At 32.4% G+C, this 231,453-nt stretch overlaps 6 protein-coding genes and 1 long non-coding RNA gene across 9 annotated transcripts; 3 read left to right on the top strand and 4 right to left on the bottom strand.

The window, feature by feature from the left end:
- Nucleotides 1-11,877: 11,877 nt before the first annotated feature.
- Nucleotides 11,878-132,084, top strand: LOC139503747 (uncharacterized). 3 transcript variants are annotated; one of them, XM_071293591.1, is made up of 53 exons: nt 11,879-12,022; nt 17,529-17,603; nt 19,845-20,014; nt 22,583-22,746; nt 24,669-24,720; nt 25,686-25,789; nt 26,075-26,156; nt 31,100-31,156; nt 32,200-32,283; nt 36,453-36,505; nt 36,807-36,867; nt 41,566-41,629; nt 42,274-42,362; nt 42,634-42,741; nt 52,073-52,171; nt 52,908-52,982; nt 54,129-54,195; nt 55,414-55,514; nt 60,677-60,742; nt 61,682-61,912; nt 63,298-63,380; nt 65,375-65,468; nt 66,015-66,083; nt 66,885-67,000; nt 69,529-69,595; nt 70,526-70,575; nt 71,080-71,288; nt 73,323-73,397; nt 74,872-74,955; nt 76,670-76,753; nt 77,755-77,849; nt 78,531-78,602; nt 85,541-85,849; nt 87,071-87,257; nt 88,620-88,780; nt 89,464-89,666; nt 91,847-92,018; nt 95,275-95,400; nt 96,266-96,391; nt 99,013-99,142; nt 99,939-100,343; nt 102,849-102,912; nt 110,652-110,720; nt 116,313-116,392; nt 120,707-120,801; nt 121,920-122,061; nt 122,632-122,742; nt 123,030-123,229; nt 124,849-124,928; nt 126,139-126,348; nt 127,558-127,753; nt 129,405-129,443; nt 131,028-132,084. In XM_071293591.1, the coding sequence occupies exons 3-53, from the start codon at nt 19,853-19,855 to the stop codon at nt 131,193-131,195; spliced, it is 6,090 nt and encodes a 2,029-aa protein (XP_071149692.1). In that variant the 5' UTR covers nt 11,879-12,022; nt 17,529-17,603; nt 19,845-19,852; the 3' UTR covers nt 131,196-132,084. The 3 variants fall into 3 exon arrangements, with proteins under 3 accessions (XP_071149694.1, XP_071149692.1, XP_071149693.1); XM_071293592.1 differs by lacking the exon at nt 129,405-129,443; XM_071293593.1 differs by lacking the exons at nt 116,313-116,392; nt 120,707-120,801; nt 121,920-122,061; ... (5 more) ...; nt 129,405-129,443; nt 131,028-132,084 and adding an exon at nt 112,104-112,233 and having other exon boundaries at nt 11,878-12,022.
- On the bottom strand, nt 57,884-60,305 carry LOC139502633 (uncharacterized). Its single transcript, XR_011658902.1, has 3 exons — nt 59,761-60,305; nt 58,952-59,020; nt 57,884-58,189 (listed from the first exon to the last, which is right to left on the bottom strand). It is a non-coding gene; the product is annotated as an uncharacterized lncRNA (long non-coding RNA).
- LOC139503287 (uncharacterized) lies at nt 92,843-94,570 on the bottom strand. Its single transcript, XM_071293047.1, has one exon. The coding sequence runs from the start codon at nt 94,529-94,531 to the stop codon at nt 92,843-92,845; it is 1,689 nt and encodes a 562-aa protein (XP_071149148.1). The 5' UTR covers nt 94,532-94,570.
- A 5,597-nt stretch (nt 132,085-137,681) lies between the features above and the next one.
- On the top strand, nt 137,682-179,736 carry LOC139503749 (uncharacterized). Its single transcript, XM_071293601.1, has 16 exons — nt 137,682-137,783; nt 140,204-140,375; nt 144,700-144,825; nt 145,349-145,474; nt 146,610-146,739; nt 152,425-152,488; nt 156,907-156,975; nt 160,455-160,534; nt 163,900-163,994; nt 164,716-164,857; nt 165,548-165,658; nt 165,944-166,143; nt 171,157-171,236; nt 174,232-174,441; nt 174,956-175,151; nt 178,639-179,736. Exons 1-16 carry the CDS (start codon nt 137,719-137,721, stop codon nt 178,804-178,806), a joined length of 2,034 nt encoding a protein of 677 aa, XP_071149702.1. The 5' UTR covers nt 137,682-137,718; the 3' UTR covers nt 178,807-179,736.
- Nucleotides 141,255-143,010, bottom strand: LOC139503285 (uncharacterized). The gene has a single exon (XM_071293046.1). It carries the CDS (start codon nt 142,941-142,943, stop codon nt 141,255-141,257), a length of 1,689 nt encoding a protein of 562 aa, XP_071149147.1. The 5' UTR covers nt 142,944-143,010.
- Nucleotides 179,737-200,804: 21,068 nt separating the features above from the next.
- On the top strand, nt 200,805-216,253 carry LOC139504346 (C-type lectin mannose-binding isoform-like). The gene is made up of 5 exons (XM_071294418.1): nt 200,805-201,072; nt 206,677-206,765; nt 207,326-207,413; nt 208,449-208,655; nt 216,147-216,253. The coding sequence occupies exons 1-5, from the start codon at nt 200,811-200,813 to the stop codon at nt 216,251-216,253; spliced, it is 753 nt and encodes a 250-aa protein (XP_071150519.1). The 5' UTR covers nt 200,805-200,810.
- Nucleotides 216,254-221,625: 5,372 nt separating this feature from the next.
- On the bottom strand, nt 221,626-223,392 carry LOC139504345 (uncharacterized). The gene is made up of 2 exons (XM_071294417.1): nt 221,979-223,392; nt 221,626-221,903 (listed from the first exon to the last, which is right to left on the bottom strand). The coding sequence occupies exons 1-2, from the start codon at nt 223,390-223,392 to the stop codon at nt 221,626-221,628; spliced, it is 1,692 nt and encodes a 563-aa protein (XP_071150518.1).
- Nucleotides 223,393-231,453: the final 8,061 nt, after the last annotated feature.

Below are 231,453 nucleotides of genomic sequence, written 5' to 3'. Positions count from 1 at the left end.
ATTGTCCAAAATCTGCTCTTCGGGTCTGGGCAGAAACAAACTTCTCTATTACTTTGTCAACATTCACACTGAAATCCCGATGAATATGCAGTAATGCTATGTAACTTTCGTTGTTCATTGTTGATCGTACATTTGTTTTCAATTACATACGTAGTATCGTGACTGATAGATCTCAGGGCCATCATGGCATGGTAGCACTCGCGAGATGTTATAAACCAGCGTACGTGTTCGGCATCGAGCGACCTTCCGAATTCGTCAAAATTACATGCGAGGTCAGTTTCGTATGTTTCAGACAATATTGATATTTGTTCGTTTGTGATATTTCCTACAACACGATGAAGCAGATACAGCACAAAGAAGCGATTTTCTGATAACTTGACGCGACCCACTCTCCAGTTGCCTTATCATATGGTCTATGAACGCAAAAAATAATGAGACTTTCCAATACTGTTTTGGCGTGGTTGCAGGGTGATTGGCTCCGGTAGTCTGTCAACCACATCGCCTCGGCATATTTTCAACGATATCGAAGGGATCTGATGCCGATTGGTACATCTCATTCCAAACTGATGAACTGTACACTGTAAAATGTGCTCCAAAACTACATATCTTAGACTGAGTATTACAAATTCAAAAGTAAAAATCTTGCAAAAGATACAAGTAACCTTCCAGTTTTGTCATAATCTCCAAAAACAAACCCAATTATTTTGAAACCAAATGTCGTTATTTAATGATATTTCATCAATTAAAAAAAGTGACAACATAGTTGTTTCCTTTAACATTCAATTTATAATTTTTTATTTTGCCATTTCTTTTTTGTATGCCGAATCAATGTGCACGCAACTTCGGAGCTACGATCTTTTTCTGAATGAGGCCCCTCATGGGGGGGTCCTAGTAATCACATAATCACCATTTTTTTGCCAATATAATCACATAATCATTAAATATTTGCTTATCTTTAGTAATCAAATAATCATAAACTAAAAATACAGTCCTAGGTAATCAAATAATCATGAAATATTTGGCTTAATAATCAAATAATCATTAAAATAACGGCCAAGTAATCACATAATCAAAAACCCCATGAGGGCCCTCCTGAATGAACAGCTTCACCAACACTTGTAACCGGGATAGACGGAAAAGACACCAACAGTCTCCGATTCCGATTGACCAACTCATCTCTCTCTCTTCTGCTTTTCTTTTTTTTTGTGAAAACGACGTGGATGCACGTGCTGTCGTGCCTCCGGGTAGCTACGCCCCTTTAATTGATGCTCTACCAGTTACTAGTATCAATTTTAATTTCTTAATTTCATAATTTTTACCTAACCTCACCTAAGTACATCCTTAATCTAATGTCTACTAAGCAGAATATCTATTTTTACATGTTTTAAGTCCGGAACTGATACACCGTCTTCGGGTCAAAAATGTTATCGCCCTCAGATTATTCAGATTACTAATAAGGAGATGAGAACGAAGGGGTGCCTCTGTTTGAGCCGTTTCAAACTGCGCTTTATGCGCGGGCATTCTCTGCAATTCTTATTCCAAATTATCTTTTCTTTTAGGTTTATTTTTCAGATTACTAATAAGGAGATGAGAACGAAGGGGTGCCTCTGTTTGAGCTGTTTCAAACTGCGCTTTATGCGCGGGCATCCTCTGCAATTCTTACTCCAAATTTTCGTTTCTTTTAGGTTTTTTAGCATAATATCTTTTTTAAAATACTTGTATTTATCTCATTCTTATTGTTTTTGTACTTGCATGGATGACTGCATATTACATTTATCTTAAAGTTCTTCATATGCAAATGAGTTAACCTGTGATTTTTTTTCTTCAGAAAATATTGACGAGCAGAAGTTAAGTTTTGTGCCACCAGTCAGACCAAAATCAGATGAAGTTTACTTGTATAGTTCACGGGGAAATCCACAGAAAACTGGTAGGTCAACATATAAACATAACAAATATTAATGGTTTGACCAATGCCTTTATTTAGCTCACCTGCCCCCATGGGCCAAGTCAGCTTTTCTCATCACGAGTCGTCCGTCGTCGTATGTCGTACATACACTTTTACAAAAAAGTTTTCCTCAGAAACTACTGGGGTAAATTTTACCAAACTTGGCCATAATCATCATTGGGGTACTATATCTAGTTTAAAATATGTGTTCGCTTACCCAGCCAACCAATGAAGATGACTGTCATGGTTTAGAATGGAACATAATGCTTAAATATCGATCTTGGCTTATATCTTTGAATTCAAAGCATATAGAGTAAATCTGTCAATGGGGGTTAAAATGTTCCTCATGTCAAGATCTAACAGCCCTGAAATTTTCAGACGAATTGGAATACCCTTTGTTGGTTTGCTGCCCTGAGATTTTTTGACAAGTTTTGCAGTTTCTTGTTGTTATCCTCAACATAATTATAGATAGAGTTAAACTTTGATTAGCAATAATGTTCAGCAAAGTAAGATCTATTAATAAATCAACATGACCAAAATGGTAAATTACAAAAATATTCTCCTCTGAAACTTATAAAACAAATTTAATCAAACTTGGTCACAATAAATATTAGGGTATTTAGTTTTACAAAATTGTGTCCGATGATCCCGACTGCCATCCATCATGGCCGACATGGCTAAACATAAAACATATAGGAATAAAATGCAGTTTTGGGCTTTTATCTCTGAAACTGAAGTATTCAGAGCAATTTGAAATATTGTAAAAAATGTTCGTCAGGTTAAGATCTACTATCCGGTGGTTGTCGCTTTGACACACTCACCATTTCCTTTCTCAATTTTATACTATCTGTCCAGATTTTTTTCAGACGAAACAGACAACCGTTGTTGGGTTGCTGACCATGAATTAGTAAATATAAGGTTATCAACTTGAATGTAATTATAGAATGAGATAAACTTTAAACAGCAATAATGTGTAGCAACGTTAGATCAACATGACAAAAGTTGTCAATTGACCCCATTCGTAGTTATTACCCTTCAAAGTAAAATTTAACATTTTTTGTGACAATTTTGGCAATCTTTTACCAAATCCACAATCAGCATTACGGTATCTTGTTTAAATAAATTTGTCCGATGACCCTGCATGTCTGCAAACCAAAATTGCAGACATGGCTAAAAATGACATAAAAGGGGGATGCAGTTTTTTTACTATTATCTCTGAAAATAAAGAAAAAGTATAACGTTTGCATTATTTCATGCATCAATTATAAATGAAAATATCAGGTGAGCGACGAAGGCTCCTTTAAGCCTCAAATTCTTTCGGTCTGTAAACTGCATTTGTCAATGAAGAATATCATTGAAAACTTGTAAACCAGAATTCTTGATCTATAATTGATTTTACGATTTCATTAAATTGCATACAAGCATATACTTGGTCTCATGATTAAGCCTTATTTATGGAGTGTTGTTGCTGAATTCACAGTTCTGTGAAATTTATTGATTGAGAAGTACAGTGATTGTTATATAAACGTTATATATATGCAAAATTATTATGTTGTACTGTATACCACTGTTCCAGGTTAGGGGGAGGGTTGGGATCCCGCTAACATGTTTAACCCCGCCACATTATTTATGTATGTGCCTGTCCCAAGTCAGGAGCCTGTAAGTCAGTGGTTGTCTTTTGTTTATGTGTTACATATTTGTTTTTCGTTCATTTTTTACATAAATAAGGCCGTTAGTTTTCTCGTTTGAATTGTTTTACATTGTCTTATCGTGGCCTTTTATAGCTGACTATGCGGTATGGGATTTGTTCATAGTTGAAGGCCGTACGGTGACCTATAGTTGTTAATGTTTGTGTCATTTTGGTCTTTTGTGAATAGTTGTTTCATTGGCAATCATACCACATCTTCTTTTTTATATAAAAGAAATTAATTATCAAAGTAGTCGTGTTAAAAAAATTGTCGTATTTAGCTTTCCAATAACTGAGAGGATTTTTTTCGAAGGCTATTTTACTTCATTGCTTTTCTTATTTATTGTTAACTCTCTGTAATGTCGAGAATGTCAAAACGGGGTGTTGGTAAACGCTTTTCGATTGGTTATTTGATTATTGATAGTCCAGTGACAAATGTTTCATGCATATTTAGGACGCGTAATTGTTTGATTGGTTCACTATTCGCCTTTATTTAACTCCTCATATGGTCATATAAATTGTAAATTAACAACACATGTCTCTCAATGTTGCGGCTCAATTTTGCCCTCAACAAATCATATGCTGTGTTATATATTAAAACAAGAAATGTTATGAATATAGTCAATAATTTCGTCTTACTAACATGCAATAAGCATTATCCTCCCTGTGGGCCCATTTAAACGAAATAAACATGATCTTCCTCTATATCAAGTTTGGTATCAATATATATATGAAATGACCGTGATAACTCTTCAGTTTGAAGTGTGATTGATTTTGATACTTTCTGAATAATTAATGTTCCCTGAGGTAAATTTGTGCCGATCTAGAGACATTTTAAGCAATACTGTAAAAGATAGCTCATAAAGACAAATACTGCATATATTTTTTTCTAATATCTATTTTATGCTAGGCCTTAAAACTTCTAGCTGTACAGGCATGTCCGTACTTCGATTAAATTTGTATTTGTGACGTCATAGAAATTGTGTCGATTTGTTATGGCGAGCCCTATGCATTTGTTGTGAAAACACAACATTTCAATAGAATAGCTTAAAGTGCAAATGTAAATATACATTAATGCATTAACCATACAATTAAATTAGTCTTTTTATATTATTTTAGATGACTGGAGGTGTGATTCCCACCGTTGGTACAGCAATGGGACAAAACCATTCCCACGAAAAGAAGGCAAATACACAAAGTTTTACCATGCTTTGATGACAGAAAAAGGAAGCACCAACAAATTCGTCAGACATGCCTACAGAAGTATTGCAGACAACCCGGACATAATTGTTGTCCATTACCTTGGAGACCATTCCTTATCAGTACCCTTTTCACATGGACTTCGAAGGAATAATACTCGTCCCCATTTTAGAACAGCCCCGTCTATCATCAATCAGTTGACAGATAACCAAAGAGAGCCATCTTCAGTTTACAGAAACATGACCACCAATGGGAACATACATCCTTCTCTTCATGGTGTAATGAACCCAAGAGACTTGAAGCAAGTACAGAACAAGAAATATGCTGCATCTGATAGATTACGCCTATCCAGAGACTCACTCTACAATCTCCATGAGCTAGCCTACCATTTAGATGGATTCTTCTGGGATACAAGGACCTACCCAGATTTAGTTTGTGTAATTGGTTTAAAAGAAATGTTCCAGGAATTTTCCAATCTCTTACAAATTCAGTCTCCCACGTTAGTGCAGCTGTTATCGTACGATACGACATTTAACATAGGTGATTTCTATGTATCTCCATTGATATTCAGACATTTGCTGTTTACTGGTTCACCTTGTATGGTTATGGCATTTGTCATCCATGAACGAAAGTTCCTAAATTGCCACGATGCTTTGTTTGATATTTTGTTAAAGCAGATACCAATACTGAAAAGGAAACAAGTCACCATTGTAACAGACAGGGAGCCAAACATCGGCACTGCATTGCGCAACAAAATTCCAATGGTCACTCATGTTTTTTGTTGGAACCATCTTAAAAGAGACCTAAGGCATTGGCTTTTAAAGCATGATGGGAAACAGTCAGACGTAACATTCTATGTAAATGATATGGAAGACCTCTTGAGATGCGAGAGTGAACAAGCTTTTGATGTCATGCTTGATGAAAAGAAGACAAAGTGGAGCCAAGCAATGGTCGAACATTTTGATAGTACGTTGAAAAATGAAATTAAGCATCATGCATGTAGGTGGATATTAGAGTCTTGTAGCATCTACAATCCATTTTCAGGTGTAACAAATAACAGCTCTGAAGGATTTAATACCGTCCTAAAACGCCTGTCAGAGTGGAAAGAAGTTCAAATTGATGCCGCAGCCTTGTCCTTCTATCACCTGCAAAAGTATTATTTAACAGAAATTGTAAGAGGCAGGTGTGATGTAGGAAACTACGTTCTACGACCAGAGTTTAGGGGTGCCGCTATTGACAGAGCTGATGCACCTGTCGTTGAAGATTCTTGCAGCCCAGATGAAATCGTCCAGTTGGTGAAAGGTGAACTCTTGGCTGAGATAGAAAGAGTAACTGCTGACGAAGAGTCTGCAGAACCAAAGGAACCACTGTGTCAGAGGTCAATGGCCATAGAGGCTGTTCGTAACGGGAAAGTCGTCCATGTACCGAGCCTGAAAACATTCGTTGTTGAAGGTAGTAGAGGGGACAAGTATGCCGTGTCGTTGTTTCCAAAGGAAAAATGTGTTTGCCCGTCGACAGGAACCTGTTTCCACATCATGGCTGCCAAAATTAGTATTGGCATGGAATCAACAGGTCTAGTCAACAGAAAGATAAACCTGACACAATTGAGAAGAAACTCAAAGAAAAAAGCAGACAAGAAGAGTGGTAGAAAGCTACCAAGAATTAATGACGTTGAACAGGACGTCACAGCAGCACCTGATTCAACCTTAGTGAATTCAACATTTGTGAATCAGTCTCAAACTTCAATACTAGAAACTAATGCTACGTTGCCACCTGTTCCCGAAGAATCAGTTTCGCCAAAGTTTGGATCAAAACAGATTGAAAGAAAAAGAAGAAAGAGGGTCACACTTACTCTGCCCTCTTTTCACTCAACACCTAAACGGAAAACAACAGAAGCGGCAGAGAAAATAGAAGAGGTAATGCCAGAAAGCGCAGAAGAACGCTTCCACCAAAGCCCTGCTTCATCTCCACTCTGGTGTCCACCCACCGATTTCTTTCTCCAAACTGATGATTTTAATGATCTTATTTATGGACAAAGCCTAAAGTCTGATGTTATGAACAATGCACAGAAACTGATCAGCGACAAGTATGTGGGAATGAATGGTCTTGAGGCAACAGTCCTGGCTCCATACTTCGAAGAAAAAGCCAACACATGGCATTATTACGAAGGAAAAAAGTTCAAACGTGCATATCCACCATCAGCTCAAATACACCACACAGGAAAAGGTCATTGGGTCTTGTCATACAAGTCAGTTGACAGTCAATCGGTATACCTTATTGACAGCATGCGAAGTTCACGCGAGGCCTTGTCGCCATCCTTGCAAATACAACTTGCAGCAGTGTACGGTCACACTGATAATCTACTCAATATCAACATGCCATTTATTCAACAGCAAAGAAACAGTGTTGACTGTGGTGTAATGTGTATTGCATTCTTGGTGGAGTTTTGTGAAAAAGGACACCAAGGTGTCCTTTCTGCTAACTTCGATCTAAGCAAAATTCGCTCTCACCTGTTGCGCTGTTTTGGGAAAGGCGATATTACATCGTTTCCGCAAATTGCACATAAACTTCGGTCTAATGTAAGATGCAAAGATATACAACTGAGACTGCACTGCATTTGTAACATGCCAGAGGTATTCAGTGACATGATAAAGTGCGACCGATGTGAATTATGGTTCCACAAGAAGTGTTTTAGTCTCGATCATACGATGGACAGCAGTTGGTTCTGTGTTGGTTGCAGCAATTAGACTTTGTAAAGACACTGATCCGTGATCAATATTAGAATGTGTTACATTTTATTTGCAATTTACTGCAATTTCATTCACAGTTGACACGCTTAAAAAATGTGTCATTGTTATTATTGATTGAGATTCAATATTTTAATAGATTTTCTTCGGCATGTAGATGTACAATTATATACTTAGCTTTAATGATCGAAACAAAAGGTTCAAACTTTAATTTTAATAGAAGAAAACATTTCAAACACTTAGTGCCGCAAATCTCTTTAATGGGCTAATTTTTTGTTTATTTATTCATAATTTGTTGTACAGCATTGTTTTGTAAATAAATTAAATTATTTAAATGTTACATAGATGTTCTCTAATTGTGTGTGAGTGAGTGAGTGAGTGAGGGAGTGAGTGAGGGAGTGAGGGAGTGAGGGAGTGAGTGAGTGAGTGTGTTTGTGTGTTGGTGTGTGTGAATATGTTATAATATATTTATTCAGACAGTTCATTTTGATAGGAATTTATTTTTAAAGAAAATCTTTCTCGAAAATAACGTTATATGAGTCGTTACTATGTGAATATTGTTAGGATATGGAACAATATATGTGTGTTATGTTTTGTTATTTTATTTACTTATTAAGTTATTTGTTGATATTGTGTCTTAATGATATTATGATATTGTTTTGAAAATAAATGATGTCACACATGTAGAATAGTATCGTTGTCGATTATGCAAGTCTCGTCATTATCACGCATAGAATAAATGCCAACGGAAAAGCACATAAGCAAACAACAGACAATCACACATTTATATATGCATGCACATGTATATATATATATATAGTAATACAATATTTATTCCATGAGGATGATCGTGTTATCTGTTGTCATGATCTGTTCTTTTTTCTGAGTTTATTCAAGTATTTATTATATATTCAGTTCAGTTTTTTACCGAGGTCTGTAAATGTTCTGTTATGGATCAAATATGAGTTCTACTGTTCGTTTTACTACACGCTTCTTTATTTCTTGATTTCCTAAAATCAGGTTTATAGTTCAAATATTAAGAGTCCCAGTTGTACTCTTTTGTGTTACTTAAACGAAATCAGTTAATCAATTGATCACATCACCGGGAATCATATCACATCTCAAGTTACTTTCATACATAAGTTGTTTACAAAAATACTCTATCGTGTGAAAAAAACGTAAAAATCACACCAAAGGAAAGCTTGTCACGATACTAATACAGATTATAAGAATTTCAAAGATCTATTCGATTGAATTGCATGGTGAACCATCAGAAATAGTATGCGAAATTATGATAAGAAACATACGTGAGGACAATGTATCAGTAGTTATCAAAGGTGCCAAATATGACTAAAGTCGTATATTAATGCCTGGGATAACATAATCCTTAGTAATTCAATAAGTGATATACTGTTGCCCAATTTCAATTCTCAGTATTATTTTGCAAACATTACATTTAAAAAAAAATGTTCATAAAAAATATAATTGATATTCACTTAAACACAAGACAAAATAAATTATTTCCTCAGACACAAACATGTAAAAGCATCACCGAACATTTGCCGAAGTGTCGACTAATGAGACCGTCGGCTACTCCTGAAATGGGGAAAGTTCACGTCCTTTTGAAAATAGAGAGGTCTTGTATATATTAGAAATATTTTTCACGAAGTTAAAGGGAGACGGAAAAACCAGACGATCAACCTTCCAAAAGTAACGATTATATGTAGCAGGAATTGTCACATGTACACGATACCACATCCTTATAAACATACGATACATGAAAACCAACCAAACACATATTAATACAACTCAACCGAAGTTAAGGAATGTTATGAAAGGTAGTGCATGCTGAATAAGTGTATGGGCACACGATGATAAGTCATTGCACATGAAAAATTGAGAATATCATACAGTATATGTATTGCATCAAGTCTTAGTGTACTATAAATGAAGACCTGTCTTAATACCAAATCAGGGATCCGGCAATTGCTTTCCTTTCGTTGGGTGCATTTTTATTTGATTTCGTTAATTTTGTTATTTTACTTAAGGTTATCTGCTATTGGTCGTTGTTCAATTTCAATTGTCTTCTGTTTAATAGGAATAATTATAATTTTAAATCTGAGTATCATAACTTACATTACAAACCATTAGATGCAGCGTAGCAAAAGTTATGATTATATATTTAAAAAGATCCTGATTTTGAAAAATACAATGTGAAGCAAATTTATACTTGACACTATAAAGAATAATTTCTTAAAATTACACGCTGTGGCAAGACTCCGTGTGTGGATCTCGTTGGAATGAATATGATAATACTTTCCCTTTGCTGTATATACATATTTGGAAGCTAATAGAATAAGGACAAATTATTCAATGTCGCAGAATGAGAGATAGAAACAACAGAATTCTATAAAAGTATAAAACGGAAAAAAGTTGTCATGCGTAAAAAAAAGGGGGTATCAAGGACATAATTTCCTTCCTTTTGTCTTTTTTTTTTAATTTTAGACATAAGTAATTACTCAGGGTAACACCTTTACGAAAGAAGTATTTATCCAATATTAATGTGTGCGTTAACTTTGGGTTTTTGTTGTAGAACCGCAAGATTTCTTTTTCCATGCACTTGCTGTTTTTATAAAATGCCATATAAAATAAGTAATTATGGTATGATTTTGTCTGGGAAATTAAGACTATCCACCCTAATTCAACCTAAAGTGATGTATAAGCGATCATGTGCAACCGTGCGATTTTTATCAATGAGAAAACCCATACTCTGAAGTCGGCTTCAACCCCGGACCCATGACCAAACTTACAACATTATTTATAACAATACATTTAAGAACAGCAGTGAACCAACGACCACTACTGAATTGCAGGCTTTAAACTTAGGACCATGAACAAAAAGAATGCGATGGGGTTAATGATGTTAGCGGGCATCAAACCCCCAAATCTTGGACAGAGATGGTAAAGCACAACAAATTAACAAACTATAAAACTTAGTTGCAATTGGCTAAACTCATTATCTGACAACATTCAAACGTCTTTTTGAAATATTTAGGTCGGCCCTGAAAAGGGCCGTTGAGTATGAAAATCTATACTTTAAGAATTTCTCTCTGGTAAACTATATATCTCTCTGTGAGTTGTCTTAGTCCGTGCATTCTTGTATCTCGTGTGCCTCCTTACAACCTTTGAACTTACACGATAAGTCATATGATTCAGACCCAATTCTCTTCAATTCCATCAACGGACGTGAACGTTTCCAATGGTTTCTTGTGCGGTCTATCTTTCTGTCGAGTACTCATGATCAATTTGCATCATCTTCCTTTGTATACGGTGCAAAAAGTTGAATGAATAAAAAGGATAAAATTTCGTTTCATCAAATAATTTGTGAAGTTCATATCTCTATCGATGTCTATAGTTTGCGAATACACCTAGTCCGGGGTTACTTCAGGTCACCATCCGGACTCGTCTATTACATGTAATTTTTTCGTTAAATGTCGGATAAATAACTTATATTTTTTTTATGTATGACATGCTTGATCAAAGGTCCCGTCAATATACTTTACGACAATAAACAGTTTACATACAGTTAATCTCGTAATGCAATACACGCAGGTATAGTAAACTTCAAACTAGTCCGGGGTCATGTCAGGTCACAGTCCGGACTCACCTGTTCAAGATTGTGTATTACATGGTTGATCGCTGCTTAAATGTCGTTTATTGATTTTTCCGATGACTATCGAATAATTTAACAAACAGAGAAATGAATAAAGGAAAAGCAAAAAGTGAGAAAAAAAAATCTTTCAATTAAACAAATAATTTAGTATATTTATATACAGTCCGTATAAATTCGAAAAATTTCGATATATGTTTATGAAGAGGTAGAAATTTTCCGTCATATATCATTTATAGAAGTAATACATTGAGTCATAAGAGCTGCACGGTATACCGAGCTGCACTCTTCCTATTAAAAGAATTTAATTTGTATCATTGATAATAAAAAGATTTTATTAATTTCCATTAAACAATAACGACAAACGAATTATTATATATCTCTTCCTTAATTTACTTTACTCTTTTTTGTTCAATTTTGCGATCAGAATGTGGATTTTTTTTTTTAATTATACCTTTACTTATTATATGACAGTAATCTAAAAAAACAAAAAAGTTGTAAAAAACCCACAGTCCGGGTCCGGTATCCAGTCCGGGTCCGGCGTCCGGTCCGGGTCCGGGTCCGGGTTTCATACTTGAGTCCGGGTCCGGAGTCCGGTCCGGTCCGGGTTTCAGTGCGTACCCTCGCAACGTCACAATCTCCCGCCATCTTTTCAATAAAAGACAACTTCCATTTGCATCAGCAGCACAGAGACTGAAAATGTAGCAGCTAATCATGGATGTTGTGAGCAGCAGAAATAAATGAAACAAAAGAAAATTATGACGGGACATGGGGTACTAAAGTATTTAATCAACAAACACCGAGTTGTCTATATACATGATATAATTATCTTGAAATTGTAGGATAAAGTCGGCCACGTCTCTCAGCAAAATTAGTTTGCACCTAACATTACAAACAACACAATTTACAGTCGTGACACTGCGGTCCTACTAAAAAGCGCCCGGGAGCGCCCGAGAGCGCCCGGGAATAGAAAAAGCGCCCGGGGAAAAGAAAAAGCGCCCGGAGAAGGAAAATTAGCGCCCGGAGAAGAAAATTATAATATAATAATATTTTATAACAATATTTTTTTTCCTGAAAAAATAATCATTGCTTGTTTTTTCCTTAATATAAATGGGGATATGTACGATGCTACATCTAAAGTGACTGTGTTGTTGCACTTTTACATTTTGATTTCAGAATGGTATATAAGTAAGTAAATAAATATAAATAATTACATTAGATGTATGTTTCATTATAATACGTTATTCTGATTAGCTAACTGCACATCACGTGTTGTTCCTTAAGCAGTTGAATCACACAATAAAACTTATCATTCATGATGACACGAGGTCTCATAATAAAGTGCACAGGTAAAGTAAATAAAAACTTGATGTAAATCGTGTTTTCGTGATCCTAGCTAAAAAATGTAATTATAAGTATTGAATGCTTCTTTTTGTAACTTCATAGGGTTGTAAAAGCGTTGACCGTGCGCACATTTTTAGAATGAAGCGCTTCCGCGCTTCATACAAAATGTACTTCGGTCAACGCTTTTACACCCCAATAAAGATACAAAAAGAAGCATTCAATTCTTAAATAAAAGTATTTACAAGAATCATGAACGATATTGTCCTCGATTAAAACGTATATTTTGTTTTTTAAAAATAATCAGTGCCCGAGGTGTTATATTTTCGCAACTGCATGCATGGTGAACACTTTTTTATGCAGATACTGATACAGATTTATTATATCTTTTTATATATACTTCATGAGTATAAAACTTAAACTGTTTCAATGGATTTGCTTATCAGGGTTTTAATGCTAAGTTTTAAATTTAAACCAAACTCCTGCTCTTTGTACCCTTGTTTTAACTACGGTACATGTATAGTACTGCTTTATTTGCTGATTTATTATGTGTAACTCTTTTAATTTTGTTTAAATTAGTATTTTTCAGTGAAATTTAAGTTGTTTTTTTACATTTTTCATTTTGATATCGTTTTTGAAAAACATGTCTTTTGATGTCTTACATTTTATAAATCTTCCGCATAAACTGTGATCCCGAGTATTGTCTGTCTCTCGAAACAGTATTCATATATTATTGTTAAAATTGAAACATTCATACTTGTTTTTGTGCTTTATTACAAATATCTATTATCTGAATTTGCAAAATAATTGTCTAAAATTTAAAAAAAAAAACAATGTTCATAACTTATTTCATCGACACAAAATTGTCTCGTGCCAATAAAATATTTTTTATATTTTCCCCGGGCGCTATATTTTCTTCCCCGGGCGCTTTTTCTTTTCCCCGGGCGCTTTTTCTTTTCTCCGGGCGCTTTTTCTTCACCCGGGCGCTCCCGGGCGCATTTTAGTAGGACCCTGACACTGACATTATTTAGTAAATATAATGTATAGAAAGGACATTTTAATTATCTTTACTTATGAAAAACATCGGGACTCTCTCTGTGACACAAAATGATGTATAAAGTTAAAAAAATCTATATCATTGATCTTATTGATCTATCCACCCCTTACTAGTTGATGTGTGGTTAAAACCCCATAAGTATTAAAGGCTGAACCTTAATCCGTTAATATTGTTGAATGAGGGTAGGAATGCCTTTTTTGTCCAGCATTAAACTTCCCATTTCTGCTTCTATAAGTTTCAAATGAGCCCAAATTTTTTAGGCACTGGCTACGGTTACATGGAAATGTAACAATAATAAAAATATTATTGTTACATTGGAGACTAAATGCCGGAATGCATGGTTGGGTAAGGACCTGTTTAATTACGAATGTAACAATAATTATTGAGGCTACGGTTACATTGCGTTATTGTTACATGAAAAAAAAAGCAATGTACGATGAGACTAGTAATATGTACTAAAAAAAAAAGTTGAGGACATTTATTACATACATTTATAACATACAATTTATTTACTGTAATTTTTTATTTACAATAACAATTTCTACAAATCCAGTAAGTTGTTTTAAAGTCCGACGCATTTTTGATGAACGAAATTACGTCCTTCACGGATACGTGTACATACAGAATTTAAGTTAGTATTTAAGTTACAGTTAGCAAACTTTGCTTTTGATTATCAATTTGCGTCAAGTTATAAAGCTGTATGAAATGTATGTCTTGATATTGTTTCAGTTTCTTTTAAAACGCATCCCAAGTTTTATTTTTTTCACCATAAACAAAATTGGTATAATGACAGTAATAAGAGTAGGTGTGCAGTTAAATACTTTAAAAAAGTGAAACCATTGAACAATATTTTACGCCTTTGACAGTCACACTCCATAGGCGGATCCAGGGGGGGGGGCCCGGGTACCCCCTTTCGTGGGAAAAAGTTGGTTGATTATATAGGGAATCATTGAAGCATGACTGGAGCGGGCCCCCTCTTAGGTCAGTCAGCGCCCATTTGTTGAATAATAATATTTTATTATTTATCAGTATTAAATTACAAGTATTGTTTAGTACATATGAAAGAATGAAGCAATACAACTACAGAAGATTTAAGTTTAATCAAACTAGCGTACATTGCTGTTTTTCATGTAACAATAACGTAATGTAACCGTAGCCTCAGTAATTATTGTTACATTTGTAATTAATCGGTTCCTCACCCAACTTTGCATTCCGGCAATTAGTCTCCAATGTAACAATAATATTTTTATTATTGTTAAATTTCCATGTAACCGTAGCCAGTGCCAATTTTTTATTGTCCTTCATCAAATCTAGTTCTATAGCTACATATGGTCACATAAGCAGTAAAATATTTATCTTTTACAGGGGTAGAAATAAAAAAAGACCATTGACTTGCCCAAAGGGCAAGTCAATATCTAGATTAACTTGCCCTTGTTTCTGTTAACTTGCCCGAGTAATGCGGACGGCAAAGCCATCCGCGCCGACGAGCGTAGCTTGTCGCGCTTATGGCGAGGGGTCTGGGGGCCACTTAAGGCCCGCAGAAGCTCTGGGATGAATGGTGCCAAATCCTGCATTCTAGACCTCTCCTGGCAGATGATTTCAAGTTTCCATACACCCTTTTTTAAACAAAAACTTTTACTTTTACAAAAAAAAGTGACAAAAAATTTCAGCCATTTAAATGATAAATTCATCCAGCCATTTTGTTAAAAATTTGCGTTTTCTATTTCCCTCTTCATATTTTTTTTGTTGCTCAACCCTGTTGACTTTGGATTCTTTAAGTTTTAAGGGGGGACAAAATTTACTAAAAAATGTTCCATTTTCTTTCTACTTTCATTTTTAAAATCAACTCAAAAGTCGTTTGCAAAACGCGTTCTGATTGGATCGTTGTATCGACTTCCTTTCACGATTAGTAGCGGAAATCCTCGAGCAGGTGCGATTGAACATTTTAAAACGCCGGCGCTCATTGGCTTACGCATAGGAATTGACCAATAGAATTATTCGGGATAAACTACGATGTTTACGATTTTCCTGGCATGCGCATATGAAATAAATAAAGATGACGAAAATAGTAATACAATAATACACACTGTACATCGTAGAAAATTACGTCTGACATAGTTATACAAATACAAATATTTTATTGGCACAAATTCATTAACAATTAATGGTTGAGACCTATTGCATATATTATTATATTAATTGACATGATAGAATGAAACACAAACACAAAATTTCAACTTGCCCGGCGGACAACTATGTGATGGGATTCACTTGCCCGCTGCAGATTTTACTTGCCTCGGGCAAGCGGGATAGCGCTTATTTCGAACCCTGTTTTATTTAACCAAATTGAATACATTACAGTCAATAGTCATATTGGCATGTATATATGGGGTACCCCTAGTCCAAATAATTATGACATCTTGAAAGGCTATTATATTATTTTTCTTTGACGCCTTACGCTGGAAGGCGTCAAAGCAAATATTTAAAATAGCCTTCCAAGACATCATAATTATTTGGACTAGGGTACCCCATTCATATGTGAGCCAAAATTTATTTCTGTGAAAAACGTTCCAGTGGAACTTATATCACAAATAATTTCTCCCTTGAATTGAATTGAAAGTACTTTTTGAGTTTTGCTAGAAAAATTTACAAAAGAGGGACGAACGATACCAGACGGACAGTCAATCTCAAATATTGAAAAAAATTACTGACAACACCATGGCTAAAAAAAAACCAAACCAAACAGTCAAATAATAGTACACAAGACAAAACATTGATAATTAAAGACTAAGCAATACGAACTCCACCTAAAACTTGGGGTGATCTCAGGTGCTCCGGAAGGGTAAGCAGATCCTGCTCCACATGTAGCACTCGTTATGTTGCTCTAGTTATTACTAATCCAATAAATAGTCTAATGTGAGAGGTCACATTCATGAAAAGGGAAAGGTGAAATGTCAATTTTATAAGAAACCTGAGTTACATGTACCTGTATAGGTAATTTTAATGAAACATACAATCTGAAAACTTCAACCCCGATTAATTTCAACAGGTAACATGGTTAGATAAATCATCAACATATTTTTTTGACCCCAATAAATGGTCAACATCTCAAGATTGAATATCCCAATAAATTGCGGCCATTAGATGTTGACCATACAAGAGGGTGGACATAATTAATTGTAGAACTCCTTTACATGTAGTACTAGTAGTTACGACATAAGGAACATATCCTTATAAAACATCTCTATCGTAAATGATCAGTCTTCTCTGCTGCTAGTCTTATACATGTACTCTAATTTTCCTTTAAACATAATTCAGAAATTTGAATGAAATATTAGATTAGGTAAAGGGTATTACTGTACTACATATAATTTGTAATGAGATCAAATGTTAATCCTGTAATCCTGTTAATCCTTGATATTTAATCTTAAAGGCTATGAATAAAAAAAAATGTTTAAATTGTGACAACAGCCTACCATTCTGAAATATGGATAAGGATATTTAATGGCCAATATGTATCCAAAAAATAAAACTATTATTTTTGTACAAATCAATAATTCAAAAAACTATTATTTTATACAGCAACAAAGAATCACAGATATACAGGCTCTTGACTTGGGGACATGCACATACAGAAGTGGTGGGATTTAAACAAGTTTGTCATGGCCAAACCTTCCCTCTAATCTGGTATAGTGGTGTACCAATATAACATAAGAACAACCTTTAAAAATAAGTTCATGTAACATGTATAATTTTTTAACTTGGCCTTTTTCAATGCATATCCAAATTCATTGCTTGTTCTGTCTGTAATGTTTAAAAGTTTTAACCTTAAATAGGTCACAATACATATTAACATTTACATATATTATTTCTGTCGACAGATTGGATGTTGGTCTATTTTCGGAGCTACAGATGTTTTTTCCTAAACATGGAGTATTTATTCTGTGAAGGCTGAAGTTAGTATTATAAATGATATTTTTATTATTGCGAAAAATTCGAGAGGGTCATAATCGCAATAATTTTTACTCCCATTTTGTTATTTTTTATATGAATTAAACAGGATTTTTCACAATTTCACAAATTAAAATCACATTTTAGTCCAAAATGATATTATCGCAATAATAAATGCATGCAATAATTTCTGTATGTACAGTATTTTAAAAGTGTAGATTTAGTCTGTATAATGATTTAAGAAGGTCCTTAAATATGTTTAAGAAATGGATGTTCTATTGCTTTGAATTTGAAATATAAACTTTCCGTAGTGCAACAACTTTTAACTTTCAAACAGTGTGTAGATTTAGTCTGTATAATGATTAAGAAGGTCTTTAGATATGTTTAAGAAATGTCTGTTCTATTGGTTTGAATTTGAAATATAAACTTTCCGTAGTGCAACAACTTTTAACTTTCAAACAGTGTGTAGATTTAGTCTGTATAATGATTTAAGAAGGTCTTTAGATATGTTTAAGAAATGTCTGTTCTATTGGTTTGAATTTGAAATATAAACTTTCCGTAGTGCAACAACTTTTAACTTTCAAACAGTGTGTACATGTAGATTTAGTCTGTATAATGATTTAAGAAGGTCTTTTAAATATATGTTTAAGAAATATCTGTTCTATTGCTTTGAATTTGAAATATAAACTTTCCGTAGTACAACAACTTTTAACTTTCAAACAGTGTGTAGATTTAGTCTATTTAAAGATTTAAGAAGGTCTTTAAATATGTTTAAGAAATGTCTGTTCTATTGGTTCGAATTTGAAATATAAACTTTCCATAGTACAGCAACTTTAAAATTTTCAGACAATGTGGATTTAAGTTTAATTTATAAATGTTTGTTTCTGCATGCTGTCAAGTCCATGTGAGTTACTGTGGAAAAATATCTACTATTTCACTCACGTTCAAACAGGCTTGTTACTTGGATGGAGAGTTGTCTCATTGGCACTTATACCACATCTTTCTATATCTATTGTGAAAGTCAACATATACTGTAAACCAAATTATTTTCGCGGATACTTTATTTTGCGTTAAGCCCTTTCTAGTCAATTTCGCGGCGATTTAATTTCGCGATTTTCAAATTTACTTGATGTAGTTAAATAATGAAAGATCCAAGTTATACATATTTGCCACGATTTATATTCGTGTTATTGTTCTACTCGTTTTAAGTCGCGCAAAATAAATCGCTCGCGAAAATTAGTTGGTTTACAGTAGTTAGGTTCTTTTTTCACTTGAAACTTTTTTTTGTTATGAACAATGCCATAATATACATATATTCCTGTTGGAACCAAACATCACTTTAAAAAGATGATACCTACAAAAGTACAATGTATCAGCTAGCATCAGTAAAGGAATTGCTTTATCCCGTAAATCGACTGTCATCATGGACTTCCCGGACCAATTTGGATATTATTTAGGTAAAAAGTCGTGATCTTTTAAATGCGTCCCCATCACCGAAATCAGCGATCTTTAACTAATTTCCATCATGGAATCGCATGTTTTGGTGAATCCGTGATAGCTGGACTGTATGTGTACATTACGTCAAAGTCAAGTGGCCCCCAAATGGGATGAGGGAACAGAAAAATGATCACTTCCGTTTTCTTGCAATTACCAATAAAACCCTTGCCAAAGTGGGGTGTCTGTTTGAATGCTTGTAATGTACTTGTAAGTATTCAGCCGCAGATGGTCAGATAATAAATCTTACACCTCACATCAAAAATGTTAAGGTCTTTTAATGTTAAGAACCCTTGCTTCAAATTGAAAGGGGTCTGTAGCTGACCTTTTATAGGGCAAAATCTTCATACAAGTCTTTTCAATGTACTGTTAATTATTGCAATGTTTATATTAATGCGAAAAATGCGACAGAGTTGTAAATGCAATAATTTAACCTTGCATTTTGAAATATTTTATATGAATTTAACAGTATTTTTCTCAAAATCGTAAAAATTTAAATCACATTTAAGTCTTAAAATTGCAATAAATGCAATAATAAATGCACGCAATAATTTCTGAATTAACAGTACCCTCATTTTGCAGTAAAAATTTCCCTGACCTTCATTTACCAAACCGCCTCTTACAGGATCTACCTTATGTATTTATTGTTAATTTGTTCTTGTCTTGAATGTACATGAAATGTTTGCCACTGCATGTTGAACAAGCAATAATTAATTGATCATAAAAGTAAAATGCTGTTTTTTTTTTTGTAGATTGCACCATGAAGATTGTCGATAGCTCCATTAAGGAAGAAAAGATGGAGCTTGAAGTGGGTAAATGGGATAAATTGAAAAATTGGGATAAGGTGCAGGGAGACATTGGTGAAATGCTGAAAAATGTGGAGAAATTTGATGACAGTATGACCCTATACTACGGCCCACAGGTTTGTATTGGAATAAGTATACAGCATTTTATAATTACAGCTGATTGCATTGAGTTTGTAGATAAAGGTAATATCTTTGGTTAGCTTGCTTGCTAGCTGAGCCGTGAGGTCATTATAAGGTAAGGTATACTACCCTGGCCTCCTTTTGAAGAAGCCTAGTCCTACAGACAAATAGATTGGTTATCTGTCAGACTATTCTATTTTAAAGGAGGGTATATTTCCTAATCTTATAATGACTTCATGGTTCAGCTTGCAAGCAAGCTAACCAAAGATATTACCTTTACCTACTCACTCAATGCAATCGGCTGTAAGGATGTACTTAGGAGAGGTTTTGGAATTTGTGTCAGGTTCAGACTCCTTGGTGTTTTTCCCCATAAAACAAGGTAAGATATTTTACCCCATTACACCTATTTATCTTTACATATACAATGTATGACTTAATAGGTCATAAAAGGTCATTTACAAAAATTTAAACAGATTCTTATATTTCTTTCATTTGATTTGCAACCCAAATAATACCAATGTAAATATAAGGTCAGCGTCAGCTTTTTCGCACCATATTTTAAAAATCAAATATATTGAAAAGGAGCTCCTATCCTTTGTCATGTATGTATGTTTAGCTTATTTTGATCCTTAACTAATGATCTTCCAACTTATAGTATTTAAAATTCTTGATTTATTTATTTTCACCTACGGTATATAAAAAAAGATGTGGATGATTGTCATGAGACAACTCTCCACAAGAGACCAAAATGACACAGAAATTAACATCTATGGGTCACTGTACATCCTTAATGCAATGATTTGAAATGATTCTGTTTAGGAAATTATTGAAAATGAAAATATGCATCCAGTGAATAATAGTGTAACATGTCATATAAGTATCTAATATTAGTTCAAGCTGCCTTTTTATGCCCCACCTACGATAGTAGAGGGGCATTATGTTTTCTGGTCTGCGTCCGTCCATTCATCCGTCCGTCCTTTCATTTGTTCGTCTGTCCAGTTTCAGGTTAAAGGTTTTGGTCGAGGTAGGTTTGATGAAGTTGAAGTCCAATCAACCTGAAACTTAGTATATATGTTCCTTATGATATGATCTTTATAATTTTAATGTCAAATTAGAGTTCTGACCCCAATTTCACGGTCCACTGAACATAGAAAATGATAGTGCGAGTGGGGCATCCGTGTACTGGGGACACATTCTTGTTTATTTATCTCATATCATATATACCCTTATGTCTTGCTCATTGGGTCTGTTTGAATATGTACAGTTAACTCTCGTTGTCTCGAACTCGGTTGACTCGAAATTTCGGATGAGTCGAAGTTTTCACGTGGTCCCGAACTTTATTCCATACAAAAGTATGTAATTCGACTCCTGATGAGTCGAAATTGGATGAGTCGAAATTTCGGTTGAGTCGAACTAAATTTACGGTCCCAAGGTTAACAAAAGCATTCAAAAATCATTTTTTATCTCGAACTAATACACCTATGTCAAAACATGACCTCCGGGATTTAAATGGATTGAAGAGTTAATCTGACAATACACGTGTAATTAAATTTCCGGTCACTGACCACTGTATTGATTTATGACATGCTATTTCCATGAGTGTTTTCCTAAGATTATCTTTTGTAGAATTTTTATAAATAATTAGTGATAAATTGTTAATGTTCATGAAAAAGTATTTTAATTGTTTACAAAACAATTAATTTGTGATTTACACTAATGAGCTTGGGTGTGTATAAAGTGAGGAGTATGGCTTCCGTTGATGATCACCTAAAAACTACTCAAACGGCGTCTTTAATCTTATTATATGTTCTTTTGAAAACAAAGAGTGAGATAAAACAAAATGAATAGAAATCAAAATTTTCTTAAATCTCTTGTATCCGAGAATAAACAATTTTGTCAGCTATTAGCGACCTGAATTACGAAACTGTCGATTGGAAATTACTCTCTTGGAAAAGCCATAGGATTTTTTTTTTAATTGAAACATTTGAATAAGTAAAAATAACAGTCATTATAATAATAAAAGACTGTGACATACAAATACATCGATCTGATACTAGAATATCGATCCCCTTATCATATTCACCCGGATTTATTTTAGCTTTACCAAGCTAAGCAAGAGTTGTGTCCCTTAGATTGTCGAACTTCCGGTGTTCGTTTGAGTCGAACTACGTGTATCTCGAAAAATTTCTCTGGTCCGGCTGACTTCGACATAACGAGAGTCGACTGTATATCATAAGAATGATGGTATTTAGTACTTAGTTTAAGGAAAAAATAATGAAAAATTGGAATAGATGTTCAAGTTATAGAAACTTTTAGTTTGAGTTATCCCATAAGCATAATAAGATTTTAGTGTAAATATGTTTACAAATAAAAATCAACTATCTGTAGGTCTTTCAATGTTAAATCTTGAAATAAGATTGATCAGAAATTATGCAAGAATGACACAACTTATTTTTCACTAGCCAGATTTGTTGTGGTAAAAGCTACAATTTGTGTCTTACATGTCTTATTTCTCTTATCTATTTATTTGATATTTTTGATAAAACCATTTATTTAACCTTCAGCTTTATCACACCTTACGGCATCCAGCTCACATCAAATGTATGACCCATTTTACCTCCAACATAGGAGAGAATTTTGTGTCTCACTACAGACTTGGAACTCAGGATCAGCTTGGTGTTTGGACCCTGAAATCAGTGGAGCCTGGAGCCAAATGTGAGAACCAAAGGTAAGTTTGTTTGTTAATACGGCTGATTACGTTGAGTGTGTAAGTATCTTTGTTAATCTTGCTTGCTAGCTGAACCGTGAAGTCATTATTACATTAGGTAAACTACCCTCCTTTTAGAATAGACTAGTCCAACAGATAACCAATCTATCTCTGTCTGCAGGACTAGACTACTTCAAAAGGAGGGTGGTATACCTTACCTAATAACAACTTCACGGTTCAGCTAGCAAGCAAGCTAACCACAGATATTACCTTTACCTACACTCTCGATGCAATTGGCTGTAACAGTTTGTAAAATGATGGATTGATATGAGTTATAAGAATTATGGGCTCACTGAATCAACAACTAAGCAAAACATTTAATTTACCGATACCATCCTAAGGGAGCTTCCATTTGATTTTTATGGGGGGGGGGGGGGGGGGGGGGGGGGGGCTAGGATGAAAAATTTTGTACTGCATTTTTTTTCAGCTGTCATCTCTGTCCTGCCTTTTTATTTTTCACTCTGTTTGGTCCTGCCTTTTTTTTTTTTTTTACTTTATCCTGCCTTTTTTTTTACCTAAATTGTTGCCTGACTTTTATTTTTTGCAAGTGTCTCATCCTGCCTTTTATTTTTACTCAAAACTCCGGTCCTGCCTATTTTTTCAAATTTCATCCTAGCCCCCCATAAAAATCAAATGGTAGCTCCCTAAGTGTTCACTTGATTCTGAAATTACCAATGTACAATGATTTAGTGACATATAAATAGAAAATATCATTTAAGCCAATTTAGGCTTGCATGGACCCAGTAAGCCCATACTAATATAGTTAAGGTGAAAATGTTAAGCAAAATATTTTCATATGAAATATTGAAATGTTGTCCCTATCTATGAAATTATGTCCAAAGAAGGACATATTTCCACATTTGCATTATTAAACAAACTTGCATAAAGCCATAATTAATTTATGCAGCCATTTTTGGTTACACACATACTTTTCATGAAAAGTATTAAAAATAGACTGTATTTCATTGAAAATATATTGTCATGGCAGAATTTAATAGTGAAATATTGTCCAAAATAAGTTGACAAAATTTCATGGACAAAGACACTATATATATATATATATATATATATGTCTCAATTTATAAAAGTAAACCATTATAGGTAAAAGTACGGCCTGCAACACAGAGCCTAGGCTCACACCGAACAGCAAGCTATACAGGGCCCCAAAAATTACTAGTGTAAAACTATTCAAACGGGAAAACCAATGGTCTAATCTATATATAAAAAAAAGAAACGAGAAACACTTATAAACCACATGCCCTGTTACTTTTATATATAACTGTTGTATATATATATATTTTTTATTGTGAAACTACCCCTTTACAACGGGGGCAAGCGCCAGCGGTGTACTGACACCTGCGTCATCAAACATGCACATCATAGTATTTACAAACTACATTATATGATTGTAAAAATGTAGTAAAAATGATATAAGATACTTGCAAAAGGCTTTATAAGTCTTATAAATACATTAACGCTAAAATATCATAATAAATTGGTTATTTCGTAAAAGTACATTACAGTGACAATTAAAATACTTTTTCATGAACATTAACAATTTATCACTAATTATTTAAGATTTTAAAGTATTTATGCATATAAATAAAGATTAAAAACAATCAAACTTAAAACTAAAAACGTTCACACACAGTTCAAGATATTATACATTGGAAATCTTATCAATTTGAAAAGAACGTTCATTCATTACGTCTACAAGGTATTTTTTAACGATCTTATCTAAACTATTACCTAAGTCTGGAGAATACAAGTAGCCCAGATCACCTATCATGAACTGTATTTGTGATAAGGGTGGCAACTCTGAAAAACAGTTTTTTCTTTTGATAAGGCTGCTCTAAGTAATGTTGTATTGATATATTTTTTAGGTTTAACATCACTGGTGAAGTAAAGGCTTTCCTATTTATACCTAAACACAGGGTAAGGCTGAAGTATATAAAATAATTATAGTTGATAAGGCCTAATTAGGAGGCATAACTGGTACTTTTACCCTTCAATGGCACTGATGAGTCCTGTCTCTATTTAGGAATTTTTAGGTAAAGATTGCATTAAATGCAATCAAAACCTTATAAATGGGACTGACGTGATATCTAAATCTTCCAAGATTTATCATTACCTTTTTGCTACACCAAAATATAGTGCATTGATCATAACATTATATACATCCTATCCAAGAACATTTCCAGAAATTTAATGATGTAATACAGTGAAACCTGGCTAAACCGAATCCTGCGTAAACCGAAAACCTGTATAAACAAAACATTTTCTAAAGCACCGTCATATCAAATTGTATGCGTTGTGAACCTGATAAAACCGAACATCGGTCAAAACCGAACACAATCTTAAGTCCTGAAGAGGTTCGGTTTAAACAGGTTTCACTGTATATGCTCAGATATTCAAGGCACAAAATGATGTACACTTGTCAAAAAAATTACATAACTTTTGGAAGGTGCAGGAATCTATAGCTAATACCTGTTCTAAAAGTATAAATCATTTCATTGTTTAACCTCATCTTTAAAAATTGAAGTTATCTTCCTTTGTCTAGAATAGCTGTTAAATCAGTAACAACCAATGCAATATTTAATTTTACTTCCCACTGATAAATTGAAGCATTCTTAACCGTTCAGTGCTTTCAAGCACTTTGATTAAATAAACATACATGTATGAATATCTAACAGTTTTTATAAACATCTGAAGAACAATTTTTGGTAGATTTATAATTATTTTATACCTAAGTGTGTGATTTTTATTTGAAAGGATCAATATGTGCACTTTGTTTAGAATTTTAATTCAATGTTCATCTGTTACCAAGAAATCCGAGAAAATTGATATTGCATGAATAATTATAAATCCACAGTTACTAATATATAAATTGTATATTGTAGACTTACATGTGCTTTTGTTCTGATCTTGTAATGAGAATGTACACTGATGTCCACTCAAACTGTACAGAATCATGGTCTCAACAATGTCTGACCACCGTCCGATGGTAAGTCAACTTCATATAGTGGTCACCTATACATTTGCATTTTCACAGTATGTAGATATAGGAAGATGTGGTATGAGTGCCAATGAGACAACTCGCCATCCGAAGTCACAATTTTATAAACGTAAACTATTATAGGTCAAGGTACAGTCTTCAACACAGAGTCCTTGGCTCACAGTTTGGCCTACATATATACTACAGTTTTTATTTTACCAGAAATGCAAGTGATTCAACTCATATGAAAAGAATTAAAAGTTTGATTTTATAATTGTGTGGTTTATTTCACAGTATGGCCTACAACAGAGAGACAGATGATGTATATGTCGGAGGTGTTGGAGTTCTACAGAAATGGAAGATTAGTGGAGCAGAGGTATGATATAGACATTTTGTAGTACACAAACATGAACAAATAAGTTATTGGAAATTTTGCATTGAATGATGGTCATTTTGTTTGATGCACTTTTGCTTTTTTTTATATGGATGTCAAAATTTTGACGGCATCTATTAGGGTATACAAATGTCTGGCGTCCAACCGTCCATTGTAAGCATGTCGCACCACAACTTGAGAACAACTTATACAAATTTCTTGAAACTTAAAATAGTTGTTTCTTATGATGTTCAAACGATCTGTATAATTTTTGATGAAAATAAGATTAAAACCTTTTGAATTACAGGACTTTGTAACTAAAATAGAGGGGTGTTTTTATTATGCCCCACCTACGATAGTAGAGGGGCATTATGTTTTCAGGTCTGTGCATCCGTTCGTCCGTCTGTCTGTCTGTTCGTTCGTTCGTTCGTCCGTCTGACCCGCTTCAGGTTAAAGTTTTTGGTCAAGGTAGTTTTTGATGGAGTTGAAGTCCAATCAACTTGAAACTTAGTATACATGTGCCCTATGATATGATCTTTCTAATTTAAATGCAAAATTATAGTTTTGACCCCAATTTTACGGTTCACTGAACATAGAAAATGATAGTGCAAATTTCAGGTTAAAGTTTTTGGTCAAGGTAGTTTTTGATGAAGTTGAAGTCCAATCAACTTGAAACTTAGTATACATGTGCCCTATGATATGATCTTTCTAATTTAAATGCCAAATTATAGTTTTCACCCCAATTATACGGTTCACTGAACATAGAAAATGATAGTGCAAATTTCAGGTTAAAGTTTTTGGTCACGGTAGTTTTTGATAAAGTAGAAGTCCAATCAACTTGAAACTTAGTATACATGTTCCCTTTGATAACATCATTCTAATTTTAATGCCAAATTAGAGAATTTATTCCAATTTCACGGTCCACTGAACATAGAAAATGATAGTGCGAGTGGGGCATCTGTGTACTGTGGACACATTCTTGTTTTCACATGTGTCGTGTTGTATCTCAAAAACGATATATGATTATGGCTTAAAACTTTACACACTATTTAGTTATAATAATCTAAAGATCTGTATACTTTTTGGTGATGATTCAAAATTTTATTTTAGAGTTGTTGAGTTTTTGTAAAAAGGGGGTGGGGTTCACATGTCGTGCCATATTTAAAAAACTATTTTTGATTATTGCATAAAACTCTACACACAAGACAACAGGCTATCATGCAGCTGTTTATTTGGTCATCAAATCCGCAGCTGACATGGGTTTACTTATAGTCCGGCCGATTGGTGCAAATATAGAGCAGAATTGCTCACTTCATGAGGAAAGCATGAAACTTTGCATAGTAATTCTTGGTTATATACCCTTTGATTTTAGCTATGGACCCACTCTGAAAAATCCAATATGGCCGCCATTTTCAAGATGGCGGAAAAACGGTATAAATATCAAGATTGTCCTAAAGGTATTCTATATAATTTCGGAAATTAAAGTAATGATTCTTTAAAAATGGACTTCATGGTGTTGAATTTGTTAACAATTAATTTAAAAATATAAAAAAAAATGGTTATTTCTATAACACATACATTTGCAAATATGGCTACATATACAAAAACAAATAGTGAAATTCAAAATGTTAATCAATATGTAACGTGTTATTGTAATTGTACTTTAAACGCTTTCAGTTTTAATGGTTGGAATGAAATAGGTTGAAATGAGTCGATTGAACGTTAATATATGTCAGTTACATGTGGTGGAATAGTGGGTAACTCATCCGAGGGCACTTGTCTCGTGTCTCTACAATGCCGCGTCTTACGTCACTTCTCGCGTTTTCATCTGCCGTACCCACTACATCGTCAAATTATTCTATGTAATCAATAGGTGTACCTTTCTTAAGGCGGATGAGACGATTGTCATCATTCAAAATGGTAAAGTGACAACTATTTCTTTTTCCAATTACGTGCGAAACCAATTCGCAACTATTCAGCGAGCATGGTCCTAAAATGCACTCCTGGCAATAGTCATTTTTGAGTTTGGAGGAACTGTGATGGTTACTTGCTGAGTTGAAATCTCGTTTCCACTGTTAACAAATGCCGCATTTATCACTTTATTGTTGATGGTAATTGTGGGAGTACTCAGGTTTATCATGCCCTCAGTGTGTCCAAAATATCTGGCCTAAGTATAACATCGTCTGTTAATGGCTCGTTGCACACACCCCAGTGTATGTTTACTCTATTAATTTTGAGAGTCGTTCTTAATAATCTTCCCAATAACAAGCTGCTTACCCAAACCACTTAGCGTTACGTTCTCCAAATCTCCATTTTCTGCCGGAAATAATTTCTCATTAACTAATATTACAATTGCAGCAGTGTCCACAATCATGCTTACATTCTGGTCATGTTAAGTACCTCGTACTGCTAAGCTCTTTCAAATTATTTGTCTGATGACAATATCGGACGAAGCCGTGGGCCTCTGTTCGATTTTATGATGAGGTGATGTTTCATGGTTAATAGACTTTGGAATCGTGCGTTTGCCTACTGGCCCGACCCTTTGCTGTTTAAAGACTCAATTGATGGGGTGGCACTTTGATTTGCTCCAAATCCTTGTGAAGGTGACCGTTGTCTGAAATAACCGGGATTTCTTGAATTTGTCCGTGGAGATGCTAACCGTTGTCTTTAGGGACTATATGATCTATAGCTTAGTGAGGGTGTTGCTGATCGATAGGTATTAAGCTTGGATGTATTTCTATCTGGCGATCTACCGCGATTATATTGCTCAGGAGATCTTCCACTTGTTTATTGATCAGGTGACCTTCCATTGAACTGGTGATCTTCCATGATTATTTGATCAGAAGAACCAAGGTTATATAGATCGGTCAATCCACGGTTATGCTGATTAGTTGAAAGCATAACATCAGCTAGTCTTGTGACAATTTGTGTGAGGTTATGCACCTCATTATCCAAATGACTGTTCATATTCCCTTTATCGGTCGGCGATACTACGCCATCAGCAAAGTAGACTTGTCGATGGTCATAATTGGCACTTTTTGATCCATATATCCAATATTTGCTATTGAGGTTTTCAATTCTTTTAAAGCCTTGTTGAGTGTTTCTGGGTTCCTCTCTATAAATACATGCCTTGAAGAATCTTTGTCATTACATCCTCGGACGAATGCTTCAGTTCCAATCTGGTTTAATTATCTTTCTTGCTGAAGCGCTGCTTCAAATGAATGTTTTAAGGCCTTGGAATCGTCATCTGTGTTTACCTTGCGAGCGTACTCAAAGCCAACATCGGCCTGGCAATCTGGGGCCTACACACATTTTTCCTGTTTTCCCATTGTCATCTACCGACAGTTCGTTCAAATTGATAAATGAACGCCTCCCAATTCAAGGATCCTCTTCAATTAAGTTTTTGCAATTTTTGGAGCTGTGGGCTTCGGCTCCGGTCCCTTGCACCAATATTTCTTGCCATCGGGTATATTCTCTCTTCAATGAGTAGTATGAAGAAGAACTGTTGCCACACACTTTTGGTTTCCTCTGCCCTTTCCTGGATCGGTCAGTGGAGTCAACTTGCTTTTATGGGAAGCCTGTTAGAGCTACAGGAGCTAAGGAGGGATGATACCGTCAGTAGGCACTTCATTCAGCATTGGATAAACTTGATAGAATCCACTTGCAGTCAATTGTTTATGTAATGGTGTGCTGCTCTGAACAAAATATTATTGACTCATAGTAGATTGTAAGTGTGCGTAAGAAGACACATATGCCTTTTGCTGGTGTCCTTGATTAGCACTCGAGGTTTATAGTATGTTCTTGAAAGGAGATTGTTGTTGAATAATTCAACCCGTCTCATGCATGCAGGGCCAAGGGCCCTGACATAGGACTTTTGACTTAAGGTGAAGACACCTTCAACTGAGTTGGCGCGGTTGATGGTTCATGCGAACTACAAGAGGAGAAAGACCCAAGACATGGATTTTATTGTGTACTTTTGGTAAACTTGCGTTGTACTGGCTAAGGTCAAATTTTGACTTAGATGATGTGTCCATTGCAGGAATTTAACTTCTTTATTTCGATTGTCCACTAATTCATTTACATGATGCCAGTTGTTGGAAGGTACCCTCTTTTTGTCCCCAATTCCTGCCATTTCACTGATATGTATTTAAATGATTCTCAATTCAAAGCATAATATCTCAAATTGCAAAATATTGCGACTCCGAAATAAGATAGACACTGAATAGTATCTTAATGGCAGATAAATCCAAAATCACAGCTTTTATGTGTGACCCAAGACAACAAATAGTGCAGCTTTACTGAATGAAAGCTACTACTACAGCTTTTTATGAAAGCTACTACTTTGTGTATAAAATGACAAACAAGGCAAAATAAAAAAGGACAGAACTGGGACAGATACTAAGTGGCACTATACATTATAAAATGCTTATATTCAGGTCAATTCTCAAAAATTAATATTTGCTTATTTTTCAAGGCGGCCATTTTGAAAATAGCCGCCATTTTATATTTCAAAGATAGATCACAACAAAATCTTGCTAAGTACACCAAGTCATTCAAATATGTTCATTTTTGTGATTCCAGCATCAAATCCACTGTGATTTGTGCAATACTGGAAAATATTTTAGAACGTGCGGCAGCCATCTTGAAATAAGCCGCCATATTGAATTTTGAGGGTGGGTCCATAGCTAATATTGCTCAGTACACAAAAATGTACCATCATGCAAAAATTGGTGCTTTCCTCATTATTTGAGCAATTTTTTCACCGATCGGCCGGACTATTAGGGTCTCTTTTTGAATGAGCTGCATAAAAAATATTTTTATGAAGAATGTATTAATTATTGCTCATCAAATAGTATCTATTGTTTGCACTATGGTATATTTTAGTTTAAACATATTGTAATATATTTTTATGAAAGCATAACATTCCTTTCTCTGTCTATTTTTAGCATTCAGCCAAAGCTGAACCTGGAGACATCTTTAACACAGATTTACAAAATGATGAGGTGAGTAAAATGATCAATAAGTTTACCTCTGGATGTGGCATTTAGGGGCATGTGTATACAGAGGATTCATTATTATTCATTGGATACCAATTTTCATGGGTTTCATGGGTGCAGGTGAACCATAAATAAAATAATGTACAAATGTTCAGCGAATGACAAAATTTCTATAAGTTTTGTGTGCAGAGATTGCATTGGCAAAACAACAAAATCAATCCACGAAAATTGATACCCATGAAAAATGAATGAATCCATAGTATGCTACATTCTGCAAGATTTGTCCTAATACTCCTACTTTCTTACTTAAGTCTTCACATTTGTTTTAGGAAAATCATACAAGTGAGAGGTTTAACCAAGGTTCAATCCACCATTTCCTACATTCGAAAGTGTCTGTACCAAGTCAGGAATATGACAGTTGTTGTCCATTCCTTTGATGTATTTTATCATTTGATTTTGCCATTTGATTAAGGACTTTCTGTTTTGAATTTTCCTCAGAGTTCTTGACAATGCAACATGTTTAAACATTAAGCTGATTTTACAGAGTTATCTCCCTGTAGTGTTAGGTACCACCTTAAGAAGAAAACGGATATGACAGATACTTACTGTTTGATATTTGGTCATTTCTTTTTGCATTAGGCCACCCTTAAAAAATTGTTTGTTTGGCATTGCCGACCCACACTATCAGCAGGTGGGTAGGTAGGTAGGGATCTTTTTTTTTTTTTTACATTTAAAAGCTTTATACATGTAAATCATGAAGTCTCTAGATCAATGGTGTCTAAAGCATTGCAGCATGGTTGTGTGTACATGCTGGTGGTTTCTTTGAAAGGGGTCAACCGTCAATGTCATATTCTAAATCATATGGATAATTTCATGTAAGACAGTCAGTTTTATTGGCAGAGTTAACCAAAGTACCCAGAAAAAAACGCAGAACTGAGGCAGGAAACTGACAAATTAACCATATAAAATGTATGACGTGAAAATTGAACTTTTATTGTGGGACTTGCCATATCTTTTATCTTTTTAAATTTTATGTTTTTATTTTATAGTGGGTAATTGACATCAAAGTGGATACAAGGAATAAACAGTTAATGGCCGTCACTTATGAAGGAATATATGTTGTAAACTATGAGGTATATTTATATAGAAATTACTGCTTCCTAAAGGTAATTAAGCATTTATTGCAAATTGAGACTGTTAGAAAAAATCTTTAAAAAGGTATTTAAGGTGGTACCTAACACCTGAACTAAAATTAATTTGGCTCGTTTAATTTTCTTTAAATTTTGACAAAGTATTTAGTTTGACCCTTTGACAAAAATATAAAAATTTCATAAACTTTGAACCAACCGTTTAATCAGAAAAATTACACTGGTTATATAGCAGTTTGGCAAAAACTTATTTTGATCATTGAGAAGCTTAATATTCCTTTAACAATACAACGTCATTAAAACGTTCTGCTGATTTTACAGAGTTATCTCCCTGTAGTGTTAGGTACCACCTTAATTAATTGTAGATCTTTTATTGTCTGACAGAATAATATTAAAATTGTAGTTATAATTTTGATTCAGCATAGTCTAGTGATATTTTATTTAATTTTCCCTATACTTTTGGTGGTCAAACACTTTACAGCATTCCTGACGCGATTGGGAGTAGTACCTCTGGCCAAGGGAAGCCAGTCGAAATGGTACGGAAATGCTAGTAAAATGTTGTCTATATTTGGAAATAAAGATGTTAATTGAACACAAAGTTAACACACAACACAACTGACATTTCATTCCATTTTATTTCATACTTCCCTATATACTTACTTTCAGGGTTTCTTTCAATTCATAATGTTACTCACCTGTATGAAATTATAAGGCGTATTACGCCTGGAAATAAGGCGTAAACCAGGCGTAAGTGGTATTTACGTGTCTAGATCCAGGCGTAAGGAAGCAGGAAACGTAAATTTGTAGTCCTTACAGGCGTAGAAAAAAGCAATAAACCTGGCGTAAATTGAAATAAGCAAGGCGTAAGTTTTCTTACGGGCGTAAATTGAAATAACGGGCGTAAAACTGTTGGTATGGCGTAAATAGAAATACCCATAATCCTTTGTTTAAAGGATCATGGGATTTTTTTTTCAAAATTTGGCTCTTTGGTTTTAGTTTGCAAGAGTTGGACACATGGCAGCTTCATATATTCAGGGATAATTAGCTTGTTTTGTGCTTTTTGGAAGAATCTTTAATTGGAAATACTGAATCAAATAAATTAATGAAAATTGTGAAATAAAAGGAAAGTAGTAATACATGGTAAATAATAATAATGTGAGTATAACTAAGTTATTAAGTATTATGTTCTATCAGAAATTTTGAAATCCCAAAACCTTTATCCTTGGAAAATAACATTAAAATCTTTTACTTGAAGTTAAATTGCAGTATTATCATTTATATTTTAGTTCAAAAGACAATAATTTTCAAAAACAACTTAGTTAAAATGCTACTTTTATTGAGATAAAATAATTGTCAATATTCTTATTTAAACTTAAACTTATTTGAGCCAGTGTCTGCTTAAAATGTATTTATTTCTATATTAGCTTCTTCAATGGTTAATATTTCAAGTTTTTTGTCAAACAATAAGAAATAAAAGCAACAGTACAGAAGTTTGTATCAAATACACAAAAGTACACAGCTAGGTTAATACACGGAACTAAAATAAGTGTAGTATTATGTAAGGATATTACGCCTGGTTTATTTATTGACCAGGCATACTCATTTGCATATTACGCCTATTTTTTTTGTAAACCAGGCGTACTCATTTAAATATTACGCCTAATTTTACGCCTGGTTTACGCCTAGTTTACCAGGGGCGTAGCTACCCGGAGGCACGACAGCACGTGCATCCACGTCGTTTTCACAAAAAAAAAAAAAAAAAAAGCAGAAGAGAGAGAGATGAGTTGGTCAATCGGAATCGGAGACTGTTGGTGTCTTTTCCGTCTATCCCGGTTACAAGTGTTGATGAAGCTGTTCATTCAGAAAAAGATCGTAGCTCCGAAGTTGCGTGCACATTGATTCGGCATACAAAAAAGAAATGGCAAAATAAAAATTTATAAATTGAATGTTAAAGGAAACAACTATGTTGTCACTTTTTTTAATTGATGAAATATCATTAAATAACGACATTTGGTTTCAAAATAATTGGGTTTGTTTTTGGAGATTATGACAAAACCGGAAGGTTACTTGTATCTTTTGCAAGATTTTTACTTTTGAATTTGTAATACTCAGTCTAAGATATGTAGTTTTGGAGCACATTTTACAGTGTACAGTTCATCAGTTTGGAATGAGATGTACCAATCGGCATTAGAATTATCAGATCCCTTCGATATCATTGAGGCGATGTGGTTGACAGACTACCGGAGCCAATCACCCTGCAACCACGCCAAAACAGTATTGGAAAGTCTCATTATTTTTTGCGTTCATAGACCATATGATAAGGCAACTGGAGCCGGAGTGGGGTCGCGTCAAGTTATCAGAAAATCGCTTCTTTGTGCTGTATCTGCTTCATCGTGTTGTAGGAAATATCACAAACGAACAAATATCAATGGCAGTGTCTGCGCGTACCCGCATGCGGGTACGAATAGCAAAATTGCCGTTCATAGGCTACGTGTACCCACATCCGGTTTTATAATAAATTGCTATCGGATCTGGAATTAAACGTAAAATATATACAGAAATTATCGCAATTAGTGAATAAAATTGATCAACTACTTGGAAGTTTTGTAAACATTTATATATATATGTATATTAAAGTGAACAGTTTTTCTCGGTTAATAAATATTCTTAAAATGGGAAAAGAGTGATATATGTGGGGAAGACATTTCAAAGTTATCATGAATTGGAACAAGCTTCGTTAATAAATAACAAAATGTTTGACGAAAATTTAAACCTTCAGCACATCAAAAAACATTTTGCCTCTGAGGCGTGGTAGCAACTTGAAATTCGGATATTATATATTATAGGACTATAGTTTACAGGGACTGTATATTTCATTTTCAATCAGTGTGCATTTAATTTGCAAGGTTTATTATATATTATTAACTTATAAATACAATTTGAAAATATTATTTGTCATACCCTTCACTCTTTCTACTCGAAATCCCCATATTATCGATAATTTCTGTATATATATTTCACGTTTAATTCCCGATTTGATTGCATTTTATTATAAACCGGATGTGGGTACCCGTAGCCTACAAATGTCAATTTGACTATTCGTACCCACATGCGGGTACGCGCAGACACTGCCAATATCAATATTGTCTGAAACATACGAAACTGACCTAGCATGTAATTTTGACGAATTCAATTGGGAGGTCGCTCGATGCCGAACACGTACGCTGGTTTATAACATCTCGCGAGTGCTACCATGCCATGATGGCCCTGAGATCTATCAGTCACGATACTACGTATGTAATTGAAAACAAATGTACGATCAACAATGAACAACGAAAGTTACATAGCATTACTGCATATTCATCAGGATTTCAGTGTGAATGTTGACAAAGTAATAGAGAAGTTTGTTTCTGCCCAGACCCGAAGAGCAGATTTTGGACAATTTTGAGTAAATTCTGTATCACAATTATGTGTTGTTTATGTATTACTATATTCAGAAGATTTATTAATAGTTTTACATTCATAAATTTTTATCTACATATAGCTCCTCTTTTAACCGTCCTATGACCGAAAACCGAAAAAAAAAATTTGCTGCATAATAGGGTCCCAAAATTTTTTCGCATCGCTCCGCTCGGCGGTAGTTGCTTCCACATCGTTTCTTTCTAGCAACGCCCCTGTTTACGCCTCATTTACGCCTGGTTGACGCCTGGACATGCATTTTGTAAACACTGCAATGCCGCCAGGATAAAGTATGATTTTTACACCTGGTTTCTGTGTCGTATACGGGCGTCACAGTTCGTACAGGCGTGACCATAGCAACATTGTGACGTTTTAATTTTCTCAACCCAATTTTGTACATTATTTTATGTATTGTTTTGTATCCTGATGACTGAAACATGTTGATCTCAATAAATTACTGGAGCATTTATTAAAGTGTTGTTGTTATAGGACCTATACATTTTGATTTATATGTTGAAAATGGTTAACTCATTTAGAGATTTGATTTTTTTTTATCGTTAACTCATTTAGAGATTTGATTTTTTTTTATCGTAAGTCGGTCATTTCTTAAAGTTCATATTTTCCCCTTTTTATGCAGATTTATGTAAATCTCTTAATCTTATGTAGATCAAATATGATTTTCATTTTCACTTCAGACAATGAGGCAGACCCATCACTTGGAGAACAGACATGGGAATTCTTTAAGATGGTATGTACAACTTTTCTCTACAAAGTAAATGTATTCAAATTTTCCAAATTCAGAAAAATTGACCTCTAAGTACCCTTTATATACTTTTGAACCTGTAGACTATTGATAAAAAAATCTGCACCTCTAAATTATGAAAGGAACGTCTAGGAACACCTGAGCAAAAAAAAATGGTCACAGTCAGAGAACTAATAAAGAATAAAAATAGATAAGAGAAAAGACAATAAACAAAAAAAAGTGTGTAACACTGATCATGTCATACCTATTTTCAATCGTGAAATAATTTTTGTTTCATTACATTTAGCTGTTGTTTCTATAAAGACAGAGAATATTTCATCACTGGAGGAGGCGATGGAGCCATCAAGGTAAGAGTTATCTACCCTTTGTACCACTTTCCGTTTACTTTAAAAGAAAGATGGACAGATGGGGCAATATGCACAATTGTTTCTCCATAGGCTTTAATGGTAATGTTGTCTTCTGTAGCTCAGCCCATAACGTAAACTTGTATATGTATGATGGCTTGTTTCGAAGCTGAGACATTTTCCCATATGTGGTTAAATTTTCAGGATACGAAGTGTAATTCATTTTTCCGTAAATTAGCGTACCCCGAAAATCCTTTCGTGATGGGGCACTTCATGGTAAAAAGTCCCTTTTTTCACACAATAATTTCTTTGAAAATTTAATATTTTGAATACATATAATAACTCCATAGTTTTTACACATTTATTCTAAGGACCTATACTTTCCAGATCAACACAAATAGTTAAGCTCAGTCACTTGTTAAAAATTAAAACATGTCTAATATCACTACACAGAGATTTTTTGTACACACAACTTTTGTGTTCCTCAATTGGAGGTGCATTAGGGATAGTGTGTCAGATAATTATTTTCAGTCATAATCATAAGACCTGTGAAGGTTGTCAGTGTTGTAAGACACATGAATACATTGTCTTTTTACCAAAAAAAGAAAATTTATTTATGATTTACCGATGTGACAGCTTTATACTGATTTACTTAACATTTCCTCTGAAACGCCGTAACCAGACTCATAAAATTCTGTATTAATCAAATGAATACCTCAAAACAGGCATTAGAAGGAGCTAAAATGGCATTAAAGCACACATATGGACCATAATTTGCTATTGGGCTCCGTTTCCTATAACTATAGAAAAGTGATAAAATTTGAATTACTGTAAGAAAAGTTGTAACTACATCTAAAGATGCCATTATTTTTATTAACATACAAGTGTATGCTACTCTTCCCTAGAAAAAAAATTGAAATATACGAATTTCAAAGATTCTACAACCGTATTTTTGTGTCGTTTCTCGCGTTACTTTTTGCTTCCGAAGAGCATAACGCTGACTGATTTATAGATAATCGTCACCGGCAAATTCGTAACTTTTGCTTTCAAATAACAAAGAACATCGACCAATAAGAATAGTGAGAAGAAAATGCCGAGAACTATAAGTATTTATGTAGCAGATGTAAGAACAGTGGCGTGATTTTTGTGTCCGATTTCGTAACGCAAATTTTAGATGATGTAATCTGCTTTGTTGTAATCGAATTCTTAAAAACAATATGCAAATATGAACTCTCGCGAGATGTTCAAACAGGTAAATCAGAGATGATTTACATTCTTGTTTTGATCTTCGTAATAATTAAGTAAGAAAATGACGTTATCGTTATGCGTTACATTTCACACGAAACAGAAGTCCAGTTATTTATTAAAATTGTTTTTGTCCTTTTAGTTCTAATCATTTCCGGTCATACGTGAAACATGTGACTAACATGTGATCACGCCCTTACAGCCGGACATACGATATACTAGTTCTAAACATTGTTTTTGTTTCCAACGGGATGTTAGCAAACATAATCTGTAGACTTGTTTCGACTTGTTTAAAAAAGGAAAATACAATTTTCAAAGAGATTGCGCCGGGGGTCTATTACTATTCCTATGTGCATAATGTTACGTACGATCTTGTGTGAAAATAAATGCCCAATGACTTGACAAAATCGATTTCAAATTTGACCAACGTTTAAACACACTACGTTTCCCAATAACGATGTAAAGGGTCCTTGGAAAATTCAATCGAAATTACGTCTCTTATCATGGTGCCAATGTTCGTTGGATTGATTTTGCTTCAGCAGTAAATATTACTAGATATTTTAGGTGAATAAAGATAATTAAATGAAAAATGCATGTTAATATACCGTTACACTAGGAATGTACAAAGTTGGTAACTTTGTCACAATTTTTAATTATTTTTTTTTATTCATGTTCTGCAAACACTTTTCAGAAACGAAATAAACTTGTCAAAGGAAAAGTAAACTTTTACCAGGCATGACTTGAAAGGAAGTACTTTATTGATTTTAGCCCACTAAAGTAGGTTAAAATGTGGAAACCATGTAGATGGTGTACAGGTCACAAATATCACATGGTGCCTATTTTAAAGATTTTAATTCCAAGTTAAAAGTTTTTTTCTTTACTGGATTTAAAGAATTTTACATTGCCAATGATTTGGAATAAATTTTATATAACTGGAATTTCAAAACCAAATATAAATATATATTTTTTTGGCCAAAAACATCAAGATACAACGATTATGGTATCCTGTATCAATGAAGAAAATATGGAAAATTCTGAATAAATTGTACTAATTGTTTTCAAAACAAGCACATATTTAGGAGTTTTATAATACTGTTACATTTAAGATGGATTTTAAGAAAAAGTATACTGTTCAGATTATTTTAAGCAGATTTTGCAATAAAATAAAACTAAAAAAATGCTTTCGGTTTCTTATGGTTTCCTGTCACGTTTAAAAAAAAACTTTAATATAACATTGAAAATAGATTTTAAATATTAACATGAAGCAAGTAACACTAGTAATGGTGTTTATTTATATGCCTTTTGAATTATATTGTGCAAAATAAAGAAAATAAAGATTGGTTTCCTGTTTGGTTTCCTGTCACGTAAACGGTGAATCAAAATGTATTAATTTTTTTCTCGAAAAACTCAATTGTTCCATTCATACTATTCTAACACCAACACAACCCACAAAATAAAAGTTAAAATTTTAGAACTTATAAAAAAGGATACAAAAAGAAACCAAAGGCCGAAAACCAAATTATGGTCCATATACTGACTCAAACCATAGTTTTAATGCCCCCATTTATGAGCATTATGTTTTCTGGTCTGTACGTCTGTTCGTCTGTCTATTTGTCTGTCTATTTGTCCGTCTACCGCTTCAGGTTAAAGTTTTTGGAAAATGATAGTGCGGATGGGGCAAACGTGTACTTAGAACACATTCTTGTTTTTTACATATTAAAACACTTTAAGGATGTACTTAGATGAGGTTAGGTGAAAATTAATAAATTAAGAAGTTAAAATTGATACTATAAGTTGATAGAGCATCAATTAAGGATAAAAATAAGCTAAAAATATTGATAGGTCATGGACTTCCTTTTCGAGATATTTTATATTTAAAAAATGGTGGGAAAAGGCTGACTCGGACTTTTACCTTATATTTGCATTGATATTATTAGGTCTCAAAACAAAAGAAAGAAAATTAAAAATCTTCTAAAATTTTGGTAAATGACCTTTCATGAGCTACTAAGTCTTATGAAAAAATAAACGGGTGTTATGGGGCAAAATATTTTACATTGTATTATATGGAAAAACACCAAGGAGTCCGAACATTTGACACAAATTTCAAAACCTCACCTAAGTACATCCTTAAACATGTATATGTATAGGAATGCAACAAGAACTAATTATGGGGACTTTAAGAAGTTGGGAGCTGTGAATTTTTCTACAGCAGAAGTTCAAATATATGAAACTGATTTTTATAATAATTTCTATTTTGTTTTTCCACTACATATAAAATTGAGAATGGAAATGGGGAATGTGTCAAAGAGACAACAACCTGACCATAGAACAAACAACAGCAGAAGGTCACCAACAGGTATTCAATGTAGCGAGAAATTCCCGCACCCGGAGGCGTCCTTCAGCTGGCCCCTAAACAAATATATACTAGTTCAGTGATAATGAATGCCATACTAAACCCCAAATTGTACACAAGAAACTAAAATTAAAAATAATACAAGACTAACAAAGGCTAGAGGCTCCTGACTTTGGATAGGCGCAAACATGTGGCGGGGTTAAACATGATTATGAGATCTCAACCCTCCTCTTATTCCTCTTGCCAATGTAGAAAAGTAAACGCATAACAATACACACATTAAAATTCAGTTCAAGAGAAGGCCGAGTCTGATGTCAGAAGATTTAACCAAAGAAAATAAACAAAATGACAATAATACATAAATAACAACAGACTACTAGCAGTTGAACTGACATGCCAGCTCCAGACTTCAATTAAACTGATTGAAAGATTATGTCTTCATCATATGTATATCAGGCACAATTCTTCCCCTTAGTGGTTTAGTATCATACAATCATAACATATATGGGTATACATTTACAATTAATTCTCCATAGGCCGTAATGGTAACGTTTTCCTCCGTTGCTCAGTCCATATCGTTTACTTGAACATGTATGATGGCTCATATCGAAGCTGATACATTTATACATGTCTGGTTAAATTTTCGGGGTGGCAAGTGAGATTACTTTTTTCGCAAATTGCTGGACCCCGGAAGATGGTGAAAAATGTCACTCTCCTCATGAAATAATCCCAAAATTCTGATCATAAAATTCAATAAAAAAATTGTCCTTTCTAATAATTTATTTCAGGTCAAATCTACATCTTTCTTTTCTCATCACATCAGCTCTATAAAACAGTTCTTATTGTTCATTTATGTCCATTTTTAAAATCACAGCATCCACAATTGTATGGCGGACTAATATTTTTTTTTAATTACGTCATCTGAGTTCCTCATCTCAAGGTCTATTAGGGATCCTGACCCATATGAGAAGAACATAACCTGTGTCATGCTAACAACTGTTTTTTTAAAGAAATGAATGTGTTTAGTTCCGATGCAAAGACCTTATAATGTTTATCATAGTTTTTTTTAAGAAGTGAATTATTTCAAGTTTTTCTCTTCACAGGTCTGGAATGCTGTTGTATTTACTCAGGTGCATGTGTTTTATGGGCACCATGATGTCATAACAGGTAAACTATATAAGCCATTTAAAAGGGTACTGAACAGTATGATGTCAAAAATTCTTGTGTTTCTGGTCTTTGTATTAAGGATGTTGGCTTGTAATGTTTTGGGATTTTGGTCAGATTTTCGGAATCCTCTGGTTTTATCCATTTGATTGCCTTTAAAAAATTGCACATTGACCCCCATTTTTCTTTTTATAAATCTTTTACATGTATAATGATAAGCTATCTGTAAAAGTCTTATGAAATTTTAATTATTTTTTAATAGTTTTTGAGAACTTAAACTTGTCAATGATAATGCTATGAAAAGTCAAAAAAGAACATTTTCATGCCAAAATTTTAATGACTGATATTTCGAAAACAAGCACATTGACCTGTATATTTTTTTTTGCTCTTTTGATTCCTTTATTAATCCCCTATCAATATAAACTTTTGTTTTGAAAAGTTAATTATTTTGAAACCGAGAGCTGAAACTGTTTCTGTTCTTTATGATCAGGGTTATACCATATTCAATAAATATTTAGAGCATACTTAAAGATTGAGAATGGGTGCATATATGTATCTTTGAAAATCTCAAAAGGAGTTCTGCTTTCCTGTGTACTCTATGATAAAAATTCTTGGTAATATTCTCGATTTTTGTTTTCTATTTTCAGCGCTGCAGACCCACAAGACCGACCCTTTGTTGTTCTCTTCCTCGTTAGATGGTAGTGTACAAATATGGAGAATGGATAATTTCTCAAAGGTAAAAATAGTAATACAGTGTATTAATCATATTATTGTCCAAGGAATCTTGTGATTGGTTAAATAATTAAATCACCTGAAAAGTTTTTTATTGCCTGGTTACACCACCTACTTAGATAATGGGCTTGTACAGTGACCATTAAGTCTTCAAATTTGTTTATCCATTCATACATCCACAATTCTTCCTTATCAAGTGACAGATCTTCCTTGCTCAAAAATTAGAATAATGAAATTAGACTTGACAGACTATAATTTGTTTATGTTTGTTGTAGTTCATGAGATTAGATCTAGGAGACAAGATATACAGCATGAAGCTAATTGGTGATGAAGAATTCTATTGTCAGACAGAAAACCAGATCAAAATCTACAGTCTTAATCAGGTGAGATTTCTACTGTCAGACAAGAAACCAGAACAAAATCTACAGTCTTAATCAGGTGAGATTTCTACTGTCAGACAAGAAACCAGATAAAAATCTATAGTCTTAATCAGGTGAGATTTCTACTGTCAGACAGAAAACCAGATCAAAATCTATAGTCTTAATCAGGTGAGATTTTACTGTCAGACAGAAAACCAGATCAAAATCTATAGTCTCAATCAGGTGAGATTTCTACAGTCAGACAGAAAACCAGATCAAAATCTATAGTCTTAATCAGGTGAGATTTTACTGTCAGACAGAAAACCAGATCAAAATCTATAGTCTCAATCAGGTGAGATTTCTACAGTCAGACAGAAAACCAGATCAAAATCTATAGTCTCAATCAGGTGAGATTTCTACAGTCAGACAGAAAACCAGATCAAAATCTATAGTCTTAATCAGGTGAGATTTCACTGTCAGACAGAAAACCAGATCAAAATCTATTGTCTTAATCAGGTGAGATTTCTACTGTCAGACAGAAAACCAGATCAAAATCTATAGTCTTAATCAGGTGAGATTTCTACTGTCAGACAGAAAACCAGATCAAAATCTATAGTCTCAATCAGGTGAGATTTCTACAGTCAGACAGAAAACCAGATCAAAATCTATAGTCTCAATCAGGTGAGATTTCTACAGTCAGACAGAAAACCAGATCAAAATCTATAGTCTTAATCAGGTGAGATTTTACTGTCAGACAGAAAACCAGATCAAAATCTATTGTCTCAATCAGGTGAGATTTCTACAGTCAGACAGAAAACCAGATCAAAATCTATAGTCTCAATCAGGTGAGATTTCTACAGTCAGACAGAAAACCAGATCAAAATCTATAGTCTTAATCAGGTGAGATTTTACTGTCAGACAGAAAACCAGATCAAAATCTATTGTCTTAATCAGGTGAGATTTCTACTGTCAGACAGAAAACCAGATCAAAATCTATAGTCTTAATCAGGTGAGATTTCTACTGTCAGACAGAAAACCAGAACAAAATCTACAGTCTTAATCAGGTGAGATTTCTACTGTCAGACAAGAAACCAGAACAAAATCTACAGTCTTAATCAGGTGAGATTTCTATTGTCAGACAAGAAACCAGAACAAAATCTACGGTCTTAATCAGGTGAGATTTCTACAGTCAGACAAGAAACCAGAACAAAATTTACAGTCTTAATCAGGTGAGATTTTTACTGTCAGACAAGAAACCAGAACAAAATTTACAGTCTTAATCAGGTGAGATTTTTAATGTCAGACAAGAAACCAGAACAATTTACAGTCTTAATCAGGTGAGATTTTTAATGTCAGACAAGAAACCAGAACAAAATCTACAGTCTTAATCAGGTGAAATTTCTACTGTCAGACAAGAAACCAGAACAAAATCTACAGTCTTAATCAGGTGAGATTTCCACAGTCAGACAAGAAACCAGAACAAAATCTACGGTCTTAATCAGGTGAGATTTCTACAATCAGACAAGAAACCAGAACAAAATCTACAGTCTTAATCAGGTGAGATTTTTACTGTCAGACAAGAAACCAGAACAAAATCTACAGTCTTAATCAGGTGAGATTTCTACAGTCAGACAAGAAACCAGAACAAAATTTACAGTCTTAATCAGGTGAGATTTTTACTGTCAGACAAGAAACCAGAACAAAATCTACGGTCTAAATTAGGTGAGATTTCTACTGTCAGACAAGAAACCAGAACAAAATCTACAGTCTTAATCAGGTGAGATTTCTACAGTCAGACAAGAAACCAGAACAAAATCTACAGTCTTAATCAGGTGAGATTTCTACAGTCAGACAAGAAACCAGAACAAAATCTACAGTCTTAATCAGGTGAGATTTCTACAGTCAGACAAGAAACCAGAACAAAATTTACTGTCTTAATCAGGTGAGATTTTTACTGTCAGACAAGAAACCAGAACAAAATCTACAGTCTTAATCAGGTGAGATTTCTACTGTCCGACAAGAAACCAGAACAAAATCTAGTCTTAACCAGGTGAGATTTTACTGTCAGACAAGAAACCAGAACAAAATCTACAGTCTTAATCAGGTGAGATTTCTACAGTCAGACAAGAAACCAGAACAAAATCTAGTCTTAATCAGGTGAGATTTTTACTGTCAGACAAGAAACCAGAACAAAATTTACAGTCTTAATCAGGTGAGATTTCTACAGTCAGACAAGAAACCAGAACAAAATTTACAGTCTTAATCAGGTGAGATTTTTACTGTCAGACAAGAAACCAGAACAAAATCTACGGTCTTAATCAGGTGAGATTTCTACAGTCAGACAAGAAACCAAAACAAAATCTACAGTCTTAATCAGGTGAGATTTCTACTGTCCGACAAGAAACCAGAACAAAATCTAGTCTTAACCAGGTGAGATTTTACTGTCAGACAAGAATCCAGAACAAAATCTACAGTCTTAATCAGGTGAGATTTCTACTGTCAGACAAGAAACCAGAACAAAATCTACAGTCTTAATCAGGTGAGAGATGTCAGAGAAATTGTTTCATTCAAATCACAAGACCAGACTCTATTGTCTAATTCAGGTCATGTTTGATCAATTGAGAACCAGTTTATAATATCAAACTGAAAATCAGTTTGTAAATAATAACTAAAAGGATATGTACAGAAATTGATTATTCTGAGAAAATTGGAAAGTAGCCTTGTGGTCTTAAACATTTAGTGCATGATTATTGTACTCAAGAGTCAGTAATAAACCAACAAAATACTGGATTTGGTGGTTTGAGCACAAATTTCGTACTCATAGTACTGAGTAAAGACTGAAATCCCAGGCCTTGCCTTCATATAACTTTTTAGTATAATCATGCTCATTCATGCTCCAATATTTATCAAAAAAGTTAAAAGCCAAATAATGTATGAAGTTAAGGAGGTAGACCTAGGTTAAGGGAAATAACTCTTAAAATCATCAGTACGTTCAGCGTATTCATTAAGAACCGATTGCCGATTGAAATGGTCGTTTATAATCAAATTCCCATCGGTTGTTTTTCTGATGTCAAAAAAATATAAATCGTACTTTTAGTTTTAGATCGTCGGTCACTATCTAGGACAATCAAGAGAAATATATAACGGCATTTCTGATTGGTTAATAAAATTGAATTTCCGTTAAATAGATCCTGGTTGTTGATTTCGCTGCAAAGTACTATAAGATTTTGTACTGAAACCAGGAAAAGGATGCATTCATAGTAATAACGAGATTTTGTAACCAGTCAATAGCATAGTCAGAGAAATGAAAATAATTTCAGATTTTTTTCAATCAACAACAAAGTGAAAAAAAAGGTTTGTTCTATGACATTTGCATTCAAATAATTGAGACACCCTCCTTGGTCATGTTCATGAAAGTGCATGATCGTGGTCCTACCATGAAATGAAAAAAAGAGCAATGTCTTGTCTCGTAAAAGCAGACATCACATTATTATTTTCATTAAGTGATATTCACTTTCTTGTTTTCAAGTGATAGAGCCTCTTAACAGCAGACTCTTTATTTTTACCATAAATCATAAATCATATGTTTACCTGTCCCATGGCCTTTCTTTTGAAATGAAAGAAAAAAATGTAGAGATAGCTCGTTTGCATGTCATTGTGTAGCTTCAAATAGAGTCATAAATACTAGGACTAGGAGCATGCCACCACCTGACACAATCATGCCCTGACTAACCTGATCCAAGTAATAATAATAAAAAGTGAGGATGAGGATGATGTCTCCCTATGATTATAAAGAAGTGTGAGTCTTGCATTATGCATTCAAGGATGTACTTTGACCAGGTTCTGGAATTTCTGTCAGATGTTTAATCTCTGGGTTTTCCCCTATGATACAGGGTAAAATATTTTGACCTATGACCATGATAATCCCATTTTTCCTTTCTTTAATAAAAGACTTCAATTATTAACTCACAAAAACTCATTTTAATACCAAAATGTAAGCAGATCTTAGATTTCTTTCTTTCCTTTTGTTTGCTTCTTAACTAATGCTCTTCTGAATTATGGTATCAATTTTATTTGATTATTGTAATTTCACCAAAGTGCATCCTTTTTGCCTTTAAACAACAGTCCATTGAATTCATCATTTGATTTATTGTGATAAGTATTTGAAATTATTAATACTGAAAAATGTTTTCTATGGGTTAGAACTATTTGAATAATTGCATGTCTACAGTTAAATTAAAAATATTTTCAACTAATAAAATCAAATTTAAATCTTTTCCTGAATGATCACCATGTCTTACAGAGTCATGCCTTCATTATTTTCCTCAAAAACCTGCAAACAACTTCAATAACTTGTTAGCTGAAAGTCTTGATGATATGTGATCAACTTTATAGAAAATATGACCATCTTGCTGCTCATTTACCTTATCATCATTAAAAAAATGGTGTTTGCGAAGAACAAAATTAGAGTTCAGGAGCCCCCCAGGGTGCAGGATTTTGCACCATTTTTAAAAAAAATTCTGGGGGCCGCTTAAGGGCAACGAGCAAGCTCGTCGCGCCGAACGGCTACGCCGTCCGCCGGTGTTGCCTGCTACTTTTATTATTTAACCTCCTACTTTAAATCTTATTGACAACCCTGACGTTTGTGTCAACCATTTTCAAAAACATATTCTAAGCTTCTAGGTTACATAGATTATTTTCAATCTGTTTCAGGTAAATGCTTAAAATACATTGATGAACTTGACGTTTACAAATGCTTGACTGATTTAAAGAGTTATCTCCCTGAACAAAGGTCTACCCCCTTAAAGAGTAGCGAGAGCCAAAAAATTCCTAAAGGTTTTGCCATTTACAGCTCTGCACTAATCTATTTTTCCATTTAAGAAATAATTCATGGGGCTTGAATATATCATGATTTTACCACGGGTTGTTCCTTTAAGCCAATGAATATATCATGATTTTACCACGGGTTGTCCCTTTAATCCAATGAATATATCATGATTTTACCACGGGTTGTCCCTTTAATCCAATGAATATATCATGATTTTACCACGGGTTGTCCCTTTAATCCAATGAATATATCATGATTTTACCACGGGTTGTCCCTTTAAGCCAATGAATATATCATGATTTTACCACGGGTTGTCCCTTTAAGCCAATGAATATATCATGATTTTACCACGGGTTGTCCCTTTAAGCCAATGAATATATTGTGATTTTACCACGGGTTGTCCCTTTAAGCCAATGAATATATCATGATTTTACCACAGGTTGTCCCTTTAATCCAATGAATATATCATGATTTTACCACGGGTTGTCCCTTTAATCCGATGAATATATCATGATTTTACCACGGGTTGTTCCTTTAATCTAATGAATATATCGTGATTTTACCACAGGTTGTCCCTTTAATCCAATGAATATATCATGATTTTACCACAGGTTGTCCCTTTAATCCAATGAATATATCATGATTTTACCACGGGTTGTCCCTTTAATCCAATGAATATATCATGATTTTACCACAGGTTGTCCCTTTAATCCAATGAATATATCATGATTTTACCACGGGTTGTTCCTTTAATCTAATGAATATATCGTGATTTTACCACAGGTTGTCCCTTTAATCCAATGAATATATCATGATTTTACTACAGGTTGTCCCTTTAATCCAATGAATATATCATGATTTTACCATGGGTTGTCCCTTTAATCCAATGAATATATCATGATTTTACCACGGGTTGTTCCTTTAAGCCGATGAATATATCGTGATTTTACCACGGGTTGTTCCTTTAAGCCGATGAATATATCGTGATTTTACCATGGGTTGTTCCTTTAAGCCGATGAATATATCGTGATTTTACCACGGGTTGTTCCTTTAAGCCGATGAATATATTGTGATTTTACCACGGGTTGTCCCTTTAAGCCGATGAATATATCATGATTTTACCATGGGTTGTCCCTTTAAGCCGATGAATATATTGTGATTTTACCATGGGTTGTTCCTTTAAGCCGATGAATATATTGTGATTTTACCACGGGTTGTTCCTTTAAGCCGATGAATATATGGACCATAATTTGGTATTCGGCCTTTGGTTTCTTTTTGTATCCTTTTTTATAAGTTCTAAAACTTTAACTTTTATTCTGTGGGTTGTGTTGATGTTAGAATAGTATTAATGGAACAATTGAGTTTTTCGAGAAAAAATTAATACATTTTGATTCATCGTTTACGTGACAGGAAACAAAACAGGAAACCAATCTTTATTTTCTTTATTTTGCACAATATATTTCAAAAGACATAAATGAACACCATTACTAGTGTTACTTGCTTCATGTTAATATTTAAAATCTATTTTCAATGTTAAATTTAAGTTTTTTTTTAAACGCGACAGGAAACCATAAGAAACCGAAAGCATTTTTTTAGTTTTATTTTATTGCAAAATCTGCTTAAAATGATCTGAACAGTATACTTTTTCTTAAAATCCATCTTAAATGTAACAGTATTATAAAACTCCTAAGTATGTGCTTGTTTTGAAAACAATTAGTACAATTTATTCAGGAATTTCCGTATTTTCTTCATTGATACAGGATACCATAATCGTTGTATCTTGATGTTTTAGCCAAAAAAATGTATTTATATTTGGTTTTGAAATTCCAGTTATATACAATTTATTCCAAATCATTGGTAATGTAAAATTCTTTAAATCCAGTAAAGAAAACAACTTTTAACTTGGAATTAGCATCTTTAAAATAGGCACCATGTGATATTTGAGACCTGTACACCATCTACATGGTTTCCACATTTTAACCTACTTTAGTGGGCTAAAATCAATAAAGTACTTCCTTTCAAGTCATGCATGGTAAAAGTTTACTTTTCCTTTGACAAGTTTATTGCGTTTCTGATAAGTGTTTGCAGAACATGAATAAAAAAAATTAATTAAAAATTGTGACAAAGATACCAACTTTGTACATTCCAAGTGTAACGGTACATTAACATGTATTTTTTATTAAATTATCTTTATTCACCTAAAATATCCAGTAATATTTACTGCTGAAGCTAAATCAATCCAACGAACATCGGCACCATGATAGGAGACGTAATTTCGATTGAATTTTCCAAGGACCCTTTACATCGTTATTGGGAAACGAAGTGTGTTAAAACGTCGGTCAAATCTGAAATCGATTTTGTCAAGTCATTGGGCATTTTTACACAAGATCGTATGTAACATTATGCACATAGGAAAAATAATAGACCCCCGGCACAATCTCTTTGAAAATTGTATTTTCCTTTTTTAAACAAGACGAAACAAGCCTACAGATTATGTTTGCTTACATACCGTTGGAAACAAATACAATGTTTAGACCTAGTATTTCGTATATCCGGCTGTAAGGGTGTGATCACATGTTAGTCACATGTTTCACATATGACCGGAAATGATTAGAACTTAACGACAAAAACAATTTTAATAAATAAATGGACTTCTGTTTCGTGTGAAATGTAACGCATAACGATAACGTCATTTTCTAACTTAATTATTACGAAGAACAAAACAAGAATGTAAATCATCTCTGATTTGCCTGTTTGAACATCTCGCGAGAGTTCGTATTTGCATATTGTTGCAAAGAATTCTTTTACAACAAAGCAGATTAAACCATCTAAAATGTGCGTTACGAAATGGGAAACCAAAATAACGACAGTGTTCTTACACCTGCTACAGAAATACTTATAGTTCTCGGCATTTTCTTCTCACTATTCTTATTGGTCGATGTTCTTTGTTATTTTAAATCAAAAATTACGAATTTGCCGGTGACGATTATCTATAAATTAGTCAGCGTTATGCACTTCGGACGCGAAAAGTAACACGAGAAACGACACACAAATACGGTCATATAATCTTTGAAATTTGTTAATTTCAATTTTTTTTCTAGGGAAGAGTAGCATACACTTGTATGTTGATAAAAATAATGGCATCTTTAGATGTAGTTACAACTTTTCTTACAGTAATTCACATTTTATCACTTTTCTATAGTTATAGGAAACGGAGCCCAATAGCAAATTATGGTCCATATTGTGATTTTACCACGGGTTGTTCCTTTAAGCCGATGAATATATCATGATTTTACCACGGGTTGTCCCTTTAAGCCGATGAATATATCATGATTTTATCACGGGTTGTCCCTTTAAGCCGATGAATATATTGTGATTTTACCATGGGATGCCCCTTTAATCCAATGAATATATCGTGATTTTACCACGGGATGCCCCTTTAATCTAATGAATATATTGTGATTTTACCACGGGTTGCCCCTTTAAGCCGATGAATATATTGTGATTTTACCATGGGATGCCCCTTTAATCTAATGAATATATTGTGATTTTACCACGGGTTGTTCCTTTAAGCCGATGAATATATTGTGATTTTACCACGGGTTGTTCCTTTAAGCCGATGAATATATCATGATTTTACCACGGGTTGTCCCTTTAAGCCGATGAATATATCATGATTTTACCACGGGTTGTCCCTTTAAGCCGATGAATATATTGTGATTTTACCATGGGATGCCCCTTTAATCCAATGAATATATCGTGATTTTACCACGGGATGCCCCTTTAATATAATGAATATATTGTGATTTTACCACAGGTTGCCCCTTTAAGCCAATGAATATATCGTGATTTTACCACGGGATGCCCCTTTAATCCAATGAATATATTGTGATTTTACCAAGGGTTGCCCCTTTAAGCCAATGAATATATTGTGATTTTACCATGGGATGCCCCTTTAATCTAATGAATATATTGTGATCTTACCACGGGTTGCCCCTTTAAGCCAATGAATATATTGTGATTTTACCACGGGATGCCCCTTTAATCTAATGAATATATCATGATTTTACCACGGGTTGTCCCTTTAAGCCAATGAATATATCATGATTTTACCAAGGGTTGTCCCTTTAAGCCAATGAATATATCATGATTTTACCAAGGGTTGTCCCTTTAAGCCGATGAATATATTGTGATTTTACTACAGGATGCCCCTTTAATCCAATGAATATATCATGATTTTACCAAGGGTTGTCTCTTTAAGCCGATGAATATATTGTGATTTTACCATGGGATGCCCCTTTAATCCAATGAATATATTGTGATTTTACCACGGGTTGCCCCTTTAAGCCGATGAATATATTGTGATTTTACTACAGGTTGCCTCTTTAGAAAGATGAATATATTGTGATTTTACCACAGGTTGGCCCTTTATGCCAAATATTTTACCCTGAGCGATAGCCACAGGTGTTTACTCAAAGCGTTTGAAGGACGTCATGTTAGACTAACATTTATTCTCTCTTTTTACAGTTTTATAACCTCTTTGCTCCAGTAGAATCATCTGTTTACAAGTTACAGCTAAGTTCAGGAGTCAAAGGTCATCCTAGCAGGATCATTGCTTCTACTGAGGTAAGAATGTGCAAAGTTATACAATTTAAGCATGTTCTTAGATGAAAAGTTTAGCGCTCATGGAGGAAGAGATGGCACCCAAATTAATTAATTGTTCGTAGTTTACCCAAGCATTTTTTGTTAGAATGTAAAAAAAGTAAAATGAAATTTTATTTTATGGGCGGTTTGTGTTTAAGAAAGTGCTTGCCATTTTTCCTGGTATTATATTTCTGAACAGCCCCAATTGTTTAAATATAATTGCACAATGAGAAGTTATTTTTATGCACATTTTTGTTTTGAAAAATCGTTGAGCTTTTTGAAAAAGCAAATTTATTCATGTATAACTTTGAATGAATAATCAAAGTTTAAAAACATTTATGTACCATTAAAAAATAAGAAACTTTGTGTGTCAGTAAGATGGTCATCCTATTGAAAATAAAACATCTGAAAATGAACTGTATTTAATTAATCTGTAGGTTCTTTACTACAGACAGACATTTCATTTGCAATAAACATAGTATATAGGCATAAGTAAAATAACTTCTGTTGGCTCATTATTATTCGTTGAATACCATTTTTTTGGATTTCGTGGTTACAAATGAACCACAAAATCAAATGTTCAACAAACAATGAATTTTCTGTTTGTATGTAGAATTCAACAAAACCATAAAAATAGATGCCCCAAAACATGCAAGTTTCCCGTTATCCACAATATTTGGTACCAATGAAAATGATTATACTTTTTAAAATTTTACAGGATGGCTCTGTAAGATTGTTTTCTCCTGTTACCGGGGCAACACTGACTATTATCTATCCAATGCCAACTTTCCAGGTATGTATGTAATGAATCACAAAAGTTTATTCTTATTTGGGCTATAAACAAAATTTGAAGCAAGGTGATATTTTGTTGAGCCACAAAGACTCAGTTCTACATGTAGAATTATTTTTGTACAGCACATAATTTATTTTCAACTCCCCTTTTAATGCCCTACGTAGGGCATTATGTTATTCGGTATGTGCGTCCGTTTGATAGTTCGTCCATCTGTCTTGCTTCAGGTTAAAGTCTTGGTTAAAGTTTTTGGTTGAGGTAGTTTTTGATGAAGTTGAAGTCCAATCAACTTGAAACTTAGTACACATGTTCCCTATGGGATGATCTTTCTAATTTTAATGCATCATTGGAGATTTCCCCCAAATTTCGCGGTCCACTGAACATAGAAAATGATAGTGCGAGTGGGGCATCCGTGTACTATGGACACATTCTTGTTTCAGTATGCATCTACCATTATGCATAATCAAATAAAAATGGGATTTTGAAAGTCTTGCTTCCGACCCACATACATTTTTGATGGAATAACGCAGACATTTTTGCATGTTGAATTGTTTTTATTTTTATGCCCCACCTACGATAGTAGAGGGGCATTATGTTTTCTGGTCTGTGCGTCTGTTCGTCCTTCTGTCCCGCTCCAGGTTAAAGTTTTTGGTCAAGGTAGTTTTTGATGAAGTTGAAGTCCAATCGACTTCAAACTTAGTACACATGTTCCCTATGATATGATCTTTCTAATTTTAATGCCAAATTAGAGTTTTTACCCCAATTTCACGGTCCACTGAACATGGAAAATGATAGTGCGAGTGGGGCATTCGTGTACTGAGGACACATTCTTGTTAATCATTCTCCTTAAGGAGGTTCGATACTCAGTTTCAAAATAACAAGCTTTTCTAAACACTAGTATATATTGATAGGGGATTATTCAAAGAACCAAAAGAGCAAAAAAATTCCAAAACATGACAAGCAAACATCCTTAACTTAGAATAACTTTGATCTAACAAATAGTAGAAGAGAGGAGGTATTTTATTGAGTTACACAGACCGTTCTACATGTAGAATTATTTTCACTTTTTTTTGGACCTACATTGTTGGTATGATTAAGATGATCAAATAGTTATCCTTTCTGTTTGATCACTAATCTGTTTAATTTCAGGTACTGTCATGCTTTGCTTACAGTCGAGAGAATAACAGACTTCACTCAGTATTACAGAATGGAGAAGGTATGAGAAGGTTCAGTTTTTACTATGTAAAATTTGATCATGAAAAAAGCTTCTTTTGAGCAGACTGTGAATTCATTATTATTTAATTGGATACCAATTTTTGTGGGTTTCGTGGATACAGGTGAAACACAAAGGAGTAGGTGCAGTAAGACCCCTTTTTGGCCCCAAAATATAGCAGTTTTACATAATTGTTAAAATGTAATCTTTTAGTCATTTATTGGATAGTAGAAAGGTTCTGCTACATAAATATGGGCTCTTTTTGACAATACAATGCATCATATGAAATAGACACTTAAGTATTTAAAAAGTGGTCAAAATCTTTCGTCAGATGAAACTGAAATTTGAGGCCAAAATCGTTCCTTACCGGACCTACTCCTTTCAATGAATAACCCATTTTCATTAGACTTTGTATACAAAGATTGTCAAAACCACAAAATCAAAAATCAAATATCCACAAATATGCAAGTTATCACCAATCTAGGAAAATTGATACCCACGAAAATAAATGAATTCACAGTATGTAATTACAGATCACACTGCAAACAACTGGTGGAACTTAACGAATTCATTATAAAAATTAGAAGATTTAGTATGATTTCCAATGAGACAACTCTCCACTGCAGACCAATTGACCTTGAGCCGGTACGGCGAAAGCGAGAAAAGCAATTGAGTTGAGATGACCAATGATAATCTGTTTATCGCTATATTACCTATGACGACGTTGTCAATTTCATGTCAATTTCATTAGCAATGCCACGTGACTCCTTAGTTTCTAGCGATAATTTTTCGATCTCAAGCGAGTAGCATGATATGAAAATTTTCACAAAAAAAGATCAAAGGAAAAATGCACAAAATAGCGATAAAAAATTATAAACTAAAATATATGGTATGCAGCAACAAACATCAACAGCTATATTGGTGTCTCCTGACTTGGGGACAGACTTTTATAGAATGTAGCGTTTAATTTTAAAGGGAGATAATTGACATATACAATATATAGGTACATTGTAGCAAAAAAAAATTCCATACACTGTTTCAATATTGCTTTTATCCTCCAATTTAAAATTTATCTCTAATCATATAAATGTATTTTTTTTCTTTCATTTAAATTGTTTATGAATTGAAATCATTTCAACAAAGACCCTATTTTATTCCCTGAATTAAAATGAATCCACAGTTAAATGTACATTGAAAAGAAAATTTTGTTGTTATTTTCAGTGTTGTTATTTAATTGTGATACCAACCCCTGTAGAGCAGTAGAAGTATGGATCCCACAAACATCTGATGAAGAAGTCTTACAGATTGTTCAGTTAACTCTTGTAAGTAGCTTATAATAATCTGATGCTAGAAATACTTTTGAGAAATATAAATCTTAAAAGTTTCATTAACAAAAAAAAATTCAAGAAAATGATACTGTGCAAAAAATAGCATGGCAGTAGTGAACTGATTATAAAGTTTTAATTGGGTAGAAATGAACAATATTCTTATTTCAAACTTAATTTTTTGATAATTATTATATCTCATTTTTAGCTCACCTGGCCCAAAGGGCCAAGTGAGCTTTTCTCATCACTTGGCGTCCGGCGTCCGGCGTCCGTCGTTAACTTTTACAAAAATCTTCTCCTATGAAACTACTGGGTTAATTTCAACTAAACTTGGTTACAATCATCATTGGGGTATCTAATTTAAAAATTGTGTTCGGTGACCCCGCCAACAAACCAAGATGGCCGCCATGGCTAAAAATAGAACATGGGGGTAAAATGCAGTTTTTGGCTTAAAACTCAAAAACCAAAGCATTTAGAGCAAATCTTACCGGGGTAAAATTGTTTATCAGGTCAAGATCTAACTGCCTTGAAATTTTCAGATGAATCGGACAACCCGTTGTTAGGTTGCTGCCCCTGAATTGGTAATTTTAAGAAAATTTTTGCTGTTTTTGGTTATTATCTTGAATATTATTATAGATACATATAAACTGTAAAAAGAAAAAATGTTAAACAAAGTAAGATTTACAAATAAGTCAACAGGTCCAAAATGGTCAGTTGACCCCTTTAGGAGTTATTGCCCTTTATAGCCAATTTTTAACCATTTTTCGTAAATCTTAGTTATCTTTTACAAAAATCTTCTCCTCTGAAACTACTGGGCCAAATTAACCAAATATGGCCAAAATCATAATTAGGGTATCTTGTTTAAAAATTGTGTCCGGTGACCCGCACAACCAACCAAGATGGCCGCCATGGCTAAAAATAGAACATAGGGGTAAAATGCAGTTTTTGGCTTATAACTCAAAAACCAAAGCAATTAGAGCAAATTTGACATGGATTAAAGTTGTTTATTAGGTCAAGATCTAACTGTCCTGAAATTTTCAGATGAATCGGACAACCCTTTGTTAGGTTGCTGCCCCTGAATTGGTAATTTTAAGGAAATTTTTGCTATTTTTGGTTATTTTCTTGAATATTATTATAGATAGAGATAAACTGTAAATAGAAAAAATGTTTAGGAAAGTAAGATTTACAAATAAGTCAACAGGTCCAAAATGGTCAGTTGACCCCTTTAGGAGTTATTGTCCTTTATAGTCAATTTTTAACCATTTTTTTTCGTAAATCTTAGTTATCTTTTACAAAAATCTTCTCCTCTGAAACTACTGGGCCAAATAAAATCAAACTTGGCCACAATCATCATTGGGGTATCTAGTTTAAAAATTGTGTCCAGTGACCCAGCCAACCAACCAAGATGGCCGCCATGGCTAAAAAATAGAACATAGGGGTAAAATGCAGTTTTGGGCTTATAACTTAAAAACCAAAGCATTTAGAGCAAATCTTACAGTGGAAGAAATTGTTTATCAAGTCCAGATCTATCTGCTCTAAAATTTTCAGATGAATTGGACAACTGGTTGTTAGGTTGCTGCCCCTGAATTGGTAATTTTAAGGAAATTTTGCTGTTTTTTGTTATTATCTTGAATACTATTATAGATAGAGATAATCTGTAAACAGCAATAATGTTCAGAAAAGTAAGATTTACAAATAAGTCAACGTGACTGAAATGGTCAATTGACCCCCTAAGGAGTTATTGTCCTTTATAGTCAATTTTTTAAAATTTTCATAAAATTTGTAAATTTTTACTAACATTTTCCACTGAAACTACTTGGCCAAGTTCATTATAGATAAAGATAATTGTAAGCAGCAAGAATGTTCAGTAAAGTAAGATGTACAAACACTTCACCATCACCAAAACACAATTTTTCATGAATCTATCTGCGTCCTTTGTTTAATATTCACATATACCAAGGTGAGCGACACAGGCTCTTTAGAGCCTCTAGTTTCTCCTTTTGACTTCAATGAACAATGTACATGTATATCAAAATAACTTCAGTTTGGCGAACCAAATGATATGAAACTTATACACAATGAACCAAATGATATGAAACTTATACACAATGAACCAAATGATATGGGGCAATATGCGCAATTGTTTCTCCATAGGCCGTAATGGTAACGTTTTCTTCTGTTGCTCAGCCCATATCGTAAACTTGTATATGTATGATGGCTTGTTTCGAAGCTGAGACATTTTTACATATGTGGTTAAATTTTCGGGGTACGAAGTGTGATTCATTTTTCCGTAATTTAGCAAACCCCGAGAATCCTTTTGCGATGTGGCTCCTCATGGTAAAAAATCCCATTTTTAACACAATAAGTTCTTTGAAATTTTAATACTTTGAACACATTTAATAGCTCCATGGTTTTTACACATTTATTCTGTGTTCCCCTACTTTCTAAATTAACACTAATGGTTCAGCTCAGTCATTTGTTTATCATAGAAATGTGTCAAATATCACTACACAGAGATTTTTTGTTTACACGTGACTTTTGTGTTCCTCATTTCAAGGCGCATTAGGGGTATTGTCCCATATTGAAATCCATAGTTCTGATTTTTCCAAATATTTTTAGGTGATCTTCATCGGTATGACATTCTGAATAAATCTGTGTATTTTTGTCCATTTCTGAAAAAAAATAAAGTCGTTTCAGCACTATATGGCAATGACACTTTTATCGCTATATTCATTTATTTTTAATACACGTGTATGTATAATTAATTTCTTCCAGTATACCTTTACTAGTCAAAACAAGGACAAAACTTCTGATGATAACCTTAAATTACAATATACAGACCCTGTTAAAGCATTCCATAACATTTTCCTGTGTCTTAAAGTGCATTTTGACAGAGAAATTATGCAAAAATGTAAATTTCATAAAAAAAAAACACCAAAATAACTATTCTTACTAATAGACATCTGGTACATAATACTATGAAAACCCTTTCAAAACTACTGGGAAAGTCATTCTTATTATGTAATTAGAGTGCAATGAAGTGCAAATTTTCAAAACTTGTCCATTCACATAATTCTATTTGAGAAAAAAAGGCTTTTTACATGTATTTTAGTTAAAATCCTTTCTCAGTGAGAAATCCACATGAGGTATTATAGGAAACATTGTGACATCACACGTATTATGGCGTCATTAAATAACGACAGATCAAAATAGTGCTAAATAGAGTTTGCAGTGTTACATGAGAATCAGTTGCCGCAAGATTTAACTCGAAATGTTGAGTCGAAAAGATCAGTAACCAAGCCTTTTCATTTAATAGCAAGACCATAGCAACAGTTTTCATATAAGCATATTTATAACATACCAACTGTAATTTCATTTGCACAAATACCATAAATAAATAATTTAGAGCTTACCTAATAAATCAAAATGCTTACCAGTTATTCAGGACTTTTTAAAACCTTTTGTTTGCCATCTCATGTTTGATAGTAATGATATGTCTGGAACTGAAATAAGACAAATTTTTTTACTCAGGCTGTGTTATCATTTAATTTAAGTACATAAGTATTATCGAGAGAGAAAAATCTAATTCTTGAAAGTTTTATCACAAAGAAAGAAAAATGCCTCTCCCTTGTGGCTTAGCCACCTTCATTTAAACTGTTTATATTAGAAGCAATGGGTAGTAGCTAACTAGCTTAATACATGTAGTTGAATAGCAATGTTGTTTTCAAGAGGATTGGCCCTCCCCCTTTTTCACTGAGAAATGACAATATCTTGTGTTTGCTCGTGTGCATTAACAATAGTAAAACATGATTTTCTTAATACATGTACAAGGTCTTTTTCTGTTTATTTGCATATGATATCTACTGACCACGGTCAAATCATTGTATAAAAGCATGTGATGATGTATCTCACTTTACTTGTGTGAAGTGTGTTATCTCCCTTGATTATCAGCTATTCCTGCAGACCAGAGTGATAATTACATAACAAAGACTATATTGTGTCATGTTTACTTACAATTAATTCATATTACATGTAAGTTTTCCTGCCTTTTTCAATTGAATAAACAATTCCTTTCGGATCTCTCGGGGTAAACAAAGTTATGATTGTGCCTAAAAAAAGTGTTCAGCCCCGTGCCAGTAACGATTTTAAAAGCGAAAAATTCATTGAATTTTTGCTGTTCTTTATCAATAATATTTATCTTAAATCATTTATGATAACTAGGTATAAATAAAAAACTACTAACCATCATTTTCACAATTTTCTGTGGTGTACAAGGTGAAATTATCTTAAGATATCTCTGGATCTTGTCTTAGAAGATGGGGCAATATGCGCAATTGTTTCTCCATAGGCCGTAATGGTAACGTTTTCTTCTGTTGCTCAGCCCATATCGTAAACTTGTATATGTATGATGGCTTGTTTCGAAGCTGAGACATTTTTACATATGTGGTTAAATTTTCGGGGTACGAAGTGTGATTCATTTTTCCGTAATTTAGCAAACCCCGAGAATCCTTTTGTGATGTGGCTCCTCATGGTAAAAAATCCCATTTTTAACACAATAAGTTCTTTGAAATTTTAATACTTTGAACACATTTAATAGCTCCATGGTTTTTACACATTTATTCTGTGTTCCCCTACTTTCTAAATTAACACTAATGGTTCAGCTCAGTCATTTGTTTATCATAGAAATGTGTCAAATATCACTACACAGAGATTTTTTGTTTACACGTGACTTTTGTGTTCCTCATTTCAAGGCGCATTAGGGGTATTGTCCCATATGAAACTTATACACAATGAACCAAATGATATGAAACTTATACACAATGAACCAAATGATATGAAACTTATATTGAACTTATACACAATGAACCAAATGATATGGAACTTATACACAATGAACCAAATGATATGAAACTTATACACAATGAACCAAATGATATGAAACTTATACACAATGAACCAAATGATATGAAACTTAGACACAATGAACCAAATAATATGAAACTTATGCACAATGCTTATTACCACACACAACAAGTTATGTTCAAATTAAGGGGGCATCAAGTTGTACTGGTCCTGAAATATGTCCTTTTATAACATTGTATTTATTTAGAAATGTTAATTGAAATTATCTAATTGATCATTATTAATGTTTATGACAGGCTTATGAGAAGGAAGAGGTCATGGTCACAGATACAGTTATTCTGGGAGGGATGCGTAATGGTCAGGTAATGTAGAAATGTTTTTAGAGCTAATTTCCTAATGCTTGTAGAGAAAAACTTTGGTTGGCTTGCTTATTTTGTTTGTAAAAACGTTTACCCAAGCTTTGTAATTAAGATTGACATCTTCAAATAATATGTATAGGCATATATAAACCTGTATACATTATATTTGAATTTGTTTGGATATTATCCCACTTACAATTGTACAATATACAAGCAAAGCAAGCATGCTAACTAAAGTCTTGCTCTACATGCATTAGGAAATTAGCTGTAATGTAAAAATGCTCATGATTTTCAAGGAAAATTACAAACTAAAATAATGAAAACTATTAACTGTAATTTAAAAAATTATTGTGATGTGTTTAGTTGATGCAAAGACGATGACATAATCAGTTTCAGGAAAATGAAAATTTGCCTGTATGATTTCAGTAGTTATTTTCCGCCATAAAATTTCTGCAAATGCATTTTAGACTTTACATTTTTGCCAGTGATCAAGGAATCGCATGCTGATTGCACACATTTATTTCCAAATTTTAGAGTATTTAATTAATTTTTTTTTGTCTTTCACTTTATCAATGGGTCTCTATGTTTTAAGAATCGTTAAAGGGAGAGAAAAATCTATTTTTTTGGTTAAAATTTTAACAAAATAGATTTTTTAGCTTGAATATGATTGATATTTGAATAGTACTGTGTATTCATTTATTTTCATGGGTACCAATTTTTGAGGTTTGAGAATAACTTGCATTTTCTTGGATATTTAATTTCGTTGTTTTGGCACAGACTGCACACATTCCTTTAGAAAATTTGTATTTCGTTGAACATTTGAATTTGTGGATTACCTTTATACCCACATAATCCATGAAAATTGGTATCCAAAGAATATTATTATATTAAGAAGATAATAAGATTCTTGTTTCTAACCTAAATGCTTTCTTCACTTTTCAGATTTGTTTATTGGAAGCTGAACAGTGTGTGATGATTAAAAATGTCCAAGCCCATGTAGGTACCATCACCTGTATGGAAGGTGCTACCGATATTGGTATGACCGGTTTCAAACTACTTGAGACCAATAGGAAATTGGCAACCGGTGGTGACGATCTTTTCATCAAAATCTGGGAGATTGGTGTCAAAGCTAATGAATTGTTTGATAGTATTTTTATACAGCTTTTGATAAAGGTATGAATGCATGCCAGACATCTGGATAAGGTAATGTAAATTCATGGTTTTGCTACTCTATGCATACAAAGACTATAGAAAATTTGTAATTTATTGAACAATTGAATTTGTGGTTCACCTGTATCCATGAAATGTATCAAATTTGGTATCCAAAGAATTAAAATGAAACCACAGTATTTGTATGCAGATTTTCTTAAAAATCACAATAATTGTCCTTGCATTTTTGTCCATTCTTGTTTTAATAATTTCTGAATTTATAGAATTCAGATAAAATACATTGTCACAAGTTCCAATCTGGTCGCACCCTAATAATTTCATCCCTCCCAGTGATTGACTCTCCCACTGGGTCTGAACATTTGGAAGGATAAAATTTGGTCATGAATCTATGATTTTCATCTTGCTAAAAGAGCCAATTATCAGCTTGTACCCTAATGTAATCAAAATTGGAATTTCCACAGCTAATTTCAAATGATGATTTTTATGCCCCACCTACAATAGTAGAGGGGCATTATGTTTTCTGGTCTGTGCTTCCGTTCGTTCTATCGTTTATTCATTCGTCTGTCCTGCTTCAGGTTAAAGTTTTTGGTCAAAGTAGTTTTTGATGAAGTTGAAATCCAATCTACTTGAAACTTAGTAGACATGTTCCCTATGATATGATCTTTCTAATGTTAATGCCAAATTAAAGTTTTTATCCTAATTTCACGGTCCACTGAACATGGAAAATGATAGTGTGAGTGGGGCATCCGTGTACTATGGACACATTCTTGTTATTGACTGGGTCAGCAGATAAAACTCCTGCATTATTCCTGTTAAAAATTTTACAAAAGTAAAAGATTTAATTGGTAAATGACTTTTTTTTCAATTAAGTATGATGTCATTTTTCAGTGAACTGGTACACTTTTTGTTAAAGGGCCAGTTGAAGCCGCCTCCAGGTGCGGAATTTTCTTAAAATACTAAAAACATAAATAACAGAATAGACAACTTTTGAGTTCGATGCATTTCTGTCAAAAACTTTTGTTTTAGTGAACATCATTGGTGCGTTTAGGGGGATCATGTCATCTCTTCCGTTCTAATGTTGAGCAAGTGGTTGGAAAACTATAAAGCTATATATTGCACCATTTATTCTGCTAATTGAATATTCATAATTGTCTTTCAGCACTCCATTCGTTAGGAAATTATTATTAAGTACCTACAGAACAAATATTGTTTCTAGTTTATCCTGCACAATGACAATCACTAAGACGCTTGATAAACGTTTATAGTGCAGGGATACAGGTTGTCCCCTCTATCTGGTAAATGACGTCATAAAGGCGCACATAATTGAAGAGTTTTCTCCGGTGACGGACAAACTCCAAAGTGGTCTATTGATTTTTTTATCTTTCTAGATACCATGTGTTGGGATGCCAGAACACATATGTATGTATGAGAACACAATAAGTGTGTCCACATCTGATGATTCAGACAAGGGGTAAGTATTATGTAGTGATGTGTAGATGCCAGAACACATATGTATGTATGAGAACACAATAAGTGTGTCCACATCTGATGATTCAGACAAGGGGTAAGTATTATGTAGTGATGTGTAGATGCCAGAACACATATGTATGCATGAGAACACAATAAGTGTGTCCACATCTGATGATTCAGACAAGGGGTAAGTATTATGTAGTGATGTGTAGATGCCAGAACACATATGTATGCATGAGAACACAATAAGTGTGTCCACATCTGATGATTCAGACAAGGGGTAAGTATTATGTAGTGATGTGTAGATGCCAGAACACATATGTATGCATGAGAACACAATAAGTGTGTCCACATCTGATGATTCAGACAAGGGGTAAGTATTATGTAGTGATGTGTAGATGCCAGAACACATATGTATGCATGAGAACACAATAAGTGTGTCCACATCTGATGATTCAGACAAGGGGTAAGTTTTATCCCTGAGGAACCAATAATGATGCACCTAAAGTTGTGTTTGTCTCTGCATTTAATCAACCATTTAAAAGAATTAGAAAACTGGAATGGAATAAACAATTAATTACTTGTTGATATATTTCATCATTAAACAGTTGATATTTGAAACAGTAATAGTAATAAAAATCATGTTTGCTTACATAACAGACGGACTGTCAACAAATGATGAGTACCAGTAATGATGCACTGTAAACAAACCAGTAAACACCACTTGGTTACAAGAGCGCAATTATTTGTTTACATTTTACCGGCAAGTTTATTATCCCAAGATGGTACTCAGAATAGAATCCTATACGGCTTCTGATTGGTTGATACAGGATTGGAATTACATTTAATCAAAAGCTTATCCAATTAGGTTTAAAAATTGCCGAAAATCATATTCACATTTTACGAAGTATAGAAAATATCTTCAATTTCTGCACGTCGGAGCCATTAAAAATATGCCTTTTTCATTAAGCGAAAAAAGTAGACGATTTTTTTCAACTGCATTTTAAGTCAATTTGAGCCGCATGACCCTATATTTTTTTTTTGGTTGTAATGCAACACTGGCATTTGTACTAACAGGAACTGCCACCCGATTTCCCCTAGTTTGTGTAGTCTTCAAGAAAAAAAATACGGAACTCCAGTGGTACCCTATGGAAAATGCATTACGAATAATTGCGCTCTTGTAACCACTTGTGCGTACCTGATAAACAGATTCTTTAAAGTTAGCACTGTTCAACAAATTCAATTTTATTAACAACTTTTGACATTTTCATTCACTTTAATGATCATGATGATAGTAACACAAAATTTTTAATTTATTTAATTATAACCTATGTTTTATTCAAATTTTATATAAAATTGTTAAAAATTTATGAATGTGATATATATATTCCATATATTTGAAAATAAAAAAATAATTGCATTCATAAAACAACATTGTGAGAGCCGTGGTGTAGTGTTTTGTGCATTGGACTACTAACACAAAGGTTCCTAGTTCGATTCCCGTCTGGGATGAAAATTTCAGAGACTGAATTTTCAGCTCTCCCTTGACACCATTTGCGAGTATGGTCTTGAGGAAACGATGATAGTCCGTCAGAAGGGGATGATAAATGGCTGACCCGTGTTAAGACAGAGCCATATCTCTTGCACGTTAAAGACACCCTTGTAGATTTCGAAAAAGAGCTGGCTAATGCCGCTACAAGGCAGTACTCGCACCCGCAAAGTGGAAAGGGATTAATGTAAGTTGCAAAACTTGTTTCCCAATCCACTATAAATAAATATGTTTAAATAAATATGTTTAAACTAAAACAACATTGACAATAATACATTTATCAATGTATACTTCATACATTGAATGAAAAAAAAATCGATCAACCAGAGAAAATTATATAAGCGACAATCATTTGTTCTACTATGATTCCCGCTGGTGTCCAAACTTTTTTATGCCCACATGTGATTTTTTTCTGTTATTTAACCTACATATAATTTGTTTAACAGAAAGTTACACATGTATAGATTGGATGGACAGGAAAGTAAAGAAATACAGATCACAACACTTCAACACACACAGGATGAAGATCACACAGAACATGTTAGTATATATTATCATGTTAAAGGCCACTCTGAACATCTTTATGAATTCTACAAAACACAACACACCAAAACAAAGGAAGGAAAATTTTTATGCCCCATTTATGGGCATTATGTTTTCTGGTCTGTGTGTTCGTTCATTTGTTGTACCGTCTGTCCGTCCCGCTTCAGGTTAAAGCTTTTGGTGAAAGTTTTTGGTCGAGGTAGTTTTTGATAAAGTTGAAGTCCAATCAACTTGAAACTTAGTACACCTGTTCCCTATGTTATGATCTTTTTAATTTTAATGCCAAATTAGATTTTTGACCCCAATTTTATGGTCCACTGAACGTAGAAAGTAATAGTGTGAGTGGGGCATCCATATACTAGGGACACATTCTTGTTTCACCCCAATTTCATTGTCTACTGAACATAGAAAGTAATAATGCGAGTGGGACATCCATGTATTATTGACACATTCTTGTTTCCCCTTTTTCAACACTCGTGTTTGTAGATAAAAGATTAAGGGTTTTGTAGATAAACACATTGAATGATTTCTTTTTATTTTTAGATAACTGCTATTGATAAATGTCCTCTACTAGGATTGTTTGCTACTGCTAGTGAAGATGGTTATATTAAGGTAAGTCAATGAGAGATGATGGAATAAGTAAAGATAGGGTATTTTGTCATTGATAATAAAATTGAGAAAGGAAATGGGGAATGTGTCAAAGCGACAACAACCCGACCATAGAGCAGACAACAGCCGAAGGCCACCAATGGGTCTTCAATGTAGCGAGAATTTCCGCACCTGTAGGTGTCCTTCAGCTGGCCCCTAAAAAATATGTATACTAGTACAGTGATATTGGACGTCATACAATTTTTTGTAGATACGTCAGATACTATTATAATGGAAACTCAGTTCAGTGATGGTGTTCAGAAAACTGTTACAATTGAAACTCATTGTGTTTAGAAATTTTGACCATTGTGATTAGAAAAAAACATGTCAATTGATGCCATGTAAAAAAGTGACGTTATCCAATCAAAATGAGCGTTACAAACGTTGTTGCATTAGAATATCTATTTTATTGTAAGATTCCTTCACAGTAAACAACTCATTTTTGTGGCAATTTAATTTATTCATGATATTCATGAATAGAATAATTATGCGAATATAAATCATCTCATATATGTAAAACTTTCCTTATTTAACTACATCAATCAAATAAATAATTAGCCTCAAATGGGCTGGTATGGGCTGAAAGCAAAATAAAATATCTGAGAAAATAAGTTGCGTTATAGTACTTAAAAATTACCATTTTATTTTTTTCCAAATTTCCCCAATCTTAATGTTTATTTTATACATTGGAAGACTCTTAAGGATTCTGATCAACAATTTACCTTCAGACATATCTAAGTATATAAATGATTTGTTATTGTACAGATTTGGAATCGTCACAACCAGTTGATCCGTGAGATGGGGTTTGGTGAACCTATGCATGGCCTGTGTTTTGCCAACATTAGAGGAGATATACTGATAGGATTTCAGAATCATATCTGGTGAGTTCTAATACAGTCAAGTCCGTTAATTTAGCTCATCAAATCAAGTATTTGCAGCTTCCATCCTCAATTTTAGCAAAACTTAACTTTGCAATACCTTGTACAATATGCATTATAAATTCAGAAATTTGTTTTGATGTTTTATAATTGCAAAAATAAAAATAAAATACATTTTAAATTTTGATAGATTTATTTGTGTTCAGCATTTCCAGAAATAACAATTACTAGATTTAATATTTTTCCAATATTCCTCAATCACAATAATAAAAGCACTAAACATTTTCATATTTTTCAGTATTCTTTTGATCCATGTCAGACAAAAGTATTCTATATTTTTCTTAATACGTACAGTTACTGTAGTTACTTCACGTACATCATAGCACATGGTATAATTGAAATGTATTAGTAAACAACTGATCAGAATATTAGATTACATGCATTTAAATGTTTCTTTGTGGCTTAAATCAGATAAAGTGATTGACAGACACCTATCAGTCAAAACGATCAATCAGTTTAAATATCTAATTGTAATCGATAGATTTATAAATGTTATTTTGATATGAAATGTCAGAACTACACTTGGTTCAAATATATTGTAGAAAAAAGGTACTGAAATATGTTTTTTTTGTTGATTTTAATTACTGCAGCAATCCCTAAACTGCTGTTGTTATATATTGTAACTGCTTTTGATGTTTTATCATAAGAACCCTTCATACCTGAGATATCCTTTTAGGGATATAGTACTGATGATAATTATGTATCATGTTTATGGTTCACTGTCGTTTGTAATTTTCTACGATAGTAGAGGGGCATTATGTTTTCTGGTCTATGGGTCTGTTCGTCCGTCGGTTCATTCGTCCGTCCGTCCGTCCATCCATTCGTTCGTCCGTCTGTTCGTTTGTCCCGCTTCAGATTAAAGTTTTTGGTCGAGGTTGTTTTTGATGAAGTCCAATCAACTTACAACTTAGTACACTTGTTTTCTATGATATGATCTTTCTAATTTTAATGCCAAATTAGAGTTTTTACCCCAATTTCACGGTCCACTGAACATAGAAAATGATAGTGTGAGTGGGGCATCTGTGTTCTTGGGACAAATTCTTGTTTTGAATTTGAAATAGTTGATGAGATTTGCATGGTAAATTTAAACTCACTGTATTACTAGTACGTCTTGTTTAGGAATGTGGGTTGGGTGGGGATACATTACAGTCTTAATTTTGATAGTGAACTAATAAATGTATATATTTGTTTTAATATTTTATTCAAATTACAAGAATAATTTTTATAGCATTTATTGCTTGTAAAAGCAAGGTGTAGTTTAAAAAAAGTTTGATATTTAGTTTAAGAATAAATAGACTGAGAAGACTGGTTTTCTTCTTGAAATCAGTTAATAATCTATTGTAAAATATAATATTTTTGGATTTCAACAATTTTTAGATATAAAATATAGAACTGTTTATTTTAAATATAATAATCTATTGTTTTCAAGGATTAATTCATTTGATTAAGAGGTAAGATGCATGTCTTTAATGTTTAAATGGTGGTTAGTAGTTTAGTATAGTGTTAGAAATTGTGAAATTACTGTAAATCCAGAAATTGCTGTGATATTTTAATTATTATTGCAAAAATAGCGACAGGGTTATAATAGCTCTGATTTAAACTCCCATTTTGAATTCTTTTATATGAAATTCAACAGGATTTTTCTTGATGTCCCAAACATTAAATCACATTGTAGTTTTAAATGAAAAAATTGCAATAATAAATGCAAGCAATAATTTCTGAATTTACAGTTGTTAAGAATAGTTTTAAAAGTTGCAAAATTATATAAGTGTTGCATATTTATAAATGTTTCTTCAAGCTTTTATATTTAATCAGAAATGTTGATGTATCTATTTAACATTACTTTACTTTTCAATGTTGAGGAGAAATATTGACTTGATTGCTATTTTATTTTACACCATATTTAGTTTTGTCAAAAAAACAAATTATTTTTTTCTTTAAATTTGTAAAAATATGGTTATGAACTTAATCTGTTCAAACAAAATTTACTAATATGAATCAGCAGTGTATCTGGATATGTACTAAATTTATGCTAATGTACAAGGTGAAGAACTAATGCTATATAAGGTTTAGGGTAAGAGCGAGAATGCCATACTGTTGACATATGAGGGCTATAACTCAAAATGAATGTGCCAGAAAGAACTTTCCCTACAAACTAATTTTGCATAAGACAGAGGGATTTGCTACAACTCTTAATTTTATTTTGGTTGAATGAAGTAAGTTTAAGAATATTTCAATCAGTTTGTTTCACTTTAAAGACATCTTATTGAAAATCTGATATAGAATTCATCAAGATTATTGAAAATGTTGTTTTGTTAGCTTTAAATTCAGATTTTCAACTGTATTCATATGAATAACACATAGTGTGTTTTGTGTCCATTAAATAATTGAATCTAGTGTAATTTAGACTAAGATTTTGCATGTTAGCTTTTATTATTAATTTGACATTTGATGCATATTATTTTTTACAGTACCATTCCATTGACAAGTTATTTCCCAAAGAATTACTTAGAAAGAATTACAAGACAAGAATTCAAGGTAAGATTCTTAATTCCGATGCATTTTTGCGCCTGTCCAAAGTCAGAAGCCTCTCTTCTTTGTTAGTCTTGTATGGTTTAAATTTTAGTTCAGTTATGTTTTGGAGTTTAGTGAGACATCCATTTTCAATGAACTAGTGCACTATTTTATTTATGGTCAAGCTGAGGACCACCTCTTGAAGCGAAATTTTCTCACTGCATTGAAGACCCATTTGTGGCCTTTGGCTGTTGTCTGTTCTTTGGTTAGGTTGTCTCTTTGACATATTCCTCATTTCCATTCTCAATTTTATTATCAACACCAAATTTTTTCATATTTGGATGAAATTCTCAAAATTCGACTTTTTAACCCAAAATGTCAAAAGGTTGAAAAATTCAATAAGGCTGAACAAATTCCTGACACTGATGACGTCCATTCCAAATGTTTTTGTACATAAAACAGCATTTTATGTAAAAAAAAAAGTATACAAGTCTGGCTTCAATTCTTCCATATTCTTAAAAAAAAAGTTCCCTTATTTCAAATTCCAAAATTTCATTTGATTTTATTTGATTTTGACACAGTTTTCAACAAACAGAAGCACCCTATTTACACTTTCATCCTGGTATTCAAACAAAGAAAGATAACTCTTGATTGCAAGGTTATGAGCTGGAAATATAAAAGTGGTATTCCAATCCTAGAAAACCGGGACTCATCGTCAGCTGTCTGAAATGTGAATCCAAGTACGGATTCGTCAGTGAAAGGGTTAAAGTGGAGGCTCTATTACGTTCACCTTGTCCATCCATCAGTTTGTTCAACAAATAGTTTCTCAAATATTAATTATATATGAGTATGAAAAGGACTTTATATTTGGTCAGCAACTCAACCATGATGTTAACTTGTCAGATCTGTCAGAAATTTGTTTGGAAAGTTTCATGCTTGAATTTTGTTTTGCAGGATGAAGTCAGAGAAACACCTTTAGCTTACAACCATAGAATCAAACCTTGGTAAGTACAATTTAGTTGGGCACATTCTTACTTGTTAAATATTGTTGCCTAAGACTTAACCCCCCTCCCCACTCCCCTTTCCCCAGTTTTATTTTAAACTGTAGGTCACTTTAACGTTTTTAAAAAATTATGTTATTATTTGACGTTGAACCCTCAGTAACACAATCCACTGAACTTAGAAAATGATACTGCGAGTTTCAGGTAAAAGTTTTTGATGAAGTTGAAATCCAATCATCTTGAAACGTAGTACACATATTCCCTATGGTATGATCTTTCTAATTTAAATACCAAATTAGATTTTTACCCCAATTATAGGGTCCACTGAACTTAGAAATTGATGGTGCGAGTGGGGCATGAGTGAACTATGGACACATTCTTGTTTTTTTTTTTTATTAAAACATCATTGCATATATTTATATATTTTACATTTGACCTAATGGTATGCTTAAATAAAATTTTATAAGGAATACTTTCAATATTTGTTCTGTACTTGTCTTTTTACAGGTTTGATCCAGAAGCCTTGCCAAAGTTTTCTCTATCACTTACAAAAAGGACAGAAGAGAAGAAACCTGTTGAAGAAGAGAATATTTTAGAAGATTTAGAATTAACCCCTAGGGTACCTCCGTGTAATCCTGATATTAAAATTGAGGAAGTAATTGTGAAGCAGGATTTTATAGAAATACCAGCTGTAACTAAAAGTTTTCAGGCATCGTGTAAGAAATTTTGTTTACATTTGGGCTGCCTCGGATAGAAATTGACTTTATGCAAATAAATATCAGTACATCTGTTAGCCATTTCAGATTGAAAAAATCGCTGCTGTTTGAATATTGAGTTGTAATAAAAACCCTACAAAATACACCAAAATTAATTTTTCATTTTGCATTTCAATTTTCAAAAACCAACCAAATTATTATACATGTAAATGTATACGTGCATTTGCATAAGGTTGATTTCTAACCAACGCAGCTCTTTTTATATTGTTTAAGTTTTTGCTTACCATCTTGAGAAAAAAACGATGTAAATATAAAAAAGAAGATGTGGTATGATTGTCAATGAGACAACTATCCACAAAAGACCAAAATGACACAGACATTAACAACTATAGGTCACCGTACGGCCTTCAACAATGAGCAAATCCAATACTGCATAGTCCGCTATAATAGGCCTCGCTAAGATAGAAGGGGGTAGGATAAAAAAATACAGTATGTAAACAACACTATAAATTTCATGTGTCCAAAGTCGAATAGTTGAAAGCCAATAGTGTACTATAAGAACAGAAACAGTTAGAGTGCTTTATGATAAAAAAGAGTCTAAAAATAGCAGCCAAATCTATATCCTATAATTTTATGCCCTTTAGCGACAATTTTTGACTAATTATCATTTTTTATACGCCCGTCAAAATTTTGACGGGACGTATTATGGTATACAAATGTCCGGTGTCTGTCCGGCGTAAACATGTCGCACCGTAACTTGAGAACGACTTATCCAAATTTCATGAAACTTAACATAGTTGTTTCTTATGATGGTCAAATGATCTGTATACTTTTTGGTGAAAATAAGATTAAAACTTTTTGAGTTACGGCACTTTTTAACTAAAACAGGGGTGTGTTTTTTTCACATGTCGCACCGTATCTCAAAAACGATTCTTGATTATGTCTTAAAACTTTAAACACTTCTTAGTTATATTAATATTAATATCTGTATACTTTTTGGTGATGTTTCAAAATTTTATTTTTGAGTTATTGAGTATTTTGTTAAAAAGGGGGAGGTTTTTTTTACATGTTGTGCCGTATCTCAAAAACAATTTATGATTATTGCTTAAAACTTTACACACTTCTTTGTTATATTAATCTAAAGATCTGTTTACTTTTTGGTGATGATTCAAAACTTTATTTTGGAGTTATTGAGTATTTTGTTAACTAGGGGAGGGTTTTTTTACATGTTGTGCCGTATCTCAAAAATAATTTATGATTATTGCTTAAAAATTTACACACTTCTTTGTTATATTAATCTAAAGATCTGTATACTTTTTGGTTTTTGATTCAAAATTTTATTTTAGTGATATTTAGTTTTGGGGGTTTCACATGTCCCGCCCTGTCTCAAAAACAATATATGGTTATTGCTTAAAACTTTCTCAGAAACTATCTATGATTATTGCATAAAACTTCCACACAAGACGCAGCTGTTTATTTAACTTTGATCTCAAATGATCCTTGTTTAAAAAAAATTCCAATTGGGAATATATTGATGAATAGAAATTGTAAATATGGTGAATGCATACCCCCCCCCCCCCAAAAAAAAAAAAAACCCAACCAAAACAAACAAAAAAAAACAACACAATTATCTTCAACAAATTATATATCGTTGTTGCCCAAAAAAAGGAAAAAATCTTGGAATCCTTAAATCAATATTGTTTATCTTGTTTATCTGGCAAATTATTTCCATCTGAATCTGAATATAGATCTGTATGAGCACAATTTTTACCAAAGTTTTATTTTTCTTGACCTAATAATCACAAACTATTGAATATACTGCAAGCTTCTAGTAAGTCTCTTATGATCAAATTATGTAATTATGTAAAAGCTGCATGGAATATTTGATCTAATATAGTTTTATAACTTTATATGTCATTGTATACTATTGTTCCCTGCTGTCTATTCATGTTTATATTATGTAATATCTGTTGTTTATTTTGCCATAGCATATCTATGCTTTTGCAATAAAGATTCATTCATTCTTTCATCTAGATGTAAAAGAAGTTCAAAAGGAAAGTAATAAAAAAGTAGAAAAGATAGCAAAACACACAGGAATGGTAGAAGACGGTAAGAACATTTTTGTTTTTATGCCCCACCTACGATAGTAGAGGGGCATTATGTTTTCTGGTCTGTGCCTCTGTTTGTCCGTGCGTCCGTCCGTTCGCTTCAGGTTAAAGTTTTTGGTCAAGGTAGTTTTTGAAGAAGTTGAAGTCCAATCAACTTGAAACTTAGTACACATGTTCCCCATGATATGATCTTTCTAATTTTAATGCCACATTAGAGATTTCCCCCAATTTTCGCGGTCAACTGAACATAGAAAATGATAGTGCGAGTGTGGCATCTGTGTACTATGGACACATTCTTGTTTTTTGTTTTTTGTAGATATCATACTATGAATTAATTTATTATTATTATACCCCTACTTTAAAAAAAAAGTGGGGTATACTGCTTTACATCTGTCTTTTCGTCTGTCAGTCAATTCATCAGTCTATCTGTCCGTTCCATGAATATTTTTGGTCGCATTTTTTATTAGGAACTTGCAAGGATTTCTGAAATTTGGTTTCAGCTAAACAGTGTGATGGGTTTTCAGATGCATCACTCAATAACTTCCTATTTACTGAAATATTTTGGGGTATCATCAGTTGCAGTAGCTTGCAGGTTCACTTGTTTTTCCTGGGTTCTATTAAGCCGTATTTGGCACAACTTTTTGGAATTTTGGATCCTCAATGCTCTTCAACTTTGTATTGTACTTGTTTGGCTTTATAAATATTTTGATATGAGCGTTACTGATGAGTCTTATGTAGAAGAAAGGTGCGTCTGGTGTATTACATTATAATCCTGGTACATTTGATAACTGTTTCCTGGATACTGAAAAAAATCTTGTATATTCATAGATGCAGTTGTTACCTAACACTACAGGGAGATAACTCTGTAAAATAACCTAAACATTTTAATTACGTTGTGTTGTTAAGGGAATATTAAGCTTCTCAATGATCAAAATAAGTGTTTCTCAAACTGCTATATAACCAGTGTAATTGTTCTGATAAAACAGTTGGTTCAAATTTTTGAAATTTTTATATTTTTGTCAAAGGATCAAAGTAAATACTTTGTTAAAATTTTTTGAAAATTAAACGAGCCAAATTATTTTTAGTTAAAGTGTTGGGTACCACCTTAAGAAGTCACTGTTGGGAGGTTATAAGATGTTCCTAAAAAGTCAGATTTTGAAATCTGTGACCATGATTGGGACAAATTGTTTGAGTTTCCAATTAGTAGAGTTATCATCCTTGTGAGCAGTGTAATCAAAATGGCAGATTTCTGGGCTGTATAAGTAAAGACAAAGTTGAAATATATTGATATATTTGAGAGATACTTAGTCTCTGATATGGTTGTAAATGGAAACTGTAAGGTTGGAACACAAGGTGTTGAGGAATTCACTTTCTATTGCAATATCTTGATTATATCTAAATTATGACCTTAATTCGTATTTTTGTATAAAGCTGAAAGAATTTCCGTTATGTATGTGCTGCTATTCTTTCTCCAGATACAGTATTTGATAGAGGTTATTCAGCTCCGACACCAGTACCTGCTAAAAGAATGAGGATAGAAAAAGCTAGGGAAGAGAGAAGTATGAAATAAAAATATATTTACTGTAAATTAATATTTTTATGCCCACCTACGATTGTAGAGGGGTATTCTGTTTTCTGATCTGTGGGTCCGTCCGTTCGTCCCACTTCAGGTTAAAGTTTTTGGTCAGGGTAGTTTTTGATGAAGTTGAAGTCCAATAAACTTGGAACTTAGTACACATGTTCCCTATGATATGATCTTTCTAATGTTAATGCCAAATTAGAGTTTTTACCCCAATTTCATGGTCCATTAAACATAGAAAATGATAGTGCGAGTGGGGCAACCGTGTACTATGGACACATTCTTGTTTTAATATATTTTAAGGTAAAGATTGCATGAAATGCAATCAAAACCTTATGGGACTGGCTTGATATCTAAATGTTCCAAGGCTGATCACTACCTTTTTTGATACACAAAAAAAAGTGCATTGATAATAACATTCTATACATATTATCCATGAACATTTCAAGAAATTTATGGATGTAATATATGCTCAGATATTCAAGGCACAAAATAATGTTTCACTTGTAAAGAAAATTACATAACTATAGCAAGGTGCAGGAATCTTAATATCTGTTTAAAAAATATAAATTATGTCATTGTTATTCTCATCTACAAAAATTGAAGTTATCTCCCTTTGTCTAGAATAGCTGTTAAATCAGTAACAACCAATGTAATATTTAATATTACTTCCCACTGATAAATTGAAGCAATCTTTACCGTACAGTGCTTTCAAGCACTTTGATTTTATTTAGGGAATGACTAATTTTTCTGTCCATGAAGAAATAACATTAAAAATGTGGTTCACACTGAATAACCTGCATAGTAGTTCAATTTGGAGTGTGCACCACATTTTTATACGACAGCTAAAAATTTTGTGGTTGTATAACTCGACATTGTCATCTGTGTTATCTGAAGACATTTCGTTTTTGGACGATAACTTTAGTATTTATGTAAATAGAAATCTATGAAATTTAAACACAAGGTTTATGACCATAAAAGGGAGGTTGGGGTTATGGTCCAACAGTTTAGGAATTAGGGGCCAAATAGGGCCCCAAATAAGCATTTTTCTAGTTTCCAGTAAATAACTTGTTGAAAGATGTATGGATCTATCTGAAATAAGACCAAATGTTTCCATACCACTAAGAGATGGTAAGAATTGGCTATGGGGGGTTATGGCTCAAACTGTTTAGGAATCAGGGGTAAAAAAGGGGGGGAACAAAAGTGTCATGGTTAATGGACAATTAAGTACAAATTTTTTTTTTAAAGCAGTGTAAGGGAGGTAATTCAAACCCAGCATTGACCATTACAACCCTTGTTCACTGCTTATAAATTATGTATAAAGAACTGTTGTATTGTCTTGAGGTGATAAGCTGTCAATTTTTAGAAGCTACTATTTTAAAAATACTGATGAAGGTAATTTAATTTTAGCCATGATTATGACGTCATTTTCTATTTTAAGACTTTTATGATGTATTCAAATGGGTTTTTATGGTTGCAAACTCCATTGGAAATTTGAATTGAGAAATTGCTGCATGCAAATAAAGCTGTTAAATTCCAAAATGTAAATTTTTAAGTTTGAGAAAACTCTCTTAATTTGCAATTTATAATAAAAACGTTCCTAAAATTTTAGTATAGATGTCTCTTTTAGAGAGTTTTATAGCCTCAAATAGTATTGAACTTATAAATCAATTTGATAACATTAAATTTTACAGGAAAGAGTGATACATTGTACTTTGAGAAGCTATCCCAATGGGAACGTGACTTGTTCAACCGAAAGCCAATAATAGCTCCTGATGGTAAGTTAACAGAGATGTATTGACTTTAGAATCAATGTTTTATGCCATTGTCAGTATTGCAATTAAAGTGGTTTTATTACATCCTGCTATTTATTTATAGAATAACTTATCGAAGAATTCAAATACTTTAAGTTTAGAAATTATTGCGTGCATTTATTATAGCGTTTTTGTCAATGTAGACTTAAATGCGATTTTGAGAAAAATCCTGTTTAATTCATATAAAATATTTCAAAATGCAAGTTTAAATTATTGTGTTTACAAATCTGTTGCATTTTTCGCAATAGTAAAAACCTAGCATTAATTTCTGAATTTACAGTAGACAAAAATATTCAACTAGTGGCGAAACAACACATTAAAGTCAAGAATATGCGTAGCACATGAGTCAATAATTGGTGTTGTTTCGGTCATGAGTTGAATATTTTTTAGATATTTGAATTCTTTGACTAGTTATTCTTTTTATTACATTGGCAAAAAGCTTTTTTTTTAATGAAATTAGAGTAGAAAAGGTACGAACTATATCTTTCTCTATGCATTCACAATTTGTTTTGATTCCACGTCATCAACATCTTGACAACGCCTGTTGTATGATGTCAGAGGAGTGTGCAATTATCAGTTTTTATTTCACTAGGAAATCTATGTAATTCATTGCAACCAATGTAATAAATTGTTTTAACCAGTCCATAAAAGTGTTTTATTGTACAAAGTTATGGACATGGAAAAGTATATGTTTTGTTCATGTACTGAGGTGTAATTTTGATGGTTTTCTTTTAGTGTTTTTGTAAGGTTAAATTTTAAAGGTTTTGTTTTTGGTGTTTTTGTATCGAAGTGAAATTTTACAGGTTTTGCTTTGATTGAGTATATAAGCAACCATCCAGATTCTTCATCAGGGTTAAGTCCTAACACCTTCATTTTATTGTTATACAACCTTCAAAGTTGATTTTCAGGAAACAGCTGGAATAGGCAGCCAGTAATATATGCCCACTATGTTTATATTTTTTTAGGTTACATCCCAAACTCTGCTGTAAGGAAAGAGCTAGGCTACGTAGCTCCATCTTCACCACTTAGAAAGAAGAAAGATACTTGGACTATACAATCTGTTAGTATATTATTCTATTTATACTGAATATGACATTTGCCAAACAATTTAAGCTGCTTTGATTTCATTTTTCCCTCAAGCAAGGGCAATTAAAATTATTTGAAAAATTTAAATCCTTGCCCACCCTGATTGTATTATTTATTTATTTTTTAAATTCTGAATATATATCGAATTTTGTTCATTATTAGTGTTTTCAATATCCGCCGACAATTTTGTGTCAATCAAAACTTCTGTTTCAAATTTTTGTTTTTCATATTTTATCGAGTAAACAAAAGGGTTAAAAAAGAAAAATAATTTATAAAATAAAATCCTCCCACCTGTCTCATTTAAAAAAAAATCTGGATAAAAACGTACCAATTAATTTTAGTTGATCAAAACAAAGTATGTCAACAAGCACTCTCGGTAATTAATTGATCAATCAAGTCAATGCAATAATGTAAATAGAAATATGATAAACATCCATGGGACTCTGTGAAGGCACTTCGAAATCTTAACTATGGGTGGGTTTCAAATACTGTTTTGTGTGTAAAGAAAATATTAGAGAATTTCCAAAGTTGTCTCTATGTATGCCTTCACTAGGCACCATTTATGTTTTAATGGAACAGCCCTTAGGAGAATTTTTTTATATAAAAGCTAGCATCTTATTTAATTTTGAATAAACTAATGAAATTCTATTGATAGATAAAGGTACCAGCCCCACCAGTTACAAAGACACAAGAAGAACAGGCAGAAGAGGACCACCATTGGGAAGAGGTAATTGTCTCCCTTTGTAACTGGACCCGTTATAATTCTCTCCCCTTGTTACTGGATCTCTGTTATAATTACCATAGGGAAGAGGTTATTATCTCCTCTTCTTTCTAGATCTCTGTTTTATTATCATTAGGACTAGTGGGAATAGGAAATAGTCTCCCCCTGTTATAATTATCCATGAAGTAGTGGAAATAGGAAATAGTCTCCCCTTGTTATAATTATCCATGGAGTAGTGGGAATAGGAAATACTCTCCCCCTGTTATAACTATCCATGGAGTAGTGGGAATAGAAAATACTCTCCCCCTGTTATAATTATCCATGGGAATAGGAAATAGTCTCCTCCTGTTATAATTATCCATGGGAGTAGTGGGATTAGGAAATAGTCTCTCCCAGTTATAATTATCCATGGGAATAGGAAATAGTCTCCCCCTATTATAATTATCCATGGGAATAGGAAATAGTCTCCTCCTGTTATAATTATCCATGGGAGTAGTGGGGTTAGGAAATAGTCTCCCCCTGTTATAATTATCTATGGGAATAGGAAATAGTCTCCCCCTGTTAAAGTTATCCATGGGAGTAGTGGGATTAGGAAATAGTCTCCCCCTGTTATAATTATCCATGGGAATACGAAATAGTCTCCCCCTGTTATAATTATCCATGGGAGTAGGGGGAATAGGAAATAGTCTCCCCCTGTTATAATTATCCATGGGAGTATAGTGGGAATAGGAAAAAGTTTCCCCCTGGTATAATTATCCGTGGAAATAGGAAATAGTCTCCCCTGTTATAATTATTCATGGGAGTAGTGGGAATAGGAAATAGTCTCCCCTGTTATAATTATCCATGGGAGTAACGTGGGAATAGGAAATTGTTTCTCCCTGTTATAGTTATCCATGGGAATAGGAAATAGTCTCCCCTGTTATAGTTATCCATGGGAGTAGTGGGATTAGGAAATAGTCTCCCCCTATTATAATTATCCATGGAAATAGGAAATAGTCTCCCCTGTTATAATTATCCATGGGAGTAGGGGGAATAGGAAATAGTCTCCCCCTGTTATTATTAACATTGGGAATAATGGAAAAAGAAAATAGTCTCCCCCTGATATAATTATCATTAGAAAGATGATATTGTCTCCCCTGTTATGATTATCATTTGAAAGAAGAAATTATCTCATCCTGCTACTAGTTTCCTGTTATGATTAATCTCCTCGTAATACTGGTTCCTTTTTTGGATGATCAATTGGAAGAGGAAAATTTGTCCCCTTGTTACTGAATCCCTGTTTATGATTATCAATGCAATTGGGAAAAGGTGGTTGTCTCCCACTTGTTACTGGATTCCTGCTTAAATGATTGACACAAATGTCAAGGAATTTTCAGGCACTTAGAAATTGATTTGCTCATCCTTTAAGAAGTTTTCAACTTCATAAAATATAGTTATCACATTAAATCTGAAATGGTCTCAAAAGATCATCTATTTGTTGTGAATTATAATTCTCCTATTTTTGATGAATTTTTATACGACCGCAAAATTTGAAAAAAATTTCGTCGTATATTGCTATCACGTTGGCGTCGTCGTCTGCGTCGTCGTCGTCCGAATACTTTTAGTTTTCGCACTCTAACTTTAGTAAAAGTGAATGGAAATCTATGAAATTTTAACACAAGGTTTATAACCACAAAAGGAAGGTTGGTATTAATTTTGGGAGTTTTGGTCCCAACATTTTAGGAATTGGGGGCCAAAAAGGGCCCAAATAAGCATTTTCTTGGTTTTCGCACTATAACTTTAGTTTAAGTTAATAGAAATCTATGAAATTTTGACACAAGGTTTATGACCACAAAAGAACGCTTGGGATTGATTTTGGGAGTTTTGGTTTCAACAGTTTAGGAATTAGGGGCCAAAAAAGGGCCCAAATAAGCATTATTCTTGGTTTTCGCACAATAACTTTAGTTTAAGTAAATAGAAATCAATGAAATTTAAACACAATGTTAATGACTGCAAAAGGAAGGTTGGTATTGATTTTGGGAGTTTAGGTCCCAACAGTTTAGGAATTAGGGGCCAAAAAGGGACCCAAATAAGCATTTTTCTTGGTTTTCGCACCATAACGTTAGTATAAGTAAATAGAAATCTATGAAATTTAAACACAAGGTTTATGACCATAAAAGGAAGGTTGGTATTGATTTTGGGAGTTTTGGTCCCAACAGAATAAGGGGCCCAAAGGGTCCAAAATTAAACTTTGTTTGATTTCATCAAAGTGAATAATTGGGGTTCTTTGATATGCCGAATCTAACTGTCATGACTGTGTATGTAGATTTTTAACTTTTGGTCCCGTTTTCAAATTGGTCTACATTAAGGTCCAAAGGGTCCAGTTTGATTTTGACAAAAAATGAATCAGTTAGGTTCTTTGATATGCTGAATCTAAAAATGTACTTAGATTCTTGATTATTGGCCCAGTTTTCAAGTTGGTCCAAATCGGGGTCCAAAATTAAACTTTGTTTGATTTCATCAAAAATTGAATAAATGGGGTTCTTTGATATACCAAATCTAACTGTGTATGTAGATTCTTCATTTTTGGTCCTGTTTTCAAATTGGTCTACACTAAAGTCCAAAGGGTCCAAAATTAAACTTAGTCTGATTTTAACAAAAATTGAAATCTTGGGGTTCTTTGATATGCTGAATCCAAAAATGTACTTAGATTTTTTATTGTGGGCCCAGTTTTCAAGTTGGTCCAAATCAGGATCTAAAATTATTATATTAAGTATTGTGCAATAGCAAGTCTTTTCAATTGCACAGTATTGCGCAATTGCAAGAAATATCTAATTGCACAATATTGTGAAATAGCAAATTTTTTTTTAATTAGAGTTATCTTTCTTTGTCCAGAATAGTAAGCAAGAAATATCTAATTGCAAAATATTGTGCAATAGCAAGATTTTTTTTTAATTGGAGTTATCTTTCTTTGTCCAGAATCAACTTAAATCTGTGTTATATACAATATACAATGTATATTCACTTTTTACTACCAACTGATAAATTAAAATAATCTTTACCATTCAGTGATAACAAGCAGTTTTTTTACATCTTAATATTTTATGATGTATTTAAATGAGTAGTTATTGTTGCAAACTCCATTAGAAATTTTAATTGAGATTAGTTTTGGAATAAGGGAAAGGGGGATGTGATTAAAAAAATTGGGTTCAATTTTTCTCATTTGAAATTTTATAAATAAAAAAGAAAATTTCTTCAAACATTTTTTTGAGAGGATTAATATTCAACAGCATAGTGAATTGCTCTAAGAGAAAACAAAAATTTTAAGTTCATTAGAACACATTCATTCTGTGTCAGAAACCTATGCTGTGTCAACTATTTAATCACAATCCAAATTTAGAGCTGAATCCAGCTTGAATGTTGTGTCCATACTTGCCCCAACCGTTCAGGGTTCAACCTCTGCAGTCGTATAAAGCTACGCCCTGCGGAGCATCTGGTTTTTGTTGACTTGCTGTCTTAAATGAATCGGTGAATTCTAATCAATGCACCCAGCTCTCCTGTTTGTTGACATCTGATAAACTTCATATTTGTTTCTAAGGTATAGAAAATGTTGAATTGAAATAAGAGTTCGTAATTAATTAGTTTATGTTAGCGTTTTGTAATTTAATTTATTGAGATATTATAGACAAAAATTGGAGTTAGTGCAATTTAAAAGAAAGGTCAATATGACAAACAGAAAATTTGTTTAATTAAACTTCAATGATATAGGTCAAGGCCAAGTATTTACAATTTTTGGATGAGTCAGAGACTGAAATAGAATCAGAACACGAAATATCTCGTCCACCTCGATATGGGGGACGCCCTAATCATGGCAGACAACGAGGGAAAAAACAGAACAGGGTTTATGATAGTGATGATGACCTTGACTTTGATGATAGTGAGGCTATAACTGAAGCCGATATTTTTGATGGTTACGAAATGGAAATCATTCAACCAGAACCCCCCAGACAAAGATCAGGGTCAAATAGAAAGGTATTTCATGCACAAAGCACGAAATATCATCCTTAAGGAAAAAATGATGGGTTTACTAATACATTGATGTTAAGCACACACTGTTTGATAAAACATCACAAGTCTAAGGAGGTGTTGGATGAACGGTATATGTAATTATTTTGGTTATTACCTCAACTTAGCTGCACAGAATTTAGTTTGAAATTTAATTTTAATTTCTATGAAATCTTTGCTTTTTCGCTTCGTTTTTAAGAAAGACTGTTTTTAATACATGTATCCAGTGTTTAGGTCTTTACATCTCAGCATTGGTAAAGTCACCTGTAGCAATACCTGTCAGCTTAGGGACGACATCAAAAGTTCAATTGTAGGATAAAAAACTTAATTCACATAGTTTTTTCACTGACCCCTCACCCCCCTCTTAACTTAATTTGGGAAAAATTGATTGACCCATATTGATATATGTAAAAATCAATGTCGGATAACCAATAACCAAATCTTGCAGCAGTTCAACCCCCCACCCCCAAACTATTTGAATTTAGTTTTTTTTATCTTACATTGATCTTTTGATGTCGTCCCTTATCAAAACATATTTCAATACCTTAAATTGTTTAAATGGCTGTCGGTAATATTCAAACACCTTGTTTTTAAAAGTTGAAAAAATGTTGCAATGTTTTTCATCAAACAATCCTGAATTTTAATAGTCAAGTCAGCAGATACCCCCTCAAAAAAAAAAATTGTGACCTGTTATAGCTTTATGCAATATTGGATTTGTTCATTGTTGAAGGACATATGGTAATCCATATTACTTCATTTGGTCTTTGGTGGAGATTCGTGTTGATTATGCAGTGTAGCACCATGATTTAGTGTGTTCAAGCACAGTAGCACTTTTAAATCCATTGGATCACAAAATGTGTGCACAAGCAAAAGTTTAAATAAAAACCTAAGCAGAGTGGGTGATGAGGTGGTAATTTTCTCATTATTGTTAACTGTGTTGAATACATTTGTATATGTTAAATATTCTGATACTGATAATAGAATGAATAGGTTTATTAGTTTTTCTTGATCATTTAAGGTGGTACCCAACAATTTCACTAAAATTAATTTGGCTTGTTTAATTTTCATAAAGTTTTGTCAAAGTATTTACTTTGAGCCTTAAATAACAATATAAAAATCTAAAAAATTTTGAACCAACTGTTTTGTCAGAAAAATTACACTGGTTATATAGCAGTTTGACAAACACCAATATTGATCACTGTGAAGCTTAATATTCCCTTTACAACACAACATAATTAAAACGTTTAGCTGACATTACAGAGTTATCTCCCAGCTGCAGGGCTTTCCATTGAAGCCGGTAGCCGGCGGAAATCCGCCGCTTACAGTGGCTTCAAGTGCCGGCTACTTCACTGCCAAAAATATAAATTCAAAAAGAAAAAAATATCTTTTTCAAATGTTTACAGGCAGCCGAGAGACGTATATTGTCGCAGAGTCGCGGTCATGATAAACAAGAATGAAAAGTCAATGTTTACCTTGGGCTAAATATAGTTCACATGAACTCAGGTCACTGATTGGTTGTCTATTTAAAGTCGGAATGCATCGTTTCTTTTCAAAGATAACAAGAGAGACGTTCCGGTGGTCATTGAACGATAACAATAGAGACATTCCGATGGTCATTAACTCGTTGGCTTTTTTTGGCTTTTAAAACGTGAAGACAATCAGATAGGATGACAATCTTATGTTATGGAATAATATTAGTCAAATTAAAGAAAGTGTAGTAGATCATATTGTTCAAAATCTGGAAAACAGTATCTTTTGAAGTTCATTTTTCAAAGCCCACGTGGTGTTCAGAGAATCAAGGTCAAAAACGAAAGTAGAATATTGTCGACTCGACCTCAAATAAATAACATTTCCAAATGATTTATGTATCCGACTTATTGAACATTTTCCCAAAAAAATTGAAAATCAGAGGATATATCAATTTTCTGTCAATGCTTGAGAAATAATTGTATGATTTAAATACGCGTAACACTAACAGTCTTTAGAGAGAAAAGGGGGGTCATTTGTTTACAAATGCACGTAGTTATGCAAAATAAATCGATCAAGATTTCTAACAAACCGGATGATTATTTAAATAAAACTCCTTTAAAAGCATTAGGTAATGAAAATAAAAAACTGACATAAAAAAAAATGAAATTTCTTTGAGTTTTTTTTTTCTTTCTTTAATTTCATACATAAAAAATGGTCATTTGAAAGATTAAATTAGGTGCCAGGAGATTGCGAGAATGCAGGATTTTGCTCTATTTATGCCAGAGCTTCTGGGGGCCATGAGCGGCCCCCAGACCCCCTGCCGTAAGGCACCAAGCTTACAGCTTGGTGGGCGTCCGGCTTCGCCGAACGCATGTTATAGCCGCCTATAATTTTAATTCAGCCATCTACTTCCATTTCAATGGAAAGCCCTGCAGCTGTAGTGTTAGGTACCACCTTAAGTAAAAATTTAGATATGTTTTGAGTGAAATTTAGGATTAAATACCTTTACAATTTAGCTATTTTAGATATCTTTAGTCAAGTATTTAAAAATATTTCGAAAATATGAGTAAAATTATATTGACACTATTGGTTAAAGTTTTTTTCTTTGTATATTAATTAAGGTTAAAGTTGATTTAATCTAAATATCTTTAGATACATTGATTGCACAGTTTAGGTTAAAAGGGCATTTACAATATTATTAGTAATAAAAGTGTAAAGTTATGTTAATTAAAAATACAGTTAAAGTTAAATATATACCAAAAAGATGGGTTAAGCTGAAATAATGCATGTTAAAATAAGTTAATATACCAGTTAAGTTAGATTTTTTTCAATAATATAGCTATAGGTCAAGGTAACTATATTAATAATACAGAATAGGTTAAAATATTTGAATAATACAATTTAAGTTTAAATGAATGTTAATGATACAGGTTAAAGCCAGGTATCTGAAATTCTTGGATGAAAACAGTGAGGATGACAAAGTCTCCTCTTCAGATGAGAGTGAATTAGAGGGAGATAACTCTCGACAAGGAGGTGCAGGCTCTAGACCTCGTAATGTTGGCAGAGGTCGTGGCAAGAAGAAGGTCAGACTTGTCGATAGTGACGACGATGACATTGAATTTGATGACAGCGAGCCAGTGGAAGATACTGATATCTTTCCACCAGGTTACGAGGCTGAGATTGGTCAAGATTATATCGGAGGTCCATACTCTTTGTTACGTGCTGGCTCTGATTTGAAGGTATTGGAGTGTGTGTTGTTGTTTTAACACAGGCTTGTGGTGCACTTGTATTCATTGTTTGTTTTGCACATTTGGCTTTAATTATAAGGTATTGGAGTGTGTGCTTTGTTGTGTGAATGTGTGTGTTGTAGTTCTAACACTAGCTTATGATTTGGTTTGTATAACATATTTTCTTTATGATATTTTTGTGTCTTAACATTTATTAGAGTGTGTTTTTGTGTGTTTGTTGTAGTTCTAACACTAGCTTATGGTTTAGCTCGTAGTCATTGTTTGTATAACATATTTTCTTATGATCATTTGTGTTTCTAACATTTATTGTCAAGATTGAGTTTGTTGTAGATTCTAACACCAGCTTATGGTCATTGTTTGTAAAGCAATTTTTTATCTTATTTCAGTGAGAATAAGTTTGTCTTTTCATTATTGCCAAAAGTTTGGCAAAAACTATTTACTTGTGAAAATTTTGTAAGTCAAATTTACTGGTAGAAGTCTGTACATCACATTCACTTGTCAACAGTTTGTATAAAATATTTACTAGTAAAAATTTTATTATCTGGAAAAAATAATGAGTCCAGTATACCATAGATAGAACGACCAATAATCTGGACAGATGGCACAACAAACTAAAGAAAGTAGTGGAGGCTCTCATATATATCCTCACATCTATAGTCTCATCAAGTAACAGAACCATGAGGAGACCATTCATGCATAAAATTGAGAATGGAAATGGGGAATGGGTACTAGCTGGTACTGTGCTTAAATGCTTCTTAAGCATGAAAATGATGCTTATATCAGTGTGTTTTTATGTTTTAGTTTTTTTAGGGAAATACAAATATATTTTAATTTTACCAAGCTCTTGCATATTTACTGTTTTACTGAAAGACTAATATACGTAGGAAATGTATATTTTTTTAAATACAGTAATGCTTCAGAGAAGTTGACTGATATACACTTTTATGTTGTCTTGTGTATATTCACTTAATGTTTCTACTTAGTATCTTCCTCCACTGTAAGGAGTACTCCCAAGTTCAGATCTATAATTTGTTCGCAATTTGTAGTTGACTGGGAAGTACTGAAGTCTTTTAGAAGAAAAACTGATATCCAAAAGTTAAAAATGCTTTAATGACAAACAGACAACTAGAGTTGTGGTTAAGGACTATGACTACCCATGAGTCAACCAAAAAAAATTACAATCGTGCATAATTTTCTGTTTGAATATTTTAGGATTTCCGACCATTAAGTTGGGGCGACAATGATGATGGAAGAAGATCGACCAATAGTACGACTCCGTGGAGGAAGATGTCAAACTTCATCAGGGCCAGTTCTACTTTATCTAATCGGTCAACATCCTCCTCCAAACGAGGACCTAAAGGGAGGAGACAGTCAACACCTACTACTCCTAAATATGAATGTAAGTCTTTAAATAAAAATGTTATAGCTTAGGCTAATCAGTCAACATCCTCCTCCAAACGAGGACCTAAAGGGGGCAGAGGATCAACAACCTACTACTCCTAAATATGGTTGTAAGTCTTTAAATACTAGTCGACATCCTCCTCCAAACGAGGACTAAAAGAGAGGAGACGGTCAACACCTACTACTCCTAGATATGATTGTAAGTATTTAAAAATACTAATTTCGCAGTGAGGCTAATGTCTCAGCTTTATCAGCCTGCGTCAATGCTTGTGTTTGTGTCACATCAAAATCGTGGGTAAAAGGTTATGCTTTTGTCATAGCTAATAATTCTGTCACATCTAATGCTCTTTGTATAGAAATTTTATTGTAATAATATGAGCAAAATGAGATGGTCAAACATTTAAAACATATTGTTATTCATTACAGGCAGCATCTTGTCTGAATACTGATATTTTAGGGGTTTGTCAAAATTCCACCATTTCAATGGTAAATGAGCCATTTTCAAAGAGTGATTGCTTGTAATGAGGGTTTGAACATACAAATGTGGGTACATATGTCAAACTGGTGTTTAAAAATAAAGGAATAGGTCCAGTAAGACCCCTTTTTGGCCCCAAAATATAGCAGTTTTACGAAATTGTTAAAATGTAAACTTTTAGTTATTTATTGGAAAGTAGAATTATTGCTCCTGCTACATAAATATGGGCAGTTTTTACCAATACAATGTATATATATCGCGTACTAGCATCATTAAGTCCTGCTAAATTACTGAAATCTTCACAATTTTAGCATTTTAGTTAAATTTTAGACGGTTTATGTCTTAAATGAAAGTGGCTGCATTTGTGTTCATTCTTAATATTGAAATGTAAGTTGTATTTGATGATAATACATAACATATAAAGGTTGAGGATGAACACGGATGCGGCCACTTTCATTTTTGACAAAAACCATCTGAAAAGTGACATTTTTTGGCATATTTGATAGATTTTTCATATTTAAGCTTGAATTGGAGCGTTTTTAATGACTACATCAGTTAAAAATTTTCACAAAACTAATTGAATCAACTGAAATAGACACTTAAGGGTTTAAAAAGTGTCCAAATTTTTTCGTCAGATGAATTTGAAATTTGAGGCCAAAATCAGCCCTTACCGGACCTACTCCTTTAACATATTACTTATTGCGAAAATTCTTACCCATACATTTATTTCATAGGAAATTTGTAACCCATGCATGTATATATTTCCGACTATCAAACCTAAAATATTTATATGAATGTTTATAGTCTATGTATGTAACCTTTATATAGGAAAAGACCCCCACCTCCCATGAATTTGACCAATAATCATGGTTATTCATCTTTCAGTAAAGTCTAAGAAGTTTGATTTGCACCGACTAGATTTAGATATGGGTACTCCGGACAGGATGAGGAGGTCATTAGGGACCAAGAGTCGGGAGAGGACTAAATCATCATTTAGACTCACCAATATGGTTGTAGACGAACAATCAACTAATGTCACTTTTAAGGTACAGTATACTTAGTAGACCAATTCAAGTAATTTGGTACATTATATGTGTGTCACTGTGTATTATAAACAGTGACTCTTTTAATGGTATTGTCACTGTGTATAAATAGTGAATCTTTAAATGACATTGTCACTGTGTATAACTGTGAATCTATTCATGACATTGTCACTGAATAAACTGAATCTTTTTTAAATATCGCAGTGTCATTCTGAATAAACAGTGATCTTTGTATGGCATTGTCACTGTATAATCAGTGAATCCTAAAATGGCATTGTCACTGAGTATATACAGTGAATCTGTTAATGGCATTGTCACTGCTTATAAACAGTGAATCTTTTTTTGGAATTTTCACGGTGTAGAAAGAGTTAAGCTTTTTATGGTATTATCACTGTGTATAAACTGAATCTTAAAATGGCAATATTGCTGTGTATTATCAGTGAATTGTTTTTTGTTTATAAACTGTGAATCTTTTTATGTCCATGTCACTGTGTGTAAACAGTGAATCTATTAATGGTACTGTCACTGTTTACAGACAGTGAATCTTTTTATGGCCTTTTTACTGTTTATAAACTAAATCTTGTGATGGCATTGTCACTGTGTATGTAAACATGCGTAAACAACATTATGCCATCACAATGAACGTTACAAACAGTGTTGAATTGGAATATGTATTACTATTACAGGATGACAGTAAGTCAGGTCACAGGAAAGGCATGTTACCAGCTGTAGATATGGATGTAGTCCGCCAACTGATGGATGACCTTTTCCCTGATTTACATGGCACTGCCTCGTTTGATTCCATCCTGCAGAATCTTATCAGAATGCTGGATACAGAAGATGAGGATCTCCATAAAAAGATCTGTGATTACATCATTTCTATACATAGGTATGTGTAAAATTGAATCTTGCATGATTTCTTGTGCGAGTTCAAATAATAGCCTGTTAAGTGTATAAATCCATAAACAAATTCACCCTTAGGTTTTATTTCTGATAGAACAAACTTGTGGAGATACTGTTAATTCAGAAATTAATGTGTGCATTTATTTTTGTGATTTTGTCATTTTAGACTAAAACACGATTTTAAATTTTGCGATATATATTGAGAAAAATCCTGTGTAATTCATATAACAAATTGCAAAATGCAAGTTTAAATTATTGCAATTATTACTCTGTCGCATTTTTTGCAATAATAAAAACCTTGCCATAATTTCTGAATTTACAGTAGTAGAACCATAATTATGTGTATTGAAAGATTGAAATATTAGTTTGAAAATTCAGTTTTTGAATATGCTATAAATGTGTTGGTTTATAGGGTATGGGTTTTTTGGTAATTTTTTAAGGCTGTTGTGCATAAACCTGTAATTGTTTACATCTTTTGTTTTTGTCTCATCTCCTATCATACCACATCTCCTGATTACTATGTTCAGTCATGTAGGCTTAGCCTATCATTTATAAAGGGAAAGGATAGGATTGAGGACGGGAGCAAGTGGTGATCTATAATTGACCTGGACTAGGTTATAATTTTCCAATTATATTTATTTGTGCTTAACTTGTTTCAAGTCCATCCTCTGAGTGTTTTATCTCTTGATGCAGTTTGCAATAGATTGATGTAAAATTATAATAACAACAAAAACTTCAATCATAGTTTGAGGCAAAATTTTATTGGGTTAAAATAAAGCTACATCTACCTGATGCAATAAATGTGCCAAAACAATTAAAGAGGTGAACCTGGCAATTTCGATTTAAGGACCAGATAATGTTGATATTGATTTGTCAATGTTGTACTTATTTTATACGCCAACAGGAAAAAAAGTTCTGGATAAATTTAATTTCAAATTTATAAATTGCTCCAATATTTTTGAAAAGTACAACCAGAGACATATATACACATGTGTATATATGTCTCTGGTACAACCCTAATGATTGGTAATTATATATAGTTGAGACAAACTCAGAACAGGGTATTTCAGATATAAGATAACATGAAAAAATATGTTTGGAAGTGACAAACATAATTAGAAAATTTATTCACTGATCCTTTGTTAAAAATTCTCATTAAAATATTTGAATCAAATTAAATATATTATTCCAATAAGTCAGAAATATTCTTAGCATAATGAAATAATGTAAGTAAACATTCTGAATATACAATATAAGTGTTGGTACACATTTTGAATATACAATATCACTGTGGGTACTCATTCTGAATATACAATATAAGTGTTGGTACACATTCTAAATATACAATATCAGTGTGGGTACTCATTCTGAATATACAATATAAGTGTTGGTACACATTCTAAATATACAATATCAGTGTGGGTACTAATTCTGAATATACAATATAATTGTGGGTACACATTCTGAATATACAATATAAGTATGGGTAGGTAAAGTTAAGGCTTTCAAAACCTTCTAAGCATGTACATGTTGCTTATATCATAGGCATTGATTTTGCATAATCAAAACAAGACCTGTTGGTGACCTTCTGCTGTTGTTTTTTTCTATGGCCGGGTTGTTGTCTCTTTGGCACATTCCCCATTTCCATTCTCAATTATATTAAACATGTTAAAATGTAATCATTTGCAAATCCTTTAAATTACACAAATCTAATACATCTGATTCAAGATTTTCTATGTAATTGAATGCAGGCTAGGATGAGAACAAATGCAATATGTGGAGAAGTTTTTTAAGTGGATTGTTAGAGAGGATATGTAGAAGTCTTTTTGATACCTTTTTGAATTTACTGTTTCACTAGTACTGTTTTACACTTTTCATACAAGATGGGTACGCAGGAGTGTGAAAATAAGGAAAAATCTTGACAGTGGAGAAAAATTTATAGCAGGATATTTATTTATTGCATTACAGGGATATAGGTATCCAGGACCATTACCTAGACAGAATTATCAGTAAATTGTCTGTACAGTAATAGGAGGAGATAACTTAAAGGAGAATATTTATTTATTTCATTACAGAAATATAGGTATCCAAGACCATTACCTAGACAAAATTATCAGTAGTAATAGAAGATAACTTAAAGGAGGATATTAATTTATTTCATTACAGGGATATAGGTATACAGGACCATTACCTAGACAGAATTATCAGTAAATTGTCTGTACAGCTAAGTGGAGATAACCATTCATTTAAAATGGATGCATTGAGTACCCTGAAGGTGATAGGTGTTGACAGACAGGATGTTCTAGCTATGATACTACCAAGACTCATAGACTCTCAGGTAAATGTAAAAAATGTTTTAACATGAAGTACAGTGAAACCTGTGCAAACTGAATGATTGGTGTTGAGGTGTCAGACCACCAATCACTCCCTCCAATTTAGAACGTATGTAAAAGTAGCCCTACTCTGACACAAAATAGTGCTTTTGATGTCCTTGTTTACTTAAACTAACCAACAAATTTGCAGAAATGAAACTTTTGGTGAAAGAGAAATATATTTAGACCATTTTGAGCCAAAATTTAATTGTATATGAGTTGGATTTTAAAATTGATGATTAATGCGCTCCATAGTATACTAATTTAAGATTTCCAGAAAACCAGGGGTTATTTTTGAGTACCTCCCTTTGAAGGTCATTTTTTGTTGTTAGAAGACTTTAAAGGTATGTTGAACTATTAGTTATGAAATTTAATTGATAATGGTTTTATTTTAGTGTGTGGTTATAAATTATATGAATTGGACTTATCGTATAAATTAAATTTTTTCTAACTATAAATCTGATTAAAAAAAATCTTAACTGATTTAAGAAAAAATCCTGTGGAGCAAAACTGCATGGTGTGCCATGCTTAAAAAATGTTCTTTTGTTAGGGGAAATTTAATCATTCAATTTTCAATGGCCTAGCCAATTTCTTGATGAAGCAGCTGTTATTTAAAAAATGAAATAAAAATAATGTTATTTTTCTACTATTTATGATTTTGAATGCTTATATTTTTTTGAGAGGAAATGTGTGTAACATAGGATTGTTTTATGTAATATTTTGATTGCAAGTTCAGAGAAAACTTACATTTTGCCACACATACCTCTCATACTAAAATACTTGATTGTCTTTAGCATGACATATCTACAATGAGAATTTTACAAAGCCCACTTTTTGTGCCTCTACCAGAACATCCTATTTGTAACTGGCCCTTTTGATCTATATTAAGACACATGGGTTTCTCAATACCATGACTTTCATTCAGACAAGTGACTAGAAACCCTTCCATAGATAGCATATGAACAGCATTGCTGTTTCTGTCTGACACTAATATTAAACCTTTTGAAGTCGTTACAATGTCATAAGGATTAAAATTATTTTTAGAGTTTATGCTTGGATGACCATTGTAAGTCCATTTTAAGTTCCCATATTTTCCAAGGACAACCACCCTACCTTCCAATGGGTAATTATTTGTATTGTCAATAACACATATGTCTTCATTTATATTTGTTGTGATTGCATCTGGTGATGTAAATAATCTCTGATTGTTTGTGTCATACTCATATGTTCTTATATGCCTACAGTTATAGTCATACACAAGTATTCCTCTTCTACTTTCCTCTTGTAGTGGAAAATATGCTCCAGCATCCTTAAATCCTATTAGAATGATTTTGTTAGTAGCATGAATTCCTTTGGCATTTAATGGTGAGATAGATGTAAATGTTTCTATCTTACTGTTTGGTGTAAAAGATGATAGGCATTTAATTTCTGATGATCCAACAATAGTTAATAATAATTTATTATCCTTTGCTTTTGTCATGTCAAGAACATCTACCTCAGTATCATTTGCTATACTTGTAGTGATACATTTTGAATCTTTAAGTTCAAAGGATTTAATTGTAGATTTGTTATAAAGACACAAGATATTAGTTTTATTTTCCAAAGTTTGAATCCTGTAGACGTCATCCTCTGTATCTAATGTAAATGATCCAGTGATTTTGCACTCAGGGCCAATTAATACAGAACCAAAGACTTCTTTTGTATTTTCAAGATTTCTTGTTTCTGAAAATAATATTTTTTGTTCAGATATTGTATTCACTGGTCTTGTAGGTAAATCATTGTTAAGTTTACCAGAAGCTGTAAAAATAGCTGTCGCATTGTGGGATTGGAATGTCTCTTCAATTTGAGCTTTGTTTCTTCTAAGGGCGTCACTTTTTACTGCAGTATCCTTCAATTGTCTTGACATTTCTTCTTCCCTTGGCTTCCAAAGCTTGTCTAACTCTGTGATGAGATTCTCTCTTTGTTTAGTGATATTTTCTTTTAGTTCACTTTCCTTTTTCAAGATCCTTTGTTTTATTTCATTATATTGGTCATTTTCCACAGTTTTAATCTTTTTCAGTTCTTTTTCAAGGTCAGCATAAAAAGGCAATTCCTGGTGAATCTTGTTTTCCAACTCCTGCAGTTCTTTTACCTTTTTATGATACACTTCAGCAATTTTTGCTAGAGTATGAGCTTGGTGGGATTCTAGTAGGCAAACTGCACAAAGCAACACCTTACAATCCTCACAATAAATAATGCATTGTTCAGTATTGTGAATCGAACATTGAATATCTTTTAGGTCCAAATGACGAATAGTTTCACTTGCTCCTAAGTTACTGAATTCTTTCAGATCAAGCACCTGGTGAACTTCAGTTTTCTTTATTTTTGTATGAATTTTAATTTTACATCCCTCACACAGAATTAAATCACAATTGACACATTTATATTTTGGTTCATTTGAAGTTTCACAGAATTGACAAACCATTAAGTTCTGAGCCATTTTTATATGGTATGAATTGTTTGCTATCAAATGAATATCTCAGACTTTGTACATTTTAATCTGTACCATTTGATGTAATACAAGGTGAAACAAGTCGGAAAAATATTCTTTTATCTAGTTTCATTTCTCTTTTCCAATATTTTAATTAATAATTCTCCTATTTTGATTCATATCTTACAAATTCTAGTTGTTTTTGTAGCAGACATAAAAGTACTTTAGAATAAGAATAAACTGACATTGAGCTGAATTAACCCATGAAAATAAATGAACTAGTCCTAAGATAAGATTTACTTCCTGGTTTAAAATGTATTTATAACTTTTTACCTGATCAACCAGTTTATGGTTCAGCTATTTATATATTTTTCTGTTTTTTAGTACTCCCTAGATCGGCAAAGGAGAATTTTTGCTGATCATATGTAAAACAAATCATTTTTATATTTTGACATTTACAGTTATTTCTGAATTTATATAAAGAAATCAAAAGTATAAACCAAAAATATTGACTGTTTCATAGTTCAGCTATTTATAAGTTTGATTCCAGTTTTTGGAGAAAAATATAATTTATTTTTGATTCTGAGAAAAAAAAATTGTTTGTTTCAACCTGAGCTGCCACTATATGTAATGCTAAAATTGAAAAAAAATTGTCCAGAAAAAAAAAAACCATAGCCCCCCCCCCCCCCCCCCCCCCCCCAGAAAATCAAATGGTTGCTGCCTAATGTTCATGTGTTATATTTGTTTTATAGGAAGACATCAGAGAACAGGCTAAGGAAGTGTTAGCAGCATTGTGTGGGGTGGTTAATAAAGATGAATTACTGGAACTGATGAACTCAATGGGAATGACGAAACAATTTGATACCAAGGAAGCAGAGGTAAAGTATTGATGCATCACCTTTAAAAATCATTTGTTTGGTGTTGCCTATGGATACCTTGATCAAAGGGTCAGGAATTCTTTAGGTCAACAACATTATATAAGTACATGTCTTAGACAAGAAAACATAGTAAAAGCAAGAAAAATCCTTTAAAAAGAATATTGAAATGATTTGCATCATACAATTTTAAGATATGCTGCTTTTAATTTTATGTTGATCGGAATAAAAGTTCAGGGTTGGAGCAGTAAAGGCCTAATTAGGCCCGTTTATGTCAAAAATAAAAGTGGGTGGAGTTTGATGAATAAACAAGAGTGAGAATATGAAGTAGAACAACTGTAGACATTTTCAACTTCAATTGGCTAAAACAGAAATTTGCTGTATTTTATCCAAATCACCTGGACCAAATTGAGGCCCTGAACTGCACGGTTCAACAAACTTAAAACATTGAAGTTTTTATTTGTTATAGCGTTGTCATTTAATGTTATAATATCTGTACAACAACACATGTGTTTTTGGTCATTCAAACATATTAAAATTGCCATGTTTTCAATGAAATTGTTGGAAAATTGAAATTGGCGCAATTAAATTGGATGTCAGAAAAAGAAAGTTGATGCTAAACAAAATGAGTTATGATAAATGAGCAAATCTTAGTACAAACGTGCATGTTACATGCACAAAATTATCGAAAATCTTTCTTTCCTAGATGTTCCTTGAATAAAATCTGCTGGTCCTCATCATTATATATATTGCAAAATACCAAAATTGAGTTGTTTCTTTGCAAAATTTTGTTTGGTCATGACCTTTTGACCACCACTTTTTGAGAACTTTTGTTACAATTATTTACACTTAAATTTTGTTCTCTCAGGAAGAAGCCTTGAAGGAGCTAGCCATGAGGTTAGATGTTCCCTACAGATCTGATAGTTTTGCTGACTGGATCAATAACTGGGTTGATGATACATCTTCATTGTATGATAGTGAACCAGAGGTCAAGGTTAGTTCCCAGTATAAATAGAGCTTACAAGAAAAATTTAGAAAATAGTTTGTTTTCTGCACCCTTTTCGACCCCAAATTACTAAACGATATGGGCCATGACCCTCCAAAAATCAAAATGCCCATAACTTCTCATTATATGACAGTGAACCAGAGCCCTTTTCGACCCCAAATTACTAAACGATATGGGCCATGACCAGGGTTTCTGCTGGCAATTTGCGAAAAAATAATAATTGTGGCGATAAAAATTCGTCATTTGTGAAAGAATTTGGCGAAAAAAATATATATAACGATTTATTTTCCTCCATCTTGTTTATTTACTTTTTTTCGAGTTTCTCTGACTTTACTCGATCAGACAATACTCGGAATTCAGTTGACCTCATTAAGGTTTGGACAAAAAATAATCAGCTGATTGCATTTTATAGTTATCGACAACAAAGGACTAATTAATAAAGGTGTTGATTGAATTGTTTGACAAAATGATATGGTTAAATGGCTTCCGCTAAATGTCACATTAAGAATGTATTTACCACTTTGAAGCAAACTTTTGACATCGCCTCTCCTTTCAAAGATAGTTTGGAAAAGAAAGCTGTTGTTGTGACGAAAAATGTTCAAAAGCTAGAAAAATCTCCGATTTAAAACTTTAATTATCCTTTGACTTTAATAAAGGTAATTGATTAGGGAGACTACGTTAAAGTCGTTTGAGTGACACACGTGTTTCAAGCATTACATTTCAACTTTTTCATTTAAACCGTCGTTATGAAGAAATCTATTCAAAAGGTTTGGAACAACCCCTCGAATGAGAGTAACCCTTCAATTAATGATTACACATACAATAAAGAATCAATGTTAAATGATAAAAAAATTTGTTTTGTTGTAAAAACCACTTCTTAGTACAAAAGGGCACATCAGTATTTTTCGTTTAAAGAAACTTTCCCAATGAACTATACTGGTATTATATGATCAAAACATGTCCTTGAATTTTGTTACATTTCAGGACATATGTCTTCTTTATTATTAAAAGTATAGTTGCCCCCTCAAGAAAAGTTGTTTAAAATACAATGAATATTTTTCCCTTTTAAGTTAAAAAAAAATCTGTTGTTTTAAAGTAAATGTTTAGTGTTTATTCATTAAAATGTAGACTATTAAATAAGTTTGAGAGAATAATCATCGACACAATGGGGCAAACTCATCTTATTTAAGGGAGGGGGGTAGAAAAATGTAAATTTTAAACGAAACATATATTTACGTTACTTGGCGAAATAAATAATAATTAAAGTGGCGAAAAATATATTGTTTTGGCGAAAGAGGTGGCGAAAAAAATAATTGACCCAGGGGAATCCCTGGCCATGACCATCCAAAAATCAAAATGCCCATAACTTCTCAATATATGACAGTGAACCAGAGGTCAAGGTAAGTTCCCAGTATAAGTGGAGCATCAATGAAGAGACATATATTGTCAAAATGTCCATCTGGTGCAATAAAATTTGTATCCTAAATGTTATTGGTATCAAAATGTATTGTTAGTGATCATTTTGTCTAATCGTCAGTTCAACTTTGTTCTTTAATTTGTAGTCTGCAATCCTTCACCAAAGATTGGAATCTTTCACAGATTTTAACCTTTTGATCTAATTAATTTTTACAATTTTGTAGAATTTGTTTTAGTCTAAATGCAGAGCTTATATAGTGTTTACATACATTTTCTCAGAACCTGTTTCAAGTATAGGCTCCTTTATTGGATGCCTTTATTCCTATCTTTATAGATTATCTTTGATTATTTCATCGAGATTGATAGTCTCGCTTGATCCGGGATGGTGAAAGCGAGAAAGGCAATTGAGTTGAAATGATCAACGATAATCTGTTTATAGCTATTTTACCTATGACGACGATGTCAATTTCATGTCAATTACGTTAGTAACGCCACTACCTGCTTAGTTTCTAGCAATAATTTTCCAAAATTTTTCCAAAAATTATCACAAAAACAGATCAAAGGAAAAATGCACAAACTAGCGATAATAATGATGATTGGTTGATATGTTTTTTGGCATTTATTACAGATCATTGTTATTTCCTGTAAGATTTATTCTTTTTCTTCATTGTGTTATTTGCTACTAACTCATTCATGTCTAGACCACATTTGATTTTGTATATGTCTGAAATGAATTGGTATCTTCAATGACTATAAGTAAATAATGCAAATATATCTGTTTTAAGGGTAAAGATTGCCTATGGTACTGACTTGATATCTAAATCTGCCAATGGTTATCACTACTTTTTGATATTTAAAAATATAGTGCATTGATCATAACATTTATATATTCTATCCATGAACATTTCCAGAAATTTATCAATGAAATATATGCTCAGATATTCAAGTTACAAAATGATATTATACTTGTCAGGAAAATTAAATTTCTTTTGCAAGGTGCAGGAATCTAATATTCTAATATCTGTTCCAGAAATATCAATGATGTCATTGTTAAAGTCATTGTTAAAATTTGGAGTTATCTTCCTTTGTCCAAGTTGAATGAACTACAACTAAATAATGCTTTAAATATTAAATTAAAAATTAAAGCAATCTTCACCCTTCAATGCTTACAAGCACTTTGACTATTTTGTTAGTTGGATGATATAGACAAAGCATGGGATGGCAGACAGCGTAAATGGAAACCAGAGTCTCTTTACCTTACTGAATCTGCCAGTAGAGCTTCCACCAGGATGAGAGAGTTGTCTTTCCTTAGTAAAGGATCACGTAAGTACTGGCTATTTAACAAAATATATATTTATATAAATGGAATTTGAAATTCGCACTTCGAAATTTCCTAAAAAAATATCTAAACCATAGACTTTGTGTGTTCATAGCTGCCATTTTCAAAACCAGTTTCTCAAATATCCCTGGTATTGCTTAAGGTCAAAAAGTAATTTTGAAAAATGTTATTTCATAACAACTTTAAATCTAGGCTTTAAAAATCAAATAAGAATCCTGACCGGGTGACGAAATTTTAGCTTTTTTTTAATTTAAAAAAAAAAGGTGAGTTAAGCATAAATGTTGAGATGTTATTCATAGAGGTAACAGCTATAGTTTATATTTTATAGTAAGATCTTCAAAGTTTTAACTATTTATGAAGATCAACAGCATGAAAAAGCATGTGGATTTTGTGATGACAAGCTTATGAATGTGCAAATTGTTATCTACACTGCCAATTTATGTATTTTAAATGTTTTGTAAGAAAAGTATAGGATTTTAATATTTTGAGTTTTTGAAGTGTATTTATAGTTCCTCAACTACAACCCATAAAATTTAAATATAAAATTTTTATAAGAAACAATAATTGTTGACCTCAATTGGTGATCCATGGGTGGTTCTTGGGATTGGAACTACCATTTTATTGGACAATCAATACATTTGAATGGAGAAATATAGTTGGAACACCCCTTGTAAAAATGGCTGGATCTACCCCTAAACAAGATATTTTTGTTGTTCCTTAATTAATTTTATCTGAGTGTAGATCGCATGGTTAGTTTATGCACAGTGTAACTTCTTCCAGCAATAAGAGGTTTGACTGATCTTTCTGGTACCCTTAGTGGATATGATGAGTACCAGTCAGATTACTTACACAGTGATGAGGAAGCTGACATTCACTCAACCATGACAAATTACAAACAAAGTGATCAGGAAGGTCAAAGTTTAATGGTTGATGACTATGACCCGGAATATACCAAAAATTTACTCTTAAATGATTTGATGAAGGAAAATAGTGATAAAATTCTTCAAGATGGAAAAAGTGAGTTCAGTGATATGGTAATTGAGGATAAAGTTGTTTTAAATCGTCCAAATTCAAATGAGGATATGACTGAAGATGTCAATATGGAAGATGCAACTACACAGACAGTTGACAAGGGAATGTCTGAAAATCAGAAAAAAACAAATGATCTGGATTCTAACCATGAGGGTATACAGAGTCAAAGCATGTGCGTGAGACTTACAAGTTTACAACTTGTTGCTTGGTGCATGCTTAATGCTTAGAATTAATCATTGCTTGCTTGCCTGTTGCTTGGTGTTTATTATTTGCATGTGTAATCTCGATATTTTGTGTATGCTTTATGTTCTATTATAACCATGAGGGTATACAGAGTCTGAGCATGTGCATTAGACTTACAAAGCTTACTACTGGTTGCTTGATGCATGCATATTATGAGTTAATGCTTATAATTTTAATCCTTTGTGCTTGCTTGCATGTTGCTTGGTGTTCAGTATTTGCATGGCAATGCATGCTTTGTTCTGTCAAGGTTTATCAGAAATAAGCATGGGTAATTTGCTGGTAGATTTTTTTCTACTGGACTGAATGACAGCTGGAATTCTGTCTTTGGTGTTTTAGCAACCTTTGAAATATTACTGGGGAAGATCTGGCATGGTTGGTCATGACTTAACTGAATGTTTGTGTAAAAATGACCTTTTTCACAAATTTGATGTTTTCCCTTGTAAATTGAGAAGATAACTATTGTATTTTAATCTTAATTTTGATTATAACATTTCCAGAAATGTATTAATGAAATATACGCTCAGATGTTGATAACTTTTGTAAGATACAGGAATCTAAAAAATTAATATCAATGATGTCATTGTTAAAGTCATCTATAAAATTTGAAGTTCTCCTTTGTCAAGAGTTGTAGTTGAACCAATTCTTTATACAATGCAATATTTGAATTTACTTTCATTGAAAAATTAAAGCAATCTTTACCCTTTGGTTCTTAGAAGCACTTTGATTTTAGTTATATGTTGTTCATTCATTGGAATTGCTTCTGTAGACACTGTGCTTTTATCTGATATTTTTAAGGGAGAACTAAACGTTCAATATTTGAAAGTATAAAAAGAGGGGGGTAGAAATCAAAGAAAATTAAATGTAAGCACAAGGACCTCATGTACTGTCTGCAGCTCAAAGAAATGAATACTTCTACAAACAAGAAAAAAACAAAATATTTTAGATACTTTTGATAAATTAAGTTGTTACATAGAAAATTACTTTTACACAGTACATAAAGAATGGTTAAATGAAACAGTTGTAATTTTCCTCTTATACCGTAACTATTATATATAAGAATGATATTTGAATAGAAATTGAATCTTTCTACTTAAAAACAGTATAAACAATTACTTGATTATAAACCATACACATTTTAATACATATATTTGAAAACTGCTTTTAATAATAATACTAAATGTATATATCAACCTAAGAATTCTCAATGCCATATCTCATGTCATAAGATTTATAAAAAATATGTTTTATACATAACGAAAAGAAATGTTATACCACTGTTTGTTTTTGCAGTTTCTGGCGATTAGAAACATTATAACTTGTAGTTAAAAATCTATCAAAGTAACATAGATATTCAAAATCTTTCTAATCAACCATTTTTCTCTATTAATTAAGTAATTTTGGTTAAAATATTTAGAGTTATCTTCCTTTGTCAAGAGATGTAGTTGAATCCAACCAATTTTGTATACAATGCGATATTTAAATTTTTTTAATTGATACATTAAAGCAATTTTTATCCTTTGGTGCTTCTAAGCACTTTGATTCTAGTTATGTGTTGTTCATTCATTGGGATTGATTATACAGTGCTTACCACTGATATATCTAAAGAAGGGGGAGTACTAATAGAAAACAAAGATATTGAATGAGAGCACAGGGACCCCATCTACTGTCTACAGTTCAGAGATATGATTACTTCTACAACAAAAATACGAAATATTTTAAATAGTTTTTAACATAACTAGTTGTCTTTGAAGAAGATGCATATTTATCACAACCAAAACAAAAAGAAACCAAACAAAAATTTGTTGATGACATTAAAGTACTGTTAAAAAGAAGATATCTTCAAGTTGAATAGCCTTGACTTAAAAGATAATAATGTTTTTGATTATAACAGATAAGATTATATTATATTTTTGAAACAAAACTAGAGGCCTTTTCTATATGATGACAGATAAAATTATATTATATTTTGAAACAAAACTAGAGGCCTTTTCTATATGATGACAATAAACACACACTTCAATGTATAGATATTTATCATATTGAGCAAGCTTTAAGGGAGATCCCCTACTTAGATTGATGTGTGGCTTAGTGATGTAGTGTGTTTATAATAACTGTCCCTTTGAGGTTGGTTTTATGTTTTATTACTACTTTTGACTATTTAAGTTTTATTTCAATTTACTTACTTTTTCTAATCAATTTTGCTACGTTTTATTTCAATTTACTTACTTTTTCAAATCAATTTTGCTTTGATAAAATAGTCAGAAACTTTGTGGTCAACAATTTAAAGAAAAGAAACGTACCATGTGTCATAGAAAAAAAATAATTCCCAAACCTTATTTAAAAAAAATATCTTGGTGTTACTGTGCTATAGTGATACATATAAAGAATATTAATGATTGAAATTTGACATTATAGGTACTCCTATTCAGGAATTAGATGAGAATGATGGAGAGCTGTTAGAGATAGAAGATCTGGAAAAGTAAGTACATGTAACTCAATCAGAGAATCGTTAATATAATTAATTTTCTTGTGCATATCCTTTCACTATTTATACAAATTATTTTGGTTTTATCTTAATCATTTTGGGGTTTACCTTAAACAAAACACAGATTTACCGTGTCTATAAAAGGGGTAGGAATCTTATGGATATAAACTGAATCTGAGTGCTGTTTTGGATTTTGTGTAGAAAATAATGGAACCTGCAATAACATAACAAAAATGGCAGCAGTATTAACACATTTTAAAACTTTATAAAGTGTTTTAGCTTTCTTTTTATACCCAAGTAACTTTTCTTGCTGTGCAAGACTATCAATTGGCTCTTTTTATTTTATTCCTGTATATGTGATGCAAAAGTTTTGAAAGCATGAACAAAAGGAAATGAAAGTTTACTAAGTTTCTTTGAATTTGAGATTACGAATACCCAGAAAAAAAGAAGAAATATGATGAGTCAGTTTACTAAATAGAAAATGACTATTTTATGTAAGTTATTTTTCACCCCCCCCCCCCACCCCCATGCAGCTCAAAGTGTTCAGTATTTTAATCCCCCTCTGTTATGAATTTGTCACATAGAAAATTCCTTTTACACAGTACATAAAGAATGGTTTAATGAAACAGTTGTAATTTTTCTCTCTTATTAATATTATTTATAAATATGAAATTTGAAAACATGTTTAATATTTCTACCGTACTAAAAACAGTATAAACAATTGTTTTAATACAATACACCCTATTCTATCACAAATATTTGAAAGTAAATACTACATTTAAATATAAACTTAAGCATGCTTAATGACATATCTCATTTCATAAATGTTAAGAAAATATGTTATATACATAAAGGAAAGAAATCTTATACCACTGTTTGTATTAACAGTTCTGGATGATTAGGAACATATAAACTAATAGGTAAAAAATAATCAAAGTAATAAAGATATTTGATATCTTTTTAATCGATCGATTTTTGCTTTTCTCTGTATTATGTACTTTCAGTAGAAATTTTTGACACAATTGGAAATATTGAATGTAGATAAAAAAGTTTATTTGAGAAACAACTATTTTTTTGGTAAAAGTTAAAATCATACAAATCCCGAGCTCAGAGGAAAATTCAAAACGGAAGGTCACTAATCAAACTTAGAGTGGGCAATGTAAAAGTTTAAATACACAGTTAAATGACTATATATGTGCTTCAAAACCAGAAGGGTTTAAATTCAGGAGCAGCTTAAATTAAACATTTTTTCTGCAGTGGGGCTGAAAAAAAATTCAATCTCCCACCCTGTTTTGTAATGAATTTGTTGAGCAGGACATACTACTATTGACCAAATAAAGTAACAGGATATAATGTGAGGGGGAGGGGAGGTCAAAATCATAATTTTAGAAGAATGCCCAACCCTTTAACTTAAAGGGAAAACCCATTTCAGACATAATAGCACTTCACAGAAAACTAAGGATTGTGTGACACAAATCTTTCCAAAAATATTTTTCAGAACTATCAGGCTCTGGAAGGGTATACACAGTTTTTTTTGTAGTAATGCCTCAAAAGGTGTTTTTTTGACTTAAAAGGGAAATGTGAAATAGCATTCATACTTTTCAAATATAACTAAAAAAAGATTTTTCTAATCCCCATTTTTTTAAACTGTGCAATGAACAGCATGCAATCAAGAAATCAAATAAAATCTCAATCTTTTTTTAATTAATTTTTAATTTGGCCCACTAATCCTGACCATGCACTTCATGCATGTCAAAGTCTTAATCTTTTTTTATCTGTGCAAAAGTACCAGAGTTTAAATAGGTTTCTTTATAAAAATATAAAAAAAACCTAAACAAATTTTGTAAAAAAGACTTATAACAAAACTTAAATCTATTTTATCTCTGCAAAAGTACCAGAGTTTAAATAGGTTTCTTTATAAAAATATAAAAATATAAAAAAGGACTTAAATATTTTATAAAAGAAGCTATAGAACACTTGAATACTTGTAAACATTGATCAGCCCTTTTATACATTGTAACTTGGACATTTTCAAGTGTTGAGTGTGTTGTGAACAAGTATTTAAATAAACACCTTAATTATCTCAAAATCTGTAATATTCTTGATAAAATCTGGGCTATTTAATTCAATACATAGTACTAGAACATATGTTAAAAACCTTAAACAAAGGTATAAGGATGTATTTGTTATTAAAAGAAATTTGTGGACATTTTTTTGGTTATTTTTCATACAATTTTTTTTGGTGAAAAGTCTTAATTCAAAAAGTGGATAAATGTGCAGAAAATTATATTTTTCAAGAAATAGAAGTGTGAATTCAATATTCAATAAAAAATAAAAAATGGAAATTCGAATTGAGAAAATATTGCGTTATTTGGAATCATCAAGTGAATGCATATACTACGCAAATCCACCCAGGTGAGAAATGATTCTTTTGTTTTAATTAATCAGTGAAGGTGAGCTTATATTTGTACAATTATTAATTATGTCAACACGAAGTCAACAATCTATATTGTAAGTTTAAAAATTCTAATTATTTTGTTTTGACTGTTCGATTTAATTAATTTACATGATATCTTTTTAAATCGTTGAGTAAATTATTCTATTTGAAATTTTTGTTTGATGATTGTATTTGGATTTTTTTCTGTTTAACTACAAATAATTTTTTTCTCTTTTTGTTGTTTTTGTTTCCTGACAATTTGGATTTGGACTGCAAATATTTTTTTCGTATTTGATATTTTTGTTTTCTGATGTATTTAAATTGTTCTTGTAGATTGAGGGACTAAATTAACATTATTTTATTATTTGTTATGATATGAATCTAATATTTCTTATTCATATTTCATTAATATGTTGTTTCCTAAAGTATATATACATGTAGCACTTTACACTTAATGTTGGTGTAAAAATCTTTTATTAATTAAATTCATGTTAAATAATGTACACAATTTGGCATTAACATATATATCAGTGGGGAATCCAGCTTTTTTTTAAAAGGGGGGGGTCCCCCAACCTAGGACAATGGGGGACTTCTAACCACATGTCCCCATTCAAATGCGTTAATCGTCAAAAAAAAAAGGTGGGGGTTCCAACCTTCTGAACACCCTCCACTTGATCCGCCACTGAATATACAAATGAACAATAAATAGGATCCAGAAACAAGCTGGAGAAAGTTTAATGCTAATTGTTAGACATTTTCAATCTAATATTTCTTATTCATATTTCATTAATTTGTTGTTTCCTAAAGTATATACATGTAGCACTTCACACTTATTGTAAGTGTAAAAATCTTTTATTAATTAAATTCAAGTTAAATAATGTACACAATTTGGCATTAACATATATATCAGTGGGGAATCCAGCTTTTTTTTATAAGGGGGAGGGGGGGGGGGTCCCAACCTAGGACAAAGGCGGAGTTCTAACCACATGTACCCATTTAAATGCGTTGATCGTCAAAAAAAGGGGGGGGGTTCCAACCCTCTGAACACCCTCCACTGGATCCGCCACTGAATATACAAATGAACACTAGATAGGAACAAGCTGGAGAAAGTTTAATGCTAATTGTTAGACATTCTCAATCAACCCATTTATATCTTTATGCCACTGTCAAACACACCAGGGCAATAAGCGTAACCCTAGTGTCTGTCCATCCCTGACCATGCTTTACAGTATGATTCATGGCTGATCATATTCATGTTTACTTTATATGTGACCTACCGAAGTAGAATATTTATACCCGTGTGGATCACCCGAGATCATCCCCAGTTTTTGATGGGGTTCCTGTTGCTTAGTCTTTAGTTTTTTTATGTTGTGTTTTGTGTACTATTGTTTGTCTGTTTGTCTTTTTCTTTTTTAACCATTGTGTTGTCAGTTTTTGTCTCGCCTTGAGGGAATCAAAAACCAAGACATAGGTATGCTGTTTCCGGCGGCGTCGACAACGGCGATGGCGTCAACAATGTATTAGTTTGTGATTAGTTTTAGTTAATGTTGAACCACAAGTGGTAGGTCAATCATATAATATTTGCATAACTTAATTGTGTAAGATGTTCAAGTATTGCTATTTTGATTTCAAAATTTGCATAATCAAAATTACAAAAAAGGCGAGACATATCTCAGTGATAACAGTTTATTCTTTTTATCATCTGCCATCTGGTATCTTTTGCTCCTCTTTTAACCATTTGATAAGAAGTAAAATCAAGGTTTTCTGTAATGTGAATTAATCTTCAAGTGAATACAGTTTGTTGGTATTTATATCCCCTTTCCTTTCATGAATGTGACCTACCAAATTAGACTATTTACCAGATTTGTTATCACATAAGTAAGACGACAGGTGCCACATGTGGAGCAGGATCTGCTTACCCTTCCGGAGCACCTGAGATCACCCGTAGTTTTTGGTTGGGTTCATGTTGTTTATTCTTCAGTTTTCTATGTTGTGTCATGTGTACTATTGTTTGTCTGTTTGTCTTTTTCATTTTTGGCCATGGAGTTGTCAGTTTATTTTAGATTTATGAGTTTGACTGTCCCTTTGGTATCTTTTGTCCATCTTTCATCTCCTGACAGACAGACGGACAATTTTCTTCAGTACATTCATGCTTTCAAATAACTGTTTTTTTTTCGTAATTAAGTCTCCCAAACAAAGTTTGGAGACTTATTGTTTTTGCTCAGTTCTTATTATTTTTATTATTATGTCACCCGATCGACAATGTCGGGTGACATATTGCTTTTCCTCTGTTTCTTTTTCTGTATTATTATTATTATTATACTTCCACCTAATTTTGTCCGCCCGCTTTCTCAGAGCCAAAAGTACCAATCCGAATGATGGTGCACCATAACAAGGAACCCTGACTCCCCAGAGTCTGTGCAACTTTGGAACTATAAAATGGCTGCCATCACCATGGAAACGGAAAAATGGTGAAAAAATATAATTTTGCAGTTCCTTGAATTATTTGAGAATGCTTAAGCTTAAAATCTTTAGATTTTAATACAATGTAGATGCCCACTATATACTGGTTTTGGATGATTTTGGCACATTTTGGAACTGCTATGTTGCCATGGAAACTACACCAAAAATTTCAAAAATATGGAAATGCTCCAATTTTTTTGAAACTTTAGCATAACGATGAGCAACTTTGGTAGATGTGGAATTTGGCGTTGGAATTTCCAAAATGTCTGCCGTTTCCATGGAAACAATGCAAAAAGGTCAAAATGCTCCAAAAACTTCCGGGTTTGGTGAATAACTTTGGTATGCTTGAACTTAAAATCATCAAATTTTTATGCAATATAGTTGTCCACTATATACAGGTTTTGAATGATTTTGATAATCATTGGAACTACTATGTTACCATGGATACAGGAGCAAAAATTTCAGAATGCTTCAAAATTGATGAAACTTGATATGATTGTTAACTGTCAAGTCTAGATATGACTTTTGAAGTTGGAATTTCCAAAATGGCCACGGTTGCCATGGAAACTGCAAAAATGTCAAAAATTCTCAAAATGGTTTTAACTTAATGAAATTTGATATTATTGGTAACTGACAAGTTAAGATGAGACTTTTGACTTTGAAATTTTCAAAATGGCTGCCGTTGCCATGGAAATGGTATAAATGTGAAATACTTTAAAATGCTCTGAATATACTGAAAATTTACAAAAAGATGAAAAAGATGAATAGCCCTGCATATTTGTGCATTTACTGTTAAACAAGTTTGTAATGGCTGCCGCTTAGTGGCAATAGGGGGAAGGGTGACATCCGCTATTGCTTGCAATGGCAATTCTAGTTCTTCTTCCACTTCCACTTCCTCTTCCGCCACTTTAAAAAATGAACTTGTCCGCAGCGTTTCTCCAAAACCGCTTGTCAGATTGACTTAGGATTTCATAATATGGTAGACTAATATGTCTAGGTGAGCCATCAATCTTTCGTTTGTGCATTGGGGTCTATTAAGGGGTATTTTGGGGGGTAGAAAGGAGGAAGGGGTTTACTATAGAACCCTATGGGATTTTATTTTCTAAAATTTTCAAATGAATATAACTTGAAAACTGTAAGTGATAGATACATGCAGTCTTCAGAAATGATTATAGGACAATAGAACAAATCACATGATATATAGGGGGAGTCCCTGGGGGGTCATCCCCACCCCCTTCAATTTGAGAATATGCTTTTATCTTGTAAACGGTCCAGATCCCCACCCCTAAACCATATATATTCTTGAATGGAACGATAAAACAAATCAAATGAAATTAAAGGGAGGTCCCTGGTGGTCATCCCCACCCCGTTCAATATGAGAATATGCTATTATCTTGTAAACGGTCCAGATCCCCACCCCTAAACCATATATATTCTTGTAGGGGACAATAAAACAAATGAAATGAAATTAAAGGGAAGTCCCTAGGGGGTCACCCCGACCCCTCTTGTTTGAAAACTTGTAAACGGTCCAGATCCCCACCCCTAAACCATATATATTCTTGAATGGAACGATAAAACAAATCAAATGAAATTAAAGGGAGGTCCCTGGGGGTCATCCCCACCCCGTTCAAAATGAGAATATGCTATTATCTTGTAAACGGTCCAGATCCCCACCCCTGAACCATATATATTCTTGATGGGGACAATAAAACAAATGAAATGAAATTAAAGGGAAGTCCCTAGGGGGTCACCCCGACCCCTCTTGTTTGAAAACTTGTAAACGGTCCAGATCCCCAACCCTAAACCATATATATTCTTGAATGGAACGATAAAACAAATCAAATGAAATTAAAGGGAGGTCGCTGGGGGTCATCCCCACCCCGTTCAATATGAGAATATGCTATTATCTTGTAAACGGTCCAGATCCCCACCCCTAAACCATATATATTCTTGTAGGGGACAATAAAACAAATGAAATGAAATTAAAGGGAAGTCCCTAGGGGGTCACCCCGACCCCTCATGTTTGAAAACTTGTAAACGGTCCAGATCCCCACCCCTAAACCATATATATTCTTGAATGGAACAATAAAACAAATCAAATGAAATTAAAGGGAGGTCCCTGGGGGTCATCCCCACCCCGTTCAATATGAGAATATGCTATTATCTTGTAAACGGTCCAGATCCCCACCCCTAAACCATATATATTCTTGTAGGGGACAATAAAACAAATGAAATGAAATTAAAGGGAAGTCCCTAGGGGGTCACCCCGACCCCTCTTGTTTGAAAACTTGTAAACGGTCCAGATCCCCACCCCTAAACCATATATATTATTGAATGGAACGATAAAACAAATCAAATGAAATTAAAGGGAGGTCCCCGAGGGGTCATCCCCACCCTGTTCAATATGAGAATGTGCTATTATCTTGTAAACAGTCCAGATCCCCACCCCTAAACCATATATATTCTTGTAGGGGACAATAAAACAAATGAAATGAAATAAAAGGGAAGTTCAGAGGGGGTCACCCCACCCCCTCTTGTTTGAAAACTTGTAAACGGTCAACATCCCCACCCCTAAATCATATATATTCTCGTAGGGGACAATAAAACAACTCAAATGAAATGTTGGTCAAGTCCTTGGGGGTCACCACCTACCCCTCCTGTTTCAAAACTTGTAAATGGTGGAGATCCCTACTTGTAAGGCATATATATTCTTGTATGGGACAAAAAATCAAATCAAATGAACATGGGACCATATGAATGGGGAGTTATGGGAGCTTTGTTTGGGAGACTTCGTAACAGCATCCTGTTACAATTACTTCTTGTTTTTTCATAGAATCAAAACACAAGGACAGTTATCAGACAGATCCAGTAGGTCCAGCAATAGAAGCAGACGTGGTGTCAAGTAAGTACAAAATTTTATGACTATTCCATTAAAATATAGGAGGGTAGAGTAGGAAAACGGTTATGCCTATATTAAAAAATAGGTATAGTTTAGGAAATTTTTAACGACTTTACATTTCAAATATGGAAGGAAAGTTTAATCTCTTGACATCAGATGTGGGTTATTCATAGAATAACTAAGGCCAGGACTTTTTAATTTGTTGGTTTACAGATCCGCTGACCCGATTTTGCCTATTTGCAGAATAAAAATAAAATTTACTTTTCATGCTTTTTTTTCTCGCCGACCCTTATGAAAACATTATTTCTAAAAAAAATAAATAGAATATCCTTTTGTTATGAAATGAAATGAATTAAACACTAACAGAATTGATAACACTTTCAGTTGTGAAAACTAAAACTTCCTATGTATGTATCTAAAAATAGGCAATCAATCATAACTGACCTTGAAATGTTGTTTGCGCAAATAATTTTGCAGAAACGAAACCTGTGTTTAAAACCCATAACACATTACGTTCATTTCTCGTATTTGTCATCATTCCCTTTTTAAGATAGATAAATGGAAACCATGGAAGACTTCAAGTTGAAGGACTTTATTAAAAACAAATCCTTGGAATTTTCTTCAGACTTGTGTCATTGGTAATAAAAAAAAAATCGTCCATTTGAATATAAAAAATGGGAGTGCATAACTGATTAACCTGATATCCTCATTTTCCCAGTTAACGAGTCTATTACGTTTTTGACATGGGACCAAAAACTTATTAATTGCCAGTCATGTGACATATGGTGGGAAAAAATCTGACCCTTCAATGTCAATATTAATTGAATGAAGCTTACTGGAATGGTAATACCATAGAAAACAGACAACTTTCATATTACCGACTCCTGGTTCTACAATTTTTCAACAGGTGACCTTTTCTGTGGTAGGACATCGGGGTACTCGGTCAATTACGAGCAGCCAAAAAAAAGTAATCACAAGCTTTGAATCAGTAGTAAAATTTGTGGGGAATGTTAACTACTTGATATTTTCTTTACTCCATAAAATCATTGGAAAACAGTAGACTTGACTTATTTTGGTTTTACTGCTTGAATACCACGATGTCTTACCACAGAGAAGGTAAAAAAAAAAATAATTCTGGAGCCAAAAGACGATTATATGAAAATGGACTATTAACAGATGGATAACTGGTATATCATTTACAATATAAATCAATGTCGTAAAACTTATAAATTAAAATGTAAGCTGAGATTGAAAAAAATTGTGATTATATTTATTAACTATTGTTTATCATGGTTATGACGGAAGGATTTTTTTCTGAATTCTCCAGATAATCTTTAGATATGTAAGGCATTGTAAAACAATACTTATTAACTTGTTATATATTAGAAATGGCCAGGCAGAAATATTAAATTTGCTTGGACAAGGTTTTCTGGCAAGAGATGAGCCTATTTTACATCACAAGGAGGGGACAACTTACAGCGCAGAGGAGGAGGACTGGTAGGCTGGCTTGAGTGTGAAAAATTAATATCAGACCTCAGTGTGAAAATGTGATTTCAGACCTCTTGTTTGTTATGTAAATCAGACCTTAGTGTGAAAATTTAATATCAGACCTCCTATGTGTGTAACTTAAATTAGACCTGAGTGTGAAAATTTAATATCAGACCTCAGTGTGAAAATTGATATCAGACCTCAGTGTGAAAATTTAATATCAGACTTCAGTGTGAAAATTTAATTTCAACCCACTAGTGTGTAACTTAAATCTGGCCTCAGTGTGAAAACTTAATATCAGATCTGAGTGTGAAAATTTGATATCACTGTTTGTGTTTATCTATATATTAGACTGCAGTGTGACAATTTGATATCCATCCTTTTGTGTGTAACTTAAGTCGGACCTCAGTGTGAAAATTTAATATCAGACCTCTTATGTGTGTAACTTGATATAAGGCTTCAGTGGAAAATTGGATATCTGACTTTTTGTGTGTTGCTTAAAATAAGACCAGCGTGAAATTTTAGGTCACCTTTTATGTGTGCCTTAATATTAGACTTCAGTGTGGTATTTTAATATTAAACTTCATTGTATAAATTAATGTCGGTCTAAAGTATGTTTTTTAGCTCACCTGGCCCGAAGGGCCAAGTGAGCTTTTCTCACCACTTGGCGTCCGTCGTCCGTCGTCGTCGTTAACAATTTACATTTTGAACTTCTTCTAGAGAACCACTGAATGGAATGGAACCAAACATGGCATGAACGTTCCTTATGAGGTGCTGACCAAGTGTTGTTACTTTGTAGCCGATCCATCATCCAAGATGGCCGCCAGCGGGGGACTTAGTTTATCATAGGACGCTATGGGAAATGCATACAAATGACTTCTTTTAGAGAACCATTGAATGGAATGAAACCAAACATAGCATGAATTATCCTTATGGGGTGCTGACCAAGTGTTGTTACTATGTAGCCGATCCATCATCCAAGATGGCCGCCAACGGGGGACTTAGTTTAACATAGGACCCTATGGGAAATGCATACAAATGACTTCTTCTAGAGAACCACTAAATGGAATGAAACCAAACATAGCATGAATGTTCCTTATGGAGTGCTGACCAAGTGTTGTTACTTTGTAGCCGATCCATTATCCAAGATGGCCACCAGCGGGAACTTAGTTTAACATAGGACACTATTGGAAATGCATACAAATGACTTCTTCTAGTGAACCACTGAATGGAATGAAACCAAACATGGCATGAATGTTCCTTATGTGGTGCTGACCAAGTGTTGTTACTTTGTAGCTGATCCATCATCCAAGATGGCCGCCAGCAGGGGACTTAGTTTAACATAGGACCCTATGGGAAATGCATACAAATGACTTCTTTTAGAGAACCAATGAATGGAATAAAACCAAACATAGCATGAATGTTCCTTATGGGGTGCTGACCAAGTGTTGTTACTTTGTAGCCGATCCATCATCCAAGATTGCCGCCAGCGGGGGACTTAGTTTAACATAGGACCCTATGGGAAATGCATACAAATGACTTCTTTTAGAGAACCATTGAATGGAATGAAATCAAACATGGCATAAATGTTCCTTATGAGGTGCTGACCAAGTGTTGTTACTTTGTTGCTGATCCATCATCCAAGATGGATGCCAGCCGGGGACTTAGTTTAACATAGGACCCTATGGAAAATGCATACATATGACTTCTTTTAGAGAACCACTGAATGGAATAAAACCAAACATAGCATGAATGTTCCTTATGGGATGCTGACCAAGTGTTGTTACTTTGTAGCTGATCCATCATCCAAGATGGCCGCCAGCGGGGGACTTAGTTTAACATAGGACCCTATGGGAAATGCATACAAATGACTTCTTCTAGAGAACCACTAAATGGAATGAAACCAAACATAGCATGAATGTTCCTTATGGAGTGCTGACCAAGTGTTGTTACTTTGTAGCTGATCCATTATCCAAGAAGGCCGCCAGCGGGGGACTTAGTTTAACATAGGACCCTATTGGAAATGCATACAAATCACTTCTTCTAGTGAACCACTGAATGGAATGAAACCAAACATGGCATGAATGTTCCTTATGTGGTGCTGACCAAGTGTTGTTACTTTGTAGCTGATCCATCATCCAAGATGGCCGCCAGCGTGGGACTTAGTTTAACATAGGACCCTATGGGAAATGCATACAAATGACTTCTTTTAGAGAACCACTGAATGGAATGAAATCAAACATGGCATGAATGTTCCTAATGTGGTGCTGACCAAGTGTTGTTACTTTGTAGCCAATCCATTATCCAAGATTGCCGCCAGCGGGGGACTTAGTTTAACATAGGACCCTATGGGAAATGCATACAAATGACTTCTTTTAGAGAACCACTGAATGGAATATAACCAAACATAGCATGAATGTTCCTTATGAGGTGCTGACCAAGTGTTGTTACTTTGTAGCCGATCCATCATCCAAGATGGCCGCCAGCAGGGGACTTAGTTTAACATAGGACCCTATGGGAAATGCATACAAATGACTTCTTTTAGAGAACCACTGAATGGAATAAAACCAAACATGGCATGAATGTTCCTTATGAGGTGCTGACCAAGTGTTGTTACTTTGTAGCCGATCCGTCATCCAAGATGGCCACCAGTGGGGGACTTTTGAATGAAATTAAACATGTTCCTTTCCTTATAAATGAGGTTGTGTTGTCACTTTTAGCCAAATTTTATATTTTTTTATATGATTTCAAAAACCCAAGTAGAATCAGGTGAGCGATACAGGCTCTTGAGAGCCTCTAGTTTTCAATTCAGATCTCAGTTTGTTATTCAAAATCTGACCATCAAAATATAGTCATGTGGACAGCTATATTTCTTCACTTGTCTAGCAAACGGTTAAATTTTTTTTCTATGAATTGTTGTTAAATTCATTTAACCATATACACACTATATAAATTTTTTGTTACTTTAGTTTCATTGACATTAAACCCTATATCTCCTTTTTATAAAGTCTGTGTATTTTTCAGGTTTGATCCTAGAGATCCTAGTTTATACAGATATTATAAAGTCTGTGTATTTTACAGGTTTGATCCTAGAGATCCTAGTTTATACAGATATTATAAAGTCTGTGTATTTTTCAGGTTTGATCCTAGAGATCCTAGTCTATACAGATATTATAAAGCCTGTGTATTTTACAGGTTTGATCCTAGAGATCCTAGTTTATACAGATATTATAAAGTCTGTGTATTTTACAGGTTTGATCCTAGAGATCCTAGTTTATACAGATATTATAAAGTCTGTGTATTTTACAGGTTTGATCCTAGAGATCCTAGTTTATACAGATATTATAAAGTCTGTGTATTTTACAGGTTTGATCCTAGAGATCCTAGTTTATACAGATATTATAAAGTCTGTGTATTTTTCAGGTTTGATCCTAGAGATCCTAGTTTATACAGATATTATAAAGTCTGTGTATTTTACAGGTTTGATCCTAGAGATCCTAGTTTTTACAGATATTATAAAGTCTGTGTATTTTACAGGTTTGATCCTAGAGATCCTAGTTTATACAGATATTATAAAGTCTGTGTATTTTACAGGTTTGATCCTAGAGGTCCTAGTTTATACAGATATTATAAAGTCTGTGTATTTTACAGGTTTGATCCTAGAGATCCTAGTTTATACAGATATTATAAAGTCTGTGTATTTTTCAGGTTTGATCCTAGAGATCCTAGTTTATACAGATATTATAAAGTCTGTGTATTTTACAGGTTTGATCCTAGAGATCCTAGTTTATACAGATATTATAAAGTCTGTGTATTTTACAGGTTTGATCCTAGAGATCCTAGTTTATACAGATATTATAAAGTCTGTGTATTTTTCAGGTTTGATCCTAGAGATCCTAGTTTATACAGATATTATAAAGTCTGTGTATTTTACAGGTTTGATCCTAGAGATCCTAGTTTATACAGATATTATAAAGTCTGTGTATTTTACAGGTTTGATCCTAGAGATCCTAGTTTATACAGATATTATAAAGTCTGTGTATTTTACAGGTTTGATCCTAGAGATCCTAGTTTATACAGATATTATAAAGTCTGTGTATTTTTCAGGTTTGATCCTAGAGATCCTAGTTTATACAGATATTATAAAAATAGACACATCAAAGAAAGAGAAAATGATGGAAAATTCAGTAAGTCAAATCTTGGATAGAAACCGCATAACTTTGGATCACTATCTAGTTCTGTTGACTGGATTCATCAATGGGAATAGATAAAATATCATATATACTTTCACTGTTTATGTATTACTAATCTCAAAAGTTAGTTTTTAGTGTTAAGTTAAGGTAAAATTTTTGACTTTAAAAAAAAAGGGGGGTGAACGTGGTCACTGTTAGAGGTGACTCTCTTGTAAAGTCTTAACATTTACAAGATAAATAAAACTTTTTCTGAACTACACCAAGGTTGTAAGCATTACAATGCAATGCTTAAGGTGGTACCTAACACTACAGGGAGATAACTCTGTAAAATCAGCCAAACGTTTTAATAACGTTGTGTTGTAAAGGGAATATTAAGCTTCTCAATGATCAAAATTGGTGTTTGTCAATCTGCTATATAACCAGTGTAATTTTTCTGATAAAATGGTTGGTTCAAAATGTTTGAAATTTATATATTTTGGTTAAAGGTTAAGTAGATACTTTGTCAAAATTTCATAAAAATTAAACGAGCCAAATTAATTTTAGTGAAAGTGTTGGGTACCACCTGAAGCATGAACAATTCCTTAGCCATCTTTAGCACAAATTTTTTTTTTTTTGTTAAAAAATCTGTAACTTTTTATTTGACTTTAAACTATTTTGTAAGAGTGCCACAGATAAGTTGTATGATGAAGAATTTAATATCTGGCCCAAAAATATGTCTTGTATTTCGGATGAGTTTTTATTCTATTATTGTATGAAGTATATGGTTTCCACAATTTTTTTTAATTTTTTTTCATTGTAAAATTTAGTTTCTTATGTCATTACATGACTATTTTTGGCCAATCATAACCTTTTAAAAAAACAAATACAGTAGATAGCAAAAAACAATCAGCTAGTCTTTATGATAAAATTTAGTGAGAGAAATCGTTACTTTTATTTGTCAAGTTATTTTAAAATGTGCAGCAAACTGTGAGAAAATAGATTTTAACAGATTATAAGTTTGTTTAGGATGAAAATTTAAAAGTATACAAACAAACGTAATGAAAGAATATGTAACTTTCACTTGCACAAAAAGAAAACCAATTTGAAACTTTTAATTTCATTATGAAAAATAAGGTGAAATCAGTATAACTTTTTAAAAGAACATTATATTTTGATAAACTAATTCAGAAAAGATTTTTTTGAAAAAAAGGAATCTTTTTTTGAAATCTTTTTGATGAATTCCTTGAATTACATGTTATTTTGTATGCTTGTAAAAGTATCCATTCTTCCTGTAATTTAGATAAGATTCTATTCAAATTTGAAAGTAGACAATATTGATATAGTTTTGAATTCATAATCTGGTTCTCAAATGTAGGTTCTAGTTGTTGTTCAATTTTTTTTTTTTTTGTTGGGATGCTGTCTCATTAATGATAATGATTTGTATGCCCCACCTACGATAGTAGTGGAGCATTATGTTTTCTGGTCTGTGCCTCCGTCTGTTCGTTTGTCCGTCCCGGTTTAGGTTAAAGTTTTTGGTCAAGGTAGTTTTGATGAAGTTGAAGTTCAATCAACTTGAAACTTAGTACACATGTTTCTTATGATATGATCTTTCTAATTTTAATGCCAAATTAAAGTTTTGACCCCAATTTCACGCTTTACTGAACATAGAAAATGATAGTGCGAAGTCAGGTTAAAGTTTTGATTAAAGTTTTTGGTCAAGGTAGTTTTTGATGAAGTTGAAGTCACATCCACTTGAAACTTAGTACCCATGTTCCCTATGATATGATATTTCTAATTTTAATTTCAAATTAAAGTTTTGACCTCAATTTCACGGTCCACTGATAGTGCGAGTGGGATATCGGTGTACTATGGACACATTCCTATTTTTAAATGTGAAATCTTGTTGGTCTGTTTAAATACTTTATGTAACAAATAACTCATGTCACTTTTGGTCGAATGTTGGTTTATTGACCCTTCTACTATTTATGTTAAACTGCATGGACATTTGTGATTGTCCATTTACCTTTTACAGACATGACTGCATGCCAGTGACATGAATAATTTGTAAAATTATATGGTTTATTTTTCTGGATTAAAATGAAATGCCTTTTATTCTTATAAATTGATAAACTACATTTTTCTTTGTATGTAAAAAGTATACAGAAAATCTCTTTGATTGAATATGAATTTTATTGAAATTTATAGATAAATTGATATATTTGTGTGAAGGAAATATAAATTGCAAAACGAATACAAGAAAATATTAAAAGTATACACAAATTTTCCTTATAAGTGAATATGAATTTTATTGAAATTTTAGATACATAGATTAATTTGTGTGAATAAAATAAAGATCTCAAATTAAATACAAGAAAATGTTAAAAGTATACACAAATTTTCCTTATAAGTGAATATGAATTTTATTGAAATTTTAGATACATAGATTAATTTGTGTGAATAAAATAAAGATTTCAAATTAAATACAAGAAAATATTAAAAGTATACACAATCTTTTCCTTATAAGTGAATATGAATTTTATTGGAATTTTAGATATACATTGATTGATTTGTGTGAATAAATTATTTCCTGTATTCTTTTAAATTGATAAACTACAACTTTTCTTTGTATATCATAAGTGATCAGAAAATCTCTAAAGTGAAAAAGAATTTTATTGAAATTATAGATGCATTGATTTATTTGTGTGAAGGAATTATAGATTGCAAATTAAATACAACAATATTTCCAATAGATATGGAAAGAAAGTTTTACTTTAAAGTAAAGGTTGATTTAATTTTACGACAGATCAGATAATTAATAACATAGACATGCAGTTCAATCAATATTCTGTTAGGATTAATGTTAAAAAGATCTAAATCTCTGTATTGATTACGAATAAAACTTTACATATTCTGTATTACTGGGTGATTAAGGTTCAGTGCAGGTCAGATCACTAGATTTGTTGTTATTGTTGTTTTTTGAACTAAGTAATGAAAAAATCTTGAAAATTGTTTGATTGGTTTTCATTGTAAAAACATTAATTCAAATATATTTATTTGTTTTGTTTTTTTAATGAAATAATTTGATATGTAATTGAAATATTACAGGTAATAAGGGTAGTCGATTGGGGATAAATAAGTTTCCTCATCAGTAATAAACAAGAATTTTAATGGTTTCTGTTTGGATTCAGATTCAAAATTTTCATCTTGATTTATTCTTCATACATTTTCTTTAAATCTAAATAAATTACACAAGAATCAGATTTTGGTTAAAAATTGCCATTTGAGCTCCAGTGATATATCATCAAGATTTTACAACTGGAAGTTAATTCTACATTTTGTCAAAAGGTGAAGTATACATTAGATAACTTAAGTAAAAAGTGTAGATATTTAGATATTTTATTTCAATTTAACAAGATAATCTGTTGTTGACGAATCCATTGTGGTTACATCAGTTCTGGAAAACTCCAAATTCAGTAATAGTAATGAATTAGTTAACTGTTACTGAAATAATTAACTGAACCATTAACAATTTCAGAGATAATTCAGTGTTTATTTGGTTTTTGGCATTTATGAATAAAAAACAGCATACTGGGAATAATTTCAGCCGGAACTTCAGATGAATTTTTAGAATTCTGCCTGATAAATTAAAATGTACTTATTACAAATGTATTTTAAAAAAGGGGAGTTTACTGTTTTACCTCTGTCTGTCCACCAGTCCATCCATCCCATGAATATTTTTGTCGCATTTTTCTCAGGAACTACTTGACAAGGATTTCTGAAATTTGGTTTAGGGTTTAAATAAGTCAGTTATACCGTGTGATGCATTTTCAGATTCATCATTCGACATCTTCTATTTACCAAACACTTAACTGTATCATTTTACATAAAATAGCCAAGTTGGAAAATTTTCATCTCATTTTTCTCAGGAACTACTTGACAAGGAATTCTGAAATTTGGTTTCAGGGTTTATATTATTCAGCTTCACCGTGTGATGCGTTTTCAGATTCATCACTCGAAAACTTCCTGTTTACCGAAATATTTCGGCGGGGGTAGCAGTCAGCTCACAGATGTACTTGTTTATAAATGCCAAAACCAAATAAACATTGATGTGTATAATGAAATCGTTAATGGTCCAGTTTATTAATTCAGTAACTGTTATCAAATTCATTAACGTAACCGAAATTCCAGAACTGCCATGCCTCCATCATAGGTTTTCATATATCATGAAAGCCAGTGTCAGTATGATCAAGTGTCATGATGATAAGCCAATCAAAAGGAGTGTAAACTACAATTGTAACATGAGAATAAAATTCTACCTTTCTTTTTCAGATTATAAGAACATGAGTAAATTATTCAGCAAAACCCAGCTTGGTGCTGGTGAAGATACAGATAGTCAAATTGGTTCAATGGATAGCCATAGTCAAGTAAGGTCACAGAACAGACTTTAAGGAAATAGTTTTCAGTCTTCAAATATTCTTTATTGCACTATATAACATTTCCAATTTCACTATATACAAATTTCCATGACATGGGCGCATACAGTTATTCATCTTACCATGCATACATTTACATTTTCAAAAATTGAGTCACACTTTAAGCCATTCGAAACTAATCACAACAAAATTTTGTAATAAAATTTTGGTTGGTTATATAGAGAATCACTGAGGCATTAATGAATTGGGCCCTTTTTAGGGCAGTCAGTGCCAAAACCCCTTTTGAAAAATTTAGGATCCGGCACTTGATAACCATATAAACTGATCACAACATCAAATGATACATTGAAGTTCTCATCTCCAATAAATTGCACCATCCCCCAGATGGATTATATATGACACTTATTTAAGTAACTGCATTGATATCTATCAAGTGTTGATACATTGAGTGCTAATTACTTAAGAGGATGTCCATGGAAAAACCAGGCAGTGGATGGCACATGACATATTTTGTTTTCAAAATTTTTTCATCTATTTCATATCAAAAATTCATTCTTCTCAAAGTTAAATTTAGTTTTTTTATAAACTGCAACAAATAACGAGAAAAAAAATACATAGAAAGCACTGAAAATTCATTGAAAAGGGGAGATAACTCTTCATTTTGTACAAAATTTTGTTGCATTGTTAGTGAACTTTATAATCATTTTCTGAGCCATCCATTGTTGATTCAAAAATATTTTTGACATATATATCCTTTATATGATATAAACATTGCATTGGAACCAAAAATTCAGTGGAAAAAAAATTGTGTTGTGCCACCTATATCATAGGATTTGCCTGATATTTATTTAGACAACCTCTTAAATATTATTAGTGTCCAGGACTTGATGGTTGGGTGGAAAATATATGACACATGTTTTGTTTCTGGTTATTCCAGGAAAAAAATTATTGGAGGATTGAACATGGAAATAAAAATTGTAGGTATTGGCATATAAGAAATATGTGAGAAACCATCCCCCTTTTTTCCCAGTGAATTGGATATTGCTAGTCTTAATTCGTATTTAATGAGAGAAAATGTAATTAATTGATCAATTTATTAATTTTTGTAGGTTGGTGATACTTTAAGTACCAATGACTCTGGTATTATTAGTATCCAGGACTCAGGAATTGGACGTGATATGTCTGATACTTACAGCTATAAGTCTTACAAAGCCAGTCCATTCCTGTCTAAAGAGAAGATTGACGCTAGAGGTATGTATCATATGCTTCTGATGGAATGTAAAAAAGTACCAAATGACTGTGGTGTATAGAATATAGTCAATTGATGAAATGAAAGATCAGAGTGATTCATACATTATTCAATTCCTTTGATATCAGTGAACTTTTCAAAATGATGCATACTTTAGGTTCTCAATAATATTTTCCACTTCAATGAACATGGAAAAGTGTGAAAGAAAAAACATGGCATGATATCCTAAGGACATATATTCTTTTTATGCCCCATTTATGTTTTTCAGCCGTGCATTCGTTTGTTTGGGTTTTTTCGCTTCAGATTAAAGTTTTTGGTCAAGGTAGTTCTTGATTAAGTTAAAGTCCAATCAACTTGAAACTTTATACACATATTCCCTATGATATGATCTTTCTTATTTTAATACTATATTAGAGTTTTACCCCAATTTCATGGTCCACTGAACAAAGAAATTAATATTGAGAGTTGGGCATCCATGTACTATTGACAAATTCTTGTTAATTCATCAAGTGATTGAAAATATCAACTCAGGAATTCTAGGATTTTAAATTATGCAAATTTATTCATTCCAGCTGCATCTTATAGACCAAGACAGGAGTCCCACAGGAAACATAACCTTTCACCTGTCAAATCTAGCAGTACCATTGGAGGAGGTTCGGCAAAGTCAACACCAAGAGAAAAGGGTGGGTTTGATGAGATTTTGTGTGAATTCAAGCATAACTTTTATATATCAAGTCATATATAAGTATTGTTTCAGATAAGGGAGAAGTTTTGGTACCATTAAAACATTCAATCCTGCAATTGTTTGCACCTGTTTAGAATCTGATGTTCATTAGTTGTTGTTTGTTTATGTGGTTCATAAGTGTTTCATGTTTCTCGTTTTTTATATAGATTAGACCATTGGTTTTCCCGTTTGAATGGTTTTACACTAATAATATTTTATAAATTTTTTTGTTGTGTGTTTCCACAGAACCCGATTGGATGAAGTTTTTCCAGACACCAACAGCATTAGAGAGAAAGAGAATGGAAATGGTAAAGAGAGAATACAATGAAGGCAAGATGAAACCAGGATCTGCTCTTGTTGTCAACTACATCAGTGAAGGTTTGCCCATGTTGCCTGGTGAGGCAGGGTTAAGACTTCTCAAGTCAGTCAAAGTGGGTAGGCATAAGGTAAGAACTAGCCCATGTTGCCTGGTGAGGCAGGGTTAAGACTTTTCAAGTCAGTCAAAGTGGGTAGGCATAAGGTAAGAACTAGCCCATGTTGCCTGGTGAGGCAGGATTAAGACTTCTCAAGTCAGTCAAAGTGGGTAGTCATAGGTAAGAACTACATGCAACATTGAAGGTTTGCCCATGTAACCTGGCAAGGCAGGGTTAAGACTTCCAAAGTCGGTAAAAGTGAGTAGACATAAGGTAAGAATTTTCAAAATTTTGAATCAACTATAACTAGAGTTTATTTATTCCTTTGCCCGTGTAACCTGGCGAGGCAGCGTTGAGACTTCTAAAGTCAAATTGGGTAGGCATAAGGTAAGAATTTTCAAAATTATGGAGAAACCAATTGCTCTGTGGGCAAAGTTAAACATTTTTGCCTTAAGCTTAATTTTTAACCGGATTTTTGTGACAAAATGTCGGTTATTGATTTAGGGATGTACGACGGCGTTTGGGAATCCCAGACAGGCGGCAGTCAAACGTTGTCTGTGCACTCATGTGCCGTTCAACCAAAGCTTTTAAAATTTAATATGTTGCTCCTGAATTTAATAATGCCGATTTTCACTTTTACCGTTCAGAAGTTCTTGAAAAATTGAAATAGTAATTCCAGTCCTGTTCGTGCTTTTACTCATGAACTGTTCGACCAAAGCTTTTGAAATTTTAATATGATGTTACTGATGACAAAATTGAGGTTAAGTTAAATAATGAAGATTTTCACTTTTACCGTTCAAGAGTTATGGTTCTTGAAAGATTGAAAAATGGTGTTTCCAGTCATGTCCATGATTAACTCAAGAACTGTTCAACCAAAGCTTTTAAAATTTTAAGATGATTTTACTGATGACAGAATTGAATTCAAGTTCAATAATGCTGTTTTTCACTTTTACTGTTCAGGAGTTATAGTTCTTGAAAGATAGAAAATGGTGTTTCCAGTCATATCTCTGTATTTACTCATGAACCATTCAACCAAAGCTGTTCAAATTTAAATATGTTGTTACTGATGACAAAATTGAGGTCAGGTTCAATAATGACTATTTTGACTTTTATCGTTTAGGAGTTATGGTCCTTGTAATATTGAAAAATGCCAGGACACAAATAAATGTTAATAAATCTGATTTGCTGTCTCTCTGAAAGCCTCTTGTAAATTTATTTGCTGCAGGTTTTATGTATAGGCAAATTTACAATTTCTTTTTAATTTACACATGTACTTGAGACCTGTCCATAGTTAAGATTTTTCTGAGATTCCTTAGGTGTCATTTATGATAAGATGAAACAGTCTTGAGTTCACACCATTCATAGAATAAATCTTTTTTTTTTTAGGAAAAGTGTTATTTAGCTAAATTTTAAAAATAAATAGTATGACATTTACTGAGTTTCAAAAAATGGACAGATAAAAGTCAGTTGTCCCCCCCAATTTGTAACGAAACACATGCTGGTGTGGGTTTGTGGAAATTAAATGTTAAATAAAAAGCAGGTATGTTATATAAATATAAGTGTGGAGAATTGAAAAAAAAATGTTGACTTTTATATCTATTCAGCTCCCTGTTTTGTCAATTTTGCTATAGATGTTGTATTCATTCTTTCAGGGTTCTTTACCACCAGCAGAAGAAAGACATCACATGATAGAATCTATACCAGGGAAACTAGGTGTTCATACTAAGGATGAGTATGTATCAATTAAAACAGATTTATTTCTGGAAATACATGTTGCATATACGTATTTTATTAACAAGATCTATAACACTGATTATTTCTTTTCTTTCCAATAGAATAGTTTAAAAATGGTTAGTTGGGTAAGATTTTGCTATAGATTTATTTAAAGATTGGTAAGGCCAGAATTTTTTAATTTGTTGGTTTACCGATCCACCGACCTGATTTTGCCGATTTCCAGAATAAAAATAAAATTGACTTTTCATGCTTTTTTATTCCCCCTGACCTTAACAAATGCATAAGCCCTGAAAAATAATTAAACAATCTTTTTTATGAAATGAAATGCTTTAATCACTAATAAAATCGATAACACTTTCTGTAGTGAAAAAATAAAACTTCCAGTTAACGTTTCTAAAAATAGACAAATCAATTATAAATGACCTTGAAATGTCGTTTGCACAAATAATTTTGCAAAACGAAACCTGTGTTTAAAACCAACTGCACAATAAGTTCGTTTCCCGTATATGTGATCAGTCTGTAAGATGCATCATCTGATAGAAATAGACTTGTCCAAATGTACACAGGTGGAAGACATCAAGTTAAAGTACTGAATATTAAATAATCATTTTGAATTTTCTTGTTTCATAGATAATAAAAATATATCGTCCATTTGGATAAAAAAAACGGGAATGCATGACAACAGATTAACCCCATAGTCTCGTTTTTCCAGTGGACGAGTCTATTATGTTTTTGACAGTGTGTTGAAACTTATTTTCGTTCGACGTTTTTACATTTGTTTTCTTTATCAGTTTTCGTGCTTGAAGATCATACAAGTTTTCTGGAGTTGATTAAGGGCTACACGAATCTGTTTTTCTTGTTTGTTAAATGACGATTTAGTTTTGTCTTTGTCCGTGATCAAGTCTTAAAAACCTTTAGAATTAAGAACCTACTTCCATTGGTCTATACAAAAACAATAACAGCTTTAAAAAGTGTTTTTATGATTTTATTTCAATTGTTCATCATCAATTTCAGTTTCTGTTGAAACCATTAAGATTTTTCATCAACACCTGTTGTTTTAATAACACCACTACTAACCATGTATTGAAAAAAAAAACAGCCCACTAACCTAATATGGAATATACATGGTCTCCACATGGTTGTTTTTAACCAATCATATCCCTAGAAATGCATAGAAGGTAAGATACTAATGTTTTTTTCTTTTCTAGGGACAAGGGACAATCCAAATATGGTATTTTACAAATGCAATGGACCACAGCAATCCCAGCACCTGTGTCACGTAACCATTATCCTGAGAGATATTCTGCCATGTCTGGCATGTCTGATGCAACCTCTGAACTAGGGGGCAGCACTGTACGGTCGGTCCAATCAAAATGTCATCTACCTGCTATAATAGAAAAGTATGGAAGATCTGAAAGGTATTTGTTTAATCATAGATGTTACTGTATGTATAAACTTGAAATGCATTGACAATATATATACATTTTAAAAAAAAATACAAAGAATTATCATCCCGAAAAGTGGCGACAGGGTAGGTTTCTTGGAAAAGAAGATAGCTTTATTTGTATATAGCTTTTGCAAACTCACTATGGTTATAATTTTTATTTGTGTCGATTGTTCAGCAACCTCAATAACAAATCTAAGCTTAACATCCTGAACTAACAGTATGCTATTATAAATTCTGAATTTAAAGTATGTGCTCATACAGTCAAACTAACTAATTTTGAAAGATTTGTCATATTATGACTGCCATATATAGGTCAGTTGGAGACTAGATGAGCATTATATATACAATGCTTTCTTTTAAGAGGACTATAAATTTTATTTGTACTTTTAAAATAGATAGAAATTTTAGCAATATAAGTAAAATGGAATTTTATATTGGCTGAGACAAAGATTCTCATTTTACAGATAGCGTATGACTTTTGCAGTTTATAAACATTTAACGCTTAATAATGTTCAATTCAGAGCCTACTCTGTATTCATCCTATAGTTTAAAAAAAAAAGACTTTCAGTGAGCATTGATGTTGGTCACTTGTGATTCCTTTTACCAATAAAATTAAGGTGAATCAGAGTATTCAAGAAAAGGCTTCCAACACAAAGTAAAGTAAAACAGATAATTGTCAGATACACCGAAATGTTTATAATTATAAATAAACTGTTTACAAAACTTTGAATTTTAAAAACTAAGGTTTTTCTACCTCAGGAATAGATAACCTTAGCTGTTTTGGGCGAAGATTTTAGGAATTTTTTGTCCTCAATGATCATCAACTTCGTACTTTGGCTTTTGATTCGAACGTCACTGATGAGTCTTTTGTAGACAAAACGCACCTCTGGCCCAAATATTAGATTTCAATCCTGGTATCTACCATGAGTTCATTTATTTATTATGCATGCAAGTTAAATTTTACTGAAAATCATAGTTTTTCATTGCAATAAAATTAGTGTATTTTACCCTCATTTTCAGGACAGATACTACAGAGATAACAGACAGTTTTTCATTGCTATCAAACTAATATATTTTCCATCATTTTCAGGACAGATACAACTGAGATGACCGACCTCCCTCATCTTCCAGGAGGAATCTATACAATTAATTTAATGAATATATTTTCCATCATTTTCAGGACAGATACAACTGAGATGACAGACTTTCCTCATCTCCCAGGAGGAGTCTATACCCCTGACTATAAATGGGACTATCCCATCCCACCACCCCCTGCCAAGGAATCTCGGATCAGTATACCTTACATCAAGAAAGAGCATGAGAGATACTGCAAATATTATACATTAGTCAAGAAAAAGATGCAAAATTACACATCAGTAAGTTTTAAACATTTAGGTGTGTAAGTGTGTAAAAAAAGTAAAACAACAAAAACACAGAACTCCAAGGAAAACCTAAAATGAAATGTCCCTAATGAAACAGCAGAACCAAAACCTAAAAACACCAAATGAATGGACAACAACTCATTTCCCCACAGGACACAGGCACCATCATTAGAAAATAGTTTTTACTATGCCATAGATGTAGATAACATTTAATTCTGTTTATGCTCAATTTATAAGCATTATGTTTTCTGGTCTGTGTGTCCCTTCCACCATTCGTTCGTTGGTCCATTTTTCCATTCATTTGTCCGTCTGTCCATCTGTTCCAACTTCAGGTTAAAGTTTTTGGTCAAGGTTTTTTTCCATTTGTTGGTCCATCTGTCAGTCTGTCTGTCCTGCTTCAGGTTAAAGTTTTTGGTCACAGTAGTTTTTGATGAATTAAAGTCCTATCAACTTGAAACTTAGTAAACATATTCCTTATGATATGATCTTTTTAATTTTAATGTCAAATTAGAGTGATGACACCAATGTCACAGTCCACTGAACCTATAGAAAATGAAAGTGTGATAGGGGACTATGGACACATTCTTGTTTTAAAAGTAATTTGATATTTTTCAACTTGTAAAAGTCAGTTTCATTTGATTCATACTGTAAATCATACTGTAAATTCAAAAAGTTCTGTAATATTATTAATGTGATTTGGTATAGTTTCACAAAAAAAACTGACCCTTTAAATTTCAATAGCATTATTAGTATGCAGCATTCCCTGAAATTGCAATAATAAAAATCTCACATTTGTGTCACACTAGCTGCCAAATTCATGTTCACCGATTTGACTCAAATTCTCATATTTTATTTAGAACAATGTAAAACATTTTTCCAAACTATCAAAAGTATAAAATAAAAAATTTACAGGACATGGTCTGAATAAGATGTAGCTTCGTTTCGTGTGAATTTTAGCAAAGACGCCATCTAATTAACTATTGAGTTGACCTTCTATGACCATATAAGCGATGTAAACATAAACATAAATATGAATAGATTAAGCAACTCGTGCAATTGTATTTTTATAGGTACGTTAAATTTTGTATTGTAGATTAAAAATTTATGTTTATCATCGTATTTACCTTTATAAGAATGGTTTTGTGTTAATCAAATTATTTACCTCGTTTCACTTTCAATGTTGACATTCTTTTCCTTTAAATACCCGTACACGGACAATGCATGCGTTATTCTATCTCTTTCTACGGGGTTAAATTGGAGTTCACATGAAAATGGATTTAATGAGGTCTAATTATTCACTTGCAAGTGAATAAGTCATTATCAATGTTCATTAGCTTAATTTGACAAAATTGAACCATTTTATCTGATAAAAGCAAATTATTATTTCACTATTTCACTTTCATTAATGATTGAACAAAAAAAAATCATACTTTTAATTTTTTATATATCTCGTAGCTAGTGCCCCTTTAACATTGAATTTGGTATCAAATTAAAAGAAAGGATATGAGATATCCACACCAGCACACTGGCCAAATGAAAAAAATTTCAAGACTTGATAATATATCTATTGATAGTATTCAAGAATTTTATAATATTAACATCTAGAAAATACTCAAAAGTCCGTGTAATTTTGAAAGATTTCTAGATATTTGAGGAATGTGGAAATTCTGCAAAATTCATAAATGTGAGTAGCATTGGAGAAAGATGTCTTACTTGAAATGAAATGAACAAGAGCAAAATGTATACCAATTATCTTGTTTATTTCAAACAAAGTACTTACAAAACTCGCAGCATGAAGCATGTAAACATTATTGAATGAGCACATTATTTAGTCTGTCTAAGAATCAGACAGTGTTAAAATAATAAAATACTAAAAATTTAGAATGGAAATTTAGACAAAAATATATGATCTTTTCCAATGTCAATGCCAAATAAGAATTTTGACCCCATTCAAATGTCCACTGAACATAAAAAATTATCTGTGTACTATGGACACATTCTTGTATTTTATTGGTTAGTAATTTTTTATTAAAGAAAAAAGGGAAAAGTTCCTATAGGAAACATAAAAGTGTAATATTATTCTTCAATATTGGTTAGCATGTATTTGTCCATTTAGGCTATATTGACTGTATAGCACATTATTTATGCATGATTTGTTTCAATATTTTATATCCAAGGTGTTGTTTAAAGGATAATAACTGAAAGGAAAAATAATTTGAGCTTCTTTTCTTTAGTTCAAAGTCTAAAGATCATGAGACATTTTATGTAAACTTTCAAATGCTCTGAGTTGAAGACCTTACTTTGATTTATAAAGGTTTGATCTAAAAATTGTGACTTGTATGGAGAGTTGTCTCATTGGCAAATATACCACATCTTCCTATATCTATTAAATGTTGTTCACATTCTCAATTCACACAGTATTTATTGGGAAATAAGAGTTTTAAATAATATTAAAGATTGATTTTTTTTTTCAAATATTTTCAAACATCTCTTTTTTTATGGTCATTGGAATGAAAGGAAGATCGAAAAATAAATTTTACTTACAATATGTCAAAATTAATTGTTGATTTTGACATCAGTTCATTTTTCATGTCTTTTTACAAAATTTCATCCTCTTAGGAATATTATGACAATTCATCAATTTATCATGTTTGTATGGGCTGTTTAGTTTTCAAATATATTGTTTACATTGTTTGACCAAAACAAAATGTGTGATACAAATATGTATAGGTGGTGAACATATCAGAATGAAAACCTGTTATGGTCAAAATAAATGTTTTTGTAAGTATAATGTGAAAAATAGACAACCTTGATCTACAGTTTTTTAGCTCGATAATGGTAGTATCTTCAAGACATTGTTATTTCGTTTTAGAGCTAATTTCCTAATGCATGTAGAGTAAGACTTTGGTTATCTTGCTTGCTTTGTTTGTATATCTGTACAATTGTATTTAGGATGAGGTCCTATCAAACTAAAATATAATGTATACAGGTTTAATAAATATACCTATTTATATTGATTGCAGATTTCAATCTTAATAACAACGCTTGAGCAAACATTTATACATACAAAGCCAGCAAGCCAACCAAAGTTTTTTTTCTACAAGCATTAGAAAATTAGCTTTAAATGATGTTTATAGCTTTAAATTTGAATGTACAGTTCAAGATCAGTATTCGGTCTTTGTGATCCTACTTTTCCAATTTTCGTAAACCTGGATAGTGTTATCTTTTTTAACCAGCTAATTTGTTTTCTGTTTTTTATTTTTTTTAGAAAACACTGGGAAACCATACGATGAAGTCATCTCTTCCAAGAGTAGAAATAAAGAAAGCCATTCCAGAAAAGCTGAAGTTACCAAAGGAACTGACTCATATATCACGTGTTTCTAGTGTTTTATTTCCACCAATCACATTAAATCAGCTCATGTCTGCACGATCGTAACACAATTTTCAAGAATTGTGAATGTTAAATTTTTGTACGAAGAAAAAATAAGATTGTCTTTACTACGAATGATAGTGAATAAGGTACTTTGTCTGCACAATTGTAACACAGAAATTAAAGAATGTATAATTTTTCTATGAGGACAAAACAATAGACAATGTCTGAAGGGATGTTCTACAAATGTAAAAAGGCAGAAAAAGGGCTATAAGCTTGTGAGAATTTGCTTACTTTAAATCTTGATTGGATATAATGGGATTTAGATGAAAAAAAATTAAAAAATCCGGAAAATAAAGTAGCAGACTTCATTTTATTTTTGTGCAGGACACAAACATTTTTGTATGACCTTGTAAATTTCTATAAGTTGTTATTATGAAAAGAACATTGTTTACTTTAGTATAGTATTTTCTTATATATTTTTTTTTAATTATTCCTGATGGTATTTTTTACATTAACATTAGCTTTACATTATCGTTCCAAATATGAATATGATTTAATAGAATTATTTTAAAAAAAAAAGTGCTTACTCACTTAATATTGTCTTTATTTTCACTTAGTTCATTACCAAATTTTTTGTTGAGACAATCAAGACAGCATTGCATATATTTGACTGAGTTTGAAGAGATTTAAAGCAATTGAATATCAGTGTTAAGGTCAAATTGACTCTCACAACATAAATTTATTGATCATATTCAATTAAAAATCCCCAATTTGAATTCAACTTCTGAACTTGAATATTTACAAATATAACAAATATTATAAAATAAGTGCTATAAACCACCTTTTTAATACCTATACAATATTGTGATAATGATGCAGTATTTTTGTTATCTTGTTATTAATGATATTTTGTTTATAATTTGTTAATCATAATAAACATATTTAACTTTGATGTTTTGTTTGCCTGTTAGTGATGGAAGTAATGGTCCGAGACCACAATTATTTCGTAGTGCATTTCTTTTAGAACATAAATGAAAATAAAAAAATCCCACCTGCGCTTTCTCAAAGAAACTTTTACAGTGTGTTGTACTACTATTTGGACAAATTATATCAAAATTATAGAAAACTTCATCGGCTCTAACTCAAAATATGGACAATTTTATGTTTAGGGCGTCTTGCCCCTACTTGCAATTTGAGGCATTAAACATGGAGAAATTGATTTGGAAGGGGTATAAAAATTAATGGCAAGTAACCCACTGTCAACACTAGGGACTATATTTGTGAACAACGAAAATCAAGGGAGGACAATTGTGGTCTCGGACCTAATGTAATATATAAAGTAAAATCACAAAAATACTGAACTCTAAGGAAAATTCAAAGCAGAAAGTCCCAAATGGGAAAATCAAAAACTCAAACACATCAAACAAATGAATAACAACTGTCATATTCCTGACTTGTAAAGGCTTTTTTTATGTAGAAAATGGTGGATTAAACCTGGTTTTATAGCTAGCTAAATCTCTTTCGGTTATGAGCTACCATTAATTGCTCTTCCAAGGATGTCCATCTATCTTAGCATGCCCTTTGCTTTGTGTTGAATAATTTGAGCATAACTTTACATGTGTCTGAAAATGAAATTTAATTGAAAGTCCTCATATGACAGGGAAAAAATAGATAAATAATACAACCTGTTAGACCAAAATTCAAAAGTGCAAGAGGTGAATTTAGCTATGCAAAATCAAAAATCATAGGGACGATGAAAACATATTGAAGATGGATATACAACACCATGGTTTAAATAAAATGACAAAATCGAAAAGCTCAAACACATCAAACAAACGGATAAAAACTGTCATATTCCTGACACGGTACATGCATTTTCTAATGTAGAAAATGGTTGATTAAACCTGGTTTTACAGCTAGCTAAACCTCTCACTTGTATGATTTACCATTGATTGCTCTTTCAAGGATGTCAATTTATCTTAGCATGCCCTTTTGCTTGTGTTTAACAGATTTTACACAACTTTATGTGTGTGAACACAAGTCTTTGAAGGGTGTTGTATTGAAAGGGTTGAAATGACTAGAAAAAAAATAGATCAATAGCAAAACCTTTCAGACTTAAATTCAAAAATGAAGGGGTGAAATATAGATGTGCAAAATATAAAAAAGAAAAATATCAGCATAGAAAGTGGGCAATCAAATTTTGTCTTCATGTTGAAGACACCATGGTAAAAAGTTCCAAAAAAGGACGATAACAATTCTACAAAATATACTGAACCACATTAACTTGCAAAGACGCTTGATCTAACTAATAAACCTGGTGAACCATTCTATATTACAGTTAAAACTTATACAATTAAATATTTTTTTTAAGTTTAAGTGTGTATTGGAGAATTTTTTTTCTAAATTCTATATTTATACACACAACACCATGAAATTAAACAAAATTAGAAGAAAGGTGACTGTGAGTGTTAAGTTGAACAGCAATAAAACCAATAAACTTGGGCTCCAAATATATTTAAGGAATATTGTTTCAGTTTAACAAAAGTATTTGTCTCTTTTAAGATCAAAACATTAAAAAAATCATAACAAATACCAGACTTAATATTTTGTACACCTGACAAATGCATGTTCACGAATCAAAGCACTGAAGATTGAAACATTGAAGCAAACACGACAACGAAATACACGACTATTTTAACTTTGATGGAAGGATTAAGCAGATGGTTATCCCTTTGGCAATCTTTAGAAAAAGTATAGAAGTTTTTTAAATTTTCTGTCAATAAGTAATTTCAATAGAATTGTTCAAAATGAACCTAACTTGTAAAAAAAATAGGCAGATTGGTAGCGAGTATATTTTGTCCATACATCTGTACACATCTTAATAGTACATGTATATATATAAAAAAAAAAAGAAAATTACAAAAAAATCCAAACTCCAAGGGAAATTAAAATTGGAAAGTATATAATTCCTCTTGCAAAGTTTTGAAGAGTAATTTAAATTGCTGAAGTTGACACACACGAAGTCTTAATAAAATGGCAAAAACAAATCTCAAACACATTAAAAAAATATAAAACAACTCGCATATTCCTCACTTGGTACTGGCTCTTCCTTATGTAGAAAAATAAAAATACTAAAACCACGCTCATATACTTATATAAATATTTACATGTTGATTTATGATATATTAGAATACAGTTGTATAGTTTAATAAATATACCACTGGCCGCTAATATAAGTTTCTATAATAAACAAAAACTTTTGCTATTAGTAAATTAAGTCAGACTAAAGCATAAATATTCAATCAATGGCTGTCTATCGATTATATGATTCCGTTGAACATTGATCTTTAATCGTATTCTAATGGCTTTGAGGTCGTTGCAGTGTTAATAAATTGCTGCTGTATTTCTACACTTTCATCATCAGTGATAATGATCTGTGAATCGTATTCTGAAAGATGATGGTTTGGTATGACTCGTTTTGTTCGTATCTCCTTGATAAGCCAATGTGTTTTCATCCTGCAAAACAAAGGCAACAGTAGTATACCGCTGTTCAATAGTAAAAAAATCGATAAAGCGAAAAACTCCTTGTCAAAAAGCAATTCAGAGGGAAGCAAATCAACTATTAGAGAAAAACAACGGTACAACAGAAAAACTCAACTAAAGAAAATACATATTTTTAAGTAACTAGACTTAAACATTTTTGATGGAACAAAAGTTTCCAAAAAGACCGGTCAGTACAACAAAGCTAATATTGACCTGACTAATGATTTTAGTTAAGTCACAGAAGGGAGCAAGCTGTTTAAGATTTGTGATTACATGAATAATATCGTGAGGAACTCGAAGCTGTCACTAGTGTAGCAGAAACTGATTTTAAGGAGCACTCCAGTTCGCCTTCTGTTTTAACCAATCTGAATAAAATACAAATGCGTTCATCTTTCGCCTACAAGGTATTGACAATATTGTTATTCAGTCTGGTATTTGATGGGTCATGTTGACCAATTAGGATTTCCAGCAATTGAAATGTTCTTAAGTTGTCCATGGTACCAATCGTAACCGGAAGTTACTGTCATTACATCTTTTTTAAAAACAATTGTAGCCATTTGCTAGCATTCTCATTTTATGGGTAACATTAAGATGATTAATTATTATTTGTTAAAAGGGCCGTTACTGTTTCTGTTTTTATACAATCTTTGCTTTCAAATGTTCAACTTAAAGCGTTCCCATTGAATGATAATCAATATAGGCACTTAGGGTGCAAAGACTTGTGTTTTAACTTTTTGGGCCCCGTTTTCTTGTCGGAAATCAGTTTAGGTATATTTTTGAATACACTGACCTTTATTTCGATATTTCCATGAGGCTCTAGAAGAAAGCCGACATGTTTATCTAACATACTCTTTGTATCATGACTTATATGTATCTTCATGGCTGAAATGTACATTTTATTTTTAAAAGAGGGACGGAAGATCTCATAGGGACAGTCAAACTCATAAATCGAAAATAAACTAACATACGTTTGCAAGTTTTACATAGACTTTGACAAACAATGCACTCGCTAAAAATGAGTCTATGTATGTCGTTCGTCGTTTGTAAGAAACAAACGCTACATTTGTTTCTAACTCCATCCTGATTAAACGATATATATATGTATATTAGTTTCTACGTTCTGACTTTGGAAAGGCGCAAACATGTTTGTTTTTATTTTTGTAGCGTTTAGAAAATAACAACAAACGCCACGCAACGTTTACAAGGAAGCTATTAAATCAAGAGTTCCAAATGGTGAAGTTGAAATCATCCCTTCGTAAATTTTACGGACGCCATCACGAGTTGGTTGACCGTTATGGAATAACCATTTCACAAATGATATCGGATATGTTCCTCACGTCGTAACTACAATCCCCTTCCCTTTCATGAATTTGACCTACCGAATTAGACTATTTACCGGATTTGTAATCACATAAGCAACACGACGGGTGCCGCATGTGGAGCAGGATCTGCTTACCCTTCCGGAGCACCTGAGATCACCCCTAGTTTTTGGTGGGGTTCGTGTTGTTTATTCTTTAGTTTTCTATGTTGTGTCATGTGTACTATTGTTTTTCTGTTTGTCTTTTTCATTTTTAGCCATGGCGTTGTCAGTTTGTTTTAGATTTATGAGTTTGACTGTCCCTTTGGTATCTTTCGTCCCTCTTTTACAAAATTTTGGTTAGAAAGAAATGCACTCTTAATTGGTTATGGACTTTTCCTTTTGATTTTTTCTAGAGTTCAGAATTTTTGTAATTTTACTCATTGATAGCTTGTTAATTTATGGCAATTCCTAATAAGTGAACGTTAGAATAACTACCCGAAGTCATGAATTTTGAAACCTTTGTAGGAGCATTTCTCATCTTTTGATAACGAAAATATTGCCATGAGAGTATCTCTACTAGGTAAAATGTTTTAACTCAACAACAAAAATCAGGACTGGCACAAAATAGCAAGTGAAATGGTGTTGAATTTCACGAGGATTATCAATGATTGACTTTTAATATTTGTATACCTTCTCCGTGTGATTCCATTCTAAAGGCAGTATTCATGGTATCTCCAAATAAACAGAATCACGGCATTTTGGTTCCAACAACCCCGGCACATACTGGTCCTGTAAAAGATGTTTTATTTTTGCAACGGAATTTTTATTTAAATAGTTTACTTAATTCCATAGAATGATGTAAGCATTGCATTAAAAGATACATAGAAGAATCAAAGCAGTACGGAGATTTCGACAAAGGATAACCATAATGTTGACCATCAGCAAAAGAAAAATATCAAGGTTATCAGGCTTATAATATGATAGATAAGATAAGATAATATTTATTTTATTAAAGTGTCTCCATCCATTACAATATCCATATATATATATATATACACACATAAAGTCATAAGAACCTAACATTTAAGTAAAAGGATGCCAGTCGAAAACGACTTATGAGACACTATCATTAAAACAAACACCTAATACATACATAAAGGGACAGCTTTGTTACATTTAAAAAGTATTTCGTAAATAAAAAAAAAAAAACATATATAATTTCTAGATGGCATATTTGTGTCGATAAAACATATGATAAAGGGAACTAGCTAAAAGAGGAACCATATTCTTATTACACATAAGATAACGAAGATTTTCAATATCCCATAAATACTCAAAATCGACATTTAAATGACAGGCTTTGGCATATAATTCATGTCTGATATCAGAGAAAAAGCAACAATTAAAAAGAAAGAATCTGAGTGAAGGAAGTTATGTTTCTGAATTGGTCTTTTGCATCAGTTTGTTCCATTTTATCTAATGCCTGAATTTCGCTCTGAAATTATTCTATCTTTTAAAAAATCTGCCGAAGAAACTCCTGTTTCCTAATGGATTTTGAGAATCTCCAGTTCCAATAACTATCAATATGTATATTATATATTACAGGATGACAGTAAGTCAGGTCACAGGAAATGTATGTTACCTACTGTAGATATGGATGTAATTCGCCAACTGATGGATGATTTATTCCCTGATCTACATGGCACAGCCTCGTTTGATTCCATCTTTCAGAATCTAATCAGAATGTTGGATACAGAAGACGAGGATCTCCATAAAAAGATCTGTGATGACATCATTTCTATACATAGGTTTGTGTACTATTGAATCTGGTTTTGCTCATTGTTGAAGGCTGTTGTGCAGTGACTTACCATAAGTGAAGTCTGTGATTACATATTTTCTATACATATAGTTTTGTGACCTTGAAACTTTCCCAGTAGTATACTCTTTTAATTTTGAGTTACTTCACACAAGTGTATAACATGTATAATTAACAAAATTCTCCTAGGTTTTATTTCTGATGGAATAAACTTGTGGTGATAGTAGAAGCAATGTATGGGTTTATAGGTTATGTTTTTTTTTGTCTCATTGGCAATTATAGCACATATTTTAATCATGTTTGGTAATATTCATAAACAGACAAGTTATTATTGACGAAATGAGAAGTGGGGGATCTATACTTGACCTGGACTAGGTTATAATTTGCCAAATATATGTATTTGTGCTTAACTTGTTTCAAGTCCATCCTCTTGAGGGTTTTTATCTATTGATGCAGTTTGATAAATTGATGTAAAATTATAATAACAACAAAAACTTCAATCATAGTTTGAGGCAAAATTTTATTGGGGTAAAATAAAGCTACAACCACCTGATGCAATAAATGTGCCAAAACAATTAAAGAGGTGAACCTGGCAATTTCGATTTAAGGCCCAGATAATGTTGATATTGATATGTCAATATTGTACTTATGTTATACACCAACAGGAAAAAAAGTTCTGGATAAATTTAATTTAAAATTTATAAATTGCTCCAATATTTTTGAAAAGTACAACCCTATTGATTTGTAATTATATATAGTTGAGATAAACTCAGAACAGGGTACTTCAGATATAAGATAGCATGAAAAAATGTTTTTGGGTGTGACAAACATAATTAGAAAATTTATTCACTGATCCTTTGTTAAAAATCCTCAATAAAATATTTGAATCAAATTAATCATATAATTATAATGAAATAATGTAAGTAAACATTCTGAATATACAATATAAGTGTGGTAACACATTCTAAATATACAATATCAGTGTGGGTAATCATTCTTAATATACAATATCAGTGTGGGTACACATTCTGAATATACAATATAAGTGTGGGTACACATTCTGAATATACAATATAAGTGTGGGTACACATTCTGAATATACAACATAAGTGTGGGTACACATTCTAAATATACAATATCAGTGTGAGTACTCATTCTGAATATACAATATAAGTGTGGTTACACATTCTGAATATACAATATAAGTGTGGGTACACATTCTGAATATACAATATAAGTGTGGGTACACATTCTAAATATACAATATCAGTGTGGTTAAACATTATGAATATACAATATAATTGTGGGTACACATTCTGAATATACAATATAAGTGTGGGTAAAGTTAAGACTTTCAAAACCTTCTAAGCATGTGCATGTTGCTTATATCATAAGCATGCATTTTGCATAATTCATACAATATGTAATCATTTGTAAATCCTTAAAATTACACAAATCTAATACATCTGATTCAAGATTTTCTATGTAATTGAATGCAGACTAGGATGAGTTCAAATGCAATATGTGCAGTGGAGAAGTTTTTTAAGTGGACTGTTAGAGAGGATATGTATAAGTCTTTTTGATACCCTTTTGAATTAACTGTTTCACTAGTTTTACACTTCATACAAGATGGGTAAGCAGGAGTGTTAAAATAAGAAAAGATCTTACAGTGGAGACAAATTTATAGCAGGATATTAATTTATTGCATATCAGAGATATAGGTATCCAGGACCATAACTAGACAAAATTGTCTGTACAGCTATAGGAGGAGATAACTTAAAGGAGAATATTTATTTATTTCATTACAGGGATATAGGTATCCAAGACCATTACCTAGACAAAATTATTAGTAGTAATAGGAGATAACTTAAAGGAGGATATTAATTTATTTTATTACAGGGATATAGGTATACAGGACCATAATTCATACAATATGTAATCATTTGTAAATCATTAAAATTACACAAATTTAATACATCTGATTCAAGATTATCTATGTAATTGAATGCAGGCTAGGATGAGTTCAAATGCAATATGTGCAGTGGGGAAGTTTTTTAAGTGGATTGTTAGAGAGGATATGTAGAAGTCTTTTTGATACCTTTTTGAATTTACTGTTTCACTAGTTTTACACTTTTCATACAAGATGGGTAAGCAGGAGTGTTAAAATAAGAAAAGATCTTATAGTGGAGACAAATTTATAGGATATTAATTTATTGCATATCAGAGATATAGGTATCCAGGACCATAACTAGACAAAATTGTCTGTACAGCTATAGGAGGAGATAACTTAAAAAGGAGAATATTTATTTATTTCATTACAGGGATATAGGTATCCAAGACCATTACCTAGACAAAATTATTAGTAGTAATAGGAGATGACTTAAAGGAGGATATTAATTTATTTTATTACAGGGATATAGGTATACAGGACCATTACCTAGACAGAATTATCAGTAAATTGTTTGTGCCGCTAAGTGGAGATAACCATTCATTTAAAATGGATGCATTGCAAACCCTGAAGGTGATAGGTGTTGACAGACAGGATGTTCTAGCTATGATACTACCAAGACTCATAGACTCTCAGGTAAATGTAGAATGGATGGAGAGTTGTCTCATTGGCACTCACACCACATCTTCCCATATCTATCAATGTATTAACATAAGGTACAGTGAAACCTGTGCTTTTAAAAGAGGTAAGGTGACTTTTGATATATTTATTCTGTTTAAACAGTTCATTGCCTAATCCCAACACTTTAATTCCAATTTTGCTTGATTAAGACAAGTTATACTGTACATTGAAACATACAAATAGAGGAAATTATTTGCAGGGCTTTATAATTGCTTTTAGTTTTAATATATAATTCATACTGCTTTCATTTTGGTGTGCAGCTATGTATCATATGAATTTGACTAAAAGCATAAATCCATTTTTCTAAGTATATAGTTGATTTAAAAAAAAATCTGTCTGTTTTAAGTAATTGCAGAAAGAAATCAGAGGAGCATGGAGTGCCTTGCTTGATTTTTCTCAAAAAATAAAATGAACTTTAGGTTTCCTGCCTGTTGACCTTAATTAGAAATGTTCTTTTATCAGGTGAAACCAAAATTCAATTTTCAAGGGCTTAAGACAAAATTCAGAATCATGATAATCTGGCAGCTGTCGCTTTCAAAATAAAACAAAATGAAATGGGATTTTTCTGCTATTTATTATCTTGCCTCAATTATCATTTTTTGGAAGGAGGAATACTGTGAAAAAGGATTGCAATTCATAAATGTTGATATGGCTTAAGTGTAGGGTCAAATATATAACTCCTTGTGATTGAAAAAAACTGAAATATAGAACTCCTGCATGTCCTGGTAATTGAAACAATTTGCAGATGAAAAGTTGAATGAAAATAACAGGCTGTAAATTTTAGAATTTTTGTGAGAAAACTGGCATAATGCCACACATACCAAAATGATTGTTTTAGCATGACATATCTACAGTGAGAATTTTACCCCGCCCACTTGTTGTGTCTTTACCAGAACATGCTATTTGTAACTGGCCAGATAGATTGATATTCAGACATAAAGGTCTCTCAATACCATGACTTTCATTCAGACTAGTGACTAGACAACCTTCCATAGATAGCATGTGAACAACGTTGCTGGCATAGTCTGACACTAAAATTAAACCTTTTGAAGTGGTTATAAGGCCACTAGAACTAAATTTAGTTTTGGAATTTATGCTTGGATGCCCATTGTAAGTCCACTTTAGGTTCCCATGCTTTCCAAGGACAACCACCCTACCTTCCCAGGATGCACTTTTTTCTCGATCTATTACACAGATGTCGTCATTTATGTTTGTTGTCATTGCACCTGGTAATGTAAATAGTCTTTGATTGTTTGTGTCAAACTCGTATGTTCTCATATGTCTACAGTTATAGTCATATACAAGTATTCCTCTTCTACTTTCATATTGTAGTGGAAAAGTTTGTCCAGCGTTCATAAATCCAATTAGAATATTTTTGTTAGTTGCATGAATTCCTATGGCATTTAGTGGTGAGATTGAAGTAAATTTTTCTATCTTACTGTCTGGTGTAAAAGTTGTAAGGCTTTTGATTTCGGATGATGAAACAATAGTAAAAAGTAATTTATTATCATGTGTTTTTGTCATGTCAATAATATTTACTTTGTTATCTTTTGCAATACTTGTAGCGATACAATTTGAATCTTTAAGTTCAACGGATTTGATGGTTGTGGTTTTGTTTACAGATAAAATATTAGTATTATTTTCAAAAGTTTGAATCTTGTAGATGCTATCTTCTGTATCTGATGTAAATGTTCCAGCAATTCTGCACTCTGGAATGGTTAATATTGACCCAAAAACTTCTTTATTATCTTCAACAATTCTTGTTTCTGAAAACAGTATTTTTTGTTCAGATATTGTATTCACTGGTCTTGTAGGTAAATCTTTGTCCAGTTTACCAGAAGCTGTAAAAATGTCTGTTGCATTGTGGGATTGGAAGGTCTCTTCAATTTGAGCTTTGTTTCTTGTAAGGGCGTCACATTTTTCTGCAGTATCTGTCAACTGTTTTGAAATTTTGTCTTCTCTAGGCTTCCACAGTTTGTCTAACTCTGTGATGAGATTCTCTCTTTGTTTAGTGATATTTTCTTTAAGTTCGCTTTCCTTTTTCAAGATCCTTTGTTTTATTTCATCGTACTGGTCATTTTCAACGGATTTCATCTTTTTCAGTTCTTTTTCAAGGTCAGTATAAAAAGGCAATTCCTGATGAATTTTACTATCCAACTCCTGCAGTTCTTTAACTTTCTTATGATACACTTCAGCTATTTTTGATAGAGTATGAGTTTGGTGGGATTCTAGAAGACAAACCGCACAAAGCAACACCTTACAATCCTCACAGTAAATAATGCATTGTTCAGCACTGTGAATTGAACATTGAATATCTTTCAGGTCTAAGTGACGAATAGTTTCACTTGCTCCCATGTTACTGAATTCTTTTAGATCAAGTACCTGGTGAACTTCAGTTTTCTTTATTTTTGTATGAATTTTAATTTTACATCCTTCACACAAAATTAAATCACAATTTACACATTTATATTTTGGTTCATTTGAAGTTTCACAGAATTGACAAACCATTAAGTTCTGAGCCATTTTATACGGTATACAAATTGTTTGCTATCAACTGAATACCTTTCAGACTTTGTATATTGTAACCATGATAATCTATACCATTTGATGTAATTCAAGGTGAAACAAGTTGGAAAAGTTTATTTTTTCCAGTTTTATTTCTCTTTTCCAATATTTTAATTAGTAATTCTGCCGTTTTTATTCATATTCCACAAATTCTAGTTGTTTTTGTAACAGACAAAAAGTAATTTAGAATAAAAATAAACTGACATTAAACTAAATTACCCATGGAAAATAAATGAACCAGTCCTAAGATTAAATTTACTTCCTGGTTTAAAATGTATTTATAACTTTGTACCTGATCAACCAGTTTGTCTATTTAAATAATGTCCTTTATTGTAGTGACATACTTGTCAACGATTTTAATTCAAATGCTCCTTGTATATTGTTTTAAATCTCATACTAGTCTATTGTCTGAATTAGTATATGTGTTTGCATGCTCAAATATAGTCCCTTTAAAAAAACCATTTGAATACCTGTTTTCTCAGAGCCTGTTTTAAGGTGTTCAGTTTAAATGATAAAGAATTTAAAAATTCAAGTCAATACCTCTCATGGGGGATTATCCCAGTCAATCAGGAGATAGTTGGCAAGTTTGTTACAGTAATCCCAAGGCCAAGCTAGGCACTAGATCATTTTGCTTATATCATTTGAAATAGCTTTTAACAAAAAAAAAAATCTTAGATAGATTTTCCTATCTATATTTATATGAACTAATATATAACTAAATTAAAAGATTTTCCCATCTACATTTATATTAACTGATATAACTAAATAAAAAGAATATGTTACTGTGATAAAACATATTGATTAAATTTTTTACCTATCATTTACTCTTGTAAAAGCACATGTTAGTTTCCATATGTGATGAATGTTTGGGACAACACCACATTGCATAAATGTTTTAGTCGATAGAAAACAGATTAAATAGCATATAATATATATATATCTCAATGTAATGTTTTTATGCCCCACCTACGATAGTAGAGGGGCATTATGTTTTCTGGTCTGTGGGTCCGTTTGTCTGTCTGTTCATACGTCCGTTCATCCTCCGTTTGTCTGTTCGTTCGTTCATTCCTGCTTCATGTTAAAGTTTTTGGTCAAGGTAGTTTTTGATGAAGTTGAAGTCACATCAACTTGAACATGTTGAAACTAATAGTACACATGTTCCCTATGATATGATCTTTCTGATTTTAATTCCAAATTAAAGTTTTAATCCCAATTTCACGGTCCACTGAACATGGAAAATGATCCATGTACTATGGACACATTCTTTTTTTTCTCTCTTTTTATTCATTAGAGGGAATGTTGTTATACAAAACTTCAGGATTCAGCAGTTAACTTTTTTTTTAATATAATTTATAGAATTAGATAAAATTTAAAACTAAAGATTGCTTATAATGCTTATATTAAAGTTAAAAATGAAAAAGCCATTTATCTGAAAATTTGTTAATGAAATATCTTATTGCTTATTATTTATATAAATGAAAAAAACAAGGAAAAAAGGATAACTAAAAATGATTTTGATAATCCTTTTTTTCCCACCATTTTCCACATTCTGTGTAAGTACCAACTCAATAATTTCAGTGTGTGCACTTTTGTTTAAATTTTAAGGAGGGTGAACAATATGCTTATGATGTGATCGTGGGGAGGTTGAAAACTATTTCTCAACAGATTCATTTAACTTATTGATCGATATTTCCATATACAATTTGTTTTATAGGAGGACATAAGAGAGCAGGCTAAGGAAGTGTTAGCAGCATTGTGTGGGGTGGTGAATAAAGATGAATTACTGGAACTGATGAACTCAATGGGAATGACGAAACAATTTGATACCAAGGAGGCAGATGTATAGTATTGGTGCCACACTATAAAAAGTATTTGTTTAATGTTACAGACAATGCCTGCCCATACCTCATTGGGTTGGGTAGGTAGGTAGGGATTTTTTTTTTGGTCAACAACTTTATATAAGCTACATGTTTTAGACCAGAAAACATAGTACATATAAAAGCCAGAAAAAACCTTAAAAAGAATATTGAAATGATTTGTGTCATAAAATTTTAAGGTGAGCTGCTTTTATTTTTTTTGTTGAAAGGAATATAAAAAAGAAAAAGAAAGTTGATGCTAAACAAAATGAGTTATGGTAAATGAGCAAATCTTAGTACAAACTTGCATGTTACATGCACAAAATTATCGAAAATTTTTATTTCCTTGTTTATTCCTTGAATAAAATCTGCTGGTCCTCACCATTAAATATATTGCAAAATAACAAAATTGTTTCTTTGCAAAATTTTGTTTGGTCATCACCTTTTGACCACCACTTTTTGAGAACTTTTGTTACAATTATTTACACTTAGATTTTGTTCTCTCAGGAAGAAGCCTTGAAGGAGCTAGCCATGAGGTTAGATGTTCCCTACAGATCTGATAGTTTTGCTGACTGGATCAATAACTGGTTTGATGATACATCTTCATTGTATGATAGTGAACCAGAGGTCAAGGTTAGTTCCCAGTATAAATAGAGCTTACAAGAAAAATTTAGAAAATAGTTTGTTTTCTGCACCCTTTTTGACCCCAAATTACTAAACGATATGGGCCGTGACCCTCCAAAAATCAAAATGCCCGTAACTTCTCAATATATAACAGTGAACTAAAGGTCAAGGTAAGTTCCCAGTATAAGTGGAGCATCAATGAAGAGACATATATTGTCAAAATGTCCATCTGGTGCAGTAAAATTTGTATCCTAAATGTTATTGGTAAAAAAATCTATTGTTAGTGATCATTTTGTCTAATTGTCAGTTAAACTTTGTTCTTTAATTTGTAGTCTGCAATCCCTTCTTCACCAAAGATTGAAATCTTTCACAGATTTTAAGTATTTTAACTTTTTGATCTGATTAATTTTTACAATTTTGTAGAATTTGTTTAAGTCTAAATGCAGAGCTTATGTGCTGTTTACATACATTTTCTCAGAGCCTGTTTCAAGTATAGGCTCCTTTAGTAGATGCCTTTATTCCTATCTTAATGATTATTGGTTGATATGTTTTTTGGCCGTTAAGAAGTTTGGCATTTATTACAGATCATTGTTATTTCCTGTAAGATTTATTCTTTTTCTTCATTGTGTTATATGCTACTAACTCATTCATGTCTAGACCAAATTTGATTTTGTATATGTCTGAAATGAATTGGTATCTTCAATGACTATAAGTTAATAATGCAAATATATCTGTTTTGGGGTAAAGATTGCCTATGGTACTGACATCTACCAATGGTTATCACTACTTTTGAGATTTAAAAAATATTGTGCAATGATCATACCATTTATATATTCTATCCATTAACACTTACAGAAATTTATCAATGAAATATATGCTCAGATATTCAAGTTACAAAATGATGTTATACTTTTCAGGAAAATTGAATTCCTTTTGCAAGGTACAGGAATCTAATATCTAATATCTGTTCCAGAAATATCAATTATGTCATTGTTAAAGTCATTGTTAAAATTTGGAGTTATCTTCCTTTGTCCAGGATTGTAGTTGAATCAACTACAACTAATGCTTTAAATGTTAAATTAAAAATTAAAGCAATCTTCACCCTTTATTGCTTACAAGCACTTTGATTTGACTATTTTGTTAGTTGGATGATATAGACAAAGCATGGGATGGCAGACAGCGTAAATGGAAACCAGAGTCTCTTTACCTTACTGAATCTGCTAGTCGTGCTTCCACTAGGATGAGAGAGTTGTCTTTCCTTAGTAAAGGATCACGTAAGTACTGGCTATTTAACAAAATATATTTTTATATTAATGGAATTTGAAATTGGCACTTCAAAATTTTCTAAACACATATCTAAACCATAGACTTTGTGTGTTCATAGCTGCCATTTTCAAAACCAGTTTCTCAAATATCCCTGGTATTGCTTTAGGTCAAAAAGTAATTTTGAAAAATGCTATTTCATAACAACTTTATATCAAGGCTTTAAAAAATCAAATAAGAATCCTGACAAGGTGACAAACACTTAAAAATGTCAGTGATAATTGAAATTTTTGCTTTTTTTTTATTTTAAAAAAGAAGGTGAGTTAGGCATAATGGAAACACAAAAATGTTGAGATGTTATTCATAGAGGTTACAGCTATATTCTATATTTTATAGTAAGATTTTCATAGTTTTAAGTATTTATGAAGATCAACAGCATGAAAAAGCATGTTGATTTTGTGATGACAAGCTTATGAATGTGCAAATTGTTATCTACACTGCTGATTTATGTTTTTTAAATGTTTTGTAAGAAAAGTATAGGATTTTAATATTTTGAGTTTTTGAAGTGTATTTATAGTTCTTCAACTACAACCCATAAAACTTAAATATAATTTTTTATAAGAAACAATAATTGTTGACCTCAATTGGAGATCCATGGAACAACAGTGGTGGATCCAGGGTGGTTCTGGGGATTGGAACTACCATTTTATTGGACAATCAATACATTTGAATGGAGAAATATAGTTGGAACCCCCCTTTCTCCTTTGTTGGGAACCCCCCTTGTAAAAATGGCTGGATCTACTCCTTAACAAAATGTTTTTGTTGTTCCTTAAATAATTTTATCTGAGTGTAGATCGCATGGTTAGTTTATGCACAGTGTAACTTCTTCCAGCAATAAGAGGTTTGACTGATCTTTCTGGTACCCTTAGTGGATATGTTGAGTACCAGTCAGATTACTTACACAGTGATGAGGAAGATGACATTCACTCAACCATGACAAATTACAAACAAAGGGACCAGGAAGGTCAAAGGTTAATGGTTGATGACTATGACCCGGAATATACCAAAAATTTACTCTTAAATGATTTGATGAAGGAAAATAGTGATAAAATTCTTGAGGGAAAATGTGAGATCAGTGATATGGTAATTGAGGATAAAGTTGTTTTAAATCGTCCCAACTCAAATGAGCATATGACTGAAGATGTCGTTATGGAAGATGCAACTACACAGACAGTTGACAAGGGAATGTTGGAAAATCAGAAAAAAACAAATGATCTGGATTCTGACCATGAGGGTATACAGAGTCAAAGCATGTGCGTGAGACTTACAAGTTTACTACTTGTTGCTTGGTGCATGCTTAATGCTTAGAATTAATCATTGCTTGCTTGCCTGTTGCTTGGTGTTTAGTATATTTGCATGTGTAATCTAGATGTTTTGTGTATGCTTTGTTAAGTTCTATTCTAACCAGGTTGCTCATTAGGGTATACAGAGTCTGAGCATGTGCATGAGACTTACAAAGCTTACTACTTGTTGCTTGATGCATGCATATTATGAGTTAATGATTAGAATATTATAATATTTTGTTCTTGCTTGCATGTTGCTTTGTGTTTGGTATTTGCATGGCAATGCATGCTTTGTTCTGTTATAATTCTGCAGTAAAACCAAGGTTTATCAGAAATAAGCATGGGTAATCTGCTGGTAGATTTTTCTCTACTGGACTGAATGACAGCTGGAATTCTGTCTTTGGTGTTATAGCAACCTTTAAAATATTACTGGGGAAGGTCTGGCATGGTTGGTCATGACTTAACTGAATGTTTGTGTAAAAATGACCTTTCCCTTGTAAATTGAGAAGATAACTATTGTATTTTAATCTTGGCTTTCATAAAACATAGATTTTACATAGCAACAACCTTTACAGTTATCTCCTTTTAAATACCACACTTAGGTTGTGAGTTCGAATCCGGGCTCCCGGAAGAGCACTCGACTCCAATCTTAATTGATTAGGATTGTCAGTTTTCTTATCGAGGTTGGTTGTTTACTCCAGGCACTCAGGCTTCTTCCACCAATAAAAACTGGCTGCCATGAAATAGCTCAAAAGTGGTGTTTCAAAGTGGCTTACAAGATCAACAATCAATCAAATACCACATATTGAAATAAATTCTATTTTAGAAAAAATGTTTTGATCATAACATTTCCAGAAATGTATTAATGAAATATATGCTCAGATGTTGATAACTTTTGCAAGATACAGGAATCTAAAATAAATATCAATGATGTCACTGTTAAAGTCATCTCCTTTGTCAAGAGTTGTAGTTGAACCAATTATTTATACAATGAAATATTTATACCCCTGCTTTAAAAAAGGGGGGGTATACTGTTTTACCTCTGTCTGTCAGTCCGTCCGTCCATCAGTCCGTCCGTCCATCAGTCCGTCCCATGAAACTTTCGTCACATTTTTCTCAGGAACTACACATCCACCCTTTCTGTAATTTGGTATCAACATTGAATCTAAAATAAATATCAATGATGTCACTGTTAAAGTCATCTATAAAATTTGGAGTTCTCCTTTGTCAAGAGTTGTAGTTGAACCAATTCTTTATACAATGAAATATTTATACCCCCGCTTTAAAAAAGGGGGGTATACTGTTTTACCTCTGTCTGTCAGTCCGTCCGTCCATCAGTCCGTCCGTCCATCAGTCCGTCCGTCAGTCAGTCCGTCCCATGAAACTTTCGTCACATTTTTCTCAGGAACTACACATCCACCCTTTCTGTAATTTGGTATCAACATTTATATATGTCAGCCATACCGTGTGATGCGTTTTCAGATTCATCACTTGACAACTTCCTGTTTACCGAACACTTGTCTGATTTTACACATGATAGCCAAGTTGAAAATTTTCGTCACATTTTTCTCAGGAACTACAATACAAGGATTTCTGAAATTTTGTTTCAGGATTTATATAAGTCAGCTATACCGTGTGATGCGTTTTCAGATTCATCACTCGACAACTTCCTGTTTACCGAACACTTGTATGATTTTACACATGATAGCCAAGTTGAAAATTTTCGTCACATTTTTCTCAGGAACTACAATACAAGGATTTCTGAAATTTGGTTTCAGGATTTATATAAGTCAGCTATACAGTGTGATGCGTTTTCAGATTCATCACTCGACTACTTCCTGTTTACCGAACACTTGTATGATTTTACACATGATAACCAAGTTAAAAATTTTCGTCACATTTTTCTCAGGAACTACAATACAAGGATTTCTGAAATTTGGTTTCAGGATTTTTATAAGTCAGCTATACCGTGTGATGCGTTTTCAGATTCATCACTCGACAACTTCCTGTTTACCGAACACTTAATACACTATTTTTACACTATTAGTATTATCCACTTGCGGCGGGGGTATCATCAGTGAGCAGTAGCTCGCAGTTTCACTTGTTGAATTTACTTTCATTGGAAAATTAAAGCAATCATTCATTGGAATTGCTTCTGTAGACACTGTGCTTTTATCTGATATTTTTAAGGGAGAACTTTGAAAGTATAAAAAGAGGGGGTAGAAATCAAAGAAAATTAAATGTAAGTACAAGAACCTCATGTACTGTCTGCAGCTCAAAGAAATGAATACTTCTACAAACAAAAAAAAACTAAATATTTTAGATACTTTTGAAAACTTAAGTTCATAGTTCCTCAGCCCTTTCCTCCTCTGTTGTGAATTTGTCACATGGAAAATTACTTTTACACAGTACATAAAGAATGGTTAAATGAAACAGTTATAAATAATTTTCTCCTCTTTCAGGCCTCGACAATAACGCTTGTCCGATTGTCCCGTACCAGAGGGAAAAAAGGTCGGACAAGTAAAAGCTGTATCAAGCTTGTCCGTCGGGACAAGTACACTTATTCTGTAGAAAATAAATTAAATCCAACTTTGATGAACAAAGTAATTATAAACAAAAAACAAGAAAACAAATATTATTTTGACATGTTTCTGAATTCTGTTTATTCAAATGAAAATCTTTTTCATCAACATGTTTATTTGCAATCGATAATTTTTAACTTGTTCTTTATCAAGTACTTTTTACCAGGTAAAAGGTACAGTAACTTTTCTCGGAAACTAGTCTCATAAGTGTTAAAAAATATTATTATACATTAAGAAAAGAAATGTTATACCACTGTTTGTTTTTACAGTTCCGGAGGATTAGAAACATATAAACTAAAATGTAAAAATCAATCAAAGTAACATAGGTATTTAAAATCTTTCTAATCGACCATTGTTTTTCTCTCTTAAAATTAATTAAGTAGTTTTGGTTAAATGTTTTAGAGTTATCTCCCTTTGTCAAGAGTTCTAGTTGAATCCAGGGGTAAATTCAGTAAAAAAATCTCCTATGGACTTTAATGATTATCTATGTATTGAATTAATTTTATACCTGATTTACTTTTAGAAATTAGAAACATTCCTATATCATTCATGAAAGTACAAATGTAGCCCTATCTTTTGCAACAATAAAAAACATAGGGTCATGCATTTTTTATGGGCATTCACATGGCCTTGTTTACAAACAATGTAGATTCGCACTGAATTCCTATACTGACCCCATTACTTTTCAACCCTGTAGTAAAAAAAAATAATACATCCAGCATTTTTTTTTTTTTTTTTCAACTCTAGTTTTGATCCATATACCCAAAAATATTTATTACAAACATTATTTACCAATCAGATGAGCACATGACTTCAGTTTTAGACAGAAAGCTCTCCCCCAAATGGGCGGTCCCGGATGACATATTTATTTACTGAATTTACCCCTCCAACCACTTCTTTATAGAAAGCAATATTTAAATTTCTTTCATTGATACATTAAAGCAATTTTGACCCTTAGGTGCTTACAAGCACTTTGATTTTAGTTGTGTTTTGTTCATTCATGGAGATTGATTATGTTGTGCTTGTCATATCATACTAATATATTTAAGGTAACACTAGAAATTCACTATTTGAAAGTATAAAAAGAGGGGGGGGGGGTAGAAAACCAGGGATTTGAATGGGAGCACAGGGACCTCATCTACTGTGTGCAGGACAAAGAGATGATTACTACAACAAAAATAATATTACAAAAACTTTTGAAAAATTTAATCTTTTGAAAAATTTAACATTTATACTAGTTATCTTTGACGAAGATGCATGATGTTTATCTCAACAAAAACAAGAAAAATCAAAACAAAAATTGGTTGATGACATTTAAGTACTGTTACAAGAAGATATCTTCAAGTTGAATAGCCTTGACTTAATAAATAATAATGTTTTTGGTTATAACAGATAAGATTATATTATATTTTGAAACAAAACTAGAGGCCTTTTCTATATATGATGACAGATAAAATTATATTATATTTTGAAACAAAACTAGAGGCCTTTTCTATATGGTGACAATAAACACACTATTCAATGTATAGATATTTATCATATTGAGCAAACTTTAAGGTAGATACCTACTTAGATTGATGTTTTGCTTGCTAAGTTTTATTTCAATTTACTTACTCTTTCAAATCAATTTTGCTTTGAGAAAATAGTCAAGAAACTTTCTTGACAACAATTTAAAGAAAAGCCAAAACCTTATTTAAAAAAAATATCTTGGTGTTAGTGTGCTATAGTGATACATATAAAGAATATTAATGATTGAAATTTAACATTTCAGGTACTCCTATACAGGAACTAGATGAGAATGATGGAGAGCCATTAGAGATAGAAGATCTGGAAAAGTAAGTACCTGTATATGTGATGCAAAAGTTTTGAAATCATGAACAAAAGGAAAAGAAATTTCACTAAGTTTCTTTGAATTTATGATTACGAATACCCAGAAAAAAAGAAGAAATATGATGAGTCAGTTTACTAAATAGAAAATGACTATTTTATGTAAGTTATTTTTCATCCCCCCCCCACCCCCATGCAGCTCAAAGTGTTCAGTATTTCCTCCCCCTCTGTTATGAATTTGTCACATAGAAAATCCCTTTTACACAGTACATAAAGAATGGTTTAATAAAACAGTTGTAATTTTTCTCTCTTATTAATATTATTTATAAATATGAAATTTGAACACATGTTTAATATTTCTACCGTACTCAAAAACAGTATAAACAATTGTTTTAATACAATACACCCTATTCTATCACAAATAGTTGAAAATAAATACTACATTTAAATATAAACTTAAGCATGCTTAATGACATATCTCATTTCATAAGTGTTAAGAAAATATGTTATATACATAAAGAAAAGAAATTTTATACCACTGTTTGTTTTAACAGTTCTGGATGATTAGAAAGATATAAACTAATAGGTAAAAATCAAAGTAATACAGATAGTTGATATCTTTTTAATCAACCGTTTCTCTATTTAGTATTATGTACTTTCAGTAGAATTTTTTGACACAATTGGAGATATTGAATGTAGGAAATAACTATTCTTTTGGTAAAAATTAAAATCATACAAAATAATACTGAGCTCAGAGGAAAATTCAAAACGGAAAGTCACTAATCAAACTTAGAGATGGCAATGTAAAAGTTTGAATACACATATTTAGAAAGAAAAGCAAATATGACTAGTTGCTTCAAAACCAGAAGGGTTTAAATTCAGGAGTAGCTTAAATTAAATATTCTTTTAGCAGTGGGATTCAATCTTCTACCCTGTTTTGTAATGAACTTGTTGAGCAGGACATACTATTATTGACCATATAAAGTAACAGGATATAATCGAGGGGGGAGGGGTGTCAAAATCATCATTTTAGAAGAATGCCCAACGCTATAACTTAAAGGGGAAACCCATTTCAGACATAATAGCACTTCACAGAAAAATTAAGATTGAGCAACATAAATCTTTCTAAAAGTATTTACATAACTAAGATGCTTTGGAAGGGTATGCACATTTTTTTGGTAGTAATTCATCAAAAGGTGTATTTTGGGCTTAGAAGGAAAATGTGAAATAGCTTCATACTTGTCAAATATAACTTAATATTTTTCAAATCCTGTGCAATAAACAGCATGCAATCAAGAAATCAAATAAAATCTCAATCTTTTTTGATTAATTTTTAATTTGGCACACTAATCCTGACCATGCACTTCATGCATGTCAAAGTCTTAATCTTTTTTATCTGTGCAAAAGTACCAGAGTTTAAATAGGTTTCTTTATGAAAATAAGAAAAAGGACTTGTATATAAGAATAAATTTTGTAAAAAAGACATCAGAAAACTTAAATCTTTTTTATCTCTGCAAAAGCACCAGAGTTTAAATAGGTTTCTTTATAAAAATTTAAAAAGGGACTTAAATATTTTATAAAAGAAGCTATAAGAACAGTTGAATACTTGTAAACGTTGATCAGCCCTTTTATGCATTGTAACTTGGACATTTTCAAGTGTTGAGTGTGTTGTGAACAAGTATTTTAATAAACACCTTAATTATCACTAAATCTGTAATATTCTTGATAAAATCTGGGCTATTTAATTCAATACATAGTACTAGAACATATGTTAAAAACCTTAAACAAAGGTATAAAGATGTGTTTGTCATTAAAAGAAATTTGTGGACATTTTTTTTTCTACGTTTTTTGTACATTTTGTAAGTGCAATGTCTTAATTGAAAAAGTGGATAAATGTGCAGAAAAAATATATATTTCAAGAAATAGAAGTGTGAATTAAAATTCAATAAAAAATATAAAATGGAAATTCGAATTGAGAAAATATTGCGTTATTTGGAATCATCAAGTGAATGCATATACTACGCAAATCCACCCAGGTGAGAAATGATTCTATTGTTTTAATTAATCAGTGAAGGTGAGCTTATATTTGTACAATTATTAATTATGTCAACACGAAGTCAACAATCTATATTGTAAGTTTAAAAATTCTAATTGTTTTGTTTTGATTGTTAGATTTAATTAAATTATATAATATCTTTTTTAATCGTTGAGTAAATTATTTCTATTTGATATTTTTGTTTTCTGATTGTATTTTGATTTTTTTTCTGTTAGACTACAAATATTTTTTTTCTCCTTTTGTTGTTTTTGTTTCCTGACTATTTGGATTTGGACTGCAAATAGTTTTTTCCTATTTGATATTTTTGTTTTCTGATGTACAGTGAAACCTGGCTAAACCGAATCCTGTGTAAACCGAAAACCTGTATAAACCAAACATTTTCTAAAGCACTGTCATATCAAATTGTATGCGTTGTGAATCTGATAAAACCGAACATCGGCCAAAACCGAACACAATCTTAAGTCCCGAAGAGGTTCGGTTTAAACAGGTTTCACTGTATTTGAATTGTTCTTGTAGACTGAGGGACAAAATTAACATTATTTTATTATTTGTTATGATATGAATCTAATATTTCTTATTCATATTTCATTAATATGTTGTTTCCTAAAGTATATACATGTAGCACTTTACACTTAATGTTACTGTATCGCCGCGATACAGCCTTTTTGTGCTAATGCGGTGTAAAGAAATCAACAATCAATCAATCTTAATGTTAGTGTAAAAATCTTTTATTAATTAGATTCAAGTTAATTAATGTACATCATTTTGCATAAACATATATATATCAGTGGGGAATCCAGTTTTTTTAAAAAGGGGGAGGGAGGGTGTCCCAACCTAGGACAAAGGGTAAGGTTTTAACCACATGTCCCCGATTGTCAAAATGAAGGGGATGTTCCAACCCTCTGAACACCCTCCACTTGATCCGCCACTGAATATACAAATGAACAATAAATAGGATCCAGAAACAAGCTGGAGAAAGTTTAATGCTAATTGTTAGACATTTTCAATCTAATATTTCTTATTCATATTTCATTAATTTGTTGTTTCCTAAAGTATATACATGTAGCACTTCACACTTATTGTAAGTGTAAAAATCTTTTATTAATTAAATTCAAGTTAAATAATGTACACAATTTGGCATTAACATATATATCAGTGGGGAATCCAGCTTTTTTAAAAAGGGGGAGGGGGGGTGTCCCAACCTAGGACAAAGGGGGAGTTCTAACCACATGTCCCCATTAAAATGGATCCGCCACTGAATATCAAATGAACAATAAATAGGATCCAGTAACAAGCTGGAGAAAGTTTAATGCTAATTGTTAGACATTCTCAATCAACCCATTTATATCTTTATGCCGCTGTCAAACACACCAGGGCAATAAGCGTAACCCTAGTGTCTGTCCATCCCTGACCATGCTATACAGTATTATCCACGGTTAGATTCATGGCTGATCATCTTCATGTTTACTTTATATGTGACCTACCGAAGTAGAATATTTATACCCGTGTGGAGCACGCGAGATCAGGGGTTCCTGTTGCTTTGTCTTTAGTTTTTCATGTTGTGTTTCGTGTACTATTATTTGTCTGTTTTTCTTTTTTAACCATTGTGTTGTCAGTTTTTGTCTCGCCTTGACGGAGTCAAAAAGCAAGACATAGGTATGCTGTTTCAGGCGGCAGCGACAACCACGATGGCATCAACAATGTATTAGTTTGTGATTAGGTCTAGTTTATGGTGAACCACAAGTTGTAGGTCAATCATATAATATTTGCATAACTTAATTGTGTAAGATGTTCAAGTATTGCTATTTTGATTTCAACATTTGCATAATCAAAATTACAAAAAACATGAAAAAGGCAAGACATATCTCAGTGATAACAGTTTATTCTTTTTATCATCTGCCATCTGGTATCTTTTGCTCCTCTTTTAACCATTTAATAAGAAGTAAAATCAAGGTTTTCTGTAATGTGAATTAATCTTCAAGTGAATACAGTTTGTTGGTATTTATATCCCCTTCCCTTTCATGAATGTGACCTACCAAATTAGACTATTTACCGGATTTGTTATCACATAAGCAAGACGACAGGTGCCACATGTGGAGCAGGATCTGCTTACCCTTCGGGAGCACCTGAGATCACCCCTAGTTTTTGGTGGGGTACATGTTGTTTATTCTTCAGTTTTCTATGTTGTGTCATGTGTACTATTGTTTGTCTGTTTGCCTTTTTCATTTGTAGCCATGGCATTGTCAGTTTATTTTAAAATTATGAGTTTGACTGTCCCTTTGGTATCTTTATCTCCTGACAGACTGACAGACAATTTTCTTCAGTACATTCATGCTTTCAAATAACTGTAATTTTTTGTTTATTTCATAGAATCAAAACACAAGGACAGTTATCAGACAGATCCAGTAGGTCCAGTAATAGAAGTAGACGTGGTGTCAAGTAAGTACAAAATGTTATGACTATTCCATTAAAATATAGGAGGGTAGGTTAGGAAAACGGTTATGCCTACTCTATTAAAATAGGTTTAGTTTAGGAAATTTTTAACGACTTTACATTTCAAATATGGAAGGAAAGTTTAATCTCTTGACATCAGATGTGGGTTATTTATAGAATAACTAAGGCCAGGACTTTTTAATTTGTTGGTTTACGGATCAGCCGACCCAATTTTGCCGATTTTCGGAATAAAAATAAAATTGACTTTTCATGCTTTTTTATTCCCACCGACCCGTACAAAAACATTATTTCTCAAAATAAATAGATTATCCTTTTGTTATGAAATAAAATGAATTAAACACTAACAGAATTGATAACACTTTCAATTGTGAAAACTAAAACTTCCAATTTACGTATCTAAATATAGACAATCATAACTGAATTTGAAATGTTGTTTGCGCATATAATTTTGGGGAAACGAAACCTGTGTTTAAAACCCTTTACACATTACGTTCATTTCTCGTATTTTTCATCATTCCTTAAGATATATAAATGGAAACCATGGAAGAACTTTATTAAAAACAATTCCTTGGAATTTTCTTCAGACTTGTGTCATTGATAATAAAAAAAAATCGTCAATTTGGATATGAAAATCTGAATGCATAACAGATTAACCTGATACCCTCATTTTCCCAGTGGACGAGTCTATAACTTTTTGACATCTGTGTTGAAACTTATTTTCGTACGACTTTTTAGCATTTTTTTCTTTTTCTGTTTTCGTGTTTGAAGATCATTAACCACCTGTCATTTATTAAGGGCTACGTTTCTGAAAGGCCGATTTAATTTCGTCTTTGTCCATGGACACAACCCCCCTTTTTCACAGAAAATTATTAGACAATGTCATGCGAAGTTTATGGCAGCTAAGCAATAATTGAACTAATAGACATACATGTATAAGGAATGATGATAAAATAGCAAACCAAACATATTGTTAGAAAGGTGAAATGTGGTTTTTTTTGTGCATATTTTTCAGGCTTGAGAGATTTTTAAAAAAAAAATTCCGACCGACCAAACCCGACGTTTTCATAGGGAAAATCTGTAAACCAACAAATTAAAAAACCCTGGCCTATTTAAAGATAAAGAAAAATATTCGAATAGTGACCAAAAACTTATTAATTGCCAGTCATGTGACATATGATGGGAAAAAATCTTGCCCTTCAATGTCAAAACAGAAATATTAATTGAATGAAGCTTACTGGAATGGTAATACCATAGAGAACAGACAACTTTCATTACCGACTTTTGACTCCTGGTTCAACAATTTTTCAACAGGTGACCTACTCTGTGGTAGGACATCCTGGTACTAGGTCATGTCTAGCAGCCAAAAAAAGTAATCACAAGCTTTGAATCAGTAGTAAAATTTGTGGGGAATGTTAATTACTTGATATTTTCTTTACTCCATAAAATCATTAGAAAACAGTAGACTTGACTTATTTTGGTTTTACTGCATGAATACCACGATGTCTTACCACAGAGAAGGTAAAAAAAATATTAATTCTGGAGCGAAAAGACAATTATATGAAAAGGAACTATTAACAGATGGATAACTGGTATATCATTTACAATATAAATCAATGTCGTAAAACTTATAAATTAAAATGTACGCTGAGATCGAAAAAAATTGTGATTATATTTATTAACTATTGTTTATCATGTTTATGATGGAAGGATTTTTTTCTGAATTCTCCCGATAATCTTTAGATATGTAAGGCATTGTAAAACAATACTTATTAACTTGTTATATATTAGAAATGGCCAGGCAGAAATATTAAATTTGCCTGAACAAGGGTTTCTGGCAAGAGATGAGCCTATTTTACATCACAAGGAGGGGACAACTTACAGTGCAGAGGAGGAGGACTGGTAGGCTGGTTTGAGTGTGAAAATTTAATATCAGACCTCAGTGTGAAAATGTGATTTCAGACCTCTGATTTGTAACGTAAATCAGACCTCAGTGTGAAAATCTAATATCAGACCTATGTGTGTAACTTAAATTAGACCTGAGTGTGAAAATTTAATATCAGACCTCAGTGTGAAAATTGATATCAGACCTCTTGTGTGTAACTTAAATCAGACCTTAGTGTGAAAATTTAATATCAGACTTCAGTGTGAAAATTTAATTTCAGACCTCAGTGTGAAAATGTGATTTCAAACCACTAGTGTGTAACTTAAATCAGGTCTCAGTGTGAAAACTTAATATCAGACTTCAGTGTGAAAATGGATATCAGACCTCTGTGAAAATTTGATATCAGATTTCAATGTGAAAATTTGATATCACCTTTTGTGTTTACCTAAATATTAGAATGCAGTGTGACAATTTGATATCCATCCTTTTGTGTGTAACTTAAGTCAGACCTCAGTGTGAAAATTTAATATCAGACCTCTTATGTGTGTAACTTAATATAAGGCTTCAGAGAGTGTGAAAATTGGATATCTGACTTATTGTGTGTAACTTAAATCAGACCTCTGGGAAAATTTAATATCAGACATTATTGTGTTTTTTAAAATGAGACTTCAGTGTGTTGCTTAAAATGAGACCAGCGTGAAAATTTTATGTCACCTTTTATGTGTGCCTTAATATTAGACTTCAGTGTGGTATTTTAATATTAAACGTCATTGTTTAATTTAATGTCAGTCTAAAGTATGTTTTTTTTTCAATTCAGATCTCAGTTTGTTACTCAAAATCTGACCCCAATGTCTTGCTTAAAACCAGATCTTGGTGTTCTAACTTTAAGTGTAGACTTCAGCATGATAACTTTAAGTGTTAGACTTCAGTGTAAAAGTTCAATGTAATATACCGGTGTTACAACTTACTATATCAAACAATGTAAAATTGAATTTTAAAGTAGTTTTATTATTTAATTGTAGCCTAGAGTGCATATAGTTTAGTATAATCTGACCTTATTAGATAATGGATAGAAACCTAAGTGTAAAAATTTGAATTAAGATATTTTAAATGTATAAATATATCTATCCTTACTTTTATAATAGTTAATTATTTTCAGTGTGAAAAATGTCTGAGTATATAACATATAAGTTTTGTTATGTCTGAGGTATTTTATGATAGATCCCAATTTGAATATTACCGTTAGCTCTTTTCACAGATCCCAATTCTAATTTTTTAAATTGGGTCTTTTAATGTGCTGTTATGGTGGTAGTAATATAACAGACCTCTGTGATGATTTAATATAAGTCAAATATATATAGGGGTTAAAAAAGTAACATCTTTTCACAATTATTGAACATTAAAATATATTCATGTGGACAGCTATATTTCTTCACTTGTCTAACAAACGGTTAAAAAAAAATTCTATGAATTGTTGTTAAATTCATTTAACCATATACACACTATATAATTTTTTTTTTACTTTAGTTTCTTTGACATTAAATCCTATATCTCCTTTTTATAAAGTCTTTGTATTTTTCAGGTTTGATCCTAGAGATCCTAGTTTATACAGATATTATAAAAACAGACATATCAAAGAAAGAGAAAACGATGGAAAATTCAGTAAGTCAAATCTTGGATAGAAACTGCATAACTTTGGATCACAATCTAGTTCTGTTGTCTGGATTCATCAATGGGAATAGATAAAATATCATATATACTTTCACTGTTCATATATTACTAATCTCAAAAGTTAGTTTTTAGTGTTAAGTTAAGGTAAAATTTTGGACTTTAAAAAAAGGGGGTGAACATGGTCACTGTTAGAGGTGACTCTCTTGTAAAGTCTTAACATTTACAAGATAAATAAAACTTTTTCTGAACTACACCAAGGTTGTAAGCATTACAATGCAATGCTAAGCATGAACAATTCCTTAGCCATCTTAAGCACAAATTTTTTTGGTTTTTTTTGTTGTTAAAAAGTCTGTAAATTTTTTATTTGACTTTAAACTATTTTGTAAGGGCGCCACAGATAAGTTGTATGATGAAGAATTGAATATCTGGCCCAAAAATATGTCTTTTATTTCGGATGAGTTTTTATTCTATTATTGTATGAAAGTATATGGTTTCCACAAATTTATTTAATTTTTTTTTTCATTGTAAAATTTAGTTACTAATGTCATTACATGACTATTTTTGGCCATTACCTTAAAAAAACAAATACATTTATTGAAAAAACTGTAGATAGCAAAAAACGATCAGCTAGTCTTTATCTATGATAAAATATAGTGAGAGAAATCGTTACTTTTATTTGTCAAGTCATTTTTAAAATGTGCAACAAACTGTGAGAAAATAGATTATAACAGATTAAAAGTTTGTTTAGGATGAAAATTTAAAAGTATACAAACAAACGTAATGAAAGAATATGTAAATTTCACTTGCACAAAAAGAAAACCAATTTGAAACTTTTAATTTCATTATGAAAAAGGTGTAATCAGTATAACTTATAGATCTTTGCATTTTGGTAAACAAATCCAGAAAAGAATTTTTTGAATAAAGAAATCTTTTTTGAAATATTTTTGATGAAATAATTGAATTACATGTTATTTTGTATGCTTGAAAAAAGAATCCATTCTTCCTGTAATTTAGATAAGAGTATATGAAAATAAACGATATTGATTTGGTTTTTAATTTATAATGCTATCGTTTTCTGAAACTTTCGAGCTCTAGATGTTTTTTTTATATCTTCTGATGTTTCATTATGGTGGTTTAAAAAAAAATGAATTAGGATTTCTATAAAATTGCAACTTGTTGGCCTGTTTGAATACTTTTATATAGTATTACAAATAGTTATATAGATATCATAGATGCCAAATACTAGGTTATGGACTGATCTATTATTTGTGTAAAATTGAATGGACTTCAGTTTTTCCTCTATATACCTTTTTGGTCATTGCTGCCTATGTCATTATAATAATTTTTAAATGGTTTTACTTTTCTAGATTAAAATGAAATTCTCTGTATTCTAATAAATTGATAAACTACAACGTTCCTTTGTATATTATAAGTATTGCAAATTAAATATTAAAAGTATACACAAATTTTCTTATAAGTGAATATGAATTTTATTGAAATTTTAGATACATAGATTAATTTGTGTGAATAAAATAAAGATTTCAACTTAAATACAAGAAAATATTAAAAGTATACACAAATTTTTCTTATTTAAGTGAATATGAATTTTATTGAAATTATAGATATACATTGATTTGTATGAATAAATTATTTCCTGTATTCTTTTAAATTGATAAACTACATCTTTTCTTTGTATATTATAAGTGATCAGAAAATCTCTAAAGTGAAAAAGAATTTTATTGAAATTATAGATGCATTGATTTATTTGTGTGAAGGAATTATAGATTGCAAATTAAATACAACAATATTTCCAATAGATATGGAAAGAAAGTTTTACTTTAAAGTAAAGGTTGATTTAATTTTACGACAGATCAGATAATTAATAACATAGACCATGCAGTTCAATCAATATTCCGTTAGGATTAATGTTAAAAAGATCTAAATCTCTTTATTGATTCTGTATAAAACTTTACATATTCTGTATTACTGGGTGATTAAGGTTCAGTGCAGGTCAGATCACTAGATTTTTATTGTTATTGTTGTTTTTTGAATTATGTAATGAAAAAATCTTGAAAATTGTTTGATTGGCTTTCATTGTAAAAACATTAATTCAAATATATTTATTTGTTTTGTTTTTTTAATGAAATAATTTGGTATGTAATTAAAATATTACAGGTAATAAGGGTAGTCGATTGGGGATAAATTAGTTTCCTCATCAGTTATAAACAAGAATTTTAATGGTTTCTGTTTGGATTCAGATTCAAAATTTCCATCTTGATTAATTCTTCATACATTTGCTTAAAACCTAAATAAATTACACAAGAATCAGATTTTGTTTAAAAAGTGCCATTTGAGCTCCAGTGATATATCATCAAGATTTTACCACTGGAAGTTAATTCTACAATTTGTCATGTGCCATGAGTTTTAGAAAGGTGAAGTATACATTAGATAACTTAAGTAAAAAAGTGTAGATATTTAGATATTTTATTTCAATTGAACAAGATAATCTGTTGTTGACGGAATCCATTGTGCTTAGATCAGTTCTGGAAAACTCCAAATTCAGTAACGTTAACAAATTTGGTAACCGTTACTGAAATAATTAACAAATTCTGGGTTAATTCAGTGTTTATTTGGTTTTGGCATTTATGAATAAAGAACAACATGCTGGGAATAATTTCAGCCGGAACTTCAGACAAATTTTTAGAATTCTGCCTGATAAATTAAAATCATCTACAGGTTGATATAAGAAGGATTGATTGAATAGTCTAAAATCCACATAATTTATGTACTTATTATACCCCCGCTTTTAAAAAAGGGGGTATACTGTTTTACCTTTGTCTGTCCATCAGTCCATCCGTCTCATGAATATTTTTGTCGCATTTTTCTCTGGAACTACTTCCTGTTTACAAAACACTTGTATCAATTTACCTTTAATAGCCAAGTTGGAAAATTTTCATCTCTTTTTTCTCAGGAACTACTTGACAAGGAATTCTGAAATTTGGTTTCAGGGTTTATATTATTCAGCTTCACCGTGTGATGCGTTTTCAGATTCATCACTCAACAACTTCATGTTTACCGAAATATTTTGTCGGGGGTATCATCACTCACAGATGTACTTGTTTATAAATGCCAAAACCAAATAAACATTGATGTGTATAATGAAATCGTTAATGGTCCAGTTTATTAATTCAGTAACTGTTATCAAATTCATTAACGTAATCGAAATTCCAGAACTGCCATGCCTCCATCATAGGTTTTCATATATCATGAAAGCCAGTGTCAGTATGATAAGCCAATCAAAAGGAGTGTAAACTACAATTGTAACATGATAATAAAATCATACCTTTCTTTTTCAGATTATAAGAACATGAGTAAATTATTCAGCAAAACCCAGCTTGGTGCTGGTGAAGATACAGATAGTCAAATTGGTTCAATGGATAGCCATAGTCAAGTAAGGTCACAAAACAGACTTTAAGGAAATAGTTTTCGGACTTCAAATATTCTTTATTGCACTATATAGCATTTCCAATTTCACTATACACAAATTTCCATGACATGGGCGCATACAGTTATTCATCTTACCATGCATACATTTACATTTTCAAAAATTGAGTCACACTTTACACCATTCAAAACTAATCACAATAAAATTTTATGTCCCCCCCCTTTTTGATAAAATTTGGTTGACCATATGGGGAATCGCTGAAGCATGACTCTTAGAGCAGTCAGTGCCAAAACCCCTTCTGGAATTTTTGGGATCTGCCACTGGATAACAATATACACTGATTACAACATCAAATGATACATTGAAGTTCTCATCTCCAATAAATTGCACCATCCCCCAGATAGGATATATATGACACTTATTTAAGTAGTGCATTGATATCTATCAAGTGTTGATACATTGAGTGCCAATTGCTCAAATATTATTAGTGTCTAGGTATTGGTGATTGAGTGGAAAATATATGACACATATTTTGTTCCTGGTTATTTCCAGGAAAAAAATTATTGGAAGATTGAACATGGAATTTAAAAAAATTGTAGGTAGTGGCATATAAGAAATATGTGAGAAACCATCCCCCTTTTTTCCCAGTGAATTGGATATTGCTAGTCTTAATTCGTATTTAATGAGAGAAAATGTAATTAATTGATCAATTTATTAATTTTTGTAGGTTGGTGATACTTTAAGTACAAATGACTCCGGTATTATTAGTATCCAGGACTCTGGAATTGGACGTGATATGTCTGACACCTACAGCTACAAGTCTTACAAAGCCAGTCCATTCCTGTCTAAAGAGAAGATTGAAGCTAGAGGTATGTATGATATGCTTCTGATGGAATGTAAAAAAGTAACAAATGACAGTGGTGTATAGAATAGTCAAGTGACGAAATGAAAGATCAGAGTGATTCATGCATTATTCAATTTCTTTGATATAAGTGAACTTTTAGATTTCGAAAAAGAGCAGGCTAATGCCGCTACAAGGCAGCACTCGCACCCACAAAGTGGAAAGGGATTAATATAAGTTGCAAAACTTGTTTCCCAATCCACTATAAATAAATATGTTTAAACTAAGTGAACTTTTCAAATGATGCATACTTTAGGTTCTCAATAATATTTTGCACTTCAATGAACATGGAAATGTGAAAGAAAAAACATGGCATGATATCCTAAGGACACATATTCTTTTTATGCCCCATTTATGTTTTTAGGTCTGTGCATTCATTCTTTTTTTCTAGCTTCAGGTTAAAGTGTTGGTTTAAGGTAGGTTTTGATGAAGTTGAAGAACAATCAATTTGAAACATATTTCCTATGGTCTGATCTTTCTTATTTTAATACTAAATTAGAGTTTTTACCCCAATTTCATGGTCCACTGAACATAGAAGTTAAAAGTGAGAGTGGGGCATCCATGTACTATTGACACATTTTTGTTGATTCATCTAGTGATTGAAAATATCACCTCAGGAATTCTAGGATTTTAAATTATGCAAATTTATTCATTCCAGCTGCATCTTATAGGCCAAGACAGGAGTCTCACAGGAAACATAACCTTTCACCTGTCAAATCTAGTAGTACCATTGGAGGAGGTTCGGCTAAGTCAACACCAAGAGAAAAAGGTGGGTTTGTTGAGATTGGATGTGAATTCAAGCATAACGCTATGTGATAATTTCAAACTTTTCAATTTGATTAAAATCAACTCTGCAGAAAATTCAAAACAAAAAGTCCTTTATCAAATGGAAAAATCAAAAACTCAAACACATCAAACAAAATAACAACTGTTATATTCCTGACTTGGTACAGACATTTTCTGATGTCAAAAATGGAGGATTAAACCTGGTTGTATAGCTATCTAAACCTCTCACTTGTATGACAGTTTAAAAAAAAATTCTTTGTTTTCTCAGAACCAGATTGGATGAAGTTTTTCCAGACACCAACAGCATTAGAGAGAAAGAGAATGGAAATGGTCAAGAGAGAATACAATGAAGGCAAGATGAAACCTGGATCTGCCCTGGTTGTAAACTACATCAGTGAAGGTTTGCCTATGTTGCCTGGCGAAGCAGGGTTAAGACTTCTGAAGTCAGTCAAAGTGGGTAGACATAAGGTAAGAATTTGAAATTATGAAACAACGATCAGTAACTGCTCATTTATTCCTTTTCCCATGTTGCCTGGCAAGACAGGGGTTAAGATTTCTCTAGCGGTCAAAGTGGGTAGGCACAAAGTAAGAATTCTTGAAATTATAAAACAATGATAAGTAGCAATTAATTTATTCCTTTGCCCATGTTGCCCGGCAAGGCAGGGTTAAGACTTTTGAAGTCAGTCAAAGTGGGTAGGCATAAGGTAAGAATCCTTGAAATTTTGAAAAAATAATAAGTAGCAGTTCTAGACTATTTCTTCAGAGTCCCAAAACTTTGCCAATTTGCCTTTCAGCTTGATGGAGATTTTTTAATATATATGCTTTATGCATGTTTAAAATTTCAGGCTATGATTTATTTGTATGCTATATGTTTTATATAGAGGCAAAAGAAGAATTTCATTTTAATTTACATTGTATATGACATGGTTTGCCCATAGTTGACATTTCAAAATGCTTTTCTAATGTTCTGCTCCCTTTTATAATTTATAGTAATAGTCCCAAGGTCAAACAAACTAAAAGTTGATTATCTTAAAATAAGTATATTTTTTTTAGGAAAAACATAATTTTGCAAAAAATGAAAGATATATGACTTTTTACAGTTTAAGGGAGTTCTCTTCTCAGTTTCAAAATAATAAGCTTTTCAAAACACTGGTTTATATTGATAGGGGATAGATAAAGGAATCATAAGAGTAAAAAATATATAGGTCAGTGTGCTTGTTTTCGAGATATTAGCCATCGAAATTTTGGTGGGAAAATATTCTCTCTTGACTTTCCATAGCTTAATCATTGACAAGTTTAAGTTCTCAAAAACTATTAAAAAATAATTGAAATTTTATATAAGACTTTTACAGATGGCTTATCATTATACATGTAAAGGATTTATAAAAAGAAAAATGGAGGTCAATGGGCAAATTTTTTCAAGGCATTCAAATAGATACAACCAGAGGATTCTGAAAACATGACAAAAATTCCAAAACATGACAAGCGAACTCTCAAAAAAGAAGGACAGCTTAAAGTAAGTTGTCTCCCCATTTTTAGCTCACCTGGCCCGAAGGGCCAAGTGAGCTTTTCCCATCACTTTGCGTCCGTCGTCGTCGTCCGTCGTCCGTCGTCGTTAACTTTTACAAAAGTCTTCTCCTCTGAAACTACTGGGCCAAATTAAACCAAACTTGGCCACAATCATTATTGGGGTATCTAGTTTAAAAAATGTGTGGCGTGACCCGGCCAACCAACCAAGATGGCCGCCATGGCTAAAAAATAGAACATAGGGGTAAAATGCAGTTTTTGGCTTATAACTCAAAAACCAAAGCATTTAGAGCAAATCTGACATGGGGGTAAAATTGTTTATCAGGTCAAGATCTATCTGCCCTGAAATTTTCAGATGAATTGGACGACCTGTTGTTGGGTTGCTGCCCCTGAATTGGTAATTTTAAGGAAATTTTGCAGTTTTTGGTTATTATCTTGAATATTATTATAGATAGAGATAAACTGTAAACAGCAATAATGTTCAGCAAAGTAAGATTTACAAATAAGTCAACAAGACCGAAAAGGTCAGTTGACCCCTTTAGGAGTTATTGCCCTTTATAGTCAATTTTGAACCATTTTTCGTAAATCTTAGTAATCTTTTACAAAAATCTTCTTCTCTGAAACTACTGGGCCAAATTAAACCATACTTGGCCACAATCACAATTGGGGTATCTAGTTTACAAAATGTGTGGCGTGACCCGGCCAACCAACCAAGATGGCCGCCATGGCTAAAAATAGAACATAGGGGTAAAATGCAGTTTTTGGCTTATAACTCAAAAACCAAAGCATTTAGAGCAAATCTGACATGTTGTAAAAGTGTTTATCAGGTCATAATCTATCTGTCCTGAAATTTTCAGATGAATCGGACAACCTGTTGTTGGGTTGCTGCCCCTGAATTGGTAATTTTAAGGAAATTTTGCTGTTTTTTGTTATTATCTTGAATATTATTATAGATAGAGATAAACTGTAAACAGCAATAATGTTCAGCAAAGTAAGATTTACAATTAAGTCAGCATGACCAAAATGGTCAGTTGACTCCTGAAGGAGTTATTGCCCTTTATAGTCAATTTTTAACCATTTTTTTCGTAAGTCTTAGTAATCTTTTACAAAAATCTTCTCCTCTGAAACTACTGGGCCAAATAAAACCAAACTTGGCCACAATCATCATTGGGGTAACTTGTATAAAAAATGTGTGGCGTGACCTGGCCAATCAACCAAAATGGCTGCCACAGCTAATAATAGAACATAGGGGTAAAATGCGGTTTTTGGCTTATAACTCAAAAACTGAAGCATTAAGAGAAAATCTGACAGGGTTTAATTGTTTATCAGGTCAAGATCTATCTGCCCTGATGTTTTCACATGGATCAGGCAACCCGTTGTTAGGTTACTGTCCTGAATTGGTAATTTTAAGGAAATTTTGCTGTTTTTTGTTATTATTTTGAATATTATTATAGATAGAGATAAACTTTATACAGCAATAATGTTCAGCAAAGTAAGATTTACAAATAAGTCAACATGACTGAAATGGTCAGTTGACCCCTTTAGGAGTTATTGCCCTTTATAGTCAATTTTGAACCATTTTTCGTAAATCTTAGTTATCTTTTACAAAAATCTTCTCCTCTGAAACTACTGGGCCAAATTAATCCAAACTTGGCCAGAATCATCTTTGGGATATCTAGTTTACAAAATGTGTGGCGTGACCCGGCCAACCAACCAAGATGGCCGCCATGGCTAAAAATAGAACATAGGGGTAAAATGCAGTTTTTGGCTTATAACTCAAAAACCAAAGCATTTAGAGCAAATCTGACTGTTGTAAAAGTGTTTATCAGGTCATAATCTATCTGTCCTGAAATTTTCAGATGAATCGGACAACCTGTTGTTGGGTTGCTGCCCCTGAATTGGTAATTTTAAGGAAATTTTGCTGTTTTTTGTTATTATCTTGAATATTATTATAGATAGAGATAAACTGTAAACAGCAATAATGTTCAGCAAAGTAAGATTTACAATTAAGTCAGCATGACCAAAATGGTCAGTTGACTCCTGAAGGAGTTATTGCCCTTTATAGTCAATTTTTAACCATTTTTTTCGTAAGTCTTAGTAATCTTTTACAAAAATCTTCTCCTCTGAAACTACTGGGCCAAATAAAACCAAACTTGGCCACAATCATCATTGGGGTAACTTGTATAAAAAATGTGTGGCGTGACCTGGCCAATCAACCAAAATGGCTGCCACAGCTAATAATAGAACATAGGGGTAAAATGCGGTTTTTGGCTTATAACTCAAAAACTGAAGCATTAAGAGAAAATCTGACAGGGTTTAATTGTTTATCAGGTCAAGATCTATCTGCCCTGATGTTTTCACATGGATCAGGCAACCCGTTGTTAGGTTACTGTCCTGAATTGGTAATTTTAAGGAAATTTTGCTGTTTTTTGTTATTATTTTGAATATTATTATAGATAGAGATAAACTTTATACAGCAATAATGTTCAGCAAAGTAAGATTTACAAATAAGTCAACATGACTGAAATGGTCAGTTGACCCCTTTAGGAGTTATTGCCCTTTATAGTCAATTTTGAACCATTTTTCGTAAATCTTAGTTATCTTTTACAAAAATCTTCTCCTCTGAAACTACTGGGCCAAATTAATCCAAACTTGGCCAGAATCATCTTTGGGATATCTAGTTTACAAAATGTGTGGCGTGACCCGGCCAACCAACCAAGATGGCCGCCATGGCTAAAAATAGAACATAGGGGTAAAATGCAGTTTTTGGCTTATAACTCAAAAACCAAAGCATTTAGAGCAAATCTGACTGTTGTAAAAGTGTTTATCAGGTCATAATCTATCTGTCCTGAAATTTTCAGATGAATCGGACAACCTGTTGTTGGGTTGCTGCCCCTGAATTGGTAATTTTAAGGAAATTTTGCTGTTTTTGGTTATTATCTTGAATATTATTATAGATAGAGATAAACTGTAAACAGCAATAATGTTCAGCAAAGTAAGATTTACAATTAAGTCAGCATGACCAAAATGGTCAGTTGACTCCTGAAGGAGTTATTGCCCTTTATAGTCAATTTTTAACCATTTTTTTCGTAAGTCTTAGAAATCTTTTACAAAAATCTTCTCCTCTGAAACTACTGGGCCAAATAAAACCAAACTTGGCCACAATCATCATTGGGGTAACTTGTATAAAAAATGTGTGGCGTGACCTGGCCAATCAACCAAAATGGCTGCCACAGCTAATAATAGAACATAGGGGTAAAATGCGGTTTTTGGCTTATAACTCAAAAACTGAAGCATAAAGAGAAAATCTGACAGGGTTTAATTGTTTATCAGGTCAAGATCTATCTGCCCTGATGTTTTCACATGGATCAGGCAACCCGTTGTTAGGTTACTGTCCTGAATTGGTAATTTTAAGGAAATTTTGCTGTTTTTTGTTATTATTTTGAATATTATTATAGATAGAGATAAACTTTATACAGCAATAACTTCCAGCAAAATAAGATCTACAAATAAGTTTACATGACCAAAATATTCAATTGACCTCTTAAGGAGTTATTGCCCTTTATAGTTAATTTCTAACATTTTTCATAAAAAATTTTAAATTTAAGAAAATATTTTCCACTGTTACTAATGGGCCAAGTTCATAATAAATTGAGATAATTGTAAGAAGCAAGAATGTTCAGTAAAGTAAGATCTACAAACACATCACCATCACCAAAACACAATTATGTCATGAATTTATCTGTGTCCATTGTTTAATATGAACAAGACCAAGGTGAGCGACACAGGCTCTTTAGAGCCTCTAGTTTACCAGGTGTAATTTTGTAAAAAAAAGAAATGATAGAGAAAAACATGAGAGGAAATGTCAATATTGGTATAGAGATTTGAAAGACAATTTTTGAGCTATTAATAATTTTGCTATTGAGGATATAGATGTTGTATTCATTCTTTCAGGGTTCTTTACCACCAGCAGAAGAAAGACATCACATGATAGAATCTATACCAGGAAAACTAGGTGTTCATACCAAGGATGAGTATGTATCAATTAGAATATTTTATTTGTTTTATGAGGTTTATGTTTCGTTCCAAAGTCTATAACCACAAGTTGATAACTAAAGTGGATCTCTACAAAAAAAAAAGGATATGGGGTATCAATCCATGACATGGAATTAGTTTATGCACAGCAAAAAACATGTTAAAGCAAAGGAACAGTGCTCTATGTTCTTCTTAATAAAGATTGCATTTTAATAACTCAATCAGAGAATCGTTAAAGTCATAAGAAACGAGTGACCGGTGAAAAATATTCTCTTCCAATTCTTGAACCAATGCATACAAACATCATAAACTTAGTCTTCTGTGCACGAATTTATCATTTTTTTCGTGTAAATTTCGTATAATCATAAATTTTTTTTCAATCGGTCAGTGTTGTTGTGAAAATATGGCAGGTTATTATAGTAAGTGTTTTGAAGCCGTAGTTAAACGATTGTCACCTGTTTGTCAACAATCGACAAAAAAGCACGGAAATTGAGCACGTGTTTAACATGTAAATTCAGATAATAGATATAGGAAGATGTGGTGTGAGTGCCAATGAGACAACTCTCCATACAAATAACAATTAAAAAAGTAAACCATTATAGGTTAATGTACGGCCTTCAACACGGAGCCTTGGCTCACACCGAACAACAAGCTATAAAGGGCCCCAAAATTACTAGTGTAAAACCATTCATACGGGAAAACCAACGGTCTAATCTATATAAACAAAACGAGAAATGAGAAACACGTATATATTACATAAACAAACGACAACTACTGTACATCAGATTCCTGACTTAGGACAGGTGCAAACATTTGCAGCGGGATTAAACGTTTTAATGGATCCAAACCTTCTCCCTTTTTCTGAAACAATAGCATAACATCACAACAAAGAAAAACATACGATAAAATATCAATTGGCAGACTTAACTCAATCAAAAAACGTATGATTAAACAATGAACGAATAAATTTGATCTGCGATATCTGAATACAAATGCACAGTTAATTAAATATTAGAGACAAACATTCATGACCAAAAAGCTAACAAACAAATTCAAACACAGGACATGGCTGAGAAATATTTAACCAATCAATGTTCACTTTAGAAAAAAACCGTTTTTTTTATAATCTTGAAGTTTATACAAATGTTGTAAGAATAAGTGAAAAATTGAAGATATTACAAATAATCAAAGCTGGTGTACAGACAAGATCCATATAAATAAAAAATAACAAAAAAGCATTATAAACAGTATCAACAGGTCGAATTAACAAGAAAATACGATTTGAGAGTACTCGCAGTTACTGACAGCTAGTTAAAAGCCAAAACCAATTAATAATAAAAAATCATGCATCAGCGACTAAAATCGACTAAAACACATCACAAGGATTTAGTATTTTAACGCCATAAATAGTTTATTTTAAGGACATTCATGCGTATTGTGATCACCGGATTTTTACGAGATGGGTCACACTGAGGTCACTTTGCATACCGAAAATATGTCGGGGGGGAAATTGTTTCCTGGAACGAAGCAATTAAAATAAAGTAAACTTCTAAATATGAAAGAATTTTCTTCAGAAAAAAGTATATGTATATAAGTTTATAATGAAAACTATCCATTGAGTTATAAAAAACATAATTTTTTTTTTTATGTACAATTTTTTTTGATTTGAGGTTTCTTATGACTTTAATATAATTAATTTTCTTGTGCATATCCTTTTACTATTTATTCAAATTATTTTGGTTTTATCTTAATCATTTTGGGGTTTACCTTAAACAAAACACAGATTTACCGTATCTATAAAAGGGGTAGGAATCTTATGAATATAAACTGAATCTGAGTGCTGTTTTATTTTGTGTAGAAAATCATGGAACTTGCAATAACATAACAAATATGGCAGCAGTATTAACACAGTTTTAAACTCTGCTTATAAAGTGTTTTAGCTTTCTTTTTATATCCAAGTAACTTTTCTTGCTTTGCAAGACTAACTACTAATTGGCTCTTTTCATTTGATTTTTGTCGAGCCTGCGACTTTTGTCGCAGAAAGCTCCACATAGGGATAGGGATCTGGTGGCGGCAGCGGCCTTAACTTACTTCTTAAAAGCTTTATATTTTAGAAGGTAGAAGACCTGGATAATTCATACTTTGTATAAAGATGCCTCATGTTACAAAGTTTTGGTCTGTCACATATACATTGTCCTTGACCTCATTTTCATGGTTCAGTGACTACTTGGAAAAAAAGTTAATTTTTTTTGTAATGTTAATTTCTCTCTTATTATGAGTAACAGGATAACTATATTTGGTATGTGCGTATCTTGCTATGTCATCATGTCCCTCAGACAGTTTTCACTTGACCTCGATCTCATTTAATGGATCAGTGAACAAGGTTAAGTTTTGGTGGTCATGTCCATATCTCAGATACTATAAGCGATAGGTTTAGTATATTTGGTGTATGGAAGGATTATAAGGTGTACTGCAGGTGTCATCTGACCTTGACCTCATTTTGGTGGTTCATTGGTCAATGTTATGTTTTCATGGTTAAATTAGATACTATAAGGAATTGGTCAACTATATTAAATGCATGGATTGATTGTAAAGTTCACATGTCTGCCTGACATGGTTCATTGTAAGTTGTACCTGTATTTCCTGTTTGGTTTATCTGACCTTGACATAATTTTCTTGGATCATGTTTAGTTTATGTGATAGTTGTAGTAAAGCTTTATATTTAGTACTATCAACATAATATATCAATGGTATATAAAGAAGGCGAGACTCAGACATTTAAGAGTGTGCTCTCTTGTATAGTTGTAGAATGGAAAGACATGTTGCTTATAAATATTTGATTAACAAGATCAAACACAGATAATATTTTTAATTTTTAATTGTTTGAAATTGTTTGTTTTGATATAAAAATACCAATTTTGTGTAATTTAGAAATGTACTTTTGTTGTACTTTGATCATTACAGGAGAATATAAAATAAATATTTCCTTTCTAGGGACAAGGGACAATCCAAATATGGTATTTTACAAATGCAATGGACAACAGCAATCCCAGCACCTGTGTCACGTAACCATTATCCTGAGAGATATTCTGCAATGTCTGGCATGTCTGATGCAACCTCTGAACTAGGGGGCAGCACTGTACGGTCGGTCCAATCAAAATGTCATCTCCCAGCTATTATAGAAAAGTATGGAAGATCTGAAAGGTATTTGTTTAATCATAGATTTTATTGTTTGTAACTAAAGATGCATATAAAATAAAAAGACTTTCAGTGAGCATTGATGTTGGTCACTTGTGATTCCTTTTACATCAATAAAATTAAGGCTAAACCAGAGTATTCAAGAAAAGGCTTCCATACACAAAGTAAAGTAAAACAGATAATTGTCAGGTATGTTGAAATGTTCATAATTATAATAAATTTTAATTTTTGAAAAACTACCTCAGGAATAGATAACCTTAGCTGTTTTGGGGCAAAACTTTTAGGAATATTTTGTGTTCAATGCTCATCAACTTTGTACTTGATTTTTGGCCTTTTTAACATTTTTTAATTCGAGCGTCACTGATTAGTCTTTTGTAGACGAAACGCATCTCTGGCACAAATACAAAATTTCAATCCTGGTATTTACCATGAGTTTATTTATTATGCATGCAAGTTAAATTTTACTGAAAATCATAGTTTTTCATTGCAAGCAACTAATGTATTTTTCCATCATTTTCAGGACTGATACAACTGAGATGACAGACTTCCCTCATCTTCCAGGAGGAATCTATACCCCTGACTATAAATGGGACTATCCCATCCCACCACCGCCTGCCAAGGAATCTCGGATCAGTATACCTTACATAAAGAAAGAGCATGAAAGATACTGCAAATATTATACATTAGTCAAGAAAAAGATGCAAAATTACACATCAGTAAGTTTATTGAATTGTCATGTGTCCTATGGGCATCATGTAGTTGGGTCTTTGCATCTGTCTGTAAGTCTGTCTGTCCAGCTTCAGGTTAAAGTTTGTCAAGTTAGTTTTTGATGATGTTGGAAGTCCATTGTCAATTATTTAACAATTTTGAATTTACAGTATTATGACTGCCCTTTACTCTTTTTAGGCCTATCATCAGTATATCTAAAACGTTAATTTTGTGTCATTGAATTTGACATCAAGTTAAAAGAAAGGATATGGGGTATTCACACACTTGCACACTTTCAACATTAAATATGACACCAAGTTCAAAGTAGTATATGGGGTATTCACACTTGCATACTTTTCAACATTAAATGTGATTTCAAGTTAAAAATTGGATATTTAGGGTATCCAAACATGCACACTTTCAACATTAAATATAACAGCAAGTTGAAAGTAGTATATGGGGTATCAACACTTGCACAATATCAACATTAAATATGACACCAAGTTCAAAGTAGTATATGGGGTATCCACACTTGCACACTTTCAACATTAAATATGACACCAAGTTCAAAGTAGTATATGGGGTATCCACACTTGCACACTTTCAACATTAAATATGACACCAAGTTCAAAGTAGTATACGGGGTATCCACACTTGCACACTTCTAACATTGAATTTGATTTCGAGTTAAAAATTGGATATAGAGGGTATCCACACATGCACTCTTTCAATGTTGAATTTTACTTGAAGTTAAAAATAGGATATTTGGTTAGCCAAACTGACACATTTTCAATCTTGAATTTTACTTTAAGGTTTAAAATAGAATATTGGGGTATCCAAACTTGAAGTTAAAAGTAGGATATGAGGGTACCCACACTTGAACACTTGCCGAATGAACAACATTACTAGACAAGATAGCATACACGAAGTTTATAAAAATCAATGTCTAGAAGGTAATATTCAGTCTAATTTTCTAAGATTTCTAGATATTTGAGGAATGTGAAAATTCTGAAAAATTCATAAATGTGAGTAGCATTGGAGAAACATGTCTAACTTTGAAATGAAATGAACAAGAGCAAAATGTATAATCAATTATCTTGTTTTTTCAAACAAATTACTTATAAAAAATCACAGCATGAAGCATGTAAACATTATTGAATGAGCACATTAGTCAGTCTGTCTAAGAATGAGACAGTGCTTAAATAATAAAATACTAAAAAATTTAGAATGGAAATTTAGAATATGACATAGAGACAACAATCTGACCAAAGAGTCATTGCAACCTTATTTTTCTTCTTGAATCCACTTTCAAAAGTTTTGAAGGAAAAAATAAGAAATAAACATAATACTAAGTTTTCCATTACATTAAGGCCAGAATTTTTTTATGCCTCTCTTAGGGAAATTATGTTTTTGGGTCTGTGTGTCTGTTTATTTCTCCGTCCATCTTTCCCGCTTCAGGTTAAAGTTTTTTGGTCAAGGAAGTTTTTGGTGAAACTTAATACACCTGTTCCCAGCTATGATATGATCTTTCGAATTTTAATGCCAAATCTTGAAAGTTTGTTTTGGTCCTTTTTAATAAAGAAATGGAGAAAGTTCTTTTATTAAACATAAAAGTATTATACTTTATCACATATATCTAGGGATTTTTTTTTATATATATATACATAGCATGGGAAAATGCCAAAACAAAAATCATGTAGGCTGATCCTTATATCATCATATGAAAGAACCCTTTGGTTTGTGATTATGGTGACTAGAAAATACAATCCTCTGTAATGACACTTGATAAAAAAATGTAAGTCCTCTAGATCTATACAAAACTGACACCTATGGTTTCATGTTTTATTCTTTTTGATATTCCTGATCATACAATGTCCTATAAGGAACAAATTCCAGTTCCTCTGAAAAGCAAAAGGCATGAAATTAATGTAAGAGTGTTTCTTCTTTTAATAATTTTTATTATGAAAACAACTGGAATGAATTAGTTCTGTAAATGTAGCTGTGAAGTCAAATTTGTGTACACATGGACCCAAGGAACAAAAAAATAGTTACTTTGATGATGTCCTCTAAAAAGGGGATCAAAATTCATGGCAGGGTTAAGCTGAATGTGCATTTAACGCAGTTAATTGCAATTTTGGAAAACATGGTATTGCTCAATAAGGCTTATTTGACAATCTAGCACATTATTTATGCATGATTTGTTTCAATTTTGATATACATGAAGTTGTTGAAAGGACACTTTCTGAAGGAAAAAATTATGCAACCTTATTTTCTTAAGTTCAAAGCGTTAAAAAACGTGAGATTTTAATGTAAACTGTATATACTCTGTGTTGATGACTGTACTTTGACCTATAATGGTTTGATTTAAAAATTGTGACTTGTATGGAGAGTTGTCTTACTTTAATTTTAGTTTCTTGTGTATAATTCGGAGTTTAGTATGACATCCATTATCACTGTACCAGTATACATATTTTTTAAGGGGCCAGCTGAAGGACGCCTCCGGGGAGTTTCGCGCTACATTGAAGACCCATTGGTGGCCTTCGGCTGTTGTCTGCTCTGTGGTCGGGTTGTTGTCGCTTTGAAACATTCCCCATTTCCTTTCTCAATTTTACTCATACCACATCTTCCTATATCTATTAAATGTTATTCACATTCTCAATTCACACAGTATTTATTGGGTAATAAGAGTTTTGAATAATATTAAAGATTGAATATTTTTCTTCAAATGTTTTCAACCATCTCTTTTTTCATGGTCATCATTGGAATAAAGGAAGATCTAAGAATAAATAATACTTACAATATGTTCAAAATGAATTGTTGATTTTGACATTAGTTCATTTTTTATGTCTTTTTACAAAATTTCATCTTGCAAGGAATATTTTGACAAATCATCAATTTATCATGTTTGTATGGGCTGTTTTAGTTTTCAAATATATTGTTTACATTGTTTGACCAAAACAAAATGTGTGACATAAATATGTATAGGTGGTGAATTATCAGAATGAAAACCTGTTATTGTCCAAATAAATGTTTTTGTAAGTATAATGTGAAAAAAAATAGACAACCATGATCTACAGTTTTTAAGCTGTTTAAAGGTAGTATCTTCAAGACATTTTCATTTCCTTTTAGGGCTTATTTCCTAATGCATTTAGAGTAAGACTTTGGTCAGCTTGCTTGCCTTATATATGTATAATTTATTTTGGATGAGGTCCTACCAAACTAAAAAATAATATAAACAGATTCAACTTTTGCCTTTCTCTATTGATTGCAGATGTCAATCTTAGTTGCAATGCTTGAGCAAACATTTATACAAACAAAGCAAACAAGCCAACCAAAGTTGTTTTTATACAAGCATTGGGAAATAAGCTCTAAAGGATGTTTATAACTTTAAATTTGAATGTACAGTACAGTATTGGGTCTTTGTGATCCTACTTTTTGCAATTTTTGTAATCTGGATAGTTTTTATCTTTTTTAACCAGCTAATATTTTTTCTAGAAAACACGGGGAAGCCATACGATGAAGTCATCACTTCCGAGAGTAGAAATAAAGAAAGCCATTCCAGAGAAGCTTAAATTACCAAAGGAACTGACTCATTTATCACGTGTCTCTAGTGTTTTATTTCCACCAATCACATTGAATCAGCTCATGTCAGCACGATCGTAACACAAATATTATTTAATGTAAGTTTTCTATAAAGAAAAAATCAGACAGTGTCTTAAGGGATGTACTACAAATGATGTAATCAGCTTATGTTGTAACACAGATATTAAAGAATTTATAATTTTTCTATGAGGACAAAACAATAGACAATGTCTGAAAGGATGTACTACAAATGTAAAATGGCAGAAAAAAAGGTTATAAGGTTGTGAGAATTGTTTATTCTAATCTTCATTGGATAGAATAGAATTTGTATGGAACATCTTTTTCCACTTAAGAAAGTAGCATACAAAGCATTGATTTTATTTTTGTGCAGGTCAGAAATAGTTTTCATTTGTTTAAATTTCTGTTCATTATTTGAGTTGTTTATATGGAAAGAACATTGTTTACTTTTAGCATGTTTAATATAGTATTTTCTTATGAAATACAACTATGTAAATTCATATTTTAAAATATATTTTATTTACTTATTCCTGATGGTGTTTTTTACTTTAACATTCTCTTTACATTACAATTCTAAAAACAAATATGATTTTTATCAATATTTTAAAGACTAGTGCTAACTCACTTAACATGCTCTTTCTTTTCACTTAGTTCATTACCAAATTTTTTCTTGAGACATTCAAGACCACATTACATTTATTTGAGTGAGGTTGAAGAGACATAAAGCAACTAAATATCAGTTTCCAGGTCAAATTATCCTCAAAAATTGACTCTCACAACCATATTTTATCATATTCAATTAAATATCCCCAATTTGAATTCAACTTCAAACTTGAAAATTTACAAATATAACAAATATTATAAAATAAGTGCTATAAACCACCTTTTTAATACCTTTACAATATTGTGATAATGATGCAGTATTTTGTTATTTTGTTATTAATGATATTTTGTTTATAATTTGTTAATCATAATAAACACATTTAACTTTGATATTTTGTTTGCCTGTTAGTGATGGAAGTAATGTAATATCTAAAGTAAAATCACAAAAATACTGAACTCAAAGAAAAATTCAAAACAGAAAGTCCCTAATCAAATGGGAAAATCAAAAGCTCAAACACATCAAACGAATGAATAACAACTGTCATATTCCTGACTTGGTACAGGCATTTTATAATGTAGAAATGGTTGATTAAACCTTGTTTTACAGCTAGCTAAACATCTCACTTGTATGATTTACCATTGATTGCTCCTTCAAGGATGTTAATTTATCTTAGCATGCTCTTTTTGCTTTTGTTGAACATTTTTTACACATCTATACGTGTGTGAACACAAGTCTGAGAAGGTTGTTGGGAGTCTTTCTATGACCAGAAAAATATAGATAAATGGCAAAACCATTCAGATTTAAATTCAAAAATGAAGGGGTGAAATATAAAAAAGAAAAAATATCAACATAAAAAAGGGCAATCAAATTTTGTCTACATGTTGAAGACACCATGGCCAAAAGTTCCAAAAAAGGACACAACAATTCCACGAAACAAATTACAGAACCACATAAACTTGCAGAAAACCTTGATCTAACCAAGAAACCTGGTGAACCATTCTATACTACATTTATCACTAGTACATGTTATACAATTAAACATTTTCTTGAAAGTTTAAGTGAGCATTGGAGAATTTTTTTTTATAAATTCTATATAACACACAACACCATGAATTTGAACTAAATTAGAAAGAAAGATGACATTCCACTGAATTCATTTAATTGAATTAGGAATAGCAATTTTATAGAGAATTCTGTATAATGTTTTTTTTATAGACCACACTCACTGCATGAAATGATACGTTTACAAAATTTATTCATTAATTAAATTTCTAGTTTTAAATTTAAGGTCTGATTTATGAAGAATTATTTTAGTAGTTTATGAAAATTTAATAATTTTTTTAAATTTCTTATTTTCTTAAGTTTAATTCCGATTTATGGGTTATTAAACTTGTTATTTATATGAAAAATAATAGCAGTTTAAATTTGTTATTTAAAAGGTTTAAATCTAGTTTATCACCGTTAAATTTTTCGTTTAAATATACGTTTATTTTTTATCAAAACTACTAATATCAGACGATTTAACTGAAATTTAATTTAGATTAAATAACAAGTTTATACTGATCAATTTTTGTTCGGTAAATTTGAAATTTAATGCCAGTTTTGGTATACGTTTATTTTTTATCGAAACTACTAATATCAGACGATTTAACTGAAATTTAATTTAGATTAAATAACAAGTTTATACGGATCAATTTTTGTTCGGTAAATTTGAAATTTAATGCCAGTTTTGGTAACGTGTTTTACATTGTTTTATCGGGGCCATTTATAGCTGACTATGCGGTATGGGCTTTGCTTATTGTTGAAGGCCGTACGGTGACCTATAGTTGTTAATGTCTGTGTCATTTTGGTCTTTTATGGATAGTTGTCTCATTGGCAATCATACCACATCTTCTTTTTTATATTATGTTTCTTGTTTAATTTCAATGATGAAGTAATTCTTCTTCTTAAGGGTCAACAAGGCTTCACTACTGTCATATGAATACACGTTGTACAAAATAAAATGGAACGAAAACGTTATTAAGAAAACAAGACGACTTTACGATCGGGCTTATTATAATTGTTCAAAAGGAAGAAGAAGAAAAAAGAAAATTTCGTTGAAAAATATTAACAACTTACGTAAATCGATATTTAAATCTTGAAAATCCCCAAACCTTTAGTGATTTTCAAGTAAGTAATATAAAGGTCTTCGTCAGATTTCCATGGACGTTCTGGTTATCTTTTATCCCAATAACAGAAAATACAAAACACAACAAATAACAAGAGCTTGAATAATGGCTAAATTTCATTGATTGATTTTTATCGTCTTTTATAAGGAATAATTCAGTTATGAATAGTTTAAACTACATGTATTTATCGAAGTACATATGTACATATCAACAACACAAATAGAATATATTTTTAGAAACAAGCAGTTTTGATTATCCCCCTTATTATAAACTAAGGCAGCAACCATTTGATTTTCTGGGGGGGGGGGGGGGGGGGGGCTATGGTTTTTTTTGGAAAAAAAAGTTTGTTTCCAGTTTTTGGAGAAAAAAATAATTTGTTTTTGATTCTGAGAAAAAAAAAAATTGTTTGTTTCACCTTCAGCTGCCACTATATGTAATGCTAAAATTGAAAGAAAAAAAATTGTTTTCGACTTGTCGCGAAAAAAATTTGTCCAGAAAAAAAAACGCGCGCATTTTGTGATTATTTTTTTTACGTTTGCGCAATTACATTGGCTCACATTAGTTTTTCAGAAACACTATGACAATTAAGTAAATTAAGGTAATTAATTTTTGAAATGACTGTAGTTATATTGAACTTGAACATGTTCAAAAGTTGAATTTTATATTTTTCACAATTCTGTATTTTATTTGTTTCTGAAAGAAATCGAAATGATTTAAAAGCAGACCGCAATGAGGACCCCAAATTGGATGTATTTCACATAGATATAGGAAGATGTTTTTCTACAACGGAGATCTATGAACATGCACTGATACGCCTAGACTGGGAAAAGGATATCAAGGTTGGGGTAACCCACCTGTTTTATTCTGTTTTATTAAGTAGACAGCTTTTTTTCTTTTTGTTTCTATCGTAAACACAATCTAACGTTTGGGGCAGGTTACACGTGCTTACCTTTTTCTCTTATGTCCTCTGAGTCATTAAAAAAAAGTGCAAAATGACGACCTGATTTAAAAAAAAAGAAGGGAAACAATAAATGCAGGATCTTCTTTTGGAATCATACAGTGGATATAACTTCTGATCTCTCGTTAGAACTGTCAGAATACTCTGTCATAGAGCTGTTGTAAACTCTCCTAGAACAGTTCTACCCCAAAACTGTTCTTAGTAGAACTGTCAGAACCAGTTTTAGATATAACTGTATTAAACTGTTATAGGTAGAACTGTTTGATCTGTAAATTAACTCTCGCATTTGTTTTTGTTCTGCCCTATATATATATATATATATAAGTCTAAAAGATTGTGTGACAATACCGATAAATAGATGGAAAACAAAACACTAAAACGTGTTGAATATCATCGCACAAAGATGGAAAAACTGAACAGATGATATAAATTATACAATAATTGCAAATATTTCGGCTCAACAAATGGCCTTTTTCGGTGCAAAAGTTTTAACAATACTGATATATAATGTATAAGGTGTAAACATAGATCAGTAATAATACAGGTAAGTTTTGGTCGATTGATTTTAATCCAAAATCCTGAATATAATATAAACACTAGACTGTAAATTTAATTATTTCTTTCTATTGATTCCGTCTGGATGGAGGACACCCAGTGCTTTTATCCAAAACTTCTCCCGATTCTCTCTTTGCCTATTTTGCCATGTACAATCCTTTTCGATCACAAGGATCTTCATGTGATCAAAATCTTTCAGATTGTGATCAGGTTTTTCCTTGTAAAAGATAAGTATTATTTTGACATAAGTTCTTAAGATAATGTGTATGCTTTAAATTTTACACATGATTATTACGAATATGAGCAAGATGGTACTGATATTATTGTTAAAGGTAGACTCGAGAAAAATATCCAATTTTGATTTAATATTGGTGCTTATGACTACATTATTGATACTATAAAAGATGGTTATAAGAAACCATTTTATTCTAGTTCTCCGAATACGTATTTATACAAAAATTTATCGGCTTTGTATAATTCCGATTTTGTACATACAGATATTTAAGATTTATTACATAGAGGTTTAATAGTTCAGATAACCAAGCGACCTTTTGTCTTTTATCCTCTTACTGTATCAGTTTAATTTAAATTGAAGAAAAGAATGATACTTGATTTGAGACCGGTAAATAAACATTTATGGAAACAGAGCGTTACATTTGAGGATATGAGACTGGTAAACAGCACATCAATAGAATAATTCCATGTTTAAGTTTTATGTTCACCCAGCTTATCATTATTTTGACATTTTTCAACCACACACAGAGTACTGACTCAGAGGTTTTTCATGGACCAATAATGGATGTCCTATATTTTTCAAATTTGTTGTTCTACCATTTGGTTTGAGTACAGCTTGTTTTATTTTTACTAAGCCGACTAGACCGCATGTAAGGAAATGGCAATCTGATTGCTAACAAGTTAACACTTATCTTGATGTTGAATTTGGTAAAGAACAAGATCAAGAAATGTACAAGATTGTGTCTGAATAAGAAAAGCTAGACTTAGTTAGAAGTGGCTTTGTACCTAAGGCTGACAAGTCATTGTGGGAACCTACTAAACGTTTGGTTTGGCTAGGAACATTTATTGAAACAGAAAATGTTTTTTTACAAAATATCAGATGACAAAATGAATAAGATGATTCATTCTATTGATGACATTATATCTAGTTAAACTGGGCGAAAACGTGTATGTGAAAAAAGTTGCGTCTGTTGTAGGTCAGATAATATCTACATACTTGGTTATTGGAAATCTAGTTTATTAATGACTAAACATTAAACATAGACATTAAAGCATCTGCGTCTTGGTATTCTTATACATGTTATATCAAACTTTCTAAATCTAGTATCGATCAGATACAATTCTAGAAAGTGAATTCTATATTAGTGAAGTTAACGTAAAACATTTTAGTGTTGATTAATCTTCTCATAGTATTATACACAGTGACGCTAGGGACACACGTGTAGGAGGTTATATTGTAGAAACACCACAAAACCTTGTACATGGTATATGAGTTGAATCAGAACGTAGAAATAGTTCTACTTGGACGGAATTTTCAGCAGTAAAGAAAGGACAAATAGTTAGATAGTTTATAGATAACCAAAACGTTGTGAGCATTGTAAGCAAAGAAAGTTCAAAAACTAATTTACAGAATTTAGCATTGGACATATATAGCGCATGTTTGAAGTACAATGTCAACAGTGATTAAAGTCTGGATACCTGAGACCCAAACAAAATCTTTAGCTGATTTTGTGAATCGCATCGTTGATCATAATGATTGGGGAATAATGTCCTTATACCTACCGATCATAAAATTTAGTGAATGTTTTGACTAGTTTGTGATATCGGAAACCCTAGTGTTATATTTTTTAAGTAATACATACATTTCTCTCGTTAAAATCTAAAACATTGTTACATACACGAGCGAATCGTACAAGTTGAGATATATAAACACCGTAAGATAGTGACAAGGGAACGTCACCATCTAGAAATGAATAATTAACGATAGGAAAAGAAAAAAAAATATCTCTTTTATCATAATTATTTTAGTATTAAGCTTTCCGTTAATGATATAGATATCAAGATCGAGGAAAGGGCAGTGATCATTGATAGTATTAGCTTTATTTAAAGAAAGTTCAACAGGATTATTTTCTTTAGTATACATACTGAAGTCGTCATTATTGAGAGCCAAATATCATCCAAACATCTAATTAAAGTATTGTTAATTTTGTGTATAAGATGTTGTTTCTATGGGTCTTTGCTGAATTTTGTCGTAAATTGTGTTGCATATCTGAATTTGTTTCAGATTTTGGCATTAAGGCTATAATTGGTCTGTTGATAACTAATAAACTACATGTAACAAATACAAAATTAGTTTTATGTAAGACTATTGTATATAGTCTTGTGATATGTACTAACAAGTTTGTTTTCTGTCAATAGTTTTCTTACATTTATGATTGTATTGGCTTAATTAGTGTTAATACAGAAAGTCGTGTGTTTTTATAGGCCTATGAATATGAGATTTTTTTGTCACCAACGCTGCATACCAATGTTGATGTTCTTATGGGTTTATGTTGCGAATCTAAAGCTGACAGTACCGTTAAAACTTATCATGCAGGATTTGTTCGTTGGAAAAAGTGGGCCGTTCATTACAGTATAAATGGTTGTGATATTTTACCGGCGAAATCTTTGCACGTTGAACTATATTTATCTTCATTAGTTTATAACAATCACATTCATTTTGCTAGTTCAGTTATTTCAGCATTTTATAGTATACAATGGGCACATCACATGATTGGTCAAACGTCTCCTACCTACAATTTAAGAACACGAATGAAGAAAAGGAACCAGTTACTCTTGAGCTTCTATCTGAAATGTATAGTTCATTATTTAAGGAATATAATGTTAAGTCACAGCGTATTATTTGCGCGTGTTTACTTGCTTACTCAAGATTTTTGAGAGTGTCCGAGTTATTAAATATACGGATATTTGATATAAATTTTTAGTTTTTTAGGTTAAATATCTATATTTATTCCGAAAAGTAAAACTGATATTTATCGTGATGGCATTTCTGAAGTTATAGCCTGTATGGATTCCGATATGTGTCCAGTAAAGAAATTGAAGTTATATTTGTTGTGAGCTGATATTTCGCCGGATTCAGAAGAATATTTGTTTTAGAAATTTAACAAAAATCAAGTATCAATATGTTCTTCGGAAGGACAATAAACCCCTGTCTTATACACTTATGAGATAATTATTTATTGAAGCTTTTCAACCATTTGTGTCCGATATTTAGAAATATGGATTGAACAATTTACGTTCTGGTGAAGCTACAACTGGCGTTAATAGAGGTATTTCCGATCGATTGTTCAAAAGACATCATGGTAGATGGCTTTCATGGAATTGTTTTTGAAAATTTAGGTTTATAATCTGGTATTGAATTTTTATTTTCAAAGTGAATTAAGTTTTATAAGCAAGATACACATTGTATTTCCTGTTCCTTGTAGTTCAGCATATGGCACTGTCTTGTGGATATTCAAGTTAACATTTAGTTTGATTTTATTATTCTTATGGGTATATAGTTGGGTAGTCTATGGACGTTAGTAATTGTAGAAGAAATGAAATTTTAAAGAAACTGAACTAGATTGAAACTAATTTCTTCTAATTGTCTGCCCAAAGACCGTTATTTGAATTCCCGCGCTTCATTTGATATAACCATTTAGCACGACAGGGCTGTCTCGACTAGACGTGTTTCTCAGTATTTTTTTTATCTTTCTCATGTGAATTTATTTGAAGTTTAATGTTTTGATTTCAGTAGTAATTATAAATTATTACACAATATTTTGTAAAATGATCGTATGTATCATAATTTGTAATCAAAATCAGCATATGGCACTGTCGTGTGGGTATTGAGCACATGACACTGTCGTGTAGGTATTCAGCACATGGCACTGTCGTCTGGGTATTCACCACATGGCACTGTCGTGTGGGTATTCAGCATATAGCACTGTTGTGTAGGTATTCAGCACATGGCACTGTCGTGTGGGTATTCAGAACGTGGCACTGTCGTGCGGGTATTCAGCATATAATACTGTCGTGTGGGTATTGAGCATATAGCACTGTCGTGTGGGTATTCAGCATATAGCACTGTTGTGTTGGTAATGAGCACATGGCACTGTCGTGTGGGTATTGAGCATATAGCACTGTCGTGTGAGTATTCAGCATATAGCACTGTCGTGTGGGTATTTAGCATATAGCACTGTCGTGTGGGTATTTAATCTGAACTTTTGATATGGTTCGTATAAGTTTTATATTGGGATGTCTATGGGCGTTAATAATTGTAGAAGTGTGCTCAACTTCATTTTTGCTACTTTTTTTTAAGCGGAACATGTATAATATGCGCTGTGAGAGCGTCGTACAACCGTAGCAGATCGCTGAAAAAGCGTAATGAGGACGTAGTGACGACGTGATTGAAACGAACAAATATTTTTTCTATGCTGCTTTTATTGCGAGCTCACCACGATTTGAATTAATTTTAGATCGTGAGGAGCGTGGTGCGATTGTAATCCAACTTGACAGGAGCTTAAAGAATAAGAGGTCCAAATTTCATACCGACAAACAAAAGCTGGAGATCTTTCATGTATTTTATATGAAAATAACAACGAACATTATGAACGTAGTATGAACGCATTCTGGTTGTATGAGGAGCTTGATGAGGACGACAAGAGCGTTCTACAATCGTACTATAGTCTTTCTTGAACAGAATTGTATAAACTTAGTATATTCGCAGGGGAAGGGTGTTTTGGTTTTGGTTAGAACGTGATGGTCGTAGTACAGTTGCTGTGAGATCGTAGCGCATTCTCCTGGACTAGAATCGCGATTTTAGTCGCTACGGTGGAAGAGCGACCTTTGCAATCTAACCACGATCTTACTGCGCACTCACTTCGCTTTTACTGAGACCTGATTTCGCCACAACCGCATCATGATTGTTTTGAACATGTTCAAAATTTGTCACGCTCATGGCGATCTTGAAGACCTCACCACGACCTTACTGCGACCTAGCTGCGATCTGCTCTACGATCGTCATATCGTTCATTTTGTTCTCAGATTGTAGTGCAATCATGGCCTAGTGAGACTGCGGTATTAGAACATAGTTTAGAGAAAAAAATTATTTCCGGTTTTTACGTATTTAGACCCCTAGTCGAAGGTCAATAATTCGATTCGGAGAAAGGAATACTATTGCAAAAAATATAACTCAAATAGTTTCTTAATTGATTAAAAGGATTCGTATGCAATTTATTTATCACTCAGAGAAATATTCTTTTGAAATCAGGTTGCATTTTCAAATTTATTGACTAATTTTAACAAGCTTTTAATACAATTCCTAGAGAAATTAAAAACCAATTGTTCAGAGAACAATTGAAGGTTTTTTCCACCAGTAAGAATCTATTTTGATATTAAAATATTAAAAATGAAAATATTAAAATCTGGTTTTAATTGTCAATTTCAGCGTCAAATGACAGCTTATTGTACGCTGATTCAAAAAATATATGGTTTCTATACAAAAAGGTATAAATAAGGATGATGATTTTTTTACTTCCGGTTCAAAATATGTTACTGGTATTGTTTGAAAGTTAACTTGCCACTGATTCAGAAAATATATGGTTCTTCATACTTTTACATTAATTTAGTATCCTTCCTGTTTACAAAAGGTCACTTCATGTTGGCTTTTTGAAGGTCACATTGCTTGCAACCTAATGGAAAAATCCCATTGCTTTATCATGTAAACATATGAGGTAAAAGCAAAGGTCAAAATCTAGAACGTTAAATTTACCTATGACCTTGAGCTCAGTTTTAAGATCATAAACCAAGGACCAATAATCAAAAGATTCTAGGCCTCTACTTTATATTGTTCTTAAGTTATATTACCATACGACTTATATTAGATATAAAAGGGGGAAAACTTGCATCAATTGTCTACGTACCCTAACATCTAAAATGTATGTGTTACGACATGTCGCAACTAACATTTGTGTGAAAATATCTTGTCAATATCTTATATGATTTCTGAAAATAAAAGATAACAAGCAGAAATATAAATTTTGAACATGACCTTGACCTTTGACCTAGACCTCATTTTCATTTTTTTTTACCAAGAACCTCAAATCTAAACACCCTAGGCCTCTATCACTTATGGTTTTTCAGTTAAAATACATTTCATAATATCAAATACAAAAGGGGAAATAAGTCTCATATGGATCTCTATACGGCTTCAGTCAAAATTAAACAGAACATCCTGAGGATATAACAGGCAATTTGGAAAAAAATGAATGTGTTGGTTTCTTATACGGTTGCGAAGCCCTAGAGATAACAAGAAAAACAGTGTTCGGGGAAATAACTCTTATATCGAAAAGTATTCGGTAAAGCAGGGTCAGTTTGAAAAGCGTATATTAAACTGTTCGACATCATATGCCAAATATCTAAGCGACATCTTGCGAAACAAAAAATCAGCAAAGAAAAAAATTGGCGGAAGAAAAAAAAAATATCAGAGGAAAACCAAAAGGTCTTTCCACAGAAAAGTGGAAAAAAACCTAATTTAAAACCATTTTACAAAATGCCTCATGCGATCTTATTTTAAAAATACCTTAACTTGAAGTTCAAAACGACAAAGCAGATGCCTTGTTGAAAATTTTCACAATTTGAAAATTGGTTTTATTAAACTATTAATAATTCAAACAAACTTTTCTATTTGATTGACGAGATCTCTAACAAATTTATCGTATTTTCATTTGCAAATCATCGTGTTAAATGAGCTGATATTCCCAGAAGCACTACGACTCATTTATTCATGAAACATTTGGTTTTTATAATAACCCACAAATTTTTATGAAGTTATATTAGCTTGCAATTTGTTAATAGAGAGACTTTTTGCATAATTCCAAATCAATATATTCCTGTATGTCTAGATAGTTTATTTCCCTTCAAGGAATTATTACATATACATCAAAAATGTTTCTCATGGTGTACTAACTACATTTTGGTCGAAATAGAAAACGTGTCGTCATAATTGTTATTTACAAAATAGTTCATCGACTGTAACAACTTCAAACGACCACACATACTGTACATCTCGTCATTACTTGGTCCTCATCATTGATTTCAACATCAATTAATTACTAGTTTATCAGTTAAATTAAATATTCCAGTTTTAATTATATTTAAAATACATGGTATATATAATATATGATGAAATATATGATAAAAAGTTTCATTAAGTGATAATGCTAATATACTATTTACAAACTATTTCATCAACTGTAACAACTTCAAACGACCTAACATACATATCGTCATAACTTCGTCCTCATCATTGATTTCAACATTTTATTAGTTCAATTAAAAATTCCAATAAAGTATTATCTTCAAAATACATGGTATAAAATATGCTAAAAAAATCATTCGGTGCAAACTATAGGTGTAATATAAAGAGCTAGTGTGTAAAAAAGTATAAAAGACTACATATACCATTTAAGTATTATAGAAAATAAATTCGCCTATAATCAAACATAACTTTTGGGATAATTACAGTATAAACATTTTAACTTCTACTCATCGTAAGAGAACACGCTTCATATCTATATCTATCTATCTATATATATATATATATATATATGAGTCTAAAAGATTGTGTAACAATACCGATAAATAGATGGAAATCAAAACACTAAAACGTGTTGAATATCATCGCACAAAGATGGAAAAACTGAACAGATGATATAAATTATACAATAATTGCAAATATTTCGGCTCAACAAATGGCCTTCTTCGGTGCAAAAGTTTTAACAATACTGATATATAATGTATAAGGTGTAAACATAGATCAGTAATAATACAGGTAAGTTTTGGTCGATTGATTTTAATCCAAAATCCTGAATATAATATAAACACTAGACTGTAAATTTAATTATTTCTTTCTATTGATTCAGTCTGGATGGAGGACACCCAGTGCTTTTATCAAAACTTCTCCCGATTCTCTCTTTGCCTTTTTTGCCATGTACAATCCTTTTCGATCACAAGGATTTTCATGTGATCAAAATCTTTCAGATTGTGATCAGGTTTTTCCTTGTAAAAGATGAGTATTATTTTGACATCAGTTTTTTAGATAATGTGTATGCTTTAAATTTTACACATGATTATTACGAATATGAGCAAGATGGTACTGATATTATTGTTAAAGGTAGACTCGAGAAAAATATCCAATTTTGATTTAATATTGGTGCTTATGACTACATTATTGATACTATAAAAGATGGTTATAAGAAACCATTTTATTCTAGTTCTCCGAATACGTATTTATACAAAAATTTATCGGCTTTGTATAATTCCGATTTTGTACATACAGATATTTAAGATTTATTACATAGAGGTTTAATAGTTCAGATAACCAAGCGACCTTTTGTCTTTTATCCTCTTACTGTATCAGTTTAATTTAATTTGAAGAGAAGAATGATACTTGATTTGAGACCGGTAAATAAACATCTATGGAAACAGAGCGTTACATTTGAGGATATGAGAACTGGTAAACAGCACATAAATAGAATAATTCCATGTTTAAGTTTTATGTTCACCCAGCTTATCATTATGTTGACATTTTTCAACCACACACAGAGTACTGACTCAGAGGTTTTTCATGGACCAATAATGGATGTCCTATATTTTTCAAATTTGTTGTTCTACCATTTGGTTTGAGTACAGGTTTAATAGTTCAGATAACCAAGCGACCTTTTGTCTTTTATTCTCTTACTGTATCAGTTTAATTTAAATTGAAGAGAAGAATGATACTTGATTTGAGACCGGTAAATAAACATTTATGGAAACAGAGCGTTACATTTGAGGATGTGAGAACTGGTAAACAGCACATCAATAGAATAATTCCATGTTTAAGTTTTATGTTCACCCAGCTTATCATTATTTTGACATTTTTCAACCACACACAGAGTACTGACTCAGAGGTTTTTCATGGACCAATAATGAATGTCCTATATTTTTCAAATTTGTTGTTCTACCATTTGGTTTGAGTACAGCTTGTTTTATTTTTACTAAGCCGACTAGACCGCATGTAAAGAAATGGCAATCTGAGTGCTAACAAGTTAACACTTATCTTGATGATGAATTTGGTATAGAACAAGATCAAGAAATGTACAAGATTGTGTCTGAATAAGAAAAGCTAGACTTAGTTAGAAGTGGCTTTGTACCTAAGGCTGACAAGTCATTGTGGGAACCTACTAAACGTTGGGTTTGGCTAGGAACATTTATTGAAACAGAAAATGTTTTTTTACAAAATATCAGATGACAAAATGAATAAGATGATTCATTCTATTGATGACATTATATCTAGTTAAACTGGGCGAAAACGTGTATGTGAAAAAAGTTGCGTCTGTTGTAGGTCAGATAATATCTACATACTTGGTTATTGGAAATCTAGTTTATTAATGACTAAACATTTAACATAGACATTAAAGCATCTGCGTCTTGGTATTCTTATACATGTTATATCAAACTTTCTAAATCTAGTATCGATCAGATACAATTCTAGAAAGTGAATTCTATATTAGTGAAGTTAACGTAAAACATTTTAGTGTTGATTAATCTTCTCATAGTATTATACACAGTGACGCTAGGGATACACGTGTAGGAGGTTATATTGTAGAAACACCACAAAACCTTGTACATGGTATATGAGTTGAATCAGAACGTAGAAATAGTTCTACTTGGACGGAATTTTCAGCAGTAAAGAAAGGACAAATAGTTAAATAGTTTATAGATAACCAAAACGTTGTGAGCATTGTAAGCAAAGAAAGTACAAAAACTAATTTACAGAATTTAGCATTGGACATATATAGCGCATGTCAACAGTGATTAAAGTCTGGATACCTGAGACCCAAACAAAAACTTTAGCTGATTTTGTGAATCGCATCGTTGATCATAATGATTGGGGAATAATGTCCTTATACCTACCGATCATAAAATTTAGTGAATGTTTTGACTAGTTTGTGATATCGGAAACCCTAGTGTTATATTTTTTAAGTAATACATACATTTCTCTCGTTAAAATCTAAAACATTGTTACATACACGAGCGAATCGTACAAGTTGAGATATATAAACACCGTAAGATAATGACAAGGGAACGTCACCATCTAGAAATGAATAATTAACGATAGGAAAAGAAAAAAAAAAATCTCTTTTATCATAATTATTTTAGTATTAAGCTTTCCGTTAATGATATAGATATCAAGATCGAGGAAAGGGCAGTGATCATTGATAGTATTAGCTTTATTTAAAGAAAGTTCAACAGGATTATTTTCTTTAGTATACATACTGAAGTCGTCATTATTGAGAGCCAAAATATCATCCAAACATCTAATTAAAGTATTGTTAATTTTGTGTATAAGATGTTGTTTCAATGGGTCTTTGCTGAATTTTGTCGTAAATTGTGTTGCATATCTGAATTTGTTTCAGATTTTGGCATTAAGGCTATAATTGGTCTGTTGATAACTAATAAACTACATGCAACAAATACAAAATTAGTTTTATGTAAGACTATTGTATATAGTCTTGTGATATGTACTAACAAGTTTGTTTTCTGTCAATAGTTTTCTCACATTTATGATTGTATTGGCTTAATTAGTGTTAATACAGAAAGTCGTGTGTTTTTATAGGCCTATGAATATGAGATTTTTTTGTCACCAACGCTGCATACCAATGTTGATGTTCCTATGGGTTTATGTTGCGAATCTAAAGCTGACAGTACCGTTAAAACTTATCATGCAGGATTTGTTCGTTGGAAAAAGTGGGCCGTTCATTACAGTATAAATGGTTGTGATATTTTACCGGCGAAATCTTTGCACGTTGAACTATATTTATCTTCATTAGTTTATAACAATCACATTCATTTTGCTAGTTCAGTTATTTCAGCATTTTATAGTATACAATGGGCACATCACATGATTGGTCAAACGTCTCCTACCTAAAATTTAAGAACACGAATGAAGAAAAGGAACCAGTTACTCTTGAGCTTCTATCTGAAATGTATAGTTCATTATTTAAGGAATATAATGTTAAGTCACAGCGTATTATTTGCGCGTGTTTACTTGCTTACTCAAGATTTTTGAGAGTGTCCGAGTTATTAAATATACGGATATTTGATATAAATTTTTAGTTTGTTAGGTTAAATATCTATATTTTATACACTTATGAGATAATTATTTATTGAAGCTTTTCAACCATTTGTGTCCGATATTTAGAAATATGGATTGAACAGTTTACGTTCTGGTGAAGCTACAACTGGCGTTAATAGAGGTATTTCCGATCGATTGTTCAAAAGACATGGTAGATGGCTTTCATGGAATTGTTTTTGAAAATTTAGGTTTATAATCTGGTATTGAATTTTTATTTTCAAAGTGAATTAAGTTTTATAAGCAAGATACACATTGTATTTCCTGTTCCTTGTAGTTCAGCATATGGCACTGTCTTGTGGATATTCAAGTTAACATTTAGTTTGATTTTATTATTCTTATGTGTATATAGTTGGGTAGTCTATGGACGTTAGTAATTGTAGAAGAAATGAAATTTTAAAGAAACTGAATTAGATTGAAACTAATTTCTTCTAATTGTCTGCCCAAAGACCGTTATTTGAATTCCCGCGCTTCATTTGATATAACCATTTAGCACGACAGGGCTGTCTCGACTAGACGTGTTTCTCAGTATTTTTTTTATCTTTCTCATGTGAATTTATTTGAAGTTGTATTAAATGTTTTGATTTCAGTAGTAATTATAAATTATTACACAATATTTTGTAAAATGATAGTATGTATCATAATTTGTAATCAAAATCAGCATATGGCACTGTCGTGTGGGTATTGAGCACATGGCAATGTCGTGTGGGTATTCAGCATATGACACTGTCGTGTGGGTATTGAGCACATGGCAATGTCGTGTAGGTATTCAGCACATGGCACTGTCGTCTGGGTATTCACCACATGGCACTGTCGTGTGGGTATTCAGCATATAGCACTGTTGTGTAGGTATTTAGCACATGGCACTGTCGTCTGGGTATTCAGAACGTGGCACTGTCGTGCGGGTATTCAGCATATAATACTGTCGTGTGGGTATTCAGTATATAGCACTGTCGTGTGGGTATTCAGCATATAGCACTGTTGTGTTGGTAATGAGCAATGGCACTGTCGTGTGGGTATTGAGCATATAGCACTGTCGTGTGAGTATTCAGCATATAGCACTGTCGTGTGGGTATTTAGCATATAGCACTGTCGTGTGGGTATTTAATCTGAACTTTTGATATGGTTCGTATAAGTTTTATGTTGGGATGTCTATGGGCGTTAATAATTGTAGAAGTGTGCTCATCTTCATTTTTGCTACTTTTTTTGAAGCGGAACATGTATAATATGCGCTGTGAGAGCGTGGTACAACCGTAGCAAATCGCTGAAAAAGCGTAATGAGGACGTAGTGACGACGTGATTGAAACGAACAAATATTTTTTCTATGCTGCTTTTATTGCGAGCTCACCACGATTTGAATTAATTTTAGATCGTGAGGAGCGTGATGCGATTGTAATCCAACTTGACTGGAGCTTAAAGAATAAGAGGTCCAAATTTCATACCGACAAACAAAAGCTGGAGATCTTTCATGTATTTTATATGAAAATAACAACGAACATTATGAACGTAGTATGAACGCATTCTGGTTGTAGGATGAACGTGATGAGGACGACAAGAGCGTTCTACAATCGTACTATAGTCTTTCTTGAACAGAATTGTATAAACTTAGTATATTCGCAGGGGAAGGGTGTGTTGGTTTTGGTTTTGGTTTTGGTTAGAACGTGATGGTCGTAGTACAGTTGCTATGAGATCGTAGCGCATTCTCCTGGACTAGAATCGCGATTTTACGGTGGAAGAGCGACCTTTGCAATCTAACCACGATCTTACTGCGCACTCACTTCGCTTTTACTGAGACCTGATTTCGCCACAACCGCATCATGATTGTTTTGAACATGTTCAAAATTTGTCACGCTCATGGCGGTCTTGAAGACCTCACCACGACCTTACTGCGACCTAGCTGCGATCTGCTCTACGATCGTCAAATCGTTCATTTTGTTCTCAGATTGTAGTGCAATCGTGGCCTAGTGAGACTGCGGTATTAGAAGATAGTTTAGAGAAAAAAATTATTTCCGGTTTTTACATATTTAGACCCCTAGTCGAAGGTCAATAATTCGATTCGGAGAAAGGAATACTATTGCAAAAAATATAACTCAACTAGTTTCTTAATTGATTAAAAGGATTCGTATGCAATTTATTTATCACTCAGAGAAATATTCTTTTGAAATCAGGTTGCATTTTCAAATTTATTGACTAATTTTAACAAGCTTTTCATACAATTCCTAGAGAAATTAAAAACCAATTGTTCAGAGAACAATTGAAGGTTTTCCACCAGTGAGAATCTATTTTGATATGAAAATATTAAAAATGAAAATATTAAAATCTGGTTTTAATTGTCAATTTCAGCGTCAAATGACAGCTTATTGTACGCTGATTCAAAAAATATATGGTTTCTATACAAAAAGGTATAAATAAGGGAGATAATTTGTTTACTTCTGGTTCAAAGTAAGTTACCGGTATTGTTTGAAAGTTTACTTGCCACTGATTCAGAAAATATATGGTTCTTCATACTTTTAAATTAATTTAGTACAAAAAATATATACTTCCGGTTTACAAAAGGTCACTTCAGGTTGGCTTTTTGAAGCTCACATTACTTGCAACCTAATGCAAAAAGTCCCTTTGCTTTATCATGTAAACATATGAGGTAAAAGCAAAGGTCAAAATCTAGAACGTTAATTTACCTACATGTATGACCTTGAGCTCAGTTTTAAGATCATAAACCAAGGACCTATAATCAAAAGATTATATGCCTCTACTTTATATTGTTCTTAAGTTATATTACCATACGACTTATATTAGATATAAAAGGGGGAAAACTTGCATCAATTGTCTACGTACCCTAACATCTAAAATTTATGTGTTAAGACATGTCGCAACTAACAATTGTGTGAAAATATCTTGTCAATATCTTATATGATTTCTGAAAATAAGAGATAATAAGCAGAAATATAAATTTTGAACATGATCTTGACCTTTGACCTAGACCTCATTTTCATTTTTTTTACCAAGAACCTCAAATCTAAACAACCTAGGTCTCTATCACTTATGAATTTTCAGTTAAAATACATTTCAAAATATCAAGTACAAAAGGGGAAATAAGTTTCCTATGGATCTCTATACGGCTTCAGTCAAAATTAAACAGAACATCCTGAGGGTATAACAGGTAATTTGGAAAAAAATGAATGTGTTGGTTTCTTATACGGTTGCGAAGCCCTAGAGATAACAAGAAAAACAGTGTTCGGGTAGATAACTCTTATATCGAAAAGTATTCGGTAAAGCAGGGTCAGTTTGAAAAGCATATACAAACTGTTCGACATCATATGCCAAATATCTAAGCGGCATCTTGCGAAACAAAAAATCAGCAAAGAAAAAAATTGGCGGAAGAAAAAAAAATTATCAGAGGTAAACCAAAAGGTCTTTCCACAGAAAAGTGGAAAAACCTAATTTAAAACCATTTTACAAAATGCCTCATGCCATCTTATTTTAAAAATACCTTAACTTGAAGTTCAAAACGACAAAGCAGATGCTTTGTTGAAAATTTTCACAATTTGAAAATTGGTTTTATTAAACTATTAATAATTCAAACAAACTTTTCTATTTGATTGACGAGATCTCTAACAAATATATCGTATGTTCATTTGCAAATCATCGTGATAAATGAGCTGATATTCCCAGAAGCACTACGACTCATTTATTCATGAAACATTTGGTTTTTATAATAACCCACAAATTTTTATAAAGTTATGTTAGCTTGCAATTTGTTAATAGAGAGACTTTTTGCATAATTCCAAATCAATATATTCCTGTATGTCTAGATAGTTTATTTCCCTTCAAGGAATTATTACATTAAGATAGATACCTTTAATTTAAATATTTAAATTTTACAGCAATACACAAAACTACATAATGACAGGGGATTCAGTAAGCTTAATATATATATATAAAATAGCTGCATAGTTTGTTGAAAATCGAAGTTGATTTGAAAAAGTTATCCAAAAAAAAAAGTGTACTATCTCTATTTTGTCCGAAATTGGAAATTCTAGCCTTGTTTACCTACATTGATTTAATTCTTAAATTTGACAGCAATACACCAAACTCCATAATGACCGGGGATTCAGTAAGCTTAATATATATCTAAGATAGCTGCATAGTTTGATGAAAATCCGAGTTCATTTGAGAACGTAATTAAAAAAAATAAAGTGTACTATCTCTATTTTGTCCGAAATTGCAAATACTAGACTTTTTTACCTAGATTAATTTAATTCTTAAATTTGACAGCAATACACAAAACTACATAATGACCGGGGATTCAGTAAGCTTAATATATAACTAAATAAGCTCATCATAGATTCCAGAACTTAATCTAGTATATACGTCAGACGCGCGTTTCGTCTACAAAAGACTCATCAGTGACGCTCGAATCCAAAAAAAAGTTAAAAAGGCCAAATAGAGTACGAAGTTTTAGAGCATTGAGGACCAAAATTCCTAAAAATGTTGCCAAATACAGCTAAGGTAATCTATGCCTGAGGTAGAAAAGCCTTAGTATTTCAAAAAATTCAAAAATATGTAAACAGTAAATTTATAAATATAACCATATCAATGACAATTTATGTCAGCACAAAAAGTGCTGACTACTGGGCTTGTGATACCCTCGGGGAAACAAATCTCCACCAGCAGTGGCGATAGCTGCATAGTTTGATGAAAGTTGATGTGAAAAAAATATAATGAAAATTAAAGATGTCTATCTGAATTTAATCATTTTTATTTTTACCTGTTGTAAAATTTAATTATTTTATTTCACAGCAATAAATCAGCCTACCAAATAAGCTTTAATTTTGTTATATTAATTTTTAATTTAGATAGATGGACTATACACCAGTGAAGACTAAATTTGAAGGTCAAGACTGGTTGGGACTGAGTCGAGACAGGTCGAAACAGGTTGAGCCTTGGTCGAGACCATTTCAGACTACACCTAGATCATCAAGTACTGAATCAGACTAGTTAAGTAAAGTCGAGACCTAGTCGAGAACACTTAAGTACAGTTAAGTACAGTCGAGGTAATGTCGAGACTAGTCGAGTAAAATGTGTGCTCGATTTTACTGGTCGAGCACAAAAACTGGTCAATTCAGACTCTGAGCAGTGTGTAGTGTATACAATTGCACACCTATTTAAGAAGTAATTACCACTTCAATCAACCCCTTTTCAGAGTATAAAAAAAAATTGATATTAAGACATGACTGTTTTTCGATTTTTAGTTATTTTCAAAGAGCCAAAGAAACTAACATTAAGCAAACCAAGTCAACTGTTTAACCAAACTATTTAGATATCTGATATCATGCTTAACGTGATTGAATATTCGACAACCACGATTTAATATTGAAAGTGTGGCGTAAAACGTTGATTCAAACAATGTAGTGTATGCGTATATGAAGAGATTGGTTGGTATCGTAATGTAGAAAAACCAAACCAATTCATAATCAAATAAACCAACCCTTGACTTAACCACAAATCGTTAATCTACTGAAGCGGTATTGCTAGCTTGAATAGAACAATTGACGTCTGTGAAGGCCTTTGAAGAACAGATAAACAAACCGTTAAAAATCCCTGTTATATAACTATAACTTTATATATCATAGTCCTATGGTAGATGTCACCTAACATAAGACTATAATATTAATTTCTAGACACCAAATTAAAAATTCTATTAAAATCATATGAACAAAGAAGTTTCGAACGAGTTCCTCAAAGTAAGCATAGTATGGTGGGTGAATATGATCAATACATACAACTAAACATATGGATTATTTTCTGATCTTGTCTTTAACCCTTACTTTTGTTTGAATTGCAATAATTTTGTTGATATTGAGAGGCTTGACGTACTTTTATGGCAACATTTTTACTGCTGAAAAAGACCAATTCTTTAACGTGTTAGTATTTTATTGCATTTATTATTTTAGTGTGCGCATTTGTTGTTTAAAATAGTCGATAGTTAGTCTATGCTTCGTCCTTTGTCCTTGTTTAGCCAGGTTCTTTATGTCATAATTGCATCTGTAGTTTAAAAGGAGAGATGATGAATATGCATGCAGCTGCATTTTTTTGTCAAAAAGGAGTGTCGAGGATTGTGCTTACAACATAGAAAATCTGACATTGTAAATTGAAATTTTTAGAGAGTTATATAAAAAATATGTCATTGTAATTCTACAAATTTACAGCCTATGAAATAGTAATGTATCCATGGTACAGTATGAATTGAATATTATGATTGGACTGTTTTGTAACATTAAACACCCACAGCATATGTAATGATATTTCAATTTTTCATATTCATTCAATTAGCCAATACTTTCATGTCGTAATCATTTATTAAATCTTTAATGTTCAATGTACATTTGTCTGCAATTCAAGTTTGTGCTTGGAAAACATTCAGTTTGGAAACAATTTATCTCCATACGAACATTAATATCATATTGATCATAAGACGAATCTGACAATTTTTTTGCCATGATTATTTTGCATACAACTAGAGTTGACGTTTCGATAATATGTTTGTGTGTTATGTTTGCAATAGGTGTTGCACAGCTGAATGTGGTAAGACGTGACTATTTTACTACAAAAGACAGAAGAATTCTTCCCAACATTACCACAATCATTCAGCAAAAATCACGATCACTGTCAGCGTGTGCGTCTTTCTGTTCAATACATAAAGCATGCTGTGTTGCTAGCTATGATCGGAAAACAAAGCAATGCATCCTAGATAAATCCTGCTGCCCAGAAAGTGAGCAATCAGTAGATGCACTGATGTTGAAGATCCGATCAGGTAACTTTCATCCAACATTATTTCGATTTTAATTTATTATTCCCTGTTTTTCTGAAAGCGTGTTGGACAAATATACAAGTATTAATATTTTTATATCCGTATAACCCTTAAACTATTTTAATGTATTAAAAAAATGCAAAGTTATGAGGAGGACAGATTAAAAGTTGAATTCGATTAACGAATAGTTTAGCGTTATTGGACGACCATGATCATGTTTTATTAAGTTACAAACTTGGCTATTGTTTTGAAGTTTTCGAATAAAATCTTAAAAAAAAATAAATTATAATACATGTACCAGAAAACTATTCACTAAACTTGTAAAATAGTTTTACGCTGTTATATTCTAAAAACAACAAAAATAGCTTGTGACAAAGTTCGTTCTATTATATAACAAGTTGCATAAGACATAGTTATGCAATCGGAGCATCGTCGTTGAACTCGATTTGAAAGGAATTGTTATAGATACTTTTTGAATTTTTTAGTTCTAGATTTTTTTTAACTGGAGGGGTTTTTCATTATTTTCTCATGTAAATGTCGTTTCTACATGCAACATGTGTACAGATCTGGTTATCCATATTGTGTCTAAACGAGAAAATAAAGGTGATAGCATTGGCATTTTCCATTTATTCATTTCCAAAACTCGTTATATGATTTTATTTACAATCATTTTGTTTGCTATGCAATTTTTGATTGTAAATCAATAGTGTTTTTTTATCCTAGTAAAATTGTAACGTTCGACTGGTGTGATCATTCTAGACTTAGCTGAGTTATCCATCGACTATATAGAACTTTGACGCCTCTATTTTTATTTAAGATTCGTATGTTTGTGACTGTCCTGTTTTTTTCACTATTTGCATTGTCTTTCATCAGAAATGACAGTTTTTGTCTTTTTCGTGTTTGCGAAAGCACTCAGGTTGGACCATAAATCTTTGCAAAACGGATTTATATTTTTGTCATATGTAATGCATAAACCTGGAAACAGTTATTTGCTTGTCCCCTAAAATGCGATTTCATTGTTATAAACGGTGAGTCTTGTCCAATAATTCATAAAGAAAAGAATGATAGTTAGTTAAGTGGTTCGTAAGGGGATAAAATATTAATACACATATACAATCTTGTTTCAAAATTTGAAGTAAATTTTTTTTGCTAGACTATTTACTACCAAGAATAAGGTATACTAAGGTCAATTGTTTTCCGGTTTATATCTAAAATCAACTATGTATTCTTTTTTAAAGACACAAGTTTGTAAGCTATCTATATTATGATGTTTAAACAGTGTCGTACAGAACGTTTTCTTTTTAATACAACTTTTCTTTTAATGTTAATTTAACTAGAAAAACAGCAAAAATAGCACATTTTGAGATTTCATCGGTGTTTATACATATGCGAAGGGTTTACTTAACCGAAATATTTTTACGTATTACACTTATCTATACTAGGATCATAAAGATAATAACGTTCAACAAATTAGGTTTGTCAAATGTGCTAACTACTGCTATGAAATCATCAAAGCCTGTGTTTTTTATTTAAAATCAAATAGCTTTATTATTGCACTCATGATTAACATGCATAATTTAGCCAATACTTACATCTAATATAGCCTAGCGAACTTTAAAATAAGGATACTACTGATACTAGAAGGACTGGTTCATACCTTGATCTTTTCCTCAATATTGACGCAGATGGACGACTTCACACGAAAATCTATGATAAACGGGACGATTCCAACGTCAAGTTCCCAATTATCAATTTCCCATTTCTCAGCAGTAACATACCCTCTGCCCCTTTCGCATGGTGTTTAAAAATCACAATTGATACGTTATTCTCGTGCTTGTTCACACTATACGGACTTTATATACAGGAGTGTGCTCCTTACACAGAAACTGCTCAAACAAAGTTATGAGGAGGACAGATTTTGTAAATTTTATGGACACCATCACGAATTGGTTAATCCATACGATGTGTCTTTGAGCAAACTAGCTAAGGACATTTTTACCACATGGTAGATTGTGGTTTGACCTTACGTCGTCTAATCTTTTAATTACCGAACGTGACTTATTCCCGAGTGTGAATTCGCATTACTATAAGACGTGTTACGGTACTTATCTATCCCAAATTCATGTATTTAGTTTGATGTTATATTTGTAATTCTCATCGGATTTTGTCAAATTTGTTGACGTCTTTTCTATTATATTCATGTGTTATGATAAACAAAATTAATCATCGCCTTCATTTATTATATTTGATTTGTTCAATGTAATCTGTACGATGTTTTACGTTTGAAGTTAGATTCAAAACAAACCGGACATATATAGAATATAGTTAATTGCTATTTATAAGTATTGCAATGTGCATTGTGTTTAAATGTAATATCAGTATTTACTTCAATTATAATCTTAAATCAATCCTAATTCTATCTTATTTTTGAGATATAGTTTTTCAAATGTGACGTCATTTTTGTGTCGTTTCAGAAATTTAAATGTGACGTAATTTGTGTGCCTTTTCACCACTTCGTATGTGACGTCATTTTTATGACTTTTTGCGTTAAGGTCTGGACTAAGTCGGGTGTGTCTATTTTCTGTGTTGGTCTTTGTATTATGTATCCGGGTTTTGTTTTCTGTAATTAGTTTTAAATACTTCAGTTTATCATGTATATATTTTATATTCATTTGATAAAATTTACTGTTTGCAATAGCATAAATTGTTCTAAATAATAAGGATGTTTTTATCCCAAGCAGAAAATCCTGGCACAACTTTTTTCAACTTTTGATCATCAGTGCTGTACAACTTTGTACTTTTTTATCCTTTCGAACTTTTATATCTGGGCGTCACTGTGGTTCTTCTGTGGACGAGGCGCGTTTTTGGCGTATTTAATTTTAAATCTGATGCCTTTTGTTATCTATTATTCATGTGTTTCTTTGTCTAATACGTTCTCCTATTTATTTGTATTGTAGCCCTGTAATATTATGTTGTCATTTTAATATTATATTTAACATTGTCATTAAAGTGCGAGGTTTGGCATGCTACAAAACCAGGTTTAATCCACCATTTTTTTTCTTTAAAAATGTCCTGTACCAAGTCAGGAAACTGGCCATTTTTATATTATAGTTCGTTTCTGTGTGTGTAACATTTTAACGTTGTGTTTCCGTTGTGTCGTTTGTTTTCTCTTATTTTTGAGTGTGAATTCACATTACTATAAGACGTGTCACGGTACTTTTCTATCCCAAATTCATGTATTTGGTTTTGATGTTATATTTGTTATTCTCATCGGATTTTGTCTATTGCTTAGTCCGTTTCTGTGTGTGTTAAATTTTAATGTTGTGTCGTTGTTCTCCTCTTATATTTAATGCGTTTCCCTCAGTTTTAGTTTGTTACCCCGATTTTGTTTTTTGTCTATATATTTACGAGTTTTGAACAGCGGTATACTACTGTTGCCTTTATTTATCTGTCGGATGGGCTCTTTTTTTGAAACTGTATTTATTCTACTGTGCAACATTTTGTTGTTATAACTGTTGAGATGGTAACGGTATGTTATGAAATACAATCGATACGTTACAGATCATACAAACAAACTGGTACCTGAATATTTATAACCGTGAAAAACATCCCTCTGTTCAGTTTAAACACCTACATATTGTATTTGGCAAATGGTCTAATCTAATTAAAAACCGAGAAACGAGAAACATTTATGAACCACAACAACAAACGACAACCATTGAACATCATGGCCAAGACCTTAGACATGTGCAAACAAACCCAGCTTGCCAAGACGTTTCATAAACAAAAGTAAAATCTCAAAAACACTGATCTCCCAGAAAAATTAAAAACGGAAAGTACTTTATCTTAAATGGCATCAAAAGCTCAAACACATCAAACGATAACAACTGTCATATTCCTGACTTGGTACAGGCATTTTCTAATGTAGAAAATGGCGGATAGAACCTGGTTTTACAGCTAGCTAAACCTCTCACTTGTATTACAGTCGCATCAAATTTCTTTATATTGACAATGAAAACAAAACGTGATTAAAACAAGCATACATAATAGGTAAAATGTCAAAAATACAGCAGTAAACATTGTGATATAATCTTAATCACTAAAAAAAACAAAAAAGCAATATATGTTACATTTGTACAAAAGAAGCACAAAATGCCATATAAACCAAGCATATTAGCAAACATTTAAGACAATTTTACAAAAACTTACCATTGTACAATAACACAATAACAGGATGTATAAGTACAGAGTCACGTCATATATGTAACAAAGAAACATAAAAAGGCAAATATACAAAGCACATAGCAAAAATGAAAACAAGAATACGATATTATCATTAACAATAATAACAAAACGTACAAATACCACAAGTATCTTAATCACAACCAAAACAAACAGATATAAAACGAAGAAGCATAAAAAAGCCACACATCAAATTTAGCAACCTCATTTATTGCTCCCTTATTTTTAATCATATGTAAGTATGTCAGATCCAAGCTCCTTTATTTTTGAATTTTATAGTATGTCAAATTCACCCATAATCGTTTAAAATATCTTAAGAACTAGCTATATCAACATTGAATCTAACGTAGATCGACTCGCACGTTTGACGTCAGAATCTAAACGTCACACAGGTAGCGATATTAACTGATATAGTCTGTAGTTCTTTAGGCACCAACCCTGACCATCACCTGAAACAATATCACAACACATAACTCTGTAAACTAAACTACTATTAAGTCAAAGAAGCAATATTTGTTCTATGTAATTAAATAGTTATTTTATGCATTTCAACTTTTCTTGGCCTTTTAAAAACAAAATCAATTCAAGCGTCACTGATTAGTCCATTGTAGACAAAACCCGTGTGTGGTGCCAATAAAAAATGTCAATCCTGGTATCGTTGATGAATTAATAAATAGCATTGTGTGTATTGTTTATATATAATATGGGAAAATCTACACTGCAACATTAGACTTTTATATCAACATAACGACACGAGGTATGATAACCAATTCGACAACTATCCACCGAAGTTCCCATACAGTGAACGTAAGTACTTATAGTCAATTGGACGGCCTTTCAACAAACAGAAAACCTATACCGTATAGTCAATCGTACGGCCTCTCAACAAACAGGAAACCTATACCGTATAGTCAGCTATCTAAAGCCTCGACATACAAAATATGATTCAATCCAAATAAGAAACTACCAGCCGAAATAATTTTAAACAATGTACAAAAAAAATATGACCGACATAAACAAACGGCAACCACTGACTTTAGACTCCTGACGTGAAACAGGCACATTATGAATGTATTTATAATTCTTATTTCGTACAATTTTCAAGCATAAGCACCAGTCTTCTGTCTTAAACACGTTACATTGTAGAGTTTCCGTTAAATGTATAATAGAAACAAAGCTTGTGATTACCAAAAATACAAATTTCGTTGATGAACAGAAACGATTCAAGTGTCAAATCATACATTTGTCACTGAATCGTATTTTCGATATTTATTCAAAAACCATAAAGAATTGTTTTAATTTACGTTATGTCATGTATATATATCTCTCTTCCTAAAAGTTAATTATTAAATAAATAAATTTCAGATTCACTTGCATGCCCAAACGGATGGTTAAAAAACGAAAACAAATGCTACTACTTCAGCGATGCACTTCACACTTGGACAGATGCTAAGGTTAGTAATTCGTCATTTATTTAATATTATCGGACGTTGCTTGCACTATTATGACATTAAGTAATATTATATTTGGGTAAATATATAAAATATTCTATCAGTTTTTTTTTAAACGATTTGACTATTAAAATTATTAATAATTTTTGGTTTATCATCTAAAGCTTATACTTGCTAAAGGTTTAAAAAAAAAAAAGATGTTGTACTATTGCCAATGATACAACTCTCCACAAAACACCAACTGACACAGAAATACCAACTATAGGTCACCGTACGGCCTTTAACAATGAACAAAACATTTGCCGCATAATACGCAATAAAAAGTACCGATATGAAATATGTGATACAATTTGAACAAAAAAACAACTACCTTTATATAATTTTATGTAGGGCCCATGTGTTCTAGTGGTCTAGCGCGTCGGAATTGCTCAAGTTGATTTGGTGCCATGACCTCTCGAAGTGTTCGAATCCAGATCAGGGAAAAACAAACATTTGCTTCCAAAAAATTACAGATCTATCATTGTTGGGCTATTATTTAGACAAAGCATATGTATATATTACAGATTGCCTGCGAAGCTGAGGAAGGAATGCTTGTAGAAGTAGATTCAAAATGTGAAAACGAGTATGTGAAGATGTCAGCAAGCGAGTCAAGTATGTATATTCAATGCATTAAGATGCAAGTAAGTGAACCAGCTATAAAAGAGGGACGAAAGATACCATAGGTAGAGTCAAACTCATAGATAGAAAATAAACTGACATAGCATTGCTAGAAATAAAAAGACAAACAGACAAATAATAGTACAAAATGATGTAGATCTAAGCAACAATAGGTATCCGTACAAACGAAGAGCGAAACCAATACAGCATTAAGACAACAAAAATTCATGAAATGTTATTGTATATAATCGAGAAACCAACGGCCGTATGTATGAACAACAACAAATATGATATACAGCAACGGGCGACAGTCACTGATTTACATGCTTCTTATTTTTTAGCAATTTTGAAATCATGTTATGCTAGCACGTTTAATTTAAATAAAGGCAACAGTAGTATTCCGCTTTTCAAAAGTCATAAATCAAAATTAAGGTGCATACGATAATTCTACCTACCAGTTAAATATATATGTTTAGTAGTCTTGTCAAATAGAAAAGTTTTGTGTAACTGGTTACTCGGATCATCGTTCAACCGATTAACCGTTTAACCGGTTGTTTTAGTTGATGTTTGTAGACCTTATCTATAGTACCCTCTGTGTTTATAATACAATAGATTTTAGTTTGGCATTGTAAGGCTTGTCTGTAAGAATTCTGGCAATGTTTGTAATAACTTCCAATTAAGAAGATAAACAAACTTCTTGATCTCGTCAAATTGAAAAATGTCAGAAATCGACAGAACAGATTTAAGGGAACTATATGTTCCAGTTTTTGGCCTATGCCATTATGTCAAACAATACGAAATTTAGCTCATGTACGATTACTTCACATCAAAGTTCGGAAGTCTTTACTTTACTTTGATAGTTTGAAGATACACGAATGACGTTTTGATAATTTCTTACGTCAAAACATAAAACAGTTAACATGAGAGTAACTTGTTTTAAAAAAAAACCGACTTGAAGCTAGCATAGATTTGAGGATAATATGTATGAAGGAAAAAAGTGTTTTAGTACTGTGTTAATTTAATTTATAGCTTACTGGTTAGGTGGAACAGACGAACAAGAAGAAGGTGTTTGGATATGGTCACACAGTCAGAACGTAATCACCTTTACTGATTGGACAAATACAGAACCAAGCAATCACAACGGCAACGAACATTGTCTTGCGTTGCGGGATTACTACGGGTATGCATGGAATGATAACCCATGTCACTTTTCAATGCGATTTATCTGTGAAAAAGGTATGTGTCTTTTGTTTCGTTACAAATGTTTATTAAATACATGTAGCAAAACAACGATCGTATGTTTTGATAAAATTTTCCAATATGATTCGAAAGTTTTACATTCATTTTAATTTATAACATTTGCAATGTTATTTTACCCCCAAAAATTTAACAAAATACGAAGGGCTTAAGCTTCTTTATTAAAACATTGGGTAAATTGAACACAAAATATGGTTTCCTTTTTTATTTAGCTAGAAATTAGGCAGATAAGTAAAGATGACCATAGATAAAACTTTCTGATTCCTTTTAACTTTATGTTTCATGTGTTATTTAATACAACGTGCATTCTATTGTTTACAATATTTTTCTTTTCTTAATTTTTCTCACTTAGCACATGGTTTTATATTTTGTTTTGTTTTATACGACCTTTAACGTTTTAAATGATATGTTCCTTTGACAAAAATAACTTATCTTCTTGCAGTTACCTAAAATAATACTTACGGAATTTACTATTGTTTGATAAACCATCATCAAACTCAGATTGTTGGATCATAAGTCTGACAAATCCAGCAATGGACGAATTGTTATATTTCTTTAGGAATATCATACATACATTTTTTTAATGTATCACTTGTTTACCTAGGTAATGTTTCTATGATTTACCACTTAAAGTGAGATATACGTAATTGCACGCCTCTCGTGGAATTTTAGAAACAAAACTGTGCGTCGAATGTTACACGAGTTTTCTCATTTACATGAAACGGGTAATACGTAGTATTTCTATGAGTTATCACTTAAGTTGCTCTTTACAGTTGTCGTATAAAACATATTGTTATCTACCCTAGTCGCCGTCTATAAGGTTATGTCATTATTACATATCGATAATTAGCAAAGGCACGTTTTTGTACTGTTTCAATATTTCGAACTCAAATTCAAAACTCCAGAATCCCAATTATGTTTATAGCGCATGCACATGTTGAGAAAAATGTGTGAGCCAAAGGGAAATCATACTAACGAATCGATCCCGTTTGAATACCTGAAGATCGTTATATAATTGTATTTATTATATTACTTGCAATGTATAAGTTATCAAAGGTACCAGGATTATAATTTAGTACGCCAGACGCGCGTTTCGTTTACATAAGACTCATGAGTGACGCTCATATCAAAATATTTATAAAGCCAAACAAGTAAATTGTTGAAGAGCATTGAAGATCCAAAATTCAAAAAAGTTGTGCCAAATACGGCTAAGGTAATCTATGCCTGGGATAAGAAAATCCTTAGTGTTTCGAAAAATTCAAAGTTTTGTAAACAGGAAATTTAGAAAAATGACCACATTATTGATATTCATGTCAACACCGGAGTGTTGACTACAGGGCTGGTGATACTCTCGGGGACGAAACGTCCACCAGCAGTGGCATCGACCCAGTGGTGTAAAAGTTATCAAAGGTACCAGGATTATAATCTAGTACGCCAGACGCGCGTTTCGTCTACATAAGACTCATCAGTGACGCTCATATCAAAACATTTATAAAGCCAAACAAGTAAAAAGTTAAAGAGCGTTTAGGATCCAAAATTCCAAAAAGTTGTGCCAAATACGGCTAAGGTAATCTATGCCTGAGATAAGAAAATCCTTAGTGTTTCGAAAAAAAAGTTTTGTAAACAGGAAATTTAGAAAAATGACCACATAATTGATATTCATGTCAACACCGGAGTGTATAACCGTGGTTCCCTAGTTAAATACAAAGTGAAATAAACTATGTCATTTCACTCATCTGACGTCATTCAACAACATGAGCAATAGGTGTTGTCAAGACGTCATCGATGACGTCGCATCAAAGCAACTGTGAATACTAAAACTTCCATTGTTAATGTAATTAAAAGAATAGCTAATTTTCTGTATTTGAATTCTTTGATTACATTTGGATTAGTTATTCAATGGGTAACTTTTAGAATTATGTAATCTGCTCTCTGGTGGGATTGTTGTCTCTTTCACATGTTCCCCATTTCAATTCTCAATTATACATGTTTCTCTTACAGATTTATTTAATTAAGTTGGAGAATAAAGAAAGATATGGAAGACAAATTTCGCGGAATGCATGCACGCCTCTGCTTCAACAATTTTCCAATATATGAAGAGTTAATTTGTCTTACACATAATTGTAAAAAACTTTCATGCTAGATCCTTTTTTGTTGCTTTTTTTTACTTGTTTAGAGTCTTGTATTGTTATATATTTAATGATAACTAAATCACTCAATATAACTATTGGTGTATAGAAAACAGTTTACCTAGATAGGCTACTTATTTAAAAAACAAATTAAAAAAAACTTTTAAAATATGTTTATCCGGTTTTTTTAAATCTTATTAACATCAATTTTAACTATTATATTACAAAATAAACATGCCATTGATTTGCTATCAACTGATCTGGAATTTCGATTTAAGAATTAAGGGCAGTGATTATCCGCTTGATAAGTGATATGTGTGATGACTGATTTGACAAACAAATTGTGATTGGACTAAAGGAGAGTGTTTTGTGGTATTTAGTGATTTTAATAAGATAAATATGAAAAACTAAGTTGATTGATTGCCGTGATTATAATTGATGATTATTTTTAATTTGTAAAAATCAACGTTGGTCTTCATTCATACATATTTAAATTTGCATTTGGCCAATCACAGTAAAAGATTGCTTATCCATACTTTTTGTTTTGTTTAAAGCTCAAAATCAAAGACCACCACCTATAAAATTGAATGCGGTATTAGAAACTAAATGTAATATCTTTTAATTGATAATTCAAATTGCAAACAATTTTTGATCAAAACAGGAATTTTCAAAACTCTTCGTGTTTGTTATATTTGCCATGTGTTTACTTAAACGACTTGTAAAGGGGAAAAAAAGCAGACCTACTAGATTTTAAACAAATATCTAGTTTAATGCTTACTCTTCACGAGTGACCAAATGACTCAGAAATTAACAATTTTATGTCACCTTCCGGCATTCTAAAGTGAGTAGAGCCCATAACACATAGTCAGAGCTCCCTATATAATTGTTCTAAAATACAACTATAAATATATAAATGTGAATACATATTTGTGTCTAGTTGGTTTGAGATGATGATGCATACTTTTATTTTTTTAAGTGCGATAACATGCAAGTGACGCTATTCTAAAAGAATTGTTTTATTTCTTAAGGACATCAACAAATGTAACAAGAATATAATCATTTAACACAATACCGTTTTTAAAAGACCAAGGACAGTTTTCATATTTATTCTGTTTGTATATTTGAATTAAACCATTTACGTAGAATATCATTTAGATTTTTTTATATCAGGATTAAAGTTTGTTATTAATTATTAGTATTTGTATCATTCTTCGCATCACATTTAAATGTTTGAGGTATTTTGCTGATAGCATTGAGGCATATTGAGTTACCATGGCGACAGCCTTCCAATAGGATGATATTAAAGTTCTAATATGTCAATTCCTAAGTACAATTAACAATTTGTACACTTAAAGGTGAATTGTACACGGTTTATTTTTTTCTGTTCGTGAACAAATAGATATTGTCTACCTTGTAAACTTTGTAAGCTTAAAAATCAGAAGCGTAGCCGTGATATAAGTGCTATGTTAAATACCGAAAAATGTCAAATGGGCAAGATTCAAAATAGAAATATATTCAGGTCGCCATTACACATGATTTGTCCGTAATGAGGGGGAAATCTTGCAGATTAATTATCAGTTTGAATTATTTTTATCGAACCCACTTTCTGAGGATTTCGGCAAAATTGACAGTTTAAAACATGATTATTTCATCCTTTCATTTTGTAAATGGTTAACTGTTAATGATCTTAAATAGATTAACTCAACATATAAGTAGGAAGTTTACCAGAAATTCTTTACTTTGAATTCAAGACGGTAAAAGGCATATAGAAATATTAAGTGTATATAATTCTTATAAATAATCTACAACTGATATACAAAGAATCAATTTTATAAAAAAGGACAAAAGTACGAGTAAAATACCTCATATTTTGCAATATCTGTAATAGTGTTTATTCATGTACTACATGTACATATCATGATTAAAGCTTTGCTGTGTGTATCCTGTGTGTTCTTTGTTGTAAAATAAAATATTTCATTCATTAAACTTGTGTTCATTGTTGTTGTTTTATTTATAAGTTGATATTGATATTAAAAGACCTTTGAATAAACATAAATGTCGAGAACCGCGAGCTTGAAGATTTACAGGATCTAAACAGCCTGTTTTGTCAGGATGTTTTTTAGTAACAATCTTAACTGATCACAAAACACAAACAAAAACTACTTATGTTTGGACCAAACAGTAAATCAAAACAAGTTCAAGTGTGCGTATGAAATCAGTACTTTAATTTCGTTGTATACGATACGATTCTCTGCAAATACATTAATTATAAATCATAAATAACAGTGAAACTAAATTCCGTTAACCATAAAAATAATAAAATATACAGAAACCTGTTTTCTGATAAAAGTACAAAGTTTGCACAAATAATTAAATCAATATATTTCATTACGGAACATTGTTCCAATTATTGCTAAAGAAATGAATGATAAAGTCGGATTAAATATATGCTTACCGATTATGCTCTCTTATAAAAATCATCTTGTGTGTCCAAATGAAATCCAAATAATAAACGGCCGTAAACAAATTGAAATTACATTCATAGGAAAACATAACTTCATTAAGACGGACGGCAAATACAGCAAATATATTTAGAGCCGTAAACGTCAATAATTACATAGAAAAAATAGCTTTTACAAAAAGCTTACCTATAGACTAAATAGTGGAGCCAAGTGACCATTTACATGTATACACTATTAGTGCTTATATATAAATGTATCTTCTACCAAATATTCAAAATAAGAATATAAATAAATATAACTCTTACACTCCTCACCATGAAATTCTACAATTTCATAAAAAAAATGTTAACACACACAAACAAAATAATATATACAATCTATAAATCTGAACCTTCTAGTAAACATAGTTTTGTTATTGGTCTTACTAATTCTGATTTGTGAGTTTTGACAACACAGCTGCGTACATGCCCATCTCGACCCACTTTAACCTCGGTAACTCTGCCCAACGGCAATTGTCCTCTTTGCACATTAACCCCAGCTACTATTACGATATCGCCTTTTCATAAATCAGGGTTCGATCTTTGTCATTTTGGGTGCATCTGCAATGTTGGAAGATACTCGCGAATCCATCTTATCCAGAACTAGTTTGCGAGATATTGGATCTGTTTCCACCATCGTCTAGCATAAATATCTGTCTTTTTGAAGATACCACCAGGAATACAGGAATTTGACTTCATTAATAGTAACATATTTGGTGTGAGTAAAGATGGGTCGTTGGGATCATCGCTCACTGGCGTAATAGGTCTGTCATTCAAATTTTTTTCAACCTCAGCCATCAAAGTTAAAAGCTGTTCATCATTTAGAAGCTGATTTTTTACTAACGCTCTCAAAATTTTACGAGTGGACCGAATTAAACGCTCCCATGAACCACCCATGTGACTTGCTAAAGGTGGATTAAAATGCCATTCAATCTCCTATTGTAACTTGTGTCTTTCAATTTTTGATTGGTTCCATTCTTTAATTGATTTACGTAGTTCACTGTCTCCGCTTACAAGATTAGTTCCATTGTCGCTGTACATCGTTTTTGGATCACCTCGTAGGCTTATAAAGCGTTGAAAAGCGGATAAAATCGACTCAATGGTTAAGGTGTGGGCTACTACTACAAAATATACTAGAAGAACTGCTCTGGTTGTGAAACATGTAAAAAGGCAACCATGTCTTTTTACGTGTGATTAACTTAACCAAACCGGGTCCAGAATAGTCGATTCCGACAAATGTAAACGGGAGTTGTCAGCAGTCATCTGTTCATCAAGCAGAGGTGCCATTTGTTGTACGCAGATTGGACGGTGTTGACGTTTACATGGAATATAGCATCCGATTACTTCTTAACAAGACTATGTCCTTTTAAAATCCAGTATTTCCTACGTGTTGCTGCAAGCACCTGTTGTTTTCCTACATGACCCTGATTTTTGTGATAGAAACGAACAGTTAACGAAGTAACATGATTATCTGGTAGGATTATGGGGTATTCATCAACGTTTGAGGTACTTAATCGTCCTTTTGCTCGGATAAGCTCATTATCGAGTACAGGATTAAGAGAAGCGATACGGCTGTCTTTTTTTCACGGGCGTATCCTTCTTCAGTTTTATTATTTCGCCTTTGAAGCAAGATGATTGTACATTGACTAATATTATATTGGTAGCAATGTTCAGTTCTGACAAAGTGAGATCACCAGTTCTGCACTGAATTTGATGATTAAGGCATCATTATCTGCAATAAAATTGAACCTAATCAACCACGCCGTTCCTCGTAGTAGTTTTGTCCAGTCGGGGAAATGGTTTTTTAGATAATCACTGGTGTTGTTTGTCATAGCATGGATCGCCACCTCATTCTTAAGTACGGTGTCATTTTCAGTACCTTCTTGTAGCCCGTTGCGTAAGTCTTGTGGCCAGTATCTTGAATCTTCCAAGAGAAAGTTCGGACCATTGAACCATATATTAAGTTTCTTACTATGACAAACGTCAATACCTCTTGATGCTATGTCCGCGGGATTCGAAGGTGAATCAACGTGACGCCATTGACCTAGACTATTTGTATTGTGAATTATGCTTAATCTTTTAGCTACAAATGTTTTAAATCGTCGTCATGTATTTCTAATGTAGCCCAACACTATAGTTGAGTCTGTCCAGAAGGTAACGTTATCAATCTTTATTTCAAGTTCATCATTCAGGATTTGATATAAGCGGCATGCAGTGACAGCTCTTGATAATTCAAGTCTTGGTATTGACATTTGTTTAATACGTGCTAGTCGTGCCTTTCCTATGACTAAAGAGCAAGTAATTTTGTCATTTCCATCAACTAGTCTCAGATAGGCACACTCTCCCTAACCAAGTTCTGATTCATCGCTGAAAAAGTGCAATTGGGTGTTCTTAATGTGTTGAAATTGTTGTGGTCGAAAACAGCGATGCACAGACAAACTTTCAATACAGGGTAGGTTCGTTAACTAATTTTTCCATTCGTCACAGTAGTATTGTGGAATTTGCTCATCCCATCCAAGCTTCAATCTGCATAAGGTCTGTACAATGGCTTTTTCATGCAGTGTAACTGGTGACACAAGGCAAAGCGGATCAAATATTGAACTTACAATTGCATGGTTGTTGCAGCCTGTAGCTCAATGCCAAAATGGGCATGGCCATAGAGGGCGCTCGCAGCATGAATCAGAATTTTGAAATTCCCGTATAGGGCACTTGTTAATTTGCTGTCGACAAGAAAGCAGGTGTTATGCAAATTCGTTAAACTGGTCCAGGGAGACTTGTAGTAATTAGGGGATTATTTCACTCGGCCCTTGCTCTGGGCCTGATAAGTTCTACAATTTGCAGGTTTGAAAAATTTGGTTAGTGGTAACGGTTGGGTCTACAGATGGCTAGTTCTGGGACCTCCTCCACCTCATCTTATAGAGGGGAGGCCTACTCCTGCCAACAGGTGAGACACTAATTACTGGAGCATTGGTAATACGAGTGTTTTCCCCGGTCACTCCTCATGGTAGGTGGTGGTGTAACCGCGTTTAACTACCAGAGGTTTTATGACGCTATGTCAACATAGGTCAGCTGATAGCCATTGTGTATAGGTAATCGGTAGTCACCGTGGCGCCTCAACAAAATATTATAAAATACTCTGTAGCCAAAGTAATGCCACAAAGTAAAAATGTATATTCTAGTCATGAAAATGTAAATACAAGTTCGTGTAATAAAATGTATGTTTAATTCAAAGGATTGTTTTTGTATTAGTTGTAAAAGTTATAAATGAAAAACAGAGGATGGAACTCTACACAAAAGAGTATAATATACAGAAAGTCTGTATCATTTTAATTTTGATATTTGTGAATTACTGTAAAACAACAGATAAAGAGAAACAACTCTAGATTTATTTTTAATCACATTATGATTAAAGGAAGGACTTCAACATAGTATAGAAATACGTCAACAACTCTTGATCGTTGTTTTTCATCTCCTTGTTATTCGTTCAGTATTGATATAGGGTCTTCTTCTATGAGTATTGCAATTAATATACAGTGCATTAATTACTTCTCAATCATAATAAAATATAAAGAAACATTTTTTTCTGATAAAAGTACAAAGTTTGCACAAATGATTAAACAATATATTTCATTTACGGAACATTGTTACAATTCTTGCTAAAGAAATGAATGATAAAGTCGGATTATAAATAGGCTTACCGATTATGCTCTCTCATAAAAATCATCTTGTGTGTCCAAATGAAATCCAAATAATAAACTTCCGTAAACAAATTGTAATAGGATTTATAAAAAAACATAACGAGTTGCTATTTTATGGGTTACCTGAGGTAACCATGTCATAACAAAATACTTAGTAGATACTTTGCTAGTATATGCATTTATGCTGTATTAAACCACTTTCTGTTTTTGTTATGTAGTAATTCATTGAAATTATATTGTTTTTGTGATGTATATGTAAAGGTGATCTGAATTAACTTGAGTTAAATAGGTTGTATTTGCTGTTATTGTTTGGGTTACCGCAGGTTACCCTGTTATGAAAGAATTTGTAGTACATACTTTGCTAGTGTATACATTGATATTTTAATAACACAATTTCTTAATTTAGAATGTAGGACTTCATAGATTTGTATTGTTTATGTGATGTAGATATAAAGTTACCTCAGTTGACTTGAGTTTAATGGTTGTATTTGTTGCTATAATTGGGGTTACCTCAGGTAACCCTGTCATGAATGAATACTTCAGATCATTAATTGAACTTTTATAAAAAAAAAAGTTTATAATTTTACCAGCCATCCCCACTCTACACGTACATACGAAATGAATGATCGGTGAATACAAATAATAAAATCATTTGGGAAGTTTGTTGACATCTTTGGTATTTGGTCACATTAAAATTTGGTATTAAGATCTATCTAAATAAGAACTATATTTTCTTGCGTATTTAATCAATGGCGCATTATCACGATTACCTCAGGGCACCGATTACCTCAGGGCATACAGCAGCGGACCTAACTGCCACCTGCCTATAAATATCCGTTAATTATATATGGCGCGCCAGCTTAATAAAATAAAGTCTGTTCCGATAAAATAAACGAAAAGTGTAACGTCGTCTAAAAATTACCGTTTTGTTTGACAGGACGCAAAATTCATTTATTGTACATCAATAAATATAATACCATGTAAAAATTCTTTAAATGTTACTTTATTTTTGCATATAATTTCTTTCTTTCTCAACCCAGTAATTCTATTTGCAATTGCGATAACAAGTGGCAATACAAAATTAAATATTGTGTGACGGCAGATCATAAAATTACGACGTTACTTAAGCGGATGAGTGCCCTTTAAAAACGATGATTTTTATTTGATTATTTTTAAAATATAGTTCACCATTGTATTTATTTTCAACCGGTACAAATACAAAAGAGCAGGCATTGTTTTCAAACACACAAACTTGTGTAGGGCCTATATGGATACTTTAACCAGAAATATTATTTAATTCATAACGTATTCTGTAATCAGAACGGTTTTGAGATTATTTGTTTGCATAGGCATTTTTTTAAAGAATGTACAATGAATGTTTAATTTCTATGTTTTGCATAGTCTGAGTCGTTGGATTTCTGTCGTATTTATGTATAACATTATCTCCTTTTATTCAAAACCAAATTAATGGCTTGAGTATTTATATATTTATATATGAGACGGGACGCAAGGACCAAGAACCACAACCATTAGAAAATAAGATTCCGAGAAGATGTTCAACATGTTCCTAGGCAATCAATGCTTGTGGAAGATTATTTGAATAATTGATTACTTGATTGTTGTTTTCCTGTCTATGTCCAGTGATAAATATTTATAATGTAAGTGGACGAAAAAAAGTACAAATTTTAATACACAGATAAAAAACGGTATGAGGGATTGAGCAAGATGAAGGGCGAAAAATTTGAAAACCCATCGGAGAATAAGGGTTACCTGGATACAGATATAAAGTAATCCTGAAAACAGGCCACATACGGTCCCCTCACAGCAAGTTTTTTTAACGTAAAAAGAAGCTTTGCGCTCTCTCAAAAAAATATTTGAATGTCTTTAATCTAAGTAGACGTGGCTGGTTCATCATTTACACATTCAAAACGCAGACAGACACCCAATTCTTTTTGAAAATTTTGTGTTATCTGAAGTAATCGTTTGGTTCATAAAGGAATCTACAAAGCATATATCTGTAAAGTATGAGAGTTAAATTCAATTCAAAATATGCATTCTCGCTGTTAATCATCTTCGACGTAAAATGAGTCGTCGAGTTAGACATATTCAATACATTTAGATTATATATTTCTAATAAATTGTAATATAGTGCAGTATGTTGGTAATACACAGTAATTATTTCCTCGTTACGATCGTCTGAACACAAAACTTACATAGATGGAACTAATGAATAAGCCTCGAAGACAATAGTACACAAAACATCTTTATTTCTAATATCATAAGGCAAATAATGTATGATGACTAAGAATTATGCGTATATCAATTTTTGTATGAAAGTGTGTGTCTTGTCTAAAAATTCACAAAGAAAACAGAAATAATTAGTTGAGTGGTTCGTAAGGGCAAAAAATATTAATTTCAGCTATCCGTTTTTTTTTTTAAATATATTTTGTTTAAACTGTCATTATTTACTGTACAATATTGTGTTGACATCGACCGTTAACAAGATTCCGTTATATTATGAAATACAATCGATACGTTACAGATCATACAAACAAACTGGTACCAAATTACATATAACCACGAAAAACATGACGCTATTCAGTCGAAACACCGACATCTTGTCATCGGGCAATACATGTGTGATGATGACCTAAAACGTATGTAATGTCTATTTCGGCCGTTCGACTTCAGGACTCTGTAAGAACAATTTTCGTGGAAAAAGCATGTCTCTATTCCTATGACAGTACTCTAGAGATAAAAGAGGATGTGGTATGACTGTCAATGAAAGAAATTATCCATCAAAGTCCCAATTTGTAAAGTAAAAGAGGGACGAAAGATACTAAAGGGAAAGTCAAACCATTATAGGTCAAAGTACGGCCCCGAATACGGAGCTGTGACTCACAGTGACCGCGAGCTACAAAGGGCCAAACACTGGACTAGTATTAAATCATTTATTCGGAAAAACATGGGTCTAATCTAAATAAAAAATGTGTAAGTGGTCCGCGAACCCCAGTGTCTCGCCTACTTAGTCACAAGCTCAACAAAAACGAGGAAAACATTATCAAAAAAATTCCAACAGATACTATCTTTTGGTTGTATGAAGCTTCTTTCTAAGTTTGGTAAAATCACGGATGATTTTAAATTTGATAAATGTTTAAAAAACAAATGGGCAGACTATCTGTAATGTTGAGGAAGAAAAGCTAAGTCAATGTATAAGATACTAGCTTCTGATCATAAACAAACTTCTGTCCAAGTGTGTTACAGATCCAGAATAGTTTATGAAAGTTATTCAAATTTAGTAATAATCATGATAATATAACCACAGAGTGAACTGGCAGAAAGTTATTAAAATTTCAAAAACTTCAACTACAGAGTGAATAGTTGTAGACGCAGCCGCTGCCGACGACAGAATGTAAATCGATTCATACAACATATGAATCAATTCAAATCAGAATCTAGCAACCAAATTAATATAAAACAATATACAGGAAATATATATAACCGACATAAACCAATGAAAACTACTGAAGTTCAGGTACCTGACTTGGGGCAGGCAAATAATGAATGTGTCGATATTTCTTATTTTGCACATTTCTTAAACATTCCCCAAAGTCTTTTGTCTAAACATGTGATAACGTTGAAATGTTTCTGCAAAATGTATTATAGATAAAAAGTTGTTGATTACCAGATAACGAATTTTGGAATTTTGTTTAAGAACACAAACACTTCAAAATTCAAATCATGCATTTGACACTGAATCGTATTCTCGATATTCATGCAGAAACCGTAAATAATGTTTGCATTTATATTATGTCATATGCATATCTCTTTCTAAACGCTAATTATTTAATAAACAAATTTCAGTTTCACTTCCATGCTCAAACGGATGGTTAAAAAAAGAAAACAAATGCTACTACTTCAGCGATGAACTTAACACTTGGATGCTAAGGTTGGTAATTCGTCATTTATATCATATTATCGGCCGTTGCTTGCACTATTATGACATTAACTAATATTCTATTTGGGTAAATAGACAAGCTATTTTATCATTTTTTTTTTAAATTTGATTATTAAAATTATTGATAATTTTTAGTATATCATCTGAAGCTTATTCTTGCTTGAGATTTAAAAATTTAAAAAAAATGTCGTACTATTGCCAATGAGACAACTTTCCACAAGAGACCAAATGACATAGAAATTACCAACAAGGTCACTGTACGGCCTTTAACAAATAACAGATTTATTGCCGCATAATAAGCTATAAAAGTCCACGAATTGACATATATAAAAAACTCTTTAAACGAAAAAAAGTATATATATATATATATATATCAGTCTAAAGATTTGCACAACGGTACTGATATAAGGTGTTATTAAACGAAAATGTTGTTATAAAATCGTGTTGACAAATATTTCGGCTCAACAAATGGCCTTCTTCTTGTGTCACAAGTTTTAACAATACTGATACATAATGTATAAGGTGTGAAAATAGATCAGGTGATAATACAGGTAAGTTTTGGTCGATTGATTTTAATCCTGAATATCATAATTTAAACAAAACACTATAAATCAATATACGTGACTGTGTATATTAACAATAAAAATAAGTGAAAACAAAACTGTTAGTATTTCTTATTGATGCCATTTGGGTGATGTACATTAAGTTCCTTTATCCAAAAGCTTTCCCGAACCTGTCGCTGTGCATCACTCCATTGAATGTTCTGTTCAATCACTAGAATTTTCATGCGGTTAAAGTCATCAAGTTTGTGATCTGACTGTCTGAAGTGCTCAGAGACTGGAAGAAGTGGCTTCTTAGATATATCACTCCTATGGCCATTGAGGCGTTTGTGGAAAGGCTGCTTTGATTCACCAACATATTGGAGGCCACAAACCGAACATTCTAGTATGTAAATAACATTCATACTTTTGCAGGTAACATTGCAAAATATCTTATAGTTATTTTCGGTTGCCTTACTGTGAAATGTTGACGAATGCTGCATCTGTAAACAGCATTTGCAGCGTTTTTCTCCACACGAACGACATTCGCCAGAAGTACTTCTATTATCAGACACTTCAGCCCGCACTAGTAGGTTCCGTAGACTACTAGGTTGCCTAAAAGCTATCATTGGAGGCTCAGGGAAAATCTTGGACAGTTTGGAATTCTTTTCAACTGATTTCCAATGCTCACGAATGACACCAAAGCTGTTTTTGAGAGATGGGTGATAAGTTAGAACACATGGAGTCCTTTTGCTTTTCTTTTTAACTTTGTATTCCAATAGTTCACTCCTCGGAATTGACTCCGCTTTCTGAAAGCTTTTTTTGATATTTCTGTGTTTGTAGCCCCTTTTCTTCAAGCGAGTTTCAAGTTTACGCAGTTGTCTTTTAGTTGTTTCTGTGTTGGAGCATATTCGCTTGACTCTAAGTGCCTGACTGTATGGAATGCTCTTGGTAAGATGAGCAGGATGGCAACTTTTAGGGGACAAATATTGATGAGTGTCAGTAGGCTTAGAATATAAATCTGTAGATATGATGCCCTCTGTGAGCGAACTTGAAGTATCGAGGAAGGCGATTTTGGATTTAGACTTCTCATGAGTAAATTTGATACTTGGATGTATGTTGTTGGCATGAGTGATAAAAGTGTCTAAATCCTCGTCGCTTTTATTCCATTTCATATCCACATCATCTATAAATCTAAACCAGGAAAGCGGTTTTTCGACGGAAGTTTCAAGGAGTTGTTTCTCTAATTTGCCCATAAATATGTTGGCATATGACGGAGCCATTTTGGTGCCCATGGCAGTTCCATTTACTTGCAAATAATGATCTCCATCAAAAGTGAAGTTGTTTTTCTTAAGTACCAGCGTGAGCATTTTGACCAGGCATTCAGTAGGTGGATATTTCACTGGTCTGGAATTCCAAACTTCTTTGCATGCATCGATGCCATCTGCATGTGGAATATTAGTGTAGAGGGAGGTAACATCCATGGAAACAAGAGTCGTGTCGGAGGGGAGTGGGTTTAAGGCCTGCATTTTTCTAAGATAATCGGTTGTATCTTTGATGTGAGATGGTAAGTCTTCAACATGTTGACGAAGATGGAAGTCAACAAATTCCGATATTTTTTCCGTCAGATGACCGTTCGCTGAAACTATAGGTCTTCCTGGGTTATTGGCCTTATGAATTTTAGGTAATAGATAAAATCTGCCCGGTTTTGGGTTTTCTGGTTTCAAATATTCAAGAGTTTTGTCATCGATGAAACCATCGGCATGCATTTCTACCAAACTATTAGTAATATCTCTGCTAAAAGATGTAGTAGGATCAGAGTCTAGTTTTTGGTAGAACCTTGCATCGCTAAGTTGTCGTTCAGCCTCTTGAATATAGGCAGTTTTATCCATGACAACCACTGCACTGCCCTTGTCTGCAGGTTTAATAACGATATTGTTGTTAGATCGCAAGTTTTTCAGTGCAGTCCGTTCTTCATTGGTAAGATTGTCAAAAGGTTTATTGTTATTTTTAGTGTTTTTAATAATGTCCGAGTTGTATATACAGAATGTACACAGTCATGTATCACCATCACTGCTGGTGATCCGATAGATACATCTGTTGTAAAATTGTCACTGGTTCAGACGTACTTGTAAATATAATTATTTCTGTGACTGTATCTAACATTAATTTGTAGGATCCTTCACTAAATATATAGATAATTTAGCTGATCTGTAAAAATAATATCTTCATGCCTTTTATAGCATGTACTGTAGTACGATGCTAGATTAAAACTAGCGAGGAAAGGTAACACCCGGCCAGAGAAAGCTTCATTTTAATGAAGCCCATGTGTTCGTGTGATCTAGCGCGCCGGTTACAGTGCAGGCTATTTGGTGCCACGATATCTCAGTAGCATGGGTTCGCCGGGATTCGAACCCATGCTACTGACATATCGTGGCACCCAATCGCCTGCACTGTAGCCGTCCCGCTAGACCACACGACCACCTGGGCTTCACAATAATAAAGCTTTCAGCGGCCGTGTGTTACCTTTCCTCGTCAGTTTTAATCTAGCGGCGTACTACAGTACATGGTATATGAGGCATGGAGATGTTATTGTTACAGATCAGCTCAATTATCTATATTAAAGGATCCAAAATAATGTACACAGCCATTTATCACCATCGTTGCTGGTGATCCAATGGATAAATCTGTTGTAGAGTTGTCACTGACTCAGACGTACTTATATATCTGTAACAATAACATCTCTATGCCTTATATATCATGTACTGTAGTACGCCGCTAGATTAAAACGGACGAAGAAAGGTAACACACGGCCACCGAAAGCTTTATTATTGTGAAGCCCAGGTGGTCGTGTGGTCTAGCGGGACGGCTGCAGTGCAGGAGATTTGGTGTCACGATATCTCAGTAGCATGGGTTCGAATCTCGGCGAGGGAAGAACAAAAAATTTGCGAAAGCAAATTTACAGATCTAACATTGTTAGGTTGATGTTTAGACGAGTTGTATATATGTATATATTTATATATACCACTCGACCACCTTGGCTTCACAATATGTATACATTATTATCAATAAGACTTACTTACATTTAAGATAAAGAGTTCTTAATACTGTTCTATGTATAGAACTGACTAAATCAAATCTAGCCAATTTAGAATCGATTCTATGTGAAAGTTTGATATCAGAAGTTGATATGGAAAAAGAAATATATCAAAATATTTATAAGTATACTTTAATTTATTCTATGTCAACTGCAAAGGGATTATGTTGTATTGCAATTTTAATTGTTTTGCACAGTAGCAAATATTACACACTTTTAAAAAGAGAATGACATAGGTACAGATATTGTCAAGCATTAATGGGCAGGCTGGAAAAGAAGAAATTGATAAACACATTGTACTGTTATGGGGGAGAAAGGGGGATAGTCATTTGGGGTGTAATTAATATTTTTCGTTTATCTTTTGATAAAATTGATTTTGACAAGGGCGTGCGCGACGTTGAAATGACACCAAAAGCTACACCATGTTATTTATCAAATGACATATTTACCTCAGTTTTTGTAGAAATGGAATTTGGCAATATGCCTTTATTGACTTACATAGGAACACATATGTAAGATATCTTTAGAAATGCCAAAAAAAAAAAAAGGAATTAAAGAGTCCAAATAAATGGTCAGCTGCGGAATGACACATTAATGTGTTGTTCAAACGGTTTATTCTTAAATGCCAAATCCTTTGATCTACCGACAATTTACCTGTAAAATTATGTTGGCGTTCAAGGAATAGGTGTTACGGCATTTGTACTTAAATAAATATGGATTTGTTATCTTAAAATGAAACAAAGTCAACATGTGCATATTGTCATAAAATCCAGTTTGCTCAAATTCTCTTTGGACTTCAAAGTTTATTTTTCAACATTTATATAGTTGTGTGTGCTGTACACATAATTATTCTCCCATATTACTTGATGGAATTTTTTGAAATTTTGTATCTCATGTTAGTTAATTTACTATGTTTTATTTTCTTCAGTTTTTTCAGATATTTTTCTTGTTTTTAATATTTCTCCCTTTTTGTCGAGCCTGCAACTTTTGTCGCAAAAGCGATACATAGCCATCCTACATTCCGTCGTAGTTGGCTGCGGCCTCCACAAATATTCATTCTGTGGTAAAAGGTTTAAAAATGATAAAAACTTTCTCAAACTGTCATTGATTTCTGCCAAACTTGGATAGAACCTTGTTTATGATCAAAAGCTAGTGTCTAGTTCCGTAGAACCTTTTAGAATTTTCTATAGTAGGGTTTCATAGAATAACATTGTGAAGGTGATTCGTTATGGTCACAAATCATCAGAATTCTTGTTACCTTATTTTATGGATTTTCTTTAAACCTTGTAACGTTTCCAGCTTGGAAATTATCAAATTTACTTATAGATTAATTAATTCTGATGATTTTTAAAGTTAAGCAAATTGTTCAATTGAAATCTTCGTATAGTTTATATTAACTTATAAAATATTCAAAATGAACAATGATGAAATGGAATTGAATAAATCTTTAAAATTCTTCTTTTATTTTTAGAGAGATATCTGTATTCAACTAAAATTTCTTTGATATATCTAATAAGTCTTATGTAAATAAACACTTCACAAATTATCTTTTAGTAAAAGAAAGCAAGGAATTGTCAAAACGTTTTAATTTAATTTATTTATTTAAAATTCATAATACATGTAATAATTTTAACCTTAAAATCTACCATTTTTCTTATCAAAAAGTAATAAAATGTAGCAATTTTATCAAGTTCACTAATTATTTTATACTTTTAAAAACATTTAGATAGTGCTAAAACACCTATTGTTATTATATAAACATCTACTGAAATATGTTTGTTGGCATTCAAGAAATAGATCACATATAAAATGTTGGCATTCGAGGAAGACACCGTTCAAACACTTGCAAAAAATGTTACAGTAGATTGCCTTTCAAATACAGGTTTCTTGTCAGCAAGTCTTCATTTTGCACCTATTCCAGATTTTCTTGTTTAGGGTCAAAGGTGTCTATCAAAATTATAATCAGGAGAAATTGAATGCAACTTTGGACCTGAAACCTTTGCTAAAGACATCAAGGGAGAACTTTTTTCCCAAGAAAACAAAATATTCAAGAAGATGAATTACCGTAAGCCAAAAAGAAATTGTCACGCAGAAAAATCCCAAGGACTCCGCAGTTTAAGTAAAATAAATGGTAGCTAAAATCCCAAAACTACTTTACTCCAAAGTATGTTTAAGTTCAATCAATATCTAAAATTTAAAATGAATAAAAAATGAATCCATAGATCAAGGACAATATTTTTGTTTAGCCCTCCCCCTTTTTCCAAGATCTGTTAGTTTTTGTTTTCTATTAATTACAGCTGCGTATTACACTTGGAATTGATAGTGAAAGGGAATTGAAAGTTTGTTTGATCATTTAAAAAACTAGACAGGCAGGGCAATGCATACCCCGTGCCTACTTAAGAGTTAATTTTTACGCACGAAAATGATAAGAATATATATATTAGATCCTTTGTCGATGCTGGAATAATTGTTTATGGTACATCTTTGTTTTTTCCTGAATTCACTTCAACAATAGTTTTAAAAAACAGGAAGTCATTAAGTTAATGAGAAATTTATCTAGATTTTTTTTTTACCATACATTTTATATCGTATGTTTTTTTTTAGATTAAGAAATACAAGGAATAGAAAATAAAGTTGAGGACTAAAATCCTTTCAGATAAATGCAGGGAAGGTTGTATATCGTAGTAAAATAAATATTCGTTTTTTCATTATCAATCTTGTATTTTTTTCTTATTATAAATTTTATCTGGACTATTATACTATTAGTATAAGACCCTGTTTACACTGGCAACGAAACTGAATTGATCTTTATTTGAATCGATCTTAAAAAGACAAGGGCCGCGTTCACCCCAGTTCGCATTTACATTGCACAAGCAAGATCGATCTTATTTAATCCAGTGCGTTTACACTACAGCATAAAAAGAACCGGTCTGACTTTTATTTTCCTATCTAAATATAACAAACACCTGAAAAAAGATCGATCGCGGTCGATCTAAGCGTTTACACAAAAAGAAGGATCGAATCAAATATGATCGATTTTTTAAAACCACCCCTAGAGGTAGACTTTTTAAGTCCGATTGAAGATCGATCTTACCCGTTTACACTGGACCAAAGATTGATCTTATTTGTCAGTGTAAACGGGATCTAATAGTCCCAGATTTTTTTTCAAAATCATCATATTTTTGACCAGAGAGAGCAGAAAATACAATGAAACATGTGGAAGGACAGGGACATACCAATTATACAAAACAATTTCTGATAAAAACAGTTTATCATTAAGAGGTTTACTTAGTCAACATACATCTGGTTACAAGAGAAAGTGTGACCACAAAGTTTATATATGTAACAGATTACTGATAACATGCTGAGATAAACTGTAAATTATGTGTAAAATCAGGGCTTAAATTATGACTTAGAGTGAAATAAAAAGTTCAATGAAAATCTTTATTCTCCCTGCAACATTGTTTTCTTTCACCAATTTCACACAAACCATGGAAGTATTATATTGACAATATAATACTTCCATGCACAAACCTACATCAATCTATCCTCTAAACTATCTAGTAAATAGTTTTCAAATAAGATATTATCTTAGATATTCTTTTTAAAATATAGAAAGTGTTAGTAGAAAACAAAGATTTTTAAACTGGTCTTTTATTCCTGACTTTTATTTTCTGTTTTGTCATGCATGCACTGGCGGATTTAGAAATTTTCATAAGGGGGAGGATCACTGACTGCCGAAGAGGGGTCCGCTGCAATCATGCCTCGGCAAATCCCGGTTTGACCATTCAATTTTTGTTTCACCAAAAATTGGGGGGGGGGGGGGGGGGGCCTGCCACCTTAAAAAACACCTCTAAATCCGCCTCTGGGCCATGCATGTGTCTATTTTCTTAAGCACGAAGTATAAAACAACGTGATTCTGTCACCTGTAAAATTAAAGTCTCTGTGTTCAGGGTAAAATCAAATTTTCAGGGACCTGATTCTTTGCTTTCTGTCTTATCATGTTTTATCATAACATACCGAAGGCTGTTGGTGATCTTCGTTTGAATTGTCTAACAATTTATTACATTGTCTGGCTTTTGCTCATTGTTGAAGGCCATCTATCAACTTGTTTGTTTAATTTACCGTCGTTTGGTCTTTGGCAGATATTTGTGGTATTTGAAAATAAACAATATATTTCTTATTTCTATATTTTAGCCATCCTTCAATTATGAAATATTATGGGTGCACGATGAAATACGAAAAGTATCAAAAACACGACATGAACATTATATTAAAGATTGCAAAAAACTTAGTATTCAATTTTGGCCTACCCTGGCATATATCATATATGAACCGCACTGAAGTACGTCCATTATTCATAGTTCACTATTCAATATTAAAAAATGAATGATGAATAATGAAATGGTTTATGTTTCATTATTCAATTCGAAGCGGTGAATAGTGAAATAAGTATAAAAAAATTTGACTGTGACACTATAGCTATATTTTGATTCACAATGACAATAAGAGGGTTTACGGAGGACCTAAATGCCACAACATGCGTTAAAATGAGGAAATATAAAAAAGAAGATGTGGTATGATTGCCAATGAGAAAAATATCCACAAAAGACCAAAATGACACAGACATTAACAACTATAGGTCACCGTACGGCCTCCAACAATAAGCAAAGCCCATACCGCATAGTCAGCTATTTAAGGCCCCGATAAGACATTGTAAAACAATTCAAACGAGAAAACTAACGGCCTTATTTATGTAAAATAATGAACGAAAAACAAATATGTAACACATAAACAAACGACAACCACTAAATTACAGGCTCCTGACTTGGGACAGACACATACATGTACATAAATAATGTGACGGGGTCAAACATGTTAGCCAATTTTGAATAATGAAATGGATATTTTGAATAATGGAATGGACTGCTATGACCCTTCAGCCCCTAATTACAGATATATATATTATACCTCAATCGAAAGCTTATTAAAAGAGGAACAAAAGGTATGTAGTCAATATGTTCCGCAACGGATATTACAGGAGTAACCAAGGACTTAAATATCGAATTACGCGTGAACATTGAGAAATAGCCAATTTTAAATAATGAAATGGATATTTTGAATAATGGAATGGACTGGCAGGACCCTTCAGCCCCTAATAACAGATATATATTATACCTCGATCGACAGCTTATTAAGAGTGTTTCTCGTTTATCGGTTTTTTTTTATATAGATCAGACCTGGACCGTTGGTTTTTCCCGTTTGAATGGTTTTACACCAGTAATTTTTTATCGACCTTTATATTTTGTTGTTGGGTGTGAGCATAGGCCCCGTGTTGAAGACCGTATCTTGACCTATAATGGTTTACTTTTATAAATTGTGACTTGGATGCAGAGTTGTCTCATTGGCACTCATACCACATCTTCCTATCTATGTGGATATCTTTCATAGAGTCTTGTAGCGATCATTTGTACTCGTGCATGTGCATGGTTAAGTATAGGAATCAAAAGGCGATCGAGTTTGGTAGAGTCGAATATAGGTCAGGTTTGGATTTATTAATGGTGGCAGTAGTCAGCCAGTGATCAAGAAGTATTGTTCGAGTAAATCTAGAAAACAGATAAAACGCAGATTAATGGCATTGAGCTCCAAGCGTCGGATATATTTATTTATCAAGTAAAAGTCAATCTTATCAAGTACTGACCAGTAAAACATGTAGGACAGAAAGTCACTAGACAAAAAGTCACGGAAAAAAAGTCACTTGGCAAAATAGTCACAATTTAGTTCTGAGGTTAGTTTTCTTTTGAAAAAGAAAACACTTATTAAAAAAACTAAATAGGGAATGTGTGCATGGGCCATATGCAGATAATCCCCCCGCTTGCATAAGACGTTATAAAGGCTCATAAATCAAGAACATTAAAAGTGTGTTCCTGATGTGAGTTTTGTGGCAGTAAGCATTTTTAAACTTCATAACATTTGGTTGAGGCAAACTCGAGTTAGAGAAAGGAAACAAAATATTCAGCAATTTGGCATATTTGTAAAAGGCATAACTCTGGAACGGTGAAAATTATTGAGACCAAAATTCAAACTTGATATGTGTTATGTGGTGATAAGCATTGTGTGTGAGATTCTTACATTTGGTTAAGGCAAACTAAAGTTAAAGAACGGATACATTTTTTTGAACGTACGGACGTATTTATAAAAAAGAGGATGTGGTATGATTGCCAATGAGACAACTGTCCACAAGAGACCAAAATGACACAGACATTAACAACTTTAGGTCACCATGCGACCTTCAACAATGAGCAAAGCCCATACCGCCTAGTCAGCTATAAAAGGCCCCGATAAGATTAGTACATCTTTACGTATACGTACGAACGGACAAGGTTAAAAATTAATGCCTCCTCCGCAACGGCGTGACTGATTGTAAGTGTGACTGTTAGTTTGTCCTATCAAATTTATGACTTTCTGTCTTGTGACTTTTGTCCTGTGACTTTCTTTCCGTTTACCTCAAATATTTGTATGATGACCTTTCTTGATCTCTCTCTATATACTAACATTTCCCGACGAATATCTAGTGCATGGATTCTACTTCTTGATCCCTATTCGAATTTTATTGACTTTCAAAGGTTATCGCATAGAAATTTGAATCAGTGTCAAGCAAGATAGACACCCGAAAATTTTCGTTGAACGAGTCAAATCAATCTTCTGGTGGCTTTATCGATCAGTGTTGATTGAGTCTGATCGATAATGTGAACCTACTTTGTTAACTCGATACTTAAACACTTATCTTCTCTTTTCTTACTCGATGTTTGACTTTAATATCGATAAGAACTCGATTATAATGGGCTTTCTTTAA

Source organism: Mytilus edulis, chromosome 14 (assembly GCF_963676685.1).
Source record: "Mytilus edulis chromosome 14, xbMytEdul2.2, whole genome shotgun sequence".
In the NCBI taxonomy this organism is placed as follows: domain Eukaryota; kingdom Metazoa; phylum Mollusca; class Bivalvia; order Mytilida; family Mytilidae; genus Mytilus; species Mytilus edulis.
The sequence above is the reverse complement of the archived record's forward strand: the minus strand, read 5'-3'. Positions and strand labels throughout refer to the sequence as shown.

Coding starts and splice junctions, on each gene's coding strand:
- LOC139503747 (XM_071293591.1), top strand. CDS start 19,853: ATGAAGATTGTCGATAGCTCCATTAAGGAAGAAAAGATGGAGCTTGAA. Junction 25,790..26,074: donor TGTCTGACCACCGTCCGATG/GTAAGTCAACTT, acceptor TTTATTTCACAG/TATGGCCTACAACAGAGAGA. Junction 122,743..123,029: donor GTCAACACCAAGAGAAAAGG/GTGGGTTTGATG, acceptor GTGTTTCCACAG/AACCCGATTGGATGAAGTTT.
- LOC139503287 (XM_071293047.1), bottom strand. CDS start 94,531: ATGGCTCAGAACTTAATGGTTTGTCAATTCTGTGAAACTTCAAATGAA.
- LOC139503749 (XM_071293601.1), top strand. CDS start 137,719: ATGTTGGATACAGAAGACGAGGATCTCCATAAAAAGATCTGTGATGAC. Junction 145,475..146,609: donor ATAGTGAACCAGAGGTCAAG/GTTAGTTCCCAG, acceptor CTATTTTGTTAG/TTGGATGATATAGACAAAGC. Junction 152,489..156,906: donor GAGATAGAAGATCTGGAAAA/GTAAGTACCTGT, acceptor TTTATTTCATAG/AATCAAAACACAAGGACAGT.
- LOC139503285 (XM_071293046.1), bottom strand. CDS start 142,943: ATGGCTCAGAACTTAATGGTTTGTCAATTCTGTGAAACTTCAAATGAA.
- LOC139504346 (XM_071294418.1), top strand. CDS start 200,811: ATGTTTGCAATAGGTGTTGCACAGCTGAATGTGGTAAGACGTGACTAT. Junction 201,073..206,676: donor GATGTTGAAGATCCGATCAG/GTAACTTTCATC, acceptor AATAAATTTCAG/ATTCACTTGCATGCCCAAAC. Junction 206,766..207,325: donor ACACTTGGACAGATGCTAAG/GTTAGTAATTCG, acceptor TATATATTACAG/ATTGCCTGCGAAGCTGAGGA.
- LOC139504345 (XM_071294417.1), bottom strand. CDS start 223,392: ATGGATAAAACTGCCTATATTCAAGAGGCTGAACGACAACTTAGCGAT. Junction 221,904..221,978: donor GCATTCGTCAACATTTCACA/GTAAGGCAACCG, acceptor TTTACATACTAG/AATGTTCGGTTTGTGGCCTC.